The sequence below is a fragment of the Oncorhynchus nerka genome, linkage group LG6, assembly GCF_034236695.1.
Source record: "Oncorhynchus nerka isolate Pitt River linkage group LG6, Oner_Uvic_2.0, whole genome shotgun sequence".
NCBI classification, from domain to species: Eukaryota; Metazoa; Chordata; class Actinopteri; order Salmoniformes; family Salmonidae; genus Oncorhynchus; species Oncorhynchus nerka.
In genome coordinates this window covers 20,050,857-20,339,214 of record NC_088401.1, presented here as the reverse complement: position 1 = coordinate 20,339,214, position 288,358 = coordinate 20,050,857, and the positions used below count along the sequence as shown (strand labels likewise).

The 288,358-nt window shown below is 43.7% G+C and overlaps 8 protein-coding genes across 20 annotated transcripts; 6 read left to right on the top strand and 2 right to left on the bottom strand.

The window, feature by feature from the left end:
- The first annotated feature begins 5,059 nt into the window (after positions 1–5,059).
- Positions 5,060–22,181, top strand: LOC115130151 (protein phosphatase 1 regulatory subunit 16A-like). Of its 2 annotated transcripts, none has more exons than XM_065019373.1 (12): positions 5,060–5,162; positions 13,784–13,853; positions 14,054–15,144; positions 16,086–16,156; positions 17,031–17,176; positions 17,552–17,655; positions 17,874–17,998; positions 18,637–18,762; positions 19,076–19,151; positions 19,355–19,484; positions 19,640–19,802; positions 19,940–22,181. In XM_065019373.1, exons 3-12 carry the CDS (start codon positions 14,892–14,894, stop codon positions 20,420–20,422), a joined length of 1,677 nt encoding a protein of 558 aa, XP_064875445.1. In that variant the 5' UTR covers positions 5,060–5,162; positions 13,784–13,853; positions 14,054–14,891; the 3' UTR covers positions 20,423–22,181. The 2 variants fall into 2 exon arrangements, with proteins under 2 accessions (XP_064875445.1, XP_029516824.1); XM_029660964.2 differs by having other exon boundaries at positions 5,066–5,162; positions 13,788–13,853.
- A 16,767-nt stretch (positions 22,182–38,948) lies between these two features.
- LOC115130147 (alanine aminotransferase 2-like) lies at positions 38,949–48,360 on the top strand. Of its 4 annotated transcripts, none has more exons than XM_029660957.2 (12): positions 38,949–39,085; positions 39,687–39,876; positions 45,176–45,265; positions 45,374–45,482; positions 45,579–45,712; positions 45,834–46,077; positions 46,180–46,259; positions 46,378–46,514; positions 46,685–46,859; positions 47,000–47,155; positions 47,298–47,410; positions 47,502–48,360. In XM_029660957.2, the coding sequence occupies exons 2-12, from the start codon at positions 39,739–39,741 to the stop codon at positions 47,590–47,592; spliced, it is 1,467 nt and encodes a 488-aa protein (XP_029516817.1). In that variant the 5' UTR covers positions 38,949–39,085; positions 39,687–39,738; the 3' UTR covers positions 47,593–48,360. The 4 variants fall into 4 exon arrangements, with proteins under 4 accessions (XP_029516817.1, XP_029516816.1, XP_029516814.1 ...); XM_029660956.2 differs by having other exon boundaries at positions 38,949–39,101; XM_029660954.2 differs by lacking the exon at positions 38,949–39,085 and adding an exon at positions 39,305–39,413.
- A 103-nt stretch (positions 48,361–48,463) lies between these two features.
- On the top strand, positions 48,464–51,990 carry LOC115130150 (ER membrane protein complex subunit 9-like). 2 transcript variants are annotated; one of them, XM_029660962.2, is made up of 6 exons: positions 48,464–48,870; positions 49,279–49,475; positions 49,645–49,721; positions 49,937–50,006; positions 50,107–50,201; positions 51,407–51,990. In XM_029660962.2, exons 2-6 carry the CDS (start codon positions 49,281–49,283, stop codon positions 51,585–51,587), a joined length of 618 nt encoding a protein of 205 aa, XP_029516822.1. In that variant the 5' UTR covers positions 48,464–48,870; positions 49,279–49,280; the 3' UTR covers positions 51,588–51,990. The 2 variants fall into 2 exon arrangements, with proteins under 2 accessions (XP_029516822.1, XP_029516823.1); XM_029660963.2 differs by having other exon boundaries at positions 49,237–49,475.
- Positions 51,716–56,884, bottom strand: LOC115130148 (interferon regulatory factor 8-like). 3 transcript variants are annotated; one of them, XM_029660959.2, is made up of 10 exons: positions 56,778–56,884; positions 55,789–55,847; positions 55,489–55,611; positions 55,174–55,354; positions 54,666–54,808; positions 54,467–54,542; positions 54,268–54,321; positions 53,763–54,152; positions 53,543–53,646; positions 51,716–53,179 (listed from the first exon to the last, which is right to left on the bottom strand). In XM_029660959.2, exons 2-10 carry the CDS (start codon positions 55,843–55,845, stop codon positions 53,021–53,023), a joined length of 1,287 nt encoding a protein of 428 aa, XP_029516819.1. In that variant the 5' UTR covers positions 55,846–55,847; positions 56,778–56,884; the 3' UTR covers positions 51,716–53,020. The 3 variants fall into 3 exon arrangements, with proteins under 3 accessions (XP_029516819.1, XP_029516820.1, XP_029516821.1); XM_029660960.2 differs by having other exon boundaries at positions 54,268–54,318; XM_029660961.2 differs by having other exon boundaries at positions 53,092–53,179; positions 53,543–53,582.
- Positions 56,885–64,782: 7,898 nt separating this feature from the next.
- LOC115131028 (E3 ubiquitin-protein ligase RNF31-like) lies at positions 64,783–87,513 on the bottom strand. Of its 3 annotated transcripts, XM_065019370.1 has the most exons (24): positions 87,316–87,507; positions 83,643–83,850; positions 83,376–83,522; positions 82,950–83,105; positions 82,771–82,839; positions 82,526–82,670; positions 82,241–82,378; positions 81,996–82,149; positions 81,748–81,893; positions 81,348–81,526; positions 80,973–81,218; positions 80,535–80,882; positions 80,167–80,352; positions 79,845–80,051; positions 79,521–79,694; positions 71,944–72,042; positions 71,756–71,845; positions 68,441–68,555; positions 68,110–68,222; positions 67,693–67,806; positions 67,428–67,476; positions 65,805–65,901; positions 65,433–65,598; positions 64,783–65,297 (listed from the first exon to the last, which is right to left on the bottom strand). In XM_065019370.1, exons 2-24 carry the CDS (start codon positions 83,841–83,843, stop codon positions 65,250–65,252), a joined length of 3,387 nt encoding a protein of 1,128 aa, XP_064875442.1. In that variant the 5' UTR covers positions 83,844–83,850; positions 87,316–87,507; the 3' UTR covers positions 64,783–65,249. The 3 variants fall into 3 exon arrangements, 2 of the variants coding, with proteins under 2 accessions (XP_064875442.1, XP_064875441.1); XM_065019369.1 differs by having other exon boundaries at positions 83,376–83,850; positions 87,316–87,508; XR_010464058.1 differs by lacking the exons at positions 64,783–65,297; positions 65,433–65,598; positions 65,805–65,901; positions 67,428–67,476; positions 68,441–68,555 and having other exon boundaries at positions 67,717–67,806; positions 87,316–87,513.
- Positions 87,514–105,448: 17,935 nt separating this feature from the next.
- LOC115130146 (carboxypeptidase A6-like) lies at positions 105,449–154,940 on the top strand. Its single transcript, XM_029660953.2, has 11 exons — positions 105,449–105,921; positions 126,486–126,561; positions 140,869–140,993; positions 142,248–142,362; positions 143,433–143,534; positions 143,605–143,709; positions 148,018–148,128; positions 148,420–148,510; positions 151,314–151,516; positions 151,621–151,705; positions 151,892–154,940. The coding sequence occupies exons 1-11, from the start codon at positions 105,806–105,808 to the stop codon at positions 152,119–152,121; spliced, it is 1,359 nt and encodes a 452-aa protein (XP_029516813.1). The 5' UTR covers positions 105,449–105,805; the 3' UTR covers positions 152,122–154,940.
- A 2,905-nt stretch (positions 154,941–157,845) lies between these two features.
- Positions 157,846–258,724, top strand: LOC115130145 (brefeldin A-inhibited guanine nucleotide-exchange protein 1-like). 4 transcript variants are annotated; one of them, XM_029660950.2, is made up of 39 exons: positions 157,846–158,145; positions 191,772–191,802; positions 199,294–199,447; positions 199,657–199,803; positions 200,670–200,849; positions 201,480–201,533; positions 204,218–204,632; positions 209,376–209,492; positions 209,891–210,117; positions 210,662–210,795; positions 219,516–219,750; positions 220,525–220,624; positions 220,726–220,865; positions 220,972–221,080; positions 223,316–223,517; positions 231,913–232,024; positions 233,068–233,273; positions 233,638–233,722; positions 233,915–234,080; positions 235,504–235,784; positions 236,032–236,190; positions 236,479–236,623; positions 236,787–236,877; positions 237,018–237,058; positions 237,188–237,357; positions 238,015–238,166; positions 239,109–239,281; positions 241,424–241,584; positions 242,196–242,326; positions 242,428–242,557; positions 242,761–242,896; positions 243,115–243,253; positions 243,552–243,624; positions 243,760–243,913; positions 244,011–244,150; positions 244,438–244,609; positions 247,371–247,509; positions 255,143–255,260; positions 255,408–258,724. In XM_029660950.2, the coding sequence occupies exons 1-39, from the start codon at positions 158,049–158,051 to the stop codon at positions 255,609–255,611; spliced, it is 5,820 nt and encodes a 1,939-aa protein (XP_029516810.1). In that variant the 5' UTR covers positions 157,846–158,048; the 3' UTR covers positions 255,612–258,724. The 4 variants fall into 4 exon arrangements, with proteins under 4 accessions (XP_029516810.1, XP_029516809.1, XP_029516808.1 ...); XM_029660949.2 differs by having other exon boundaries at positions 209,858–210,117; positions 236,790–236,877; XM_029660948.2 differs by having other exon boundaries at positions 209,858–210,117.
- A 9,786-nt stretch (positions 258,725–268,510) lies between these two features.
- On the top strand, positions 268,511–273,189 carry LOC115130144 (COP9 signalosome complex subunit 5-like). The gene is made up of 8 exons (XM_029660947.2): positions 268,511–268,789; positions 269,008–269,242; positions 269,404–269,532; positions 269,990–270,055; positions 270,439–270,524; positions 270,948–271,059; positions 272,006–272,154; positions 272,909–273,189. The coding sequence occupies exons 1-8, from the start codon at positions 268,653–268,655 to the stop codon at positions 272,997–272,999; spliced, it is 1,005 nt and encodes a 334-aa protein (XP_029516807.2). The 5' UTR covers positions 268,511–268,652; the 3' UTR covers positions 273,000–273,189.
- Positions 273,190–288,358: the final 15,169 nt, after the last annotated feature.

Here is a 288,358-nt window from a genome sequence, read left to right as displayed (position 1 = left end):
TATGTAGCCTAGGCCTGAAGTGTTTTTTTTTTATGTCAACCATCATGTCTTCTATTTTACCGTGTAGAAATCGAAAGTCAAATGTTTCAAATTAGAGTGAAGATGATATAGAAAGGTTGTGCATTCATGCTGTCCTCACCTGGCTGGCACATGTTCTAATCTATTATGAATTATGTTTTTGACACGTTTTTCATGACAAACACAATTTTGAAAGTATTATGAAACTAAAATGTCCTTGGTTCATTTGGTATTTATAGAATAATGATGTGATATAGTTACTAAAGAAGAACTAACCTTTTATTCTCCGCTGTTCAGAAACTCGTTAGGACATTTGAGTAGAGACAATGTTCAGGCCAAAATAGATACTTTGGTATTGTGCCCTGATTACTGTTAAAATTAGAAAATGAAGGATAATAGGTGTGTCCAAAATGTTACTGCTTTCTAGTAGGCCTAAAAGTCAATAAATGTGCCGTGTTTTTGCAGTTACACTGTGGTGCAATGGCAAGTATGAGGATCTCTACAAAATGACAGAAATTATACAGATATATAGTTTGTCCAAAATACTCAAGTTCACTTCATTGTGTATTTTAAGAGTTCACATCTGCAGTTTTTGTGAGGTTTGCTAACAAACATAGAAACTTAAACTTTGACAAATATATTCAAGTTGCACACTATTCCTTATTCCAAAGACAGGTATATTTGAATACATGCTGCAATCACTTCCAGGATATTGAAGAGACAAAATGGGTTTTGGTTGGATAGTGAAAACGGTGTGCCAATGAATAGAGTAGCCTACAGGATTGGAATGGAGTGTGCAGATGTCAGGACTAAAGAGAGCAGGTTTAGTCCTGCTGGGAGAGAGGAGTCTGTCTTTGTCCCCCTGAAGCTTTGAAATAAGGGACAAATTCCATGTCTGAATCAACTGCAGAAATCCTCTGGTTTGGATAAGACAAAGACAAAGCTTTTGGTGTGAGAGGTAGAAATTGAGGGCATTGCACAGCATGGATGATCCACATGAACAAAAACCATGCAATCCCAATATCCTATTTAAGTGATCTTGAATCAGTACACTTCATGAAATAATTGTCATCTTTCTTTTCCCGAGCTTCCTATTACTGATCATATCTAAACAATGGTGCCTCAACAAGTACAATAAAATATCATTTCCCCACCGATCACAGAACAATTTAGAAAACACAGGGATTGCATGATTATATAATTCCCAACGCATCAGTCATTGAGTGAAATACTACAAGAGAAGTTTCACATCTCCTGTGTCTAGTCCTCTGCAGAATGTTACTCCAGTGTTGACCGTGGAGGTCAGTAGTTCAGCAGATTGTCCCCGCCTGGGACTTTTCCCAGGATTCTCTATCAGTCCAACCTACCTTGAGCAGTCAGTGGACCCTTCACATAAGCAGAATAGGCCTACTACATTTTGATTAAGGCCCTACTATATATCAAATAAGTTTAGGCTCAGGACCTACTACATTTTAAAAAAAGTTTTGATTCAGGTCAAATTTACTAGACCATGTTAACTAAATCTCATTAGATGAACATCAGACGATGTTTTGATTCTTATGCAACTATCTGACAACTATCAATTAAATCACTCCCTTTCTCAGTTTTATTATCCTGCCCTTGCTATGTTCATTCTCTGATAGATACAACACCCTTCCTTTTTACAGCTGTAAAAGATAACATACTGTACCTACCCCCACATTACCTGCTCACAGACTCTGTCTTACGTCAAGAACATATCTTATCACTGATAGGGTAGGAGACTCTTCATATCACTGTATGGTATGTTTCAGGTTCTTTCCATATGATTTCAATCACATTTAGGTGATAGAGGAGCTCAAAATGGAGCCTTTTTGCATACACCACCCTACCATCACTTTAAAAAGATACTGTTTTTTATATTTTTTTATATCTAACCTTTAACATCTTATCTAAAAATGAGTAAACTCTGATTTGTTTCATGTTGCCTAGAAGGCCATTATCCCGGAGTCACCTCTTCACTGTTGTTTTGCGGGTACTATTTAATGAAGCTGCCAGTTGAGGACTTGTGAGGAGTCTGTTTCTCAAACTAGAGAATCTAATTGTCCTCTTGCTCAGTTGTGCACTGGGCCTCCCACTCCTCTTTCTATTCTGATTAGAGCCAGTTTTTGCTGTTCTGTGAAGGGAGTAGTACACAGCGTTGTACGAGATCTTCAGTTTCTTGGCAATTTCTCACATGGAATAGCCTTCATTTCTCCGAACAAGAGTAGACTGACGAGTTTCAGAAGAAAGTTCTTTATTTCTGGCCATTTTGAGCCTCTAATTGAACCCACAAATGCTGATGCTCCAGATACTCGACTAGTCTAAAGAAGGCCAGTTTTATTGCTTCTTTAAATAGAACAACAGTTTTCAGCTGTGCTAACATAATTGCAAAAGGGTTTTCTAATGATCAATTAGTCTTTTAAAATTATAAACTTGGATTAGCTAACACAATGTGCCATTGGAACACAGGAGTGATGGTTGCTGATAATGGGCCTCTGTACGCCTATGTAGATATTCCATTACAATAGTCATTTACAACATTAACAATGTCTACAATGTCTCAATTTGATGTTATTTTAATTGACAAAAAATGTGCCTTTCTTTCAAAAACAATGACATTTCTAAGTGACCCCAAACTTTTGAACGGTAGTGTATGTTGTAGCTTAGAGACCTTATTTTGCGTCATCAAACGTGTTTGTGTTGTGCCCACCATTGGTGGAAAAACAGCATGCTCTTGAATATGTGTCATGTTTTGGCTGATACATGAACTAAAATGTCAATGAAAACAAATGTTGACTATCAAATGCTACCACAAAGATGGTTAGAGGTCCACACATCAGAGAATGTTGATGTGAGTTGGAATATCCATTGTCTTAAAATAAACTCTAAATATTCCATAGAAAACCTATTGAAATTATAGAAATATAGATATTAGAATAGACAGTCCCATTCAAGTTGATATTTGATGGTTGGTGGACTGCTGGCCAATGGTGGAAAAAGTACCGAATTCTCATACTTGAGTAAAAGTAAAGATACCTTAATAGAAAATTATTAAAGTGAAAGTCACCCAGTAAAATACTACATGAGTAAAAGTCTAAAAGTATTTGGTTTTAAACATACTTAACTATCAAAAGTAAATGAAATTGCTAAAATATACTTAAGTATCAAAATAAAGTAAAAGTATAAATCATTTCACATGACTTATATTAAGCAAACCAGATGGCTCAATTTTATTGATTTGAACATTTATGGATAGCCAGGGGCACACTCCAACACTCATACATACTTTACAAACGAAGCATTTGTGTTTAGTGAGTCCACCAGAACAGAGGCAGTGGGGATGACCAGGGATGTTACATTTACATTTAAGTCATTTAGCAGACGCTCTTATCCAGAGTTCTCTTGATAAGTGTGTGATTTGGACACTTTTCCAGTACTCTTAAGCATATAAAATGTAACGAGTACTTTTGGGTGTCAGGGAAAGTGTATGGAGTAAAAGTACATTATTTTATTTAGAAATGTTAGACAAAATTTGTCAAATATAAATAGTAAAGTACAGATACCCCCAAAAAACGACTTAAGTAGTACGTTAAAGTATTTTTACTTAAGTATTTTATACCTCTGCTGGTGGCCATCTTTATGGCAGTAATTGAAACTTTAAAATCGAATTAAATGTAAATGTGTGTACCAGCTAAATTGCAGTGGTCTTAATGGGTAGGTCCATTCTATTCATTATGTTTCTGTTATTGAAATGACACCCACCCTGTGTTCAAGAGAATACTGTGTCTCAACCAATGATTTATATATAATGGTTTATATACATCATTGTTCTCAACCGATGATGGGCACAACACAAACACTTCAGACATTGTAAAATAGGGTCTAAGCTACAACATCTGAAAATGACAAAAAAAAAATCAGAGTTCAGACTTTTTTGACAATTGACGTTGAAGATTAAATTACAATGTTGTGTTTTTTCTCTCAAGAAATTATAAAATAGTTTGACAACCCTATTTCTAAGATTTCAAATTGTATTAAACTCAACCGTTAATCGTCCTCAGTGATTAACGTGTTTGCCTGACAACAAAAGGAATTATTCTGCTGCTCTACAGTGCGTTCAGAAAGTCTTCAGACCCCTTGACCTCTTACCAATTTTGTTTTGTTACAGCCTTATTCTAACATTGATTAAATTGTTTTCCCCCCTCATCAATCTACACACAAACCTGTTTTTGCTTTGTCATTATGGGGTATTGTGTGTAGATTGATGAGGAAAATGTTTTATTTAATCCATTTTAGAATAAGGCTGTAACAACAACATGTGGAAAAAGTCAAGGGGTCTGAATACTTTCCGAATACACTGTATGTTCGCCACATTGAGGAGTAGAAACTAACGGCCCTGGGCGTGGGGTAGCGTTTGGCCGGCGCAAGGAGTTTGAGTAGCCAGGCAAGTCTCATGTTAGTGTGGGGTATGCAAAATGGGTCGACTTTGAGCACCTATTTCTCCTGAATGTTTTGGCATTGTTTTGGCATTCGGTTCCAAAAAGTAACTTTCTGACCTCTACCACGACCAAACATGTTTGGAAGGTTTCGTTCAAATCTAAAGGGGTGAATTGAATTCATACGAACATTCAACAATTTATTATTTTGGTAGGCTATATTTTTACAGTGTATGTCATTGGGGGAAATGTTCTGCCCTTGATGACGAGTCCATATTTTTTTGTTAACATACATTTAGATGTACATTATATGGAGCTCCATAAGCAGATGCTCCAGGTGGGCTGCAGTATTTTTCAGACAGCTGTTGAATGAATTTTAGAGGAAAATGTCAGAAAATGTGAGACTAAGTTTACGTAGGATTTTGTTGTCAAATAGTTTGGTGAGAGTCATTATACATTACAGTTGCGTCCCATAGTAAACATTGCACTCGGTTTACAGCATTTACATTTCTAGAGTTTGCTCGGAGCAATGTTTCCCTCTAGTGGGCACCTTTCGATGACAGCACAGTGGTTGTTATGGAAAAGCATTTCCCCGGAGGATCGGGGACAGAACAGCTGATCGGGTTCAGTCGGGCTGAGAACACGGATACGAGTTTGTGCTGCTGTCAGACTGAATGAACGTCACAGGTAAGCAACAAGTCTTGTTTTTAATCTCCAGTACATTTGAAGGTTGACATTTGAGTTACCCAAAGCAAACTTTTACCGGGGCTGAATGAGGACGGGTAAGTGAGCTGTGTAAACTAACGTTAGCAGGCTAGCGTGTATGCTACTGGATTGCTAATTAATTGGCATTACAAAATGTTAATGACTAACAGATTGCTGTCACGGATAGAGCGGGCATGTTGGATGTTAGAAGGTTATGATAAGCGATATTAGAAAAATAGTTGTTTATGATCACACAACTTATTCAGCAGCTAGCTACAGAGTTATGTGACCGGAATATAATATAGTCTATTTTTGACTGAATTACTCGCATTCAGTGAAACCAGGCAACAAGCATCCTAGCTAATTCGCCTGTGTTACTTGGCTGTAGAGTGCTAGTAATCTGCTAACATCTACCCCGTGAAGCAGAATTTGCTTACTATTTAAGGCTTTTAATGTATTGGTCTGTCATCAGACACATCGGTTGAGAACAATGATGTATATAAACCATTATATAAAATCATTGTTTGAGACACGGCATTCTCTTGAAAACAGGGTAGCTGGCATTTCAATCATAGAAACTTAATTAATAGAATGTACCTATCCCTTAAGACCACTGCAATCGAGCATCTCCTGTTATGTTTGGTGGACAACTTCTTAGATGATTGTAGACTGTTGTTAACATGTTCAATTCATTAAACCGTATACTTGCATTTTTCAGTAGGTAATTTTTTAATAGCTCATGATTCAGTGTTGTGAATCAATATGGTGCAGAACTGTTGTTTTGCTCACTAGGTACCAGGTAAAGAAGCCTAGATCGATGCATACATGTAATACCTTACTTTCGAATAGAAATGTAAGTCTTTATTCTGAGTTTAGCCACTTATGAGCTGTGTGGTGGAATTTGGCCATGCGTTATTCTGCAAGTCTGACTTTATGAGTTGTATGTTAGTGTTTTTTTGTGTGTCCAGGACCAACAATTATGGACAATGACCGTGGATAAAAAAATTGTCTTAATACATATTAATTTTAGGAGAAGGGGGGTGGATCAACATTATATTCAAGTAGATATAATTTATCCAATAGCAGTTTTACATTTTTACATGAAGTTGGTCAAGTTCGTAGTCATTTTACGAGCAGAACAGCTTAATTAAAAAAAGTTCCAAGCAGTCAAAACCATTGGTTTTTAGACCGGGGTGTCACCAAAGCAGTGGTTGTATTCATTCGGTTTCTCGTAGCTATTTGTCAGAGATGCATTGCAAGCAACAACAACAAAAATGCCAACAAAAACAACATTTATGACAATAACCTTCACCATTTGCATGACAATTAATCATTACCCCAAATTCCACAATGGTCACAGCCCTAGTTACCACTAGTACATTTATTTGAGTAGCACGCACACAATGCTGCTGCACTCACAACTGTATGCTATCTCAGATTCTGGAGATCTGAGAACACAATATCCTAGGCCACATTGTGACATGGCACAAACACTGGCTTATGTAAACTTCTGCTCTTGCTCAGTGGTTGACTCTTTTGAACGAGGGTAAGGTTCTTAAGGTCTTTTATCTGAGCAGCACAGTTTTCATACAGAAAGGAAAGAGACCCCTACTCAATCAAGTCTTATCCAACTATTGAATAAACAATACTAGCTCCTATTTTCTCTGCCTTAATCAATATAGGCCTAACCATTGGGAACAATGTCCATTCTTCAAAGGAGCCAGACAGTACAGCCTTTACTAACCTGGCTGTCATTGATCCATCTCTAACCACTATGTAGCCTAATGATCTCTCTCTTCCTCAGCTTTGTCTTTTTAATTGCACATTAAACCAATTGCACATTGAATCTGGGGATGGAAAAAAAAGCCTTTAGGAATATTGAACAGGAGATTAGACCACTGGGCAGTGGTTCAAGTGGCAGGATCATTCCATAACACCAACCATTGATTCAGCAATGTTAGCCTACATGAAAGCCACAAGCCATAGACACAGTGTACATGGGGTTGGTTCTTGCCTGGCTACCCAAACTCTTTTCTCTGGCAAAACGCTACGCCCAAATGCTACACCATGCCCAATGATTCTGGATGAACCTCCCTGATGATTTCTAGAATGGAAGATTGGTCCCAGAAACCGATGGGTTGGGCCAGAGCCAGAACACACGTGGGTATAGCAGGGTTTTGAGAATTCTTCATTGGCTTTGATATTCTGATTGGTTAGAGATGATCCAATCGCTGATGGCTTTGTTTTGTACAACACCCCTCATTTTGACTTCACCACTAATGACTTCAAGGATGGCAGTCTCAGAGTGAAGTATTTGAGAACGCTAGAGCAGCGGAAGAATTCAGTTTGAGTTGTCAGGCAAGGTTGGTTCTTTCTGTCCTCTGATGGAACAGAAATACAATTTAGGCCTAAATGTAGCCTACAGGTATGTTCAACTAGGCCTATCATTCTGACTGTAGCACTACCAACTTAGGCTATGTTTCTTTATTTCATCTTATCGCCTATAACGCTGCTTTAATCAGATCTCAAACATATTTTGACATTGACTTTGTCTCACCAAAATACTTAGGCCTATTGGTTATGAAGTAATCCCTTTGTTTGCCCTATAACAGTCCTTCTGAAAACCTTCCTCTGTAGGCCTTAAACTGTAACTCATTTATGCACAAATGTGTTTTATGATTTGTAGGCAAATTAAGTCATTTGCTTTTTCACTTGGGGACTAAACCACACCAAACACATATGAATGTGTGAGTATTCATAGTGAGGGCCAGTCACTGAGTGATTTGTTCCACAGAACCACCGGCCCTCCCTGCCCAAACTGAGTCAATGACTCATTGATGGTGGCTCTCCTGTAAACAGTTTCAAGCATTTACCGACCAAACTCAAAGTACACCGATGATACATGAAGAAAGCAGGTGACCAAACTAGGCCGCCCAGAAGCCGATAACCTGGGTCGTTCCACCTCAAAAATCACAAGAAAGAGGATTTCAACACCCACCATCTCAGATTGTTCTGAAATTGTTTCTGTTAGAAACCAATAAGATTAGCATTCCCGCAACATTATTTTGTTGAAATATCATTTGATATCAGAGAAATGCGTCATTGCATTTTGGTACACCAGAAGTACATTCATTTCTAATGGAGTGCTGTGTTTGCCTTGAAGCATTGCGTTGCAGAGGCAGTTGCAGTGCGTTCTGTGTGGTGTATGCTCAACCTGAAAAATAACATTCCTATCCAGCTTTTAATATACTGAAGGAAAATATAAACGCAACATGCAACAATTTAAAAGATGTTACTAAGCTACACTTCATAGAAGGAAATAAGTCAATTGAAATAAAATCATTAGGCCAGAATCTATTGATTTCGCATGAATGGGCAGGGGCGCAGCCATGGGTGGGCCTGGGAGGGCATAGGCCCAACCCACATGGGAGCCAGATCCACCCACTGGGGAGCCAGGTCCAGACAGTCAGAATGAGTTTTTACCCACAAAAGGGCTTTATTACAGACAAAAATAATCCTACCCTCCCACACACACACACCATGTGGTATGCGGTTGTGAGGCCAGTTTGACGTACTGCCAAATTCTCTAAAAGGACGTTGTAGGTGGCTTATGGTGGAGAAATTAACATTAAATTCTCTTACATCTGCTCTGTTGGATATTCTTGCAGTCAGCATGCCAATTGCACATTTCCTCAACTTGAGACATCTGTGGCATTGTGTTGTTTGACAAAACTGCACATTTTCGAGTGGCCTTTTATTGTCCTGGGCACAAGGCGCACCTGTGTAATGATAATTCTTTTTAATCAGCTTCTTGATATGCCGTGCCTGTCGGGTGGATGGATTATCTTGTCAAAGGAGAAATGCTCACTAACAGGGATGCAAACAAATTTGTACACAACATTTGAGAGAAATAAGCTTTTTGTGTGTGTGGAACATTTATGGGACCTTTAATTTCAGCTCATGAGAAAAGGGACCAACACTTTACATGTTGCGTTTATATATTTTTCCCTGTATACTTGGTATGGTTAGGGTGACGTTGTGAAAAGTTCAGTAGGCCTACCAAGTGGTATGCCCATAATTTTTTTTATGATAAACTGTAATCTGATTGCTGCCAGAGTACAGTAGGTTTTACTATCTATTGAAATATGCCCAGTTGCCTAAATGAACTGAGATAGAGGAGAGAGCGTCTCTACCAGTAAATGATCCCTGATTTAATCTTCCCTCCTCTATCGACTGTATTAATAGCCACTCAGCCATCACACACACTAAACACCAAGGTGTTTTTTTCTGCCAAATTCAGCATCCCACCAACTTTTTGCAGACTTTTCTTTATATATGAAAGGTATTTATGGTTGACAAAGCCTCTACTTTTATTTCCACGAATCAAACTAGTCATGATTGCGGTAAAGTTCGGCTTAGAATTAACTGTAGCCGAGAGGCAGCATATGTACACACGGCGAGGTAGGGTACTCCCGTTACTTCTATGTTAAATTGCCTACTTCAGTCATAACCCGACAACGGCTGTATGTATATGTGTGTGTGTGTATGTGTTTATATACATACATGCATGCATGCATACATACATACATACATACATACATACATACATACATACATACATACTACCGTTCAAAAGTTTGGGGTCACTTAGAAATGTCCTTGTTTTTGAAAGAAAAGCACATTTTTTTGGTCCATTAAAATAACATCAAATTGATCAGAAATATAGTGTAGACATTGTTATTGTTGTAAATGGATATTGTAGCTGGAAATGGCTGATTTTTAGTGGAATATCTACATAAGTGTACAGAGGCCCATTATCAGCAACCATCACTCCTGTGTTCTAATGGCACTTTGTTAGCTAATTCAAGTTTATCATTTTAAAAGGCTAATTGATCATTAGAAAACACTTTTGCAATTTATGTTAGCACAGCTGAAAACTGTTTTGCTGATTTTAAAGAAGCAATAAAACTTGCCTTTTAGACTAGTTGAGTATCTGGAGCATCAGCATTTGTGGGTTCGATTACAGGCTCCAAATGGCTAGAAACAAAGAACCTTCTTCTGAAACTCGTCAGTCTGTTCTTGTTCTGAGAAATTAAGGCTACTCCATGTGAGAAATTGCCAAGAAACAGAAGATGTACGAGATACTCCCTTCACAGAACAGAGCCAACTGGCTGTGAAGTGTCAGTCAAAATAAGATGACTCAAGAAATTACATTATTTTTGACGTTTTTACTAAAGAGATTTTTACATCTAACAAAGATGTTTGGTGCAGTATTTGTCAATGAAAAAATGTGCGTGAAAACGAGTCGTCTCTCGTTGAATGACAACAAAGACTTTATTGAAGAATCGCTACTGTTGACCAATCACCGACGAAGGGGCGTAAGACTTCAGCTCTGAACTTCGGCTTGCCTCCAGAATTTGTTTTGTGTGCCAGAACAGCAGAAGAAACCCTCACCAAAGTTTTTTTTTGAAACGTATCAAAATGTTGTCATAATATTATGCACAAACTCTACCGAACTGTTTCAGGTGGGAAGCATGTGGATGCCTTTACAGGGCAGAGAGGTTCTCTGAGTTGAGGAGGCACAGTGGCTGTTATTGTGCTAAACCTCGCTGTGGGCCACTGTGCCAGTCTGTGCTGGGCTAAAGTACACATACTGATCTGCTTCTGTTCCAGACTTACTCGCTGTTTGACTGCCTGGCTGTGACTTGGTGTGCTTTATGTTTCGCATTTGAACTGCAACAGACGGGCAAGGATGTCCTTCCGGCCTAAAACTCACTTTGTGACTTGCTCTATAAAGGATGTCTTCCATCCGCCTCAACCTTGTGTACACAAAGGGTCATAAGTTGATCCATAGGTGCCAACATGTTTCCTGACCCCAGGCAGAGCCCTGAGTTCATATCGATGTTTGGTTATGTAATTAAGCTATCACTTTCAAAATGACCTTTGAGACACCAGGCACAGTATATTCACAGAAATATGAGCATGATCTCTTTTTTTATTGTTATCATAAGTTGAGATCTAGGTGTATTCTACTGGCTATTCAGGGTGAAAGGAGACCCTTTTTGTAGGTTTCATTGCCATTGTTCAAGTGTGATTTTAAATAGGCTAGGTTTCATGGTCACTAATGGTCTTAAGATATAGTGGTGGCGTTTATATCCTTGGTGATTGACAGCATTACTGGGAGGACTGTCAGCCAAAGACTATGAGATTAGGCAGGAAGCGGAAGTTAGAGGTTTTGTGATTAAGCCATCTTTACGTACAAAGATGTAGCCTACTGCTACGACATCACATATCACTTCTGTCACACTCACGCTGAACACACTGCAACTGAACAGGCTCAACACAGGCATGCATAGAAAGCTATTATGTCCCTGAGTCCCATGGAGTTGTGTGCTCCAAGTGAGGTCGGCCAATGATCTGTGATTCAGAGGACAAACGCATACAGACCAGTAGTTCTCTGTGTCTTCATCACTTCATCCCTTTTGTTACATTCTGATGAGAGAAGTACATTCAAATATAGGCCTAGCTATTGGTGGTGTTGAATAAGATGTCACGTGCTGATTTGTGCTCTTTTTTTTATTTTAAGCGTTATGATTTACCTGAAGTGTTTAGTTCTTATGTGCTGATCCTAAAGGGATTGTGGGGATCTTCTTCCCAAATCTCCTTAAAGCTGGAATCCTTAATGCTGAAATTGTCAGGTCCATTTGTGATATTACAACAACAAAGAAGTTACTGAAAACAACATTTTTTTCATTGCACTCTTGATAGCAGAGCACCATTTAAAAAATATATATATCTTTTTTTTTACCATAATGCGGCAACAAAAACAACGGTGGTGGGGCACCTACTGCAGATTCCATCTTTAAAGATGGAGTCTGGGATCTTAAGCACAACAAATTCGTAACATATTGTACAAATCGGATTTGTAACATATCATACAAAATGGATGACGTAGTACACAATTAGATGATGTGGTACACAAAAAACGAGTACCCATTTTGGCTCGTGAGCACCACTTTCAACACTACTGGCTAAAATTATACAAAGTTCTAGAGCATCACTTTAAGAGTCTGTAAATAAGGATTATTCTCTTTCTGTGTTTACTGTAGTGGAAACCGGGCACCATCCCTCCGGTTTCTTATTGTGCACTGATTACAAGCTGTTCCGTGGAGTGTGAACACACTAGACATCGACAGCCTGTGTGTCAGCAGCAGGTGTCTGTCTGTTTATGGCTGCTTGGTGTCTCTGTAGCTAGGTCTTGTTTAGGAACAAAGTTCAGTTCTCTGTGATTGGGGATCAAGCAAGGTGTGGCCCTGGCCTCTATATTGCAGTAGGGCCTCATTATATTTTAATAGGAATACCGGTATACTCTGTGCCACTTTGTTAGTGTGTGCGGGTGTGTAGGATAAACATTCTGATTTGAATCCAAGGAAATCCTTACATTGTGGTCTGGGCACTGACAAAGGAAAGGTCATCCTAAATATAGTTTGAAGCCATAGTGACAGAAGTGTCCCTAAAGCAGGTCTATTCATTCAAGACTTGGGAATGACAATTATGAAAAGATTATGCTGTAAGGCCAGTTGTTTTCCAACTCTTTCAGTGGGGGCCACTTAATTTTTTTTCACCAGAATTTCTGGGTACCCCCCCAAGAATTAATCGCGACTCCCATCCCAAATCTAATGGCAACCTTACAATTGGTACATTTTGATTTTTACATCAACAAATAAACTTACATTCATTACATGTTAATTTCTTATCAAAAATAAATCAATACATTTTTCTAATTATCTTTCTCATTAACGATTGTATATTGTCTCATTAATTTGTTTTAAATGTTGGCGACCCCGACATTGATTACCACTGATGTAGGCTGCAGTAAGGTCACAACACAGTGGTCTCTGTAGTTTCACCATAGGTATACTTGAATGTAGCCAAAAGTGCCATGTGTTTGTGATGCCATCTTTCCTGTCTATGTTACAAGATATTTGATGTCTTTTTCCAGTCCCAGACCTGGTCCCCTCTGTTAGGCCTCTGTGACTTGAGTGGTCTCCATCTAAGCTGGGCCTGCCCGTAAGCAACTGCTCTCTCTATCTCCCTGTGTGCGTCTAGTTGACCTTCCTCTCAGCGACTCACAGGCCAGGCTAAATAATGGATGAGGTGCCTGGAAAGAGCGACTGGTGTGAGATGTTACTTACCTGGATAAATGGGAAGGGAGGGACAGAGGGCTTGGTGACAGCCAGGAGGGCCACTGCTAGCCAGGCATTTAGCACCCAAACCATTGTCTAGTTACTAGTACTACAGCCTGACTAATTAACAACCTACAGAATCCCTTCCTGATCCGTTCTCTTACACTAACCAACCACAGAGCGTGCTGTGCTGAAGTTGAGGGGGCATACGCAGGGCAGGCAGGGTGTCAATCATTAATGAAAGGCGTCCCATCTCCGGTTTCCCTGGGATAGAGGAGTGGGAGTGAAGAGTGGAGGATAAGGAGTGTACAGCTTCCAGATAACAGGCTTAGGAGGGCAGGTTGTGTACATTACTGTAACAGGGCTCTCTCTCTCTCTCTGAATATCACACTCACACACACTCTCTCCCTCTGTCAGGTAGCCTGGCGGGTAAGAGCGTTGGGCCACTAAACGAAAGGTTGCTGAATCGAATCCCCAAGCTGACAAGGTAAAAATCATGTGTCGTTCTGCCCCCTGAGCAAGGCAGTTAACCCACTGTTCCACCCGATGGCGTGGATGTTGATTATGGCAGCCCCCCGCACCTCTCTGATTCAGAGGGGTTGGGTTAAATGCGGAAGACACATTTTCAGTTGAATGCATTCAGTTGTTCAACTGACTAGGTATCCCCCTGTCTCTTTCTGTTTGCAGGTGTCAGGGGAGGGAGTAGAATGTTCTGTATTCTAAGAAGCACAATGGATTCTTGAGACGCTTTGATGCCTGACTCTTCCTGGTTCCCGAAGCACCACCTGCAGTGGCCTATTACAGGACTAGAAGTGATCCAATCCCCATGCATCCCCCACCTCTGACCAACCCCTGCCATTACATTCTCTCATACTACTGCACTCTAAAAACAAGCTCTATGCAGTATTAGTCCAAATCTCTGTTTATATTTTATTATCACATTGAACAATGTGACCTGGTTCCTCTTAGATGCTGAGTTTGTACTCTAAGTAACCACTTCACTTCAAGGTTTGCACCACAGCTCTCAGTATGGACTCCCACCCGGGGACTTGTGTGTTGGGTCCACTTCCCAGAGAGTGTAGGCCTAACCATCAATGGTTGCATTGCTGGCACTGACGGGGGCAGAGGCGAAGTAGTGTCACTGTTTCGGTCCCCCTCCCTCCAACCCAGAGGAATACAGGAAGGAACACAGGATTTAAGGACAGAGACGTGGTTCAGTATTCTGGATGGATCTGTTCCAGCAGGAGATGTTCCATAAAGATCTAGAGTAAGAACCAGTTGGTTCTCAGGTCTTGAATTTCCTTACATAGTCTTTAAAGCATATAGGCCCATGGAAGAGAGATTGATTCTCTGTTACTCACACAAAGAATACCGACTTGGACCTTTACACGTTGGAGATGTCTGCCACCTGACCTTCCAGCAGCTTTGATTATTTCTGTGTTCACTTTCAACTGATAAAACCCAGAACCAGATCAGAACAGTGAAACGGGAGGTGTAGGAAGTCTGAGGTGGGCGGTGGTGTGGCATGGCGGAGCACGGCGAGCTGCTCGGTGAGATGGCCACGGTTGGGCGTCTGAGTGCTACGGAGCGCCTGAAGCACGCTCAGAAGCGGCGCGCCCAGCAGCTGAAGGGCTGGGCCCAGATGGACAAGGATATGGCCCGTGGCGGGGGCAAGGCCGGACAGAAAGTGGACAAGAACAAGGGGCGCACGCGCAGGGTGGTCTTCCCCAACAACATCACCCTGCTGGAGGCTGCAGCCCGCAATGACCTGGAGGAAGGTGAGTCAGTCAGCACACCACTATGGGCTGGTTTCCCGGACACAGATAAAGACTAGTCCTGGAATAAAAAACACGCTCAATGGAGAATCACTATTAAAAGTGTGTTTTAGACCTGGACTAAGCTTAGGCTAATCCATGTCTGGGAAACCAGCCATAGAGGTTATCCCACTTTATAAACTGGGTGGGTCCAGCCCTGAATGCTGATTGGCTGAAATCCGTGGTATATCAGACCGTATTCCACAGGTATGACAACATGTATTTCTACTGCTCTAATAACCAGTTTATAATAGCAATAAGGCACCTCGGGGGTTTGTGATATATGGCCAATATACCACGTCTAAGGTCTGTGTCCAGGCACTCTGCTTTGCGTCGTGATTAAGAACAGCCTTTAGCTGTGGTATATTGGCCATATAGCACACCTCCTAGGGCCTTAAATAACCCTCACTGTTGTTGTTATGGTTGCTGTTCTTCCAAGTAGCCTAGCATGAATTACACAGTACAACTACTCTATAAACACAAGGGCAATTCCACAATAACATTGATGCTGAGACTTTGATTTTTCACTTTAAAATGTATGTTAAACAAAAAACAATGATTGTTAACAGAATGACTGATTGTGTTGTCATTCTGTTACCTAACTTTGCATCGGCACTGTTCCTCAAGTAAAATGTTCAATGGAAATGGTTAAAAGTTGTACTTGTGTATAGGAAATGATTCATGCATATTTTTTGTGAGACGCGTCATACTTCTAAACTTGTCAGACCAGGCATTTGGTTTCAATGGTGCTATTGTTTCCACACATGATTATGTTTAATTATAGTGGTCACTCGTAACTAACTTTTGCCTGCATTACAAGAGCAGAGGCTATCTGAAGTTAGGATTCGTAGCATAGCTTAGTGAGTAACTAACGGCCACGCTGTTGTGATTGTGTCTCTCTGCAGTCAGGGAGCTGCTGAACGGTGGAGTCAGTCCAGATCTGTACAATGAGGACGGACTCACTGCCCTGCACCAGGTACACACACACACACACACACACACACACACACACACACACACACACACTCAAACATACTCTTAAACACATACTCTCAAACATATACACACACACACACCAGGTACAGACAGTTGTGACCACCCACAACCAACAGGTCAGCCTGTTTGTGCATTGTTTTGTGTTGTCAGCTCTCAGAACTGTAAGTACTGTCTGTTGTGTCTATCTGTCTGTTTTGTCTAACTAACATCACAGTTTATGTAAACACTGTAGAGCGTTTTCACATTGCTTCCAGGGCTAGCCATGTAACTGCTGCTCTGGACCAAGGCTCTTGCTTACATTCCTAGACCATTGGGGAGGATAAGTTTAGTTATGCTTCCCTTCATAGCACTCCTGTATTGTTTGGAAAGTTCTACGAACACCACCAAGAAACAACACTGCTCTCTTTATAAGTCAAAATGACACAGACCCTACATATACACATTAACACACTGTCAACACATGAGTGTCACTAGAGAGAACAGTGTTCTCTTTATAAGTCAAAATGACACAGACCCTACATATACACATTAACACACACTGTCAACACAAGAGTGTCACTAGAGAGAACAGTGTTCTCTTTGTAAGTCAAAATGACACAGACCCTACATATACACATTAACACACACTGTCAACACGAGTGTCACTAGAGAGAACAGTGTTCTCTTTGTAAGTACTATCTATAATTATTTCTTCCCTTTGAAAAAAGTGAATGTGTTTTACTTAGTAAACGACTGCAGGCCTGGGCCTATGCAAATTCAGCTTACACTGCAGTTGACTTACTGATGGTAGAACACTGTAGGTGTTCTGTAGGTGATGTATTCATTGGTTTGTCTGTCTGTCTGCCCCCCTGCAGTGCTGCATTGATGACTTTGTGGAGCTGGTACAGTGTCTGTTGGACGCCGGGGCCAGTGTGAACGCCTGTGACAGTGAGCTGTGGACGCCGCTCCACGCTGCTGCCACCTGTGGACACACAGCCCTGGTGCAGCTCCTGGTGCAGTCGTGAGTCACATTTAGAAACCCTTCAACGTGACACTTTCTCTCGCTGGACTGCTGGTCACAGACATGTACACACAGTTACAATGTACTACTTTACTTAGACTTGGAAAAATAAGTTTGAGTAACTAAGTACGAGTTTGGACACGGCCCTCTGGTTGAACTTCCCCAAAATCTATTCTTAGCCTTTCTTCATAGGCACTATCGTATCATATAAACATATGGTTACAATTCTAGGACATCCTTATCATTTACTACAGTAAATTACCACTGTGTGTCAGTGAATATACTGTACTGCAGCTACATGTGACGGTGATGCATGTGCCACTGGTGTAATGAGTCCCTGTCTCCTGATTTAACGTTCTCCTTGTCTGTGTCCAGTGGTGCAGAGATGCTGGCGGTCAACGCTGATGGCAACATGCCCTATGACCTTTGTGAGGACGAGGCCACGCTGGAGCTGCTAGAGATGGTCATGGCAGAGCAGGGTCAGAACCCAACTCGACATCCTCTCCTTCTCCACAACCTTATCCTCTATTTGCATTCCCAACTACTCCCAATCATTCTCATGCCATGACTACAGCCTTGAGCCTTCATCCTTAGCTACCTAGCCCTTCTCTTCCCAGTTGTGATCCCCACCATGACCCTTACTAAAAATCGGTCCTAGTCAAATGGTCTTGTGTTGACTTCCTGTGTACCTGTGCAGGTATAACCCAGGACCGTATAAACCAGTGTCGTGGGGCTAAGGAGATGGAGATGCTGACGGACCTTCGAGCGCTGGTCCAGAGTGGTGCGGACCTGAACGCTCAGGATGACAATGGGGCCACACTGGTGAGACACTGTAATCTGTTTGTTTTTAAAAATGTTTATCTTCCCCTCTAATCAGGGACTGATTTTAGACCTGGGACAACAGGTGGATGCAATTAATAAAACCAGAAGTACTCTGGACCTTGTAGGGTAGGATTTTGAATACCCCCCCTGTAAACCTTAAAATACACCTGAAAACACACTTGGCTGGGAATAACTGTTCAAATACATTACTTACAAACAGCACTAAGGTTCACATTACTGACAAACAGCACTAAGGTTCACATTACTGACAAACAGCACTAAGGTTCACATTACTGACAAACGGCACTAAGGTTCACATTACTGACAAACGGCACTAAGGTTCACATTACTGACAAACGGCACTAAGGTTCACATTACTGACAAACGGCACTAAGGTTCACATTACTGACAAACGGCACTAAGGTTCACATTACTGACAAACGGCACTAAGGTTCACATTACTGACAAACGGCACTAAGGTTCACATTACCGACAAACGGCACTAAGGTTCACATTACCGACAAACGGCACGAAGGTTTGAACTTCTAGTCTCATATTATAATCCATAGATTCACCTCACCACTGGTATAAAAGGTTGACTGTGTAACAATCTGTCCTCTGTCTCACTTCACATCCAGCTGCACTTAGCGGCGGCTAACGGCTACCTGTTGGTAGGGGAGCTGTTGTTGGAGCACCAGGCCAAAGTGGAGGAGAAGGACACAGACGGCTGGACACCACTCCATGCCGCCTCCTGCTGGGGACAGGTCAGTATTGCCGCACTCAGAACAGTTTAGAAAGAAGCTACGTCCCCCTTTCTCAACTGTCATGCTATGGGCGGCAGGTAGCCTAGCGGTTAAGAGCATTGAGCCAGTAACCAAAAGGTCGCTGGTTTGAATCCTCGAGCTGACTAGGTGAAAAATATGTTGATGTGCCCTTGAGCAAGGCACTTAACCCTAATTGCTCCTGTTCAGGATAAGAGCGTCCTCTAAATGACTCAAATGTAAAATATGCCATGCTATGCTAAATGGCTGTATTGCCTGACAAACCTGAACATGCTGGTGTTTCTTGTTTCCCCAGGTCCAGATGGTGGAGCTACTGGTGGCTCATGGGGCCAGTCTCAACACCAAGTCCGTTCTGGAAGAGACGCCACTGGGTAAGAACACAACTATCAACCCCCTCAGAGACTGTGTAGATGTGAAGGGCAATGACAGAAAAGGATTGGACAGTATAGATGAACTTACTGTTGTCTTGGTAGATAATTGTTGTCCAGACACAGCATAAACGTGTTTCATAGGGACTGAAATCCTGAATGGGGATGACATGTCCTGACCCTGTTGTGTTTTCTGTCCGTGGCAGATGTGTGTGCGGATGAGGAGGTGAGAGCCAAGCTGATGGAGCTGAAGCACAAACACGATGCCATCATGAAGAGTCGGGACCGACACAAGGGCACCTTGCAGAAACGAGCCTCCAGCACTGGCAGCAGAGGGTGAGGGGGGGACAAGAGAGAGGATTAGTTCAAGAATTGAGGGGATAGGATAATGGTTTTGTTTAGACACATGTAAAACCCTCAAACTACGGTCACTCTCTCCAGCTTGTAGCTGTATCTACAGTATCTCTCTCTGTCGTCCCCTGTCTGAGCAGTAAGGTGGTGCGGCGTGTGAGCATCAATGAGCGTTCCAGCCTGTACCGGCGGGAGCACCACAAGGAGGCCATGGTGTGGCAGGAGAGAGGCCGGCAAGCCGAGCCGCAGGACGACGACGAGGACAGACAGACTGACAACGAGCTCCACCAGCATGTTGCCATGGTGAGTGGTACTGTATTACTCCTGTCATAGCAACAACACCAGGACAAACTTCTACCATGTTCAATTAACACTGAGAATAGATGATATGGTTGATAGGTGAATGTGTCATATTAACTCTCTTGCGCTGGCTCTCTCAGGCTGCAGGTGCCATGTCGAGGGGGGAGGATGACGAGGGAGGGGAGAGGAAGTTCAATCTGGGGAACGGTGGTATTCCCCTGGCACTGTCGGCGTCAGTCCCAGGGGAGCAGTGGAGCGGAGGCCGGATGGACCGCAGCGCCTCTTACCAGCTGAGCCCTGCCTCGGGGACCGGGGAGGCAGGGGACAGCATGACCCGGGAGAAATCCCACCAGACACTAGCGGACCTGAAACGCCAGCGGGCCGCAGCCAAGCTCAACAAGTACCCAGCCCCACCCGCTCCAGAGGAGATGCCCCCTTCTCCCGCCCCTCTGCAGGATGTGACCCCGTCCGGAGCCGCCCAGGAGACACACAGCACAGAGGTGGCCTCCCCCAGCACTGTGTACTTCACCCCAGCCAGCGGGGACCCGCCCCTGCTCAAACTACAAGCCCCAGAGGAGGACACCTCCAACAACACCAAGGAGCCCTGCTGTGGACTCATGTAGGGACAAACACTTCCAAACACCCACTGCCTGACTGGAAATTAAAGTGGGCGATGTGTAACAATCAAAAATGATTTCAAAACGCTACGGTGACGACCAGATATACTTTTAAGGATTCATTGCAGTTGGATTTATTCTAAGTTTATTATTTGGTTCCGTTAAGCGCCTACTTCCATCAATTACATGCCATTGAATGTTTGGTCTACTCTCCATTTTGGTCAATGTGGTTATACATTCCATCTTCTTGCATCAATTTATTTTTAGCCCTCCTTCCTGAAATGTCTAAAACAAGATTTTTCTAATGGAGGGAATGTAAAACATTTTCCAATATATGAGCACTTAACGTTCCTCTGTTGATAAGGGTGTGGCCAGAGCCATAGATTTACATACATGGATATTGCTCTGCATATCTATGGACCTCGTATAGAGAGAGACCTTATGTGCCCACCTGGTGGCTTCTAAGAGAACTACAGATTCCAGTATTACTCCTTCAATACCACGGAGTACTTTTTTTTGTTTAATCCCTTTTTTCCATGTTTGTTTAAGGCAATTCAGTCAAAAGAGCGTTTTCTCATATCAAGCATATTATATATGAACTGGCCATCTGACTTAAGTGAATAAGATTTGCTCATTTAAAGCAGAAAGGGGCTAGAGAAGCGTGAATGAACCAAAGCTGATTATTTTACTTAATTTTTTTCAAGCTGAAAATCGGACCAATGAATGATAATTTTCTACTCATGATTGACTGAGCATGATTTGAGATATGCACAGTAAATGGATTTAAGAGAAGGAGAGATTAGGATCGAGAGTGATTGTTACAAAAGGGTACATAATAATGGCATTTGGTGTTATTTGTTTTCTATACACACTCACACCAGTCTGTCTGTTGACAGGGTACAGAAGTGGGAGTGTTTGTAGATGATGGTTTCTCTTTCTTGTTGGTTTGAATTTGCATCAAATTTACACACGTTTAGACAAGTGCTATTTCCCTGCCTTTCTACTGATCAGCATTCAGCACTGTTCTCAAAATAGTTTTTTTTGTTCGTAAATCAAATACTGTTCCAGTGCACTAAGAACCTACATTTTCTACGGTGCAATTTGTAAACAAGGGTTTTGTTTTCTAAATGATTGTAAGAGATTATCTAATATTCAAATTAATATAAATTGTGTTTTTGTCATGGTGTTTGTCCCACCTCAGGATAAAATGACTTCTTATAGGCATTTCTATTTAAACTATTTCTATGCTGTGAATAGGGTTGTACACAGTGTACAAAACATTAGGGACACATGCTCTTTCCATGACTTGGACTGACCGGGTGAATCCAGGTAAAGGCTATGATCCATTATTGATGTCACTTGTTAAATCCACTTCAGTCAGTGTATATGAAGGGAAGGAGACAGGTAAAAGAAGGATTTTTAAGCCTTGAGACATGGCTTGTGTATGTGTGCTATTCAGAGGGTGAATGGGCAAGACGATATTTAAGTGCCTTGAACGGGGTATGGTAGTAAGTGCAAGACGCACCGGTTAGTGTGTCAAGAACTGCAACGCTGCTGGGTTTCACGTTCAACAGTTTCCCTTGTGTATCAAGAATGGTCCACCACCCAAAGGACACAATTGTGGACCGCATTGGCGTCAACATGGGCCAGCATCTGTGTGGAACACTTTTGACACCCTGTAGAGTCCATGCCCTGACAAATTGAGGCTGTTCTGAGGGCAAAAGGGGATGCAACTCAATATTAAAGGTGTTCCTAATGTCTTGTACACTCTGGATATTAATGACATTTCATTTTTGTGTCAACACCATTTGGCAACCCATCCCTTACAGGATTATTTCACACACAAACTACAATGATTCACAGTGATAGTTATTCCGGTGTTGCGTACAGTGTGCACCTCAAAAGGAATGAAAAGAAAAGAAAAACATAAATAGTAGATACGGTTATCCAATCAATAATAACCCTAGGGCAGTGAAAAATGAAATATAATACTGAAAAATGTATTATATTTTTGTGTATGGAGTAGATTAACCATTCCTTTACAACAAACCATTCCTGCCTAGAAACCAGTATCTTCTACATTGCTGCCTTAATGAAATGAAGGGGGCATCAGAACAACTGACAGACCATCTTGGTTAGCCTTGTCAATGTGATGGTTTGTCAACAGTAAGTGCCTACTATAGGGTTGATTGGCTAAGTGTAAATAGTTTGCATTGCTTGCACAAAATTCCACATAGACCATGTGGAATTCTGATTGATGTGAAGTATGGGACTAAATGCCTTTGACTCTCTCCTAAATGTACTATTGAAATGTCTCCTTCCATAATGGAACTCAGTCCTCAATTACACATTTACATTTGTTTGTTTTAATGTAGAACATAATTTGTATGGTTGTTGCCTGTTTAAAAAGTCATGTTTTCACAGAGGGTGGTGCGACATGGGCTTAGGAGTACATGTGTGGACATGTCATTTATTTGTATATATTGGGAGTAAGATGGACAGTCGTGCTTGCTCTCCTAATAGATACACTATATATACATAGGTATGTGAACACCTCTTCAAATTAGAACATTCAACTATTTCAGCCACACCTGTTGTTGACAGGTGTATGAAGTTGAGTACACAGCCATGCAATCTCCATGGACAAACATTGGTAGTAGAATGGCCTTACTGAGCTCAGTGACTTTCAACGTGGCACCATCATAGGATGCCATCTTTCCAACTAGTCAGTTTGTGAAATTTCTGCCCTGCTAGAGCTGCCCCGGTCAACTGTAAGTGCTGTTATTGTGAAGTGGAAACGTAATTTAGAAACAACGGCTCAGCCACGAAGTGGGAGGCCACACAAGCTCACGGAATTGAACCGCTGAAGGGCGTAGTGCAAACAAATCGTCTGTCCTTGGTTGCAATACTCACTACCGAGTTCCAACCTGCCTCTGGAAGCCTTGTCAGCACAAGAACTGTTCATCGGGTTCTTCATGAAATGGGTTTCCATGGCTGAGCAGCTGCACGATCACCATGTGCAATGCTAAGCATCGGCTGGAGTGGTGTAAAGCTCACCGGCATTGGACTCTGGAGCAGTGGTGAGGAATGAGTAGGAATGATGGTCTGGGGCTGTTTTTCATGGTTCGGTGTAGGTCCCTTAGTTCTAGTGAAGGGAAATCTTAAAGCTATAGCATGCAATGACATTCTAGACGATTCTGGGCTTCCAACAGTTTGGGGAAGGCCCTTTCCCATTTCAGCATGACAATGCCGGCGTGCACAAAGCGAGGTCCATACAGAAATGGTTTGTCAAGATCGTTGTGGAAGAACTTGTCTGGCCTGCACAGAGCCCTGACCTCAACCCCATCGAACACCTTTGGGATGAATTGGAATGCCGACTGCGAGCCAGGCCAAATTGCCCAACCTCACAAAGGCTCTTGTGGCTGAATGGAAACAAATCCCTGCAGTAATGTTCCAACATCTAGTGGGAAGCCTTTCTAGAAGAGTGGAGGCTGTTAGAGCAGCAAAGGGGGACCAACTCCATATTAATGCCCATGATTTTGGAATGAGATGTTCGACGAGCAGGTGTCCACATACTTCTGGTGCTGTAGTGTGTGTATGTGTAGCGTCCTACATCTGCTACATAACTGTACTTCAAGCCAGCAGGGGGACACTGAGGGAAGAAAACCATTCTGCTCAACATTCACACCAGTTTCCTTCTCTCTATTGTACATGGAAGTACCTGCACTGAGTATATGAATGGTTGAAATATTGAAGGTTCCTGGAGTTCATTGTCTTTCCTGTCCAGCTAATGAAGATGAACCATAAAAGGGGGACCCTCTTGTTTGTGTGGGATGGGGAATGTGGAAGGACTCAGACTGATCAAGGACCTACAGTAGCTTACCTGTCAATGTATTTCTGATACCTTCATTTTGATCACCTTAAAACAAATCTAGAGCCTTTGTATATATTTTACAATAAATATATAATGTCAAACTTGAGTGTGTGCTTTTCCTTGTATTTTATGTGCTTCTTTCAGGTTTATAGTACATATGGATACAGTAAACATTACCCCTTTGTGGTGGAATTGTACAGTGAATTGGCACATAAGATCTTCCATTCTTTACACTACCTAGGTGTAATTCTGACGTGAGCTCTCGTAGCTTTACACACACACAGCAGAAATGCACACACACTACTGATTGTGTCAGTGTAAATAAGAATTTGTTCTTAACTGACTTGCCTAGTTAAATAAAGGTTCAAAATAAATGTTACAGCCCAGTCGTTTGGCAATGGCATCCTAGTGCCCAGCACATGCCTCTCAGACATCCAGGCAATACCAGTTTCTCCCCTCACCTTTGTTTATGTATTGTCTCTGTGTTGGGAAGACATGGGTGGTGTGAGGCTGCGGGGCGATATTCTACCATATGCTGAAGGACAGATGTACCCTATAGTGCTGACCCCTAGTAATGGACACATTGCCTGCCCTTCAGTCTACCCCTGCCTCAACTACCTTTCCCCTCTCTCTTTCGGTTTATGTGCTGACTGTGGCTTTGACAACACTTGTCCTCAAGCTTGTGTGAGAGAAACCCAGTAATGCAAACAATAAGGGTACATGACAACCAAGGCCTTTGAGCTTTATGCAAATCAGAATATTGGAGGTCTGCAGATGTGCTGTTTGGTATAAGAGGCCTTTATGGAGATTAGGAGTAGTAGTACTGACATAGTTTGATGACAGACTGGATGTCGTATGACCAACTGTGCACTGTGTGGTACATGAACGTCGATGGGGCTGGGGGAATCACATGGTTGAGTGCCCACCATGTGAGGAGGGATCAAATGTCTCTTCCAAGCAGCCACAGAGACACACATATTCTATCTCCTTGGGCTGTTTGTAGTGGAGAACCTGTTGGACTGTATATTCTTAGTGTTTTCTGTGCTTGTAAGGGCACAGATGACAGAAGATTCCAGTTGAGGGAGTTTAATGACTCTGATTCACATAGAGTAGGAACGGCACAGCACAGTATATGGCTTGACACTTGTGTTAACTAAGAGTTTGTGTGGTTCTGAAAAGGGGGAAATTAAATACAATAGTAAATGGCAGGTATAAGCTTAGTACAACCCACAATTACATAAGCTATAAATAAATAATATGGCTACGATAGGTTATCTGCTGCACAGGGCAATACAACCGAACAACATGGCTGTGACTTCACTAATGATTGATCAGAGGAGTGCAACTGCACAGCACTACTGAGCAGCAAAGTCATCCTCACACAACTGCATGAACTTGAATGTTTATAGCTACATCCACAAGGCTCATTGCTAACAAAATACCCACAATCTATACAGTAGACTAGACACTGGTGGACATTATACTATACAATGAAATGCTAAATGTCTGAAATTAGATGACAGAAACAACAGGGTTAGCAGGCTTACAGGTAAACACACTAATTAGCACAACAAAGGAGTGTGTTCCACATGAATAGTAAGAAATATGAACTCACAGGAGATAGCTGGAACTTATCACTTGGCTTGTGTACTTTCTCTAGCTACGTCCTTCTCCTCAATTAGAGGTCGCCCAGCATGCTCTGCTCCACATCACCAGTGAGCAGAGCTACAGCTCTCCTATGATGAACTAATATTTACTCTCAATAGTCTTTTGTATAGCCACCCCAAATTGCGACGTCAATTTGGTTCTGAGAAAGGCTAAGGGTTCTTGAGTGTGGTTACGGCAGGAGTACTGTTGTTGTCTTCTCTGTCCAGGAGAGCTGAGAGGACTACCAGCCGGGCAACAGGACAGGTGTATGTTCTGTCCTTGATCTTGACCTCGGCAGACCTCACATGACCATCTGCGCTTGAGTGAACTTTAATGACACGTCCGATTGGCCAGAGGGCCCTCAGAAGCTGGGTTCCACCAACATTACCACCATATCCCTTTTGAGGTCGTCAGGGATGGCATGCCACTTCTGGCGGGCTTGCAGGCTGGGTAGGTAGTGCCTGATGTAGCTGGACCAGAAGTGATCCGTCAGGATCTGGCAGTGTCTCAATCTGAGGAGCTCAGTCTCTGTGTACACCAGTTGTGGCAGGGATCCGTCTGGCCGCCCCATCAACAGGAGCTTAGGGGTCACAGGGTCCAGGTCTGCCATAATGGTGGACACATAGCCCAAGGGCTTCGATTTCAGGATACCCTCCACTTCAATGAGGACAGTTCTGAGCACTTCTTCGGTCACTGACTGGGCACCCACAGTAGTGTAGAGAGCAGTCTTAACGGAACAAATCTCTCTCTCCCAAACTCCACCGAAGTGCAGTGCTGCAGGAGGGTTGAAGTGAAGAGGGGTTGAAGTGAAAGGCAATCTTCGGTTTTTGTAAGCTGCTCTTGCAGGTTGGTAGACAAATGAGTGAAGGCCTCACGCAGCTCCTTCTCGCCTCCCCAGACGTTTGTTCCCTGGTCAGAGAACAGCTCAGCCGGTGTCCCTCGGTGGGTGATGACTCTTTTAAGGGCCATCAGAAAGGAGTCGGCGTCGATGTCGGTCAGGAGGTCCAAGTATACACCCATCATATACACCCATCGTGGTGAGACCAGTTAAGGGCCCGAAGTACATTTACATTACATTACATTTAAGTCATTTAGCAGACGCTCTTATCCAGAGCGACTTACAAATTGGTGCATTCACCTTATGACATCCAGTAGAACAGCCACTATACAATAGTGCATCTAAATCTATTAAGGGGGGGGGGGTGAGAGGGATTACTTTATCCTAGGTATTCCTTAAAGAGGTGGGGTTTCAGGTGTCTCCGGAAGGTGGTGATTGACTCCGCTGTCCTGGCGTCGTGAGGGAGTTTGTTCCACCATTGGGGGGCCAGAGCAGCGAACAGTTTTGACTGGGCTGAGCGGGAACTGTACTTCCTCAGTGGTAGGGAGGCGAGCAGGCCAGAGGTGGATGAACGCAGTGCCCTTGTTTGGGTGTAGGGCCTGATCAGAGCCTGGAGGTACTGAGGTGCCGTTCCCCTCACAGCTCCGTAGGCAAGCACCATGGTCTTGTAGCGGATGCGAGCTTCAACTGGAAGCCAGTGGAGAGAGCGGAGGAGCGGGGTGACGTGAGAGAACTTGGGAAGGTTGAACACCAGACGGGCTGCGGCGTTCTGGATGAGTTGTAGGGGTTTAATGGCACAGGCAGGGAGCCCAGCCAACAGCGAGTTGCAGTAATCCAGACGGGAGATGACAAGTGCCTGGATTAGGACCTGCGCCGCTTCCTGTGTGAGGCAGGGTCGTACTCTGCGGATGTTGTAGAGCATGAACCTACAGGAACGGGCCACCGCCTTGATGTTAGTTGAGAACGACAGGGTGTTGTCCAGGATCACGCCAAGGTTCTTAGCGCTCTGGGAGGAGGACACAATGGAGTTGTCAACCGTGATGGCGAGATCATGGAACGGGCAGTCCTTCCCGGGAGGAAGAGCAGCTCCGTCTTGCCGAGGTTCAGCTTGAGGTGGTGATCCGTCATCCACACTGATATGTCTGCCAGACATGCAGAGATGCGATTCGCCACCTGGTCATCAAAAGGGGGAAAGGAGAAGATTAATTGTGTGTCGTCTGCATAGCAATGATAGGAGAGACCATGTGAGGTTATGACAGAGCCAAGTGACTTGGTGTATAGCGAGAATAGGAGAGGGCCTAGAACAGAGCCCTGGGGGAGACCAGTGGTGAGAGCACGTGGTGTGGAGACGGATTCTCGCCACGCCACCTGGTAGGAGTGACCTGTCAGGTAGGACGCAATCCAAGCGTGGGCCGCGCCGGAGATGCCCAACTCGGAGAGGGTGGAGAGGAGGATCTGATGGTTCACAGTATCGAAGGCAGCCGATAGGTCTAGAAGGATGAGAGCAGAGGAGAGAGAGTTAGCTTTAGCAGTGCGGAGCGCCTCCGTGATACAGAGAAGAGCAGTCTCAGTTGAATGACTAGTCTTGAAACCTGACTGATTTGGATCAAGAAGGTCATTCTGAGAGAGATAGCGGGAGAGCTGGCCAAGGACGGCACGTTCAAGAGTTTTGGAGAGAAAAGAAAGAAGGGATACTGGTCTGTAGTTGTTGACATCGGAGGGATCGAGTGTAGGTTTTTTCAGAAGGGGTGCAACTCTCGCTCTCTTGAAGACGGAAGGGACGTAGCCAGCGGTCAGGGATGAGTTGATGAGCGAGGTGAGGTAAGGGAGAAGGTCTCCGGAAATGGTCTGGAGAAGAGAGGAGGGGATAGGGTCAAGCGGGCAGGTTGTTGGGCGGCCGGCCGTCACAAGACGCGAGATTTCATCTGGAGAGAGAGGGGAGAAAGAGGTCAGAGCACAGGGTAGGGCAGTGTGAGCAGAACCCGCGGTGTCGTTTGACTTAGCAAACGAGGATCGGATGTCGTCGACCTTCTTAGTCCATGCCCGTGGAGTGGAAGGCTGGCTTAAAGAGGCGCAGGCATGCAGCTGGCAGGTCAGCCATCTTGGGGACAGCAGGTCTGGATTTACATCTACGGCATTCTTTGCAGGTGTGCTGGAATCGACGGATGGCTTCCCGCCCGCAGAGGACCCAAAGGACGTGGCGGATCTCTGCAAACACTCTCTCAGGGCCTGGATGGCACAGATGGCTGTCGTGATCTTGGATAAGGAGTCTAGTGGATGGATGACCAGGATTGAGGACGATGGGATGAACTGTAGAATGTTCTAGATCTTCGGCACAACCTAGTCTACCACCAACTCGGATGAGCTCTCTGGACTTGTCAAGCTCAGGTGACAAACTAAATAGACGACTGCTGGAAGGGACAGGCTTACCATCTTTCAGGAGACAGAGCTCATCTGGTAAACTCTCTCGCTTGGCTCTCTTGAAGATGACGGTGTCCGCTTTCTGGTAGTCTTCAACAGTAGGGTCACCACCCTGTCTTGGCTGTTGAAGTTACCGAGTCAATGTGCAGGGGTACAGGTTAGTCGACGTAATATGTGCAGTACCAGTCAAAAGTTTGGACACACCTACTCAAAAAGGGGTTTTCTTTATTTTTTTTACTATTTTCTACATTGTGGAATAATAGTGAAGACATGAAATATGACTATGAAATAACACATGTGGAATCATATAGTAACCAAAAAATTGTTAAAGAAATCAAAATATATTTTAGATTCTTCAAAGTAGCCACCCTTTGCCTTGATGACAGCTTTGCACACTCTTGGCATTCTCTCAACCAGCTTTACCTGGATTGCTTTTCCAACAGTCTTGAAGGAGTTCCCACATGTGCTGAGCACTTGTTGGCTGCTTTTCCTTCACTCTGTGATCCAACTCATCCCAAACCATCTCAACTGGGTTGAGCTCGGGTGATTGTGGAGGCCAGGTCATCTGATGCAGCACTCCATCACTCTCCTTCTTGGTTAAATAGCCCTTACAAAGTCTGGAGGTGTGTTGGGTCATTGTCCTGTTGAAAAACAAATTATAGTCCCACTCAGCTCAAACCAGATGGGATGGCGTATCGCTGCAGAATGCTGTGGTAGCCATGTTGGTGTGCCTTGAATTCTAAATACATCACCGACAGTATCACCAGCAAAGCACCCCCAAACCATCACATCTCCTCCTCCATGCTTCACGGTGGGAACCACACATGTGGTGATCATCCGTTTCTACTTTGCATCTCACAAAGACACGGCGGTTAAAACCAAAAATCTCAAATTTGGACTCATCAGACCAAAGTCTAATGTCTAATGTCCATTGCTCGTGTTTATTGGCCCAAGCAAGTCTCTTCTTCTTATTGGTGACCTTTGGATTGGTTTCTTTACAGCAATTTGACCACGAAGGCCAGATTCTCGCAGTCTCCTCTGAACAGTTTGATGTTGAGATGTGTCTGTTACTTGAACTCTGTGAAGCATTTATTTGGGCTGCAATTTCTGAGGCTGGTAGCTCTAATGAACTTATCATCTGCAGTAACTCTGGGTCTTCCTTTCCTGTGGCGGTCCTCATGAGAACCAGTTTCATCATAGTGCCTGATGGTTTTTGCGACTGCAATTGAAGACACTTTCAAAGTTCTTGAAATGTTCTGTATTGACTGACCTTCATGTCTTAAAGTAATGATGGACTATTTTTTCTCTTTGCTTATTTGAGCTGTTCTTGCCATAATATGGACTTGTTCTTTTACCAAATAGGGCCATTTTCTGTATACCATCCATCGGAAGGACAGAACGTTAGCATCGGGTAAACTCAAGGGAGTGGTGTGTGTCTTTGTTAACAACAGCTGGTGCACAATATCTAATATGAAGGAAGTCTCAAGGTTCTGCTCGCCTGAGTTAGAATACCTCATTATAAGCTGTAGATCATACTATTTATTTTTTTGTAGCCATCTATTTACCACCACAAATTGATACTGGCACTAAGACCGCACTCAACAAGCTGTATAGGGCCATAAGCAAACAAGAAAATGCACATCCAGAGGCAGTGCTCCTAGTGGCCGGTGATTTTAATGCAGGAAAACTGAAATCAGTTTGACCTAATTTCTACCGACATGTCACCTGTGCAACTAGAGGTGAAAAAAACTCTAGATCACCTCCACACACAGAGATGCATAGACAACTCTCCTTTACCCTCTATTTGGGTGAGGATGCTAAGCTACAGGACTGTTTCACTAGCACAGACTGGAATATGCTCCAGAACTCATCCAATGGCATTGAGGAGTTTACCAAATCAGTCACCGGCTTCATTAACAAGTGCATTGACAATGTCATCCCCACAGTGACCGTGCGTACATATCCAAACCAGAAGTCATGGATTTACAGGCAACATCCGCACTGATCGAAAGGTTAGAGCTGCCGCTTTCAAGGAGCGAGACGCTTATACGAAATCCCACTATGCCCTCCGACAAACCATCAAACATGCAAAGTGTCAATACAGGACTAAGATCGAATCATACTGCAAATGTGGCAGGACTTGCAAACTATAACGGATTACAAAGGGAAACCTAGTCGCGAGCTGCCCAGTGCTGCGAGCCTACCAGATATGCTAAATGCCTTCAATGCTCGCTTCGAGGCAACCAACATTGAACCATGCGTGAGAGCACCAGCTGTTCCGGACGACTGTGTGATCACGCTCTCCGTAGCCGATGTGAGTAAGAGCTTTAAACAGCTTAACATTAACAAGGCCTCAGAGCCAGACGAATTACCAAGACGCGCACTCAGAGCATGTGATGACCAGCTGGCAAGTGTCTTCACTGACATTTTCAACCTCTCCCTGACCCAGTCTGTTACACCTACATCTTTCAAGCAGACCACCATAGTCCCTGTGCCCATGAACACCAAGGGAACCTCTCTTAATGAAATCACCCCGTAGCACTCACATATGTAGCCATGAAATACTTTGAAAGGCTGGACATGGCTCACATCAATACCATCATCCCAGACACCCTGGACCCACTGCAATTCGCATACTGCCCCAACAGATCTACAGATGATGCAATCTCTATTGCACCCCACACTGCCCTTTCCCACTTGGACAAAAGGAACACCTACAGTACATGACAATGTTGTTCATTGACTACAGCTCAGAGTTCAACACCATAGTGCCCTCTAAGTTCATCACTAAGCTAAGGATCCTGGGACTGAAAACCTCCCTCTGCAACTGGATCCTGGATTTCCTGACAGGACACCCCTAGATTGTGAGAGTAGGCAGCAACACATCCGCCATGCTGATCCTCAACACGGGGGCCCCTCAGGGGTGTGTGCTTAGTCCCCTCCTGTACTCCATGTTCACCCACGACTGCGTGGCCAAGCACAACTCCAACACCATCATTAAATTTGCAGAGACACGATGTTGGTGGGCCTGATCACTGACGACGATGAGACAACCTATCATTTTTATTTTACCTTTATTTAACTAGGCAAGTCAGTTAAGAACAAATTCTTATTTTCAATGACGGCCTATGAACAGTGGGTTAACTGCCTGTTCAGGGGCAGAAGGAGGAGGTCAGAGACCTGGCAGTGTGGTGCCAGGACAACAACCTCTCCCTCAACGTCAGCAAGACAAAGGAGCTGATCGTGGACTACAGGAAACGGAGGGCCCAGCCCGTCCCCATTCACATCGACAGGGCTGTAGTGAAGTGGGTAGAGAGCGTTAAGTTCTTCGGTTTCCACATCACTAAGGATCTATTATGGTCCAAACACACCAACACAGTCATGAAGAGGGCATGACAATGCCTCTTCCCCCGCAGGAGACAGAAACGATTTTGCATAGACCCTCAGATACTCAAAAAGTTCTACCGCTGCACCATTGAGAGCATATTGACTGGCTGCATCACCGCTTGCTATGGAAACTGCTTGGCATCCGACCACAAGATGCTACAGAGGGTAGTGCGGACGGCCCAGTACATCGTTGGGGCCGAGCTCCTTGCCATCCAGGACCTCTATACTAGTCGTGTCAGAGGAAGGCCCTAAAAATTGTCAAAGACTAGCCACCCAAGTCATAGACTGTTCTGTCTGCCACAGCACGGCAAGCAGTACCAATGCACCAAGTCTGGAACCAACAGGACCCTGAACAGCTTCTACCCCCAAGCAATAAAACTGCTATATAGGTAGTTAACTAACTAACCAAATATCTACCAGGACTATATGCATTAACCCTTTTTTCACAAACTCTTTTAGACTCATCACATACACTGCTACTGTCTACTATCTGTCACTTTATTCCTAGTATATGTACATATCTACCTCAATTACCTCGTACCCCTGCACATCAACTCGATATTTGTACCACTTGTATATAGGCAAGTTATCATTACTCATTCTGTATTTATTACTACGTGTTTTACTTATTTCTCTATTTTCTTTCTCTGCATTGTTAGGAAGGGCCCATAAGTAAGCATTTCAATGTTAAATCAAATCAAATTTATTTGTCACATACACATGGTTAGCAGATGTTAATGCGAGTGTAGCGAAATGCTTGTGCTTCTAGTTCCGACCATGCAGTAGTATCTAACAAGTGATATAACCTAACAATTTCACAACAACTACCTTATACACACAAGTGTAAAGGAATGAATACGAATATGTACATAAAAATATATGAATGAGTGATGTCCGAGCGGCATAGGCGGGATGCAGTAGATGGTATAGAGTACAGTATATACATATGAGATGAGTAATGTAGGGTATGAAAACATCATATAAAGTGGCATTGTTTAGTGGCTAGTGATACATTACATCAAGATGGCAAGATGCAGTACATGGTATAGAGTACAGTATATACATATGAGATGAGTAATGTAGGGTATGTAAGCATTATATAAAGTGGCTAGTGATAAATTGATTACATCAATGTTGCTATTATTAAAGTGGCTAGAGTTGAGTCAGTATGTTGGCAGCAGCCACTCAATGTTAGTGATGGCTGTTTAACAGTCTGATGGCCTTGAGATAGAAGCTGTTTTTCAGTCTCTCGGTCCCCGCTTTGATGCACCTGTACTAGAGGTCGACTGATTAAACGGAATGGCCGATTAATTAGGACCGATTTCAAGTTTTCATAACAATCGGAAATCGGTATTTTTGGGCGCCAATTTTGCCTTTTTTTATTTTTACACCTTTATTTAATCTTTATGTAACTAGGCAAGTCAGTTAAGAACACATTCTTACTTTCAATGACAGCCTAGGAACGAGCCAGAAAGACAGATTTTTACCTTGTCAGCTCGGGGGATCAATCTTGCAACCTTACAGTTAACTAGTCCAACACTCTAACCACCTGCCTCACGAGGAGCCCGCCTGTTACGCGAATGCAGTAAGCCAAGGTAAGTTGCTAGCTAGCATTAAACGTAATCTTGTAAAAAACAATCAATAAACGACTGTCGTTGCACCAATGTGTACTTAACCATAAACATCAATGCCTTTCTTAAAATCAAAACACAAATATATATTTTGAAACCTGCATATTTAGCTAAAAGAAATCCAGGTTAGCAGGCAATATTAACCGGGTGAAATTGTGTCACTTCTCTTGCGTTCATTGCACGCAGAGTCAGGGTATATGCAACTGTTTGGGCCGCCTGGCTCTTTGCGAACTAATTTGCCAGAATTTTACGTAATTATGACATAACATTGAAGGTTGTGCAATGTAACAGGAATATTTAGACTCATGGATGCCACCCGTTAGATAAAATACGGTACAGGAATAAACGTTTTGTTTTCGAGGTGATAGTTTCCGGATTTGAACTAAGGCTAGTATTTCTGTGTGTTTATTATAGTTAAGTCTATGATTTGATATTTGATAGAGCAGTCTGACTGAGGGGTGGTAGGCAGCAGCAGGCTCGTGATAGTCAAAGGTACAGTGGGGCAAAAAAGTATTTAGTCAGCCGCCAATTGTGCAAGTTCTCCGACTTAAAAAGACGAGAGAGGCCTATGATTTTCATCATAGGTACACTTCAATTATGACAGACAAAATGAGGAAGAAAATCCAGAAAATCACATTGTAGGATTTTTAATGAATTTATTTGCAAATTATGGTGGAAAATAAGTATTTGGTCACCTACAAACAAGCAAGATTTCTGGCTCTCACAGACCTGTAACTTCTTTTTTAAGAGGCTCCTCTGTCCTCCACTCATTACCTGTATTAATGGCACCTGTTTGAACTTGTTATCAGTATAAAAGACACCTGTCCACAACATCAAACAGTCACACTCCAAACTCCACTATGGCCAAGACCAAAGAGCTGTCAAAGGACAGCAGAAACAAAATTGTAGACCTGCACCAGGCTGGGAAGACTGAATCTGCAATAGGTAAGCACAACCTCAAACAGTCACACTCCAAACTCCACTATGGCCAAGACCAAAAACGCCTCGGCGTTTTGATACCAGTGTAAATCTCACTAGGATAAGGTAACGTTTGTCAAAAAAAAAATCATAAATCCACTTTACAATTTTTTTTAAATCTTCGCTTATATTTACATTTACATTTACATTTAAGTCATTTAGCAGACGCTCTTATCCAGAGCGATTGATCAGAGTTACCTTGTCCTATGGATGTCTACACAGCTATAAAATTGGCAAGCTGGTGTAAGCCTACAGGAAACACAGACCTTATTTTAAGTGAATCTGAAAATATCCTATGGAAAAAATGAATGAAGGAACCGCTTTTCAGATTTTGCTCTCGATTGTGGGAATTATGACTCGCACTTTGGTAGTCAATTCTTACCATGTCCATTTGTAAAATAGTATTTCCTGCATATAGAAATGACAGTTTTTGTTTTCAACATTCATCACAGGTAACTTAAACTCTATTTTTATTCAAACAGTTGAGAGTATTTGTCTCCTAAGTAGACTCTTCAGTATCATTGTCACTTCAGAGCTATGTGTGTGTTTTACAGATGGCAGAGAAAAGCAGAGCACCAGTGTGGGACTATTGCATGGAATTGGCACCAGGGAAAGCAAGGTGTCTTATTTGTGATAAATATGTAAGCATGGGGTCAGCAACGGCTAAATCAAAAAATACCACCAACCTGTGGAATCACCATAAGAACACCCATCCAAAAGCCCATATGTATTATATTAAGTTAAAATAAAAGTGTTCATTGCTCATTCAGTATTGTTGCAATTGTCATTATTACAAAAATGTGTGTATATATATACATTTTTAAAAATCGGCCGATTTGATCGGTATCGGCTTTTTTGTCCTCCAATAATCGGTATCGGCGTTGAAAAATCATAATCGGTCGACCTCTAACCTGTACTGACCTCGCCTTCTGGATGATAGTGGAGTGAACAGGCAGTGGCTAGAGTGGTTGTTGTCCTTGATTATCTTTTTGGCCTTCCTGTGACATCGGGTGGTGTAGGTGTCCTGGAGGGCAGGTAGTTTGCACCCGGTGATGCATTGTGCAGACCTCACTACCCTCTGGAGAGCCTTACGGTTATGGGCGGAGCAGTTGCCGTACCAGGTGGTGATACAGCCCGACAGGATGCTCTCGATTGTGCATCGATTGTCCATTTCAGTTTGTCCGTGATGTGTACGCCGAGGAACTTAAAACTTTCCACCCTCTCCACTACTGTCCCGTCAATGAAGATAGGGGGCTGCTCCACCCCACTCCAGGTGTTGCCCATCTTCCCCATTATCCAGTGTATTTATACCTGTGTTTTCTGTCTGTCTGTGCAAGTTTGTCTTGTTTGTTTAAGTCAACCAGTGTTCTGTGGCTCAGCTCCTGCTTGCCTGTCTTGACCCCGCCTGCCTGACCACTCTGCCTGGCACTAAGCCTGCCTGCTGACCGGTTCCTCTGCCACCCTCTGGATTACCAATCTCTGCCTTACCCTGAGCCTGCCTGCCCTCCGGTACTGTTTCCCCACGTCGGGTTTTCTGACCCCTGCCTGCCTTGACCTGTCTATTGCCTGCCCCTATTTGGAACATCAAACTATTGTTTATCCGACGTGGTCTGCATCTGGGTCTTCCCTTCATACCTGATAGTTAGTCCACACCTTGATTTGATTTTCTCTCCTATGTCCTGGGTGTCAGGATAAAGCTAAACTAATGTAGCAGGCGTAAAAGAAATGCCTGACCGGGGTCGCCACATCCAGTTTACAGGGGAAAAGTAAGCTAGGTTGAAAATACTGTATCCCAAGAAGAACCGGATGTTTCTGGATTCTTCCAATGGGGTACAGCAGAGACAAAACGGCCTCACAGACACACAGGGATATGCAGAGAGAACCATTGTGCTTCCACTGACTTGTGCAGGGGTGGGCAAACTTTTTGGCTCGAGGGCTACATTGTGATTTTGACATACTTTCGATCTAGTTTTAGACGTTTAAGTGTTGCAAGGGCCGTGGCTTTTGTGGCGCGATGGGTAACGATGCTTCAAGGGTGGCTGTTGTTGATGTGTGCAGAGGGTCCCTGGTTCGAGCCCAGGTAGGGGCGAGGAGAGGGACGGAAGCTATACTGTTACATTAATGCTGTTGACCTGGATCACTGGTTGCTGCGGAAAAGGGGGAGGTCAAAAAGGGGGTGAGTGTAACCGATGTGAAATGGCTAGCTAGTTAGCGGTGGTGCGCGCTAATAGCATTTCAATCAGTGACGTCACTTGCTCGGAGACCTTGAAGTAGTTGTTCCCCTTGTTCTGCAAGGGCCGTGGCTTTTTTTCACTGTAGGAGTGACTGTGAGGGTCTCATACGGAAGACATGGACTAGACTGGACCGTCACAAAGGTTAAGCAAAATAGTGAGCTTATGTCCAGCTCTATATGAAGGGATGACCTCCAACCACCTGTCATTTCAGTAGGTCAGACCAGAGCACTTTTAGGCGTGCAGAGAATGTCTGATCTCAACTAACAAACACATGTAATGCAGTGCAACAGGTCTGAGCCTGTATCAACTTGCTATAAAGTTGATACCAGAGTACCAGTGAAATAATCTATGTAATAATTCTGTAACGTGTACAAACACAAAGATACCCTGGATTAGTACCTATGCAAGGTAACATTTCACAGGGCATTCTTTTTTTTAGAAGGACTGCTTAAAACAAACTTGTTTGACGATCAGTCAACAATATTCAGGGGAACATTGTATTGCTGACATATGTGACATGGATAATTGCAAACTTGTGCATTGGAGTAATTTAGGACATGGGAGGAGTTATTTAGGTTAGGATGTTGACATTCAAGGGAATGGTTTGATAATTACATGTGTGCAGGGGTGTGTGTGAGAGTGTTGTTGTGGTAGCAACCTCTGGAGTTGGGCCATGACCTCAGGGTGGGGGTGCAGCATGTGTACATTTGTTCAGGCAGTAAGAGTAACACTACACCCCTCGGTGGGAACAGGGCCCAGTTAAGAGCACACAGAGTGCTGTGCCAGTGCCACAGACTCATTTGTAGCCCTTTCAGGTTCTGTGCAATTCAAGAAAGCAATGTAAAGAGCTCAGGCAAAAATGTATTTCAACACTCCATGGCAATAATATTAATCCTTCAATGAAATGGTTAATGTTTTTAAACTTTGACCATTGAAAACCTACATGGAGATAATTATAGATAATAATAAAACAACAAATATTTTGGGTCACAAGTGTTCTTTAAATCCACCCCAGCTATCTCTTCATTGTCTAGGCTGGCCTATTTAAGTAAGTAACTACACTCTTAGAAAAAAGGGTGCCAACGGTTTCTTCGGCTGTCCTCATAGGAGAACCCTTTGGGTTCCATGTAGAGCACAGCCCATATTTTTTAAATATATTTTGTAATATATTTTTTGGTGCACGGCCCATATGTTATAGCTGTCTAGTGCCCGCCTGCATATTCGATGACGAGGTAGGCAACCATTGGTTGATGCATCCAATTTAGCCACCGAGAAAAATGATAACGCCGATAATAATTGTCATCATTCATTCATCTCTTAGTGCCATTGAGAATACACTGAGCGCATCCGTTACTGTCATGCTTGCACCATTACTACAGAGAAAACGGATTGTTTCTAGCCCAAACCGTTCAAAATCTATGACACATATTACCGATGCAAAGTTTTTTTTCTTCTCATCTCACATAGGCAGGACAGCATTTTACATTCACGAACTATGTCACACAGGCCGTTCTAAAACTACTCACAAGCCGCTAACCGATAACCTAGTTCAGTCGTGTTACAGCATTAGCTAGCTATCTAACAACCTGAAAGTTATCATATTTGTGGGAACTTTACCAGTAGGAGGCCAACATTTGGTGTCACCGAAAGAAATCAAAAGTGAGAGCTTATTCAGGTGATGTGCTTTTAAAGTTGCTAGGATCCATATCTCAAAAAAAATTTAATCACTTTTTCTGGTGCTACTAAACTTGCATAAATGTTTTTGTGCTCCTAAATTGATCAAGTTAAGAGAACATGATGTGCAAAAAAATGACATTGACTGGCCTGGGGGGTTTAGATACCAGAAGTCTAAAGGAGGCGTGACAACCTTATAAAACCATCGACTATTATTTGTAAGAGAGGTTGTCACTTTAGCGGAATAGAGAAAGAGCTGGAACTGACAGGAACTATCTAGTGACCGCTTAAACGCGCGTTTTGGGTGGTTCTGGTAAGCTCTGATAACAAAACAGTTTTATATCCAGCTTAGGTCATTGAACGAAAGAAAGCAAGACAATTAGGGAAACAATTATTTCACGCTGAATGGTTGGTGGGCTTTTTGCCTTCGCATTGTGCACGTGTCTTCTGCTGCAACAGTAGGCCTAATGTTGTCTTGGGCTAGTACCTACCCGTACTGTAAATGTTGGTGTGGTGCTGCTGTGCATTGGTTGTTTCACACTTCAAACTTCCCAACCACTCTTCCTTGTTTCTCTAAATTCCACAGACCAGTTCGTGGACTATCAGCGGAACATTTTTGTGAGCTCCAGAAACCGAACATGACTGAAAATGGACTTGGGCACCGGGAGAGGGTGCTTAACGTGGACACCATGAACCCGAATGTAAAGCGGATTGAGTATGCTGTCCGTGGTCCAATCGTGCAACGTGCAGTGCAGATTGAAAAAGAGCTTAAAGAGGTACATGTTCATGTCTACTATTGGATAGAGGTTTGCAATAATCGGTCCTGCTGGTGGGCAAACAAAGCTTTTGAGCAAGGGGTTGACTTTTTCCTTGAGAGAATACAGCTCAGGTGACATGGAGCAAATTACCAGATGTATTCGGGCAATGGGAAGTTGCCCATTAAACTAATGTAGCAGGTGTAAAAACATAACAATTAGCTATAAGAAGGTGATGAAAAGTGGAATCCCTCCCACTAATTTAGCAAAGTGCCTCACTTCATCCTGGTCTCAGAGCATTTCGTATTATGTACGTACACTGAAACACTCACTTTTAGTGTAACGTTTTGTATTGTATGTATTCATTTGTGGATGTTCATTCATTTCGTATGATATTGTACAAATTGCAATTAGTAACATACACATACATATGTTACGGATTTGCAAAATGTACTATATAGGGAAAGGGGGATACCTAGTCAGTTGTACAACTGAATGCCTTCAACTGAAATGTGTCTTCCGTATTTAACCCAACCCATCTGAATCAGAGGTGCGGGTGTAACGGATGTGAAACGGCTAGCTAGTTAGCGGTGGTGCGCTCTAAATAGCGGTTCAATCGGTGACGTCACTTGCGGAGCGATGGGTAACGATGCTTCGTGGGTGACTGTTGATGTGTGCAGAGGGTCCCTGGTTCACGCCCGGGTATGGGCGAGGGGACGGTCTAAAGTTATACTGTTACATTTTTTATTTATTTTTTATTTCACCTTTATTTAACCAGGTAGGCTAGTTGAGAACAAGTTCTCATTTGCAACTGCGACCTGGCCAAGATAAAGCATAGCAGTGTGAACAGACAACACAGAGTTACACATGGAGTAAACAATTAACAAGTCAATAACACAGTAGAAAGAAAAAGAGTCTATATACATTGTGTGCAAAAGGCATGAGGAGGTAGGCAAATATATATATTTTTTTTACAATTAACACTGGAGTGATAAATGATCAGATGATCATGTACAGGTAGAGATATAGGTGTGCAAAAGAGCAGAAAAGTAAATAAATAAAAACAGTATGGGGATGAGGTAGGTAAAAATGGGTGGGCTATTTACCGATAGACTATGTACAGCTGCAGCGATCGGTTAGCTGCTCAGATAGTTGATGTTTGAAGTTGGTGAGGGAGATAAAAGTCTCCAACTTCAGCGATTTTTGCAATTCGTTCCAGTCACAGGCAGCAGAGAACTGGAACGAAAGGCGGCCAAATGAGGTGTTGGCTTTAGGGATGATCAGTGAGATACACCTGCTGGAGCGCGTGCTACGGGTGGGTGTTGCCATCGTGACCAGTGAACTGAGATAAGGCGGAGCTTTACCTAGCATGGACTTGTAGATGACCTGGATCCAGTGGGTCTGGCGACGAATATGTAGCGAGGGCCAGCCGACTAGAGAATACAAGTCGCAGTGGTGGGTGGTATAAGGTACTTTAGTGACAAAACGGATGGCACTGTGATAAACTGCATCCAGTTTGCTGAGTAGAGTGTTGGAAGCAATTTTGTAGATGACATCGCCGAAGTCGAGGATCGGTAGGATAGTCAGTTTTACTAGGGTAAGTTTGGCGGCGTGAGTGAAGGAGGCTTTGTTGCGGAATAGAAAGCCGACTCTTGATTTGATTTTCGATTGGAGATGTTTGATATGAGTCTGGAAGGAGAGTTTACAGTCTAGCCAGACACCTAGGTACTTATAGATGTCCACTTATTCAAGGTCGGAACCATCCAGGGTGGTGATGCTGGTCAGGCGTGCGGGTGCAGGCAGCGTACGGTTGAAAAGCATGCATTTGGTTTTACTAGCGTTTAAGAGCAGTTGGAGGCCACGGAAGGAGTGTTGTATGGCATTGGAGCTCGTTTGGAGGTTAGATAGCACAGTGTCCAAGGACGGGCCGGAAGTATATAGAATGGTGTCGTCTGCGTGGAGGTGGATCAGGGAATCGCCCGCAGCAAGAGCAACATCATTGATATATACAGAGAAAAGAGTCGGCCCAAGAATTGAACCCTGTGGCACCCCCATAGAGACTGCCAGAGGACCGGACAGCATGCCCTCCGATTTGACACACTGAACTCTGTCTGCAAAGTAATTGGTGAACCAGGCAAGGCAGTCATCCGAAAAACCGAGGCTACTGAGTCTGCCGATAAGAATATGGTGATTGACAGAGTCGAAAGCCTTGGCAAGGTCGATGAAGACGGCTGCACAGTACTGTCTTTTATCGATGACGGTTATGATATCGTTTAGTACCTTGAGCGTGGCTGAGGTGCACCCGTGACCGGCTCGGAAACCAGATTGCACAGCGGAGAAGGTACGGTGGGATTCGAGATGGTCAGTGACCTGTTTGTTGACTTGGCTTTCGAAGACCTTAGATAGGCAGGGCAGGATGGATATAGGTCTGTAACAGTTTGGGTCCAGGGTGTCTCCCCCTTTGAAGAGGGGTTGACTGCAGCAGCTTTCCAATCCTTGGGGATCTCAGACGATATGAAAGAGAGGTTGAACAGGCTGGTAATAGGGGTTGCGACAATGGCGGCGGATAGTTTCAGAAATAGAGGGTCCAGATTGTCAAGCCCAGCTGATTTGTACGGGTCCAGGTTTTGCAGCTCTTTCAGAACATCTGCTATCTGGATTTGGGTAAAGGAGAACCTGGAGAGGCTTGGGCGAGGAGCTGCGGGGGGGGGTGGAGCTGTTGGCCGAGGTTGGAGTAGTCAGGCGGAAGGCATGGCCAGCCGTTGAGAAATGCTTGTTGAAGTTTTCGATAATCATGGATTTATCGGTGGTGACTGTGTTACCTAGCCTCAGTGCAGTGGGCAGCTGGGAGGAGGTGCTCTTGTTCTCCATGGACTTCACAGTTTTCCAGAACCTTTTGGAGTTGGAGCTACAGGATGCAAACTTCTGCCTGAAGAAGCTGGCCTTAGCTTTCCTGACTGACTGCGTGTATTGGTTCCTGACTTCCCTGAACAGTTGCATATCGCGGGGACTATTCGAGTTTAGAGTTGTCATCTTAGTTGGCACAAGTTTTGCTGTTTGAGGTTGTTGTGCACTAAATCTGACTTTGTTGTACAGTGCATTCGGAAAGTATTCAGACCCCTTGACCTTTTTCCTCCCAAAATTACGTTACAGCCTTTAATCTATTTTAGAATAATTGTTCCCTCCTGATTGGAATGCTGCAGAGATGGTTGTCCTTCTGGAAGGTTCTCCCATCTCAGCAGAGGAACTCTGGAGCTCTGCCAGAGTGACCATCAGGTTCTTGGTCACCTTCCAGAACAAGGTCCTTCTCCCCTGATTGCTCAGTATGGCCAGCTCTAGGAATAGTCTTGGTGGTTCCAAACTTCTTCCATTTAAGAATGATTGAGGCCACTGGGTTCTTGGACCTTCAATGTTGCAAAAAAATGTTTTGGTATCCTTCCCCAGAACTGTGCCTCTACACAATCCTGTCTCTGAGCTCTACAGACAATTCCTTTGACTTCTTGGTTTTTGCACTGTCAACTGTGGGACCTTTATCGAGACAGGTGTCGTGTCTTTGGCTATGCCGGATTAAGTGATATGACATGCTATTCTATAAAATGATTTCTCCGTAATTAATATTACCTGATTGAGCTAATCATGTAAATGTAATTAACTAGAGAGTCGGGCACCACAAAATAATATTTATAGAGCTGTTATCTTCCGAAATAAACTCTTAAAAACCTAGTAATATTTTACATCAATAGCAGTCAATATTAATCGTCATCTTAATTCAGTCTCATCTGAAAGTTGTAAAATCATGGTTATCTGCACGAACCCTGGCTAACAAGTTGAACCAGCAATACAAAATTGGGTTTAATTATTTAGTTACTAAATACCTAACTAATTACACATAATTAAATCATAACTTGATTACAAATTACGTCATAAAGGACAAGGTCCCTAGCGGGTGGAACAGATATGACAGATTGTTACACAAATGAAAAGGGGCTGGGTTTGAGTGAAAGAGCGGGAAGACTGAGGAACAAAGGGTGACGCTGTGCTATCGTAAATACAGTATCTTATGCATTCTAAATGACCGCTCATTTGGAAAAGGAAAATGCAATAAATATTTACTCTGAGCTGCGCTTCGGTAGGTTGGTGGTAGATAGCAGGCCATGCTGCCCAACCGAGTCCCTTGAAGAATGTCTCTGCTGGTAAATTGAATACGTTGTTGTAACGTCGTTGTGGGGTAGACTGGATACTCTGTCTGTTCCTTCCTAACCCTCGTTTGCATCGGCTGTTGCTAACTCAACGGCTAAGAGGTATCACATCTGTCGTGAATAAGAGTTCAAAGTTCATACCATTCGTAACCAAAGCTCATGCTGATGTTGGCTTCGTTCTGTAGTTATCTGAACCATTCTGACATCGGACCATCGTCCTCGGAACAGCAGGTTATATTGTCGTCAAGGGCTTATATAGGAAGGGAGAGGAGGGTGTGTTTGAAAAGTTTTATAGCCCATGTCCCTTCACAGGGGCGGGCCACTGGCGGGCCACAGAGCCCTACCTTATGAAAACCCAAATCTCACATTTTAGAAGCTAAAATCACATTTCATCCCATCACAAATAATTTCATATTCAAACATTTAAATTGAACAACAATTCCATGTGAATCCGATAACTCTGATGTGTAGACTTTCCACTGTAGAGTTTGTCATCTTATCATTGATGAGAATGTCTCAGATGACAACCGAACTGACATCATATTCATTAAGTACCACCGCGTATGTTCAATTGGTCGGATTACCAGAATATAGTTAATTTCCCCCCACCTTCTGATGTTCCCATAATCTCGATGTTAACCAAGGGTTTTGCAAATGTAACATCAGTAGGGTAGAGAGAGGAAAAAGGGGGAAAGCGGTATTTATGACTGTCATAAACCTATCCCCCAGGCCAACGTCATGACACCGGTGTCTGCTTTCCAAATCAAGTCCAATCAATTTAATTTACCGCAGGTGGACTCCAATCAAGTTGTAGAAACATCACAAGGATCATCAATGGAAACAGGATGCACCTGAGATTGAGATCAATTTCAAGTCTCATAGCAAAGGGTCTGAATACTTATGTAAATAATGTGTTTCAGTTTTTTTATTTTTTTATACTTTTGCAAAAAATTCTAAACCTGTTTTTCCCTTTGTCATTGTGGGTAGATTGATGCAACAAAACAATTTAATATATTTGAGTAAGGCTGTAATGTGGAAGAAGTCAAGGGGTCTGAATACTTTCTGAATGCACTGTGGATAACCATATCTGTGTATTAACTGTAACTCTGTTTTATTTGCAGGGAGTTAAGAAGCCCTTCACTGAGGTCATTAAAGCCAACATCGGTGATGCACATGCCATGGGCCAGAAACCAATCACATTTTTCAGACAGGTCTGTTAATTGTTGTTCTAAACCTGTGGTACATTTTTATATCCAAGTGTCCCATTATTACAGATGACTATTTACAAAATATGACTTGATCTGCTTTGTTCCTGTCAGGTTATAGCGCTGTGCGTGTACCCGGATCTCCTAGAAGACGACAAGTTTCCAGAGGACGCTAAAAACCGAGCACGGCGCATCCTTCAGGCCTGTGGAGGGGGTAGTTTAGGTGAAACACCGCTAGTTCTACTGTAGGCAGGCAGTGTGTACATGCTGAATGACAAACATTGGATAAATATCCACTGAACTTGTATTTTTACTCCAGGTGCATACAGTGCTAGTTCAGGCATTGAGGTCATACGACAAGATGTTGCTAAATACATTGAGAAGCGGGACAGTGGAATTCCCAGTAACCCTGACGACATCTACCTCTCTACTGGGGCCAGTGATGCTATAGTGGTAAGAATGACGATGACAACCTTTATTTTAATTTCCAGTCAATGGCAATTCGATCTACAGTACATGACTCTCCCCTTTCAGTCCTTTCTACCTCCCTCACATCTCCCCCTCTATCCTGTAGACCATGCTGAAGTTGTTGACGTCAGGCGAGGGGAAGACCCGTACAGGGGTGATGATCTCCATCCCCCAGTACCCCCTCTACTCTGCTGCTCTGGCTGTGCTGGCGGCTGTCCAGATCAGCTACTACCTGGACGAGGACAAGTGCTGGAGCCTGGACGTTGGTGAGCTGAGGAGGGCTGTGAAGGCAGCTAGGGAGCACTGTAACCCCCGCGCCCTCTGCATTATCAACCCTGGCAACCCCACAGGTATGTGGAAAAGTTTCCGTTCCAAAACATTAGTGATCTGTGAGTCCTTTTTAATTTATACCCAATCTCTGTTCTGATTAGTGTACTCCCTTCACTGTGTAGGTCAAGTCCAGAACAGGCAGTGCATTGAAGATGTGATCCGATTCGCTGCTGAGGAGCACCTTTTCCTGATGGCTGATGAGGTCATTTGTATTATTATTAATCTCTTGTTTCTGGTTTGACCTTTCTCCCCCTTCTCTAAGGTGTTTCTTCTAGACTAGTTACTCAATATGTATGACTCCCTCCCTCTGTTCCTGATAGGTTTACCAGGATAATGTGTACATGGAGGGTTGCCAGTTCCACTCCTTTAAGAAGGTTCTATTTGAGATGGGATCTGAGTACTCCAGTGTTGTGGAGCTGGCCTCCTTCCATTCCACCTCCAAATGCTACATGGGAGAGTAAGTCTTTAGCTACACACCCATACATTCTCAGATGGTGACTGACTGCACTACTTGGCTCTTTATAAAACTTACCTTTGATACGTTGGCTGTGAATGAAGTGTTCTCCAATTTTCTGCAAGGGATAAGTTAATGTACCATGTTGATGTTTGTCCCTGACTGTCCTGCAGGTGTGGTTTCAGGGGAGGATACATGGAGGTGATTAACATGGACCCTGAGGTGAAGTTGCAGCTGACTAAGCTGGTGTCTGTGCAGCTGTGCCCCTCCATCCCTGGGCAGGCCCTACTGGACCTGGTAGTCAACCCCCCCCAGCCTGACGAACCTTCCTACGCCACCTTCATCAAGGTCAGCATACACATGATGTGGCTGTTCAGTTAGGATAAATGTTCCATGAAGGTTATTACAGTGTAACAAGTGCTGTTTATTTTATTTGTATGTAAAATAAAATATACCAACTTGTTGGTATTAACCTGACCTGTTTACAGGAGCGTACTGCCAACCTGCATATCCTGTCTGAGAAGGCCAAGATGACAGAGCAAGTCCTCAACACAGTCCCAGGGATCCACTGTAACCCTGTCCAGGGAGCCATGTACACCTTCCCCCGCCTCACACTGCCAGAAAAAGCCATCAACGCGGCCAAGGTCTCTCTTCCTCGCTCTCTAACCCCCGCTCTTTACTTGTATTTAAATGATCTGCCTGTTTCTGATGCGCTTCTCAGTTGTTTTCTTCCAATGTTGTTCAACCCATATGCCCCCTGGACCCTCTGTGTCGCTGTGTGTGTAGGAACAGGAACAGGCTCCAGACATGTTCTACTGTATGAAACTGCTGGAGGAGATGGGCATCTGTCTGGTCCCAGGGAGTGGCTTCGGACAGAGGGATGGAACCTACCACTTCAGGTTAGACCTGTTCACTGCTACAGTGTCAATGCCAGTGTTTAGTGATGGTTAAGGTACGATGATAACACCGAAAAATTCATTCTTTCTGTAGGATGACCATCTTGCCTGCAACTGAAAAGCTGAAGATTGTTTTAGAAAAGATCAGGGAGTTTCATAAGCGGTTCACAGAGGAGTTCTCATAACCCTAAACTCCTCCCCCAGATGCAGTCTGTTTCAGAAACCCACCCATCCTCTTCAGAAAATGGATTGAATAGCCAACAAAGGGTGCCAGTGAGTTACCAAGTGTCGTTGTGTGGCTGGAACTGGAACAGTCACCACAACACACCTTGTGTTGGAATATCTCCCCTCTAATGCTCGAGTTGACATTGCAAGGGAAGCACTGTTAAAAAAACGGAACTATTTAACATGGTGCCTGCTATTCTGTTTTAGCTTATTGTTTTTAATTGTGTCAGATAGCATCTGCACAGTGGCTGGTGGCACCTTAATTGGAGGGAACAGGCTCATAGTAATGGCTGGAACAGAATGTATGGAATGGTATCAAACACATGGTTTCCATTATTATGAGCTGTTCTCCCCTCACCAGCCTCCTTTGCAATATGTGTGTATTTATGTGATGACTGAAAACAGATATCAGCTCATGACTTTTTTTTTCTTCCAGTTAAGAATTTACTTGTCCTGCCAAGTATTTTACAGGTCATACAGCAACACTGGTCCAAACTAGTCCAAATATCAGTAAATGGTTGGTGGAGGTGTGCTTCTATTGCACGACAGGAGTGCAATGGATATTGCGTTGAAACGGGTGCTGGGTTGAAAAGAGTACTGTTTCCAATGAACAGTCTGACTGTAGCTACAGTATATATATATATTTTTTAGTGACTAATGTTGATTGTATCTAGAGTTGTATAAATAAAATAAATGTATTTGTCTACTGTATTGGTAGTTGAAAGACAGATTGTCAACTGAGTTTACTTCTACAAAGAGAGACTATTTACTGCATTCTCTGACAATATTTATGTTAATGTCACTGACTATAGGAGTTGAAAAGACGGCACAAACAGATCTGGCTATACTACATATATCATATTTTGTAAATGTGTCAAAAAAACATGAATGCATGATTGGGTTACAAGGTATGTCAAACTCTGTCCACCAGGAGGAGACACCGTCACTACTTGAAGAACGGATCCACTTCCAAATGATTGGCATACTGAGACGCCAATAGAACTTTAGACAGTCGCTATTGTTACCAACCCAAATGCAGATGTACTGTTGGTAGGCGGGCACGGAACAGGAAATGGTCTTAATGAATGATGCAGTTTCAGCTCCACAGTGCAAACGTTTGTAAATGATCAATATTCAGTTATATATGTATTAACATGCACTATTAGATGAGTTTCAAACAAGACGTTTGTTTTACTGGACTTCTGAAATTTCATCCCAGCAAATAATATCCATTGACGGTAAGCCTAGCTTGCTACTAACTGTTAGCTAGCTAACGTAACGTTAACTCGTGATGAACGCCTATATATCCTATCAAATAATTGTTTTTTTTCAATATCTACACTATAGACTTTCTCAGTTATATTTTAATAAAAGGATGGTAACTACTATTGGCCATAACTATCTACGTAGGCAGGCCCTTCGACCATAGATGTGTGCTAACCAGCTGGCTACAATTTCAGCTAGTTACTATAGCTGTTACACCTATTTATTACCATCTCAGCTTTCATGACTTCTGCCATCAAAATGCTCAAATCCAGCCAACAATAGTGTTTTATTGTAGTTATTCCATGTTACTATAACAACGTATTCATCACTAAATGCAGTTTGCTGCATTTTCTCTGGTCTGCACCCTTTTCTGTCCACAGCAATGGGGGAGGTTGAGCTGTCCTGTCTGGCCTATGTGAAGATGTACCTGCACGGCTGTTTGTTTCCACGGTGTAGTGTCAATGGGCTGCTGTTGTCGTCCAGTCCAGCAGGTGGTGCTGTGTGTGTGACGGACTGTGTTCCCCTGCTCCACTCTCACTTACCTTTGGCTCCCATCACCCAGCTTGGTCTCACACAGGTAACCATTTAATATCCTGAGTGGTCTTCACTGTCAAACATGTGTCTGAAATGACCAATACAGTTAGCCTAACTACTCATCCTTACCTGGCAGTGGTGCATGTACATTGTGGTTGTCTTTTGACTTAATGTATTTGTTATGTTGTGATGTATCATACCTTTTGCTTCAGGTGGATGTATGGTGTGCACAGACACAGCAAAGGATTGTAGGATACTACCAAGCCAACGCTTGTGTGTCAGACAACAGGTGTGTCCCATAGTGGTCCAGCTTCACCTCTGTAGATGTTATTTTCTCTATTAGGTAGTTTGTGGCTGATAGCCTGCTTATCACATGCATATGCTGTCATGCACTGCTGTCATTGTAAAATAAGAATTTGTTCTTAGCTGACTTGCTTAGTTAAATAAAAAATATCACCTGTGTTAAACACTAACCATTCCTTCTCTCTCTCCTTCGCTGGGCAGCCCTACGCCATGTGCATTGAAGATTGCAGATAAGATTGCCGAGCAGTGTAACAATGCAGTTTTGTTAATGGTAAGTATCCACGAAAATGTAGTCTAAATTCCTGTGTGTGTACATGGTCACAATGCAGATTTTTGGTAAATCTACTTCTCTGATCTTTGTGGCTTTTCAGATTGATGGTGGAAAGATGTCACCTGACTACAGGGTGCCTCCCATAGTGATGTATGAGCGGAAAGACACCCGCTGGACCCTCAAAGACAAACATACGTAAGAGCTGGACATCTCTGCTATCCTTCTTTCAAGATACTGTAGTTAACTACAGTTTGCTTTTCTGTTAATAGCACACCTTTTATCAACTGCATATGACTACATACATTGCATCTGAGTGAGCATGGAACCAAATTCCAATAGTCAGTAGCTAGGTTTCCATCTAAATGGTGACAGATTTTCATGCGAATATTCTAAAATCTGCATAAAAACAACGTGTATTTTCCCACCAGAGATGTTTCCGTCAAATTGACTCGTTGCAGATAAAAGGCTGTGTGTGATGACCTAGTGCACATAAAAACAACTTGTGGTTAAATTCCCATGTACCGAAATAATAAAAAGTACAAGTTAAATGGGTTTATCACATTTTCAACTCTTCTGATGGTTTTGTCACAAAATGTTGCGTTATATAATGAATGTGCCCACTCTGGTCTTAGTACGTGTGCTCTAGCCAACAGCTGGCAGATAGTGTGGGTATAGCCTATGTAACAGTATAACTTTTTAATCCGGGCTCGAACCAGGGACCCTCTTGCACACACAGACAACTGACACCCACGAAAGCAGTTACCCATCGCTCCACAAAAGCCGTGGCCCTTGCAGAGTAAGGGGAACCATTACTTCAAGGTCTCAGAGCAAGTGACGTCACCGATTGAAACGCTATTAGTGCTCACCACCGCTAACTAGCTAGCCATTTCACATCGGTTACACCTACATGAGAGTATTAAGGACAAAAGAGAGATTATCTTTGTGAAATGGCAGACAAGCATGTCACCAGAATTAGACCCTCAATATTTATTGGAAAGGAGCATAAAGCTCATCACTGCACTTTCACCACCTTGTGAAGTATATCATAACTTATTTCATCTGTTGCCTAATAAATTGCATACTTTCCCAAGTCGTAGTAGGAGGACAACATAACATATCGCCTGACTCCAAGTTTACTTCGATATGGTTATCAATGTGCATAAGCGTTTTGTCATTTACACAATTTTAGACAAAAAGATCCCACCTTGTCTAGCATGTTTTGTCAACATTTGGAAAGTGCACCGCCAAATGTAATGTTTCCAGCAGGCCTGTCGTGACATTTTTCATCTGTCATGTACTTACTTCACTTGCATAAAAAGGTTGGATGGAAACATGGTTAGTGTTAGTACCTGAAGAGGGAGGTACAGGTTCATTTAAAGCTACCTTTGTTTTTCTTCCAGGATAATGCTGCGGCAGTGGGAGGAGACCCGGGAAATAGCCAATCAGCTGCTGGACTCTGGAGATCACTCATTATTAGTGGATTTTGACAGCCATTTGGACGACATCACTAGGGACTGGACAAATCAGAAACTCAATGCCAAAATAGCAGAGCTTGCCTCACCAGCCAATGGTAATGTCTGAAATAAGTTTGTGGTTTTAATTTGTTACTTTGAAAAAGTTTGAATTATTTGTCTTAAACCTACTGATACTACAAATTAAGAATATTTTTATTAACATCTAACAGTCAAATAAGCGCACATCATCCAAGATAATATGAAATACATTTAATGCGGTCAGACAGAACATTGAATAAAAGACCAGCATAAATAACCAATATTTACAGTTTGACAAATCTGTGCAGTCTTCCGGTCTCTCAGTCAGTGTGCCTTGTCAAACCCAGTAGCCATGTTGTTAACCCACTTACAACTGACAAAGCTGTGCTCATAGTTCACTGACTGCTAATGGCATCACATTATGTGCATCCTGTCCCACTGCTTTCAGTATGTAACCTTATATACATTTATTAAACTACATCTACAAACTACTTCAAGTGTTCATGTGCTATGTTCATATAAATATCAATTCACATTAATTTCTACAATACTAACAGATTAAAAAGTCTGACGAGGCCAGCCATCACCTTGTGCACTTAAAGGCTTAAGTAGACCTTATATATAAACATACTTGATTTGTGCAATAGAGCAAGATCGAACAGATTGCCAGTTCAAAGGTGCAGAAAACAACCTTTCAGACATGGTCCCTAGAACAGTCTCCACACCTGCTTTATACTGTGGCTTGTGTAATTGACTAATTGGGTAAACCTGTAAAGTGACCTGCCATGCAAAACTGGGCCAATCTCATTAACACTAACTTCCTACGGTTGGGACTAGTAGTAAGTGCTGAGTTATGGAGAGAAGATTAACAAATGCAAAACAAACTCACTTGCTCTTGAATACATACTTGCAAACACATTTAAGAGTCCAATGTCTCCAGTGAAGGAGCCTGCTTCAAAGTCTAGGAATATTAATGTCCTCTATAGAAATGTGCGTTACCACTTTCAGAAACAGAAATGGAAGACAAGTTCGTTTCCCGCCTCATAACGGTTGGCATGGTGATGATCAAATCACTGACCTTCAGCCTACTATGGCTTCAGAGCCTGTCAGTGTTTCTCTCATATGCTACTTAAAACAACTTGGTCAACAGGTACACCTAATGTAAGCAACATTTGGACACGGAGAGGTGTCTGACGCAGTACCAGTCAGCATTCAAAGACTGCAACAAGGAGTAGAAGTATCTGACTCCATATAAAAGTGAGTTTGGAACATCAGTATAACATAACAAGTTGGTAAAGGGCAATACTGAGGGCAAAACCAAAGTGACATCTTCCACTCCATGTAGTGCTATTCAGACAAGTATTTAGTGCATCATGTGTATACCTTAGTATCAGATCAGAGTGCTTCATTTAAAAAAAGACTAGTCAATTATACAAGATGTCCTGTGATTGGATGTTAAAGGCCACTTTTACGTGCTATCCCGCCCCCATTTGAAGTTGACATTTTTTAAACGTTTAGGGTTTAAGGTAGGGACGTCCCAAGGATCTCGGATAGCAATGAACCTGATACCAGGTTGATGGTGACTTCTCCTGATTCGCTGGTTATGTTGCGGAAGTAGGTCATTGACTCCCGGAAGTCTTCAGCTTCCTTGACCTGCTGCTGAGCCCAGGGTAGGGTTATCTGGAGGAGAGGAGGGGGTGGGTGGTTCAATCCCTCTTATTTCACAGGGAAAAATAAGGTGTAGCAATGCTGTACTTTCATAAACCTTAGGGATCTATTCAATCTGTAAAGCTGTTAACAGATTCCCCGATTTTTATATATTTTAAAGGTAATTTCAGATTGAGCACACAAATGCAGTCTTCGCTAAAGCAGAAACATTGCCTTTAAATTTCAATCACGCTTTAAAGCTGAACTTCTGCGATGCAGATTGAATAGACTAGTATTAACATTCTACGGTATGCATTTGCTACACCTTTTTGTTTACATTTGAACAGGTTTAACAGTTATTTTATGATTAGGTGGGAACGGCTTAGTCAGCTGTACCTGTGTGACGATGAGTTTGCTGGATGGGTCCTCTTTGTCACTGAAACACAAGGTGAAGCCACACTGAGGAGGGTCTCCCCCGTGGCTGCTGAAGTGGTCTAGCTCTAAGGAAACAGTCAGTAAATACACACTGACTGCTGAAATACTCAAATCCATTAAGGGGACAAAAAAGAAGTGGGGTGATCCTCACCGAGAGAGTGAACAGCCCCATGTCACTCACCCATTCTGAAAGCCTCTCTATCGAAGAGCCGCACGGGCTCCACAGCATGGTTCATCTTGTGCGGTCCCGCCGTGGCTGAATGTGGCCCTGTCCAGAACACCTGGCCCTGGCAGTAGCGCTTAGCATAGACCCCTGTTCTCATGGAGGTCAGGATCACCCCTTTCTCCATGAAGGGCAGCAGGGTGGAGAGGGCCTGGAACTTGGGCCCGATGCTGGAGGTCAAGGTGGAAGGGGGGTCGGGCAGGGGGATGCGGGGGAACCCAGCCACCATCAGGGTGGGGGGAACGGGCGAAGAGGGCAGATAGGCGATCCGGACATCGCTGCCCATGACCCCACGTTTAAGCACCTCCTCTCCCATGTACTTCACTAAGACATGGAAAGAGTCCCGGGCTGGGGGAGAGAATGAGATTGAATGAGAGACAGCAGACTGCATTTTCAGTGTATGTGATGAAAAACAGTTCTGATATACTCTGTCTAGCATTTACTGCAGCATCAGTAGTATTACCTCCAGGGGGAGGGACGGTCTCGATCGTGAAGTTCACCTGGATCTCATTGACTGCTAGAGGAAGACAACAGAATGTCAAGAGCATGTCAATCAACCACATGCTATTGGAACTCCACAGAATGAAGAGACAGTGGCTGAGAGATCCAGCATTAACTAACATAGAGATTCAGACATTGCGTTAGTAAGACATAAGACTTACTCCCAGCACTCTTCACCATGACCGAGGGCTGGTCTAGCTGGATTGTAAGAACACTTTCCTCAATCTCCTGAACAGACTGATAAATAGAAACATCAAACATGTCGGTGAGAGACTGACATAACTAATAGAGATGCATCCAAAAGTTTCTATAACTTGTTTCCATTGGATTGTTATTTTCCCCTCAAAATGCCAGACCTACCATGGTGATTGGTAGGGAGGTGGTAACCTCTTTCATCTGCTTGACCTTAACCACCTCTTCCTCCGCCTCGATGTCTGAATCGAGGCTCCTTCTCTTCCTCCCCCCTGCTCTGGCTTGGACCTTCATGTCAACACTCCCCAATGCTGTGAAGAGAAAAGGGACCATAGGTCACGAATTTGTTTACTGCCCTGCTTTGAAGTTGTCTCCATAGCTACAAACTATATGGAGTTATTGTTGTGCTAATTTGCACGGTTGACTGGTATGACTATGAACCTTTGGACTGACTGAGGGAACTAGAGTATTGAAGTTGGCAAATGTCAATCTTCTCAACCTTGAGTGAAATTTAAAGAATGTAAGCGGCTACACCCAGTTTCTATTGCCAGATCGTAGGTATGATGTTGTTATAGATGTCTACACAAACGATCAAAAGATAATTGCTGGATCATCTTAGCAGAGGGGTAGAAATAAACGTAGTTTAACAAACTAACAGCGTGTGTGCTGGTCTCACCTTGTTCGTTGATGGGTACGAGGCGGTAGACTTTGTATGGTTCGGAGATTTCCAGCTGTGACCTCTCAGGTTCCTCTCTGAACTCCGGGCTCTTATTGAGAGCAACTCGCAGCCGCGTCTTCCAGGAGGCGGGGTCCGCATGACACCCCTCAGACAACTTCCCCTTAAACACTGCCCACGCCTGTCGAGGAGTAGAAAGAGGAAGGCATTTAGACGCAGGAAGTAATATCTACTACTGTGTTTTTAATAGATAATACATGACGAGCCTACTGTAAAATGTCAATGAACTAGTCATAAAGTTGTTAGTGTCAGGACCTTGAAGATGGCACCATCCACTTCGCTGCGGAATTCTTGTTTCCCGGCGTGTTTCCATGGTATACGAAACATGGTCTTGTCGTCATCGTCCCATATCAGGCCAGGGTACTTCCCACTGCTGACCTGCACCAATACATTCAACAGGGTGTGGTGAGTGTTGCTTGGGAAACACTCGACCCATTTCCCAGACAGTACATTGACTCTACCTATCACTGACATACCAGCTGAAACACTCACTCTAGTCAGCTGTTACAATTAACACACATTTGACTATTGAGCCCATCCTCCACAAACACTCACCTGTTCTACCATCCAAGCGCGTAGTCTGCGCGTGGAGCGAATTTTCCCAGATGCCATAGCTGTGAAGAGGCAGTATAACTTTGAGTCTAGTTTGGCAATACACATTTTTGTGTCTGATAAAAACGATACACTATACAATAGAAAATAAATCAACCAAACAGAATACATGAAGAGTGCTAGCTGTGAGGAGTGTGGTAGTGCATAAATAAACAAAAGTTATTTTCAGCTGTTTGAAGATGGTGTACAAAACAGGAAGTAAAACGATGAGCTAGCCGTAAGCATAGAAGTAGCGCACAAAGAATGGATATACAGCTTATCAGACTTGCTTTCAATGAAAATGACATATCCATAACTCACATTTCTATATGAATTTGGTCGGGTCGCTCACATTGTTACTTACTGGACTTTTAAATAATGTATTATTGGCAAGTAAATATTCTGCCAAAGATGGTTTGACTGTGATTACACTTAGATACGATACTATAGTGTAACGACCCTGGGTGTATGAACGCGGAAATCGGCTCTGCCCGCAGGAGCATTCTTTTGCGGCACAGTCGATAGCGCGTCGATACCTGCTCCCTGCTGTTTCATTACAATATATTTAATTGTATATTCATGATAAAGCATGAAATAACTACATTTTATAAATGCAGCAGACGCTGATAAGCGCGACTTACAGTAGTGAGTGCATACATTTTTTTTGTTCGTACGGGTGCCCCGTGGGAATCGAACCCACAATTCGGGCTTTGCAAGCGCTATGCTCGACCAACTGAGCCACATGCGACCTAATCACGTTGATCATGATCCTAAAGTAATTACTTTATATTCTGCATCGGTTGGTATGAAATATATATCAAACTATTCGTCTCCATCTAAAAATAGCGAACTAAATAAATCAAGATTGCTCATGAAGCGAAACCTACATCTTTTCCACAGATTTAGAATGATTGTCATTAATGTATGTTATTGGGTGACCTGGTTTCGCTTACCTTAGGTTGCGTTTCCTCCGTTTCCTAACTACAGTTGAGCGCACCCCCGCATAGCACTTTGACTGGAAATCCAGAAGTTGTTTACTTGCCTCGCACAGAGCAGAGGGGGACGTTCCTTTTCCCAGAAATCACGTGACTTTACAGAACTAACTTAGGTACTGTTGTGACGCCAGGGGGCAACATATCGCTTAAAATATGGCCTATGCTCAGAAAGTCGTCTCCCCAGGCAGAGCCTCCCACAATTAACACCCGAATGCATAAAAAACACCAGACACCCCTCAGCCCTCAAATGAAGTGGACACTTCAAATCAAATTTTATTGGACACATACACATGGTCAGCAGATGTTAATGTGAGTGTAGCAATGCTTGTGCTTCTAGATTCCAACAATCTAACAATTCCACAACTACCAAATACACACATCTAAAGGGATGGAATAAGAATATGTACATATAAATAAGGATGAGCGATGACCGAGCGGGATAGGCAAGATGCAATAGATGGTATAAAATACAGTATATAAACTAAGCAAAAAAAGAAATGTCCTCTCACATTTATTTTCAGCAAACTTAAGATGCGTAAAAATGTGTATGAACATACAAGATTCAGCAACTGAGACATAAACTGAACAGGTTCCACAGACGTGATGAACAGAAGTGGAATAATGTGTCCCAGAACAAGGGGGGTTTCAAAATCAAAAGTAACAGTCAGTATCTGGTGTGGCCACAAGCTGCATTAAGTACTGCAGTGCATCTCCTCATGGACTGTACCAGATTTGCCAGTTCTTGCTGTGAGATGTTACCCCACTCTTCTACCAAGGGACCTGCATGTTCCCGGACATTTCTGGGGGGAATGGCCCTAGCCCTCACCCTCCGATCCAACAGGTCCCAGACGTGCTCAATGGGATTGAGATCCGGGCTCTTTGCTGGCCATGGCAGAACACTGACATTCCTGTCTTGCAGGAAATCACGCACAGAACGATCAGTATGGCTGGTGGCATTGTCATGCTGGAGGGACATGTCAGGATGAGCCTGCAGGAAGGGAGGGTGCCACATGAGGGGGGAGGATGTTTTCCCTGTAACACACAGCATTGAGATTGCCTGCAATGACAACAAGCTCAGTCCGATGATGCTGTGACACAACACCCCAGACCATGATGGACCCTCCACCTTCAAATCAATCCCCCTCCAGAGTATAGGCCTCAGTGTAACGCTAATTTCTTCGACGATAAACGCATATCCGACCATCACCCCTGGTGAGACAAAACCGCGACTCGTCAGTGAAGAGCACTTTTTGCCAGTCCTGTCTAGTCCAGCGACGGTTGGTTTGTGCCCATAGTCGACGTTGTTGCCAGTGACGTCTGGTGAGGACCTGCCTTACAACAGGCCTACAAGCCCTCAGTCCAGCCTTTCTCAGCCTATTGTGAACAGTCTGAGCACTGAATGGCTGGATTGTGCGTTCCTGGTGTAACTCGGGCAGTTGTTGCCATTCTGTACCTGTCCCGCAGGTGTGATGTTCGGATGTACCGATCCTGAGCAGGTGTTGCACGTGCTCTGCCAATACGAGGACAATCAGCTGTCCCTCCTGTTTCCCTGTAGTGCTGTCTTAGGCGTCTCACAGTACGGACATTGCAATTTATTGCCCTGGCCACATCTGCAGTCCTCATTGGTCCTTGCAGCATGCCTAAGGCACGTTCACACAGATGAGCAGGGACCCTGGGCATCTTTCTTTTGGTGTTTTTCAGAGCCAGTAGAAAGGCCACTATAGTGTCCTAAGTTTTCATAACTGTGACCTTAATTGCCTACCGTCTGTAAGCTGTTAGTGTCTTAACGACCGTTCCACAGATGCATGTTCATTAAATGTTTATGGTTCATTGAACAAGCATGGGAAACAGTGTTTAAACCCTTTACAATAAAGATCTGTGAAGTTATTTTGATTTTTATGAATTATCTTTGAAAGACAGGGTCCTGAAAAGGGGACTTTTCTTTTTTTGCTGAGTTTACATGTGAGATGAGTAAACATTACTAAAGTGGCCAATGATTTCGAGTTTATGTACAGTCATGGCCAAAGTATTGAGAATGACACAAATATTAATTTTCAGTCAGTTTGTATGATGGCAATTTGCATGTACGCCAGAATGTTATGAAGAGTGATCAGATGAATTGCAATTAATTGCAAAGTCCCTCTTTGCCATGCAAATGAACTGAATCCCCCCAAAACATGTCCACTGCATTTCAGCCCTGCCACAAAAGGACCAGCTGACATGTCAGTGATTCTCTCGTTAACACAGGTGTGAGTGTTGACGAGGACAAGGCTGGAGATCACTCTGTCATGCTGATGGACTGAGTTCGAATAACAGACTGGAAGCTTCAAAAAGGAGGGTGGTGCTTGTAATCATTGTTCTTCCTCTGTCAACCATGGTTGCCTGCAAGGAAACACGTGCCGTCATCATTGCTTTGCACAAAAAGGGCTTCACAGGCAAGGATATTGCTGCCAGTAACCTAAATCAACCATTTATCGGATCATCAAGAACTTCAAGGAGAGCGGTTCAATTGTTGTGGATAAGGCTTCAGGTCTCCTAAAGTTGATTCATCTGCGGGATCCGGGCACCACCAGTACAGAGCTTGCTCAGGAATGGCATCAGGCAGGTGTGAGTGCATCTGCACGCACAGTGAGGCAAAGACTTTTGGAGGATAGCCTGGTGTCAAGAAGGGCAGCAAAGAAGCCACTTCTCTCCAGGAAAAGCATCAGGGACAGACTGATATTCTGCAAAAGGTACAGGGATTGGACTATTGAGGACTGGGGTAAAGTCATTTTCTCTGATGAATCCCCTTTCCGATTGTTTGGGGAATTCTCAACTTTTGGCCACGACTGTAGGCAGCAGGCTCTCTGTGTTAGTGATGGCGGTTTAACAGTCTGATGGCCTTGCGATAGAAGCTGTTTTTCAGTCTGGAGAGCCTTGCGGTTGTGGGCGGTGCAGTTGCTGTACCAGGCGGTGATACAGCCCGACAGGATTCTCTCAATTGTGCTTCTATAAAAGTTTGAAGGTTTTAGGTGTCAAGCCAAATTTCTTCAGCTTCCTGAGGTTGAAGAGGCGCTGTTGCGCCTTCCCCACACTGTCTGTGTGGGTGGACCATTTCAGTTTGTCCGTAATGTGTATGCCGAGGAACTTAACCTCCACTGCTGTCCCGTCGATATAGATAGGGGAGTGCTCACTCTGCTGTTCCCTGTAGTCCACAATCATCTCCTTTGTTTTGTTGATGTTGAGTGAGAGGTTGTTTTCCTGACACCACACTCCGAGTGCCCTCACCTCCTCCCTGTAGGCTGTCTCGTCGTTGTTGGTAATCAAGCCCACTACTGTTGTGTCATCTGCAAACTTGATGATTGAGTTGGAGGCGTGCAAGGCAAAGCAGTCATGAGTGAACAGGGAGTACAAGAGGGGGCTGAGCATGCATCCTTGTGGGGCCCCAGTGTTGAGGATCAGCGAAGCGAAGTGGAGATGTTGTTTTCTACCTTCATCACCTGGGGGCGGCCAGTCAAAGTCCAGGACCCAATTGCACAGAGGCGGGGTTGAGCTCGGATGGTACTAATGAACAGCATTCTTACGTAGGTATTCCTCTTGTCCAGATGGGATTGTGCAGTGCGATGGCATCGTCTGTGGACCTATTGGGGCGGTATGCAAAATGAAGTGGGTCTAGGGTGGCAGATAAGGTAGAGGTGATATGATCCTTGACTAGTCTCTCAAAGCACTTTATGATGACAGAAGTGAGTGCTATGGGGCGATAGTCACTTAGTTATCTTTGCCTTCTTGGGTACAAGAACAATTGTGGCCATCTTGAAGCATATGGGGACAGCAGACTGGTATAGGGAGAGATTGTCCGTAAACACACCAGCCAGCTGGTCTGCTCATGCTCTGAGGACGTGGCTAGGGATGCTGTTTGGGCCGGCAGCCCTGCGAGGGTTAACACGTTTAAATGTCTTACTCACGTCGGCCACAGAGAAGGCGAGTGGGGGCCCGCAGTCCTTGGTAGCGGGCCATTATCCTCAAAGTGGGCAAAGAAGGTGTTTAGTTTGTCTGGAAGCAAGATGTAAGTGTCCGTGACTTGGCTGGTTTTCTTTTGGTAGTCCGTGATTGTCTGTAGACACTGACACATACGTCTCGTGTCTGAGCCGTTGTATTGCGACTCCACTTTGTCCTTATACCGACATTTCGCTTGTTTGATTGAGGATGAAGGTGGGAGATTTTATTTAACCAGGCAAGTCAGTTAAGAACAAATTCTTATTTACAATGATGGGCTACCCCGGCCAAACCCTATTTGACACTAGACTGACCTGAGCAGAACACATTGAGAGAGTGGTGGGAAAGTGTAAGAAGTTGCTAAATGTAATGTGCTGTCTGACGGAGAAGGAGTGAGCATTCCTCATTGAGGACCAAGTACAGAGGCTTGCAAATGTATTAACCCCTTGGAATTTTTCCTATTTTGTTGCCTTACAACCTGGAATTAAAATAGATTTGAGGGTTTGTATCATTTGCTTTACACAACATACCTACCACTTTGAAGATGCAAAATATTTTTTCTTTTGTGAAACAAACAAGAAATATGACAAAAACAACTTGAGCGTGCATAACTATTCACCCCCCCCCCCCCAAAGTCAATACTTTGTAGAGCCACCTTTTGCAGCAATTACAGCTGCAAGTCTCTTGGGGTATGCCTCTATAAGCTTGGCACATCTAGTCACTGGGATTTTTGCCCATTCTTAAATGCAAAACTGCTCCAGCTCCTTCAAGTTGGATGGGTTCTGCTGGTGTACAGCAATCGTTAAGTCATACCACAGATTCTCAATTGGATTGAGGTCTGGGCTTTGACTAGGCCATTCCAAGACATTTAAATGTTTTCCCTTAAACCACTTGACTGTTGCTTTAGCAGTATGCTTAGTGTCATTGTCCTGCTGGAAGGTGAACCTCCGTCCCAGTCTCAAATCTCTGGAAGACTGAAACAGGTTTCTCTCAAGAATTTCCCTGTATTTAGCACCATCCATCATTCTTTCAATTCTGAACAGTTTCCCAGTCCCTGCCGATGGAAAAACATCCCCACGGCATGATGCTGCCACCACCATGCTTCACTGTGGGGATAGTGTTCTCGGGGTGATGAGAGGTGTTGGGTTTGAGCCATAGTGTTTTCCTTGATGGCCAAAAAGCTCAATTTTAGTCTCATCTAACCAGAGTACCTTCTTCCATATGTTTGGGGATTCTCCCACATGCCTTTTGGAGAACACAAAACGTGTTTGTGTAGCCGGTGCTATACTGCACCGCTGTAACTCTGCGTTGTGTGTGGTTGATAGAGACTATGAACGTGGACTTTGGAGATCAGGTAGTTTTAATCAAGCAGAACTGACTCTCGGCATCTTGCATCTGCATCCAAAAGGAAATAAAACATTTGTAGAGCACATCTGTTCTGAGAATCGTCGCCTCTTTCTACAACAGATGCACAATAGGAGGGACTGGGATCATTCGAGGAGCTAGCCATCGTTCACACATACAATAGCCTGCTAATACCTTAGCTAGCTATTAACTACATGTTGAATTCAGAATGGTGATATCATCCTAAAAAGTACAATTACAAGTGCATCTTAACAATACCATCCACTTATGAGTAACCTCTAAATGTACATCAATATTCATGAACAAAACACTGTGTGTATGACTTTGTACTTAAAAGAATCAAACTTTTATGAAGACAGAAAAAGCGTGCCTACCTCTCTCAGTGCATCAAAATGATTTGAGCACGAGCATGCCGGGCAAAACGTAAGTACACACTCCCCTTCTCCCAGGATGCAGGCATGCATAACAAATCAACACAACATATTGATATATGAACCTGGTGAAATTCACATAGTACTTTAACAACTGTTACATTTGCTTATTTTTTTCTTTAAGCAATGGCTTTTTTCTGGCCACTCATCTGTAAAGCCCAGTTCTGTGGAGTGTACGACTGAAACTGGTCCTATGGACCGATAATCTCTGCTGTGGAGCTTTGCAGCTCCTTCAGGGTTATCTTTGGTCTCTTTGTTGCCTCTCTGATTAATGCCCTCCTTGCCTGGTCTGTGAGGTGTATGTATATATATATACACACACACACACCTCACAGACCAGGCAAGGAGGGCATTAATCAGAGATGTATGCATGTATGTATATATACATACATACATACATACATACATACATACATACATACATAGTGGGGCAAAAAAGTATTTAGTCAGCCACCGATTGTGCAAGTTCTCCCACTTAAAAAGATGAGGCCTGTAATTTTCATCATAGGTACACTTCAACTATGACAGACAAAATGAGAAGAAAAAAAATCCAGAAAATCACATTGTAGGATTTGTAATGAATTTATTTGCAAATTATGGTGGAAAATAAGTATTTGGTCAATAACAAGTTTATCTCAATACTTTGTTATATACCCTTTGTTGGCAACGACAGAGGTCAAACGTGTTCTGCAAGTCTTCACAAGGTTTTCACACACTGTTTGTTGTTGGTATTTTGGCCCATTCCTCCATGCAAATCTCCTCTAGAGCAGTGATGTTTTGGGGCTGTTGCTGGGCAACACAGACTTTCAACTCCCTCCAAAGATTTTCTATGGGGTTGAGATCTGGAGACTGGCTAGGCCACTCCAGGACCTTGAAATGCTTCTTACGAAGCCACTCTTTCGTTGCCCGGGCGGTGTGTTTGGGATCATTGTCATGCTGAAAGACCCAGCCACGTTTCATCTTCAATGCCCTTGCTGCTGGTAGGCTTTGTTACTTTGGTCCCAGCTCTTTATTATTTTTTTCCTCACTGCAACTCCCGTACGGACTCGGGAGAGGCAAAGGTCGAGAGCCATGTGTCCTCCGAAACACGACCCTGCCAAGCCGTTCTGCTTCTAGCCGCACCAATGTGTCGGAGGAAACAACTTACAACTGGCGACCGCAGTCAGCGTGTCCGAGTGCCCGGCTCACCACAAGGAGTTGCTAGAGCGTGATGGGACAAGGACATCCCGGCCGGCCAAACCCTCACGACGCTGGATCAATTGTGTGCCACCTTATGGGTCTCCCAGTCGTGGCCGGGATCGAACCCGGGTCTGTAGTGACGCTTCTAGCACTGCGATGCAGTGCCTTAGACTGCTGCACCACTCGTTATCTTTTTTAGAGTAACGGAGCGGGCAGTTAGGATTTAGTTTCCCCCTTTCGCTGGCCCACACTACAGTACAGTAGGTGGCGGTAATGCACCATAACGTTGAATGCCAACTACCGATAAACCCCACCAAAGAAGATGACGTATCATGACACATGATGAGTTGACACTTGCAGGGCAAGGTGTGAGGGAAGAATGGATTCATTTTAAATGGACTGCCCTTGCCCGGAAATTCGTCACTCGTTCGTCCCACGGATTTCTGTCATCATGGAACCACCGGTAGCGGTTGTGTGTCCTGTATATGCGCTACAGTCCATTATGGTTGCATTTCATATCTGGGCTATATCTTGGCTAGAAGACTACGCATCCACAGACATGGAATACTAGCCATCCGCAGGTATGCGCTAGCTAACGTTTCCAAAAGCTAACCAAACAAAAGCATCACAACCTTTACCCAACATGTTAGTGTCTTAGTAGCACAATTTCTAAATGATTTACAATTGTATTTACTTACTTATTTTGACAACTAACATCAATATGAGAGTAAAGTTTTGTCTGACTTTTCTTAGCTGATGTTCAATCATCACAAATTTAATTATGGGGTGTTTCAGGCCTCGGAGATAACAGAATTGCACACTCGATCACAAACGAGGGCTGAGGGTCTTACATTGTCAACTTCCCTTGCTTTGCTAATTGTTTGGACTGACGGCAAACATGGCTGCGGGGATTCCCCCAAGGGCAATAGGTGAGAGTAAGTGGACTTTACGTGTTTGGAACGCACATCTAGAGACCGCAATTGAGAATAGAAAAATGAGATCTGTCATAAAAGTCATTTTCAAATCAATAAAATACTTTATTGCATGAGTAGCCTATTTATTACATGGTATACCCTGCATTTACACTTTGAAAATATCTCACAATATAGACTGTCATGTTTAAGTTGACAAACACCTTCTGATTATTTCTTAAATTGTTTAGTGACATATTGAAAATATATTTTATATCTTTAATAAAAAATAAACAAGAAAGACAGTTGTTGATTAGCCTGTCTTTGCAACTGTATCCTTACAGAGAGGAATTTTGATACTGGTAACTGTAGATGTCATAAATCTAATGAAGCATGTGAAGAACAAAACATGTTAAACTTCAATGAGATGTAATATAGCAGGTTGGTTGGTTGGTTGGTAATGCTATGTGGTGGGAGGTTTGAAACCTGACTCCTTCACTTCATGCTGTTTGCAAATAGGATACCTGTACTTTCCTTAGAATGATTTAAAATATTTTATTAACCAGTTTTCATCTCATCTGAGGAACCCTTTCTCCAAGTGGAACTTCCATCAGTTTCTGTAAAGAAAGAGTTGTATACACTTTCACACAATCTGAACCACAACAAAAACACGACATCAAAATGAAGATTGAAACTATTTAGTGCAAACTTCCAGCGAGGCCACAAGCCTAACTGAGTGATGGATGACTGACCTTCAGCAGTCGATCCTGGTACACCCGGTCGTCCTCCCCCTCCCCTTGTTGCTCCTCCACCTGGTACCTCCTGCAGGCAACTGTCACCTCTTGTTGGTCATAGACAAGAGCGGGATCCAGGGTGTGTCCGTTAATGAGACTAACCAGGTACTCTCTGTAGTGTTTACTGCAATGGCCACACAGAGACAGACATAGTGAGAACAATGGCCACAAACGGAGACAAAGCAAGAACAGCCAACAAAGGTTGTTTAAAAGTGAATATCATGAACTTCTCATGGCATGTCTTCAATACAATTAAACCCACAAGATATGTGTGTGGTAGTGCACAAATAACAAACAATTAGGTATTTTGTGTGTGTGTGTGTGACTCACTCGCAGAGTCCAGCTTCTCCTGGCTGAGTTTGGACTCCACAGGGTGAGTCAATCTGCTGACCTCCCTCATCCTTCTGCTCCATCACTCCACATGCGTCTGAGTCACAGAAAGATAAATTGAAAGTATGGGCAGAAAGAGAAAAAAAATACTAAAGTTCTCACATACAGTGCATTCTGAAAGTATTCAGACCCCTTGACTTTATCCACATTTTGTTACGTTACAGCCTTATTCTAAAATGGATTAAATAAAACATTTTCCTCATCAATCTACACATAATACCCCATTATGGCAAAGCAAAAACAGGATTTTAGCCATTTTTGCACATTTATAAAAAATAAAAAACAGAAACCTTATTTACATAAGTATTCAGACCCTTTGCTATGAGACTCAAAATTGAGCTCAGGTGAATCCTGTTTCCATCGATCATCCTTGAAATGTTTCTACAACTTAATTGGACACACCTGTGGTAAATTCAATTGATTGGACATGACTTAGAAAAGCACACACCTGTCTATATAAAGGTCCCACAGTTGCCAGTGCATGTCAGAGCAAAAACCAAGCCATGAGGTTGAAGGAATTGTACGTAAAGCTCCGAGAACAGGATAGTGTCAAGTCACAGATCTGGGGAAGGGTACCAAAACATTTCTGCAGCATTGAAGGTCCTTAAGAATACAATGGCCTCCATCGTTCTTAAATGGAGGAAGTTTGGAACCACCAAGACTCTTCCTAGAGCTGGCTGCCCTGCCAAACTGTGCAATCGGGGGAGAAGGCCAGATGGAAGCCACTCCTCAGTAAAAGGCACATGACAGCCTGGTTGGAGTTTGCCAAAAGGACTCTCAGACCATGAGAAATAAGATTCTCTGGTCGGATGAAACTAAGATTGAACTGTTTGGCCTGAATGCCAAGCGTCACATCTGGAAGAAACCTGGCACCATCCCTACGGTGAAGCATGGTGGAGGCAGCATCATGCTGTGGGGATGTTTTTCAGTGGCAGGGACTTGGAGACTAGTCAGGATCAAGGGAAAGATGTACGGAGTACAGAGGTTTCCTTGATAAAAAAACCTGCTCCAGGGCGCTCAGGTCCTTAGACTGGGGCAAAGGTTTACCTTCCAACAGGACAACAACCATAAGCACATAGCCAAGAAAATGCAGGAGTGGCTTCGGGACAAGTCTTTGAACGTCCTTGAGTGGCCCAGCTAGAGGCCGGACTTGAACCCGATCTAACATCTCTGGAGAGACCTGAAAATAGCTGTGCAGCGACGCTCCCCATCCAACCTGACAGAGCTTGAGAGGATCTGCAGAGAAGAATGTGAGAAACTCCCCAAATACAAGTGTGCCAAGCTTGTAGCATCATACTTGAGGCTGTAATCATTGCCAAAGGTGCTTCAACAAAGTACTGAGTAAAGGTTCTGAATGCTTATGTAAATGTGATATTTAAATTTTTAATGAATTTGCAAAAGAAATGTGATTTTTCATTATGGGGCATTGTGTGTAGATTGACGAGGGGGAAAAATTGATTTTAGAATAAGGCTGTAATGTAACAAAATGTGGAAAAGGGGTCAAGGGGTCTGAATACTTTCTGAATGCACTGTAAGTGAGGATAAACAGGAGGTCACTCTCACCAGTCTGAGTCCCATTAGGGGGGTCTGTGTTGAACACAACAGCATTCCTCTGTGGACAAAATACAAACACCTCAGCTCAGAAACATAACATTGAAATGACAGCCCTGTAACGTTCCCAGAACATTTCCCATGTAACGTTTTTCAGAACATTCAGTCTGTTACGTTACCCGAACATTCCCTTTGTCATGTTCCCAGAACATCCAGTCTGTAAAGTTCCCCGAACATTTCCCCTGTAACGTTCCCAGAACATTTCTTGTCTCTGTACCTGCAGCAGGGCCTGTAGTCTGACAGGCTCCCAGTCCCTGAGGTAGAAGAGACAGTCTCGTGGGTGATGAGCATGGAGACCTGTGATTTTACACTGGATTGTCTTACACGCCGTCTGACAGAGAGAAGTGGAGGGAGGGAAAGGGGTGAGAAAGAGAGAAAGGAAACAGACATGAGGATGGAGAATGAGAAAGCCCTGGCAGAAAGAGAGATCCTTCCCTCTTACTGAATCAATTTAGTAAGACATTCTGTACTAGATCAGTGGTTCCTAACCAGGGGGTGAGACCATAGGCCTACTGGTAAAATGCACAGGGGTACTTGAAAGGTACTCCGGGCAGAGCACAATTCAGTTGGTGGTACAGTAACCAAAAAAGGATGGGAACCACTGTCCTAGATAATATCCCTGTGCGTGACTTACAGTGTGGAAGGGATTGTTGCAGCCGCTGCAGAACTGGTATCTGCATTGGGAGCAGCTGAAGTGCATGCAGCCCCCTTTGGTCAAGGCATACTGGAACCTGCAGTGAGGACAGGCTATGGAGAGAGATGAGAAGAAGGACCACATCATGGTGTTATAATAATGATGATGGTGGTGAGATGGCATTGTGTGATCTAGGATCAGGTCCTGTCTGTCCATATCATCTTATTTATTGTAATCTAAAAGGGAAATCTGATCCTAGATCAGCACCTACTCTAAAACTCTTTGTGAATATGGGCCAATAACTGCAGGCTGTTTAGGCTGACTGACTCACTGATGCCGTTGTCCCGCAGGAACCCGGCCAGCCCCTGTCTCTGGTAGTCAGGGTCGTTCTCTCTCTTCCACAACTGGAACTGCTCACAGGATACATCCTGGTGCTGAGCTTCCCACTGACACAGAGAGAGAGGGGGAGGGGGGCGAGAGAGCGTGAGAGAGATGGGGAGAAGTACACCTATAGCTCATTTCTTGGCAGTAGTACTGTAGACTACTTTATCACTGACCTCAACCCAGAATCTCTCAGAGCGTTCACAGTCAGTCCACTAACACCCCTATCAGACCACAGCAAAATCACAGTCTACTTAAACAGAGCAATACTCAATCATGAGGCATCAAAGCCAAAGGAACTGAGTAACATTAAGAAATGCTATAGATGGAAGGAATGCAGTTTGGAAACCTACCAAAAAACAATTAGGCAACAACAAATTCAATCCCTTTTAGACAATTTCCTGGGTAAAACGTTCCACTGTAATAGTGAAGGTGTAAACTTGGCAGTAGAAAATCTTAACAGTATATTTGACCTCTCAGCTTCCCTATCAAATCTAAAAATCTCAAATAGAAAACCGAAGAAAATTAACAATAATGACAAATGGTTTGATGAAGAATGCAAAAATCTAAGAAAGAAATTGAGAAACCTGTCCAACCAAAAACATAGAGACCCGGAAAACCTGAGTCTACGCCTTCACTATGGTGAATCACTAAAACAATACAGAAATACACTACGGAAAAAGAAGGAACAGCATGTCAGAAATCAGCTCAATGTAATTGAAGAATCCATAGACTCTAACCACTTCTGGGAAAATTGGAAAACACTAAACAAACAACAACACGAAGAGTTATCTATCCAAAATGGAGATGTATGGATAAACCACTTCTCCAATCTTTTTGGTTCTATAACAAAGAATAAAGAGCAAAAACATATACATGATCAAATACAGATCTTAGAATCAACTATTAAAGACTACCAGAACCCACTGGATTCTCCAATTACATTGAATGAGTTACAGGACAAAATAAAAACCCTCCAACCCAAAAAGGCCTGTGGTGTCGATGGTATCCTCAATGAAATGATCAAATATACAGACAACAAATTCCAATTGGCTATACTAAAACTCTTTAACATCATACTTAGCTCTGGCATCTTCCCCAATATTTGGAACCAAGGACTGATCACCCCAATCCACAAAAGTGGAGACAAATTTGACCCCAATAACTACCGTGGAATATGTGTCAACAGTAACCTTGGGAAAATCCTCTGCATTATTATTAACAGCAGACTCGTACATTTCCTCAATGAAAACAATGTACTGAGCAAATGTCAAATGGGCTTTTTACCAAATTACCGTACAACAGACCATGTATTCACCCTGCACACCCTAATTGACAACCAAACAAACCAAAACAAAGGCAAAGTCTTCTCATGCTTTGTTGATTTCAAAAAAGCCTTCGACTCAATCTGGCATGAGGGTCTGCTATACAAACTGATGGAAAGTGGTGTTGGGGGTAAAACATATGACATTATAAAATCCATGTACACAAACAACAAGTGTGCGGTTAAAATTGGCAAAAAAACACACACATTTCTTCACACAGGGTCGTGGGGTTAGACAGGGATGCAGCTTAAGCCCCACCCTCTTCAACATATATATCAACGAATTGGCGCGGGCACTAGAAAAGTCTGCAGCACCCGGCCTCCCCCTGCTAGAATCCGAAGTCAAATGTCTGCTGTTTGCTGATGATCTGGTGCTTCTGTCACCAACCAAGGAGGGCCTACAGCAGCACCTAGATCTTATGCACAGATTCTGCCAGACCTGGGCCCTGACAGTAAATCTCAGTAAGACCAAAATAATGGTGTTCCAAAAAAGGTCCAGTCACCAGGACCACAAATTCAAATTCCATCTAGACACTGTTGCCCTAGAGCACACAAAAATCTGAGAGACAAGGCAAGAAGGGCATTCTATGCCATCAAAAGAAACATACATTTCAACATACCAATTAGGATTTGGCTAAAAATACTTGAATCAGTCATAGAGCCCATTGCCCTTTATGGTTGTGAGGTCTGGGGTCCGCTCACCAACCAAGACTTCACAAAATGGGACAAACACCAAATTGAGACTCTGCACGCAGAATTCTGCAAAAATATCCTCCGTGTACAACGTAAAACACCAAATAATGCATGCAGAGCAGAATTAGGCCGATACCCACTAATTATCAAAATCCAGAAAAGAGCCATTAAATTCTACAACCACCTAAAAGGAAGCGATTCACAAACCTTCCATAACAAAGCCATCACCTACAGAGAGATGAACCTGGAGAAGAGTCCCTAAGCAAGCTGGTCCTGGGGCTCTGTTCACAAACACAAACACACCCTACAGAGCCCCAGGACAACAGCACAATTAGACCCAACCAAATCATGAGAAAACAAAAAGATAATTACTTAACACATTGGAAAGAATTAACAAAAAAACAGAGCAAACTAGAATGCTATTTGGCCCTACACAGAGAGTACACAGCGGCAGAATACCTGACCACTGTGACCGACCCAAAATTAAGGAAAGCTTTGACTATGTACAGACTCAGTGAGCATAGCCTTGCTATTGAGAAAGGCCGCCGTAGGCAGACATGGCTCTCAAGAGAAGACAGGCTATGTGCTCACTGCCCACAAAATGAGGTGGAAACTGAGCTGCACTTCCTAACCTCCTGCCCAATGTATGACCATATTAGAGATACATATTTCCCCCAGATCACACAGATCCACAAAGAATTCGAAAACAAATCCAATTTTGAAAAACTCCCATATCTACTGGGTGAAATTCCACAGTGTGCCATCACAGCAGCAAGATTTGTGACCTGTTGCCACGAGAAAAGGGCAACCAGTGAAGAACAAACACCATTGTAAATACAACCCATATTTATGCTTATTTATTTTATCTTGTGTCCTTTAACTATTTGTACATTGTATATATATATATATATATATATATATATATATATATATATATAAATAAATAATATGACATTTGTAATGTCTTTACTGGTTTGAAACTTCTGTATGTGTAATGTTTACTGTTCATTTTTGTTGTTTTTCACCTTATATATTCACTTTGTATGTTGTCTACCTCACTTGCTTTGGCAATGTTAACACATGTTTCCCATGCCAATAAAGCCCTTGAATTGAATTGAATTGAATTGAGAAGGAGAAAGAAAGATGGAGAGAGAGACAGGCATCATTATTTAGGTTCCACATACATGTAGCTATGAAATGACACAATAGATGGCAGGCAAGGCAGCAACATGCATCTTTTGTACTTACAGGCTTTTTGCATTGGTTGCAAAAGCTCTTCATACACGTGGGACAGGTGACTTTGAACTGGTTTCCATCATAGATAAACCCAAAGGTGCACTGAGGAGGGAGGAGAAGAGAAGAGAGGGGTGGGTGGGTGAAAAGTTCAGTAGAGAAGTAACTTTATATGTGATGGAGATGGTTAGAAACCCACTCACGTGACAACACCACAGGAACATGGGGTCTTTCATCAGAGCATGCTCGGTCAGCTTCTTGTGGAAGAGCTCGTACACCTCACGATCCAGACAGTCTCGCAGCTAAACACACAACATCAATAACTATGTAATAACCATATAATTGCACAAGCTTCAGCAACACATGATCTCCCCATTTCCATCTGCCTATATCCCTAATAGGGTTGCAAAATTCCAGAAATGTCAAACAGGGAATTTTTTTGTCTTAAATTGATACTTTGGGATTTTGACAATGAGGCCATCTATCTACTTCCCCAGAGTCAGATGAACTTGTGGATACCACTTGTATGTCTCTGTGTCCAGTATAAAGGAAGAAGAAGTCGTTTCAAGAGCCAATGCCAACTAGCATTAGCACAATGGCTGGAAGTCTATGGATATATACAGTTGAAGTCGGAAGTTTACATACACTCCACAAATGTCTTGTTAGCAAACTGTAGTTTTGGCAAGTTGGTTAGGACATCTACTTTGTGCATGACTCAAGTCATTTTTCCAACAATTGTTTACAGACAGATTATTTCACTTACAATTCACTGTATCACAATTCCAGTGGGTCACAAGTTTACATACACTAAGTTGACTGTGCCTTTAAACAGATTGGAAAATTCCAGAAAATTATTCCATGGCTAGCTGCTGATAGGCTAACTGACAACATTTGAGCCAATTGGAGGTGTACCCGTGGATGTATTTCAAAGCCTACCTTCAAACTCAGTGCCTCATTGCTTGACATCATTGGAAAATCAAAAGAAATCAGCCAAGACCTCACAAAAAAAATGGTAGACCCCCACAAGTCTGGTTCATCCTTGGGAGCAATTCCCAAACGCCTGAAGGTACTACATTCATCTGTACAAATAGTACAAATAGTACGCAAGTATAAACACAATGGGACCACGCAGCCATCATACCGCTCAGGAAGGAGATGCGTTCTGTGTCCTAGAGATAAACGTACTTTGGTGTGAAATGTGCAAATCAATCCCAGAACAACAGCAAAGGTCCTTGTGAAGATGCTGGAGGAAACGGGTACAAAAGTATCTATATCCACAGTAAAACGAGTCCTATATCGACATAACCTGAAAGGCTGCTCAGCAAGGAAGACACCACTGCTCCAAAACCACCATAAAAAAGCCAGACTATGGTTTGCAACTGCACATGGGGACAAATATTGTACTTTTTGGAGAAATGTCCTCTGGTCAGATGAAACAAAAATAGAACTGTTTGGCCATAATAACCATTATGTTTGGAGGAAAAAGGGGGAGGCTTGCAAGCCAAAGAACACCATCCCAACCTTGAAGCACGGGAGTTGCAGCATCGTGTTGTGGGGGTGCTTTGCTGCAGGAGGGACTGGTGCACTTCACAAAATAGATGGCATCATGAGGTAGGAAAATTACGTGGATATATTGAAGCAACATCTCAAGACATCAGTCAGAAAGTTAAAGCTTGGTCGCAAATGGGTCTTCCAAATGGACAATGGCCCCAAGTATACTTCCAAAGTTGTGGCAAAATGGCTTAAGGACAACAAAGTCAAGGTATTAGAGTGGCCATCCCAAAGCCCTGTCCTCAATTCCATAGAACATTTGTAGGCAGAACTGAAAAAGCGTGTGTGAGCAAGGAGGCCAACAAACCTGACTCAGTTACACCAGCTCTGTCAGGAGGAATGGGACAAAATTCACCCAACTTATTGTGGGAGGCTTGTGGAAGGCTACCTGAAACATTTGACCCAAATTAAACAATTTAAAGTCAATGCTACCAAATACTAATTGTGTGTATGTAAACTTCTGACCCACTGGGAATGTGATGAAAGAAATAAAAGCTGAAATAAATAATTCTCACTACTATTATTCTGACATTTCACATTCTTAAAATAAAGTGGTGATCCTAACTCACCTAAAACAGGGTTCTTTACTAGGATTAGATGTCAGGAATGGTGAAAAACTGAGTTTCAATGTATTTGGCTAAGGTGTATGTAAACTTCAGACTTCAACTGTACTAGCATGCTTGCAGATTCCCATAGACTTCCAGTGCATTGTCTAGCGAAACTACCTCCAACTTCGTTCATACTGGACACAGTATCCACAAATTCATCTGACTATGTGGAAGTAGATAAAGGGCATCAAGTATCCATTTAATATGTTGCTGTCTAGTACTGTTTTTTTGCTAGCTAGGGCCATCTACTTTAGGTGCTGCCTCTCCCCAGTAGCCTACTTGGTGTGTGAACTGCTCACAACTAGCAGATGATTGTTGACACATCAACCAGGATGAAGGGGCAGGGCAATTTGTGACTGTTGTTTTGGTCATCAGTCAGCGGCGGTGTTGTCAGCAAAACAATTTTGTAGTTTTGGCAACTATGTGTTTTCTATCCCAGTTTGCTCCTCTCCCTGTAGGCTTTACAGACTCTCCCCATCCCTTGGCTGCAACCATTCTAATTTAGTGTACCCTGCACACACAACCCATGTGGAATTCCTGGTTTCCGGCAGCGTTTGGAACTGCTGATCTGCGGTAAAGATCACCAAGTTAATCTCAGCCTATGCTGACCTTTATTCAGTCCCTAGACTTTTTGGCCCTGATGGAAACATCACCACAGTGAACACTGCTACTCCAGCTGCTCTCTCTTCATCTGACTATGTTTTCTCTCATAGCCTGACAGAATCTGGTCGTTGCGATGGTGGCACAAGGCTACTCATTCATCCTAAATAGAGATTTTCTCTTTTCTCCCTCTCTCACTTGTCCATCTCCTTATTTGAATTATATGCTGTCACTGTCACTTGTCCACTCAAGTGTAAGATTATTGTCATCTACTGTATTGCCCACCAGGTGCCCTTAGAGAGTTCCTCAATGAGCTTGACACCTTGATAAACTATTTTCCTGAAGATGGCTCACCGTTCTTGGTACTGGGTGACTTCAACCTCCCGACGTCTGCCTTCGATTCATTTCTTTCCCTTCCTTACCTCTTTTGACCTCCCCCCCCTCATGTGGCAGGCAATACGCTTGACCTCATCTATACTAGAGGCTGTTTGCCGACTAATCTCACGGCAGTCTTCCGCTCAAGGCAGTCCTCCTCTCTGCATGCCTAGCAAATATCTCAGCTTGGATGTCGGCCCGCTACCTCAAGCTCAACCTCGACAAAATGGAGCTGCTCTTCCTCCCGGGGAAGGCCTGCCCGCTCCAAGGCCTCTCCATCACGGTTGACAACTCCACAGGGTCCCCTTCCGGAGTGCAAAAAACCTTGGCTTGACCCTGGACAACACCCTGTTGTTCTCTGCAAACACCAACGCAGTGACTCGCTCCTGCAGGTTCGTGCTCTACAACATCTGTAGAGTACAACCCTACCTCACACAGGAAACGATGCAGGTCCTAATCCAGGCACTTGTCATCTCTCGTCTGGACTACTGCAACTCGGTGGCTGGGCTCCCCGTTGGTGCCACCAGGCCCCTGCAATTTCTCCAGAACGATGCAGCCCGCTTTGTGTTCAACCTTCCCATGTCACCCCGCTCCTCCGCACACGCCACTGGCTTCCAGTCAAAGCTCGAGTCCACTACAATACCATGGTGCTTACCTATGGAACAGCACCTTCCTACCTTCAGGCTCTGTTCAAACCCTACACCCCAACCCAAGTACTCTGCTCAGCCCAGTCCAAACTCTTCTCTCTCCTGGCACCCCAATGGTAGAACCATCTTCATAAATCCCTGCCCATCTTCATAAAACATCTGAAAACCCTACCTCTCAAAGAGTATCTTAAATAATCCCACTGCACCACTCTCCCCCAACAAAAAAAAGAAACTACTAACACTCACACTTAACTTTTCCCCCCTACTAGCACTGACTTTGCTGATAGCTACTTTATTGAGGGATAATGTACTTACTATGCCTGTGATGTGGTTGTCCCACCTAGCTATCTTAAGATGGATGCACTACTGTAATAAGAGTGTCTGCTAAATGTAAAAATGTCAAATGTAGAAAAATCCCTTGTATCTCTAAATCTTTCTATGTATGTATGTACAACGGCTTGATTTGTTTGATCGTAGCTAGCTACATAGCTAGCTACATAGCCGTCTTTGTATCAAAGATAATTGTGTAGTCTAGAGCGATTTCCTAGGTTAGCTAGCCAGCTATTGTCGTTCTTTTAACGCAACGTAACGTAATCAACACTGCTAGCTAGCCAGCTAGCCCCGAATAGCAGCACAGTAGAAACTATTACACTCAATGGAACGACTTGATTAGTGTAGTGTCAACAACGCAGCCAATGCCAGCTAGCCTACATAGTCAACAACGCAGCCTCTGCCAGCTAGCCTACTTCAGCAGTACTGTATCATTTTAATCATTTTAGTCAATAAGATTCTTGCTACGTAAGCTTAACTTTCTGAACACTCGAGACGTGTAGTCCACTTGTCATTCCAATCTCCTTTGCATTAGCGTAGCCTCTTGTGTAGCCTGTCAACTATGTGTCTGTCTATCCCTGTTCTCTCCTCTCTGCACAGACCATACAAACGCTCCACACCGCGTGGCCGCGGCCACCCTAATCTGGTGGTCCCAGCGCGCACGACCCACGTGGAGTTCCAGGTCTCCGGTAGCCTCTGGAACTGCCGATCTGCGGCCAACAAGGCAGAATTCATCTCAGCCTATGCCTCCCTCCAGTCCCTCGACTTCTTGGCACTGACGGAAACATGGATCACCACAGACAACACTGCTACTCCTACTGCTCTCTCTTCGTCTGCCCACGTGTTCTCGCACACCCGAGAGCTTCTGGTCAGCGGGGTGGTGGCACCGGGATCCTCATCTCTCCCAAGTGGTCATTCTCTCTTTCTCCCCTTACCCATCTGTCTATCGCCTCCTTTGAATTCCATGCTGTCACAGTTACCAGCCCTTTCAAGCTTAACATCCTTATCATTTATCGCCCTCCAGGTTCCCTCGGAGAGTTCATCAATGAGCTTGATGCCTTGATAAGCTCCTTTCCTGAGGACGGCTCACCTCTCACAGTTCTGGGCGACTTTAACCTCCCCACGTCTACCTTTGACTCATTCCTCTCTGCCTCCTTCTTTCCACTCCTCTCCTCTTTTGACCTCACCCTCTCACCTTCCCCCCTACTCACAAGGCAGGAAATACGCTCGACCTCATCTTTACTAGATGCTGTTCTTCCACTAACCTCGTTGCAACTCCCCTCCAAGTCTCCGACCACTACCTTGTATCCTTTTCCCTCTCGCTCTCATCCAACACTTCCCACACTGCCCCTACTCGGATGGTATCGCACCGTCCCAACCTTCGCTCTCTCTCCCCCGCTACTCTCTCCTCTTCCATCCTATCATCTCTTCCCTCTGCTCAAACCTTCTCCAACCTATCTCCTGATTCTGCCTCCTCAACCCTCCTCTCCTCCCTTTCTGCATCCTTTGACTCTCTATGTCCCCTATCCTCCAGGCCGGCTCGGTCCTCCCCTCGAGCTCCGTGGCTCGACGACTCATTGCGAGCTCACAGAACAGGGCTCCGGGCAGCCGAGCGGAAATGGAGGAAAACTCGCCTCCCTACGGACCTGACATCCTTTCACTCCCTCCTCTCTACATTTTCCTCTCTCTCTCTCTGCTGCTAAAGCCACTTTCTACCACTCTAAATTCCAAGCATCTGCCTCTAACCCTAGGAAGCTCTTTGCAACCTTCTCCTCCCTCCTGAATCCTCCCCCCCTCCTCCCTCTCTGCAGATGACTTCGTCAACCATTTTGAAAAGAAGGTCGACGACATCCGATCCTCGTTTGCTAAGTCAAACGACACCGCTGGTTCTGCTCACACTGCCCTACCCTGTGCTCTGACCTCTTTCTCCCCTCTCTCTCCAGATGTAATCTCGCGTCTTGTGACGGCCGGCCGCCCAACAACCTGCCCGCTTGACCCTATCCCCTCCTCTCTTCTCCAGACCATTTCCGGAGACCTTCTCCCTTACCTCACCTCGCTCATCAACTCATCCCTGACCGCTGGCTACGTCCCTTCCGTCTTCAAGAGAGCGAGAGTTGCACCCCATCTGAAAAAAACCTACACTCGATCCCTCCGATGTCAACAACTACAGACCAGTATCCCTTCTTTCTTTTCTCTCCAAAACTCTTGAACGTGCCGTCCTTGGCCAGCTCTCCCGCTATCTCTCTCAGAATGACCTTCTTGATCCAAATCAGTCAGGTTTCAAGACTAGTCATTCAACTGAGACTGCTCTTCTCTGTATCACGGAGGCGCTCCGCACTGCTAAAGCTAACTCTCTCTCCTCTGCTCTCATCCTTCTAGACCTATCGGCTGCCTTCGATACTGTGAACCATCAGATCCTCCTCTCCACCCTCTCCGAGTTGGGCATCTCCGGCGCGGCCCACGCTTGATTGCGTCCTACCTGACAGGTCGCTCCTACCAGGTGGCGTGGCGAGAATCCGTCTCCACACCACGTGCTCTCACCACTGGTGTCCCCCAGGGCTCTGTTCTAGGCCCTCTCCTATTCTCGCTATACACCAAGTCACTTGGCTCTGTCATAACCTCACATGGTCTCTCCTATCATTGCTATGCAGACGACACACAATTAATCTTCTCCTTTCCCCCTTCTGATGACCAGGTGGCGAATCGCATCTCTGCATGTCTGGCAGACATATCAGTGTGGATGACGGATCACCACCTCAAGCTGAACCTCGGCAAGACGGAGCTGCTCTTCCTCCCGGGGAAGGACTGCCCGTTCCATGATCTCGCCATCACGGTTGACAACTCCATTGTGTCCTCCTCCCAGAGCGCTAAGAACCTTGGCGTGATCCTGGACAACACCCTGTCGTTCTCAACTAACATCAAGGCGGTGGCCCGTTCCTGTAGGTTCATGCTCTACAACATCCGCAGAGTACGACCCTGCCTCACACAGGAAGAGGCGCAGGTCCTAATCCAGGCACTTGTCATCTCCCGTCTGGATTACTGCAACTCGCTGTTGGCTGGGCTCCCTGCCTGTGCCATTAAACCCCTACAACTCATCCAGAACGCCGCAGCCCGTCTGGTGTTCAACCTTCCCAAGTTCTCTCACGTCACCCCGCTCCTCCGCTCCCTCCACTGGCTTCCAGTTGAAGCTCGCATCCGCTACAAGACCATGGTGCTTGCCTACGGAGCTGTGAGGGGAACGGCACCTCAGTACCTCCAGGCTCTGATCAGGCCCTACACCCAAACAAGGGCACTGCGTTCATCCACCTCTGGCCTGCTCGCCTCCCTACCACTGAGGAAGTACAGTTCCCGCTCAGCCCAGTCAAAACTGTTCGCTGCTCTGGCCCCCCAATGGTGGAACAAACTCCCTCACGACGCCAGGACAGCGGAGTCAATCACCACCTTCCGGAGACACCTGAAACCCCACCTCTTTAAGGAATACCTAGGATAGGATAAAGTAATCCCTCTCACCCCCCCCCTCCCCCTTAAAAGATTTAGATGCACTACTGTTCCACTGGATGTCATAAGGTGAATGCACCAATTTGTAAGTCGCTCTGGATAAGAGCGTCTGCTAAATTACTTAAATGTAAATGTAAATGTATGTATGTATGTATGTATGTATGTATGTACCTGGATGTCCAGGGTGGAGAAGTAGCTGTCCAGGTGCTCGGGGTCGTTGATGTCTGGTCCTGCGCACACGGGACACACCATGTCTCTGATGTGTTTGTCTCTCACAGCGATGGTGAAGTGCTGCGTGAAACAGTCGTGGCACACCGAGCACTGACACGAGGTCAGGGACTGCATCTGTGAGAGGTACAGAGAATTCATACAGGATAAAAAGGAACAATTTAAAGTCCATAGGACTATTGACTGACAAGGCAATACAGATACAGGGAGGAGGTAATAAGAGCTCATCATCCACCCCAAGGCAAAGACAGAGCCCCAGCAGCCCACCTTGCTGTGGGGGAAGATGCCGAGGCAGCAGGGACACTCCTTGTTGAGGAGGCGGCGGAGGAACTCCCTGTCCTGGGACTCCTTGACAGCCTGGATGACGTCCTCCAGGGAGTACTGGGCATCAGGCTCCTGGAGTAGAGACAGGGCCAGCTCACAGCGCCCCCAGCTGGGCAGCTCGTACAACGCCAGCAGGCGCCTGCACATCCGCTTAGGTAACACAATGTAGGTTCACGGTGATTAACAATCAGGTTATTTGTTTTGTGTGTGTGGTCTTGAAAAATGTAGTTCATTGAGTTCTGCTGGCTCTCGTGTACACACACACCTGTTTGTCGGGGCTCTTTGCATCGATAGGGGCCACTGGCTGGTCGCTCCAGATGCGCTGGTGGAAGGGCTCCAGGAGGGGCCGCTGCAGCACGGACAGAGCCCCCTGCACCTCTCCTCCACTCAGACGCAGAGCCTCCTCACACTGGGACGCCTCCCGGAAACCCAGAGAACGCAGCTCGCGCATCTACACACACCAGAGACAGACGCAGTTGGACTGGATACTGCAGTGGATGTACTTTGCATATAGGCTTAAACAGACAAACTCAGTAAACTCTAAGATCTTGGTTACTTGAGTTGATATCAAAAGTATTTAGTCATATCTGTCTAGAGTGACCATTTGGGTCAGGTGACATGTCTGGTTCTCACCTTGACCTCTCTGTCTCTGAGCAGCTGACGGACTGCTCTCTCAGTGTCGCCTCCTGCTGCCAGCCATGCCTGCTTGGCCTCAACCCTGGACAGCCGCACCCCCTCACCCAGCAGCACACTGGGACTCTGCTGCTCTGTCGAACCTCCATCCCGCTCGGTGTTATCCTGCGGCCCAGAAACCCCTGCTTTGTAGTTCTGCAAAGCAGCCGAAGCCGCCATGGCACAGATCTCCTCCAGTAGGTGGGGCAGCTCTGATTTCAGCCAATCGCAGGGGTTGACGTTGCTGCCTCCGGAAACGCAAAGGGCTGCGTAGACCTCCTCTGGGCCCACTCCATTTTTCTCTCCCTCCTGAGGAAGAACATTAGGTTAAAAGTTAGAAAATATAGTAGCAGTTAATCTGGTTTTAATTCACATTGTGTCCATTTGTACTCCACCTACTCGTATTTGATGGACAAGTTTCAGCCCTTCATCCCTCATCAGGTTCTGTCTCTTGATGTCGATGTTCACCCTGGGAGGGATCTGGGGATGGAGTTGGGGTGTAGAAGGTGAGGCTAAGTCTTTGATCGGAGACTGCAGGGGGAGGGACTTGAGGCTGGTGCCTGCAGGATCTTTACACGGCAAGTTGCACATCTCACAAACCACTACAGGCTGAGAGTTCACATAGGTGCAGAACTGACACATCCACTAAAGAGCGAGAGAGACAGCATGGGAGGGGGGGGGAGTGAAAGATTAAAACAGAAAAGATACGCTGGAATGATTATGTCTCAGAGCATTCCAATTGTAGAGAGTATTTAAACCACTGGGGGGTCAAACCTCTGTTTCGTTATCTGACGTGGGTCCTTGCATGGAGAGTACTGGAGTACTGGGGAGTACTGGAGTACTGGGGAGTACTGGCGTGATAGAGGGACGGGTGGCCAGACGGGGGCGCTCACACACCTCACACAGTATACTGCTGCCCTGGTTCACGACAGTACAGCTCTTACACTGCCATTCTACGAGAGAGGTCAGATAGACTAGATAAACAGATAACCTGGTATTGATCTAGCTCAGTTTCTAGCTATGTCTGTATAATTACATTACTGATGTATTATCAATGCTATGGAGGCACAGATGATGTGAACACCTCAAACAGGATAGGATAGGTGACTGACATGTTTTAATGAACGTCACATGAAAACTATTCATCAGTTGACCCGTGTATATGGAATGTGACCTGCGCTGGATGGCGGTTGCACAGGGTCCTCCTGAACTATAAGGGAAGCGAGGGCAAGTCGGGGTCGTTCACAGGTCACACACAGCACGGCCTTCACCTCGTTGACTGTAGTGCACTGAGCACACTCCCACAAGGAAAAAGAGTGGCTGAAAAAGAGAAGAAATGCGAGTGAGAGGAAGAAGTGATTTGGTGTGAGTGAGTACATACACGCGCGTGGAGTAAAATATTAACCCTTCCTAATTTCTAACCTTAAAGCTCTTTTTGGTTTGGCAACCACTGTCCTGTTGTGACCCCCGCGGTCAGGGTGAGAATGGTACAGTCTGTCACACTCCAAACACAGCCTCTGAGAACAGGTGGAGCAATGGGCAGAGACTTGGGACACACCACAGAGGATACAGGTCTCTACGGGGGGGGGGGGGGGGTGATCAGTGTTACTTTACATATTGATAGGATGGAATATTCAAAGAAATCTAAGCTATGACCCATATCTTACCCTGTATTCTATCTCTCCTGTGATTGGCTCTGGACGGGTGGTGGTGGTAGAGGAGGTCACATGACTGACAGAAAGGAAGATAACCACAGGCCGGGCAGAGGAGAGAGGGAGTGGCACCGCACAAATCACACATCCCATCTTTGAGAGAAAGAGAGAGAGAAAGAAAGAAGAAATAATGGGTTTGTCATCCGCTGACAGTACAACACATTGGCCAGATGACACATGCTGGCGGGCAGAAAGCAAGGTGACAGGTAGACTGGTACAGGGAATGACTGCTTGTCTCACCAGTAGGAGTGGTGGGGACATGTCTTAGTCCAGAACTGGTAGCATGTTTGGGTGGAGGAGATAGCGGCTGAAGGTCTTTCCCCCTGTCCCCGTGCTCCTCTCCTAGTGGAATGACCACCACATCAGACATCATCTCTGGTTCATCCTGAGGAGAGTCAAATAGCCATTAGTCAGCATGACAACACTAAAACCAGAAAGAGGTAGAGGTATAAACCGATGAACCACCAACTGTATGTTACACAGACCTGGGTTATCTTCTGTAGATCAGGGGATGGGAGGATATTGCTGTACATTTCTGGGTGAGCATGTGTACCCTGACAGGCAAAACACAACACATTACCTCATAACAGAGCAAACATGGAAACATGTCTTTGTGGTCATATTCAAATTGAGAATGACACAAATGTAAAAATAGATTTCACACCTTGATGAGCATGTCCATTTCCATGCGCAGGATCATGACCTCAATGGTCACCGCAGCAACCTTCTCAACGTCTGGATGTGTGACATCATCAGGGAAGCTGAGCCCGTCTGGCTGCTGATTGGTGTAACCGTAAAGAAATAGGACTGACTTGCCACCCTGTAGAAAAGAAAGCAGCCCATTGACTCAAATTAGTGAAAAAGTCAACTCAAATGCTTTTAATATCAGTGGGTCTATGACCTACTAAGGCACTCTAAACATCTCTTATTGATCCACTCCCTTTTTCAACCATCTGACAATTCATAGTGAAATCAATGGATGAGATGACCTTCAGACTCTGTAATCTGTACTACGCATAAGGAAGTCAATCATTATACTGTAAGAATAGGGTTCCTGACAGGGTTTAGAGTGGCCTGTCTGTCTCTTCACCTTGATTTCGTCCACGGTGGTCCTGAAAACGGGGTTGTTGTGTTTGACGCTCCGCCAGTACCTGGGCCTGCTGGGGCTGGTCAGGTTACAGCCATACTTCTCCAGGATACTCAAGGCTTTAATTAGCCGACCCAAAGACTCTAGGACCTGTGGAGGGAGGGGAGCAGAAGTGCAGACAGGGAGAAAGAGAGCATCGCTATGTGAAGACGGTAAGGAGGCACATAATGTGAAACGAGGAATACAGTTGAATGTCAAAACATGCCTCACCTCTTGCCTTCTGTGCCCTGTGATGTTCTCTGTCACCATGGTCTGCGCTGTGATGTGGTGAAACTTGTCAGACAGGGACAGGGGGATGTTAGCCATGACCTGGACATCATCCTCTACCACCTGGGCAGAGCCTGAAGAGGATAGGAGGGACTCAGCTCTCCTCCGCACCTCCTCAAATGGGACAGACTGGGTACTCATCATTCAGACTCTGGGGGAGAGAGAGAGATAAATAAGGACAGTATGGTAAACTCCGGGCTGGGATTGTTGGCTGATATACAGTACATACGGAAAGTATTCAGACCCCTTGACTTTTTCCACATTTTGTTACATTACAGCCTTATTCTAAAATGGATTAAATAATAAATGTTCCTCATCAATCTACACACAATAATACCCCATAATGACAAAGCAAAAACAGGTTTTTCTAAATGTTTGCAAATGTATAAAAATCAAAAACAGAAATACCTTATTTACATAAGTATTCAGACTCGTTATGAGACTCGAAATTGAGCTCAGGTGCATCCTGTTTCCATTGATCATCCTTGAGATGTTTCCACAACACGATTGGAGTCCACCTGAGATTCAATCGATTGGACATGATTTGAAAAAAGCACACACCTGTCTATATAAAGTTCCACAGTTGACAGCGCAGTCAGAGCAAAAACCGAGCCATGAGGTTGAAGGAATTGTCTGTAGAGCTCCGAGACAGGATAGTGTTGAGGCACAGATCTGGGGAAGGGTAACAAAAAAATTCTGCAGCATTGAAAATCTCCAAGAACAAAGTGGCCTCCATCATTCTTAAATGGAAAAAGTTTGGAACCACCAAGACTCTTCCTAGAGCTGGCCGCCCAGCCAACTGAGCAATCGGGGGAGAAGGGCCTTGGTCAGGGAAGTGACCAATAACCTGATGGTCACTCTGACAGAGCTCTACAGAGTTCCTCTGTGGAGCTGGGAGAACCTTCCAGAAGAACAACCATCTTTGCAGCACTCCACCAATCAGGCCTTTATGGTAGAGTGGCCAGACGGAAGCCACTCCTCAGTAAAAGGCACATGACAGCCCGCTTGGAGTTTGCCAAAAGGCACCCAAAGATTCTCAGACCATGAGAAACAAAATTCTCTGGTCTGATGAAACCAAGGTTGAACTCTTTGGCCTGAATGCCAAGGGTCACGTCTGGAGGAAACCTGGCACCATTCCTACGGTGAAGCATGGTGGTGGCAGCATCATGCTGTGGGGATGTTTTTCAGCGACAGGGACTGGGAGACTAGTCAGGATCAAGGGAAAGATGAACCGAGCAATGTACAGAGAGATCCTTGATGAAAACCTGCTCCAGAGCGCTCAGGACCTCAGACTGGGGAATAGGTTCACCTTCCAACAGGACAACAACACTAAGCACAAGGCCAAGACCACGCAGGAGTGGCTTCGGGACAAGTCTCTGAATGTCCTTGAGTGAACCTGATCTAACATCTCTGGAGAGACCTGAAAATAGCTGTGCAACGACTCCCCATTCATCCTCTCAAGCTCTGTCAGGTTGTAACTCCCCAAATACAGGTGTGCCAAGCATGTAGCGTCATACCCAAGAAGACTCAAGGCTGTAATCGCTGCCAAAGGTGCTTCAACAAAGTACTGAGTAAAGGTTCTGAATACTTACATAAATCTCTGCAGCCGATGTGAGTAAGCCCTTTAAGCAGGTCAACATTCACAAGACCTTAGGGCCAGACGGATTACCAGGACGTGTACTCCGAGCATGCTCTGACCAACTGGCAAGTGTCTTCACTGACATTTTCAACCTCTCCCTGTCTGATTCTGTAATACCAACATGTTTCAAGCAGACCACCATAGTCCCTGTGCCCAAGAACACTAACGTAACCTGCCTAAATGACTGCTGACCCGTAGCACTAACGTCTGTAGCCGTGAAGTACTTTGAAAGGCTAGCCATGGCTCACATCAACACCATTATCCCAGAAACCCTAGACCTCTCCAATTCACATACCGCCCCAACAGATCCACAGATGATGCAATCTCTATTGCACTCCACACTGCCCTTTCACACCTGTACAAAAGGAACACCTATGTGAGAATGCTATTCATTGACTACAGCTCAGCGTTCAACGCCATAGTGCCCTCAAAGCTCATCACTATGCTAAGGACCCTGGGACTAAACACCTCCCTATGCAACTGGATCCTGGACTTCCTGACGGAACGCCTCCAGGTGGTAAGGGTAGGTAACAACACATCCGCCACGCTGATCCTCAACACGGGGGCTCCTCAGGGGTGCATGCGCAGTCCCCTCCTGTACCCCCTGTTCACTCATGACTGCAGGGCCAGGCACGACTCCAACACCATCATTAAGTTTGCAGATGACACAAGAGTGATCACATGCCTGATCACCGACAACGATGAGACAGCCTATAGGGAGGAGGCCAGAGACCTGACCGTGTGGTGCAAGAACAACAACCTCTCCCTCAACATGATCAAGATAAAGGAGAGGATTGTGGACTACAGGAAAAGGAGGACCGAGCACACCCACATTCTCATCGACAGAGCTGAAGTGGAGCAGGTTGAGAGCTTCAAGTTCCTTGGCGTCCACATCAAAGTTCCTTGGCACTACAAAACCTATTCCACCTCAGGAGACTCAGAAATGTTTGGCATGGGTCCTCAGATCCTCAAAAGGTTCTACAGCTGCACCATCGAGAGCATCCTGACGGGTTGCATCACTGCCTGGTATGGCAACTGCTCGGCCTCCGAGCGCAAGGCACTACAGAGAGTAGTGTGTATGCCAAGCTTCCTGCCATCCAGGACCTCTATACCAGGCGGTGTCACCAAGCTTCCTGCCATCCAGGACCTCTATACCAGGCGGTGTCAGAGGAAGGCCATAAAAATCGTCAAAGACTCCAGCCACCATAGTCATAGACTGTTCTCTCTACTACTGCACGGCAAGCAGTACCGAAGTACAAAGTCTAGATCCAAGAGGCTTCTAAACAGCTTCTACCCCCAAGCCATAAGATCGACTATCCGGTGCCCCTGCACAATGACTCTGTACCGGTACCCCCTGTATATAGCCTTGCTATTGTTATTTTACAGCTGCTCTTTAATTATTTGTGACTTTTATTTCTTATTTTTTGTAGGTATTTTTCATAAAACAGCATTGTTGGTAAGTATTTGGCGCATGTGACAAATACATTTGGATTTGATTTGTTTATGAGTTGTTTTTTTTTTTTTTTTACATTTGCAAAAATGTCAAAACTTTTTTTTGCTTTGTCATTATGGGGTATTGTGTGTAGATTGATGAGGGCGGAAACAATTTAATCCATTTTAGGCTGTAGTGTAACAAAATGTGGAAAAAGTCAAAGGGTCTGAATACTTTCCGAATGCACTGTAGTACTGTCTTCAATGTAGCTAGCTTGTTAGTTGAGTGTACTGTCTATGTAGCTAACGTTACTCTCTCTACTGTGAAGATTGAAGTATATTGAAGTTAGCTATTATTATCTCAAAATGACACAGTGACACTAGATAGCTGTAAACTTTATAGTTAGTACATGTACTGAAATTGAAGTGGAAAATGTAGTTGGCCGGTAAGTGTTAATCTGACCATGCGTCAGCTAATTTATTATTAAATGACTGGCTAGCAAGTTGAAATCGAAAGTGTATAATGACAGCCAGATCAGTGCTTACTTTAATCTTCAAGGTTTCCAGATGTATTTTATGATCCAGGTCCTTATGAATCCAATAGACTTAAATATCAAGGCAAAATGTAGCTACATTTCCAGAGTCACGTCGGTCTTCTGAACCATTTCTTCAAAAGCATAAAGTCAAAACAACAGTAAAGTAGAAATGTAGTTGACGCGGAAGTTATCGAGAGGGGCGGCACAGAAGGAGACAAAATCTTTGGGGGTAGTATGTAGGTTAAACCTCGAGGTACACTACCCTCTAGTGGTCATATATATAATATCAGTTACTGTAATGCACTGACTTGAGTTCACAACATTGTTATTACATTGTTATAAATCAATCACTCAGTCCATGTTTTGGACACTTCGTTTTCTTTACGACAGTCAAATTTACAACTGAAGTCCACAAACTGCCGTTCAAGTATTCTTCTTGGAACTGAACACAAAACACTATCTTAGTGTTTTGCTCTCCAGGCTGTATCACAACCGGCAGTGATTGAGCGTCCCCATAGGGCGGCACACAATTGGCCCAGCGTCATCCAGGTTTGGCCGGTGTGGGCCGTCATTGTAATTATTAATTTGTTGTAAACTGACCTCCCTAGTTAAATAAAGGTTAAATAATACAACATTTAAAAAAATATTTCTTAGAAACATTACTTTTCATGGTTGGACTGCTTTCAATAATTATCTTAAAGACCAGTTCAACTCTTCTGTGCGTAAGCTTTTATTTATTAAGATATATGCAGTGCTTGAGCTCCTGTTCCTCTTATAGAATATTAGTTCAAAAGTATTGTGGAGCTACTGCGCCTAAATGTAAACACTACCGACACCCAAAATGAGTACTGGAACCAATTTCAGTCCAAGTCAAGCACGGTCTATATCAGGGCTCTCCAACCCTGTTCCTGGAGATCTACCCTCCTGTAGATTTTCACTCCAACCCCAGTTGTAACCAACCTGATTCATCTTATCAACCAACCCTGGTCTATATGCCCAATTTACAATGTCCAAAGATTATACTATCTTTGTTCTACCACCAAAGGAAGCAACTGCTATTTGAGTAAATGTAGTGCCTTCTCATCATGACATGGCAAGAAGAACTCATAGTGTCTTTGAAGTTAATGCAATGACAATGATAATATCAACCATAGGGTAGTGGTCAGTATCAGGGCTTGAACAACAAAAGGACTCTACAACCTTTTCTTCAGGTGAGGGCCTGTATGTGAGAAGGGATATGATTCTCAATTTGACTACATTCACTGATATCTAACCCAGGCCTGTACTAACATATTAGGGTCTGAAGAGCATCCACAGGGCACTGGTGACAGATTGAGATTTATACGAATGCCAATGCAGGTCCATTGCCGAATCCAGGCAGTTCATTGCCCATGACTTTGCACTCTAGTTAGCATCTAGAGTATTCATCATGTATTGGTGCTGCTGGTGACTTGCTATTGCCAGAAAGTGCCATTAGTGGCACTGAAGATGTGATGCCCCTTATACCATTCACACTCGATACATTTTGGGCCAAGCACAACAGACCTCCATCACGCATCACTTAGATTGGCCTCGGATCTGGAACCTGATACCCATTTATCAGACTAATCACACCTTCAGATCAGGACAAACATGTGGGTTGTTAAAGGAATTACCCACCGTAACATACAGAAGTTCTCTGAGAGGACTCTAAAAGGTTGAGGATATGTAATACTTTAGAAACATCAAATTAATAAAGACTGACAGAAAAAGCTAAACTCAAGATTTCAATTATATCTAAGTGCCTTTGAAAGGATAGCAACACCACATTTTCGACTCAGAGGGTGCTACAGCTTTATAATATACACTACCATTTAAAGGTTTAGGGTCACTTAGAGATGTCCTTGTTTTTGAAAGAAAAGCACATTTTTTCTCCATTAAAATAACATCGAATTGATCAGAAATACAGTGTAGACATTGTTAATGTTGTAAATGACTATTGTAACTGGAAACTGCAGATTTTTTATAGAATATCTACATAGGCTTATATAGGCCCATTATCAGATACCATCACTCCTGTGTTCCAATGGCACATTGTGTTAGCTAATCTAGTTAGTTTTTCATTTAAAAAAACTTAGATTAGCCTCACAAGTCCTCAACAGGCAACTCCATTAAGTAGTATCCGCAAAATACCAGTCTCAACGTCAACAATGAGACGACTCCAGGATGCTGGCCTTCTACGCAAAGTTACAAAGAAAAAAAACATGTCTCAGACTGGCCAATGTCTCAGACTGGCCAAAATAAAAGATTAAGATGGGTAAAAGAACACCGACACCGGACAGAGGAACTCTGCCTAGAAGGCCAGCATCCTGGAGTCGTCTCTTCACTGTTGACGTTGAGACTGGTGTTTTGCGGGTACTATTTGATGAAGCTGCCAGTTGAGAACTTGTGAGGCGTCTGTTTCTCAAACTAGACAATCTAATGTACTTGTCCTCTTGCTCAGTTGTGCACCGGGCCTCCCACTCCTCTTTGTATTCTGGTTAGAGCCAGTTCTGTGAAGGGTGTTGTCACGGTTTTCATATGGTGAAGGAGAGTCGGACCAAACTGCAGCGTGTCGATTGCGATTCATCTTTATTAAACAAACGTAAAACACGACAAAACACTAACACTACAAAACGAAACGAAAACAGCCTATACATGTGTCTACTAACCTCTAACAAGGACATCAAGACACTCAGGACAATCATCCACAATACAACCAAAGAATATGGCTGCCTAAATATGGTTCCCAATCAGAGACAACGATAAACACCTGCCTCTGATTGAGAACCACTCCAGACAGCCATAGACTTTCCTAGAACACCCTACTAAGCTACAATCCCACTAACATACACACCAAAACCCCCAGACAAAACACACCACAATACAAAAACTCCATGCCACACCCTGGCCTGACCCAATACATGAAGAAAAACACAAAATACTTAGACCAGGGCGTGACAGGTGTAGTACACAGCGCTGTACCATATCTTCAGTTTCTTGGCAATTTCTCACATGGAATAGCCTTCATTTCTCAGAACAAGAATAGACTGACGAGTTTCAGGAGAAAGTGCTTTGTTTCTGGCCATTTAGAGCCTGCATTCGAACCCGCAAATGCTGATGCTTCAGATACTCAACTAGTCTAAAGAAGGCCAGTTGTATAGCTTCTTTAAGCAGCACAACAGTTTTCAGCTGTGCTAACATAATTGCAAAATGTTTTCTAATGATCAATTAGCCTTTTAAAATTATAAACTTGGATTAGCTAACACAGCGTGCCATTGGAACACAGGAGTGATGGTTGCTGATAATGGGCCTCTGTACACCTATGTAGATATTCCATTTAAAAAACTGCTGTTTCAAGCTACAATAGTAATTTACAACATTAACACTGTCTACACTGTATTTCTGATCAATTTGATGTTATTTTAAATGGACAAAAAATGTGCTTTTCTTTCAAAAACAAGGACATTTCTAAGTGACCCCAAACTTTTCAGCGGTAGTGTATATTGGAAATATAAAATGGTTGTGTGTTCCACCTGCAGTGTAATACAATATCTGTGGTAAATTCTAATCCTGTTGTCGTGGAAAATTAGATCCAAAGATTAAGAGACTATTTAATGTTATAATAGAAACATCTTTAATACAAGCAGCTGCATGAGAGATCCACCTTTGATTTCACAGGGAAGAACTCAGAGTAAATGTTACATGTCTCTTCTATAGTGGGAGGTAATAATACAATCATATTGTTAGACAACAGTGATTTTATACAAGCAACAGTTCCAGAACACAATGGCCTTCTGTTAGGGCACAGACATAACACGAGTCTATGCAAGGCATAACGTCACAGTCCAACACAGAACATATCAAGTGAGAAGTTACATCAGCTCATCCCAAATTCTGTCACCACAATTCCCCCTTTTGATGCCATGAAAACCATAGGCATCACCATACATTATATATCTGAGCTGTTGTCAGACTGAATTGAAAATACTCTGGTTTCTGGGAAATTGGCATTTTACCCAGAAAGGGGAGGTCTGAATGGAACTCCTAAAAGGTCATTTAATCATAACAATCCGGGGAAAAGGGGGGTTCATAGGGATGGGGTCATTTCGATGGCAGAAGGCACTATCATCTCTAATAGGGCAAAATGGATCCCCAATAAAGGGCGAACCAGTGGTGAGATCTGTTAGGTCATAAAAGTTTACTTCTGATGGGGAGGAGATACTGCTGTTTCACACAATCTCCTCACCAAGGTCATCAGGCATGAGAACAGACCACTAAGTCCTCACCAAGGCCATCAGGCATGAGAACAGGCAGAATGATAGCACAAGGACTCCAACCACAGCTAGGAAACCAGGCTAGTTTTCACCCATGCAAATAGATCCCAACCCCACTCGTTATCTTGCTTGTTTACAGTAGCTACCACCTGGCTGATAGTGGCAACAGACTCAGCAAACCCAATGGTGGAGTTCGAAATGTAAGTACAACATTTAGCAACCCCCCATACATAGGCTTATATAGGCCCATTATCAGCAACCATCACACCTGTGTTCCAATGGCACGTTGTGTTAGGTGATTTAGTTCGTTTTTCATTTTTAAAAACTTAGATTAGCCTCACAAGTCCTCAACAGGCAACTTCATTAAATAGTATCCGCAAAACACCAGTCTCAACGTCAACAATGAAGAGACGACTCCAGGATGCTGGCCTTCTAGGCAGAGTTATAAAGAAAAAGCCATGTCTCAGACTGGCCAATGTCTCAGACTGGCCAAAATAAAAGATTAAGATGGGTAAAAGAACAGACACCGGACAGAGGAACTCTGCCTAGAAGGCCAGCATCCCGGAGTCGCCTCACTGTTGACATTGAGACGTGTGTTTTGCGGGTACTATTTGATGAAGCTGCCAGTTGAGGACTTGTGATGCGTCTGTTTCTCAAACTAGACAATCCCCCTTTAATTTACTATTCATATTTGACTACTTTTACTTCACTACATTCCTAAAGAAAATTGTACTTCTTACTAATTTTCCCTGACACCCAAAAGTACTCGTTACATTTTGAATGCTTAGCAGGAAAGGAAAATGGTTTAATTCACACACTTATCAAGAGAACATCCCTGGTCATCCCTACTGCCTCTGATCTGGCGAACTCAGTAAGCACATGCTTAATTTCTAAATGATGTCTGAGAGTTGGAGTGTGCCCCTGGCTATCCATAAATAACTAAAAACTAGAAAATGTGTCTGTCTGCTTTGCTTAATATAAGGAATTCAAAACTGATTTATACTTTTAATTTGACTTTTGATACTTATTAAGTACATTTTAGAAATTACATACTTTTACATACTTTACTCAATTAGTATTTTATTGGGCGATTTCCCTTTTACTTGAGTCATTTTCTATTAACGTATCTTTACTTTTACTCAAGTATGACAATTGGGTACTTTTCCCACCACTGCTAGTTTGTAAGACCATGGTACGTGTAGCTACGAGTTCAGAAGTTAATGCTTCCAAAGCAGTGGCGGTAGCATTCCCCACTCTTTCTACTTCATTGGCTAGTTCTCGAATGGAATCAAGCACACTGTGTTTGGTGTTGTGTGGTATAGCTACCATTGCAGGATGAATCATTCTCAGAATGGTGGTAGAAGTTCTAAACATGTTGCTCTTGACAACATCACACCCACCCTGGGCGAGCTAACCTCAACCACATCTATTTTTGTACTCATCATCCCAATGTCAGCGTAGACAGACCTCTTCCCTCACACATCCCACTCACTAACCTCATATTAAGTTTCTAAATCACACACAATTACGAGACCGTGGGACTGTGGTTGTGGTTAACAGCCATTAAGGGCAACCGTGAGGTGCCTTTGAGTTCAACATTGGACACCTTTTTTAAACTACCTTCAGTCTTTTATGCTGCCCTTTCATATTTTTAGCACCAGTAACAGACACACTGGTTTCTATTAACAGACGTCTTATTCACTACACACACACACTAATTGTGTGTGTGCAGATGGAAGGCTGTGGATGGCAGATGTTATTTTTCTGTCAAATGCAGCTCTGTCGTCTTTCCCCATAGGCGTTGGTGTTATGTAGGCCTATCCCCTACATCTCTATATCCAGTGTCAGGGTGGGACCTCTTCACTAACCATAGAGTGAATCTCTGGATCTAGTCTAGTGTGTTTCCCATCAACTCTGATGTCCCTAATGTCTAGAGAATATTCTAGGCCCTCAAAAGGGCATCTAAATTCAGCTGCATAGCTAGGCCAACTGTGGTAGGACGCCGCTCGGGCCTGATGGATGTTTCCCGGCCTTGTCATCTTGCCCTATCAGAATGGTCTGTGCTACCTGGAACTTTCCTGCCAAGGAAGTCATCTCCATCTGCTTCTCCTCCTCCATCCTGTAGTGAAGTAGACGGAGAAGAGCAAGAAGAGTGTTCCAATCAGCGCTGGTCCCATGTCACTAGTCGTGGAAACCGAAAGCAGCGGTATGCTGCTAAGCGGACGGGAGTGACTGCAGGAGGTTTGGAGCAGATTGACATAAGGAACAGCTCCGCTGCACTGGTGCCTGATCTACCTGCGCTTTCATTGCTGGGACCGCCTGTGTCTGTGACGGCGGTGCTAACTCCCAACTATGCTTCGTCGTCAAGTTTCGGCTCCATTCCCCCTCTCTGGGCGTACTCTATGCTGCTTCTCGTGGACCTGTGGCAGGTTCAGCAAATTGTGTGAGGGGTAGGAATGGGTAGATTTCTCTATTCCCTTCTCCAGGCATTGTATTGGGAAGTTCAATGGTGAGAAATGTCTCAGTCCCTGGAGCAAAAAAAATGTTGTGCACTCCAGGAGCACGAGTACAGGACATCAATAAGCTGCTCCCAAACATTATAAACCTGCATCAGGACATCAATAAGCTGCTCCCAAACATTATAAACCTGCATCAGGACATCAATAAGCTGCTCCCAAACATTATAAACCTGCATCAGGACATCAATAAGCTGCTCCCAAACATTATAAACCTGCATCAGGACATCAATAAGCTGCTCCCAAACATTTTAAACCTGCATCAGGACATCAATAAGCTGCTCCCAAACATTTTAAACCAGCTTCAGGAAATTGAGTTTATCATAGTTAATGTGCTATTCAATGACATTACGTGGCACAGCTCCGAACAGCTGAAGATGGATTTTAAAGAACTGACTGGGTCACTACCCGACACCAACAAGCGCCCTATAATATCTGTCCATCTGCCCTCCCTACATCGTGGCATTGAACGTTTCAGCAGACTTTTAGCCCTCCTTAACTGGCTTCGAGACTATTGCAGCTCTGTGAGTGTAACATTTATTGACTATGTTGATACCTTCTGGAAACAAAGCTCATATTATAAGGAGGATGGGATCCACAACATTATAAGTCTGTGTTTCTTTCCCCACCTGGACAAAAGGAAAACCTATGTGAGAATGCTGTTCATTGACTACTAGCGTTCAACACCATAGTTCCCACAAAGCTAAGGACCCTGGGACTAAACGCCTCCCTCTGCAACTGGATCCTGGACTTCCCGACGGGCCGCCCCCAGCTGGTAAGGGTAGCCAACAACACATCTGCCACGCTGATCCTCAACACTGGTGCCCCTCAGGGGTGCGTGCTAAGTCTCCTCCTGTACTCCTTGTTCACCCACGACTGTGTGGCCAAGCACGACTCCAACACCATGATTAAGTTTGCTGACGAAACAACAGTGATCACCGACAATGATGAGACAGCCTATAGGGAGGAGGTCAGAGACCTGGCAGTGTGGTGCCAGGACAACAACCTCTCCCACAATGTGAGCAAGACAAAGGAGCTGATCGTGGACTATAGGAAAAGGAAGGCTGAACAGGACCCAATTAACATCAACAGGGCTGAAGTGGAGCGAGTCGAGAGTTTCAAGTTCCTTGGTGTCCTCCTCACCAACGCACTATCATGGCCCAAACACAGCAAAAGAGTTGTGAAGAATGCACGACAAAACCTTTTCCCCCTCAGGAGACTGAAAAGATTTGGCATGGGTCCCCAGATCCTCCAAAAGTCCTACAGCTGCACCATCGAGAGCATCCTAACTGGTTGCAACACCGCCTGGTATGGCAACTGCTCGACATCTGACCGTAAGGCGCTACAGAAGGTAGTGCATATGGCACAGTACATCACTAGGGCCAAGCTTCCTGACATCCAGGACCTATATACTAGGCAGTGTCAGAGGAAGGCCCAAAAAAATTGTCAAAGACTCCAGTCACCCAAGTCATAGACTGTTCTCTTTGCTACCACACCGCAAGCGGAACCGGAGGGTCAAGTCTAGGACCAAAAGGCTCCCCTGCTTTGTTTTTACACTGCTGCTACTCGCTGTTCATTATCTATGCATAGTCACTTTCCAAATGACCTTGATTAATCTGTACCCCTGCACATTGACATGGTACTGGTACCCCCTGTTATTGTTATGTCATTTTCTTGTGTAAGTTTTTTAATTCGTTTTTTTTTTTTTACCTTAGTTTATTTAGTAAATGTTTTCTTAACTCTATTTCTTGAACTGCATTGTTGGTTAAAAGCTTGTAAGTGAGCATTTCACGGTAAGGTCTACACTTGTTGTATTCGATGCATGTGACAAATAACATTTGATTTGAGACGATGACTTATCAATGACCCAAGCTCAGCTCATTTAATCCCTACCATTGTGTCGCTGAGTCGTCATAATGCTTCAACAAATGTATATTATCCCAGGGGCGCTGGAAGACACAATGTAAGTAACCTCATTTCTGTCCCTCTTACTGCCCTGAATGCCTCTGCTGATCCTACAGCTATTGAATTCAGTAATCATGTACCTATGAACCTGAGTTACAGTGCTTTCTGAAAGTATTCAGACCACTTGACTTTTTCCCCATTTTGTTAGGTTACAGCCTTATTCTCAAATAGTTTTTCCCCTCATCAATCTACACAAAATATTGCATAATGACAAAGCAAATTTTTTATTTATTTTTTAAATGTTGCTAATTTATTACAAATAAAAAACAGAAACATGACATTTACATAAGTACTCAGACCCCTTACTCAGTACTTTGTTGAAGTACCTTTGGCAGCAATTACAGCCTTGAGTCTTTTTGGGTATAACTCTACAAGCTTGGCACACCTGTATTTGGAGAGTTTCTCCCATTCTTCTCTGTAGATCACCTCAAGCTATGTCAGGTTGGATGGGGAGCATTGCTGCACATCTATTTTCAGGTCTCTCCAGAGACTTCATCTTTGCCTTGATCCGGACTAGTCTCCCAGTCCCTGCCACTGAAAGACACCCACACAGCATGATGCAGCCACCACCATGCTTCACGGTAGAGATGGTGCCATGTTTCCTCCAGACGTGACGCTTGGCATTCAGGCCAAACAGTTCAATCTTGGTTTCATCAGACCAGAGAATCTTGTTGCTCATAGTCTGAGAGTCTTTAGGTGCCCTTTGGCAAACCCTGAGTGGGCTGTCATGTGCCTTTTACTGAGGAGTGGCTTCCGTTTGTTCCACTCTACCATAAAGGCCTGATTGGTGGAGTGCTGCAGAGATGGTTGTCCTTCTGGAAGGTTCTCCCATCGCCACAGAGGAACTCTGGAGCTCTGTCAGAGTGACCATCGAGTTCTCCCTGACCAAGGCCCTTCTCCCCCGATTGCTCATTTGGTCGGGCAGCCAAATTTAGGAAGAGTCTTGGGGGTTCCAAACTTCTTCCATTTAAGAGTGATGGAGGCCACTGTGTTCTTGGGGACCTTCAACGCTGCAGACATTTTTTGTTACCCTTCCACAGATCTGTGCCTCGACACAATCATGTCTCAGAGCTCAGCGGACAATTCCTTCAACCTCATGGCTTGATTTTTGCTCTGACATGCACTGTCAACTGTGGGACCTTATATATACAGGTGTGTGCCTTTCCAAATCATGTCCAATCAAGTTGTAGAAACATCAAGGATGATCAATAGAAACAGGATGCACCTGAGCTCCATCTCAAGTCTCATAGCAAAGGGTCTGAATATTGATATAAATACATTTTTTTCTGTTTTTGCAAAAATGTTTAAAAAAAATGTTTTTGCTTTGTCATTATGGGGTATTATGTGTAGATTGCTGAGTGTTTTTATTTATGTAATCAATTGTAAAACAAATTTGGGGGAAAAGGTGAAGTGGTCTGAATACTTTCCGAAGGCACTGTACACTGTTAGCACTGAGGCGGTGTGCTCTAGCAGAATGTCCACTGTGTTCAGCTCACCCTGCACGATCACAAATAACCTGAGCATGTCTACCTCAGCCAAGCTTCCCAGTAAAGCAATAAAAACCATCAAGCATCCCAGAAAGTGCTAAAAAATAGCCCACATTAACATATGTAGCTTGAGAAACAAGGTTCATGAAATCAATAATTTGCTCGTAACAGATGGCATTCATATTCTGACAATCTATAAAACTCACTTAGATAATGCAAATACATTGTTATAAGATCTACAGAAGAGACAGAAATTCCAAAGGTGGAGGTGTGGCCAGTAATATAAAGAACCATATTCCTGTAAAGCTTAGAGACGATGTTATGTTAAATACTATTGAAGTAATATGGCTACAGGTTCATCTTCCTCACCTAAAGCCAATTCTAGTGGGAAGCTGCTATAGACCACCAAGTGCTATCAGTCAGTATCTGGATAATGTGTGAAATGCTTGATAATGTATTTGATATCAACAGAGAGGTATCTTTTCTGGGTGATTTAAATATTGACTGGCTTTCATCAGACTGCCCACTCAAGAGAAAACATCAAACTGTAACTAGTGCCTGCAACCTGATTCAGGTTATCAGTCAACCTACCAGGGTAGTTACAAACAGCACAGGAATGAAATCATCAACATGTATTGATCACAGATCACTAATGCTGCAGAAATTTCCTTGAAAGCAGTATCCAAATCCATTGGATGGAGTGATCACAATATAGTAGAAATATCTAGGAAAATGAAAGTTCCAAATGCTGGGCCTAATATAGAAGTCATACAATAAGTTTTGTAGTGATTCCAATGTAAATAATATTTATTGGTCTGTGGTGTGTAATGAGAAACAACCAGATGCTGCACTTGACACATTTATGAAATTGCTTATCCCAGGTACAAATAAGCATGCACCCATTAAGAAAAGGACTGTTAAAATGGTTAAATCCCCACAGCTTGATGAGGGGTGGCAGGTAGCCTAGTGGTTAGAGTGTTGGACTTGTAACCGAAAGGTTGCAAGATCAAATCCCTGAGCTGACAAGGTAAAAATATGTAATTCTACCCCTGAGCAAGCTAGTTAACCCACTGTTCCTAAGCCATCATTGAAAATAATAATTTGTTCTTAACTGACTTTCCTAGTAAAGTTGTATGGTTAAGAGGAATGAGGTAAAAGAAATGACAAATAGGTCTGGCTGCGCAAACATACTACAAATTGAGAAATCATGTGAATAAAAAGAAGAAGAAGCTATGCTGTGAAACAAATAAAAATGACATAAAGGATAGGAAAAAGTTTGGTCACCTTAAATGAAATTTTGACCAAAAGGCAAACTCTGCTCTATCATTCATTGAATCAGATGGCTCATTCATCACAAAACCCACCGACATTGACAACTACTTCAATGATTTTTTCATTGGCAAGATTAGCACACTTAGGCATGACATGCCAGCAACAAACGCTGACACTACACATCCAAGTATATCTGACCAAATTATGAAAGGCAAGCATTGTAATTCTGAATTCCGTAAAGTGAGTGTGGAAGAGGTGAAAGAATTATTGTTGTCTATCAACAATGACAAGCCACCGGGGTCTGACAACTTGGATGGAAAATGACTGAGGATAATAGCGGACGATATTGCCACTCTTATTTGCAATATCTTCAATTTAAGCCTACTAGAAAGTGTGCCCTCAGGCCTGGAGGAAAGCAAAAGTCATTCCCCTACCTAAGAATAGTAAAGCCCCCTTTACTGGCTCAAATAGCTAACCAATCAGCCTGTTACCAACCCTTAGTAAACTTTGAGAAAAAATGTGTGTTTCACCAGATACAATGCTATTTTACATTAAATGACAACAGACTATCAGCATGCATATAGGAAAGGACATTCAACAAGCACAGCACTTACACAAATGACTGATAATTGGCTGAGAGAAATTGATGACAAAAATATTGTGGGGGCTGTTTTGTTAGACTTCAGTGTGGCTTTTGACATTATAGATCATAGTCTGCTGCTGGAAAAACATGTGTTATGGCGTTACACCCCCTGCTATATTGTGGATAGAGGGTGTTCTTTAATGGAAGCCTATCCAAAATAATCCAGGTAGAATCAGCAATTCCCCAGGGCAGCTGTCTAGGCCCCTTACTTTTTAAAATCTTTACGAACAACACGCCACAGGCGTTGAGTAAAGCCAGCATGTCTATGTATGTGGATGACTCAACACTTCACGTCAGCTACTATAGCAACTGAAATGACTGAAACACTTAAGAGCTGCAGTTAGTTTCAGAATGAGTGGCAAGGAATAAGTTAGTCCTAAATATAAAATTAAACTAAAATCATTCACTAAACTCTAAACCTCAACTAAATCTTGTCATGAGTAATGTGGAAATTGAGCAAGTTGAGGTGACTAAACTGCTTGGAGTAACCCTGGATTGTAAACTGTCATGGTCAAAACATATTGATACAACAGTAGCCAAGATGGGGAGGAGTCTATCCATAATAAAGCTCAGCTCTGCCTTCTTAACAGCATTATCAACAAGGCAGGTCCTACAGGCCCTAGTCTTGCCGCACCTGGAGTGCTGTTCAGTCGTGTGGTTAGGTGCCACAAAGAGGGATTTAGGAAAATTGCAATTGGCTCAGTATTTTGGATTACGTTGCATTTAGGCGTGACTTGCTTCTAGGGCTCCCGAGATGCACAGCGGTCAAAGGCACTGCATCTCAGTGCAATAAACTTCACTACAGTCCCTGGTTTGAATCCAGGCTGTATCACATCTGGTTGTGATTGGGAGTCCCATAGGGTGGTGCACAATTGGCCCAGCGTCGTCCGAGTTTGGCCGGGGTAGGCCGTCATTTTAAATAAGAATTTGTTCTTAACTGACTTGACTAGTTAAATAAAGGTTCAATAAAAAAAGAACTCCTCCTTCAATAATGACCGTGACAGATTTTTTTCTGGCCCCCTCTCTAGATCCACACACACACACACACACACACACAAAACCCTCCCCCTAAAAGGTCAAAGGTTGTAGATGTGCACTCACAGTCCAGCTCAGATGTCATCTCTGACCTAGCAGAGCAACAGGGGGGGTTGGACATAAAGAACTGCAGTCACCCCCAGAGCATGGCAGAGTCCGTCTGACCAGATGTTCACTACAGAGCATAGCAGAGTCAGTCTGACCAGAGGCCCCCTACAGCGCATGCCCACAGCCCCAGGCCAACAGAGATTTATCAAAGAACTCATTCACACCCTCGCTTCCACTCACAACATACTGTTTGCCTGAGAGAGAAAACACTAATTTACTGGCCCCCAGTGCCAGCAGTGACATTTTTAACCGTACCAGATAGTATAGACTCGGGCTCTGTGAGAGCCAGAGTGAGTGGGTCCTCCACCTATTCCACAAACCACAGGTAGAGCTAAACTGTATGCCGGAACACTGTGTTCCTATGTTTCAAAAGTCACAGCTCAGTTTTATTGCCAGTCTGCTTAGTCCACCAAGCAATGCAGTCTTCATATACGCAACATATTTTAGTCCTCCCACAAACCCAGCACATGACATATACACACTAATATGTAATGCTGGAGTTTTATGAATATGCTACTGTATAGTATGTGTGGCTGTCAAGGTACTCAAAACCTTCAATGGGGGTTTTATGTTATTTTAAAAATGGCTATGGGTATGTCAACGACCCTCTGCATTGACCATATTGGCCTAATAAATGGGCCTGTGAAATTCATCAATGGAGGACGATTTCACGTGTGTGTTTTTGATGGACATCAGTATAATAAACATCAATCTGCCTTTTATATCTGTCCAAACTAACATTTAGATTCAGTGCTTTTGGCAGGATAAAATTATAAAACTCTGTTTCTCATGAATGTGCTTTTTCTCTCTGAATGTGGCAGACAGATTTTGTTCAAATAGACCGCTGGCAGATTGACTATTAAATGCAGATGAAATGCAGAGAGCGCTTCACATTGGTATCAGATGGACTGACTTTCCAATTATGAATGATTGTATGAAAAACAATTAAATTTCACAACAAGCACACCATTGATCACATGATAATTGGTTCCAGTTTGGCACAGGGGCATCATCTCCAAACGGTCTCTTGTGGGATCACTTTATTTCCAGCTGTGTAGTGGAAGTAGATTTTTAGTTGTATCCAAATATAACTGAGAGATACCATAGGAGAATTTACTAGCACACTAAAATGTATATATACAGACACCAACTTCTGCCACCCATGCACTCACAAAATAATTATTACAGTAGGAAAATGCCTCTGGTAGAGAGCCCATACAGATGTGGGATCTTAATTTGAGCCAGTTTGAATTATTATGAGGATTATAGTTATTTGTTCTTTTTTTAGGGATTGATATATTTTTTGTAAGGGAGAATTGAAGTGTGACATTTCAAAATGGAAATTACAAACTTCAGAAGCCTTTTTAAACCTAAAAAACACAACAAGTTTTTAATTTCTTGAATTGCAGGAAAAATTATCCCACAACAGAGAGATCAATTTAAGATTATACATCTGTACTTGTTCTACTACCTGCACAAAGGTTCTCTCCTGCTCTCTCATTCAGCTCACTGTCTGGGCGGGAACCATTCCTGTCCATGTCTGTTTTGGGGGAATAATATGTTGTACGGGTGTAAAACAGGTGGCGCAGTGTTTACATAGGAGGGAAGCATGCAAAATATGTGCTGCTGCCATGCAATCACAAAGGGAAAAGCCTGGCGGTTGATTTAGACGTTTATTCACAACGCTGGGTGATAAGTAGAGGATCAAACGAAGGCACGCCAAGCCTGGAATAACAGGGAGAGCCACCTAGCCTACACAGCGATACACACAGTGATAGATTACTGGAGGAAACAGGCCAAAGGAGTAGCAGCAGGTTGGGATAGATGCCCCAGTCATCAGGTCAGACAGAACTTTATCAATATACTGTACCTTCACTGGGTTGTCTGAAGATTTGATGGGTAGCTGTGAATTTGTGGTAGAATTGAATGCACAAGTATCTAAACTCAGCAAAAAAAGAAATGTCCTCTCACTGTCAACTGCGTTTATTTTCAGCAAACTTAACATGTGTAAATATTTGTATGAACATAACAAGATTCAACAACTGAGACATAAACTGAACAAGTTCCACAGACATGTGATTAACATAAATTGAATAATATGTCCCTGAACAAAGGGGGGTTCAAAATCAAAAGTAACAGTCAGTATCTGGTGTGGCCACCAGCTGCATTATGTACTGCAGTGCATCCTCCTCCAGATTTGCCAGTTCTTGCTGAGATGTTACCCCACTCTTCCACTGTCACGCCCTGACCTTAGAGAGCCGTTTTATTTCTCTATTTGGTTAGGTCAGGGTGTGATGTGGGGTGGGCATTCTATGTTTTATATTTCTGTGTGTTTGGCCGAGTGTGGTTCCAAAACAGAGGCAGCTGTCCATCGTTGTCTCTGATTGGGAATCATACTTAGGCAGCCTGTTTTTCCACCTTAGTTGTGGGTAGTTGTCTATGTTAGTGGCCTGTATAGCCCTAGTAAGCTTCACATTCATTTTTGGTGTTTCTTGTTTTGCTGGCGACATTCTCAATAAAGAAAAATGTACGCTAACCACGCTGCACCTTGGTCCGGTCATTTCCCTGACGACGTCCACCAAGACACCTGCAAGTTCCCGGACATTTCTGGGGGGAATGGCCCTAGCCCTCACCCTCCGATCCAACAGGTCCCAGACGTGTTCAATGGGATTGAGATCCGGGCTCTTCGCTGGCCATGGCAGAACACTGACATTCCTGTCTTGCAGGAAATCACGCACAGAACGAGCATTATGGCTGGGGGCATTGTCATGCTGGAGGGTCATGTCAGGATGAGCCTGCAGGAAGGGTACCACATGAGGGAGGAGGATGTCTTCCATGTAACGCACAGCATTGAGATTGCCTGCAATGACAACAATCAAATGTATTTATAAAGCCCTTCTTACATCAGCTGATGTCACAAAGTGCTGTACAGAAACCCAGCCTAAAACCCCAAACAGCAAGCAATGCAGGTGTAGAAGCACGGTGGCTAGGAAAAACTCCCTAGAAAGGCCAGAACCTAGGAAGCAGGCTATGAGGGGTGGCCAGTCCTCTTCTGGCTGTGCTGGGTGGAGATTATAACAGAACATGGCCAAGATGTTCAAATGTTCATAGATGACCAGCAGGGTCAAATAATAATAATCACAGTGGTTGTCGAGTGTAACAACACCTGCACAGGATCAGTACATCCTAACATCACACCTGAGGGACAGGTACAGGATTGCAACAACAACTGCCCGAGTTACACCAGGAATGCACAATCCCTCCAACAAGCTCAGTCCGATGATGCTGTGACACACCACCCCAGACCATGACGGACCCTCCACCTCCAAATCAATCCCGCTCCAGAGTACAGGCCTCGGTGTAACGCTCATTCCTTTGACGATAAACGCGAATCGACCATCACCCCTGGTGAGACAAAACCACAACTCGTCAGTGAAGAGCACTTTTTGCCCGTCCTGTCTGGTCCAGAGACGGTGGGTTTGTGCCCATAGGCGACGTTGTTGCCGTTGATGTCTGGTGAGGATCTGCCTTACAACAGGACTACAAACCTTCAGTCCAGCCTCTCTCAGCCTATCGTGGACAGTCTGAGCACTGATGGAAGGATTGTGCATTCCTGGTGTAACTCGGGCAGTTGTTGTTGCCATCCTGTACCAGTCCCGCAGGTGTGATGTTCGGATGCAGGTGTTGTTACACGTGGTCTGCCACTGCGAGGACGGTCAGCTCTCCGTTCTGTCTCCATGTAGCGCTGTCTTAGGCGTCTCACAGTACGGACATTGCAATTTATTGCCCTGGCCACATCTGCAGTCCTCATGGCTCATTGCAGCATGCCTAAGGCACGTTCACGCAGATGAGCAGGGCCCCTGGGCATCTTTCTTTTGGTGTTTTTTCAGAGTCAGTAGAAAGGCCTCTTTAGTGTCCTAAGTTTTCATAACTGTGACCTTAATTGCCTAAGCTGTTAGTGTCTTAACGACCGTTCCACAGGTGCATGTTCATTAATTGTTTATGGTTCATTGATCAAGCATGGGAAACAGTGTTTAAACCCTTTACAATGAAGATCTGTGAAATTATTTCGATTTTTACTAATTATTTTTGAAAGACAGGGTCCTGAAAAAGGGATGTTTCTTTTTTTGCTGAGTTGACTATTTATAGATCTATCAGAGAGTTTGGGGAGACTGCATCTGTTCTCGTCCCTGTTATCTCTACTGTCTGGCTTCTATTACCCATAGTCTGGGGCACACACTGACTGACTGGTTGACTGATTAAATGACACACACCTCTATTGAACTCAAGGCTGGGGACAATTCCATTATCCCATTCCAGTCTGTAATTGAAACCCCACAGATCTGTATGTGGTTCATCTGATAAATCTTCTGGAGACTACAGTCTAAATGAGGGTATATTTCAGTGTGCAGCAGCTCAACAAACACTGAGCATACAGAGTGGATTCGTTTTTATTTTCCAAAAATGTTTGTTTCACAGAGTATAGAGAGGACAGATGGAGATTATCACCTTAAGTGTGCGTTATAAACAAGCAAAAGGATATACATGCTGTCAAAATAGTTGCATACTAAAACTGATGAACAACTTATATCTAAAATGTGGGCTACAGTCTGTTCTCTAAAGTTTATCCAAAGTCCTCAATAGTATATTTTTGTTAGAGTTAGTTATTCTATGCCAGCCACTCTATTATGCAAGAGGCATATGGTCCTGTTCACGGTGTAAGTAAACTATGCTATCGATTTAAATACCTCGCTTCGGTATTAATTCGCGGTAATCCGGTGCGAGCCCATCGTCTCCCCATATCCAAACGGGACAGGGATCCTGTTACCAACATCTCTGACACACACCAGGTCACGTGACACAGATCCTGCACATTTAAAAAAGAACGGGATTTATACTTCCCACCAGGGCTTCAAAGAGGTGGATAAATTGCTCCCCGTTGCCAGTTAATTAACCGACTTTCGCACCTCCGCGGCACTTCTGTGCAATTGACAGCGCGCAGAACGCACCAACGACCCATGAGACTCCATCAGCAAACCTGATGACGAGCGGCCCATCCTTATTTTTAACCCTCAGTTTCTATTCTTATACTGTACGAAGTTGATCGAAGCCTGCAGAGAAATCATCTTCGAGGGCGAGAAGTGGGGCTGTCCTCTGTCGTTATTAATATTCGCTCAGGATGGCAGTGGACTTTAGATGCGCAGTTCACGGCTCGGTTTTTTGGTGCTGTGTGGTTATCCTCAGTAACGTGCTATGTCCCATTGATGCGTACCTCTACAACAACCGCTATGCAGGGTAAGTGAGGATTCTCATTCATTCCTTGTGACTGTGTTAGTAAATTGAGTCCTAAGAGCTCTCATTCATGTTGAAGACTTGAAGTTGAACCCCTATGAAGTAAAATAGAAGGATGAAAACATACAAGGAATGATCTGTATCTTAGGCCAACTGAAACCAAACTATCAGATTATCAAAATAGTGTATCACTTCCTCTCATCTCCTGTTGAAAAGAGATGGATTGTTCAAAGCAACTGTATGACCCAATTTATTTTTCTCATATTGCCTGCTGGAGACATAACATATTGTGTCTACTTAGTTGTGTGTCAAAGACATATGGGACTAAAACAATTTCTGTGAAAAGATGCCTGATAGCAGACAAATAAGGCGAACTGGGACATTGAGAAACAGTAATATTTTGGGACAGAGAACCTCAGCAGAGAACCTGGCTGTGTTGATGTCCTGTCAGGGGCATGTGGCACACAAAGGGCCACATTGGGGCAGGTTTTGGGCACTCCTGGGGCACTTTGGGTCAGGGGGAAAAGGGGACCGTTTTGGGGTACTCTCAGTCGGTTTGAGTGCTCTGCTCTAGGCATGATTTTGGGGAACTTTTAGGGTCATTTTTGGGGCACAGTGGGACCCCATCCTGCATTCCCCCTGCCTTCCGCACCCCCAACCCCCCTCTCTCCCCTGCACCCTGGACCTGTTCCAAAGCCCCTGTGCTCCACCCAATCCCCAGCTGCTGAGCACAGACGATCCCCACTTTAACAAGGTAGGAAAGCCAGGGCAAGAAAACAGTCCCAACATGGACATAGCTCTGTTCTGTTCAGAATACTTTATGGTGGGCATTGTCCCACTTAGTTCAGATTACACAATGAGCCTTTAGGCTAAATGACTAAATGTTCTCTATTGTTGTTAAATCTTTGTGATTACTTAAGTTTAGTTTGGGTAATTATCATTAACTTAGAAAGACACGTTGCACTCAACAGGCTTTGAAGACACACTGAGAAGGCAGTGCCAGCGTTTTGACAGAGAATCTATAATCCATGGGGATCGCTATGACAAAGAAAGGATGGGTCAATTTGTGTGATGGTACAAAAAACTTTTCTGGAGAAGAACTAGACTGCAGCCTTGGTGGATTGTTTTGAATTCTATGGGGTGCACTTTGTCATATGATGTCATTGTAGCTCTAAGAAGTCTAAGAAGTCATTATTTAAAATGCAATTAATAATGTTTTAAAGGGAAACAAAAGAGGAAGTTACTATCTATTGTTTCAGAAACAGAATGCATGAGTTTAGAAAAAACTGAAATTAAATAATGTATTTGAAGTTGCATGATTTACACAGTTTTCAAGTTCGTTATGGAAAGTAATTTGCCCTCGATAAAGGGCCTTTAAGTCCTTGCTCTAACATGAGAGGCATTGAGACTGCCTGTTGCCTTGGGGCCAGGCTGTTGGTGGCATTTCTTGTGGTCGCTGGAGTGGGGTGTGATGCCCCTTTGTTCCCTCTCTCTCCCCCCCTCTCTCATATCCCTATAAGCGGCCCTGGGCCACCTTTGTTTAGGGGGGGACACAACATCCCATGTCAGAGTGTGAAAGACGGGGTTGAAAAGGGAAAACGTGATAGGGAAAGGGATAAATAGTGAGGGGGAGAGAGAGAGCTATAGGGGGTGAGATACAGAAATAGAGAGATGGTGCCATGGAGTGAGAGAAAGGGAGTGATGGAGTACATAGAGAAAGGAAAATAAAATGTTACAGAGCAATAGAAAAAGAGACAGAGGTGGTGTTACTTTTGTATCGCTTTGGTGCAATTCTATGTGGTAGAACTGTCAGTACAAAACTCAAAAACAGTCAATCAAAAGTTCTTTCAAAACTCTAAGCACATTTTCAATTGACAAAGTACAACACACAAAATCATACAGTCACTTTTTCCACCAAACTTAATCAGGGTTTCAGCTAGAAATACATGTTTCACATTGCAATACATGTTCATAGAGTATAGCGTCATTACCTTTCACAATGCAATACATGTTCATAGAGTATAGCGTCATTACCTTTCACAATGCAATACATGTTCATAGAGTATAGCGTCATTGCCTTTCACAATGCAATGCTCACATTACTTTTGATATGATTCTCTTCTTTCTGAATAGACATTTTACTATTACTTAATCCATTTACATTTACATTTAAGTCATTTAGCAGACGCTCTTATCCAGAGCGACTTAACTGCTCTTAATTGGTGATAATTTAAACATTTGGTAAACCTATAGATTTAACATGAAAACGGATTTGTCTACAACCGATTTTGAGAACTACATAATGAACATGTACGGTACAAGTTAAAAGTTTTGACACACATACTCCTAATTTTTACTATTTTCCACATTGTGGAATAATAGTGAACACATAAAAACTATGAAATAACACATATGGAATCATTTAGTAACCAAAAGAGTGTTAAACAAATCAAAATCTATTTTATATTTGAGATTCTTCAAAGTAGCCACCCTTTGCCTTGATGACAGCTTTGCACATTCTTGGCATTCTCTCAACCAGCTTAATTAGGTAGTCACCTGGAATGCATTTCAATTAACAGGTGTGCCTTGTTAAAAGTTAATTTTGGGAATTTCTTTCCTTCTTAATGCGTTTGAGCCAATCAGTTGTGTTGTGTCAAGGTATACAGAAGATAGCCCGATTTGGTAAAAGACCAAGTCCAGATTATGGCAAAAACAGCTCAAATAAGCAAAGAGAAACAGTCCATCATTACTTTAAGACATGAAAGTCAGTCAATGCTTGAACAATTTAAGAACTTTGAAAGTTGATGGATGAAACTGGCTCTCATGAGGACTGCCCCAAGAAAGGAAGATCCAGAGTTACCTCTGCTGCAGAGGACAAGTTCATTAGAGTTACCAGCCTCAGAAATTGCAGCCCAAATAAATGCTTCACAGAGTTCAAGTAACAGACACATCTCAACCGAACTACCTCATATTATTACTTACCCTCTTGCTTTTTTGCACCCCAGTATCTCTACTTGCACAACATCATCTGCACATCTATCACTCCAGTATTAATGCTAAATTGTAATTATTTCGCCTCAATGGCCTATTTATTGCCTACCTCCCTACTCTTCTACATTTGCACACACTGTACATAAATTTTTAAATTTATTTTATTGTGTTATTGACTGTACATTTGTTTATGTGTAACTCTGTTGTTTTTGTCGCACTGCTTTGCTTTATCTTGGCCAGGTCGCAGTTGTAAATGAGAACTTGTTCTCAACTGGCCTACCCGTTTCCAACTACAGTAGTAATTTACAACATTAACCATGTCTACACTGTATTTCTGATCAATTTGATATTATTTTAATGGACAAACTTTAAACCCCAAACTTTTGATCGGTAGTTTATATTTTCATTCATAAACATATATACACACATATACATACATACACATACATGCATATTTAAAAAAAATATATATTTTCCATGATTAGTTTCTAACCCTACCACCTCTCCCCTAATTGGAGTAAGCTAGTGAACAACAACGCTTAGGCCTCTACCTCCAGCTTATACATACTATATACATTTTATGGACACAGTGTATTGTACAATAGTTCTATTTTGTTAGTTTTTTCTCCTGTCCTTCCTCTAACCTCTAACCTCAACCTCTCCCATCTATTTCTGATGTCCATCCAGTTTGATTTCTATTTTCCATATCTTTCAGACTGTGGTCTTTCACAAAAGTTCATAACCCATATACAGTGGGGCAAAAAAGTATTTAGTCAGCCACCAATTGTGCAAGTTCTCCAACTTAAAAAGATGAGAGAGGCCTTTAATTTTCATCATAGGTACACTTCAACTATGACAGACAAAATGAGAAAAAAAAATCCAGAAAATCACATTGTAGGATTTTTTATGAATTTATTTGCAAATTATGGTGGAAAATAAGTATTTGGTCACCTACAAACAAGCAAGATTTCTGGCTCTCACAGACCTGTAACTTCTTATTTAAGAGGCTCCTCTGTCCTCCACTCGTTACCTGTATTAATGGCACCTGTTTGAACTTATTATCAGTATAAAAGACACCTGTCCACAACCTCAAACAGTCACACTCCAAACTCCACTATGGCCAAGACCAAAGAGCTGTCAAAGGACACCAGAAACAAAATTGTGGACCTGCACCAGGCTGGGAAGACTGAATCTGCAATAGGTAAGCAGCTTGGTTTGAAGAAGCAAGGGAGCAATTATTAGGAAATGGAAGACATACAAGACCACTGGTAATCTCCCTCGATCTGGGGCTCCATGCAAGATCTCACCCCGTGGGGTCAAAATGATCAGAAGAACGGTGAGCAAAAATCCCAGAACCACACGGGGGGACCTAGTGAATGACCTGCAGAGAGCCGGGACCAAAGTAACAAAGCCTACCATCAGTAACACACTACGCCGCCAGGGACTCAAATCCTGTAGTGCCAGACGTGTCACCCTGCTTAAGCCAGTACATGTCCAGGCCCATCTGAAGTTGGCTAGAGAGCATTTGGATGATCCAGAAGAAGATTGGGAGAATGTCATATGGTCAGATGAAACCAAAATAAAACTTTTTGGTAAAAACTCAACTCGTCGTGTTTGGAGGACAAAGAATGCTGAGTTGCATCCAAAGAACACCATACCTACTGTGAAGCATGGGGGTGGAAACATCATGCTTCGGGGCTGTTTTTCTGCAAAGGGTCCAGGACGACTGATCCGTGTAAAGGAAAGAATGAATGGGTCCATTTATCGTGAGATTTTGAGTGAAAACCTCCTTCCATCAGCAAGGGCATTGAAGATGAAACGTGGCTGGGTCTTTCAGCATGACAATGATCCCAAACACACCGCACAGGCAACGAAGGAGTGGCTTCGTAAGAAGCATTTCAAGGTCCTGGAGTGGCCTAGCCAGTCTCCAGATCTCAACCCCATAGAAAATCTTTGGAGGGAGTTGAAAGTCTGTGTTGCCCAGCAACAGCCCCAAAACATCACTGCTCTAGAGGAGATCTGCATGGAGGAATGGGCCAAAATACCAGAAACAGTGTGTAAAAACCTTGTGAAGACTTACAGAAAACGTTTGACCTCTGTCATTGCCAACAAAGGGTAGAAAACAAAGTATTGAGATAAACTTTTGTTATTGACCAAATACTTATTTTCCACCATTATTTGCAAATAAATTAATTAAAAATCCTACAATGTGATTTTCTGGATTTTTTCCCCTCATTTTGTCTGTCATAGTTGAAGTGTATATATGATGAAAATTACAGGCCTCTCTCATCTTTTTAAGTGGGAGAATTTGCACAATTGGTGGCTGACTAAATACTTTTTCTCTCTTTGCCCATTCTGCCTGCCGTGACCACGAGCCTTTCTGCCACTCTGTACCTCCTGGACTCTGATCTGGTTTTGACCTTTTACCTGTCCATGACATTTCTCTTGCCTACTCCTTTTGGATTTATAAACATTGTAAGACTCCAACCATCTGCCTCCTGTGCCTGTATCTGGGTCTTGCCTTGTGTCATGATAGTTATACTTAAATCCACATTGGTTCTCTCGTAAATTAGTAAGAATGTCTCACCTTATGTTCAAGAATGGCCCTTTTCCCTTTATTCAGATTACAACATCTCACTTTCAGTTATTTGAAAAGGAAATCATCTCCCAAATATTGCTATTTTTTAAACAAGTTATAGAAAGTTGGCGCGGGATGTTCTCCAATGCTGGTAGGGGGCCTGAAGGAAAAGTTTAGAAACCCCAGCTTTAGATCAAGTTTGATTTGATTTGATTCCTATTTCTTAACTTAGGTTTTTGGTTGAGATGGAGATGTGAATCCAACATATTAATGATTTATTTGTAGACAAACTGGAATTAAAGCCAGACTAAGTCAATGGTACAAAATATACATCTCCTTGAAATGTTGATATTTGCTTGCGTTGACAATCAAACATAATAAATATCAGCCTATTAACTTGTCGACAAGTTAACAAATTCTATGTTAGATTCATGTCTCCAACGAAACCAACAATAAAAGTTAAAGAATAGGATTAAGCCAGTGGCTCAGATGAATCTATAGCATTAGATATGCTGTATGGGCTCCCGAGTGGCGCAGCGGTCTAAGGTACTGCATCTCAGTGGTGCAGCGGTCTAAGGTACTGCAACTCAGTGGTGCAACGGTCTAAGGTACTGCATCTCAGTGGTGCAGCGGTCTAAGGTACTGCATCTCAGTGGTGCAACGGTCTAAGGTACTGCAACTCAGTGGTGCAACGGTCTAAGGTACTGCAACTCAGTGGTGCAGCGGTCTAAGGTACTGCATCTCAGTGGTGCAACGGTATAAGGTACTGCAACTCAGTGGTGCAACGGTCTAAGGTACTGTATCTCAGTGGTGCAGCGGTCTAAGGTACTGCATCTCAGTGGTGCAACGGTCTAAGGTACTGCATCTCAGTGGTGCAGCGGTCTAAGGTACTGCATCTCAGTGGTGCAACGGTCTAAGGTACTGCATCTCAGTGGTGCAGCGGTCTAAGGTACTGCATCTCAGTGGTGCAGCGGTCTAAGTTACTGCATCTCAGTGGTGCAGCGGTCTAAGGTACTGCATCTCAGTGGTGCAACGGTATAAGGTACTGCAACTCAGTGGTGCAACGGTCTAAGGTATTGTATCTCAGTGGTGCAGCGGTCTAAGGTACTGCATCTCAGTGGTGCAACGGTCTAAGGTACTGCATCTCAGTGGTGCAGCGGTCTAAGGTACTGCATCTCAGTGGTGCAACGGTCTAAGGTACTGCATCTCCGTGGTGCAGCAGTCTAAGGTACTGCATCTCAGTGGTGCAGCGGTCTAAGGTACTGCATCTCAGTGGTGCAGCGGTCTAAGTTACTGCATCTCAGTGGTGCAGCGGTCTAAGGTACTGCATCTCAGTGGTGCAGCGGTCTAAGGTACAGCATCTCAGTGGTGCAATGGTCTAAGGTACTGCATCTCCGTGGTGCAGCGGTCTAAGGTACTGCATCTCAGTGGTGCAGCGGTCTAAGGTACTGCATCTCAGTGGTGCAGCGGTCTCTAAGTTACTGCATCTCAGTGGTGCAGCGGTCTAAGGTACTGCATCTCAGTGGTGCAGCGGTCTAAGGTACAGCATCTCAGTGGTGCAATGGTCTAAGGTACTGCATCTCAGTGGTGCAACGGTCTAAGGTACTGCATCTCAGTGGTGCAGCGGTCTAAGGTACTGCATCTCAGTGGTGCAGCGGTCTAAGGTACTGCATCTCAGTGGTGCAGCGGTCTAAGGTGACAATGTATTCCCATTTGAACTTTGTTGTGCTTTTAAACGGTTGAAAACTCAGTGATAACACATTTAGATGACAACTAAACCAAAAATCATACATTGTTTTTCCACTGGAATTTGGTTGTGCTTTTAGATGGTTGAAAGCACAAACTTCTGGCTGTCCTTTTTGAGAAGGTGAATAAAGGTTGACATCTCATTGATCAACGTCTCAACCAAATATTATCAAAATGTCCATGCTGAAACAACATGGCGTGGCCAGTGGGCTTGGATTCAACATGTCAAAAGGTTTTTCTCCAGGTACATGAACAATGAGGATATTTACTGAGATTTCGATGACAACCTACATTATAGACAAATGCTCAAGACAGGCTTTATGCAACCTACTGCCTGCTAAACATGGTTTCTTTCATTTCTTCCATTTGATTGCGTTGTGAAAGGTTTCTTCAATGATCACACCTTTGATCACACATGGGATAGAAATGATGGAAATGTTATGTTCAGTCAATTTTAATGGATAGTGCAAGTGTAGTACCTAATGTGAAAAAACTGTAATGTAGTGCAAATTAAATTTTTAACATGTATCATAACTTTGTTTTACTATTGGACTAACTGGTTGCTAAAATAACTACATTGAGCAGGTATCATTATGTTGTGCTTAAGTGATTGCACCAATTTAATCATTATATTTCACAGTGAACTTATATTTTTGATCAATGGTTGTGTGGTGAAAGATGTCTACAAACAAAATGAATGTTTTGAATGTAATGCTGCGTTAAACAAGGATTACTTTTAACAATTTCCACTGAAAATTTGACAAAAGCTTAAGCAAAGCTTTGCAGCACAGTGTGAATCTGGCGGCGGAGTTGATTTGCTGTATGGAGAAATAGGAAAGCCAGACCACTGAAACCAGATAGCTTAGGTGGTAGAGATGGCTTTAGTTAACCAAACACAAGTGGAGTAGTTTTTCCTTCTTATGTTGTCTTTATGATGGTATCTTTAGTGTAAATGTATTTCCAGTGTGTCTAGGGATTGCCTTTATAGCCTATGAATACAGGAGACTCAGAAGCAGAGTTAAACAGGTGAGAACGAGGAATGACTACTAGCCCCCATGGAACATCCCAGTGAAATGAAGTGTATTTCATTCCTCTGTTTCCCAGGTTTTCACCTGAAATGAATTGCCAGGGCTTCACAGTCATTTCATTGATGTTATTTGCAACTGTGTCTAATAATGTGGTATGGATTTTTAAAATAATTTTCACCAATATGTTTCATAGTCAAGGTCAGGGCTCAAAATTGTGATGCATGCTCTCCGACCTGACATTTGGATTTAGCATCAGTTCGCCTAGAGAAATAGTCACCCAGATAATACATTATGGCAAAGAAAATGTTGAGAGCAAACAAAGATGTATAATTGATTCATGTCCAGTGCTTTCTCTGGAGAACCCAAGGCTTTAACACCAAGGTATTAAACAATACATTCTGCTTTATCCCAAGGGTTCTCAGCTTTAAGCACCGCGTACCGGTGGGACCACGTGAACTACAATCCCGACGCTCTGTTTCCGAAACATATGGAACTTATCTTTCATATCAGCGAGAAAGAATCTTTCTAATAAAAAAGATGCACTTAGCAGATTTGCACAGATCCTTCCAGCCGACGAACTACACTTCTGCGACACTTCCTCCCCAGTTACGCTTACACATAGGTGTTTGGAGCACGCATTTCTAGCTATGAAAGATACGCTTCTATGGTATCTAAAACCATACCGCAAATGATGCGTGTTAACATTCAGACCAAAGCGCCAGAAGATACCTTCATGAATAGATGCTAAATGTAGTTAGCATCTCTGAATGGACTAGTCCAGTGCGCTTCGGCTGTTAATTATATATTTGAATGGGGCACATTGCAAGCTAAGTCGATACATTGTATTATTTCACCTCACCTGTGAGAGTGAAGAGAAATTTCAGCAACTCTTGGAAGACAGTGGACGTTGATCAAAGTGCTTCTTAATTAGTTCAAAATTTAAAAATAACAAAAAAACATGTTTCTGCCTTCAGGTGTTACCAACGTGAAAATTTAAGGATTTTTAAAATATATTTCAAAATGGTCTCCTATGGGTTCAGGGACAAATCACAATGGGAATACAAAACGAAAGATGATGTGATTGGTAAATTAGTAGCAAAAATCTGACCAGTAGGAGGCCGCTTTGAAATATCAAATTCCCCTTCCACATAGCACTTTGTAAATGCCTCTTTTCACTGAAGTGTTCACTTTCCTTTGCACCTGACCTCACCTGTGAGAACCACGGAGCACGGGCAAGTCTGATTAGGCTTCGCTGTAGCCTACCACAGCCTGTGAGTAGGGCCTATTATAGAGCACATCTCCCTGACCATTATGGTTACACTTCACATTTCAGAAAACTGCTTGTCTCTAGCCCAAACCGCTTGTCTCTAGCCCAAACCGCTTGTCTCTAGCCCAAACCGCTTGTCTCTAGCCAAAACCGTTTGTCTCTAGCCCAAACCGCTTGTCTCTAGCCCAAATCGCTTGTCTCTAGCCCAAACCGCTTGTCTGTAGCCCAAACCGCTTGTCTGTAGCCCAAACCGCTTGTCTCTAGCCCAAACCGCTTGTCTCTAGCCCAAACCGCTTGTCTCTAGCCAAAACCTTTTGTCTCTAGCCCAAACCGCTTGTCTCTAGCCCAAACCGCTTGTCTCTAGCCCAAACCGCTTGTCTCTAGCCCAAACCGTTTGTCTCTAGGCCAAACCGTTTGTCTCTAGGCCAAACCGTTTGTCTCTAGGCCAAACCGCTTGTCTCTAGCCCAAACCGCTTGTCTCTAGCCCAAACCGCTTGTCTCTAGCCCAAACCGCTTGTCTCTAGCCCAAACAGTTTGTCTCTAGCCCAAACCGTTTGTCTCTAGCCCAAACCACTTGTCTCTAGCCCAAACCACTTGTCTCTAGCCCAAACCGCTTGTCTCTAGCCCAAACCGCTTGTCTCTAGCCCAAATGAGAGCCGGGTGGAGCTGAGACCCGTTACCTTTCGTTAGCCTATTTGATTTATCTAATGAAATATTGTTGTCCACATTCAATTTCCCACAGCCAACAACACGAGTAGGCTAAGCAACAGAAAAATCAGACAACCCTATAGTAGAATAGTTTACCAATTGTTCATCCTGTCGCATTCTATGCAAGAAAATAATATTCCTCTCAAGGAGCATTCAAATTGCCAGTGCCGCACAGGGAGAGAAATATGCACGCCCAGTACAGGAGGCTGCTGAGGGGAGGACGGCACATAATAATGGCCGGAACGGCGCGAATGGAATGGCATCAAACACATAAAAACAATGTGTGTGATGTATTTGATACCATTCCACCCATTCCGCTCCAGCCATTACCATGAGCCCGTCCTCCCCAATTAAGGTGCCACCAACCTCCTGTGATGCCCAGTCATTGTAGCCATTCAGCATTCTTAATGCAGTCGCGGGAAACACACTTTTGATGGCCACTGTTATAAGATGAGGATCACTGAGCTTTCTAGCTTTCTACTAAGCTACAGTTATTTCTCAAATCAAATCCATTTTAGTTCTAGCAGCGGCATTGGTTTAAGCGCGTTAGCGGGCTCCAATGGCATTGAAATGTAACCTGAGTTACGTGTAACAGGTAGGCTTATATTATATTCACAGGGGAATGTTTTTTTGGGGGGGACAATCAAGTCATCATTATGCTGCTACACTGTAACTAGCAACAAGATAGCCTATCTAGCTAATGATTAGCCCAGTGAGGTAAATGCAGATGGGCTGCCCTCAGCCTATTTATTCCCAGCCACTAAGCTGCTGGGCCACATCAGGTGATGAGTATTGCTAAATAGCACACTTGCCTGATATTATGGACCAATATGTTACTGGGCTCGTTTCTGGAGGGGGGAATTATATTTTAATGTCAGCATCATTTTATTTTCAGTAGGATATCCTTTAAAAAAGTTACCAGAGATAACGTTCTCACAGTCATTCTCCCCCCAAAATATACGTCCCTCCGCGACGTGTAGTATGCTGTGATCTGTGCTTTTGTCAGTGTATATTTAGGCTAGTATATTATGTTTTAATATAGGTTCATGTTATTTAAGACTCCTGATTCCCATGTGTCTCAATGTAATAATGTGTTGTAATAACAAACCTATGTCCCATCACCTGTGTGTGTAACACAAAACGCTGGAGCACTGCACTATCTGTCAGCAATATTCCTCGGCCTACGAACGCAAGGCGCTACAGAGGATGGTGCGTACGGCCCAGTACATCACTGGGGCCAAGCTTCCTGCCATCCAGGACCTCTATAACAGTCGGTGTCAGAAAAAGGCCCTAAAAATTGTGAAAGACTCCAGCCACCCTAGTCATAGACTGTTCTCTCTGCTACCGCAAGGCAAGCGGTACCGGAGCTCCAAGTCTAGGTTCGTAAAGGCTTCTTAACAGCTTCTACCCCCAAGCCATAAGACTCCTGAACAGCTAATCAAAGGGCTACCCAGACTATTTTCACTGCCCCCCCCTTTATTCTGCTACTCTCTGTTTATTATCTATGCATAGTCATTTGAACTCTACCTACATGTACATATTTCCTCAATTACCTCGACTAACAGGTGCCCCCGCACATTGACTCTGTACCAGTACCCCCTGTATATAGCCTCCACATTGACTGTGTACCAGTACCCCCTGTATATAGCCTCCACATTGAGTCTGTACCAGTACCCCCTGTATATAGCCTCCACATTGACTGTGTACCAGTACCCCCTGTATATAGCCTCCACATTGACTGTGTACCAGTACCCCCTGTATATAGCCTCCACATTGACTGTGTACCAGTACCCCCTGTATATAGCCTCCACATTGACTCTGTACCAGTACCCCCTGTATATAGCCTCCACATTGACTCTGTACCGGTACCCCCTGTATATAACCTCTACATTGACTGTGTACCAGTACCCCTGTATATAGCCTCCACATTGACTGTGTACCAGTACCCCTGTATATAGCCTCCACATTGACTCTGTACCAGTACCCCCTGTATATAGCCTCCACATTGACTCTGTACCGGTACCCCCTGTATATAACCTCTACATTGACTGTGTACCAGTACCCCCTGTATATAGCCTCCACATTGACTGTGTACCAGTACCCCCTGTATATAGCCTCCACATTGACTGTGTACCAGTACCCCCTGTATATAGCCTCCACATTGACTCTGTACCAGTACCCCCTGTATATAGCCTCCACATTGACTCTGTACCGGTACCCCCTGTATATAACCTCTACATTGACTGTGTACCAGTACCCCCTGTATATAGCCTCCACATTGACTCTGTACCGGTACCCCCTGTATATAACCTCTACATTGACTGTGTACCAGTACCCCCTGTATATAGCCTCCACATTGACTCTGTACCGGTACCCCCTGTATATAACCTCTACATTGACTGTGTACCAGTACCCCTGTATATAGCCTCCACATTGACTGTGTACCAGTACCCCTGTATATAGCCTCCACATTGACTGTGTACCAGTACCCCCTGTATATAGCCTCCACATTGACTGTGTACCAGTACCCCCTGTATATAGCCTCCACATTGAGTCTGTACCAGTACCCCCTGTATATAGCCTCCACATTGAGTCTGTACCAGTACCCCCTGTATATAGCCTCCACATTGAGTCTGTACCAGTACCCCCTGTATATAGCCTCCACATTGACTGTGTACCAGTACCCCCTGTATATAGCCTCCACATTGACTGTGTACCAGTACCCCTGTATATAGCCTCCACATTGACTGTGTACCAGTACCCCCTGTATATAGCCTCCACATTGACTGTGTACCAGTACCCCCTGTATATAGCCTCCACATTGACTGTGTACCAGTACCCCTGTATATAGCCTCCACATTGACTGTGTACCAGTACCCCTGTATATAGCCTCCACATTGACTGTGTACCAGTACCCCTGTATATAGCCTCCACATTGACTGTGTACCAGTACCCCCTGTATATAGCCTCCACATTGACTGTGTACCAGTACCCCCTGTATATAGCCTCCACATTGACTGTGTACCAGTACCCCCTGTATATAGCCTCCACATTGACTGTGTACCAGTACCCCCTGTATATAGCCTCCACATTGACTGTGTACCGGTACCCCCTGTATATAGCCTCCACATTGACTGTGTACCAGTACCCCCTGTATATAGCCTCCACATTGACTGTGTACCGGTACCCCCTGTATATAGTCTCCACATTGACTCTGTACCAGTACCCCCTGTATATAGCCTCCACATTGACTGTGTACCAGTACCCCCTGTATATAGCCTCCACATTGACTGTGTACCAGTACCCCCTGTATATAGCCTCCACATTGACTGTGTACCAGTACCCCTGTATATAGCCTCCACATTGACTGTGTACCGGTACCCCCTGTATATAGCCTCCACATTGACTGTGTACCAGTACCCCCTGTATATAGCCTCCACATTGACTGTGTACCGGTACCCCCTGTATATAGCCTCCACATTGACTGTGTACCAGTACCCCTGTATATAGCCTCCACATTGACTGTGTACCGGTACCCCCTGTATATAGCCTCCACATTGACTGTGTACCGGTACCCCCTGTATATAGCCTCCACATTGACTGTGTACCAGTACCCCCTGTATATAGCCTCCACATTGACTGTGTACCGGTACCCCCTGTATATAGCCTCCACATTGACTCTGTACCAGTACCCCTGTATATAGCCTCCACATTGAGTCTGTACCAGTACCCCCTGTATATAGCCTCCACATTGACTGTGTACCAGTACCCCCTGTATATAGCCTCCACATTGACTGTGTACCAGTACCCCTGTATATAGCCTCCACATTGACTGTGTACCGGTACCCCCTGTATATAGCCTCCACATTGACTCTGTACCAGTACCCCCTGTATATAGCCTCCACATTGACTGTGTACCAGTACCCCTGTATATAGCCTCCACATTGACTCTGTACCAGTACCCCTGTATATAGCCTCCACATTGACTCTGTACCAGTACCCCCTGTATATAGCCTCCACATTGAGTCTGTACCAGTACCCCTGTATATAGCCTCCACATTGACTCTGTACCAGTACCCCTGTATATAGCCTCCACATTGAGTCTGTACCAGTACCCCTGTATATAGCCTCCACATTGACTGTGTACCAGTACCCCCTGTATATAGCCTCCACATTGACTGTGTACCAGTACCCCCTGTATATAGCCTCCACATTGACTGTGTACCGGTACCCCCTGTATATAGCCTCCACATTGACTGTGTACCGGTACCCCCTGTATATAGCCTCCACATTGACTGTGTACCAGTACCCCCTGTATATAGCCTCCACATTGACTGTGTACCGGTACCCCCTGTATATAGCCTCCACATTGACTCTGTACCAGTACCCCCTGTATATAGCCTCCACATTGAGTCTGTACCAGTACCCCTGTATATAGCCTCCACATTGACTGTGTACCAGTACCCCTGTATATAGCCTCCACATTGACTGTGTACCAGTACCCCCTGTATATAGCCTCCACATTGACTGTGTACCGGTACCCCCTGTATATAGCCTCCACATTGACTCTGTACCAGTACCCCTGTATATAGCCTCCACATTGACTGTGTACCAGTACCCCCTGTATATAGCCTCCACATTGACTCTGTACCAGTACCCCTGTATATAGCCTCCACATTGACTCTGTACCAGTACCCCTGTATATAGCCTCCACATTGACTCTGTACCAGTACCCCTGTATATAGCCTCCACATTGACTGTGTACCAGTACCCCCTGTATATAGCCTCCACATTGACTCTGTACCAGTACCCCCTGTATATAGCCTCCACATTGAGTCTGTACCAGTACCCCCTGTATATAGCCTCCACATTGAGTCTGTACCAGTACCCCCTGTATATAGCCTCCACATTGACTGTGTACCAGTACCCCCTGTATATAGCCTCCACATTGAGTCTGTACCAGTACCCCTGTATATAGCCTCCACATTGACTCTGTACCAGTACCCCCTGTATATAGCCTCCACATTGACTGTGTACCAGTACCCCTGTATATAGCCTCCACATTGACTGTGTACCAGTACCCCTGTATATAGCCTCCACATTGACTGTGTACCAGTACCCCCTGTATATAGCCTCCACATTGACTGTGTACCAGTACCCCTGTATATAGCCTCCACATTGACTGTGTACCAGTACCCCCTGTATATAGCCTCCACATTGACTGTGTACCGGTACCCCCTGTATATAGCCTCCACATTGACTGTGTACCAGTACCCCTGTATATAGCCTCCACATTGACTGTGTACCGGTACCCCTGTATATAGTCTCCACATTGACTCTGTACCAGTACCCCTGTATATAGCCTCCACATTGACTGTGTACCAGTACCCCCTGTATATAGCCTCCACATTGACTGTGTACCAGTACCCCTGTATATAGCCTCCACATTGACTGTGTACCAGTACCCCTGTATATAGCCTCCACATTGACTGTGTACCGGTACCCCCTGTATATAGCCTCCACATTGACTGTGTACCAGTACCCCTGTATATAGCCTCCACATTGACTGTGTACCGGTACCCCTGTATATAGCCTCCACATTGACTGTGTACCAGTACCCCTGTATATAGCCTCCACATTGACTGTGTACCGGTACCCCCTGTATATAGCCTCCACATTGACTGTGTACCGGTACCCCCTGTATATAGCCTCCACATTGACTGTGTACCAGTACCCCCTGTATATAGCCTCCACATTGACTGTGTACCGGTACCCCCTGTATATAGCCTCCACATTGACTCTGTACCAGTACCCCTGTATATAGCCTCCACATTGAGTCTGTACCAGTACCCCCTGTATATAGCCTCCACATTGACTGTGTACCAGTACCCCTGTATATAGCCTCCACATTGACTGTGTACCAGTACCCCCTGTATATAGCCTCCACATTGACTGTGTACCGGTACCCCTGTATATAGCCTCCACATTGACTCTGTACCAGTACCCCCTGTATATAGCCTCCACATTGACTGTGTACCAGTACCCCCTGTATATAGCCTCCACATTGACTCTGTACCAGTACCCCCTGTATATAGCCTCCACATTGACTCTGTACCAGTACCCCCTGTATATAGCCTCCACATTGAGTCTGTACCAGTACCCCTGTATATAGCCTCCACATTGACTCTGTACCAGTACCCCCTGTATATAGCCTCCACATTGAGTCTGTACCAGTACCCCTGTATATAGCCTCCACATTGACTGTGTACCAGTACCCCCTGTATATAGCCTCCACATTGACTGTGTACCAGTACCCCTGTATATAGCCTCCACATTGACTGTGTACCGGTACCCCCTGTATATAGCCTCCACATTGACTGTGTACCAGTACCCCTGTATATAGCCTCCACATTGACTCTGTACCAGTACCCCTGTATATAGCCTCCACATTGACTGTGTACCAGTACCCCCTGTATATAGCCTCCACATTGACTCTGTACCAGTACCCCCTGTATATAGCCTCCACATTGACTCTGTACCAGTACCCCTGTATATAGCCTCCACATTGACTCTGTACCAGTACCCCTGTATATAGCCTCCACATTGACTGTGTACCAGTACCCCTGTATATAGCCTCCACATTGACTCTGTACCAGTACCCCTGTATATAGCCTCCACATTGAGTCTGTACCAGTACCCCCTGTATATAGCCTCCACATTGAGTCTGTACCAGTACCCCTGTATATAGCCTCCACATTGACTGTGTACCAGTACCCCTGTATATAGCCTCCACATTGAGTCTGTACCAGTACCCCTGTATATAGCCTCCACATTGACTGTGTACCAGTACCCCTGTATATAGCCTCCACATTGACTGTGTACCAGTACCCCTGTATATAGCCTCCACATTGACTGTGTACCAGTACCCCTGTATATAGCCTCCACATTGACTGTGTACCAGTACCCCCTGTATATAGCCTCCACATTGACTGTGTACCAGTACCCCCTGTATATAGCCTCCACATTGACTGTGTACCAGTACCCCCTGTATATAGCCTCCACATTGACTGTGTACCAGTACCCCCTGTATATAGCCTCCACATTGACTGTGTACCGGTACCCCCTGTATATAGCCTCCACATTGACTCTGTACCAGTACCCCCTGTATATAGCCTCCACATTGACTGTGTACCAGTACCCCTGTATATAGCCTCCACATTGACTGTGTACCAGTACCCCCTGTATATAGCCTCCACATTGACTGTGTACCAGTACCCCTGTATATAGCCTCCACATTGACTGTGTACCGGTACCCCCTGTATATAGCCTCCACATTGACTGTGTACCAGTACCCCCTGTATATAGCCTCCACATTGACTGTGTACCGGTACCCCCTGTATATAGCCTCCACATTGACTGTGTACCAGTACCCCCTGTATATAGCCTCCACATTGACTGTGTACCGGTACCCCCTGTATATAGCCTCCACATTGACTGTGTACCGGTACCCCCTGTATATAGCCTCCACATTGACTGTGTACCAGTACCCCCTGTATATAGCCTCCACATTGACTGTGTACCGGTACCCCCTGTATATAGCCTCCACATTGACTCTGTACCAGTACCCCCTGTATATAGCCTCCACATTGAGTCTGTACCAGTACCCCCTGTATATAGCCTCCACATTGACTGTGTACCAGTACCCCCTGTATATAGCCTCCACATTGACTGTGTACCAGTACCCCTGTATATAGCCTCCACATTGACTGTGTACCGGTACCCCCTGTATATAGCCTCCACATTGACTCTGTACCAGTACCCCCTGTATATAGCCTCCACATTGACTGTGTACCAGTACCCCCTGTATATAGCCTCCACATTGACTCTGTACCAGTACCCCCTGTATATAGCCTCCACATTGACTCTGTACCAGTACCCCCTGTATATAGCCTCCACATTGAGTCTGTACCAGTACCCCCTGTATATAGCCTCCACATTGACTCTGTACCAGTACCCCCTGTATATAGCCTCCACATTGAGTCTGTACCAGTACCCCCTGTATATAGCCTCCACATTGACTGTGTACCAGTACCCCCTGTATATAGCCTCCACATTGACTGTGTACCAGTACCCCCTGTATATAGCCTCCACATTGACTGTGTACCGGTACCCCCTGTATATAGCCTCCACATTGACTGTGTACCGGTACCCCCTGTATATAGCCTCCACATTGACTGTGTACCAGTACCCCCTGTATATAGCCTCCACATTGACTGTGTACCGGTACCCCTGTATATAGCCTCCACATTGACTCTGTACCAGTACCCCCTGTATATAGCCTCCACATTGAGTCTGTACCAGTACCCCTGTATATAGCCTCCACATTGACTGTGTACCAGTACCCCCTGTATATAGCCTCCACATTGACTGTGTACCAGTACCCCCTGTATATAGCCTCCACATTGACTGTGTACCGGTACCCCCTGTATATAGCCTCCACATTGACTCTGTACCAGTACCCCTGTATATAGCCTCCACATTGACTGTGTACCAGTACCCCCTGTATATAGCCTCCACATTGACTCTGTACCAGTACCCCTGTATATAGCCTCCACATTGACTCTGTACCAGTACCCCCTGTATATAGCCTCCACATTGACTCTGTACCAGTACCCCTGTATATAGCCTCCACATTGACTGTGTACCAGTACCCCTGTATATAGCCTCCACATTGACTCTGTACCAGTACCCCTGTATATAGCCTCCACATTGAGTCTGTACCAGTACCCCCTGTATATAGCCTCCACATTGACTCTGTACCAGTACCCCCTGTATATAGCCTCCACATTGACTGTGTACCAGTACCCCCTGTATATAGCCTCCACATTGAGTCTGTACCAGTACCCCCTGTATATAGCCTCCACATTGACTGTGTACCAGTACCCCCTGTATATAGCCTCCACATTGAGTCTGTACCAGTACCCCCTGTATATAGCCTCCACATTGACTGTGTACCAGTACCCCCTGTATATAGCCTCCACATTGACTGTGTACCAGTACCCCCTGTATATCGCCTCCACATTGACTGTGTACCAGTACCCCCTGTATATCGCCTCCACATTGACTGTGTACCAGTACCCCCTGTATATAGCCTCCACATTGACTCTGTACCAGTACCCCCTGTATATCGCCTCCACATTGACTGTGTACCAGTACCCCCTGTATATAGCCTCCACATTGACTGTGTACCGGTACCCCCTGTATATAGCCTCCACATTGACTGTGTACCAGTACCCCCTGTATATAGCCTCCACATTGACTGTGTACCGGTACCCCCTGTATATCGCCTCCCTTGTTATTTTAATGCTGCTGTTTAATTATTTGTTACTTTTATTTTCTATTTTTTACTTTTTTTTTTCTCTCTTTTACTTACTTATTTATTATTTTTCTTAAAACGGCATTGTTGGTTAAGGGCTTGTAAGTACACATTTAACTGTAAGGTCTACCTACACCTGTTGTATTCTGCGGATGTGACAAAAGCATTTGGATTTGATTGGATTGTTCACCACTGGTTTGACCCTGTCATCCATCCCTTCTGTCACACTAAAACAGGACCCAGCCATTCCCTTAACCCTGCTGAATCATCTCTCACAATTAAGTGTCATTCTCCAGTCATGTACAAAAGGGAGGCTGCATTAACTCTGACTACTGTATGGCTGAGAAATGTCATAGAGTGAGGTGCTTTTAGTCATTTTAAATCTTGCTCAACTTCATCCTCCTGACTGTGGTTAGTATAGGGGACAGATTATGTCTACTTCCAGACATAGTATAGATAGATAGGTAGATTCTACAAGGTAGTGAGTAAAGGTATAGGATCTTCATTTGAGCCATCACCTACAGCAGGAAAAAAATCCTGCAGTAACAGGAAATGTGAATTATTATGTGGGATTATAATTAATTGTCATTTCTTTGTAGCGGAGGATACATTAGGTGGCCTGAACAAATTTACAAATCATTTGTAGCGTGCAAATTGACCGCAAGAAGCCCAAACAGATATATTGTTGTATACGATCACACATTGGTATTATGCGTGGGAATAGTTTGGAATAGATTTCCAAAATGCAAATAAATTGGAGCTGATTTGCAGGTGTTTTTACAGTCTTTTATAAGAAATAAGAAATAAGAAAACTGTTGTAGTTATACAAGAAATGCATAAATGTTACTTAACTCCTTCCCTCTACTTCTTCAGTGATCAAGTCTTCAGGATAACTCCCAGCAATGAGGGGGAGGTTCAGGAGCTCAAGAAACTCCTGGGAAACATCAAGGTAATGATGTCCTGTCTTAAATAGTCTCACCCTCTCTCTTTCTTCACACAAAAACACACGTACACACACACACACACACACACACACACACACACACACACACACACACACACACACACACACACACACACACACAGTAATTAACCCACTCATCATCTCTGATGATTATGACACAGTGCTGATGATCATATTCCCGGAGTCGACGTGTCAACTTGAGTTACGAGACGAGGGAGATTACTCTGTCAGAACAACAGTGTTATGCAGATTGAGCTGTTTCTCTCTCTCTATCTCTCTTGATAGAACATCTTTACTGAGACAGGGAGACTGGGAGAGGGAGCTGTCCACCGTCAGACCATGTCTGTTTCTATGAGAGAAGAAGAGGCCCCTGTTCTACTTCAATGAGCTCTGCAGTCTGAGAGTGTGAGGGAGAGATGAAGTATCTTTATATTTACATAATGGGGAGAGATGTTTAGATTGAGTCTCCATCTGACAGCTGAGAGAAATCAATACTGTAGCTTCACCAGGAAGGGACAATAGACCATGATAAAACATTCACTGTTTACCATCAATAGAGAACCACAGTAATCATACTGTAGTCAGTGTACTAGACATTCTTCTTCTGACACATTTTACAGAGAGGCAGATGATGCAGTTCATGCAAGTAAGAAAGATATCTGGTTCATGGACCGTTGCCGTTGGAAAAACCTGCAGGCTCCTTGGACAAGGCGAGAAGGAGTTTCCTGTGGCCTGTGACATTCCCAAACCCATTTGGGAACAATTACACAGCAATGCCAGGAAAAACGACAACCTTCCTGCACTTTCCTTCCCTTGAAGATAAACTCCTAGCAGAAGGACTGATGTTATTAGTGGAATATGAAAATGAGGTGGAACCTGCCTGGGTGGTCAAGGTTAATATATGAAAACTGTGTTGAATTGATAAATTCACATTAGATAGAGCCGTCCCACTTTTTGTGTAGCATGTTTTGAGCAGTGGTGGCTTATGTTGAACAGTGTTTGCCAGTGTTGGGCTGTCTTTAGTTGTTTTGGCCTGTATTGGGTAGTATATCACTGATATGGCTATTTGGTAGTGTCTGAGGTATGTCTGACTGTTTGGGTTCTGTTGGGAAGTGTTTGGGCTGTTATAGTTATCCTTGGCCTAGTCTTTTAGGGTTCAGGGTTGGGCTGAACTGTTCTGACAACCTGAAAGACTAACTCAAAGAGGGAATGAGGGACAGAGAGGGGGGGAAAGTAAATTGACCCAAAAAGTAGTGATTTATTGTACTGATGGCTAAATAACCGAACATCATTTGGTGGTTCCCACATGTTGGTCTTGGTCTGGCCTGCGTCTTTGTCTAAGGAGGGCCAGTGGACCAGGAGAGCCTGGAGATGGTGGCTACTGTTTGGACAGCTGCTGCTGAGATGTGTTTTCATTAGTTTAGGCGCGCTCCGCCGTGACGACCTCATGCCAAAGTCACACTTTTAACCTTCAGGTAGAGACTGGGGTCAAATAGAGAGAAGAGTGTTACATACATTCAATTGTTGATTCACATCTACGGGTGCCAGTCCACAAAGAGACAGAATGGTTGGACTCCAAATATGTTTGTGCCATCATTCAGATACTAGTGGAAAGATGTTTCCTTTAGTGCGTTGCCCTTTGAATTGTGGACACTGAGACCACAGAGTGCTATGTCTTATGATAGATCTGTCTAGCTTCTCCTGAACCACAAATACTCCAATAGAATTTCACCTTAGTTGCCTTGTGTTGAGGCCGACATATCTACTGTATGTCTCAGGACTGAACTAATCACTACTGTAGGCCCAGTAGCTTCCTTAACTCCATGCCATCATTGCCATGAACCATAACACAACTCCCTCAATTTAAAGGTATCCTATAACCACAAATAAAATTGCGTAAACAATCAAATCATAAAGGATCTAATCAACGGGAGTTCTATTTCCTAATGGAGCCAAGGAATGCTTCTATAAGAGCCTTTTCTGTAAACAATTACAGGAAACTGTAACTTGGATCCTACAAGGGCCTCATTAAGAGTGAATCATGTTCTCTGATAGTGGTACACAAGTGATACTTGGGCAAAGGGCTGTTTGATTTGTGAGACCAACAAAGAGATGAAGATGTGGAAACATTTACTGTACCAATGGTGCTCTTAGCCACTTGGAAAGGAGGCCTTTGACCCGACCCATTTATGTTGGCTGGGAGTAGCATAGAAAAGCTGAGGACACCATGCCATTCTATACCGGTTACTTCAAAGCGGGTGCATGGCTTTCTGTTAACCATTAAACTAATCGGTCTGTTAATAGGGGTTTGTACAAGTCTGTAGGATTCTACTCCCGTGCTGAAACCAGAGCCAGCTGGCACTATGAGACGCTCAGTTCCCGTCACAGCAAATAACTGAATCGCTGATTCATGCTCCCAAAAAAGTTAAATTTTAGAGCAAGGCTGGTATTATCTTTACATAAAACCTTGGTTAAGGAGAGCATCAATGGCTGGTCCAAGGTCGACGTGTTCATTTGGCTGCTAATAGCTGGCTATAGGATAGGTTATACCAGCTCCAGCCAGCAGTGCTATCTGTTGGCAGGAGCTGAAAGAAGTCTTTGCTGCTAACCTGGGGACAAACAGCAGGGTGTGGGATGTTGGAGGCAGAAGTCTTTGCTGCTAACATGGGGACAAACAGCAGGGTGTGGGATGTTGGAGGCAGAAGTCTTTGCTGCTAACCTGGGGACAAACAGCAGGGTGTGGGATGTTGGAGGCAGAAGTCTTTGCTGCTAACCTGGGGACAAACAGCAGGGTGTGGGATGTTGGAGGCAGAAGTCTTTGCTGCTAACCTGGGGACAAACAGCAGGGTGTGGGATGTTGGAGGCAGAAGTCTTTGCTGCTAACATGGGGACAAACAGCAGGGTGTGGGGTGTTGGAGGCAGAAGTCTTTGCTGCTAACCTGGGGACAAACAGCAGGGTGTGGGATGTTGGAGGCAGAAGTCTTTGCTGCTAACCTGGGGACAAACAGCAGGGTGTGGGGTGTTGGAGGCAGAAGTCTTTGCTGCTAACCTGGGGACAAACAGCAGGGTGTGGGGTGTTGGAGGCAGAAGTCTTTGCTGCTAACCTGGGGACAAACAGCAGGGTGTGGGGTGTTGGAGGCAGAAGTCTTTGCTGCTAACCTGGGGACAAACAGCAGGGTGTGGGATGTTGGAGGCAGAAGGAATGGCTTGACTGGACTGCTGCAATTCTTTTTACAATCACTTTGGCACTGATTTCAGAACCTTGTGGTCATTTATCTAGACACAAAACTCACAATGGTCATCACTTGTAACACAGGCTGTCCAATGTTCAAAATATTGCATTGTGCATTCATATCTTTAAAGAAACCTTGCACTTGCAGAATCATTGGTTCAAATAACTAATTTATCATGAAATACCATAGGAACATTCATTTAGATCACCCACACACAAGAGACCGATAGTTTCACTGTGTAGTTGTTCGTTCAATCGTTAAATATTGTAGTACAAAATATGTGATACATGTTTCATTATGGTACTACACGTAAATACATCACTGTAAAAGGACTAGTAGAGAGAATACTACAGACACAGTGGAATCATTGAACAAAATCTGAAATGTATTGATGACATACAGTAAAATCACAACAGGTTTCTTTGAATCAAAGCAAAACAGAAAAAAACTACAGTAAAACATAATCTGCAGTGTTCCTCACCTGGCTTACTGTAAAAAGCAAAACAAAGAATTGATTACTGTACTTCTATACTTCCATCAACCCTGTCTTGTGGATTTAGCCACAGGTTCTCATCCACATCACAATGGATGTTTTCATTAGCCAAACATCTTGGGAAGAATCTTCGGGCGAATCCAGGCCTGACACTGGTCTGCCGGGATGTCATTGCATGCGTCATCCATGGCCTGGAGAAGGGTGGCTTGTTTGTGTATACCTTTCACCTCCATGTGGAGAACAATTCCTCAATCGGGTTAAGGAAAGGAGAGTATGGAGTAAGTACAGGGTGGTAAATTGTGGATGGGCCTGAAACCATGCTTGCAACAGTTGAGCATGGTGGAACCTGACATTATCCCACACAATGACATAGTTCACGCCATCAGCTCTCCAGACCTGATTTAGCTCATCAAGGAAGGTTACAAGGAGAGCAGCATTATATGATCTTATAAGAGGTGTCCCAACACACCATCTTCTGATATTTGAAGCACACATGGTGATGTTGGCCCCACATTGTCCCGGTACTTGGATGGTTGCCCGCAGTATTGGAAAAGCAATTACAAGGGCCAGCATACATATTCACCGGCCACTTTATTAGGTACACCTGCATGTTAATGTAAAATAGCCTGCTTTTTCGAACAGAGAATCATGTGTCTGCCTGCAACTCCATATGTAGAGTAGAGAGCTTTAGTTGTTCTACCAAACATTAGAACAGGGAACATGCGTAATCTAAGCAACTTTAACCGTGGTATGATTGTTGATGCCACACGTGGTTCCAGCATCTCAGAAACAGCTGCCCTCCTGGGATTTTTACGCACTACAGTCTCTAGAGTTTACAGAGAATGGTGCGATAAACAAAACACATTCAGTGAGCGGCAGTTCTGTGGGCAAAAAACCCTTGTTAATGAGAGAGGTCAGAGGAAAATGTCCAGACTCATTCAAGCTAACAGAAAGGCCATAAATGCTCAAATAACAGCAGTTTAAAACAGTGGTGTGCAGAAGGGCATCTCTTAACGTACAGACCCGTGAATAATTCAAGTTGTTGTGGAGGCAAAAGGGGGTCCTACCCAGTACTACATAGGTGTACCTAATAAAGTGGCCGGTGAGTGTACAGTAATGTCAAATCTTAAAACATGGGACAATAGAGTGTCTGATAAAGAATGATGAAATATTACATCCATAGATAATGTAGTCCAATTGGTTCATGTTCCACAGTAATTGGTGTCAATGGATCTCGTTATCCTGATACTTTCATGATCTAAACATGGAATATTGTTTGTCAGTTTCCATAAAACTATGCATTGTTTTTTATTTCAATCGCTAACAAGCATCGGTCAATACTGAAGCCACTTTTTCAAAACTCTTCACAGTCTGCATCTTGGCCAAACAGTTAATCTCACCTCCAAAACTCACTCAAACCACCAAAACGCTTTAAAAATAAGCTTGTTTGACCATAACACTGGCAACAATTCTCACTCAGAAAGCATGCATTGGCACTCATAACACACTGACCTTAAAAACATTAACAAGGAGCATTACATAAATGAACTTCTCTTTGAAATTTGAATGATTTTTCACATAAATCATTATTTCATTAGACTAAGAATGACACCTTTTATTTACTGTACTAAAGTATGTAACAAGAATGAGTCAAATGCAGACATTTGCTTCAATAGCCTTTATTTTTTTTCTATATCTTTGCATATAGAAATTTACATGTGAAAAATTAAAAGTTTAAACAAAAAAACAATTCCTGAAATTCCAGGGCTGCAATAATAATTACAACAAAAAACATGTAGAGTATAAATCACTTATACTGTGAGGGTTCTAGTTCTTCTACAAGTTCTCTGGTGATGCATCTTGTGGATATCTTCTGGAATGTCTAGTCCAACCCTGGCAGTCTTCAGGAGAAGTGTCTCCACATCCTGGCAGTCTTCAGGAGAAGTGTCTCCACATCCTGGCAGTCTTCAGGAGAAGTGTCTCCACATCCCACATTCATGTCCAGTAAGGACATCTGGTCATGTGGACGGTGGTCATAAACCTTCCACCTCCACACAGAGGAAAACTCCTCTATGGGGTTTAGGACAGGGGAGTATGGATGCAAGAATAGTACTGACATCCTGGGATGTGCAGCAAACCAGTCTGACTGCAGCAGAGTGGTGGAATGCCACATTATCCCACACAACAACGAAGGTAAGGGAGTTCACTTGCCCCTCTCTCCTCTGCTGGCACAAGTCGATTACGTAGGTCATCCAGAAAAGAGCTTCTGTGTTGTAGGGGCCAATGAGTGGTTTGTGTAACAGCAAACCATCATTGGACAGTGCTGCACACATTGTGATGTTAGCTCCTCTGTCCTGGGAAATCCACGGTTGCGCTCTGTCCAATCACATTTCTTGCCCTGCGGTGTGTTTTTACCAGATTGGATCCAGCTTCATCCACAAAGGTGAATGCATGTACAGTTTGCCTGGCTCTTGTCTCCATTACTCTCTAAAATACAGTAAATCCACAGCACTTTACGTTATGCATAGCTGTGTATGTACCCCGTTTGGTTTTTGGACAGACATCTTACCTGGACATATTGATATCGGTGTTCTTTCACATGTTCATCGTTTCTCTCAAAAGGGAACAACTGCTTCGTCCTTATCTTATGTTGCTCTAGGACTCTGGCAATTGTCATTGTTCTGACTGTATTCACATTCCCAAAAATGATATTGTCTGCCATCACTCTGTCCTGAATTTCCTGCAGTTTTATTGCATTGTTGCCAATTACCATGTCAACAATGGCAATTTCCTGCGCATCTGTAACGATGTATGCTGAGTTGAGAAGCAGGTTCAGGGAATGAATACATTTCATTAATAAATGAACAAACCAAGAAACAACCAGCGCACCGACATGAAACAGCAACAATGACTCCTGGGGAAGAAACCAAAGGGAGGGACATATAAAGGACAGGTAATCAAGGAGGTGATGGATTCCAGGTGAGTGTCATTATGCACGTACAGCTGGTGACAGCTGTGCGCCCTAATGAGCAGCCTGGTGACCTAGAGGCCAGAGAGGGAGCACACGTGACACCATCTGATAATATTCTGCCTCTCCCTCCTGTGGCAGGCAAAGATCCTACTGAAAAACACAAATCAATATATTTGAAAATGTCAGTACATGTAAAAATGTGAACATACTGTATTTTAATGTAATATGTACAGTAGTTCAATTATTATTGAAGGATGCACATCTCACCTGTTGTTTTGCCGGACAATTCATACTATTGATGCAACTGTTGAACGCTGCAGATTTGGTTTCACCCTTAAACCGGCCTCTCGCAAAGAGAGACCATGGTTTACTACATGGTCAATAATTGTGGCCCTTGTCTCATCAGAGACCACCGCTCTTGTTTTTGGAATTATTAAATATTCTGCTGAGATTTTCTATATGTTTCAATCTAGTTACTGGAGAAATGCACAACATTTGCCTTTGTTCTGTTTTGAATGTGTTTTTAACAGTTTGGAAACAGTGTGTTAGCATTTTAAAACATGCGCTGCAAAGAAACTCAGCAAAAAAAAAAACTTCCTTTTTTAGGACCCTGTCTTTCAAAGATAACTCGTAAAAATAAAAATAACATCACAGATCTTCATTGTAAAGGGTTTAAACACTGTTTTCCTTGCTTGTTCAATGAACCATAAACATTTAATGAACATGCACTAACAGCTTACAGACTGTAGGCAATTAAGGTCACAGTTATGAAAACTTAGGACACTAAAGAGGCCTTTCTACTGACTCTGAAAAACACCAAAACAAAAATGCCCAGGGTCCCTGCTCATCAGCGTGAACGTGCCTTAGTCATGCTGCAAGGAGGCATTGAGGACTGCAGATGTGGCCAGGGCATTAAATTGTAATGTCCGTTACTTTGAGACGCCTAAGACAGCGCTACAGGGAGACAGGACGGACAGCTGATCATCCTCGCAGTGGCAGACCACGTTTTTCAACACCTGCACAGGATCGGTACATCCGAACATCACACCTGCGGGACAGGTGCAGGATAGCAACAAGAACTGCCCGAGTTACACCAGGAATGCACAATCCAGCCATCAGTGCTCAGACTGTCCGCAATAGGCTGAGAGATGCTTGACTGAGGGCTTGTAGGCCTGTTGTAAAGCAGGTCCTCACCAGACATCACCGGCAACAATGTCGCCTATGGGCACAAACCCTCCATCGCTGGACCAGACAGGACTGGCAAAAAGTGCTCTTCACTGACGAGTCACGGTTTTGTCTCACCAGGGGTGATGGTCGGATTTGTGTTTATCGTCGAAGGAATGAGCATTACACCGAAGCCTGTACTCTGGAGCGGGATCGATTTGGAGGTGGAGGGTCCATCATGGTCTGAGGCAGTGTGTCACCGCATCATCAGACTGAGCTTGTTGTCATTGCAGGTAATGTCAACGATGTGCGTTACAGGGAAGACATCCTCCTCCCTCATATGGTACCCTTCCTGCAGGCTCATCCCGACATGACCCTCCAGCATGACAATGCCCCCAGCCATACTGTTTATTCTGTGCATGATTCCCTGCAAGACAGGAATGTCAATGTTCTGCCATGGCCAGCGAAGAGCCTGGATTTCAATCCCATTGAGCACATCTGGGACCTGTTGGATCGGAGGGTGAGGGCTAGGGCCATTCCCCCCAGAAATGTCTGGGAACTTGCTGGTGCCTTGGTGGAAGAGTGGGGTAACATCTCACAGCAATAACTGGCAAATCTGGTGCAGTCCATGAGGAGGAGATGTACTGCAGTACTTAATGCAGCTGGTGGCCACACCAGATACTGACTGTTACTTTTGATTTTGAACCCCCCTTTGTTCGGGGACACATTATTCCATTTCTGTTAGTCACATGTCTGTAGAACTTGTTCAGTTTATGTTTTAGTTGTTGGATCTTGTTATGTTCATACAAATATTTACACATGTTAAGTTTGCTGAAAATAAACGCAGTTGACAGTGAAAAGACGTTTCTTTTTTTGCTGAGTATACAGTTGAAGTCGGAAGTTTACATACACTTAGGTTGGAGTCATTAAAACTTGCTTTTCAACCACTCCTCAAATTTCTTGTTAACAAACTATAGTTTTGGCAAGTCGGTTAGGACATCTACTTTGTACATGACGCAAGTCATTTTTCCAACAATTGTTTACAGACATATTATTTCACTTATAATTCACTGTATCATAATTCCAGTGGGTCTGAAGTTAACATACAATAAGTTCACTGTGCCTTTAAACAGCTTGGAAAATTCCAGAAAATGATGTCATGGCTTTAGAAGCTACTACAGTTTTTCTCAGTCACTTTGGTGCATTTTTCACATCATCCCTAACATGTGCAAAATAATAAGTGCATTTCTCAGAACAATTTGTACAAACTGCAATATACAATATATATGTTTCTAAAGCTAGTCAGTCACTAAAAATCCTTAGTACATCTCTCAAAAGTAAATATTCATGCCAATGATCATGTCAGTGTCATCAGAATGATAAGTCATTGAGTCATTGTTCACAAACAAGGTCATCAAAATGTTTAGGCATGTTGTCAATGTAACTGTGTACTTTGACAGTATTACCTGATGTAAACTTAGGCTACAGTTTGGATGACAGTTACTGTATTGAAAATGCACAAGACTGCACTTATATGGCATATATCAATTTCAACAGTACTATTTACATATTACTGTATCTGGGTTATTGATTGAAAGAGACTGGACAACCCAAGGGGCACAAAGGGAAAAAAAACTAAATTAGAAAGAAACACAGGAAACCACCCCTAAGGCACAACTTTGCCCTACACATCCAGACGTTCCTGTCTGTCGGCCCACATATTCTCATCCACATCACACCGGATATTTTCCCTTCTAATGCAACGTGGAAAGAATCTTTTGGAATGCCTTATCCATCCTCTGCAGGCGTCTACTGTGATGTCCTCACATGCTGCATCCATTGCAGCCAGCAGGGTCATCTGTGTGTGTGACTGCCGATCGTACACCTTCCACCTCCATGCTGAAAATAACTCCTCAATTGGGTTAAGGAATGGTGAATAAGGTGGGAGGAATTCTATGAGCATCCTCGGGTGGCTCACAAACCATTGCCTTATGATGTTTGATCGATGGAAACTCACATTATCACAAATGACCACATACTTTGGCAAATCCTCTCTAAACAGACCCCTCTCATCATCAGGGATGAGAGCCCTGTAGAGAGTCTCTAAAAAGTTGAGTAGATGCTGGGTGTTGTATGGCCCTATAAGGGGGATATGGGTTAGGACACCATGCTCCGAAATAGCAGCACACATGGTGATATTTCCTCACCGTTGGCCTGGCAAATCCACAGTAGCTCTGTGACCGATGATATTCCGATCCCGCCTTCTGCATTTGGTCAGGTTGAAGCCAGCCTCATCCACGTATACAAAGTTGTGAGAGGGTTCATTTGATTCCAACTCCATTATACGCTATATCCCAGAACACACAGTTGAATTTGTTTTGGTAAGGAAGAGTGACATAAAATGTACATATATTGCATGTTCCTTCCACAGCAATGGAAATGTGTGCAGTTTATGCTTACTGTACTATGTATCACTATAAAATGTTGCTGTAAAGTAGTTACATAGATATATGTTTTACCTGTACATACTGGTACCGTAGCTCCTTAACTCTGTCCTCATTCCTTTGGAATGGTACACGGTACAGCTGTTTCATACTCATCTGGTTTCTATGCAGCACCCTGTCGATGGTTGAGATACTAACCGTATGGATGTTTTCAAAGACATCGTTGTCTTCTATAATGGTCCTTTGTATTTCCCTGAGTCTCATGGCATTGTTTGCTCGGACCATGATGCAAATAGCCTCCTCCTGTTGAGGTGTGAAAAGGCATCCTCTGCCACCGGTTTGAGGTAATCTTGCAGTCCTATGTGGGGAAAAATGCAGTGATGCATCGCACACTTTCACATAGACAAAAACTATGCGAACACACATTTTACTGTAAAACATACAGGTGGGTGCATGTAAGGTGCAGTATGTATCTGTATAGAGTATATTTCTGTATGTTGTGAAATACAAGTGGACTACTGTAATATGAAGCATTGTAGAAAGTATACAGTATACTGCTTATATACAGTAACAGTACACTGTACATTGGTGGACATACCTGTTCTCTCTTCGAAACGTTTGAACTATTGAGGACACGGTTGATCTCCCAATATTCATCTGCACCCTTCGACCCGCCTCAGCCATTGTAAGGCCATGATTGACAACATGGTCTACAATAGTGGCCCTTATCTCATCAGATATGCGCCTATGTCCTCTTCTGCCTCTTCCTCTGTTTTACCTTCCACCACACATCCTTGCTCCTCTTCTTCCTCCTCTTGGCTGTTGACCCTGTTCGTTTCCTGGTCCATCCATTATTGGAAAATTGCAACTCTGTGTTGTGGTCTGTCTATATACGCTTGCCAATTGATTCTTCATGAGATGCACCTTTGAGCAATTTAGACAACTGGTTGATTGTTGGTTGAACTAACACTTTACATTCCTTCATGAGTGTGGGTCAATTTCACCTGCACGATTCATCAATTCACGTTTTTGTACAAAAGGTCTAATAGAAATGTGTAAAACTATGCTTGACAGTTTATGACAAATAGTTCAACAATTTTGCATGTAATGGCTTATGCAAGGAACTAATGCCTAGATGTTTTGAGGGGTAAGACTATACAACAGAGAACCATCTAGTATATTTTGATCAACATGACATGAGCAATTGATAATGTGGAAAAAAGCTGACACTTGTACATTATCAATTGCAATTTGTTCAAAGGAATAAGAAATTGCTTTAATAATGTGCACAAGTGACTAGATGATTTGGAATTTGTACAAGTAGTATCAAGAAGTGCACTTTTGATCTAAGAAATGCACCAAAGCGACTGAGAAAAACTGTAATAGGCTAACAAATCAAATCAAATCAAATGTATTTGTCACATACACATGGTTAGCAGATGTTAATGCGAGTGTAGAGAAATGCTTGTGCTTCTAGTTCCGACAATGAGGTAATAACCCACGAGTAATCTAACCTAATAAACTGATACCATTGTAGTCAATTGGAGGTGTACCTGTGGATGTATTTCAAGGCCTACCTTCAAACTCAGTGCCTCTTTGTTTGACATCATGGGAAAATCAAAAGAAAACAGCCAAGACCTCAGCAAAAAAAATGTAGACCTCCACATGTCTGGTTCATCCTTGGGCGCAATTTCCAAATGCCTGAAGGTACCACGTTCATCTGTACAAACAATAGTATGCAAGTATAAACACCATGGGACCACACAGCCGTCATACCGCTCAGGAAGGAGACTCGTTCTGTCTCCTAGAGATGAATATACTTTGGTGCGAAAAGTGCATATCAATCCCAGAACAACAGCAAAGGACCTTGTGAAGATGCTGGAGGAAACAGGTTCAAAAGTATCTATATCCACAGTAAAACGAGTCCTATGTCGACATAACCTGAAAGGCTGCTCAGCAAGGAAGACGCCACTGCTCCAAAACCGCTATAAAAAAGCCAGACTACGGTTTGCAACTGCACATGGGGACAAAGATGGTACTTTTCGGAGAAATGTCCTCTGATCTGATGAAACAAAAATAGAACTGTTTGGCCATAATGATCATCGTTATGTTTGGAGGAAAAAGGGGGAGGCTTGCAAGCCGAAGAACACCATCCCAACCATGAAGCAGGTGAGTGGCAGCATCATGTTGTGGGGGTGCTTTGCTGCAGGAGGGACTGGTGCACTTCACAAAATAGATGGCATCATGAGATAGGAAAATTATGCGGATATATTGAAGCAACATCTCAAGACATCAGTCAGGAAGTTAAAGCTTGGTCGCAAATGGGTCTTCCAAATGGACAATGACCCCAAGGATACTTCCAAAGTTGTGGCAAAATGGCAACAAAGTCAAGGTATTAGACTGGCCATCACAAAGCCCTGACCTCAGTCCTATAGAAAATGTGTGGGCAGAACTGAAAAAGCACGTGTGAGCAAGGAGGCTTACACACCTGACTCCATTACATCAGCTCTTTCAGGAGGAATGGGCCAAAATTCACCCAACTTACTGTGGGATGCTCGTGGAAGGCTACCTGAAAAGTTTGACCCAAGTTAAACAATTTAAAGGCAATGCTACGAAATACTAATTGAGTGTATGTGAACTTCTGACCCACTGGGAATGTGATGAAAGAAATAAAAACTGAAATAAATCATTCTCTCAACTATTATTCTGACATTTCACATTCTTAAAATAACGTGGTGATCCTAACTGACCTAAGACAGGGAATTAAATGTCAGGAATTGTTCAAACTGAGTTTAAATGTATTTGGCTAAGGTGTATGTAAACTTCCGACTTCAACTGTATATAGTTTTGCAGGTGGTGGAGTATGAATGAGAAAAGAGTTAATGGATTTCAGAGAATGTGGTCATTGAAAGCATTTTGTGTGAAAGCAATCAAAATAATTCACAGTTTGGTCCACATACACTTCTGTTTCGCTGACCGTGTGAAGAGTTTTGACAATGTGACTTCAGTTTTGACCAATGCATGTTAGCAATTGACAAAAACTGTAAGAGTAATGCAACAGTTGCTTATCATTTTGAGCAGTTGTATCAATTGATAGATCATTGAAATGAAGTGAATAGACCGTCATCTCAGATGTAATGTGTGAATTGCCCTTTGAAATGGAAATTCTTTGATGTTAAGTTGTGCTGTTTTGAACAGGTGATTTTAGTTCAATGAACAAATTATCTTAGGTTTGTGTGTATTGTATCCAAGCAATTGGAAAAAGTGTTAGAGTTTAGAAAAATTTGCATTTTGACCATTTGAAAAATGACATGAAGGTTCTGAAAATAATGCCAAAGTAAAAAACTGTAATAGGGACTTGTGGTGTGTGTGTGTGCATGGGTGTGTGTGTGTGTGCGTGTGTGTGTGTGTGTGTGTGTGTGTGTGTGTGTGTGTGTGTGTGTGTGTGTGTGTGTGTGTGTGTGTGTGTGTGTGTGTGTGTGTGTGTGTGTGTGTGTGTGTGTGTGTGTGGTAATGACAGAAGGGTGATGGCGTGCCTTTTTTCCCCCACTGACATCAGAGAGAGTACAGGAAGGAATATGATGCGTGCCTGCGTGCACATGTTCATGTGTGTGTGTGTCTGTGTCTGTGTGTGTAGTCATCAACGTTCCCTCAAACTTTACTCGGAGAGCAATATTGACCTGCTGGACAGACCCATCAAGCCTTAAGCCATAAGATTGATCTAGACTCCAGGTCACAGTGTGCTGTGGAGAACAGCCTTGAATGTTAAAGCTGTGCTATTGTCCATCTCCCCAGAAGCCCTGGGTTTATTAGCAGGAGGAAGCTAAAGTCATTTGTTCAGGGGATGGGCCAATTTAGTTCTGTGCAGAACTGTGGGTTCATCAAGGGAAGCAAGGTTGTTTGGGTGGTGAGTGTCTTGCCATGTCTGTATTTATAGGCCGTGTCCATGTTCATTCCACTATAACTAACTCTCTCTCTGCCTCTCAGGTGGACCTGTGGCAGCCCAACAGTGCCTCTCTGATCCGACACAACGCCACCGTGGACGTGCATGTGAGACGGAACAACACACGAGGGCTTCGTGCATGCCTCCAGAAGGAACACATAGATTTTAAGTAAGGGCTTTGAGACTACCCCCCCGACTCACCACTCCCCATTTTCTCCCATCAATCATCACAATCAACATTAAAATGATGGAGTTTATCATTGTCATCCCTATCCTCAGGGAAGATTTTCTACTTTTTTCTACTGCTCTACTCTATACCTCTCTCTCTCTCTTTCTTTCTCTTTCTCTTTCTCTTTCTCTTTCTGTCTCTGTGCCTGTCTCTCCCTCTCTCCTTCCTTTGACTGTTCAGATCTATATTATTTTATATTGTCTGGGCCGGGGAGGCTGGTGAGTTGATGGGTTTCCTTGTTTACAGTCTGAGAGACTGTCTATTTTAGAGGAGAAAAGCTATGGGTGATGGGTTGATATGAAAGGGGAATAAAATATCAAATCGTAGCTGGGGAAATACAATTGTGTGTAGTGATTCCTAAAATGTCACGCTTTCAACCACTTTAATTTATGTCCACAGTTTTCTCAATAATGTGAGCTAAGCTAGTGTATGACAATAATCTTCAAAACGTACTCATTTTTGAAGAGAAAGAAAGTTCTCTGAAAAAATGGCAAAGACAGATGTAACCTTCTCTGGTGCTATGAGAATAGTTGACCAAATAAGTGACAGGAGAATGTGACTCGTCAAATAGAAAACATGTTCTCTTCATGGACAGCAGAGGTTAATTTACTTCCAGAGGGTTGCTGAGCTCTTACGCTCACACAAAATAGCACTGTCTACAAGCTGTCTCTCCACACAAGGCCTAAGTCTCTGCTCTCTCTGCATTTTTTCTCTCACTTGAATAAGCAAACTGATGATAAAAGGAACTCATCTATACTAAAATCACACCCCCAAAGCTTCTTGTACTTGCAGTCATCCAAAGCTGAAACACCAAGGTCTTTTTATTTTTGTTTCAATCGTTTCTCTGTATTTTAGCTCGTAGAAATACCAAGACAAGAAAGGAGTTTACGGGAAAAATGTTTCCCATAAAACAATGTACCCATCAGACTCACACTAGTCTCTCTCTGCCTCTTTCTCTCTAACTCTCTGCCTCTATCTCTCTCTCTGCCTCTCACTCTCTCTCTCTCGCGCTCTCTCTCTGCCTCTATCTCTCTGCCTCTATCTCTCTCTCTGCCTCTCTCTCTCTCTCTCTGCCTCTCTCTGTCTCTGTCTCTCTGTCTGTCTCTCTCCCTCTGCCTCTCTCTCTCTGTCTGTACCTCCCTCTGCCTCTGCCTCTCTCTCTCTCTCTCTCTCTCTCTCTCTCTCTCTCTACAGGGTGTTCATATCTAACCTTCAGAAGGAAATTGAAAAGCAGACTGGATATCGCTCTTCCCGCAAGAAGAGGTCTGAATCCCGATATGACTATGAGGTGTACCACTCTCTGGAGGAGGTAGGTGGGACACACACACACACACACACACACACACACACACACACACACACACACACACACACACACACACACACACACACACACACACACACACACACACACACTCACACTCTCTCACACACACACACACACTTTTCAGTTCAGTACAGTGCAACTAGGAGTCTTTGAGATGTGTGCATTTGCTTCTGGCCCCCTGAATCTTGAATCTGTACGCCCCAGTTCCACGGTCCGCATGCATTCCACTGTGAGATAGGGGGAACCAGGGAGCCTTTCAGCAAGACTTCGGCAACCTATCATTATCATTACACAGCTTTAAACCTATCCTCAAACACAGGAGACACACAGGGCTAAGAGACACACACACACACACACACACACACACACACACACACACACACACACACACACACACACACACACACACACACACACACACACACACACACACACACACACACACACACACACACACACACACACACACACACACACACACACAGGAAACATCCATTTACATTCACCATCTGTACAATCTCTGTGTAGCAGGGCCATAATGTACATACCATTCCAGAGAGGTGGAAATACTTACATCTCCATCACCTCCGTCATCCAGGACTGTTAGATTAAGAGTCTGTATAGTGTGTTAGAGGGGGTTATTGAGTGGGTGTGAAGACACATGGAAGGAATTGAACTTTTATACTAGCACACACACACACACTACGTGAAGCCTGATCTACTCCAAGATAAGTGTGTGTGTGTGTGTGTGTGCGTGTGTGTGTGTGTGTGTGCGTGTGCGTGTGCGTGTGCGTGTGTGTGTGTGCGTGTGTGTGTGTGTGCGTGTGCGTGCGTGTGTGTGTGTGTGTGTGTGGGCTAATTCCCCCATGGAATCAGCTACAACTAAGATTCATTGCCGTGCTGCCTAGCGTGAAATGAGTTGTTTCACAGAGTTAAAGTGTGATGTGTAGGTCTAGTGTTATAGAGCTGATAGGATGGCCTGGTGCCTTGTTATCTTCATTCTAATGGCTGAATGACCTTCAATTCTTTGTTTCTTGTGTTTCTTTCCCCAGATCCAGAGTTGGATGTTTGAGATCAACAGGACCCATCCTCACCTGGTGGACATGTTCTCTATAGGGAGGTCATATGAAGGCAGGCCCCTTTATGTGCTTCAGGTACTGTAGGAGACACACACACACACACACACACAATGCTGGTTAACTGACTGGTGTCCTGTCCTGTCAGCTAGGAAAGAGAACACGGTCCTATAAGAAGGCAGTGTGGATAGACTGTGGGGTCCATGCAAGGGAGTGGATTGGACCAGCCTTCTGCCAGTGGTTTGTCAAAGAGGTACGTTCCTTTGGCCTTCCTTGACAACTCCAGTCCTTTAGGGCAGCAGTGTCAGCTCTGCTGTTTTTCTACCTTGCTTTCTTATAAGAGATTTCGTCCTGGGAGAGCCAGGTGTGTGTGGACTCTCCAGCCCAACAACAACATGCATTGATTAGTAAAGTGCCAAGAGGAGAAGCCAGCAGGACTGTGGTCCTAGAGGCCTGGAGTTGTGCACCTCTTACTTTCTTACTGTAAATCACAGTGTTAACCTTTAATCATGTGTTGCACTGCAGTCAAATAAGTCCACATGTGAGCTGTTTCACAACCTAAAATAAGCTAAGCACCACTTTGGTTGTTGAACGCCTCCAATTTGGTAAAGCATGAAGTTTGCAATGCCAGGATAGTGGGTTCGATTCCCGGGACCACCCATACGTAAAAATGTATGCACGGATGACTGTAAGTCACTTTGGATAAAATCGTCTGCTAATTGTCACATATTATTATTATATTAATAATAGCTGGGGAGGCTGCAGCCTGCTGCTGTCAGTCTCTGGTGCTGTCTGCCTCTGGTGCTGTCTGTCTCTGGTGCTGCCTCTCTGGTGCTGCCTGTCTCTGCTGCTGTCTGTTTCTGGTGCTGTCGGTCTCCGCTGCTGTCGGTCTCTGGTGCTGTCTGTCTCTGCTGCTGTCAGTCTCTGGTGCTGTCTGTCTCTGGTGCTGTCTGTCTCTGGTGCTGCCTCTCTGGTGCTGTCTGTTTCTGGTGCTGTCAGTCTCTGGGGCTGTCTGCCTCTGGTGCTGTCTGTCTCTGGTGCTGTCTGTTTCTGGTGCTGTCGGTCTCCGCTGCTGTCGGTCTCTGGTGCTGCTGGCCTCTGCTGCTGCCTGCCTCTGGTGCTGTCTGTCTCTGGTGCTGCCTGTCTGGTGCTGCCCCTCTCTGGTGCTGTCTGTCTCTGCTGCTGCCTGTCTCTGGTGCTGCCTCTCTGGTGCTGCCTCTCTGGAGCTGTCTGTTTCTGGTGTTGTCTGTCTCTGGTGCTGCCTGTCTATGGTGCTGCCTGTCTCTGGTGCTGTCGGTCTCTGCTGCTGTCTGTCTCTACTGCTGCCTCTCTGGTGCTGTCTGTCTCTGGTGCTGTCGGTCTCTGCTGCTGTCTGTCTCTACTGCTGCCTCTCTGGTGCTGTCTGTCTCTGGTGCTGCCTGTCTCTCACCCAGGTGGATGTTATTATAGACATAGGAGTTAGGTGTCTCTGGTGCTGTCGGTCTCTGCTGCTGCCTGTTTCTGGTGCTGTCTGTTTCTGGCGCTGCCTGTCTCTGCTGCTGTCTGTCTCTGGTGCTGCTTGTCTCTGCTGCTGTAGGCCAATTTATCCCCATTCAAAATCCTATTTCCCCTAAGCCTAACCCAACCCTAATTCTAACCTTAAACCTAACTCCTAAGTCTATAATAGCATCCACCTGGGTGATGCACAGCAACCATTTCTATGCCAGAACACTCACCACACGGAGAGGTAAGGAGTGATACATGCCAATTCAGGGGATGATTAGGTGGCCAAGTTGGTAATTTAGCCAGGACACCCGTTTAACGTCCCATCCGAAAGAAGGCACCGTACACAGGGCAATGTCCCCTTCACTGCCCTGGGTTCTCCTTACACTAGAGAGAAGAGTGCCCCCTACTGACCCTCCAACACCATCTGGTCTCCCATCCAGGACCCACTCTGCTTATCTTCAGGGGCAAGCCAGCATTTGGATGCAAGGTGGCATGCTGCTGGCACACATACACACATCTCTCTACTTTTGCTCTGGACCCTCTCTCAGTTTGGAACCGTTACAACCATTTTGATAGAGAGCAGGGAGAGTAATGCGTCACACACAATTAAGTCCCCGCAAATCAACCCAAACCACCCTGAAATGTCAGAGCTTTACTATAACATTGTTAGAACATAGCAAGCCGTGTACATGTCTAGCAGGGGGGTTTATGCATCTCCAGATGAGTGTGTACTAGGACAGTATTGAGAAACTTCAAGAGTTTGTACAAGAACAGACTTTTATAATGGAGCAGATCACTGTGCTGTTTAGGTCAATAATAGTAATGTCTCATTTTGGCCAGTTGGGGGCAGAGCTCCATCTCTCTACAAAGTCAGATTAACCTTGGCCTGAGCCTGATTACTGAGCAGGTATTGCCCCACCAACAATCTGCTTTCTCGAATCCTCCACTGGAACCTGCCTGGGGAAGAGGCATTAACACACTCCTGATCAAAACAAATCCAATTGGATTTGTCACATGCGCCAAAAACAACAGGTGTAGACCTTGCCGTGAAATGCTTAACCTTAGCCCTTAACCAACGAAATAGAGTTAAGAAAATATTTGCTAAATATACTTAAGTAAAACATGTAATAAAGGTAACACAATGCAGCAGCATACCACCCTGCATCCCACTGCTGGCTTCTGAAGCAGGGTTGGTCCTGGATGGGAGACCAGCAGCATACCACCCCACATCCCACTGCTGGCTTCTGAAGCAGGGTTGGTCCTGGATGGGAGACCAGCAGCATACCACCCTGCATCCCACTGCTGGCTTCTGAAGCAGGGTTGGTCCTGGATGGGAGACCAGCAGCATACCACCCCACATCCCACTGCTGGCTTCTGAAGCAGGGTTGGTCCTGGATGGGAGACCAGCAGCATACCACCCCACATCCCACTGCTGGCTTCTGAAGCAGGGTTGGTCCTGGATGGGAGACCAGCAGCATACCACCCCACATCCCACTGCTGGCTTCTGAAGCAGGGTTGGTCCTGGATGGGAGACCAGCAGCATACCACCCTGCATCCCACTGCTGGCTTCTGAAGCAGGGTTGGTCCTGGATGGGAGACCAGCAGCATACCACCCCACATCCCACTGCTGGCTTCTGAAGCAGGGTTGGTCCTGGATGGGAGACCAGCAGCATACCACCCTGCATCCCACTGCTGGCTTCTGAAGCAGGGTTGGTCCTGGATGGGAGACCAGCAGCATACCACCCCGCATCCCACTGCTGGCTTCTGAAGCAGGGTTGGTTCTGAATGGGAGACCAGCAGCATACCACCCCGCATCCCACTGCTGGCTTCTGAAGCAGGGTTGGTCCTGGATGGGAGACCAGCAGCATACCACCCCGCATCCCACTGCTGGCTTCTGAAGCAGGGTTGGTCCTGGATGGGAGACCAGCAGCATACCACCCCGCATCCCACTGCTGGCTTCTGAAGCAGGGTTGGTCCTGGATGGGAGACCAGCAGCATACCACCCCACATCCCACTGCTGGCTTCTGAAGCAGGGTTGGTCCTAGATGGGAGACCAGCAGCATACCACCCCACATCCCACTGCTGGCTTCTGAAGCAGGGTTGGTCCTGGATGGGAGACCAGCAGCATACCACCCCACATCCCACTGCTGGCTTCTGAAGCAGGGTTGGTCCTGGATGGGAGACCAGCAGCATACCACCCCGCATCCCACTGCTGGCTTCTGAAGCAGGGTTGGTCCTGGATGGGAGACCAGCAGCATACCACCCCGCATCCCACTGCTGGCTTCTGAAGCAGGGTTGGTCCTGGATGGGAGACCAGCAGCATTAGGATTAAATAACAATAATGAGGCTATATACAGAGTGTACCGGTTAGTCGAGGTAATTTGTACATATAGGAAGGGGTAATGTGACAATGCAAAGATAACAAACAGCGAGTAGCAGCAGTGTAAAAACAAAGGGAGGAGGGGGGTCAATGTAAATAGTCCATTTCATGAATTGGTCAGGAGTCTTATGGCTTGGGGTTAGAAGCTATTAAGGAGTCTTTTGGACCTGGACTTGGCGCTCAGGTACAGCTTGCCGTGCGGTAGCAGAGAGACCAATCAAAGACTTGGTTGACTGGAGTCTTTGACAATTTTTTGGGCCTTCCTCTGACACAGCCTAGTACATGTACATAGGTCCTGGATGGCAGGAAGCTTGGCCCCGGTGACGTATTGGGCCGTACGCGCTACCCTCTGTAGCGCCTTACTGTCGGATGCCGAGCAGTTGCCATACCAGGCGGTGATGCAACTGGTTAGGATGCTCTCAATGGTGCAGCTGTAGAACGATGATGAGGATGATGAGGGTTTTCTAGTAGCCCTCTATAGCAGTTGTACTGCTCAGTCACAGGTGTGTGATACCACTGGTGGATCCTCTGCCACCCTCACACTTACAGACTTCTTAGGAGTATTAATCATGATTTATTATTCACCAACTGGAAAGTATTGTAACTGGTGAAATAAAACAGGTGCAAGAAGAGATATAGCCTATGGTTCATTGTGAACTTACCTGTCGTGTTCATATAAGCCTGTTGTTGTTGTAGGCTCTGCATTCCTACCAGCATGACTCTGTGATGAGACGACTGATGAACCAACTCAACTTCTACATCATGCCTGTCTTCAACGTGGATGGATACATCTTCAGCTGGACTACGGTAGCTACAACTCTCTCTGTGTCTCTTTCCCTGTCCCCCTCTCTCTCTCTCTTTCCCTCTCCTCCCTTTCCCTCTCCTCCTCTCTCTCCCTCTCCCCTTCTCTCTCTCTCCCCTTCTCTCTTTCCCTCTCCCCCTCTCTCTCTCTCTCTCACACCCTCTCTGTCTGGCTTGCTCTCTCTCTTTCTCTCTCACCTAGCTAACATTTGACCCAACGTGTATTTAAGGTGACATGTTATTAGTATATTCATAGCTACTTTGAGTCAGTGACAGTGTTCATTATTTCCCCCCCAGGATCGTTTCTGGAGGAAAACCCGGTCCAAAAACGTCAAGTATCACTGCAGAGGTGTTGACGCCAACAGGAACTGGAAAGTCAAGTGGTGTGGTGAGTTTTTAATGTATCCTTGGAGTGTGTGTGTCTGTGTGTGTGTGTGTGTGTGTGTGTCCTCCCTTCCCCCTGCTTTCCTTCCCCTGCTGTTGGGAGATGTCTCCTGGTGCTCTGTCTGCTTAATTAGTGTAAGCTGTGGATTAAATGTTTGTGTGGTGACGGCACCCCCCCTGTTTGATATGATTTTGGTGGTGCTGAGAGGGGGGGGGTCTTCTGGTGGGTGTCTGCTATTCATCACTCAGGGAGAGAGGCTGGTTTTATGTGTGATACTTGGTCTCTTAAATAAGAAAGGATAGATAATTACAGCAAGAAAAGAGCTGGGGGAGAGAGGGGGAAGAGAGGGGGAAGAGAGGCGAGTGAGAGGGGAGAGAGGGGGAGAGAGGAGTGAGAGGGGAGAAAGAGGGGGAGAGAGAGGGGGAAAAGAGAGGGGAGAGAGAGGGGGAAAGAGAGGGGGAAAAGAGAGGGGAAAGAGAGGGGGAAAGAGAGGAGGGAGAGAGGGTAGTGAGAGGGAGAGAGAGAGAGGGGAGAGAGAGGGGAGAGGGAGGGGAAAGAGAGGGGGAGAGAGGGTAGTGAGAGGGGGAGAGAGAGAGAGGGGAGAGAGAGGGGGAGAGAGAGGGGGGGAGAGGGAGAGGGGAGAGGGGGGGGTAGACAGAGCATGTGATACTGATCATCTCCAAGGTCTGTATGAGACACTGCCCACTGGGAAAAAAAACTGGTTACATCAACGTTGTTTCCACGTCATTTCAACAACAAAAAAAATAATCTGATAACATTGAAACAACGTGGAAAACTGTTTGGAATTTCTAAAAGTAATCAGAAAGTCCCCAACGTAAGGGAATTTTGTCTTTTTTTCTCAACCAAATGCAAATCAAAAATTGAAGTTGAAGTGACATCTGTACCCAGTGAGTGGTTGGTGTTTAAGATATAGGGGGGGAGAACCACTAGGCAGGGTAGCCTAGTGGTTAGAGCGTTGGACTAGTAACCGGAAGGTTGCAAGTTCAAGCCCCCGAGCTGACAAGGTACAAATCTGTCATTCTGACCCTGAACAGGCTGTCATTGAAAATAAGAATTTGTTCTTAACTAACTTGCCTAGTTAAATAAAGGTAAAATAAATAAAAATATATTCTCACACATGAGACTATAATGCAGCTATAAGAACACAAGGTCAGATCCAGACACAGGAGTCTTTGATATGTATTATTCAATCCAAAAGGGAATAGGCAAGAGAATGATCGTGGACAGGCAAAAGGTCATAACCAGATCAGGGTACAGAGTGGCAGGCAGGCTCAAGGTCAGGGCAGGCAGAATGGTCAGAATGGAGACAATCACTAGGACAGGTGAAACAGATCAGGGTGTGACAGCAGCAGATATGGCTATAGGCCCGAGTTTTTCCTGACCACGAGACAGAAACAGGAAAACTCTAGGCCCTTAAGTCAAACCTGCTACATTAGATTATCCAGCTACTGTAAAGGCAGGCTAGAATACAGTACAAGATCCACTGCCTTGTCCTTTACCTTGTGCCACTTTCACATTTGCCTGGGTAACAAACCCTTCTTTGCTCTGTGTATAACTAATTGCCAGGCGTATGTAGATGCGTACTGGCTGGGGACCTGTGGGAACAAGTTAATAAAACACACGCTGTGTAAAACACGGCCTTGGTCGACACAGAGTATTCATTATGGGGGCCAAGACCTATGAAAACGTCATCATAATGATAGGCCTCAGCTTGGTGTTGAGATGTATCATTATACTGTAGCATAGAATGGTAGGGGAATGACAAATAATCCAAACTACAGTATGTATTGTTGATTTAACCCTCAGCCATCTGTATTTTGAATAAGGCTCTGAGTTTTGAAAGCTGACCAGAAAAGAACTCTGGCTCCTCGCTAAAGCCAGGAACGAGGCCCTAATTATGAGAATAGGCAATAGGCACAAGAAGTTAATGCTTACTGAAGCCGCTATGTGTTTTGTGCAGACCAATCATAGACTTTCAAGGTTGGATGATACCAGGGGTAATTTACTGTCTAATTTTAATCAGTTAATTAATTTAGGAAATTGTTCATTTACACTGTTTGTATTATACATAGACATGGCTCATTCCCTGTTGGATTTGCATATGCAAATATTAATTTGGCCCAGAGTTTTGAGGTGCTGCTTTTTGCTCATGGGCAAGTCTCTTAGATCATGCTCTTTCTTGTCTGTCTGCAGGTTATGCCAAGTTGTGCTACTAACGTTTATTTTTGGAGTACTCATTTACATAATTAATGGGCATGTGTACTGTCGTTGGAGGGTTTAGTTCTGCTTAGAATACATGAATATGCAAAAATAATCTGAGAGAGACAGAGAAATATGTAGCCAGCGTAGTCCATCTGAAGAGGTATCCGTCCACATTGAAAACAGGCATCAATGACACAAAGTAGCTATGAATATACAAATAACATGAAAGAGGGAGAGGTGAAAGAAGACTGTTTTTTGAGAAGAGAAATGTCTAAAACATATTGAATTGAGAACAATATGTCAACCGGCTGTGTGGACTAAAAATATGTCCCCGGTGTGTTTTATACCCCCCATTTACCATGAACAATTTTGTAATCTAGCAGACTTTTCTGTGCATTAAATGTATTCAAAAATGGTCACAGAAACATACACTAACACCATAGTAAAACCCTGTTATAAAGTAATGGGTATAGTTCCAGTATAAACTAGTATAACCTCTCTGTATGTATATACAGCACTTAATACTGTATGACCATAGTAAGTAACAAACAGTACCTGCCCTGTCGTTGTTTCTCCCTGTCAGAGGAGGGTGCATCCTCTCACCCCTGTGATGACACGTACTGCGGACCCTTCCCTGAGTCCGAGCCGGAGGTCAAGGCAGTGGCCAAGTTCCTACGGAAGCACAAGAAGCGTGTCAAGGCCTACGTCTCCATCCACGCCTACGCCCAAATGTTGCTCTACCCCTACTCCTATAAATACGCCACCATCCCTAACTTCAACTGTGTGGTGAGAGACAGATCTGTGACCACAATCAATCAATGAATCAATGTTGTTGCAACTCACATTGGAATTGAATAAATGATTGTAATGTAATGTATTCCCCCCTCCAGGAGTCAGCTGCACACAATGCAGTGACTGCCCTGTACTCTGCCTACGGAGTGAGGTACAGATATGGACCCGCCTCCACCACGCTGTGTGAGTTATGCACACTGTCTCCTTCCCGACGTTAACTTACTTCAGCAACAGACTGAAAAACACTCAAGAAAACATCTAGCTCATAATATTTCAGTTAAAAGATAAGAATTCCTGCCGCACACATGTTTGCCTGTGGAAAACCCTCCCAATGAATCCAAACTGTTGTATTTGTTCTGACTCCAACAGATGTCAGCTCAGGCAGCTCCATGGACTGGGCCTATAGGAACGGGATCCCTTATGCCTTTGCCTTTGAACTGCGGGACACAGGCTACTTTGGCTTCCTGTTACCTGAAGCCCTGATCAACCCCACCTGTACTGAGACCATGAGAGCAGTGAAGACCATCTCATCAGGCCTACTGAAGAAGTGTGAGACAGGGATGTATCAGCTGGACAGGGAGAGATATCCATATCTCTGAGATATATAGACATTTACAGTATCTCTGCATCTGCTAGAGAATAACTATGGGTGGTGGGTTATTGTGCCAAAAAGGAAAATGCAACATATATCATGCAAGCCTTGATGTTTACCCAAGAGTGGTCACCACTCCATTTTATGTCTGTATGTTAGAGGCTATAGTGGTACTTAAAAATGCCCTCAAACTGGTTTCAAATGTAAAATTATTTAGATGTCATATTACATCAAATCTTCACCTTGTACTATCAACAACTCGACTGTTTACAGTGTACGGTGAACGCAAGCACTTGAATGCCATTTTCAAGAGACTGATATTGCATTTCACAGAGTCTTTTTCTTGAACTTGCAGTTTTGACCCATTAAAGCTTCACTATCTGGAGCACCATCAGCTAACTCAGTGGTGTAGTCGTGCCTGGAGAAGTGGGTATATTCTATCTTTTGCCAAAGATGTCCCAAACGGCCCGCCGGGTGAATTCTATGAGAAACAGTGACATACACTCTGAATGACCTAAAATGATAAATCCCATATTGGTCTTTCATAGTCAGGCCAACCCAAGCTGTACTGTGCAAGTAGGCTAATAGTAGACCTACTACTGAAATGGAGGCTGGCCAACGGCAGTTTTTTAATAGAAAAACAACTAAATGGAATGTTATAACTCCATAACAATGTTTAAACCACATCCGGAGACCACTTTTGATGTCAGGGAACAATCTCAGAAAAATTAGATTTTTTTGTGTAGTTACCCTATAATTTGCAGGCACCAAGCACTGTTGTTTGATTAGCAGTGTTTCTGTAGGACATGAGATTGAGTTTGCAAAACAAATGGCCACTAGATTGACACAAATAATCCTGATATAATTCTGCTTTGTAGCTAGTTAACGCTTAATTTAGAAGGTTTTTGTGAAAGCATTTCCCTCTACCAGAAGACGATTAGGTCTATCATTAGCATTGCTATATTCTTCCTGCTCCTTCATTGTCTGAAACCAGGATGTTTTATCTCATATTATGAGGCATGTTTCAAAGTAGCTTATAGCCAAAATCCCACCATAGAAATGTGGAGGCAATTATTTTATAAAGACTTATACTGGTTTTCTTTCAAATGTATTTTATTGTCTAGCAGGCAAAGGCATTGTCCAAGTCATATTAGCAACCCATGATAATAATTATAACAATTTTTAAAAATGATAACAATTATTGTTGCATCTTTAGATCTTCCCTCTTTCAAAATATCTAAAGGATATTTACATCTCTGTCCTTGAAACCGCTTGCATGTGCAGTGCACATTTTAGAACAGTGTTTTCCCGCATAGGCCTACCGCCATGTGCACATTGCTGAGCCTAAAATGTGAAATAATAGTTTTTGAATATTTTAAGCTAAACATTCTAATCTGTTCCATCAGCCTTATTAATTGATATGGCATATACCTCCACTACACTACTTTGATATGCATCATGGCAATTAAGAAGTGAGTAAACTCAATATGTGGGCATAAGCCGTATGTATACCTGCATGTTACACCCACTAAACCACTGAGCTAACTGCTCTAGATGTCTTCTAAAGACATTTTACATTAATTGTGGTAGAACAAGGTCATAAAAATGTGTTTATATGGTACAAACAACAAGGATGCCTAAAGTATCAATAAAGGGATAGTTCACACAAATTACACAATTATGTATGGGTTTCCTTGTAAGCAGTCTATGGACAACGTATGACAGCAAATCATGCTTTAGTTTGTTTAGCTGGCCACTGTTCCAATGCAAATTCAATGCAAGTCAACAGTACCTGTATTATAATTTTTGCACTTTATGTATCTAAAAATGTATTGTGTAACTCAATGAAGTTACTTATAGATCATTTGGACATTAACGTAAAATGCTTATATAGGTACCATTGGCTTGCATTGGATTTCTTCTACAAATGCAGAAAAGTTATCATTTGAAACAGTATCCAGGTAAACAAAACCAAAGCATGGATTGCTGTCATATCTTGCTCATAGGCTGCTTACAGGGTAAGTAAACCCATATGTCATTTTGTCTTTTGGTTGAACTATCCCTTTAACAAAGTGCCTTGAAATGGACTCTAAACGCTTTTTATAATTTTGTAAAGGATAAGTTTATATTTTTCTTTATCAAGGGGAAATGTTTACTTTTGATAGAAAATGTAAAGGACATTTACTGAAATGTAATACATGTTATTTCTTTTTTATGAGGTTGTCAAGTGGATGTTTTCTTTGACATCACTATCATTACAAACATTACAATAGCATCGTTTTACAGTAACAGCCCACTGGACACAAACATCAGTTCAACGTCTAGTTTTGATTTACATTTGGTTGAGTTGTCAACTTACGTGAATGCAACGTGAAATCAACAAAAAATGTCACCATGTCATTCATTGGATTTATGTTAAAAGTTGGGTGAAAAAGACAAAATGCCCTTATGTTGATGACTTTTTGCAAATCCAATACGTTTTCCACGTGGATTCAATGCATCACATCGATTTATGGGGTTGAAATTATGTGGAAACAACGTTAATTTAGGAATAGGCATCCCGCTAGCGGGACAACTTCTGGTGAAACTGGAGGGCGTGCAATTCAAATAAATAATTGTAAAAATGATGGATATTAAACATTTAGGTACATATGTGTCTTATATTGGCTGCAACCTTAAATTCTTGTTAATCTAACTGTGTTGTCTGATTTACAGTAGCTATTACAACGAAAACATGCCATGTGATTGTTTGAGGACGGCGCCCCACATCAAAATGTTTTTCCACCGGCACAGGTTTCATACATTCACATATAATGATTAAATATTCACTTACTTTTTGAAAATCTTCCTCTGATTTGTCATCCAAAGGGTCCCAGCTATAACATGTAGTGTTGTTTTGTTAGATAAAATCCTTCTTTATGTCCCAAAAAGTCTGTTTAGTTGACGCCGTCGATTTGAGTAATCCACTCGTTCAACATGCAGAGAAAGGAATCTGAAAATCTACCCCTAAACTTTGTTTCAACAAGTCAAAATACATTTCTATTCACTCTTTAGATACCCTAAAATGTAATCAAACGAAAATATTTCTTACGGAAAGAAGTATGTTCAATAGGAAACCGATTTTAGCAGATGTGTCCTGTCTTCATGGCGTGTAAACACGAATTTCCAAGACTGTGTCACTGTACCTAAACTGATATTTCTTATTTGTTTTTGACGTTACAAGCCTGTAACCTTGAACATAGACTGCTGACACCCTGTGGAAGCCATGGGAATTGCATCCAGGGAGCTCATCTTCAATATGACCTTTTTCAAAAAAAAAAAAAATTATTCTGTTTGGTTTTTCTATGGATTTTTTCCTAATATATCTATTATGTTATATTCTCCTACATTTATTTTAACATTGATACAAACTTCAAAGTGTTTTTTTTTCAATGGTAACAATTATATGCATATCCTGGTTTCAGGACCTGAGCAGCAGGCAGTTTGCATTGGGCACGTCATTCAGGTGGAAATTGAGAAAAAAGGGGCCTAGTTTTTAATTCAACCAGTTTTTGCCCAGTGGGAGGAGTGTAATATCATGTGTGGTAGGTAGTGTAACAAACGCAGTGAAGCAGTCTGCTATTTCCTATTTCATTCTAACATGATACAGCGTGCCGTGTTTCTGGGCCCTGCGACAACACACTCACACTGTATATCACCCTGTTTAGTCCAATCATTGCGTATTTATGCAAACAGTTATCATGATTGCTGCCCACTCTCCCAATTGACAAAGATCAATGTGGATCAATTACTGTTACGATTTGATGTGGATGACAATGACGACTTGGTACCAGATGGGTCACAGTTAGGTTTTTTCTAATTTCTTCTCCCCCTGCCACCCAAAACTCCCTTGATCACACTAAATAACTAATGAAGAAAGATCCTTGTGCTGTCTGTCTCTTAGACATCAATCAATCCTGTGTGGGTGTAAGAGACTGCGTGTGTTTATTTGACCTTTATTTAACTAGGCAAGTCAGTTAAGAACAAATTATTATTTTCAATGATGGCCTAAGAACAGTGAACTGCCTTGTTTAGGGGCAGAACGACAGATGTTTACCTTGTCAGCTCGGGAATTCAATCTTGCAACCTTCCGGTTACTAGTCTAACGCTCTAACCACTAGGCTACCTGCTGTGTGAGACAGTGTGTGAGAGACTGGTAAGAATGTATCAGGATTCTCCCTCCCACTTGGGTGTAAAGTACTAATAATGGTTCTGGATAAGCAACCAAGACACAGAGATAGATATTCATCTTCAAAATTGGCAGGGGATGTTCCTGTATTGAGAGAAATGCTTTGCTACCACCATATGCTGTACATTTCATGTTGTTTGAACTAAGACACAGAATGGTATGGTACGAGGATCTTTCAATACTGGCACTTTAGTGGCTTTTAGCCTCAAGTGTTAATCAAGTACTCTCTTTCATAGATCCTCTTCCTTTGCTGACGCTGCAGTTTGGGTTACCTTTCGTTTTTATACAAGTACACAACATCATGGCTCACTTTCAAGAGTGCAGTATCACCCTACCTTTGGTGAAAAACAGATTGATTGCAGGTACCAGACAAAGGAACAAACAGGTATAGTATTTTGTTCAATATCACATCCATTATGCTAGTTATACACAGTATAATGAGTTGTTTAATATCACATCCATTATGCTAGTTATACACAGTATAATGAGTTGTTTAATATCACATCCATTATGCTAGTTATACACAGTATAATGAGTTGTTTAATATCACATCCATTATGCTAGTTATACACAGTATAATGAGTTATTTAATATCACATCAATTACACTAGTTATACTCAGTGTAATTAGTTAGAAACACAGTAGAGTTAGTTAGATTCAATATTTTGTTGATCCTGACTCTGATCATTTAAAGCCTTCTGATGTGGTTCTTTGACCAAGAAGAAGAGTGATGGAGTGCTGCATCAAATTACCTCCATAATCACCCGACCTCAACCCAATTGAGATGGTTTGAGATGAGTTGGACCCCAACAAGTACTGAGTGACCCCAACAACTACTCATTATATGTGGGAGCTCCTTCAAGACTGTTGGAAAAGCATTATAGGTGAAGCTGGTTGAGAGAATGCCAAGAGTGTGCAAAGTGGTCATCAAGGCAAAGGGTGGCTACTTTGAAGAATCTCAAACATAAAATATATTTAGATTTGTTTAACAATCTTTTGGTTACTAAATGATTCCATGTAGGCTATTTTATACTTTTGATGACTTCACTATTATTCTACAATGTAGAAAATAGTCAAAATAAAGAAACCCCCTTGAATGAGTAGATGTGTCCAAATGTTTGACTGGTACTGTATTTGACAGATGTTATTGCGGGTGTAGCGAAATGCTTGTGTTCCTAGCTCCAACAGTGCCGTAGTATCTAACACTTCACAACAATACACACACATCTAAAAGTAAAATAAAGGAATTAAGAAATATATAAATATTACGACGAGCAATGTCGGACTGGCATTGACTATGTAAACATTATTAAAGTGACCAGTTTTATGCATCATCTCATTATTTTACATGTGCATTAGTTTGAAAAGGCATGAGGGGGATTGCTTTGCTCCCACAATATTTTTAAAATTAATGTAATATAATCATGATCAGGTAGATTATTTCTATAGTACACGCACACACACCCTGCTGCCTCACTGCGGCCGTTTTTAACGTGCGTGTGACGTCGCTTCCTTCCAACATGGCGCAGCTAGGCAGGTTGCTAATGGCAATCTGAGGGATTTACCCCACCTTCTGTCTTTATTTATGTCTGTATGTTAGGGCCACTGCCGCTGTCCTCTCGAATAGAACACATCGGTCTGGAACGGCTGCTGCCCTTGGGACAGGTACTACTCCTCGCCCCAATTCCGGCAAAAATACGAAAAACATGTTTTTAACCAGAGCTTTGGAGAAGATCCTGGCCGACAAAGAGGTTAAAAAGGCTCACCATTCGCAATTGCGAAAAGCCTGCGAGGTGGCACTCGGTAAGTTTTATTTCTGACATTATCACAGTCTTAGTTTGTAATTGATTTACCAACGTCATGCATCTCTGGTTAATACTGCCAACTATGTTTTCGGCTGCTACGTTGTCGCCAGCCCCAAGGTTCGCGAAAGTATGCGACTCCTTGGGCTACATTGTCGCAACAAAGTCGTTCTAGAATCTATTGGCAACAATGCAGCTACAGTTGATATATATTTTCGCTCAATATTTTAGGTTTTATTCAGGTAAAGGACGGTAGATAGTTGTTGAATATACAACTATCGAGGTGGCATTATAGGCTCTCGGATAATCATCGCTTAGTTACTCTGTGTGGATACGGAAATGGTGCAAATGACAGGGGTGTGTGCCTCCTTTGACAGTTGCAAACTGCTACACTAGTTTATTACGCACGCAACTGACTACCGTGCTGTATAAATAATTAGCTAATAACTGAAAGCAAACTGTCACTTATTATTTCCAATTATAAAGCATTATGGAATTGCTGCTGCATTTGTCTGCAGGCAACATCAAGTCGTAGCCTATACAATTATTCCTGCAAGAAGAAGATGAAGCGATTTTAAATTGTTAGACTGATATGTGCAAATCATTTTGCCACATTACTTTAACTTTTTTTCTGATGGAATCGTCTGTGGGTTATACGAAGCAGTCTGTCTACTCTGCTCTAGAAATCCAGACTGTCCTGCGTGCCCGGAGAGGGGGGTCATGGCTGAATGGGATACAGTTTATGTCAAATTGACGTTTAAAGTTGAAATGTTTTGCATTTGACCAAATCCTGACCCTTTTCCTAACCTTAACCCAATTATCCTAACCTGCTACGTAAATTGTCCAAACCTGCTACGAAGTCAATTATTGTCAATTCTGACATAAACTGTATCCCTTCTAGTCGAAACCGTAGAGGGAGTGGCGTTGAAAGAAAAACAAGTAGCCGAGCTTGGCAGTGAATGTTGGCTACTGTGATGTCTTTGGAGACCCGGATCGGTGTTTATGTCTTGGGTTGTCCCCAAAAATACATGCGCATCGGGAAAGTGGCAGATGTATCATTCGCACCAGGTGCATTTAGCTGCATTTAGCTGAAACGCGTCTTCACACTATAGCCTATTTCCAGTGGTCCTACGCCTTGTTGAATTTAGAAAGAGGAAGGGCCCATCTGAACTTCACATGCATAATTTTAATCTGTCATGAAAAAGATCAGGATAGGTTTTGTTTTTCCCTGCATAGTCATTTCGGGTCCATATATGTGTTTTTGGTCAAGTTGGCAAACGGCTTGGAACAAGTTACTCTCTGTTCTGTTACTCCAGTAATCTGACACTGCTGGTGAAACAATGACCCCCACAGCCCACCTTTGTTGTTGAGCAGCCAGTGAGTCTAGCTTATCTTCATTTTACTGTACCTGTCTCTCCACTGTTTTGGGGGATAACAAATGCACATTACTACATTACATTGACATTTTAGTCATTCAGCAGATGCTCTTATTAAGGGCTTGTAAAGTAAGCATTTCACTGTAAGGTCTACTACACCTGTTTTATTCAGCATTTTACTGTAAGGTCTACTACACCTGTTGTATTCAGCATTTCACTGTAAGGTCTACTACACCTGTTGTATTCAGCATTTCACTGTAAGGTCTACTACACCTGTTGTATTCGGCACATGTGGCACATAACATTTGATTAGATTGTTGATTTGACTTACAGTTAGTGATTTCATCTTAAGGTGGCTAGGTGGGACAACCACTTATCACAGTCATAGTAAGTAGATGGGGGTGTGCTGTGGGATTATTTAAAATAGTCTTTGAAGAGGTAGGGTTTCAGAAGATGGCCAGGTACTCTGCTGTCCTAGCTGCAGTGGCAAGCTGGTTCCTCCACTGGGGTGCCAGGACAGAGAAGAGCTTTGACTGGGATGAGTGGGAGCTGCCCTCCCTTAAGAGTGGGAGGGCAAAGAGACCGGAGGTGTACTCGGGTTAGGGTGTAGGGTTTGAACAGAGCCTGAAGGTAGGGAGGGGCAGTTCGTCTTGCTGTTCTGTAGGTAAGCACTATGGTCTTGTAGTGGATGCGAGCTCCAACTGGAAGTCAGTGGAGTCTGTGGAAGAGCAGGGTGACATCTGAGAACATGGGAAGGTTGAAAACCAGGTGGGCTGCAGCATTCTGGATAGGTTGCAGGGGTTTGATGGCACAAGAGGGAAACCCAGCCAACAGAGAGTTGCAGTAGTCCAGACAAGAGATGACAAGTGCCTGGATTAGGACCTGCATCGCTTCCTGTGTGAGGTAGGGTTGTACTCTACAGATGTTGTAAAGCATGAAGCTGCAGGAGCGAGTCACTGCTTGATGTTTGCAGAGATTGAGAGGGTCTTGCCGTGAGCAAGGTTCTTTGCACTCCGGAAGGGGGACACCGTGGAGTTGTCAACCGTGTGGAGAGGCCTTGGAGCGGACAGGCCTTCCCCGGGAGGAAGACAAGCTCCGTCTTGTTGAGGTGGAGCTTGAAGTGGTGGGCCAACATCCAAGCTGAGATATCTGCCAGGCACGCGGAGATGTGTGTCGCCACCTGGGTGGTGGGAAGGAGATAAGTAGTTGAGTGTCATCCGCATAGCAATGATAGGAGAGACCATGTCAGGATATGACGTAGCCGAGTGACTTGAGAGGAGAGGAGAGGGTCTAGAACCGAGCCCTGGGGAACACCAGTAGTGAGAGCATGTGGTGCAGATACAGATCCTCTCCATGTCACCTGGTAGGAGGGGCCTGAGACGCCCAGCCCTGAGAGGGTGGAGAGGAGGATCTGATGGTTCACAGTGTCGAAGGCAGATCTAGGAGGATGAGAACAGGGGAGAGAGAGTCAACTTTGGCAGTACTGAGAGCCTCCGTCACACACAGGAGAGCTGTCTCGGTTGAGTGACCCGTCTTGAAGCCTGACTGGTTAGGGTCAAGAAGATCAATCTGAGAGAGGTAAGGTAGCGAGAGTGTTGGTCAGAGGCAGCACACTCAGTGGACTCAATAGGCTGAGTGAATGAGGAGTGGATGTCATCAACCTTCTTTTCAAAGGATACAGAGGAAGAGAAAGTAGAGAGGAGTGGAAGAATAATAGGTCCTACGGAAGTTTAGAGTAGTTTTCCTCCATTTTCGCTCAGCTGCCCGGAGACCTTTTCTGTTGGCTTGCAATGAGTCACTCAGTCACTGCGCAGGAGGGGTGGGCCGAGCCAATACGCAATGCTATTATGTTATTACACTGTTAGTAACACAATTGAGTGGCTACATGTTAGCATGTTCAGTAAAACGTACTCTTTTGATGTAGAAATATTTGATTACACATTTTTGTAGTTTTTCCCCATTGTGTTACATAGGCTACTGTGTTTATGTTAGCATTAGGCTATGTACTTCCTGGGTTTGTGTTGTGAGATTATCCTAGATCGGCAGAGAGTCTGTAGTAGGAATGAAGCTCCCTCTGCATTCATAAACTGAATAGCCCAGATTAGTCAGAGCATCACAGTGTGGGTGTTTTAAGAGCAGTGAGTTTAACATAATGCTTCCTCATACCTATTATCAGTATGAAAAAACACCCATACTATGTCGTGGCAGAAACTACAGGATGCCATCCTTATTAGGCACGATTCTATAGGTGATTTTCTTTTTTCTTGTACCTGAATTAGTATTTTTCATGATAACCAGCTGTGATTTTATTCAAAAGCTTGGATCTTGTACTTATTGGAGGTGTGGATGGAGAGTGTGAATGCCACTCATCCAAAGACACCAAGAAACTCAGTAACCACTGCCTGTCGAAACAACTGGGTCACCCAGTATACTCAGAGACTTACGCAATCTTCCCTCTTACCTTAAGGCACAGAGACATCTCTGAGAGAATGCCACTACTCACTGACAGTCCCTCTGATTGGGATACATTTAGTCCTCACCGTCCTCCTCTTTGGGACACCTTGTAATCCTTCCAAGACTACCCCTAGTCACCTACCCACTACCCCTAGTCACCTACCCACTACCCCTAGTCACCTACCCACTACCCCTAGTCACCTACCCACTACCCCTAGTCACCTACCCACTACCCTAGTCACCTACCCACTACCCCTAGTCACCTACCCACTACCCTAGTAACCTACCCACTACCCTAGTCACCTACCCACTACCCCTAGTCACCTACCCACTACCCTAGTCACCTACCCACTACCCCATGTCACTTACCCACTACCCCATGTCACCTATCCACTACCCCATGTCACCTACCCACTACCCCTATTCACCTACCCACCACCCCTAGTCACCTACCCACTACCCCTAGTCACCTACCCACTACCCTAGTCACCTACCCACTACCCCTAGTCACCTACCCACTACCCCATGTCACCTATCCACTACCCCATGTCACCTATCCACTACCCCATGTCACCTATCCACTACCCCATGTCACCTATCCACTACCCCATGTCACCTATCCACTACCCCATGTCACCTATCCACTACCCCATGTCACCTATCCACTACCCCATGTCACCTACCCACTACCCTTAGTCCACTACCCCTAGTCCCTTACCCACTACTCCTAGTCCCCTACCCCTAGTCCCCTACCCACTACCCCATGTCACCTACCCACTACCCCATGTCACCTACCCACTACCCTTAGTCCACTACCCCTAGTCCCTTACCCACTACCCCTAGTCCCTTACCCACTACCCCTAGTCCCCTACCCACTACCCCTAGGTCCCTACCCCTAGTCCCCTACCCACTACTCCTAGTCCCCTACCCCCAAGCCACTACCCCTAAAAGGATCCCAAAAGGGTTCTACCTGGAACCAAAAAGGGTTCTTCAAAGGGTTCTACTATGAGAGTCAGCTAAAGAACCATTTCAGGTTCTAGATGGCACCTTTTTTTCTAAGAGTGGAGACAAGTCATCAATCTAATAATACTGTAGTTATTTTTGTCACTTTGACCAGGGATGTTGTATCATCTCTAGTAGAGGTCGACCGATTATGATTTTTCAACGCCGATACTGATACAGAATATTGGAGGACCAAAAAAGCCACTACCGATTAATCGGCCGATTTAAAAAAAATCAAAAGTAATATATATATATATATATATATATATATATATATATATATATATATATATATATATATATATTATAAAAACATTTTAAAAAACAAATAAAAACTTATTTGTAATAATGACAATTACAACCATATTGAATGAACACTTATTTTAACTTAATATAATACATCAATAAAATCAATTTAGACTCAAATAAATAATGAAATGTTCAATTTGGTTTTAATAATGCAAAAACAAAGTGTAAGAGAAGAAAGTAAAAGTGCAATATGTGCCATGTAAGAAAGCTAACGTTTCCGTTCCTTGATCAGAACATGAGAACATATGAAAGCTGGTGGTTCCTTTTAACATGAGCCTTCAATATTCCCAGGTAAGAAGTTTGAAGTTGTAGTGATTATAGGAATTATAGGACTATTTCCCTCTATACCATTTGTATTTCATTAACCTTTGACTATTGAATGTTCTTATATGCACTTTAGTATTGCCAGTGTAACAGTATAGCTTCCGTCCCTCTCCTCGCTCCTCCCTGGGCTCGAACCAGGAACACAACGACAACAGCCACCCTCGAAGCAGCGTTACCCATGCAGAGCAAGGGGAACACCTACTAGAAGGCTCAGAGCGAGTGACATTTGAAACGCTATTAGCGCGCGCTAACTAGCTAGCCATTTCACTTCGGTTACACCAGCCTCATCTCGGGAGTTGATAGGCTTGAAGTCATAAACGGAGCAATGCTTGACGCACAACAAAGAGCTTCTGGTAAAACGCACGAAAGTACAGTTTGAATGAATGTTTACGCGCCTGCTTCTGCCTACCACCGCTCAGTCAGATACTTAGATACTTGTATGCTTGTATGCTCAGTCATATTAAATGCAACACAGAACACGCTAGATAATATCTTGTAATATCATCAACCATGTGTAGTTAACTAGTGATTTATGATTGATTGTTTTTATAAGATAAGTTTAATGCTAGCTAGCAACTTACCTTGGCTTACTGCATTCGCGTAACAGGCAGTCTCCTTGTGGAGTGCAACGAGAGAGAGGCAGGTTGTTATTGCGTTGGACTAGTTAACTGTAAGGTTGCAAGATTGGATCCCCCGAGCTGACAAGGTGACAATCTGTCGTTCTGCCCCTGAACGACGCAGTTAACCCACTGTTCCGAGGCCGTCATTGAAAATGTTTGTTTTTTTAATCGGCGCCCAAAAATACAGATTTCCGATTTGTTATGAGAACTTGAAATCGTCCCTAATTAATCGGCCATTCCGATTAATCAGTCGACCTCTAATCTCTAGTGTTGTTCAAGGATGTTGCATGTGTTGTTGATATTCAGCCCTCTTCTTGTAGGTTTGTGATTTTCCTTGTAACACTATCCAATACATGACATTTTTTCTATTGAAAAACTAAGTTGTCAGATCGAGTATGTTCTCACTTTCACTGTGGACTTGACTTTTGCTCTTGTTCAGGAAAACATCCTGTAGCAGCTTGGGTTCTCACATTGTCACAAAGAGGCAGAACAGTGACGGAAGCAGGAATACATTCATCTTGGACCACAGAGTAGGGGGTGGGCGCCTGGCGCTGCCCACCCATTCCGAGAATGAGGTTATGATTCATTTCATTCATGATGATTAAATCGTTTACTAACGCTGGACTGACTTCCAAGTGGGCTCCCGAGTGACGCAGCGGTCTAAGGCACTGCATCTCAGTGCTAGAGGCGTCACTACAGACCCTGGTTTGATTCCAGACTGTTTCACAAACGGCCATGATTGGAAGTCCCTTAGGGCGGCGTAAAATTGGCCCAGCGTTGTCCAGGTTTGGCCGTCATTGTAAATAAGAATTTGTTCTTAACTGACTTCCCTAGTTAAAGAAAGGTGAAATACATTTTTTTTAAAGGTGACCAATGTGTGTCACAAGTTATCAGGATAGAGGGAGGGAGTGGCCAGCTGCAACGAGGTCAGGGCTTTTCCAACGGTCACAGAGTCCAGTAGGGTCGAAACACATTTCTCTTATTCCACAGTCCTCTGCTCTCACAGCAGCCTGTTAATACATTCAGTTCACACACACACACACACACACACACACACACGCACACGCACACACACACGGGCCTGCTGTGGTAATGTAGCAGTCGGTCCACAGTATATATTATACCACGGGGTCTAGATCTAATGGAATTGGTCATATCTAGGATAAGTCACCGCCAGTCACCTGATGTGTCAGGCACTACAATCAAAACGTTTGTCGTTTGCTAGTTCAGTTATTGTAGCCTGGTCAGCTTGGGGGACAGTACTGTTTGGTACTACGTTGTTTGCTAGTTTAATTATTGTAGCCTGGTCAGCTTGGGGGACAGTACTGTTTGGTAGTACATTGTTTGCTAGTTTAATTATTGTAGCTTGGTCAGCTTGGGGGACAGTACTGTTTGGTACTACGTTGTTTGCTAGTTTAATTATTGTAGCCTGGTCAGCTTGGGGGACAGTACTGTTTGGTACTACGTTGTTTGCTAGTTTAATTATTGTAGCCTGGTCAGCTTGGGGGACAGTACTGTTTGGTACTACATTGTTTGCTAGTTCAGTTATTGTAGCCTGGTCAGCTTGGGGGACAGTACTGTTTGGTACTACGTTGTTTGCTAGTTTAATTATTGTAGCTTGGTCAGCTTGGGGGACAGTACTGTTTGGTACTACATTGTTTGCTAGTTTAATTATTGTAGCCTGGTCAGCTTGGGGGACAGTACTGTTTGGTACTACGTTGTTTGCTAGTTTAATTATTGTAGCCTGGTCAGCTTGGGGGACAGTACTGTTTGGTACTACATTGTTTGCTAGTTTAATTATTGTAGCTTGGTCAGCTTGGGGGACAGTACTGTTTGGTACTACATTGTTTGCTAGTTTAATTATTGTAGCCTGGTCAGCTTGGGGGACAGTACTGTTTGGTACTACGTTGTTTGCTAGTTTAATTATTGTAGCCTGGTCAGCTTGGGGGACAGTACTGTTTGGTACTACGTTGTTTGCTAGTTTAATTATTGTAGCCTGGTCAGCTTGGGGGACAGTACTGTTTGGTACTACGTTGTTTGCTAGTTCAGTTATTGTAGCCTGGTCAGCTTGGGGGACAGTACTGTTTGGTACTACGTTGTTTGCCCTTTGAGAGTATGCCATTTATGCACTAGAGACAGAGCTCCCATTGTTTCCCTCATGTACACTGGTTGGATATTCTGTACTGTACAGGTAAAAGCCTAAAATGCTGTTTTAATGTTACTGAATCAAGACTGTATCTACTGTAACTAGCACAGTAACTACAAATGCCGTTTTAAATTAAGCAATGTGGACTGACCCATAGAGGACCTCATTCATTTCAGTTGATGCCGAAAAGAGGCGTGAAATTAAATTCTAATATGCTGTAATATGCTGTTTATTAACCTTCCCCAAAAGCAAGGTTGACACGAACAAAGTCATGGAGCAACTACTATGGCAAACTGTTTTCCTCCTGATTGTGGATGGAGATAACTATGTTTCTTCCTCTTAGAGAAAAACATTTGCTGGGCAAGTATGAGCAGAATATATAGTGTACTTTTCAGGAACAATGCGTGCTCTGATAACCCTGAGGAAGGCACAGTGATGCCGAAGCGTTGGTAAATACCCATTTAATTGCTGGGAGTTTATACATGGAGTGTGCAACTTTCTTTATTGTGATAGTTTATAGGTTCTGATAACAGAACAGAACTCCTTATTAAAGGGCCCTTTGAGACATGTTTTTAAACAGCTGTTCCTGTTATGGCCCATTATTGTCCCACTTACTGTAGTCATTAGTTTTGCCAAACCCAACCACACATGGTGGGTACAGCTGTATGTGGTCCTCAGTCAGTCAATGGAATCTCACGGATGATATCTGAATCCTTAGTGGGATTCTAAAGCTTTTTATTTTGAAGATAACATTATGCTTAAACTGTGGCAAACTCATTCCTTATATCAATTTCGGCTTTCCAGGTGGCTCTGACGCATTCTAACAAAATCATCATTCGTCCAATGACTTGGTATTTTCGAAATAGCAAAATAACAGTGTGTTTCCTTTCCTTTTACTCAAAAGGTTGTTCTAAACAATTGTGGGGTATTGCGATGCATAATTCATGCACTGAGTCTAAGAGCTTACAACGATCTGTGTGTATCGAATGTGGTGAAGCAGGCTTTCAGGACAGAGCTGTTTTAACGGTACCATCTGCCAATGTGGGGATACGTCTTCATCAAAGTGGGATGTTTTTGCCAGACTGTAAGATTCAAGTTTAAACCAAATATAAAGTGGGCTGATTGTCTCAGGTTGCGTTCAAGAAATAACTGGACATGACTCATTATGACATAAGGCACTTTACCAAGGCCACAAGTCTTAGGTAGCAAAGAACACCACTGAAAAGACGTCTAACCTATTGTACATTGACAGGAAGTATAGGTCTATGGGCCTACGTTTAAACACTGTGTAGTATAGAAGTCGTACAGTGTTGACATAAATATGGGCACTGCGACGGCCACGTTGTCATTAGGGGTACCATCCACTGGGAGCAGCACACTTCTGCTCATTAGGCTCACTGAACACATGCTCTCCCAATAATGGGTCCAATTTGTTAAGCTTTTAATGTGACTCCCTATTGACCAGTAAACACTGCAGTCTCACTCTCGCTCAAAACAAAGGGGTAGAGAGTTGCTCCATAGTGCACAAATGATACATAGGCCTACAACTGGTTATACCAACTATACCAGATCCTCATTGGGATACTTTCTGTTAGCTTCATTATGTCATGAAGGAGTAATTAAGTGGATAAAAGCTATGGGGTTTAGAGTAACAAGTATTTAGCCTAAGTGATCAAATTATTCCTATTAGCTTTCAGCAATCTATTATTGTGAATTCTACTTAGTTAGCACCATCAAATACTGCATGGTGGTTCATAGGCTAAGGCTATGTATTCAATTAGTAACTAGGATATTTTTCATCATATTGCCAACATTAAGGAACAGAAATTCAATAACCAAGTGGTTTACGCCTAGCCAGACATATTTAGAAAACCTAGTTGTGTGAAGCTGAGACACCAGAGAGCCGGTGCTAGAGCTGCCAGAGCATCACTGTGGATGAAAGAGAGCAAATGAGTGAGGAGACAGCAGCCTTCAGCCATCTCTTATGTTCCCATTACGTTGAGACTTCTGGAAATATTCACAGCAATAGATTTGCTCTCCTCAGGCTGTTTCTCAGGAAATGGACAGATCGGTGTGTCTGTGTGCACCGTTATTTTTTTTTGCTGCAATTTAAAATAAGGATAGAGTAAATTGTTCAAAACTTGGAACACACGGACATAAGTGTGTGTGTGTGTGTGTGTATGTGTGTGTGTGTGTGTGTGTGTGTGTTGGGTAATGGAGTCTGGCCAAGCCTGGCTTGCTGCAGGATATTATTGTTTAGTGTGAATGTGGTGAGTTTAATTTGGTTTGCTCGCTGGCTCTCTCTCCATCAGTGAGGAGCATAAGCTGGGTCCTGGGCTAGAGGAGAATGAGGAGAGGAGAGGAGAGAAGGGGTTGGGGGGGGGGGGGAGACTGAGGAGAAGAGCAGGGGAGAAGAGGGGAGAGGAGAGGAGACTGAGGAGAGGAGCTCTCTTTTTCTAACTGTTGATATAGGCAGATAATAGATGAATATTCCTTGAATTGTGCCACAGACAGACAGACTAGTAGTTTGAGAGCAGACCCCATGGTGCCCTCCTGTCTCGGCTCCACCAGGCTGTGTGCAAACAGGCAGCTTAGCTCAGCTCAGCTCTAAACCAGCAGGTTCACTGCTACACACATCGTCAGCAGGGAGAAATTCACTCTCATACAGCCCAAACCGGACCTGAAAATTACATGAACTAACACTTTTCTCTAGAAAGAACCAAGTTAAGAGCAAAATAAGCTAATACTGTACTGTACCTCAGTGTGGGGGTTTTCTCTATCGCACAAGCCGATATATTTTGTTACACTGATACCCCAAACATCCATAATACCTGAGTGATCCATGCTAACGGCTCATTCAATCTAAGGACAGGAGATTAATACATTTTATTTGACCAGTTAACAAACAGCTGAGAGGAACGGAGGTAATATTCTCCTCCTCTTCCTCCTCCTTATAGGGTGAGGAGAGTTACGACGCTCATATTTATCAGATCCTGCCATCTGTGTGCATCTGAGGCGGGCTAATACAAAGCTAGCGAGTTACCATACATCACCCTGACTGAAGAGATGGACAGAGAGGAGCATCAGGGAGGGAGGGACTGATTGATGGAGACAGGGAGATAGAGAAAACAAGGATTGAGAAAGAGAGAGAGGGATGCCATGCCAGCCTGGGCCCCATGGTCAGCAGGTTGAAGGAGTGCAGGGTTGATGAGGGAGGGCACTTTGGCAGAATGAGTCTTCATGGGAGAGTGTGCTGTGGTGCTGTGTACAGGGAGGAGGGAGGGAGGGCCCCACACACACCATTGCCTAGCTATTCATCTCTACAGTCCATGCCTCAGAATGGGGGGAGGGTAGGATATTACCGTGGCTGGTGTTATTGAATGGTGGATTTCTTAATAGCATTGCATCTGCATGATGTCAGGGCTATGCTACAAGAGCTACTCTTTCTCTCAGTCAACATGTTTGTTGTTTCTAGCATCAAACTGTTTCTAGCTGATCTACTACTCTGTGTGTTTGTGTATGTACAGTGAGGAGAACAAGTATTTGATACACTGCCGATTTTGCAGGTTTTCCTACTTACAAAGCATGTAGAGGTCTGTAATTTTTATCATAGGTACACTTCAACTGTGAGAGACGGAATCTAAAACAAAAATCCAGAAAATCACATTGTATGATTTTTAAGTAATTAATTTGCATTTTATTGCAAGACATAAGTATTTGATCACCTACCAACCAGTAAGAATTCCGGCTACAATGCATTGAATTTGGGGGGAATATTGCAGAATCACCAATCTGTATTTACATTGCATAAATATTTCACATGGATTCTTGTAAAAGAAAGACTCCAATAACTGTGTAATTAATAATCATGCCCTGGTGGAGCAGAAATCAAGCTTCAGTCAGTGTAGTGATTCCCAGCATGATTAGACAGGGGCTTCAGGTCTGGGTGAGTAGGCAGGCTGGAGTCTGCGGTCCAATGGGCCCACACACACACCAGGTCGTCCAGACAACCTCTGGCAGCCAGTGTTTCCTTCTTCCTCTCCACTCCTCTCCTCTCCTCTCCAAATGTAATTACTGCAGTGCAACCTTTCCTTCCACCCAGCATAGTGGAAATCCCATATGGGCCGATTTTCCCCTGGCTCGCTATGGCAGCAACAGCTGCCCCCTGTTTACCAATGCTCTGGAGAGAGATTGAATTGGAGGTTGCCACCTACACACATACCCTGGATCAGATTAATCAACCCTAGTCCTAATGTTAATCTTCATGGTGTGAGAGCAACTGAGAGAGACTGGTCTGCATGTTGATAACCTCACCACTGCCTTTCTGATTTCCTTAAGAAAGTAGGCCACATAGAAAGAGATGCACACAGGCAGTCCAGGATCATTGAAGGGACTGTCATCTTGAAAATCGGTGGCATTTGAAATGTAATATCTTCCCTTGATAACAAAGCGTGTGGCTGACTGTGTTTCAGCAGCCCAAGGCTGTTGTGCTACATTGTGGCTGAGATGTCGTGTCTAAAAAGAAAGGAACATTTCAAATCTCACACACTTCCCGAGACAGAACCACACACACACACACACACACACACACACACACACACACACACAGGGGTGCCATGTCTAAGGCGTTTCAATCGGTATTGGATCCATGCTAGATTCAGATGGGTGGAATGCCTTTGATGTGGAAATGCCACTGACTGCAGGAGACGGGATGCTCACCCACACAGCTCAGGTGACCGAACCTGAGAATGAGATTGACCCACACAGCATGTGTGTGTGTGTGTGACACGTAGAGCATGAGAAAACAGTCTGCAGTCTTTCTGTGTCCTCATCTGTCTATGGTGTCTGACCATTGAACAATTTCCTTCCTTCCCCCTCTCCTCCTGCCGTCTTCCCCCTCTCCTCCTGCCGTCTTCCCCCTCTCCTCCTGCTGTCTTCCCCCTCTCCTCCTGCCGTCTTCCCCTTCTCCTCCTGCCGTCTTCCCCTTCTCCTCCTGCCGTCTTCCCCTTCTCCTCCTGCCGTCTTCCCCTTTTCCTCCTGCCGTCTTCCCCTTTTCCTCCTGCCGTCTTCCCCTTTTCCTCCTGCCGTCTTCCCCTTCTCCTCCTGCCGTCTTCCCCTTCTCCTCCTGCCGTCTTCCCCCTCTCCTCCTGCCGTCTTCCCCCTCTCCTCCTGCCGTCTTCCCCCTCTCCTCCTGCCGTCTTCCCCCTCTCCTCCTGCCGTCTTCCCCTCTCCTCCTGCCGTCTTCCCCCTCTCCTCCTGCCGTCTTCTCCCTCTCCTCCTGCCGTCTTCCCCCTCTCCTCCTGCCGTCTTCCCCTTCTCCTCCTGCCGTCTTCCCCTTCTCCTCCTGCAATCTTCCCCTTCTCCTCCTGCCATCTTCCCCCTCTCTTCCCTCTGATCTTACACAAGGCCTTTCTGCAGAGCAGCTCCTCACAGAGAAGGTAAAACATGTCCCCTCACCTTTCAGTCCCACTCCCCTAGTGACTTCTTATCATGTACGCTCACGGTGAGGAAGCTATGAGCACGGCGGTGGCTGCTGAATGAGGCTAGGTTGTTATTGTTATTGTACTCCTAGTCGCTCACCATGAGGAAGCCATAGCACAGCAGTGGCTGCTGAATGAGGCTAGGTTGTTATTGTTATTGTACTCCTAGTCGCTCACCATGAGGAAGCCATAGCACAGCAGTGGCTGCTGAATGAGGCTAGGTTGTTATTGTTATTGTACTCCTAGTCGCTCACCATGAGGAAGCCATAGCACAGCAGTGGCTGCTGAATGAGGTTGTTATTGTTATTGTACTCTTAGTCTTTCCTCTCTTTCTAAGGCGACGCTCTGCAGTGTGTGTGCATCTCTCTGCCAGAGCAGGGGGTGCTTATTGAATTAGTAGTATTGATCAAACCGCTTGAGTCAGCAGGAGTCTTTGTCCAGGTGAAGTAGTCAGCCTTCCAGCCGTGGCATCACTGTTTACCATCCTGTACGCATCATCAAACTGTGCCGCTCATCTGTACAAAAAGTGTGTGTGTGCGTGTTCGTGATGCACCGATATGACATTTTTGTCCGGGACCGATATCCAATATTTTCCTTGCCAAAGAAAAAATCAATAGCGATACAGATTTTAGCGACCTTTTAAGCATTCTAGTACAGTGAAATAGTTAGATTGCTGCATCCATGTGTGTGTGTTAAGGCACTGCTTCTCAGTGCAAGAGGTGTCACTACAGTCCCTGGTTCGAATCCAGGTTGTATCACATCCAGCTGTGATTGCGAGTCGCATACGGCGGCGCACAATTGGCCCAGCGTCGTCCGGGTTTGGCCGGGTTAGGCCGTCATTGTAAATAAGAATTGCCTAGTTAAATAAAGGTTACACACACCACACTGACCAAAAAGTTATTTTGTTGGCATTTACTTATGTCCCCATTACCAGTAAAACATAATCAAAACCTATTTCTTTCACTTACTTGCTATGCTGTTTCGTTGTTCATTTGTTCAGTCGTTTCATTCTCAACCAGGATTTCTATGGAATGGCGTTTGGGTCTTTGCGTGTCAAAAAAGATACATGTCAAATAACACTATTTGATGTGTCAAATAAGCTTGTTGACCAACCAGGACCTGAATATGACTGCACGTTACATAATATTTGAACACATTCATACATTTTTTACCTAGTCATTACACATGGAGTACACTATCACTTGTATTTCATGTCACAATGATTCATTGATACGTATGCTATGATGCTGGTAAAATTGTCTCGCCAGCTAGCTCATGGATCCTATTAATGTTCTTCCCCCAAAACATAGCAAAACGACATGTGTTTCAGTAGCTATAGTTAGCTAGCTCATGGATCCTATTAATGTTCTTCCCCAAAACATAGCAAAACGACATGTGTTTCAGTAGCTATAGTTAGCTAGCTCATGGATCCTATTAATGTTCTTCCCCAAAACATAGCAAAACGACATGTGTTTCAGTAGCTATAGTTAGCTAGCTCATGGATCCTATTAATGTTCTTCCCCCAAAACATAGCAAAACGACATGTGTTTCAGTAGCTATAGTTAGCTAGATCATGGATCCTATTAATGTTCTTACCCAAAAACATAGCAAAACTACATGTGTTTTAGTAGCTATAGTTAGCTAGCTCATGGATCCTATTAGTGTTCTTCCCCAAAACATAGCAAAACGACATCTGTTTCAGTAGCTATAGTTAGCTAGCTCATGGATCCTATTAGTGTTCTTCCCCAAAACATAGCAAAACGACATGTGTTTCAGTAGCTATAAGCTCATGGATCCTATTAGTGTTCTTCCCCAAAACATAGCAAAACGACATGTGTTTCAGTAGCTATAGTTAGCTAGCTCATGGATCCTATTAGTGTTCTTCCCCAAAACATAGCAAAACGACATGTGTTTCAGTAGCTATAGTTAGCTAGCTCATGGATCCTATTAGTGTTCTTCCCCAAAACATAGCAAAACGACATCTGTTTCAGTAGCTATAGTTAGCTAGCTCATGGATCCTATTAGTGTTCTTCCCCAAAACATAGCAAAACGACATGTGTTTCAGTAGCTATAGTTAGCTAGCTCATGGATCCTATTAATGTTCTTCCCCAAAACATAGCAAAACGACATCTGTTTCAGTAGCTATAGTTAGCTAACTATATAGCTAGGTGTCATCATCTTAAATAACCCTCATTTATAAGAGTTCTTATTTGATTAATGGTGGTCGGACCCATCTATGTGAAGCTAGCCATAATAAGGATTAGCCACAATAGTGGACTTTGCGGTTAGCCTTGAAAATAAAATGTCATTGACAGTGATGCAAATGAATACAAATAGTAGAATTATGCCCTAATTGAATAGCTCATGCAAAACGAGGTTGGAATGTTGTTATATAAAATCAACAAAAGATAACAATGTATATAGGTACAGTGGGGGAAAAAAGTATTTAGTCAGCCACCAATTGTGCAAGTTCTCCCACTTAAAAAGATGAGAGGCCTGTAAATCCAGAAAATCACATTGTAGGACTTTTTAATGAATTTATTTGGCAAAATATGGTGGAAAATAATTAATTGGTCAATAACAAAAGTTTATCTCAATACTTTGTTATATACCCTTTGTTGGCAATGACAGAGGTCAAACGTTTTCTGTAAGTCTTCACAAGGTTTTCACACACTGTTGAAGGTATTTTGGCCCATTCCTCCATGCAGATCTCCTCTAGAGCAGTGATGTTTTGGGGTTGTTGCTGGGCAACACAGACTTTCAACTCCCTCCAAAGATTTTCTATGGGGTTGAGATCTGGAGACTGGCTAGGCCACTCCAGGACCTTGAAATGCTTCTTACGAAGCCACTCCTTCGTTGCCCGGGCGGTGTGTTTGGGATCATTGTCATACTGAAAGACCCAGCCACGTTTCATCTTCAATGCCCTTGCTGATGGAAGGAGGTTTTCACTCAAAATCTCACGATACATGGCCCCATTCATTCTTTCCAAAGCATGATGTTTCCACCCCCATGTTTCCCAGTAGGTATGGTGTTCTTTGGATGCAAAAGTTCTATTTTGGTTTTATCTGACCATATGACATTCTCCCAATCTTCTTCTGGATCATCCAAATGCTCTCTAGCAAACTTCAGACTGGCCTGGACATGTACTGGCTTAAGCAGGGGGACACGTCTGGCACTGCAGGATTTGAGTCCCTGGCGGCGTAGTGTGTTACTGATGGTAGGCTTTGTTACTTTGGTCCCAGCTCTCTGCAGGTCATTCACTAGGTCCCCCCGTGTGGTCCTGGGATTTTTGCTCACCGTTCTTGTGATGATTTTGACCCCACAGGGTGAGATCTTGCCTGGAGCCCCAGATCGAGGGAGATTATCAGTGGTCTTTGTATGTCTTCCATTTCCTAATAATTGCTCCCACAGTTGATTTCTTCAAACCAAGCTGCTTACCTATTGCAGATTCAGTCTTCCCAGCCTGGTGCAGGTCTACAATTTTGTTCCTGGTGTCCTTTGACAGCTCTTTGGTCTTGGCCGTAGTGGAGTTTGGAGTGTGACTGTTTGAGGTTGTGGACAGGTGTATTTTATACTGATAACAAGTTCAAACAGGTGCCATTAATACAGGTAACGAGTGGAGGACAGAGGAGCCTCTTAAAGAAGAAGTTACAGGTCTGTGAGAGCCAGAAATCTTGCTTGTTTGTATGTGACCAAATACTTATTTTCCACCATAATTTGCAAATAAATTAATTAAAAATCCTACAATGTGATTTTCTGGATTTTTTTTCTCATTTTGTCTGTCATAGTTGAAGTGTACCTATGATGAAAATTAAAGGCCTCTCTCATCTTTTTAAGTGGGAGAACTTGCACAATTGGTGGCTGACTAAATACTTTTTTCCCCCCACTATATATTGTTAGCTTTGACATGGGTTTTGCACATTGGCGTTAAACAAGACATCGGGCCGATACCGATGTTGGCATTTTTAGCTAATATCTTCCGATTCCAATATGTTCACCGATTTATATCGTGCATCCCTAGTGTGTGTGTGCTTGCTCCCAGATAAACCTCCCAATACTAAGGGCATTTAATACGACGAAAGGAGGATTGATGAGGACTTTGTCTTTGTTTTTGCCTGAGTTTCTTGTGAATCAGCAGTCTTTGGTAATCATTAGAAGGGAGCAGCTTTCAGTTTGGAGCAGGTTTTGTTTCTTAGTCTGTCTCAGTGGCCACTGGCCAGCCCCCTATTGTCGGGCAGTTGTTGTATCAAACATCCAATCCAGTATTATCAAGAAGCCATCCCATAGTTCTGAGTCTCAGTGAAGTGACGAGCCGGTCATCTGAGGAAGGCTTGTTGTGATTCTCTGGGCATACATCTCTCACTCTCTCACTTTCTCTCTCCTCTCTTTCTTTCTCTCTCTCTCTTCTAAATTAAATTTCAATTCAAGGGCTTCATTGGCATGGGAAACATGTTTGCATTGCCAAAGCAAGTGAAATAGATAATAAACCAATGTGAAATAAACAATACAAAATTTACAGTAAACATTTCACTCACAGTAGTTCCAAAAAAATAGACATTTCAGATGTCATATTATGTCTATATACAGTGTTGTAATGATGTGCAAGTAGTTAAAAGTACAAAATGGAAAATAAATAAACATAAATATGGGTTGTATTAACAAAGGTGTTTGTTCTTCATTAATTGCCCTTTTCTTGTGGCAACAGGTCACAAATATTGCCGCTGTGATTGAACACTGTGGAATTTCACCCAGTAGATATGGGAGTTTATCAAAATTTGGTTTGTTTTTGAATTCTTTGTGTAATCTGAGGGAAATATGTGTCTCTAATGTGCTCATACATTTGGCAGGAGGTTAGGAAGTGCAGCTCAGTTTCCACCTCATTTTGTGGGCAGTGTGCACATAGCCTGTCTTCTCTTGAGATCCAGGTCTACCTACGGCGGCCTTTCTCAATAGCAAGGCTATGCTCACTGAGTCTGTACATAGTCAAAGCTTTCCTTAAGTTTGAGTCAATCACAGTGGTCAGGTATTCTGCTACTATATACTCTCTGTTTAGGGCCAAATAGCATTCTAGTTTGCTCTGTTTTTTTGTTAATTCTTTCCAATGTGTCAAGTAATTATCTTTTTGTTTTCTGATGATTTGGTTAGGTCTAATTGTGTTGCTGTCCTGGGGCTCTGTGGAATCTGTCTGTTTGTGAACAGAGCCCCAGGACCAGCGAGCTTAGGGGACTTTTCTCTATGTTCATCTCTCTGTATGTGATGGCTTTGTTATGTATGTAACGGCGTTCTTCGTTTGTAGAAAGAGAGTCGGACCGAAATGCAGCGTGTAGGTTACTCATGACTTTAATGAAAGAATGCGTACATGAAATAACTCAATAACATACAAAGCAAAACAACAAACGGAACGTGAAACTAATTACAGCCTATCTGGTGACTATAACACAGAGACAGGACAAACACCCACGAAATACAAAGCGAAACTGAGGCTGTCTAAATACGGTTCCCAATCAGAGACAACGACAAGCACCTGACTCTGATTGGGAATCGCCTCAGGCAGCCAAACCTATACCACACCCCTAATCAGCCGCAATCCCAAATAATACAAACCCCAATATGAAACACAACACATAAACCCATGTCACACCTTGGCCTGACCAACTATATAACGAAAACACAAAACACTATGACCAAGGCGTGACAATGTAAGGTTTGGGAATCTCTTCCTTTTAGGTGGTTGTAGAATTTAATGGCTCTTTTCTGGATTATGATAATTAGCGGGTATCGGCATAATTCTTTCTCTGAATGCGTTATTTGGTCTTTTACATTGTACACAGAGGATATTTTTGCAGAATTCTGCATGCAGTGTCTCAATTTGGTGTTTGTCCCATTTTGTGAATTCTTGGTTGGTGAGCGGACCCCAGACCTCACAACCATAAAGGGCAGTGGGTTCTATAACTGATTTCACTGTATTTTTCTCGCTCGCTGTCTGTGTGTCTGTCTCTGTCGTACGCACAGTCATGTTAGTCTCACAGCTGTCTGACAGCGTTTCTGTGTTCTTGATGTGTGCTGACTGTACTCCAATTGCTGTGGGTTGCATCATAGTGGTCTGTACTGAGGTGCTTCTGTCATGGGCTCAGATCCAGCGTTTCTTCCAACAGAAGGTACAGTATGAACATAGCGTCTGGAACAGTTTGTTTATGAAGTGCTTGTACTTTCAGGTCAGGGGAAGTAGGGTTACTTTACTGAGCAGAGCAACCTCTCTGTCACCTTCTCATCCATGCTTCAGTGTTTGTGTTGTTGTGGTCTATCAGAGAGAGAAATGGAGGGTTTGCTGGTTGGCCCACTCGTTATTCAATGTAAACAAATCCACTATCCTTAGCAGAATGAGGATCTGGCCGGTAGCACAGTAGCTGTTAGCTGGGCTCTGGCCAGGGCATTACCATTACCTTAATAATATTATGTGTCAGTGGAGACTGATGGGTTGGTTATGAATTTCAGGAAGTGTTCTGTTTCTCCATTGGTGTTGTGTAGGTGAGTAGTATCAGTTTTCAGATGGGAAGTACATGACTTGTGTGTGAATGCGTTTCTGTTAGCCTTGTATTTGTGTGTCTGTGTCTGTATCTGTGTCTGATTTTGTCATTGTGGGTGTATGTTCCTGTTTTTTTGGTATGAATAAATCTCCTATAGCCCTCTCTCATCCAATCGCCTTCCTTCTAGTGCAGCAAGGCAGTGAGACTGGAGTCCAGGGGGGTCAGGGAGTTGTCAACCCCCTTCACACTGGCATTCTGTATATGAGGATGGCTGTTCTAGGACACGGGGGACAACGTGGCTACACAGCCAAACCTCACACATACTTAGATAGCATGGAAAGAGTAGAGATGACTGCAGGGCTGGGGCCTGGGCTGACATTTTAAAGTTTACTAAAGGGATTGGTTTACACTAGTGCAAAGTTTATAACGTTTATATTTTTATTCCCATCTGGAAATAACAGGATTTTAAAAATGTAAATGTGACCTAGTCTCTTTTGAATTTGTATAGCAGACCCTCATACCAAATTGAGTCAAACCACTTTTTTGAAATAAACAAAGCATGAGAAGACTTTGTTTGTTTGTCAATTAGGGTGTGCAGGGTGAGTACGTGGTCTGTCATATGCGGTAATTTGGGAAAAAGCCAATTTGACATTTGCTCAGTACATTGTTTTCACTGAGCAAATGTACGAGTCTGCTGTTAATGATAATGCAGAGGATTGTCCCAAGGTTGCTGTTGACTCATAACGTATGGTAGTTATTGGGGTGATCAGTCCTTGGTTCTAAATATTGGGGAAGATGCCAGAGCTGAGGATGATGTTAAAGAGTTTAAGTATAGCCAATTGGAATTTGTGGTCTGTATATTTTATCATTTCATTTAGGATACCATCAGCACCATAGGCCTTTTCTTCAATTTAATTGGAGAATCCAGTGGGTTCTGGTAGTCTTTAATAGTTGATTGTTAGATTTGTATTTGATCATGTATATGTTTTTGCTGTTTGTTCTTTGTTATAGAACCAAAAAAGATTAGAGAAGTGGTTTATCCATAATTCTCTGTTTTGGATAGATAACTCTTCGTGTTGTGGTTTGTTTAGTGGGTTCCAATTTTCCCAGAAGTGGTTAGAGTCTATGGATTCTTCAATTACATTAAGCACTCACTCAGATGGGCATCAGCATTGTCATGTGTGATTGAGAGGCTACTGGTGGGGAAGCATGCTAGAGTCAGTGTTGTTTATGCCCTTTGATTGGACTCAAACCCAGAACACTCAGAACACCCAAACACACTTAACACAATGCCTGTCAAGGCCAGCTCTCAGCAGAACTACTACAGCAGACCAGAACACCGACAGTACAGGATGAATTTGATAATTATGACTTCTAATGTGTTGTTTATAGTGCTGCTGGGTGAATGTTGGGACTCTGTGACTTGTGGAAGAGATGGTCAATTATAGGGCAGAGAGACGGGCAAAAAAGGTGAAGTTAGTCACATAACATTGACTGTATTCCTAACAGCATTGGGAGACAAGTGCTATCATGGTTCACTTGGTGAAAATGGGATTTAAATGAATAATAGGTGTGTGTGTGTGTGTGTGTGTGTGTGTGTGTGTGTGTCAGTTGAATGGTGTTATTTGGGAGGGATAGACACCAAATTGGGGATCCAGTTTCACATCAATAAAATCTTCCTGGGGTATCCAGGATATTACTCTGTCTATCTGTCTCACTAAGGGCGCTGGTTAACTCTTAGCGTTGCCATGGTTTCAGCACTCAACACAACTGGTGACAATTATTCATAAACACTACCTACACATTCAACTAATTACCTGATGTAGCTCACAGTGTAGATAACATACCCCAACGTTCCAATCTAACACTTTCTGTGTGCCTTGGTTTTAACAACTCAATATATGCCTAAAGGATTAGCCAATACAGGGCCGATGTATGCCCAAGAGATTAGCCAATACAGGGCCGAAGTATGCCCAAGAGATTAGCCAATACAGGGCCGAAGTATGCCCAAGAGATTAGCCAATACAGGGCCGAAGTATGCCCAAGAGATTAGCCAATACAGGGCAGATGTATGCCCAAGAGATTAGCCAATACAGGGCCGATGTATGCCCAAGAGATTAGCCAATACAGGGCCGAAGTATGCCCAAGAGATTAGCCAATACAGGGCCGAAGTATGCCCAAGAGATTAGCCAATACAGGGCCGAAGTATGCCCAAGAGATTAGCCAATACAGGGCCGAAGTATGCCCAAGAGATTAGCCAATACAGGGCAGATGTATGCCCAAGAGATTAGCCAATACAGGGCCAAGAGATGTACAGGGCCGATGTATGCCCAAGAGATTAGCCAATACAGGGCCGAAGTATGCCCAAGAGATTAGCCAATACAGGGCCGAAGTATGCCCAAGAGATTAGCCAATACAGGGCCGAAGTATGCCCAAGAGATTAGCCAATACAGGGCCGAAGTATACCTATTAAATTAATATCACTACGTTTTTTAAAAATTTTACCCCTTTTTCTCCCCAATGTTGTGGTATCCAATTGTTGTCGTAGCTACTATCTTGTCTCATCGCTACAACTCCCGTACGGGCTCGGGAGAGACGAAGGTTGAAAGTCATGCGTCCTCCGATACACAACCCAACCAGCCGTACTGCTTCTTAACACAGCGCGCATCCAACCCGGAAGCCAGCCGCACCAATGTGTCAGAGGGTACACCGTGCACCTGGCAACCTTGGTTAGCGCGCACTGCGCCCGGCCCGCCACAGGAGTCGCTGGTGCGCGATGAGACAAGGACATCCCTACCGACCAAGCCCTCCCTAACCCAGACGACGCTAGGCCAATTGTGCGTCGCCCCACGGACCTCCCGGTCGCGGCCAGTTACGACAGAGCCTGGGCACGAACCCAGGGACTCTGATGGCACAGCTGGCGCTGCAGTACAGCGCCCTTAACCACTGTGCCACCCGGGAGGCCCATCACTGCGTTCTTATGGCTCCTTACACTCTCTTGTATTTGAATCAGACTTTATGAAGCAGTAAAAAGCTATGCAGTGGACATGTTGTCTGAACAGTCACAGTAGCACAGAGCCTCGGTTTCATCTTCACAACTCTCCCAGCCAGGACTGAGTTAACACTGCTATATTACAAAGGTCTTTCAGCAGACACCTGTGTTCTGATGTTGCTATGGGTGGTGACTGCGCAATCCATTCCTGGGGGTGTAAGTGCTGGGCTGGAACCAAAATGTGCACACTTGAATGAGAAACACTGGTTTGAAATAATACTACCCTGCTCTCTGTTTGTGTTTGGGATCTAGCCAAGGAAAGAATGCATCTAGGGTTGTGGGATTGGATGGCTGCGGGTAATATGTTTTGAGGCAGAACAAATCTGTAGGCTTGTCCATATGAAATATGTATGTGTCAGGCTCTAGCAGGTTATGGGCTATTCAGTGAGGTGCAGAGGTCAGATATATGGACGTCAGCTTGTCTTGATTCACACAAGAATGTGTTACGAGTTCAGCTGCTCTTGAACAGAACGTTATGGAACTCTTTCTCTCTCGCTCTCCTTCACCCCTTCTCCCCCCTCACACTCTCTCTCTCGCTCTCCTTCACCCCTTCTCCCCCCTCACACTCTCTCTCTCACTCTCCTTCACCCTTCTCCCCCCTCACACTCTCTCTCTCGCTCTCCTTCACCCCTTCTACCCCCTCACACTCTCTCTCTCGCTCTCCTTCACCCCTTCTCCCCCTCACACTCTCTCTCTCACTCTCCTTCACCCTTCTCCCCCTCACACTCTCTCTCTCGCTCTCCTTCACCCCCTTCTACCCCCCTCACACTCTCTCTCTCACTCTCCTTCACCCCTTCTCCCCCTCACACTCTCTCTCTCACTCTCCTTCACCCTTCTCCCCCTCACACTCTCTCTCTCGCTCTCCTTCACCCCTTCTACCCCCTCACACTCTCTCTCTCTCGCTCTCCTTCACCCCTTCTCCCCCTCGCTCTCCTTCACACTCTCTCTCTCGCTCTCCTTCACCCCCTTCTTCTCCCCCTCACACTCTCTCTCTCGCTCTCCTTCACCCCTTCTCCCCCTCACACTCTCTCTCTCACTCTCCTTCACCCCTTCTCCCCCTCACTCTCTCTCTCACTCTCCTTCACCCTCTCTCTCGCTCTCCTTCACCCCTTCTCTCCCCTCACTCTCTCTCTCTCTCTTTCTCTCTTGCTCTCCTCTCTCTCTCTCTCCGCCGTTCTCTCTCTCTCCTCCCTCTCTGCCTCTCTCTCTCTTTCTCTCTCTCTCTCTCTCTCTTGCGCTCCTCTCTCTCTCTCTCTTTCTCTCTTGCTCTCCTCTCTCTCTCTCTCCGCCTCTCTCTTTCTCTCTCTCTCTCTGCCGTTCTCTTTCTCTCTCTCTTTCTCCTCCCTCTCTGCCTCTCTCTCTCTTTCTCTCTCTCTCTCTCTCTCTCTCTCTTCTTAATTAAATTTCAATTCAAGGGCTTCATTGGCATGGGAAACATGTTTACATTGCCAAAGCAAGTGAAATAGATAATAAACCAATGTGAAATAAACAATACAAAATTAACAGTAAACATTACACTCACAGAAGTTCCAAAAGAATAAAGACATTTCAAATGTCATGTTATGTCTATATACAGTGTTGTAACGTGCAATATAGTTAAAGTACAAACGGGAAAATGAGTTGAAGTTGGAAGTTTACAAACACTTAGGTTGGAGTCATTAAAACTCATTTTTCAACCACTCCACACATTTCTTGTTAAGAAACTATAGTTTTGGCAAGTTGGTTAGGACATCTACTTTGTGCACAACAGAACTCATTTTTCCAACAATTGTTTACAGACAGATTATTTCACTTATAATTCACTGTATCACAATTCCAGTGGGTCAGAAGTTTACATGCACTAAGTTGACTGTGCCTTTAAACAGCTTGGATAATTCCAGAAAATGATGTCATGGCTTTAGAAGCTTCTGATAGGCTAATTGACATCATTTGAGTCAATTAGCCTATCAGAAGCTTCTAAAGCCATGTATTTCAAGGCCTACCTTCAAACTCAGTGGCTCTTTGCTTGACATCATGGGAAAATCAAAAGAAATCAGCCAAGACCCCAGAACAAAAATTGTAGACCTCCACAAATCTGGTTCATCCTTGGGAGCAATTTCCAAATGCCTGAAGGTACCACGTTCATCTGTACAAAAAGTTGTACGCAAGTATTAACACCATGGGAACACGCAGCCATCATACCGCTCAGGAAGGAGACGTGTTCTGTCTCCTAGAGATTAACGTACTTTGGTGCGAAAAGTGCAAATTAATCCCAGAACAACAGCAAAGGACCTTGTGAAGATGCTGGAGGAAACAGGTACAAAGTATCTATATCCATAGTAAAACGAGTCCTATATCGACATAAAAGGCTGCTCAGCAAGGAAGAAGCCACTGCTCCAAAACCGCCATAAAAAAGCCAGACTACGGTTTGCAACTGCACATGGGGACAAAGATTGTACTTTTTGGAGAAATGTCCTCTGGTCTGATGAAACAAAAATAGAACTGGTTGGCCATTATGTCCATCAGTATATTTGGAGGAAAACGGGGGAGGCTTGCAAGCCTGAAAAACACCATCCCAACCGTGAAGCACGGGGGTAGCAGCATCATGTTGTGGGGGTGCTTTGATGCAAGAGGGACTGGTGCACTTCACAAAATAGATGGCATCATGAGATAGGAAAATGATGTGGATATATTGAAGCAACATCTCAAGACATCAGTCAAGAAGTTAAAGCTTGGTCGCAAATGGGTATTCCAAATGGACAATGACCCCAAGCATACTTCCAAAGTTGTGGCAAAATGGCTTAAGGACAACAAAGTCAAGGTATTGGAGTGGCCATCACAAAGCCCTGACCTCAATCCTATAGAACATTTGTGGGAAGAACTGAAAAAGCATGTGCGAGCAAGGAGGCCTACAAACCTGACTCAGTTACACCAGCTCTGTCAGGAGGAATGGGCCAAAATTCACCCAACTTATTGTGGGAAGCTTGTGGAAGGCTACCTGAAACGTTTGACCCAAGTTAAACAATTTAAAGGCAATGCTACCAAATACTAATTGAGTGTATGTAAACTTCTGACCCACTGGGAATGTGATGAAAGAAATCAAAGCTGAAATAAATAATTCCCTCTACTATTATTTTGACATTTCACATTCTTAAAATAACGTGGTGATCCTAACTGACCTAAAACAGGGAATTTTTACTAGGATTAAATGTCAGGAATTGTGAAAAACTAAGTTTAAATGTATTTGGCCGCGGTGTATGTAAACTTCAACTGTACATCAATAAAATCAATTTAGTCTCAAATAAATAATGAAACATGTTCAATTTGGTTTAAATAATGCAAAAACACAGTGCTGGAGAAGAAAGTAAAAGTGCAATATATGTAAAAAAAAAAAGCTAATGTTTAAGTTCCTTTCTCATAAGATGAGAACATATGAAAGCTGGTGGTTCCTTTTAACATGAGTATTTAATATTCCCAGTTAAGAAGTTTTAGGTTGTAGTTACTACAGGAGTTATAGGACTATTTATCTCCATACCATTTGTATCTCATTATTCCGTTGACTATTGGATGTTCTTATAGGCACTGTAGTATTGCCAGCCTTATCTCGGGAGTTGATAGGCTTGAAGTCATAAACGGAGCAATGCTTGAAGCACAGCGAAGAGCTGCTGGCAAACGCGGGAAAGTGCTGTTTGAAAGAATGCTTACGAGCCTGCTGCTGCCTACAACCGCTCAGTCAGACTGCTTTCAAATCATAGACTTAATTATAATATAATAAACACACAGAAATACGAGCTTTAGGTCATTAATATGGTCAACTCAGGAAACGACCATTTCGAAAACAAAACGTTTATTCTTTCAGTGAAATACAGAACCGTTCTGTATTTTATCTAATGGGTGGCATCCCTAAGTCTAAATATTGCTGTTACATTGCACAACCTTCAATGTTATGTCATAATTATGTAAAAGTCTGGCAAATTAATTACGGTCTTTGTTAGGAAGAAATTGTAATGTGTCTGTGTGAAGCTGGTGAGATGAGTCAGGCGCAGGACAGCAGATGTAATGAAAGCAATTTTACTCAAATAATATAACACGTCGTAATAATACAAGGCCACAAATACGGACCGCAATACAATAAACAATTACTCACAAACAAACATGGGGGAACAGAGGGTTAAATAATGAACAAGTAATTGGGGAATTGAAAGCAGGTGTGTAAGACAAAACAAATGGAAAATAAAAAGTGGATCGGCGATGGCTAGAACGTCGACCTCACGCCGCCCAAACAAGGAGAGGGACTGACTTCGGCGGAAGTTGTGACAGAAATGTTCGTAACGAGCCAGGCAGCCCAAACTTCTGCATATACCCTGACTCTGCTTGCACAAAACGCAAGAGAAGTGACACAATTTTTCTAGTTTAAAGAAATTCATGTTAGCAGGCAATATTAACTAAATATGCAGGTTTACAAAAATATACTTGTGTATTGATTTTAAGAAAGGCATTGATGTTTATGGTTAGGTACACATTGGTGCAACGACAGTGCTTTTTTCGCGAATGTGCTTGTTAAATCATCACCCGTTTGGAGAAGTAGGCTGTGATTCGATGATAAATTTACGGGCATCGCATTGATTATATACAACGCAGGACAATCTAGATAAACTAGCAATATCATCAACCATGTGTAGTTAACTAGTGATTATGTTAAGATTTATGTTTTTTTTGTTTTATAAGATAAGTTTAGTGCTAGCTAGCAACTTATCTTGGCTCCTTGCTGCACTCACATAACAGGTGATCAGCCTGCCATGCAGTCTCCTCGTGGAGTGCAATGTAATTGTCTTTAATCGGCGTCCAAAAATGCAGATTACAGATTGTTATGAAAACCTGAAATCGGCCCTAATTCATCTGCAATGCCGATTAATCGGTCAACCTCTAATTGTTTTTGTGATTCACCATAGTGAAGACGTAAGCTTAGGTTTTCTGGGTCTCTATATTTTTGGTTGGATAAGTTTCTCAATTTCTTTTAGGTTTTTACATTCTTCGTCAAAATATTTGTTATTGTTGTTCATTTTCTTAGGTTGTCTGCTTGAAACGTTACAATTTGATAGGAAAGCTGAGAGGTCAAATATACTGTTTAGGTTTTCTACTGCCAAGTTTACCCCTTCACTATTACAGTGAAACCTTTTGAACAGGAAGTTGTCTAAAAGGGATTGACTTTGTTGTTGCCTAATAGTGTTTTGGTAGGTTCCCACACTACTTTCCTTCCATCTATAGCAGTTCTTAATATTATTCAGTTCCTTTGGCTTTGATGCGTCATGATTGAGTATTGCTCTGTTCAGTTAGACTAGAATTTTGCTGTGATCTAATAGGGGTGTTAGTGGGCTGACTGTGAACGCTCTGAGAAACTCTGGGTTGAGATCAGTGACAAAGTAGTCTACAGTACTACTGCCAACAGATGAGCAATAGGTGTACCTACCGTAGGAGTCCCCTCAAAGCCTACCATTGACTATGTACATACCCAGCGTGCGACAGAGCTGCAGGAGTTGTGACACGTTTTTGTTGGTTATGTTGCCGTAGTTGTGCCTAGGGGAGCATATGGGGGAGGGAATGCTGTCACCTCCAGGTAGGTGTTTGTCCCCCTGTGTGCTGAATGTGTCCAGTTCTTGTCCAGTTCTGGCATTTAGGTCGCCACAGACTAGTACATGGTCGTGGGCCTGGAAATGTTCGCTTCTCCATCCTGGAAGGGGAAATCAATATTCATTAAAGTATGGGGATTCTAGTGGGGGGATATAGGTAGCACACATGATAACATTTTTTAAAATTTTCTGTTGAGATCATTTCCTTTTGAATTTCTAGCCAAATATAAAATGTTCCTGTTTTTGATTAATTTAAAAGATTGCGTTAGGTCTACTCTATACCAATTCTCCCGGAGTCCCTTCCCTGTTTCACACCTGATAGTTTGGTGGATGGGACTACCAGTTCTCTGTAACCTAGAGAGCAACCAGTGGGTCCATCTCCTCTTCTATACCATGTTTCTTGTAGAATGACAATGTCTGTATTTCTGATTTCTTTGGTGAAGTCACGATTCCTGCTCTTTAGGCCAAAAGCAGATGACCTCAGGCCTTGGATAATCCAAGATGAGATAGGGAAGGCTTTGTGTGCAAAGCTGCCATCAAGGCAAAGGGTGGCTACTTTGAAGAATCTCAAATATAAAATATAGTTTGATTTGTTTAACACTTTTTTGGTTACTACATTACTCCATATGTATTATTTCGTAGTGTTGATGTCTTCACTATTATTCTACAATGTAGAAAATAGTAAAAATAAAGAAAAACCCTTGAATGAGTAGGTGTGTCCAAACTTTTGACTGGTACTGTACGTCACTGGATGTTCACAGCCCCTGTAGACTAAAACTGCCTCACTGGAGCTTTACAGCCCCTGTAGACTAAAACTGCCTCACTGGAGCTTTACAGCCCCTGTAGACTAAAACTGCCTCACTGGAGCTTTACAGCCCCTGTAGACTAAAACTGCCTCACTGGAGCTTTACAGCCCCTATAGACTAAAACTGCCTCACTGGAGCTTTACAGCCCCTGTAGACTAAAACTGCCTCACTCAGCCCCTGGCCTCAGCTTTACAGCCCCTGTAGACTAAAACTGCCTCACTGGAGCTTTACAGCCCCGTAGACTAAAACTGCCTCACTGGAGCTTTACAGCCCCTATAGACTAAAACTGCCTCACTGGAGCTTTACAGCCCATATAGACTAAAACTGCCTCACTGGAGCTTTACAGCCCCGTAGACTAAAACTGCCTCACTGGAGCATTACAGCCCCGTAGATTAAAACTGCCTGCAGATCAGTGCAGCTTTACAGCCCCGTAGACTAAAACTGCCTCACTGGGCAGCAGCCCTCTATACAGACAGACTGATGTAGCCTGACATGTCTTCAGATCAAGGCAGCAGCCCTCTATACAGACAGACTGATGTAGCCTGACATGTCTTCAGATCAGTGCAGATCAAGGCAGCAGCCCTCTACAGACAGACTGGTGTAGCCTGACATGTCTTCAGATCAGTGCAGATCAAGGCAGCAGCCCTCTACAGACAGACTGGTGTAGCCTGACATGTCTTCAGATCAGTGCAGATCAAGGCAGCAGCCCTCTACAGACAGACTGGTGTAGCCTGACATGTCTTCAGATCAGTGCAGATCAAGGCAGCAGCCCTCTATACAGACAGACTGGTGTCAGCCTGACATGTCTTCAGATCAGTGAAGATCAAGGCAGCAGCCCTCTATACAGACAGACTGGTGTCACCTGACATGTCTTCAGATCAGTGAAGATCAAGGCAGCAGCCCTCTGTACAGACAGACTGGTGTTTTCAGATCTGTTCTACAGGGACACAAAGAAGATTCATAGAGCCATGCTCTAGCCTATATGCTTGTTCATATACAGTGCCTTTTGGATAGTATTCAGACCCCTTGACTTTTTCTACGTTATGTTACAGCCTAATTCTAAAATTGATTTAAAGAAAATGTTACTCATTATTCTACATACAATATCCCATAATGACAAAACAGGTTTTTATATCACATTTAAATAAGTATTCAGACCCTTTACTCAGTACTTCGTTGAACACTTTTGGCAGTGATTACAGCCTTGAGTCTTCTTGGGTATGACACTACAAGCTTGGCACACCTGTATTTGGGATCCTCTCAAGCTCTGTCAGGAGCAGTGCTGCACAGATATTTTCAGGTCTCTCAATAGATGTTCGATCGGGTTCAATACCGGGCTCTGGCTGGGCCAGTCAAGGACATTCAGATACTTGTCCCGAAGCCACTCCTGCCTTGTCTTGGCTGTGGGCTTAGGGTCGTTGTCCTGTTGGAAAGTGAAACATCACACCAATCTGAGGTCCTGAGCACTTTAGAGCAGGTTTCATCAAGGATCTCTCTTTACTTTGCTCCGTTCATCTTTGGCTCGATCCTGACAAGTCTCCCAGTCCCTGCTGCTGATAAACAGCCCCACAGCATGATGCTGCCTCCACCATGCTTCACTGTAGAGATGGTGCCAGGTTTCCTCCAGATGTGACACTTGGCATTCAGGCCAAAGAGTTCAATCTTGGTTTCATCAGACCAGAGAATCTTGTTTCCCATGGTCTGAGTCTTTATGTGCCTTTTGGCAAACTCCAATTGGGCTGTCATGTGCCTTTTACTGAGGAGGGGCTTCCGTCTGGCCACTCTACCATAAAGACCTGATTGGTGGAGTGCTGCAGAGATGGTTGTCCTTCTGGAAGGTTCTCCCATCTCCACAGAGGAACTCTGGAGTTCTGTCAGAGTGACCATTGGGTTCTTGGTCACCTCCTTGACCAAGGCCCTTCTCCCCTGATTGCTCAGCTTGGCAGGGAGGCCAGCTCTAGGAAGAGTCTTGGAGGTTCCAAACTTCTTCCATTTAAGAATGGAGGCCACTGTGTTCTTGGGGACCTTCAATGCTGCAGACATTTTGTGGTACCCTTCCTCAGATCTGTGCCTCAACACAATCCTGTCTCTGAGCTCTACGGACAATTCCTTTAACCTCATGGCTTGGTTTTTGCTCTGACATGCACTGTCAACTGTGTGATCTTATATAGACCGGTGTGTGTCTTTCCAAATCATGTCCAATCAATTGAATCACGGGTGGACTCCATTCAAGTTGTAGAGACATCTGAAGGATAATCAATGGAAACAGGATGCACCTGATCTCAATTTTGAGTCTAATAGCAAAGGGTCTGAATACTTATGTAAATGAAGTATTTTATTATTTTTATTTTTTGGAAACATTTTTAGAAATCTGTTTTCACTTTGTCATGATGGGATATGGTGTGTAGATTGCTGAGGAAACGGTGTTTATTTAATACATTTTAGAATATGGCTGTAACATAACAATAGTTAGAGAAAATCAAGGGATCTGAATACTTTCCGGTATGTAAATAGGGTAGAAGAGTTGATTTTAAAAGGAAATATAAATAATCATTTAATAACTGTGAATAATGATTTAATGACTCTGCATGTGATTAAAAAGCCCTTGTTATCGGCTTCTGTTATTCTGCTCGTACTAGACTGTAAAGTGGCCCTGAAACCACACCTGATTAAATGGCATGTACTGTAGCACACTAACTTGACCCTCAAGGAGATTTTGAATAAAAAATTAGCCTCGTAAGCAATATCAATAATTGAGCTGTCACTATTTTAGTGGCCTTTGTTAATAATAAGAGGTTGGTATTCTTTGGAGGGCTCTGATGAGTGTTGCTATACTGTATGTTTTAAGCACTTCCTAGACTCCCCCTGAGTCAGTGTTGAGAGAGCTCAAATCCACATTCACTCAGTGCATAGCAGAGTGAATTGTGCCACAGCACAGTGGCACAACACCCAGACTCCTCTCGGTGAGGGCATGTCTAGAACTGTCACAATGACTGGGTGTGTTGGAGTGTGGAATGTCTACCCAACACCAAAACACAAGAGGGTGTATTGTAAAACACACTCACATACTCATTGCAGGCCAACTTCTTAATGGGTTTGTTTGCATGCACACGCAAGTGTGTGTATCCCAACCGCTAGGCTACCTGCCGTCTTAAGAGGATCTTATCCACATCCTGGTGTGTCCCACGTACAGAATTAATCAACACTTCACTGTGACTCCCCAGACATTTACAAGGAGCCGTGGACGAGAGAGAAGCTAGATAATCAGCTAAATGCACTATTCATTAATAAGCAGGCTCCCTACCTCACTATTCATTAATAAGCAGGCTCCCTACCTCACTATTCATTAATAAGCAGGCTCCCTACCTCACTTCATTAATAAGCAGGCTCCCTACCTCACTATTCATTAATAAGCAGGCTCCCTACCTCACTATTCATTAATAAGCAGGCTCCCTACCTCACTATTCATTAATAAGCAGGCTCCCTATCTCACTATTCATTAATAAGCAGGCTCCCTACCTCACTATTCATTAATAAGCAGGCTCCCTACATCACTATTCATTAATAAACAGGCTCCCTACATCACTATTCATTAATAAGCAGGCTCCCTACCTCACTATTCATTAATAAGCAGGCTCCCTACATCACTATTCATTAATAAGCAGGCTCCCTACCTCACTATTCATTAATAAGCAGGCTCCCTACCTCACTATTCATTAATAAGCAGGCTCCCTACCTCACTATTCATTAATAAGCAGGCTCCCTACCTCACTATTCATTACTGCTGTCAGTGCCTGCTATCTGCTATTCCCAATGATGTCATTAGTTTAGTAAAATAGAGCAGAATTGACCCTCCCCTTTGACTGTTACATCAATGTTTCTAACGGTTTCTCCCTCCCTCTCTTTCTCTCTCTTGTTTCAGAGGAAATAAAGGAAGAGTCTGAAAAATTAAGGTATGTTTGTTTTAATTCTGTTCAGGAAAACATCCAGGTTAATTTACGTGATTTACTGAATGTCTCTGCCTGTACAGTTCTTGTACATTTGAACGCTTGTTTTGAAAGCAAACCTCGCCTTGGCGTGCCCTTGAGTATAAAGTGTGTGTGTGTGTGTCCTCCAGTGTGTTTATTTGTCTCTCCAGCTGGTCTACTTCTAAAAGCCCTTCTCCCTGTCATTAATGGCTTTTTTCATGGACCCCTGTCTAGTGCCCGGCTCTAACCTGTGTGTGTGTGTGTGTGTGTGTGTGTGTGTGTGTGTGTGTGTGTGTGTGTGTGTTAGAGAGGGAGAGAGAGAAATGGAAAGAAAGAAAAGCTGGCTTTCACCTGGGTGTGTTTGTGGAGCTTTTCTGCCCGGTAACTGGGTCTGAGGAATGAAATGTACCATGAGTACCAGTCCTTTCCTCCTCCTCTTTCTTTCCCTCCATTTCCCATCTCTGTATCTCTCCCCCTCGAGAGACCCACAGCAGAACTGGATGATCAGGGCTGGATCACAATGTTCCAGCTAGGCTAGCTCTGCCAAAACGAGACCCCTGGGGTCAGCTAGGGGAGCTAGGCTGGGGTTGGGTACGGAGAGGTGGGCTGAGGGGGTGGGTAGAGGAGTTAGGCTGAGGGGGTGGGTAGAGGAGCTAGGCTGGGGGGGTGGGTAGAGGAGCTAGGCTGGGGGGTGGGTAGAGGAGCTAGGCTGGGGGGTGGGTAGAGGAGCTAGGCTGGGGGGGTGGATAGAGGAGCTAGGCTGAGTGGGTGGATAGAGGAGCTAGGCTGAGGGGGTGGGTAGAGGAGCTAGGCTGCGGGGGTGGGTAGAGGAGTTAGGCTGGGGGGTGGGCTAGGCTGGGGGTGGGTAGGGGAGCTAGGCTGCGGGGGTGGGTAGAGGAGCTAGGCTGGGGGGTGGGTAGAGGAGCTAGGCTGAGGGGGTGGGTAGAGGAGCTAGGCTGGGGGTGGGTAGAGGCTAAGCTGGGGGTGGGTAGAGGGCTAGGCTGAGGGGGTGGGTAGAGAGTTAGGCTGCGGGGGTGGATAGGGAGAGGTGGGCTGGGGGGTGGGTAGAGGAGCTAGGCTGAGGGGGTGGATAGAGGAGCTAAGCTGGGGGTGGGTAGAGGAGTTAGGCTGAGGGGGTGGGTAGAGGAGCTAAGCTGGGGGGTGGGTAGAGGAGCTAGGCTGTGGGGGTGGGTAGAGGAGTTAGGCTGTGGGGGTGGATAGGGAGAGGTGGGCTGAGGGGTGGGGGTAGAGGAGCTAGGCTGTGGGGGTGGATAGAGGAGCTAGGCTGGGGGTGGGTAAGGAGAGGTGGGCTGGGGGTGGGTAGAGGAGCTAAGCTGGGGGTGGGTAGAGGAGCTAGGCTGTGGGGGTGGGTAGAGGAGCTAGGCTGTGGGGTGGATAGAGGAGCTAGGCTGTGGGGGTGGGTAGAGGAGCTAGGCTGTGGGGGTGGATAGAGGAGCTAGGCTGTGGGGGTGGATCGAGGAGCTAGGCTGTGGGGGTGGATCGAGGAGCTAGGCTGTGGGGGTGGGTAGAGGAGCTAGGCTGTGGGGGTGGGTAGAGGAGCTAGGCTGTGGGGGTGGATAAGAGGAGCTAGGCTGTGGGGGTGGATAGAGGAGCTAGGCTGGGGGTGGATAGAGGAGCAAGGCTGAGGGGTGGGTAGGGAGAGGTGGGCTGTGGGGGTGGATAAGAGGAGCTAGGCTGAGGGGGTGGATAGAGGAGCTAGGCTGAGGGGGTGGATAGAGGAGCTAGGCTGAGGGGGTGGGTAGGGAGAGGTGGGCTGAGCGGGTGGATAGAGGAGCTAGGCTGAGGTGGTGGGTAGGGAGAGGTGGGCTGAGGGGGTGGATAGAGGAGCTAGGCTGTGGGGGTGGGTAGAGGAGCTAGGCTGTGGGGGTGGGTAGAGGAGCTAGGCTGTGGGGGTGGATAAGAGGAGCTAGGCTGTGGGGGTGGATAGAGGAGCTAGGCTGAGGGGGTGGATAGAGGAGCAAGGCTGAGGGGGTGGGTAGGGAGAGGTGGGCTGAGGGGTGGATCGAGGAGCTAGGCTGTGGGGGTGGATAGAGGAGCTAGGCTGAGGGGGTGGGTAGAGGAGCTAGGCTGTGGGGGTGGGTAGGGAGAGGTGGGCTGAGCGGGTGGATAGAGGAGCTAGGCAGAGGTGGTGGGTAGGGAGAGGTGGGCTGAGGGGGTGGATAGAGGAGCTAGGCTGAGGTGGTGGGTAGGGAGAGGTGGGCTGAGCGGGTGGATAGAGGAGCTAGGCTGTGGGGATGGATAGAGGAGCTAGGCTGAGGTGGTGGGTAGGGAGAGGTGGGCTGAGGGGTGGGGTAGAGGAGCTAGGCTGTGGGGGTGGATAAGAGGAGCTAGGCTGTGGGGGTGGATAGAGGAGCTAGGCTGAGGTGGTGGGTAGGGTGGAGGAGCTAGGCTGTGGGCTGAGGGGGTAGGCTGTGGGGGTGGCAAGAGGAGCTAGGCTGATGGGGTGGGTAGAGGGAGGTGGGCTAGGTGGGAGGGACGATTCACTGGATCGTACAGACACTGTATCTAAGCTTCCTCCCACAGATGACCTGCCCAAATGGGCTCATTTTTGGTGGGGGAGGAGGAGGGATGTAGGGAGTCCATATACAGACACCTAACCTTTCACTAAGGTGCACTGCCCTCCAGGTTTCAGAAAAGTAATAAGAAACACTCCTAACATCACTAATCCCCAAGGATCTTTTGTAAGCAAAAAATTGTACGCAAAAAATTGTCAAAAATGTTAACCCCAAAAGCAACGGTAGCTAAATATATTGTTAGCTTTCTCTCATCTGGCTAAACCTACATTTATGTAAATTATGAACATGATCAGGTAAATCCTGTATGTTGCTTATTAGAGGGGAGAACGCATGCTGAACAAGGAGGATCTCAAGGACTCATGACTCAGACCCAAGCGTAGAATTAGCATAAGTAGAATGGACATTACCATTCAAAACAACATCTGGAGGCTTTATTGGTTGTTATATTTGAAATGCTCAATCATGCTTATCATATCATCTTTCAGAATTCTGTATGCTTTCTCTTCTCTTCCTTATCCACCTCTTTCTCTCGCTCTCACTTTCTCGTTCTCTCCCGCACTCTCTCTCACTCTTTCTCTCCTGCTCTCTCTCGTGTACCACTGCACTCTGCGAGGTTATCCCTCTAAAGAAACTGAGGTCATCCCTTTCTCTCTGCCAAGACAAACACAGCCCTTCCCTTCTCTCTCCCCCTCCTTCTCTCATGTCCTCCATCCTAGGATCAGAGCTCAGTGCAGTCTGGGTGTGGTTGTTCTGCTGAATAATATTTTAGCCCACAGCCAAGGACACCCGGTTTAGATCTATAATATTTTAGCCCTCAGCCTCCCGAATGACGCAGGGGTCTAAGGCACTGCATCTCAATGCTAGAGGCGTCACATCAGACCCTGGTTCGTTCCCGGGCTGTATCACAACTGGCCGTGATCGGGAGTCCCATAGGGCGGCGCACAATTGGCCCAGCGGCGTCCGGGTTAGGAGAGGGTTTGGCCGGGGTAGGCCATCATTATAAAATAAGAATATGTTCTTAACTGACTTGCCTAGTTTAAAAAATACATAAACAGCAAAGGACCCCTGGTTTAGATGTATAATATTTTAGCCCACAGCCAAGGACCCCTGGTTTAGATGTGTAATATTTTAACCCACAGCCAAGGACCCCTGGTTTAGATGTGTAATATTTTAGCCCACAGCCAAGGACCCCTGGTTTAGATGTGTAATATTTTAGACCACAGCCAAGGACCCCTGGTTTAGATGTGTAATATTTTAGCCCACAGCCAAGGACCCCTGGTTTAGATGTGTAATATTTTAACCCACAGCCAAGGACCCCTGGTTTAGATGTGTAATATTTTAGCCCACAGCCAAGGACCCCTGGTTTAGATGTGTAATATTTTGGTTTAGATGTGTAATATTTTAGCCACAGCCAAGGACAGCCCCTGGTTTAGATGTGTAATATTTTAGCCCACAGCCAAGGACCCCTGGTTTAGATGTGTAATATTTTAGACCACAGCCAAGGACCCCTGGTTTAGATGTGTAATAATATTTTATTTTAGCCCACAGCCAAGGACCCCTGGTTTAGATGTGTAATATTTTAGCCCACAGCCAAGGACCCCTGGTTTAGATGTGTAATATTTTAGCCCACAGCCAAGGACCCCTGGTTTGGTTTAGACCCCTGGTTTAGATGTAATATTTTAGACCATAGCCAAGGACCCCAGCCAGCCAAGGACCCCTGGTTTAGATGTGTAATATTTTAGCCCCCCACAGCCAAGGACCCTGGTTTAGATGTGTAATATTTTAGCCCACAGCCAAGGACCCCTGGTTTAGATGTGTAATATTTTAGACCATAGCCAAGGACCCCTGGTTTAGATGTTTTAGCCCACAGCCAAGGACCCCTGGTTTAATATTTTAGACCACAGCCAAGGACCCCTGGTTTAGATGTGTAATATTTTAGCCCAGGACCCCAGACCCACAGCCAAGGACCCTGGTTTAGATGGAGGACCCCTGGTTTAGATGTGTAATATTTTAGACCATAGCCAAGACCCCTGGTTTAGAGGCCCACAGCCCCCTGGTTTAGATGTGTAATATTTTAGCCCACAGCCAAGGACCCCCCCTGGACCCCTTTAGATGTGTAATATTTTAGACCACAGCCAAGGACCCCTGGTTTAGATGTGTATATAGCCCACAGCCAAGGACCCTGGTTTAGATGTGTAATATTTTTAGACCACAGCCAAGGACCCCTGGTTTAGATGTAATATTTTAGCCCACAGCCAAGGACCCTGGTTTAGATGTGTAATATTTTAGCCCACAGCCAAGGACCCCTGGTTTAGATGTGTAATATTTTTAGACCCCCACAGCCAAGGACCCCTGGTTTAGATGTGTAATATTTTAGCCCACAGCCAAGGACCCCTGGTTAGCCCACAGCCAAGGACCCCTGGTTTATGTGTAATATTTTAGACCATAGCCAAGGACCCCTGGTTTAGATGTGTAATATTTTAGCCCACAGCCAAGGACCCCTGGTTTAGATGTGTAATATTTTAGCCCACAGCCAAGGACCCCTGGTTTAGATGTATAATATTTTAGCCCACAGCCAAGGACCCCTGGTAATATTTTTAGATGTGTAATATTTTAGCCCACAGCCAAGGACCCCTGGTTTAGATGTGTAATATTTTAGACCACAGCCAAGGACCCCTGGTTTAGATGTGTAATATTTTAGCCCACAGCCAAGGACCCCTGGTTTAGATGTGTAATATTTTAGACCCCACAGCCAAGGACCCTGGTTTAGATTTAGACAGCCAAGGACCCCTGGTTTAGATGTGTAATATTTTAGACCATAGCCAAGACCCCTGGTTTAGATGTGTAATATTTTAGCCCACAGCCAAGGACCCCTGGTTTAGATGTGTAATATTTTAGCCCACAGCCAAGGACCCCTGGTTTAGAGACCATAGCCAAGGACCCCTGGTTTAGATGTGTAATATTTTAGACCATAGCCAAGGACCCCTGGTTTAGATGTATAATATTTTAGCCCACAGCCAAGGACCCCTGGTTTAGATGTGTAATATTTTAGCCCTGTTTAGATGTGTAATATTTTAGCCCACAGCCAAGGACCCTGGTTTAGATGTGTAATATTTTAGACAGCCAAGGACCCTGGTTTAGATGTGTAGCCCACAGCCAAGGACCCCTGGTTTAGATTTTAGACCATAGCCAAGGACCCCTGGTTTAGATGTGTAATACCCCTTTTAGACCATAGCCAGGACCCCTGGTTTAGGACCCCTGGTTTAGATGTGTAATATTTTAGCCCACAGCCAAGGACCCTGGTTTAGATGTGTAATATTTTAGACCACAGCCAAGGACCCTGGTTTAGATGTGTATATTTTACCCTGGTTTAGATTTTAGCCCACAGCCAAGGACCCCTGGTTTAGATGTGTAATATTTTAGCCCACAGCCAAGGACCCCTGGTTTAGATGTGTAATATTTTTAGCCAAGGACCCCTGGTTTAGATGTGTAATATTTTAGACCATAGCCAAGGACCCCTGGTTTAGATGTATAATATTTTAGCCCACAGCCAAGGACCCCTGGTTTAGATGTGTAATATTTTAGCCCACAGCCAAGGACCCCTGGTTTAGATGTGTAATATTTTAGACCATAGCCAAGGACCCCTGGTTTAGATGTGTAATATTTTAGCCCACAGCCAAGGACCCCTGGTTTAGATGTGTAATATTTTAGAGCCAAGGACCCTGGTTTAGATGTGTATTTTAGCCCACAGCCAAGGACCCCTGGTTTAGATGTGTAATATTTTAGCCCACAGCCAAGGACCCCTGGTTTAGATGTGTAATATTTTAGACCATAGCCAAGGACCCCTGGTTTAGATGTGTAATATTTTAGACCATAGCCAAGGACCCCTGGTTTAGATGTATAATATTTTAGCCCACAGCCAAGGACCCCTGGTTTAGACCCCTGGTTTGTGTAATATTTTAGCCCACAGCCAAGGACCCCTGGTTTAGATGTGTAATATTTTAGCCCACAGCCAAGGACCCCTGGTTTAGATGTGTAATATTTTAGACCATAGCCAAGGACCCCTGGTTTAGATGTGTAATATTTTAGACCATAGCCAAGGACCCCTGGTTTAGATGTATAATATTTTAGCCCACAGCCAAGGACCCCTGGTTTAGATGTGTAATATTTTAGCCCACAGCCAAGGACCCCTGGTTTAGATGTGTAATATTTTAGCCCACAGCCAAGGACCCCTGGTTTAGATGTGTAATATTTTAGACCATAGCCAAGGACCCCTGGTTTAGATGTGTAATATTTTAGACCATAGCCAAGGACCCCTGGTTTAGATGTATAATATTTTAGCCTACAGCCAAGGACCCCTGGTTTAGATGTGTAATATTTTAGCCCACAGCCAAGGACCCCTGGTTTAGATGTATAATATTTTAGCCCACAGCCAAGGACCCCTGGTTTAGATGTGTAATATTTTAGCCCACAGCCAAGGACCCCTGGTTTAGATGTATAATATTTTAGCCCACAGCCAAAGACCCCTGGTTTAGATCTGGGATCCATAAAGACAGACAACAAATACAAATATGTATTTTTCCTTGGTTTTATTCCTTAGCAACAGTCACAAGGATGCAATTTTGTCCACAAAGGCTTTTGACAGTATAAAGACAGTCAACAGAGTCGGAGCTGAGAGCATTATTATCAAGTGTATGACACCATGGATCTCTCATACTTTGCAGTTGTGTTTCTTTGTAAAGGTTAGCTGCTTACAGTGTATTAAATTGAGCTGCATACAGCACATGTATAAATACGTAAACAGTACACTGTTAGTAGTCTGTGCATGCTAGAATAAATGTTGGTTTAAATCTAGGTTATATTTTTATCATGCTTTGAGTAGAGGACAGACTAGGTTGTATGATCTTGGTTTGATTTTCCCTTGGTCTCTTCTCTCTAGTCCTCCTCCAGACAGCAAATCAGATTCTAGCACTCTTCCGCCAATCAAATCAAAGACCAGCTTCGTCGAGGCCGACAAGTACTTCCTGCCGTTTGAGTTGGCATGTCAGTCCAAATGTCCCCGCATCGTCATCACATCACTAGACTGTTTACAGGTCAGTGGCAGAGGAGGTCAGGACGTGACCCCTGTTTGTCTATGCTACAGGATTCTATTCATTGGCGGTTCTCCTCCATTAATGATATGTCTTTATTGCTTTGTTCATACATAGTACAGTTCATGTGTATATGGGGTGTTTCTGAATAGGATTCAGGAGTTGTGGTTTTCTGACTGTCTTCCTCTGTGTGTTTTGGGTGTGTCTTGTAGAAGCTGATAGCGTACGGCCACCTGACAGGCAGCGGTCCAGACAGCGCGGCCCCGGGCAAGAAGCTCATCGACAGGATCATCGAGACCATCTGCGGCTGCTTCCAGGGACCACAGACAGATGAGGGGGTGCAGCTACAGATCATTAAGGTCGGCTACTGCAGTTCTATGGTCTCTCTGCTGGGAACTGGGTGTGTTTTGGATACTGTGTCCTGCTGTTGTTGGTTTCTGGGCTTTCCCGCATGGGGATTATTTGGAATCACGAATAGTGTTATATATCTGTATAGTGAGTCTGTCTGTGTGTTACGTTCACCTGTAGACAGAAGGGTAGTGGTTAAGGAAAGTGCACTAAGCAGTGGCTGAGGGGGGTGTACAGATCTACTATCTTAATTTGATCCCTATGTTGTCACAGAGAATTTCCTGCGTAGCAGGAAATGAAAATTGTAGTGTATTCAAGGTTTAACAAGTATTCTAAAGTTTGTAATTTCCAATTTAAAGTTTCAGAATTGATTTGCCTTAGCAGAAAATGTATCAAATGTCCATTAATTTTAGTCTACATAATAATTCACATTTCCTGTTGCTGCAAGATGACTTTCCTGCTGTGAGAAGGGTCATATTAAGACTGCTAAGAAGTGATGACTGACAGTAAGTGCTGTGAGTCAGAGGGCCTGATGTCTTGCAGGAGCAGTGTTCTTTCCTAGTACAGTACTCCTTGGTGTGAAACACCAGCCCAAATCTCAGCCTCTATCCTTAATCTGCTGTCAGCTCAGTTTGGCTCAGCTCAGCGCAGCTTGGCTCAGCTCAGCTTGGCCCAGTATAGCTGTGTTTGTGTTGTTCCTGCTGGGAGGTGGGGGGTCAGAGGACTGTAGCTCTGTTTATAATCTATTCATTGTGTCTTTCACACAAATCATTTATGCTATGAGTAGCCATGAAAGACCTTGATAAACTATGAATGAATGAATATTTCTCCCTCTCCCCTTCGTCTCCCTCTTTCCCTCTCTCCCACCCCCCACCAGGCCCTGTTGACGGCGGTGACCTCCCAGCACATAGAGATTCACGAGGGCACGGTGCTGCAGGCGGTCAGGACCTGCTACAACATCTACCTAGCCAGCAAGAACCTCATCAACCAGACCACAGCCAAGGCCACACTCACTCAGATGCTCAACGTCATCTTCGCCCGCATGGAGAACCAGGCAGTAAGTCCCGCTCTGAGACGCATGCTAAGGTCCCAGTGTCCACACTAACAAAAGCACTTACAATGCCACTTAGAATGCATGACGTCAAATAGATGGCTTCATTTGAAGTGGTGTGTTAGTGTGGATATTGAAACAGGGCTACAGACTGATAGATACTGTACTGAGGGAAGAGGGAAGAGACAGACACACACAGAGGGAAAGAGAGGGTAACTCTTTATTTGAGCACTTCAAATCAAAATATGTTTTGTCACATGCTTGGTAAACACTAACAGTGAAATGCTTACTTACGGGCCCTTCCCAACAATGCAGAGAGAAAAATATATCAATAATTACGTCCTAAAGCATGGGTTACGCGGTCATAATCATGACATAGAAGATGAATAAGGTGGCGTAAGGGTTTATGTGTCAGGCTACAGCTAGGCTAAACATGGCTAGCTTGACAGCTACATAACCAATCTAAGTTGATATAACCTGACTGACTTTTTCTAACTTCCATCATGCTGATGACAGTATAACATCCACTTTCTGACCAGAGGTTCAAGTAAGGTGTGAAGCTTTGCTCTAATCATCTTGCTCTAATATCATCTTTTTATTTTCCGATTGACACTTCTCCCCCCTATGGACACATAGCTTACAAATCACAAGATATCTTGGTCTCTGGCTTCCAGAAAACGTGACCGCCAGGTAAAGCCAACAGGACTGCCTTGACCTGCATGATCTGAACTCTGAACTGTGCTCATTCGGCTCCTTCCTTCCGTCCATCTATCCATCCATCTATCTATCTCTTTCTCCTCCTCTGTTCCAGCTATGGGGCAGATGTGCATTGTGGTTGCGCTGTGCTTGCTGTGGCTTCAGTTCTGTTGCCTGCAAATCATAATCTTTTCTTCAGCACCGATTTCCATTTTAGTTTGTATTCACTCGCCTGTGTAGTTGTGTGTGTGAGTGTGTGTGTGTGTGTGCTCATACCAGGCGACAGAGCCTTTCAACTGGTTTTCTGTTTGCATTGTGTGTGTTTGGGCTTAACCCTCTTGATTAAGAAATAGAGACACACATGTCCCATCCTCAGAAGTGATATGGAGCGTAATTGTGTGGTGTTTTCATTGCGGGGCTCAGTGGGTTAATATAGCTGGCAGAATCTGAGGTGACATTTCTGTAATCAGCTTCATGTGCTCTACCTCTCCTCTGGTTCTGCATCTCACTGCGTTTGTCTAGGGTTTTTACCCTCCTAGTCATTCGATGTTGATAGTTTCATTCATCCCTTTTAAATAGAGCGCCGTATCATTGAATTTGAGAGTTGATAGAATTGAATGGTAAATGTAATGTCATCATTATAGTAGAGCGAGCAGTAGTGTTGACACAATGGCTTTTAGAGCAAGACAGTTTGAGAGCAGCCTTTCAGGTAAACAAATGGAGAGGCACCTCCATTTCACTCTCTGTGTGTGTGTGTGTGTGTGTGTGTGTGTGTGTCTAGCATCTAGCTGCCACAGAGATAATGGTGCTACATGACTCTGCCATGTCTGATATGAGGAGTCTCTCTCCCACCTGGAGTTGGTCTGTGAGCTGCATACTAAAAACGTCTGGCTGGGTTTGTCAATGCCAGCACAACCTCTACTAATTTCCTTTCTTTATTTAACCTTTCTTTAGCCAGGAAAGTGGTTGAGAGCAAATTCTCTTACGTTAATAACCTAAAAATGCCCCATGTTGGCTGGATAGGAATAGGGGAAATGTCTATAGCCTGGTGTTAGAGAAGGTGTATCATTCATATGGGTATTTGCTTTCCATTCCTAACCGGTGTCATTCCTCTGAATCATGTGTTCATCATCAGGTGGCTTAGTTTTTCAGTTATTTTAACATGATTTGTGCATGACACCACTACACATGAAGCACCCCTACTACACATGCAGTACCCCTACTACACATGCAGTACCCCTACTACACATGCAGCACCCCTACTACACATGCAGCACCCCTACTACACATGCAGCACCCCTACTACACATGCAGCACCCCTACTACACATGCAGCACCCCTACTACACATGCAGCACCCCTACTACACATGCAGTACCCCTACTACACATGCAGTACCCCTACTACACATGCAGTACCCCTACTACACATGCAGCACCCCTACTACACATGCAGCACCCCTACTACACATGCAGTACCCCTACTACACATGCAGTACCCCTACTACACATGCAGTACCCCTACTACATACACATGCAGCACCCTACTACACATGCAGCACCCCTACTACACAGCACCCCTACTACACATGCAGTACCCCTACTACACATGCAGCACCCCTACTACACATGCAGCACCCCTACTACACATGCAGCACCCCTACTACACATGCAGTACCCCTACTACACATGCAGCACCCCTACTACACATGCAGCACCCCTACTACACATGCAGCACCCCTACTACACATGCAGCACCCCTACTACACATGCAGCACCCTACTACACATGCAGCACCCCTACTACACATGCAGCACCCCTACTACACATGCAGTACCCCTACTACACATGCAGTACCCCTACTACACATGCAGTACCCCTACTACACATGCAGTACCCCTACTACACATGCAGTACCCCTACTACACATGCAGTACCCCTACCTCACATGCAGTACCCCTACTACACATGCAGTACCCCTACTACACATGCAGCACCCCTACTGCACATGCAGCCTGATTGATAGCTTTGCTGAAAGAATTAAGATTTTTCAGTGAAATACGTTATTTTCTTAGAATTGTGTATTCTCGTGCCACTGTATACTATAACAGAAATGTTTATGATGTGTATATTTATAGGTTCAAATGAGCGTACACACACATCAACATCAGTGATACATCAACCAGGAGAACATGCAGTATGAATGCATTTTAGACCAAAAATACTTTGCCTCCTTCTCTGCACTGAAATGGCCCAGTTTATATAAGCATGAAGGGATGCTTTGGCTCATACTTGTTTTGACAGCATGTCCTACCGTATGACTGCTCATTCATAAACACATTTTAGACAGTCCTGATGTTAAAATAGCCTTGCAGAATCTCAGTGTCCTGCTGTCTCCGCCTGGAAAACTGTGATTCCGAAGCTGTCATTTGTTGCTTCCTGATCTGACAATGGCTTTGGGGTCGGAAAAACCTTAGGGAACATTTGAGCACTTGTTCAGGCTTGTATTTGATTTCATGAGTTTGTGTACATTATGTTAACACGTTTCTCTGTGTGTGTGACTGTGTGTGTGTGAATTTGGCTTTGTCTGTGTGTGTTTGGTTGTATGTGGCTACGCTGGGTTATACTCTGTCTTGGTCTTTGGATGTGTGTCTGTGTCCCATCCCCTTCCCCTCCCTAGCTCCAGGAGGCCAAGCAGATGGAGAGGGAGAAGCACCGGCAGCACTCCCCAGTCACCCAGCAACAGGAACAGGAACAAGACTCGCCCCAGCTCCAGCAGCACACCTATCCCACAGCCAAGGGCCTCCCTCGGGAGGCCAACGGCCCCACCACCCCCTCTACACCCACGCCCACCTCCACCCCCTCCACTCCCTCCACATCTATACCTGTCCCGGCCCTTAAGGGCAGCACAGCTGGGGCAGGGGACCCCCAAGAGGGCCAGGGGGCCACGGAGGAGAGCCAGGGGGCCACAGAGGAGGAGCAGGCATTGCAGGGGGAACCGGGGACAGTTTATGAGAGCACGAACCCAGAGAATGGCTCTGAGTTCAGCACAGCAGAGAACCACCAGACAGAGGCAGACCAGCCCACAGGGTTGGGTAGGTTACTTTCTCATTGTAATCCATTACAGTTACTAGTTACCTGTCCAAAATTGTAATCGGTTAATTAATTTTTGGATTACCAAAACTCAGTAACGTAATCTGATTATATTCAGTAACATTTTTGCCTTCTTCTAATACCTCTTAAGGGGAAAGTAATCTGAAAGTATGTTACCAATTGAACAACATCTATTGCAGGATAAATCAATGTTAAAGTTTACATAGCTGGCCATATATAGATGTTAAATTTTACTTTATGGGTTGGTTGTATAGGCTTCTTCTAACCCATCGCTTTCCACTACATATAATAATATGCTTAAATTATATCTTTACATTAATATATATAATTTATCAAATGGATGCAGCAACTACAGATTGCCCATTTAAGTCTATCAAAAGTGTGTGAGTTTGAGCATGTGTCCATTAGGTCTATGGATGTATATTTTTATCAGCATGAATTAGATTGAGTAATAAAACCCCTACTTTTATTCCATAGGCTGGGATCTGCACTATGCAGTTGTTGCAAGAGCACATTTTTCACTGGCTGTCTACTGGTTTCAAAAACAATGATTGATAGGCAGCTTAAACTTCTTGAATTCAACCATTATTGGGTTTAAATACACATTTAGATTTGTGAACTGCCATCCACAACAACCACAATCCGTAAAGCACAAATGGCTAAATGTATTTATTTATTCATTATTGAACCTTTATTTAACTAGGCAAGTCAGTTAAGAACAAATTATTATTTACAATGACGGCCTACAAAAAGGCTTAAAAAATATATATATATATATATAATATATCAATAACATATAAATATAGGACAAAACACACATCACGACAAGAGACAACACTACATAAAGAGAGACCTAAGACAACAACATAACATGGCAGCAACACATGACAACACAGCATGGTAGCATCACAACATGACAACAACATGGTAGCAAAACATCATGGTAGCAGCACAAAAAATGGTATAAACATTATTGGGCACAGACACCAGCACAAAGGGCAAGAAGGTAGAGACAACAATGCATCACACAAAGCAGCCACAACTATCAGTAAGAGTGTCCATGATTGAGTCATTGAATGAAGAGATTGAGATAAAACTGTCCAGTTTGAGTGTTTGTTGCAGCTCGTTCCAGTCGCGAACTGAAAAGACGAGTGACCCAGGGATGTGTGTGCTTTGGGGACCTTTAACAGAATGTGACTGGCAGAACAGGTGTTGTATGTGGATGATGAGGGCTGCAGTAGATATCTCAGATAGGGGGAAGTGAGGCCTAAGATGGTTTTATAAATAAGCATCAACCCGTGGGTCTTGCGACAGGTATACAGAGATGACCAGTTTACAGAGGAGTATAGAGTGCAGTGATGTGTCCTGTAAGGAGCATTGGTGGCAAATCCGATGACCGAATGGTAAAGAACATCTAGCCGCTCGAGAGCACCCTTGCCTGCTGATCTATAAATTATGTCTCCATAATATAGCATGGGTAGGATGGTCATCTGAATCAGGGTTAGTTTGGCAGCTGGGGTGAAAGAGGAGCGATTTATGATAGAGGAAACCAAGTCTAGATTTTACTTTAGCCTGCAGCTTTGATATGTGCTAAGAGATGGACAGTGTACAATCTAGCCATACTCCCAAGTACTTGTAAGAGGTGACTTCCTCAAGCTCTAAACCCTCAGAAGTAGTAATTACACCTGTGGGAAGAGTGGCGTTCTTCTTACCAAACCACATGACCTTTGTTTTGGAGGTGTTCAGAACAAGATTAAGGGTAGAGAAAGCTTGTTGGACACTAAGAAAGCTTTGTTGTAGAGCATTTAACACAAATTCCAGGGAGGGGCAAGCTGAGTATAAGACTATCATCTGCATATAAATGGATGAGAGAGCTTCCTACTGCTATGTTGTTGATGTATGTTGTTAATGTAAATTAAGAAGAGCGTGGGGCCTAGGATTGAGCCTTGGGGTGCTCCCTTGGTGACAGGCAGTGGCTGAGACAGCAGATTTTCTGACTTTATACACTGCACTCTTTGAGAGAGGTAGTTAGCAAACCAGGCCAAAGACCCCTCAGAGACACCAATACTTCTTAGCCGGCCAAACAAGAATGGAATGGTCTACCGTATCAAAAGCTTTGGCCAAGTCAATAAAAATAGCAGCACAACATTGCTTAGAATCAAGGACAATGGTGATGTCATTGAGGACCTTTAAGGTTACAGTGACACATCCATAACCTGAGTGGAAACCAGATTGCATACCAGAGAGAATACAATAGACAGCAAGAAATTCTTGCTCTTTTCCCTCGATCCAACAAACACATTTGGTGTATCATCATAGTGGTCTCTGACTTGTGTTCAGACTCGCTCAGGTGGAACAAACTTAAACTTCTGCCTTTTTTTCAATGCTGATTTGAATGTCATTCAGTAAATAGAGAAGTGCCAAACATTTTTTTTGCAAACATCCTTTTTAAAAGTAATCCTCGAAGTAATCATCTAGTTTTTCAAAAGTATCTGTAATCTGAATGCAGTATTTTGTTATGTAACGATTACAATTGCCAGTTTTTGTAATCCCTTGCTTGTAAATGATTACATCCGTTACTCCCCTCAACCTGCCAGGCCAGAGCAGCATCACAGAGTGAGATTCATCTTAGAGCAGACATTTTTTATTTTTTTATTTTATTTCACCTTTATTAAACCAGGTAGGCCAGTTGAGAACAAGTTCTCATTTACAACTGCGACCTGGCCAAGATAAAGCAAAGCAGTGCGACACAAACAACAACACAGAGTTACACATGGAATAAACAAACGTACAGTCAATAACACAATAGAAGGAAAATAAATCTATATATAGTGTGTGCAAATGGCGTGAGTTAAGGAAATAAATAGACCATAGTAGCGAGTAATTACAATTTAGCAAATTAAGACTGGAGTGATAGATGTGCAGATGATGATGTGCAAGTAGAAATAATGGTAAAAAGAGAAAAGTAAGTAAAGACAATATGGGGATGAGTTAGGTAGATTGGGTGGGCTATTTACAGATGGGCTGTGTACAGCTGCAGTGATTGGTAAGCTGCTCAGATAGCTGATGCTTAAAGTTAGTGAGGGAGGTATAAGTCTCCAACTTCAGTGATTTTTGCAATTCGTTCCAGTCATTTGCAGAAGAGAACTGTAAGGAAAGGCGGACAAATGAGGTGTTGGCTTTGGGGATGACCAGTGAAATATGCCTGCTGGAGCGCGTGCTACAGGTGGGTGTTGTTATCGTGACCAGTGAGCTGAGATAAGGCAGAGCTTTACCTAGCAAAGACTTATAGATGACCTGGAGCCAGTGGGTCTGGCGACTAATATGTAGCGAGGGCCAGCCAACGAGAGCATACAGGTCGCAGTGGTGGGTGGTATATGGGGCTTTGGTGACAAAACAGATGGCACTGTGATAGACTGCATCCAGTTTGCTGAGTAGGGTGTTGGAGGCTATTTTGTAAATTACATTGCCGAAGTCGAGGATTGGTAGGATAGTCAGTTTTACGAGGGTAAATTTGGCAGCGTGAGTGAAGGAGGCTTTGTTACGAAATAGGAAGCCGATTCTAGATTTAATTTTGGATTGGAAATGTTTAATATGAGTCTGGAAGGAGAGTTTACAGTCTAACCAGACACCTAGGTATTTGTAGTTGTCCACATATTCTAAGTCAAAACCGTCCAGAGTAGTGATGCTAGTCGAGCGGGTGGGTGCGGGCAGCGATCGGTCGAAAAGCATGCATTTAGTTTTACTAGTGTTTAAGAGCAGTTGGAGGCCACAGAAGGAGTGCTGTATGGCATTGAAGCTCGTTTTGAGGTTTGTTAACAGTATCCAAAGAAGGGCCAGATGTATACAGAATGGTGTCATCTGCATAGAGGTGGATCAGGGAATCACCCGCAGCAAGAGCGACATCGTTGATTTATACAGAGATAAGTCGGCCCGAGAATTGAACCCAGTGGTACCCCCATAGAGACTGCCAGAGGTCCGGACAACAGGCCCTCCGATTTGACACACCCAACTCTATCTGAGAAGTACTTGGTGAACCACATACAGATAGACAAGGACACAGTGTGTCACACACAATCATATCATATCATACTCATATCGGCAGTCAGGTTGAAGTTCACACGGACTCTCATTCTCACGCAGTACTTTGTACCATAGTGGATGGAAGTGTATTGATCATAGACACATCCAGGGTATTGTTCTAGACTGGTATCTTGGCTGCTTTAGACAGTAACAAAGCCTCAAACTTGAGATTTTCATGTACTCAATATTGGTAGAATATTTAGTCTGTGTTAAATAAGCATTTGATGAGACATCTTTCTCTTTAGACATTAATGAAGTAGTTTAAAGAAAATAACCTGCATAAAACCTTTCATTAGTGATTGAATGGGAGAGAGGATAGAAGAGTTTGGCACCCAGTGAGTGGAGATGCAGCCAAAGATTCAATAATCATTTTGTTAGCGAATTACTCAGTGCTTTCAACACACACACACACACACACACACACACACATGCTCAATTTATTCAGTGAAGATGTGATAGCTGATGCCAGTGACGACTGTTTATCTTGTCAACTTTGAAGTCAAAGGGTAATGCCTCTCTCAGAGAAAACGCGTTCGTTACTCATTCTGCCAGTTTACTGTTTCTCATCTTACATTTTTAAAGTTTATTGAACTCCTTTTTGAATGTACTTTGACTAAAGTTTTACTTGTCCTGTGTTCAAGGTGCCGCTCAGCATGATCAGGAAGCAGTAGAGGAGGGAGAGGAGCCTAACTATGAGGAGAAACCCCAGGAGATCGTCCAGAGCATCCTACAAGAGGTCGTCAATACTGTTGTTGGAGGTAAGAGTCACTCTCTGGATCTGAAATAAGATTTCTGTCTGCGGTCAGTTAACTCAGGGTTTCCCCCAACTCAGTCCTGAGCCCAGCAGTACACAGATGATTCAAATCATCAAAACATTTACATTACATTTACAAAACGTGATGATAAGTTTGTTATTTGAATCAGCTGTGTATTTCTAGGGCAAAAACCAAAACATGCACCCAGGGGTGGGGGAGTTTTTCTGATATTAATAATTTTCGAATGAAAATTTGTTGAAGTCAAGAGTTTAGACGTTACTATGTGTTAGCTTTTTTGTCCTACCTAGAGAGAGCGAGAGTTGTGTGTCTGTGCTATTTTGACCCCTGCATACTAAACCACTCCAAAGGGCAGTGCCTGAAACCTGCTCATATGTGTTCAGATGCCATGGAGTCCGCTGGTGAGACCGAGCTGCCCACAGAGGTCACGGAACCTGCTAAAGTCATCAATGAGGTCATCACCAAGGCAACAGCGATCACAGAGATGGTAGAAGACGAGGGGGACAGCGAGAACGTCCACGCCAATGGAATCCCCGGCACGCCCATCTCTGCCAGCTTCCCTCCGTCGCTGCCCGATGACAGGCTGTCTGTCTCCTCTAATGATACACAGGTGAGCGGGACTGACCTGACTGTCACCTTGGTTACACACTCCGCTCAACAGAGTAGTTTTGTGCTAGCCTGGGTGTTTGTCAGTTTGTCTGTTTTAGCAGAAGAATAAAACTGTTATTGCGTTTTTTTTTATTGCGTTTAAAGTGTTTATCAATTTGTAAAAAGGAAATTGGAAAGTCATTGGTAACATGAGGAATTAAAGTGAGTCCATGAGGGCAGGGGCTATTCAATCTCTGTGCTACTGCAGATCAAAGTGTCTGTCTGCCAGTCGGGGTTGATTCCAACATGATTAATAGATACTCTAACATCTCCTCTCTTTTCAGCTTCTCAGGTTATTATAAGTAAGTCTGAGCACTGGATGTAATTATCTATGATTACAGTCTTACATGATCAAGGTTGAACAGATCTGCTAATAAGAACTATTTTATTTCAAAGTCTTTGTGTCAAGTGGAAAATACATTTTTGATCACAAGTAATGATAATTTACTCTTGAGCCTTGATTAAAAGTTTTTGATGTTGATCATCTGTTTGTGTTTCTGCATTAGGAGTCGGGAGCGACCACAGGCCCAGTACCAGGTGCTAAGTTCTCCCACATTCTCCAGAAGGATGCCTTCCTAGTGTTTAGATCGCTCTGCAAGCTGTCCATGAAGCCTCTGTCAGATGGTCCCCCAGACCCAAAGTAAGATGAGTTCTTGTATCCGAACGCTTATGATGGTTTTGTTTAAGATAATTAAATAGAGGAACAGTAGCTATAGTGCCTTAGTAAGTAGCATATTACAGGTTTATTTCTGGAGTGTGTTCCTTAGTTGAGTCATGCCTCGTGGAGTGTAGCCTAGTTATTATTAGTGGGGAGTGTTGTGACGGTTTGTGTGTGTGTTTGTATGAAGCATCACTCAGCTGATTATTGGTTCTGGATCACTTCTTGTGCTCCTGCAGTTAAACAGCCTTCCTCTTCCTGTTTCCTCTCCCTCTTTTAAACATATATATATACAGTTGAAGTCGGAGGTTTACATACACTTAGGTTGGAGTCATTCAAAGTTGTTTTTAAACCACTCCACAAATTTCTTGTTAACAAACTATAGTTTTGGCAAGTCGGTTAGGACATCGACTTTGGCAATGACACAAGTAATTTTTCCAACAATTGTTTACAGACAGATTATTTAACTTATAATTCACTGCGTCACAATTCCATTGGGTCAAAAGTTTACATACACTAAGTTGACAGTGCTTTTAAACAGCTTGGAAAATTCCAGAAAATGATGTCATGGCTTTAGAAGCTTCTGATAGGCTAATTGACATAATTTGAGTCAATTGGAGGTACCTGTGGATGTATTTCAAGGCATTCCTTCAAAATCAAATCAAATCCAAATCAATCAAATCAACAACAAAAATTGTCACATACACCTGGTTAGCAGATGTTAATGTGAGTGTAGCGAAATGGTTGTGCTTCTAGTTCCGACATTGCAGTAATAACCAACGAGTAATATAACCTAACAATTTCACAACTACCTTATACACACAAGTGTAAAGGGATGAAGAATATGTACATAAAGATATATGAATGAGTGATGGTACAGAACGGCATAGGCAAGATGCAGTAGATGGTATCGAGTGCAGTATATACATATGAGATGAGTAATGTAGGTTATGTAAACATTTTATTAAGTGGCATTGTTTAAAGGGGCTAGTGATACATTTTTTACATCAATTTTTCCAATATTAAAGTTGCTGGAGTTGAGTCAGTATGTTGGCAGCAGCCACTCAATGTTAGTGGTGGCTGTTTAACAGTCTGATGGCCTTGAGATAGAAGCTGTTTTTCAGTCTCTCGTCCCCGCTTTGATGCACTTGTACTGACCTCGCCTTCTGGATGATAGCGGGTGAACAGGCAGTGGCTCGGGTGGTTGTTGTCCTTGATGATCTTTATGGCCCTCCTGTGACATCGGGTGGTGTAGGTGTCCCAGACGGCAGGTAGTTTGCCCCCGGTGATGCATTGGGCAGATCTCACTACCCTCTGGAGAGCCTTACGGTTGTGGGTGGAGCAGTTGCCGTACCAGGCCGTGATACAGCCTGACAGGATGCTCTCGATTGTGCATCTGTAAAAGTTTGTGAGTGTTTTTGGTGACAAGCCGAATTTCTTCAGCCTCCTGAGTTTGAAGAGGCTGCTGCGCCTTCTTCAACACGCTGTCTGTGTGGGTGGACCAATTCAGTTTGTCCGTGATGTGTACGCCGAGGAACTTAAATCTTACTACCCTCCCCACTACTGTCCCCTCAATGTGGAAAGGGGTTGCTCCCTCTGCTGTTTCCTGAAGTCCACAATCATCTCCTTTGTTTTTTGACATTGAGTGTGAGGTTATTTTCCTGACACCACACTCCGAAGGCCGTCTCGTCGTTGTTGGTAATCAAGCCTACCACTGTAGTGTCGTCTGCAAACTTGATGATTGAGTTGGAGGCGTGCATGGCCACGCAGCCGTGGGTGAACAGGGAGTACAGGAGAGGGCTCAGAACGCACCCTTGTGGGGTCCCAGTGTTGAGGATCAGCGGGGTGGAGATGTTGTTACCTACCCTCACCACCTGGGGGTGGCCCGTTAGGAAGTCCAGTATCCAGTTGCACAGGGCGGGGTCGAGACCCAGGGTCTCGAGCTTGATGACGAGTTTGGAGGGTACTATGGTGTTAAATGCTGAGCTGTAGTTGATGAACAGCATTCTCACATAGGTATACCTCTTGTCCAGATGGGTTAGGGCAGTGTGCAGTGTGGTTTTGATTGCGTCGTCTGTGGACCTATTGGGGCAGTAAACAAATTGGAGTGGGTCTAGGGTGTCAGGTAGGGTGGAGGTGATATGGTCCTTGACTAGTTTCTCAAAGCACTTCATGATGACGGAAGTGAGTGCTACGGGGCGGTAGTCATTTAGCTCAGTTACCTTAGCTTTCTTGGGAACAGGAACAATGGTGGCCCTCTTGAAGCATGTGGGAACAGCAGACTGGGATAAGGCTTGATTGAATATGTCCGTAAACACACCAGCCAGCTGGTCTACGCATGCTCTGAGGACGCGGTTGGGGATGCCGTCTGGGCCTGCAGCCTTGCGAGGGTTAACACGTCTAAATGTTTTACTCATGTTGGCTGCAGTGAAGGAGAGTCCGCAGGTTTTGGTAGCGGGCCGTGTCAGTGGCACTGTATTGTCCTCAAAGCGAGCAAAGAAGTTGTTTAGTCTGTCTGGGAGCAAGAATCCGTGATTGACTGTAGACCCTGCCACATACCTCTTGTGTCTGAGCCGTTGAATTGTGACTCTACTTTGTCTCTATACTGACGCTTAGCTTGTTTGATTGCCTTGCGGCGGGAATAGCTACACTGTTTTGTATTCGATTATGTTTCTGGTCACCTTGCCCTGGTTAAAAGCAGTGGTTTGTGCTTTCAGTTTCGCGCGAATGCTGCCATCAATCCACGGTTTCTGGTTTGGGAATGTTTTAATAGTTGCTCTGGGTACGACATCGCCGATGCACTTTCTAATGAACTCGCTCACCGAATCAGCGTATTCATCAATGTTGTTGTTTGACACAATGCAGAACATTTCCCAATCCACGTGATCGAAGCAATCTTGAAGCTTGGAATCAGATTGGTCGGACCAGCGTTGAACAGACCTGAGCGCGGGAGCTTCCTGTTTTAGTCTCTGTCGATAGGCAGGGAGCAACAAAATGGAGTCGTGGTCAGCTTTTCCGAAAGGAGGGCGGGGAAGGGCCTTATATGCTTCACGGTAGTTAGGGTAACAATGATCCAGGGTTTTACCAGCCCTGGTAGCACAATCGATATGATGATAGAGTTTAGGGAGTCTTGTTTTCAGATTAGCCTTGTTAAAATCCCCAGCTACAATGAATGCAGCCTCAGGATATGTGGTTTCCAGTTTACATAGATTCAAATAAAGTTTGTTCAGGGCCATCGATGTGTCTGCTTGGGGGGGAATATATGCGGCTGTGATTATAATCGAAGAGAATTCTCTTGGTAGATAATGCCTCTTTGCTTGACTTCATGGGAAAATCAAAAGAAATCAGCCAAGCCCTCAGAAAAACAATTGTGACCTCCACAAGTCTGGTTCATACTTGGGAGCAATTTCCAAATGCCTGAAGGAACCACGTTCATCTGTACAAACAATAGTACACAAGTATAAACACCATGGGACCACGCAGCCGGCATACTGCTCAGGAAGGAGACTTGTTCTGTCTCCTAGAGATGAACGTACTTTGGTGCGAAAAGTGCAAATCAATCCCAGAACAACAGCAAAGGACCTGGTGAAGATGAAGATATCGACATAACCTGAAAGGCTGCTCAGCAAGGAAGAAGCCACTGCTCCAAAACCGCCATAAAAAAGCCAGACTACAGTTTGCAACCTTACATTGGGACAAAGATCGTACTTTTCGGAGAAATGTCCTCTGGTCTGATGAAACAAAAATAGAACTGTTTGGCCATAATGACCATCGTTATGTTTGGAGGAAAAAGGGGGAGGCTTGCAAGCCGAAGAACACCATCCCAACCGTGAAGCACGTGTGTGGCACCATCATGTTGTGTGGGTGCCTTGCTGCAGGAGGGACTGGTGCACTTCACAAAATATATGGCACTTTTCGCACCAAAGTACGTTCATCTCTAGGAGACAGAACGCATCTCCTTCCTGAGCGGTATGACGGCTGCGTGGCCCCATGGTGTTTATACTTGCAGACCTTTGTTTGTACAGATGAACGTGGTATCTTCAGGCATTTGGAAATTGCTCCCAAGGATGAACCAGACTTGTTGAGGTCTACAAAAAAAAAATCAGAGGTCTTATTTGATTTCTTTTGATTGTCCCATGATGTCAAGCAAAGAGGCATTGAGTTTGAAGGAAGGCATTGAAATACATCTACAGGTACACCTCCAATTGACTCAAATGATGTCAATTAGCCTATCAGAAGCTTCTAATGCATTTTCTGGAATTTTCCAAGCTGTTTAAAGGCACAGTCAACTTCGTGTATTTAAACCTCTGACCCACTGGAATTGTGATACAGTGAATTATAAGTGATACAATCTGTATGTAAACAATTGTTGGAAAAATGACTTGTGTTATGCACAAAGTCGATGCCCTAACTGACTTGCCAAAACTATTGTTTGTTCACAAGAAATTTGTGGAGTGGTTGAAAAATGATTTTTAATGACTCCAACCTAAGTGTATGTAAACTTCCAACTTCAACTGTATGTATATGTGTGTGTGTAATCTGATTTTGCCTCCCTACAAGTGAGATCACATTTGGGTTTTCTACAGTATGTTTTGCAGAGCTTGTTGCAGGCGAAGAGGCATTTGATTTACTGAATCTGATAGCTGTGTTTACATAACAGCATTTCCTGAATCTGGTTTCTATATGGTAACTCAATTCTGACTGTTTCAGTCTCCCATCTCTATCATTCTTCCCATGAGCTTTGTGGACTAACACTCTGCTCTGTTCTGATGGTGTTGTCGGGATTCTGTCTCAGAGCACAAGAGAGACGTTCCATCCAGACAATGGTGGAATGGAACCCTGTTGATCACGGGCTGTTGTCAGACGGGACTGAGAGGAAGGCGGTGTCATCACAGGCAGGGCTGTGCTAAGTGTCTGTCAGACAGAAGGCCTTTTCATCCACAGAGATTTACTCCATGACTGGCCCAGGTGATAACCCTGATAAAGACAGCTTGCTGTCTTAACGTTGGTAAATTCATTATTGCATCGGAGCTACTAGTGTGCAGATTTAGCCTTTCTTTGAAAGATACCCGGATGACACACAGGAGGATGACACACAGGAGGATGACACACAGGAGACCTGCTTTATCTGGAGATCAGCTGTACATATCACAACAGATGCTTTGAACTCAGTCTTATTATGGATTAGAAAGACTAAATCAGTATTGAATCCTGCTGTTGTAATTAGTTAATAAATTATTCAAGTTTTGTGTATTTGTCTTGCTATTTTTGTTACCTTAAATTCACTTTAAGGAAGCAGACCAAAGGCGATGTCACACTGCACCTTAGCCCCCTCTTTAGCTCTGGGCTAAGTGATTGTTCACATATTCTAAAGTGGGCAAGCACCAAACTTATCCCAGGGCTAGATGGTCTTGCTAGCAGGGTTACCACTGACTTTTCAGGGCTAGCCTCAGAAACATGGTGCCAAAATAGCAATTGTGAAATGGGGTCCAGAACAATGCTTAGAATTTTTCTCTGTCCAATCACAAAAGCTGCACTTTCACAAAATGTGCATTTGCTTTTGATGCCTGTGATGAGTTCTGTATGGTATTTTAATAAGTACATTTATACTATTTCATCCTCCTATCTGAGGGCCAAAACCTGACAAGAAAACAAAGTACTTTCATCTGTGCAAGAACATTGGTTGCTATAAAGTGGAAGATGTGTTCCATAGATGGATGCTCTAGTGGAGTAGAACTCCTCTAGCGGGTCGTAGAACACACCTTCCACATCGTTCATTATTTTCCATAGGACGCATAGCCCCTCATTGATTATCCCTTAAATATACCACGGCTAAGGGCTGTTCTTATGCTAGACGCAACGCGGAGTGCCTGGATACAACCCTCAGCCATGGTATATTGGCCATATACCACACACCCCAGAGGCCTTGTTGCTATTATAAACTGGTTACCAGCATAATTAGACTAGTAAAAAAAAAATTGGGGTCATATCCATGGAATACGGTCTGATATACAACGGCTTTCAGCCAGTCAGCTTTCAGGGCTCGAACCACCCGGTTTATAATTGTATATAGCTATCCATGATAATAATATTGTTGCATGACTTTGCTTTGGATCAGAAAGGTTGATGTATCTTCAGTGCACAGCATTTGCTGTACAGGGCCGATATCACATGTCAAAAGTTTCTGTACTTTACTATTTATATTTTCTATTAAGATATCTTTACTTTTACTCAAGTATGACAGTTGAGTACTTTTTCCACCACTGGTAGCATGTGTGTTTGTCCGTAAGCCCAAGGCTTTGGAATACAAGTGTGAAACCTCAGCCCAGGGCTAAAGCTTAGCCCACGGTTAACGCATGCTTGCGTGAATGCAGGATCATCTAGCCCGGGCCAGTCTTAGCCCGGGGCCAGTCTTAGCCCGGGGCCAGTCTTAGCCTGGGGCCAGTCTTAGCCCGGGGCCAGTCTTTGCCCGGGGCCAGTCTTGCCCGGGGCCAGTCTTTGCCCGGGGCCAGTCTTTGCCCAGGGCTAAGAACAATGCAGTGGGATAAGGCCTAAAGTGAGTCAACAGTGAAATGGTTTCATACCCCAAGGCTGCATGGCATGCTCAGTTCAATCCACTGACTATGAACAACACACACACACACACACACACAAACAAATGAATTATGGTTAGCATATAAAGACACTTTAAACATTCAAAACCCTAGGTCATCGGTCTTGTTGTTCATGGCTCAGTTATTAGATGTTTTGTTCAAATTGTTGATTTGTTATTGTACTGAAAATTTGCATTTTGGTTGCACACGCTTCCCCTTTCCAGGCCAAGCTGAAATGATAAAGTTGTGTCAGGTTTCCTCTGCGCTCCATGCGCCTGGGGAGAATCAGGCCATATTTCTGTGAGTCAGAGAAGCAGTTCCATATTTCTGTATGCTACCTTTAATATCAGTCTGTCTGTGGAGGAGGGCTAGAGAACATTACAGAGAAGAAGCCAGTCAGAGCAAATAAGATGACAAAAACATCTGTTGGGTTCCTACTTCTCCATCATATAGCTGTTCAGAAATATGGGTCGGACTAGATTGAGACAGTATGGACAATATGCTATAATGATCTATTATGCAGATGCCCTAACTACAGTGTAACAGATAGTTTCTGTATGAATTGTGTTGATCTATTTTTGGAAGTATTATTGGCTGATGGCAGCCCATTCTTGCATAATCCATGCTTGGAGTTTGTCAGAATTTGTGGGTTTTTGTTTGTCCACCCGCCTCTTGAACACAAGTTCTCAATGGGATTAAGGTCTGGGGAGTTTCCTGGCCATGGACCCAAAATATTGATGTTTTGTTCCCCGAGCCACTTAGTTATCACTTTTGCCTTATGGCAAGATGCTTCATCATGCTGTAAAAGGCATTGTTTGTCACCAAACTGTTCCCGGATGGTTGGGAGAAGTCGCTCTCGGCGGATGTGTTGGTACTATTCTTTATTCATGGCTGTGTTCTTAGGCAGAATTGTGAGTGATCCCACTCCCTTGGCTGAGAAGCAACCCCACACATGAATGGTCTCAGGATGCTCTACTGTTGGCATGACACAGGACTGATGATAGCGCTCACCTTGTCTTCTCCGGACAAGCTTTTTCCGGATACCCCAAACAATCGGAAAGGGAATTCATCAGAGAAAATTACTTTACCCCAGTCCTCAGCAGTCCAATCCCTGTACCTTTTGAAGAATATCAGTCTGTCCCTGATGTTTTTCCTGAAGAGAAGTGGCTTCTTTGCTGCGCTTCTTGACACCAGGCCATCCTCCAAAAGTCTTCGCCTCACTGTGCTTGCAAATGCACTCACACCTGCCTGCTGCCATTCCTGAGCAAGCTCTGTACTGGTGGTGCCCCGATCCCGCAGCTGAATCAACTTTAGGAAGCGGTCCTGGCACTTACTGGACTTTTTTGGGCGCCCTGAAGCCTCCTTCACAACAATTGAACCACTCTCCTTGAAGTTCTTGATGATCCGATAAATGGTTGATTTAGGTTAAATCTTACTGGCAGCAATATCTTTGCATGTGAAGCCCTTTTTGTTCAAAGCGATGATGACGGCATGTGTTTCCTTGCAGGTAACCATGGTTGACAGAGGAAGAACAATGATTCCAAGCACCACCCTCCTTTTTGAAGCTTTCAGTCTGTTATTCGAACTCAATCAGCATGACAGAGTGATCTCCAGCCTTGTCCTCATCAACACTCACACCTGTGTTAACGAGAGAATCACTGACATGTCAGCTGGTCCTTTTGTGGCAGGCAGGGCTGAAATGCAGTGGAAATGTTTTTGGGGGGATTCAGTTCATTTGCATGGCAAAGACGGACTTTGCAATTAATTGCAATTAATCTGATCACTCTTCATAACATTCTGGAATATATGCAAATTGTCATCATACAAACTGAGGCAGCAGACTTTGTGAAAATTAATATTTGTGTCATTCTCAACTTTTGGCCACGACTGTACTCAGACATAAAAATGGTATCCATGAGTTATTCTGGCTAAGTAGAAAAAAGTGCTTAATTGCCTAAATCTCACACTATCCCTTTAAAAGTGTGTCTCTCCAAAAAATAATAAAAGACCAGCAAAGATTTATGAATATCGGGGAAACACTGAAATCCAACTCCTGTTGCACTTGAATGTTATAAGTTTGACTCAACGCCCCTGTCTCTTTCCTCCCAGGTCCCATGAGCTGCGCTCCAAGGTGCTGTCCCTCCAGCTGCTCCTGTCCATACTGCAGAATGCTGGGCCCATCTTCAAGACCAACGAGATGTTCATCAACGCCATCAAGCAGTACCTGTGTGTGGCACTGTCTAAGAATGGTGTCTCCTCTGTCCCTGAAGTCTTTGAGCTCTCGCTCTCCATCTTCCTCACTCTCCTCTCCCACTTCAAGACCCACCTCAAGATGCAGATCGAGGTACCTGACTTTTGGTTGTTCCTCTGTCGCAAAAGGGTTAGCTGCTGATTTAGTTTTTTGTTCCAGAAAGTGTCTCTGCAAACCAAGCTACCTGACAAGCTATTATCTTCAAATAGGATTTCCCTTCCTGTCTCAGTCACATAAACCCTTTATTCCTTCATATTCCTCCACACTTGCTCTCCATCTAGTCCCCCTCACCTTCTGTTGTCCTACTTGAAAACCTATAAATATGCAGGTCAAGACACTGTTCTGTTCCTGAATAGCTGTCTCATCCCCCTATTTTCCCATCTCTCCTGTTCCCGCTTCCAATGTTGTAAATCTGTCATACCTCTCAAATATTGACCTACTGACATTTCTCAATACAGCAGGCTCCTGACAAAGGTAATTCATGGGAGATGAAGTTTATTACATGGCACAGTAATGTAGTTCTGCCTCAGTGTGTTTCAGTATTACCTGTTAGCTGTTGCTTCTGATTAATAGTCCACTTCCACAGTGGTCTGGCTGTAATATTTCCTCATCCTGAAGTTGATGACTTAATCTGCTTGCCACTGTTTGTGGCCAACAGTCATTTCTGGAGACGGATGTTGTTCATTGAGATGTTATGATTTCATAGTTGAGCTTTCGGTTTGCAGTGAGATGTATGTGTTTATGGATTTGTTACAGTGGATAGTTCTGTTAATGAAGATACAAAATGCTTTTTTCATCTTGACCTCTTCTTGCTACCCTTATTTGTTTTCCTCAGCTTTAACTGTCATGGTTTGTTTCACTGTGCAGGTGTTCTTCAAGGAGATTTTCCTGTATATTCTGGAGACGTCAACAAGCTCCTACGACCATAAATGGATGGTTATACAGACCCTAACCAGAATATGTGCAGGTCAGTGTGTGGTGTGAATTTGAAATGCTATCTGTGGCACAGCGCATCAATCCCTATTACAAGTCAAGTACCAACTGTCCCTCATCTCTCTCCTCCCTCAGATGCCCAGGGTGTGGTGGATATCTATGTGAATTATGATTGTGACTTGAATGCTGCTAATATCTTTGAGAGGCTGGTGAATGACCTGTCGAAGATTGCACAGGGCCGGGCAGGCCACGAGCTCGGCACAACACCACTCCAGGTAAGACTGACCAATGGCCACTGTCTTTCTCTGTATTGGGTAAATGTACAGTATATTGCTTTACAGTTGTCATAACGTTGTGGTAATATTTCTCTATTCCCGCCAGGAATTGACCCTGAGGAAGAAAGGCCTGGAGTGTCTGGTGTCCATCTTGAAGTGTATGGTGGAGTGGAGTAAGGACCAGTATGTCAACCCCAACTCCCAGACCAGCCTTGGTAAGATACTGACCAAACTACAGTGACTTTAGTTACACCGAGGCTGATGGGGACTGATGTGCCACTAGGTGTTTGATTTAGGTCCTGAGGAAAACTGTTTAGCAATTCTTCAAGTGCACCGTTGTGCCTGCTCCTTTGTGGTTACCAGAAAGAGGAAAGGGTTTGGATGAGTCCAGTACCCCAGTACCTGGAGTATAGTTGAGATATCTACATCGCTCTGGCATCGTATGCTCCACATCAGAAATGGTGACGCGCTTGTCTGTTTGTTTAATATATGTATAGTGGAATCTTTCAGACTATGGGCAAAAGGGCCAAGCTTTGCCAGGGCTTTATTCTCAGTCAAACCAGCCTCAGGTTAACTGGGGTTTGAGGGAAGAGTGGTATTCATCAGTACAGCTGTAGCATAGTCCCTGAGATTAGCGATTAGCATTCATCAGTAGCCTACAGCTTATACAGACCCTGAAAGGAAAAGCTAATTCAATAATGTACCCAGGCGAATAGACCAGAGCAGGGGAGGCTAACTCGATACCCTGAGCCTGCTGATGATGAAAAGCCCTGGTGCGACAGACGGAGCCCCTGTCAGTGCTCCTGGACTAGACCCCTTTCTTCAGAGTGAGGTGAGGGGAATCATTCCTGTTAAAGGAGAATAGAGGGCGCTAACCAAGGGGGAAAGGAGGGCTTTAACGGAAGCAAGGAAAGAGGGATTTAACGAAGGCAGGAAAGTTGAGGCTCTGAGAGCGTTGCCAGATATCTCCACATATCCCCTCAGAGAGGATACACAGTGCTAGCCTCAGGCTACCTTCTGGCACTCAGAGAGCTAACTCTACCAAGGCACGGAAGGCAGCTGAATTCACAAACAACCACTGCTAGAGGGGACGTCACCATGCCAAAGTACAGCTAGTGCCAACTCATTTAGTGACAATGCTGAAGACAAGTAGACAAATTTGAGTCTAAAAATTATGACGTATTGGCTTCTAAAAACGTATTGTTAGGTTACTTCAAACAAAATGTGTTTTTCTGAGTCCGTGAAAGTGTATCCTCATTATGCTATTTTCCATGTAGATAGCTCAGCTAATGCATATCATTTGTTGTTCTAAAAATATGTTTTACATCCTTACATAGATAATACTGCTCTACTCTCTACTTTCTCTTAATTCTGGTCTATCTCTTTGTTCTCTGGTTGTACTGATCTGACATCACAGGAAGAGCAGGTAACGGTACAAAGTTGTGGAGTGTTTGATAGACTGGTTGCTGTAGCAACAGTAGGAGTCATTGGGCCTAGATTAGAGGGTGGAGGGGGCTACGCTGACTGTGTGTAGTACTGTGGGTGTTAGACACCTTGTCTTCCTTTCATTTGCAGTCTTCTGTTATTTGCCTTAGAACACTGTAGATTCTGGATAGATTTGGAGCACAGCTCTATGTACATTTGAAATAGCTACATCTGACTAGAATAAGTTGTTATTCTAACCATTTTTCCCACACGTGTTTCTATGAGAGCTTTGCTACCCTACCTACCCTGGCTGTGCCACCCTCCTCCCCCCACCCTGACTGTGCCACCCTCCTCCCCCTACCCTGGCTGTGCCACCCTCCTCCCCCACCCTGTGTCTGCTCTCTGAAGCTGTTGATTAAATGAAGCACACTGCCAGCTCACATTACCCTGATGGTGTCCTGAATGTTTTAGAGTTTCCGATGGGTAATAAGATCCCTTACAATGTCTGTTACAGCCAGGTATGCAACCACCATGGACCTGATTCACCCACACAACAGTAGCATCAGACCTGTTAGGCTGCTCTGCTCTGTCCTGTCCCCTCAGACCGTACACAACACCCTGCACTACCTCCATGTTACAGTTACTGCACACTGCTTCAACTGCTGCCTGATTTATTAAATAACAAACCTTTTTAATGTGTGTGTATGATACGGTCAGGCTCTCCACGGCAGACAATATACCACCAGACAAGACCTCAGGTTCATCACGTTATCTTTCTCTCAGCAGTGCAGAGTCCCTCCCACTATTAGTGAAGTCCCCAGAGACCCAGATCTATAAACTATAGGCTGAACCCCCATAATGACTAAAAAAGGAAATTGAATATACAGTATGTTAGAAAACTTTTAGTGTTGCCTGACTGACTGTGCTTGATTGCTGATTGCGTTGGGATCCTAACACCAACTACAGTGTTTGCTAATCTCTTTCAGACCATTGATTGTTCAATGTTCTTTTCCCTCCTTCCCCAGGTCAGGAGAAGCCCTCGGAGCAAGAGACCAATGAGACGAAGGCCCCGGAGACCATCAACCAATACGGAAGCATCAACTCGCTGGACTCCACAGCCTCGTCTGGCATCGGGAGCTACAGTACACAGATGTCAGGGACAGACAACCCCGAGCAGTTTGAGGTTCTCAAACAACAGAAGGAGATCATCGAGCAGGGCATTGACCTGTAAGCCAGACTAGTGCTGCTATACTGTATACCTGAATATATATTCACCTTGTGCTGTATAGACAGCTGAATATATTCACCTTGTACTGTATAGACAGCTGAATATATTCACCTTGTACTGTATAGACAGCTGAATATATTCACCTTGTACTGTATAGACAGCTGAATATATTCACCTTGTACTGTATAGACAGCTGAATATATTCACCTTGTACTGTATAGACAGCTGAATATATTCACCTTGTACTGTATAGACAGCTGAATATATTCACCTTGTACTGTATAGACAGCTGAATATATTCACCTTGTACTGTATAGACAGCTGAATATATTCACCTTGTACTGTATGGACAGCTGAATATATTCACCTTGTAACTGTATACCTGATTATATTCACCTTGTACTGTATAGACAGCTGAATATATTCACCTTGTACTGAATATATTCACCTTGTACTGTATACCTGAATATATTCACCTTGTACTGTATACCTGAATATATTCACCTTGTACTGTATACCTGAATATATTCACCTTGTACTGTATACCTGAATATATTCACCTTGTACTGAATACCTGAATATATTCACCTTGTACTGAATACCTGAATATATTCACCTTGTACTGAATACCTGTATACCTGAATATATTCACCTTGTACTGAATACCTGAATATATTCACCTTGTACTGAATACCTGAATATATTCACCTTGTACTGAATACCTGAATATATTCACCTTGTACTGTATACCTGAATATATTCACCTTGTACTTTATAGACAGCTGAATATATTCACCTTGTACTGAATATATTCACATTGTACTGTATACCTGAATATATTCACCTTATACTGTATACCTGAAAATATTCACCCTGTACTGTATAGACAGCTGAATATATTCACCTTGTACTGTATACCTGAATATATTCACCTTGTACTGAATACCTGAATATATTCACCTTGTACTGTATAGACAGCTGAATATTTTCACCTTATACTGTATAGACAGCTGAATATATTCACCTTGTACTGTATAGACAGATGAATATATTCACCTTGTACTGTATAGACAGATGAATATATTCACCTTATCCTGTATAGACAGATGAATATATTCACCTTATCCTGTATAGACAGCTGAATATATTCACCTTGTACTGTATAGACAGATGAATATATTCACCTTGTACTGTATGAACAGCTGAATATATATTCACCTTGTAACTGTATACCTGAATATATTCACCTTGTACTGTATAGACAGCTGAATATATTCACCTTATCCTGTATAGACAGCTGAATATATTCACCTTGTACTGTATGAACAGCTGAATATATATTCACCTTGTAACTGTATACCTGAATATATTCACCTTGTACTGTATAGACAGCTGAATATATTCACCTTATCATGTATAGACAGCTGAATATATTCACCTTGTAACTATATACCTGAATATATTCACCTTGTACTGTATAGACAGCTGAATATATTCACCTTGTAACTGTATACCTGAATATTTTCACCTTATCCTGTATAGACAGCTGAATATATTCACCTTGTACTGTATAGACAGCTGAATATATTCACCTTGTACTGTATAGACAGCTGAATATATTCACCTTATTCTGTATAGACAGCTGAATATATTCACCTTGTACTGTATAGACAGCTGAATATATTCACCTTGTAACTGTATACCTGAATATTTTCACCTTATCCTGTATAGACAGCTGAATATATTCACCTTATCCTGTATAGACAGCTGAATATATTCACCTTGTACTGTATAGACAGCTGAATATATTCACCTTGTACTGTATAGACAGCTGAATATATTCACCTTATCCTGTATAGACAGCTGAATATATTCACCTTGTACTGTATAGACAGCTGAATATATTCATCTTATCCTGTATAGACAGCTGAATATATTCACCTTATCCTGTATAGACAGCTGAATATATTCACCTTATCCTGTATAGACAGCTGAATATATTCACCGTATCCTGTATAGACAGCTGAATATATTCACCTTATCCTGTATAGACAGCTGAATATATTCACCTTATCCTGTATAGACAGCTGAATATATTCACCTTGTACTGTATAGACAGATGAATATATTCACCTTGTACTGTATGAACAGCTGAATATATATTCACCTTGTAACTGTATACCTGAATATATTCACCTTGTACTGTATAGACAGCTGAATATATTCACCTTGTAACTATATACCTGAATATATTCACCTTGTCCTGTATAGACAGCTGAATATATTCACCTTGTACTGTATAGACAGCTGAATATATTCACCTTATCCTGTATAGACAGCTGAATATATTCACCTTGTACTGTATAGACAGCTGAATATATTCACCTTATCCTGTATAGACAGCTGAATATATTCACCTTGTACTGTATAGACAGCTGAATATATTCACCTTGTAACTGTATACCTGAATATATTCACCCTATCCTGTATAGACAGCTGAATATATTCACCCTATCCTGTATAGACAGCTGAATATATTCACCTTGTACTGTATAGACAGCTGAATATATTCACCTTGTACTGTATAGACAGCTGAATATATTCACATTGTACTGTATAGACAGCTGAATATATTCACATTGTACTGTATAGACAGCTGAATATATTCACCTTATCCTGTATAGACAGCTGAATATATTCACATTGTACTGTATAGAAAGCTGAATATATTCACCTTGTACTGTATAGACAGCTGAATATATTCACCTTATCCTGTATAGACAGCTGAATATATTCACATTGTACTGTATATACAGCTGAATATATTCACCTTGTACTGTATACCTGAATATATTCACATTGTACTGTATAGACAGCTGAATATATTCACATTGTACTGTATAGACAGCTGAATATTTTCACCTTGTCCTGTATACCTGAATATATTCACCTTATCCTGTATAGACAGCTGAATATATTCACCTTGTACTGTATAGACAGCTGAATATATTCATCCTTAGACAGCTGAATATATTCACCTTGTACTGTATAGACAGCTGAATATATTCACCTTGTAACTGTATACCTGAATATATTCACTTTGTACTGTATAGACAGCTGAATATATTCACCTTGTACTGTATAGACAGCTGAATATATTCACCTTGTACTGTATAGACAGCTGAATATATTCACCTTGTACTGTATACCTGAATATATTCACCTTATCCTGTATAGACAGCTGAATATATTCACCTTATCCTGTATAGACAGCTGAATATATTCACCTTATCCTGTATAGACAGCTGAATATATTCACCTTATCCTGTATAGACAGCTGAATATATTCACCTTATCCTGTATAGACAGCTGAATATATTCACCTTATCCTGTATAGACAGCTGAATATATTCACCTTGTACTGTATAGACAGCTGAATATATTCACCTTGTACTGTATAGACAGCTGAATATATTCACCTTGTACTGTATAGACAGCTGAATATATTCACCTTGTACTGTATAGACAGCTGAATATATTCACCTTGTACTGTATAGACAGCTGAATATATTCACCTTGTACTGTATACCTGAATATATTCACCTTGTACTGTATAGACAGCTGAATATATTCACCTTGTACTGTATAGACAGCTGAATATATTATATATAGACAGCTGAATATATTCACCTTGTACTGTATAGACAGCTGAATATATTCACCTTATCCTGTATAGACAGCTGAATATATTCACATTGTACTGTATAGAAAGCTGAATATATTCACATTGTACTGTATAGACAGCTGAATATATTCACCTTATCCTGTATAGACAGCTGAATATATTCACATTGTACTGTATATACAGCTGAATATATTCACCTTGTACTGTATACCTGAATATATTCACATTGTACTGTATAGACAGCTGAATATATTCACATTGTACTGTATAGACAGCTGAATATTTTCACCTTGTCCTGTATACCTGAATATATTCACCTTATCCTGTATAGACAGCTGAATATATTCACCTTGTACTGTATAGACAGCTGAATATATTCACCTTATCCTGTATAGACAGCTGAATATATTCACCTTGTACTGTATAGACAGCTGAATATATTCACCTTGTAACTGTATACCTGAATATATTCACTTTGTACTGTATAGACAGCTGAATATATTCACCTTGTACTGTATAGACAGCTGAATATATTCACCTTGTACTGTATAGACAGCTGAATATATTATTCTGTATTGAATATATTCACCTTATCCTGTATAGACAGCTGAATATATTCACCTTATAGACAGCTGAATATATTCACCTTATCCTGTATAGACAGCTGAATATATTCACCTTATCCTGTATAGACAGCTGAATATATTCACCTTATCCTGTATAGACAGCTGAATATATTCACCTTATCCTGTATAGACAGCTGAATATATTCACCTTGTACTGTATAGACAGCTGAATATATTCACCTTGTACTGTATAGACAGCTGAATATATTCACCTTGTACTGTATAGACAGCTGAATATATTCACCTTGTACTGTATAGACAGCTGAATATATTCACCTTGTACTGTATACCTGAATATATTCACCTTATCCTGTATAGACAGCTGAATATATTCACCTTATCCTGTATAGACAGCTGAATATATTCACCTTATCCTGTATAGACAGCTGAATATATTCTATCCTTAGACAGCTGAATATATTCACCTTGTACTGTATAGACAGCTGAATATATTCACCTTGTGCTGTATAGACAGCTGAATATATTCACCTTGTGCTGTATAGACAGCTGAATATATTCACCTTGTACTGTATACCTGAATATATTCACCTTGTACTGTATACCTGAATATATTCACCTTGTACTGTATACCTGAATATATTCACCTTGTACTGTATACCTGAATATATTCACCTTGTACTGTATACCTGAATATATTCACCTTGTACTGTATAGACAGCTGAATATATTCACCTTGTACTGTATAGACAGCTGAATATATTCACCTTGTACTGTATAGACAGCTGAATATATTCACCTTGTAACTGTATACCTGAATATATTCACCTTGTACTGTATAGACAGCTGAATATATTCACCTTGTACTGTATAGACAGCTGAATATATTCACCTTGTAACTGTATACCTGAATATATTCACTTTGTACTGTATAGACAGCTGAATATATTCACCTTGTATAGACAGCTGAATATATTCACCTTGTACTGTATAGACAGCTGAATATATTCACCTTGTACTGTATACCTGAATATATTCACCTTATCCTGTATAGACAGCTGAATATATTCACCTTATCCTGTATAGACAGCTGAATATATTCACCTTATCCTGTATAGACAGCTGAATATATTCACCTTATCCTGTATAGACAGCTGAATATATTCACCTTATCCTGTATAGACAGCTGAATATATTCACCTTATCCTGTATAGACAGCTGAATATATTCACCTTGTACTGTATAGACAGCTGAATATATTCACCTTGTACTGTATAGACAGCTGAATATATTCACCTTGTACTGTATAGACAGCTGAATATATTCACCTTGTACTGTATAGACAGCTGAATATATTCACCTTGTACTGTATACCTGAATATATTCACCTTGTCCTGTATAGACAGCTGAATATATTCACCTTGTCCTGTATAGACAGCTGAATATATTCACCTTATCCTGTATAGACAGCTGAATATATTCACCCTATCCTGTATAGACAGCTGAATATATTCACCTTGTACTGTATAGACAGCTGAATATATTCACCTTGTGCTGTATAGACAGCTGAATATATTCACCTTGTGCTGTATAGACAGCTGAATATATTCACCTTGTACTGTATACCTGAATATATTCACCTTGTACTGTATACCTGAATATATTCACCTTGTACTGTATACCTGAATATATTCACCTTGTACTGTATACCTGAATATATTCACCTTGTACTGTATACCTGAATATATTCACCTTGTACTGTATAGACAGCTGAATATATTCACCTTGTACTGTATAGACAGCTGAATATATTCACCTTGTACTGTATAGACAGCTGAATATATTCACCTTGTAACTGTATACCTGAATATATTCACCTTGTACTGTATAGACAGCTGAATATATTCACCTTGTACTGTATAGACAGCTGAATATATTCACCTTGTAACTATATACCTAAATATATTCACCTTATCCTGTATAGACAGCTGAATATATTCACCTTGTACTGTATAGACAGCTGAATATATTCACCTTGTAACTATATACCTGAATATATTCACCTTGTACTGTATACCTGAATATATTCACCCTATCCTGTATAGACAGCTGAATATATTCACCTTGTACTGTATAGACAGCTGAATATATTCACCTTATCCTGTATAGACAGCTGAATATATATTCACCTTGTAACTGTATGGACAGCTGAATATATTCACCTTGTACTGTATAGACAGCTGAATATATTCACCTTGTAACTGTATACCTGAATATATTCACCTTATCCTGTATAGACAGCTGAATATATTCACCTTGTACTGTATACCTGAATATATTCACCTTGTACTGTATAGACAGCTGAATATATTCACCTTATCCTGTATAGACAGCTGAATATATTCACCTTATCCTGTATAGACAGCTGAATATATTCACCTTATCCTGTATAAACAGCTGAATATATTCACCTTGTACTGTATAGACAGCTGAATATATTCACCTTGTACTGTATAGACAGCTGAATATATTCACCTTATCCTGTATAGACAGCTGAATATATTCACCTTGTACTGTATAGACAGCTGAATATATTCACCTTGTTCTGTATAGACAGCTGAATATATTCACCTTGTAACTGTATACCTGAATATATTCACCTTGTAACTGTATACCTGAATATATTCACCTTATCCTGTATAGACAGCTGAATATTTTCACCTTGTACTGTATAGACAGCTGAATATATTCACCTTGTAACTGTATACCTGAATATATTCACCTTGTAACTGTATACCTGAATATATTCACCTTGTACTGTATAGACAGCTGAATATATTCACCTTGTAACTGTATACCTGAATATATTCACCTTATCCTGTATAGACAGCTGAATATATTCACCTTGTACTGTATAGACAGCTGAATATATTCACCTTGTAACTGTATACCTGAATATATTCACCTTATCCTGTATAGACAGCTGAATATATTCACATTGTACTGTATAGACAGCTGAATATATTCACCTTGTACTGTATAGACAGCTGAATATATTCACCTTGTACTGTATACCTGAATATATTCACCTTGTACTGTATACCTGAATATATTCACCTTGTCCTGTATAGACAGCTGAATATATTCACCTTATCCTGTATAGACAGCTGAATATATTCACATTGTACTGTATAGACAGCTGAATATGTTTCTGTATAGACAGCTGAATATATTCACCTTGTACTGTATACCTGAATATATTCACCTTGTACTGTATAGACAGCTGAATATATTCACCTTGTAACTGTATACCTGAATATATTCACCTTATCCTGTATAGACAGCTGAATATATTCACCTTGTACTGTATAGACAGCTGAATATATTCACCTTGTACTGTATAGACAGCTGAATATATTCACCTTGTACTGTATAGACAGCTGAATATATTCACCTTGTACTGTATAGACAGCTGAATATATTCACCTTATGCTGTATAAACAGCTGAATATATATTCACCTTGTAACTGTATACCTGAATATATTCACCTTATCCTGTTTAGACAGCTGAATATATTAACCTTATCCTGTATAGACAGCTGAATATATTCACCTTGTAACTGTATACCTGTATATATTCACCTTATCCTGTATAGACAGCTGAATATATTCACCTTGTAACTGTATACCTGTATATATTCACCTTGTACTGTATAGACAGCTGAATATATTCACCTTGTACTGTTTAGACAGCTGAATATATTCACACCCAGGGTTGCACAATGCCAGTCCTTTTAGTGGGGGATGTTGTCCTGCTAGTTTTCATTTCTCCCTGGCACTTAATTGATCAATTAATGCCATTGATTAATTAGCCAATTACTAATGAATGTATTACTGTAATTAGGACAAAATATACATTATACACTGGCTCTGGAGGGACACTTCCTCCTCCACCTTACTAAACATATTTAGGAGACCTTACATAACAGGTTAGGAGAATTAGGTTAAGGTTATGAAAAGGGTTCGGGTTTTGGTTAGAGAAAATGAAAGAAAATGTAACTTTTGATGTCAATTTGACAAAATCTGTATCCCTAGACATGACCCTGTTCTCTGTTCTGTGGTCAGGTTCAACAAGAAACCAAAGAGGGGCATCCAGTACCTCCAGGAGCAAGGTATGCTGGGAACCACCCCGGAGGACCTCGCTCAGTTCCTGCACCAGGAGGAGAGGCTGGACTCGGTACGGAACCCTCTTAAATCTGTTTACCCAATCTACTTCAGTGAACTGCATTTCATTGAACTTATGCAGGTCCAAATAAACAAATACCCACTCTACCTCATTCAGCTCTTCCCAAATACCCACTCTACCTCATTCAGCTCTTCCCAAATACCCACTCTACCTCATTCAGCTCTTCCCAAATACCCACTCTACCTCATTCAGCTCTTCCCAAATACCCACTCTACCTCATTCAGCTCTTCCCAAATACCCACTCTACCTCATTCAGCTCTTCCCAAATACCCACTCTACCTCATTCAGCTCTTCCCTCTGTCGACCTTTTACCTGCTGACCTGTCGATTGTAGAGTAGAGTGGTTGATCGGAGCAGCTAATAGAGATCCGAATAGCAAATACACAAATACCCACTCTAGCTCATTAAACTCTTGGTTCACACATTTGGCTCTCTCACCCGGCCTCCACACAGCTGCAGGCCCAAAGGAGAACATATCAATCCCATAGAAACATTAAGGCACTTATCTCCTAATGTTGAATCTCCAACATTACCCTCCTACTCCAATACAATTCCCGCATCCCGAGCGCACTTCAATGTTTATTTTAACGAGTGAAGCACTCTCCCAGTTGATTGGCTGGCCTCGAGGGGGGCTCGGTGCGGTGGTAATCTGCATTAAAGAGTGTTCATAACATCTGCTTTGGAACAAGAGGCCCTCAAACAGACAGCCAGAGAGTCTAACAGAGCGGGGAGAATAGAGCACAGAGGAATGACTGACTGAAACATGTATTTAACACATCAACACTCCTGTTTACTGAAAACAAAGTCCTTTCCTCTCTGTGTGCTGTGTCTCTGAAGTTAATTGTCGGGACAATATGTGTTAATTGACTTCCAATGAGAAGCACATGCATTAGGAAAAAAATCATTATCTATTGATTGAATTCAACATCATTGCCTCTCTCGGCATATCTCTATCCCCTTCTGTCCCTCTCTTTTCATCCCTCTCTCTCACTCTCCCTCTCTCTTCCTCTCTCTCTCTCTCTTCCTTCCTCTCAGACTCAGGTGGGTGAGTTCCTGGGGGACAATGATCGCTTCAATAAAGAGGTCATGTATGCCTATGTGGACCAGATGGACTTCCAGGGCAAAGACTTTGTCTACGCTCTCAGAACATTCCTCGAGGGCTTCCGTCTCCCGGGAGAGGCTCAGAAGATCGACAGGCTCATGGAGAAATTTGCTGCTAGATATCTAGAATGCAATCAGGGGTGAGTGTGGAGTGGTGTGGCCTGCCCTGGGCATTGTGGAATCTTAGACTTAGAAAAAGACTTCATTTGTGATGCCAAGTACATTGAATGGCAACAATCAGATTGCTCTCTGTTTTGAATCTTTATTCAATCTTAATCAAATCCAAGTTTATTGGTTGGATAGAGTTGCAGGTGTCTCGCAAATAAAATAGAAATAGGCAAATAAATTAAACAAGAAATCAAGAAATGACAGGATGGGATAAATTAACAATTCAGAATAGAAATACTAGTCTAATTCTACTTGTCTAGCACAACCAGTGCCACTATTGTTTAATCTCTGTTATGTTTATCTTCTCTCTCCACTCCTCTCTATCTCTCTCTTCAGGCAAACAGAGTTTGCAAGTGCAGACACTGCGTACGTCCTTGCCTACTCAATCATTATGTTGACAACAGACCTTCATAGTCCGCAGGTGAGACAACAGCCTGTTTTCGAAAAGATGAACTGAGAGAAACAATCACCTGAGCTGCACTTAGCTTCAATAGAAGACCTTCAGCAGTGGCACATGGGGAAAGTCAATGCAAGCTATTTCAGACAGACAACAGTGGACAGACAGAGTAGGCAGGCAGACAGGGTAACAAATCTCATCTTTTACTTTTCAAAGGTTAAGAACAAGATGACTAAAGAACAATACATCAAGATGAACAGAGGGATCAACGACAGCAAGGATCTACCGGAGGAATATCTGTCGGCCATCTACGACGAGATCGCAGGGAAGAAGATCGCTATGAAGGGGACCAAGGAAATGACTCTGAAATCCAACAAGCACAGTGAGTATATCTGTTCCTCTGTGTTTGCTAGCACAACAATGTCATTACAGACTGAAATTGAGCGTGTCAGAGATGACTTTGTTTAAGACATGAAACGCCTATTTTGAGGCGTAATGGATCTTTGCAAATGATCAGCTTTATATTTAACTGACGAGTCATTTCATCTGATATCTTTGTGGGGATCATAGAATTCTCATCACAATCAAAGAGATGTAAATGGGATTGAGATGTAGTTTGATTAGATTGAGTTACTGATCAGTGGAAAAGTTTGAGAATAGTGTCTGTTGTTCAACGGGGAATGTTTCCTCTTCAGTTGGAGATAGTGTCTGTTGTTCAGTGGGGAATGTTTCCTCTTCAGTTGGAGATAGTGTCTGTTGTTCAGTGGGGAATGTTTCCTCTTCAGTTGGAGATAGTGTCTGTTGTTCAGTGGGAATGTTTCCTCTTCAGTTGGAGATGGTGTCTGTTGTTCAGTGGGGAATGTTTCCTCTTCAGTTGGAGATGGTGTCTGTTGTTCAGTGGGGAATGTTTCCTCTTCAGTTGGAGATGGTGTCTGTTGTTCAGTGGGGAATGTTTCCTCTTCAGTTGGAGATGGTGTCTGTTGTTCAGTGGGGAATGTTTCCTCTTCAGTTGGAGATGGTGTCTGTTGTTCAGTGGGGAATGTTTCCTCTTCAGTTGGAGATGGTGTCTGTTGTTCAGTGGGGAATGTTTCCTCTTCAGTTGGAGATAGTGTCTGTTGTTCAGTGGGGAATGTTTCCTCTTCATTTGGAGATGGTGTCTGTTGTTCAGTGGGGAATGGTTCTTCTTCAGTTGGAGATGGTGTCTGTTGTTCAGTGGGGAATGTTTCTTCTTCAGTTTTGGAGATGTATATTTGTCGTGTTTGTGCAGGTGGCTTCCTCTCGTCTACTTTATAATCTGCACTCGTCTGAAAACACAACATGTAGGAAGCCTTGTATCGGATCCTGGAACAGGTGTGGCCAGTGAGAAGCAGAGTGGGTTTGTTCATGCTATGACTTTACTTCTGTTTCTGGATCAGGTGTGGCCAGTGAGAAGCAGAGTGGGTTTGTTCATGCTATGACTTTACTTCTGTTTCTGGATCAGGTGTGGCCAGTGAGAAGCAGAGTGGGTTTGTTCATGCTATGACTTTACTTCTGTTTCTGGATCAGGTGTGGCCAGTGAGAAGCAGAGTGGGTTTGTTCATGCTATGACTTTACTTCTGTTTCTGGATCAGGTGTGGCCAGTGAGAAGCAGAGTGGGTTTGTTCATGCTATGACTTTACTTCTGTTTCTGGATCAGGTGTGGCCAGTGAGAAGCAGAGTGGGTTTGTTCATGCTATGACTTTACTTCTGTTTCTGGATCAGGTGTGGCCAGTGAGAAGCAGAGTGGGTTTGTTCATGCTATGACTTTACTTCTGTTTCTGGATCAGGTGTGGCCAGTGAGAAGCAGCGGCGGCTACTGTATAACGTAGAGATGGAGCAGATGGCTAAGACAGCCAAGGCCCTGATGGAGGCTGTCAGTCACGTCCAGGCTCCCTTCACCAGCGCCACACACCTGGAGCATGTCAGACCCATGTTCAAGCTGGCCTGGACCCCGTTCCTAGCAGCCTTCAGTGTGGGCCTCCAGGACTGTGACGACACTGAGGTGGCTTTTCTCTGTCTGGAGGGAATACGCTTTGCCATCCGGATAGCCTGCATCTTCACCATACAGGTAGTTTATCTAGCACGCTAACACTGCATGTGTTCACTGAGGATTAATATGAGTTAAATGAAAGGGATGAGAGGCTATGAATCAAAAGGTGAAATGGTGTATTTTCCAAAGATAGCATGCTCCAAAACTTAATGGAGATAGTACTGCAGTACTGAATATGGTCTCTCTCTCTCTCTCTCTCTCTCTCTCTCGCTCTCTCTCTCGCTCTCTCTCTCGCTCTCTCTCGCTCTCTCTCACACACACACAGCTTGAGCGGGATGCGTACATCCAGGCCCTGGCACGGTTCACCCTGCTCACAGCCAGCTCTGGCATCACTGAGATGAAGCAGAAGAATATCGACACCATCAAGACTCTCATCACCGTCGCCCACACAGACGGAAACTACCTGGGCAACTCCTGGCACGAGGTCTGGACATACTGCCAACGTCTAGTAATCAGTATTAGCCACTATAGTATTGCTGTCATAAGCTATATTGCTTCCTTTTGTCTCCATTTTTCTTTATTTTGGTGCAATCAATGTGAAAAATATGTTTCTATCTCAACTAATTAAGTGCAAAAACAATCCTAACTAAGGCTGGCTTTACACAATCAGTCTTTTGACCAATCACATCAGCTCTTTTGACGCGTGTGTAAATGCAGCCTTATTGAATGTATGGATGACTGTATGCCCCCACCTCCCTCCCCCGTCCTACAGATAATGAAGTGTATCAGTCAGTTGGAGCTGGCCCAGCTGATCGGGACGGGGGTGAAGGCCAGGTACATCTCAGGGACGGTTCGGGGGAAAGAGGGCTTCATCAGCAGCACCAAGGAGCAGAGCAACGATGAATACCTGGGCCTGGGTCAGTGCTTATCCCTTTAATACATGTTCTAGTTATAAACTGGTTAAATAAACTGTCGTTAACAAGCCGGTGATGTGCTTGACTATGCAACATGTTTGACTCTGGAGATGCTTGGTATGATGCTTGATGCTGGAGATGTGACTGACTGTGCTGTGGTCCACAGCAGGTGGAACAGTAGACCGGAAGCAGATCCTCAGTATCCAGGAGTCCATAGGAGAGACCAGCTCCCAGAGTGTGGTGGTGGCTGTAGACAGGTAGTTAATGCAGCAGTCTCTTATAGATCCTGCTCTATTACCACTGACTGCTTTGGGGTCTTAGCTCTGCCATTATTCTATCATGTGAATGAATGTACTGTATATCTCATGTAGATGTGACCATGGTCTTGTTCTTGCAGAATATTCACAGGTTCTACCAGACTGGATGGTAATGCAATTGGTGAGTGTTCTAAATCCAAACTGAATTCAATTACAGTATTTGATCACATGCTTATCTGATGTGGATGTATTGGCATTGTACCATGGCTCTCCTGATGGTTGACTAACACTGGTTTCTCTGTGTTCTCAGTGGATTTTGTGCGCTGGCTGTGTGCTGTGTCTATGGATGAGCTGGCCTCGCCCACACACCCCCGCATGTTCAGCCTGCAGAAGATAGTGGAGATCTCCTACTACAACATGGGACGTATCAGACTGCAGTGGTCCAGGATCTGGGAGGTCATTGGAGACCACTTCAACAAGGTGGACATCTTGGGATTTATTTCACTTTAACAGGGGTTGTGGAAACTCTGGTTGTCAGGGACGTCTGTTTTTATTTTTTTCATTAATTGATTGATTAATTGCCAGGTCGCAATTGTAAATGAGAACTTGTTCTCAACTTGCCTACCTGGTTAAATAAAGGTGAAATAAATCAAATAAAATGAATGTTGTTGTTGGCTAGAGAGTCCACACACCTGATTACCTAGGTGTTAATTAGTCTTTGTAACACTGCCCTCAGGAACACCTGGCTTAAAGGTCCAATGCAACCATTTTTATCTCAATATTAAATCATTTCTGGGTGATAATTAAGTACCTTACTCTGATTGTTTTCCATTACACAGCTCTTACACTAAAATACATTATCATAATTTTCACAATTTCACAGTATTATTCCAACCTCTGTGTGAAAAGATATATAAAACAGGAATATCACATTTTTGACAGCACGGGGCCTAAGAATCATATCTAAGGGATTTATTTAACCTTAGTCTTCCCGAGTGCTGCAAGGGAGGGGGGTGTAACTGTTAAAATGGCTACTAAATATTACAGATGAACAGAGATGATAAATGTTACAGGGGATGGTAAATGTTAGAGAGTGGGGTAGAGATGTTAAAACACTGTGTCTGCCTCCCTGTTCAGGTTGGATGTAACCCCAACGAGGACGTGGCTATCTTTGCCGTGGATTCTCTCCGGCAGCTGTCCATGAAGTTCCTGGAGAAGGGAGAGCTGGCGAACTTCAGATTCCAGAAGGACTTTCTGAGGCCTTTCGAGCACATCATGAAAAAGAACAGGTAAATGGGATGTTGCGGTAAACGTTAATCCTAATTGTATCGTGTGACTGTTTGTTTGTGTGTGCTGCCTACTTGCGTTGAATCAGCTTGCGGTTGTGCTTGCTTGCTTAGGCGCGTGTCTGCTGGTATATGTACACACTCCCTAGTTGTGTAGGCACTTGGCTATAGTAGTCTGGCCTTACAAGGTCTGTGTTGAGTTGCACCTCTGTGGTTCCCATTCCAGTGCCTGTCTCTCTTAGCACTGCAGCCAGCCAGTCTCCCTGTACTGAGTCACTGCACTGTGTCAAACTCCCACAGTCACCCAAGCTCTCTGAGGAGGAGAAAACTGGCACACTCAGAACCAACCCAGAGAGCAAGATAAGGATTTTATAGAATATTTCTCCTTGGTTTTGGCTTGTGCACCAGAAAAGCACTCTGGCAACTGACTCTAAGACAACTGAGTAGAAGCTGTGAATCTTTTCTCAGATTCTGTAGTGACACAGATACAGTTGCTTAAATTTGGAGGGCTCCGAGTCTCACAGTTGAAAGCTGTTTTCATTGATGTGAAGGAGAACTACCAGGCCCAAATCCACCCACTGTTACAGCTCAGAGGAAATGGCAGGGATCCACATAAAGCCATGGACGCCCCCACAGTGCTGTATCTTCATTAGACTCAGCCTGTGTGTGTGTAATATGTTTGTGAGAGTACTTTTGTGCAAAGGCTGGTCCTTTCTCCTTAATCAAAGCACAGAAAAAATGATTTGCTATGACAACAGTTGCCGTTGGAACCCATCATGTCACAACAATCGAAAGGGAATAATCAGACTGCCTAAATAAAGGCTGTGGAAGGGGTACTTGTACTTTCACTTCTACTGCACTATTGATCATCCTCCTCATAGTCCAATAAGCAACTTTCACATACAGTAGGTGAATAACCCATACGTCCTCCTCCTGCTCCTCCAGATCGCCAACGATCAGGGACATGGTGGTGCGCTGTATCGCCCAGATGGTCAACTCACAGGCGGGGAACATCCGGTCGGGCTGGAAGAACATCTTCTCAGTGTTCCACCTGGCTGCCTCGGACCAGGATGAGAGCATCGTAGAGCTAGCCTTCCAGACGACGGGCCACATCAGCAGTGAGTTACTGAGACACACACTTCAGAGACAACCATCTTTCGGGCTAAGAACTGATCTTCATTATCTGATCTCTATTATTGTCTATCTTTTAAGATTTTATTTTTATACCTATATTTAATATACAGTGAATTCGAAAAGTATTCAGACCTCTAGACTTTTTCCACATTTTGTTACGTTACAGCAATACTCCATAATGACAAAGCACATTTTTATTTAATTTTTAATTTTGGTAATTTATTACAAATAAAGAAACTGAAATATTAAATTTACATAAGTATTCAGACCCTTTACTCAGTACTTTTTTGAAGCATCTTTGGCAGCGATTACAGTCTCGAGTCTTCTTGGGTATGATGCTAAAAACTTGGCTCACCTGTATTTGTGGAGTTTCTTCCATTCATTGCTGTATATCCTCTCAAGCTCTGTCAGATTGGATGGAGAGCGTCGCTGCACAGGTATTTTCAGGTCTCTCCAGAGATGTTAGATCAGGTTCAAGTCCGGGCTCTGGCTGGGCCACTCAAGGACATTCAGAGACTTGTCCCGAAGCCACTCCTGTGCTGTCTTGGCTGTGGGCTTAGGGTCGTTGTCCCGTTGGAAAGTGAACCTTCGCTGCAATCTTAGGTCCTGAGCGTTCTGGAGCAGGTTTTAATCAATGATATCTCTGTACTTTGCTCTGTTCATCTTTGCCTCGATCCTGACTAGTCTCCCAGCCCCTGCCAATGAAAAACATCCCCTCAGCATGATGCTGCCACCACCATTCTTCACCGTAGGGATGGTGCAAGGTTTCCTCCAGATGTGACGCTTGGCATTCAGGCCAAAGAGTTCAATCTTGGTTTTGTCAGACCAGAGAATCTTGTATCTCATGATCTGAGACTCTTTAGGTGCCTTTTGGCAAACTCCAAGCGGGCTGTCTTATGCTTTTTACTGAGGAGTGGCTTCTGTCTGGCCACTCTACCATACAGGCCTGATTGGTGGAGTGCTGCAGAGATGATTGCCTGGGAAGGTTCTCCCATCTCTCCACAGAGGAACTCTGGAGCTCTGTCAGAGTGACCATCGGGTTCTTGGTCACCTCCCTGACCAAGGCCCTTCTCCCCCGATTGCTCAGTTCTTCCATTTAAGAATGATGGAGGCCACTGTGTTCTTGGGGACCGTCAATGCTGCAGACATTTCTTGGTACCCTTCCCCATATCTGTGCCTTCGACACAATCCTGTCTCGGAGCTCTACAGACAATTCCTTCGACCTCATGGCTTGGTTTTTACTCTGATAGGCACTGTCAACTGTGGGACCTTATATAGACAGGTGTGTGCCTTTCCATATAATGTTCCAATCAATTGAATTTACCACACATAAACTCCAATAAAGTTTTAGAAACATCTCAAGGATGATCAATGGAAACAGGATGCACCTGAGATCAATTTCGATTCTCATAGCAAAGGGTCTGAATACTTACGTAAATAAGGTATTTCAGTTTTTAAGTTATAATACATGTATAAAAAAAATGTAGATTGTGTAGATTTCTGAGGGAAAAAAAAACATTTTAATCCGTTTTAGAATAAAGGTGTAACTTAACAAAATGTGAAAAAGTCAAGAGTTCTGAATATTTTCCGAAGGCACTGTATATTACTGCTTAGATTTCAATATGATTGTTTCAGTAATCCTCAATTTGAGGTTTATTTTTGTGTTTTTGATGACAGGGCCATGTAATATTATTCTGATAAACAGATAAGTTAACTCCTGTCATCGTTTTTCACTGATCTCTTCTCTTCTTCTCTTCTCTCCTTCTCTTCTTTTCTTCTTCGCTTCTTCTCTCCTTATCCTCTTCTCTCCTCTTCTTCTTCTTCTCTTCTATTCACTCCTCTTCTCTTCTCTTCTCTCCTTCTCTTCTCTCCTTATCTTCTTCTCTTTTCTCCTCTTCTTCTTCTTCTCTTCTATTCACTCCTTCTCTTCTCTCCTTATCTTCTTCTCTTCTCTCCTCTTCTTCTTCTTCTCTTCTATTCACTCCTTCTTCTCTCCTTATCTTCTTCTTCTCTCCTTCTCTCCTTATCTTCTTCTCTTCTCCTCTTCTTCTTTTTTTCTTCTCTTCTCTCCTTATCCACTTCTTCTCTTTTTCTCTCCTCTTCTTCTTCTTCTCTTCTTCTCTCAGTGAATGTATTTGAGAAGCACTTCCCAGCCACCATAGACTCGTTCCAGGATGCAGTCAAGTGTCTGTCTGAGTTCGCCTGCAATGCCTCCTTCCCCGACACCAGCATGGAGGCCATCCGTCTCATCCGCCACTGCGCCAAATACGTCTCTGACAGGCCCCAGGTCAGTTACAAACAATTCCTGGACTTTATTTATTATCAGGTCTCATAGATAAGAGCTGAACCCATATCAGTCATTTCTGAACATCAAATGGTATTGCCCATAGTTGTTCGTGGTAGACCATGACTGGTCTCCAAAACATTTTGTACTGTGACCCACCTAAAGGTCTCATCGTTTTCTTGTTAATCATCAGATAAACAATGTGAGTCGCTCTGGATAACAGCATCTCCCAGATGATTTATTTATATATATTGAAAATGTCCCATGTTAGAAAACATCACTGGTGCTTTCTGCCAGTGCTTTTCTCCAAGGTCTCTTCTCTATGCAGACACTCTCCAGCCACACTGCCTGCTTTCTGTTTGTTTGTGTGGGGGTGGACAAGAGGAGAGGAGGGGATTACTTGTGTGTGTGTGTGTGTGTGTGTGTGTGTGTGTGCCTACAGTGAACAGTAAATACGGCTTAGAGACCTTTATAGAGTTCGTGTGTGTCCACATGTGCATGTCTGTGTGTCTGCGTGTGTGCGTGTCTGTGTGTGTGTGTCTGCGTGTGCGTATCCGTGTGTGTGTATCAACTCTCAGGAAATGGTGTAAACTATGCTGTTTTCTCTCTGGCAGGCATTCAAAGACTACACCAGCGATGACATGAATGTAGTCCCAGAGGACCGGGTGTGGGTGAGGGGGTGGTTCCCCATCCTCTTTGAGCTGTCCTGCATCATCAACAGGTGCAAACTGGACGTCAGGACCAGGTGAGAAGAGTTTCAGTCCTGTGTCATCGTAGATGGGAATATTTTAGAGGCGGAAGTCAACTGATGGTGAGGGTGTATTATAAGAAGTGTGTGTGTGTCAGGGGTCTGACGGTGATGTTTGAGGTGATGAAGACCTATGGACACACCTTTGAGAAGCACTGGTGGCAGGATCTGTTCAGGATCGTCTTCAGGATCTTTGACAACATGAAGCTGCCTGAGCAGCAAACTGAGGCAAGTCTCCACATCCCAAATACCCATTCACCAAAGACCCAGCTTTATCTCCAGTGTAACCAACACCTATTTCCATAGTTACAGTACATCATTGGTTCCACAACTAGTATCCAGTACCAACTGGACGATTGTCCTCTTGGCTGCTACAATGACTTGAACTGGTGTAACCCTGGTAACCCTTCTGTGTTGTTTGTGTCTTCCAGAAAGCAGAATGGATGACGACAACCTGTAACCACGCACTTTACGCCATCTCTGACGTGTTCACGCAGTACTTTGAGACTCTCAGTGACGTTCTGCTGGATGACATCCTGTCCCAACTGTACTGGTGTGTTCAGCAAGGTGAGGACCGACGGCAGCGCTACAAACACCTACAGTCGTAGACTTATACTGAGTACACCGTCCTCAATCACTCTCATCCCCTCTTTCTTATGCATAGCTCCTCTTCTTTTCAATCCACATGCCACTCTCTCTTCTCTCTCTTCTCCCGATCTCCTGCTCTCCACATGAATTGTCTTTCTCTTTCTCTCACTTCTTTTCTCCTCTCTCTCTCGGCCTAGATAATGAGCAGTTGGCTCGGTCAGGCACCAACTGTCTGGAGAACGTGGTCATCCTGAATGGAGAGAAGTTTACTCCGGAGACCTGGGACAAGACCTGTAACTGCATGCTGGACATCTTCAAGACCACCATCCCACACGCGTAAGCTACTGATGCAGACTTTATTCATATCGCTGAGATTCAGCTGGGAATATTGTCTGTGATGATTTGTTATTGCTGAACTTAGTGATGTTAACATGGAGCACACTGAGGCTGTCATATAAAGTGCTCTAGGAATGGAGGGGAGGTATTAAATGGACATGATCTTGTACTGGCTTTTGCCGTTGTTTACTTGATAGAGTGGGATACCGGACTGTCTGTGTGTATGGTACTGCAATATGACACTGTATAAGTAGAGTAACACTGTCCTGTCCCGTATTGTTCCTCTCTGCCCTCTCAGACTGTTGACATGGAGACTAGCAGGAGCAGAGGGAGATCCCATGACACCACAGGATGTATCAGACAAACAGCTGGTATGTTTCAAACCCTGACTGAGCTGTAGGTTTCTTTAAGTCTGTAGCTGGTCTATCTCTTATGCCAGATTAGACTGTACAACAACATGACCCAGTACAATCCAGACGAAATAACGTCTCCCCATGTGCCCTCAGGATTCAATTTCCCAGAAGTCAGTGGACATCCAGTCCCGTTCCGAGGACCAGCATTCCATCAACAGTGCGGAGAGGATTGCCATGGAGACCCGGCGGCAGAGTCAGTACAGCGCAGGCATGTGTGAGGACAGCCCCAGAACCCGGACTCCAACAAGTTAGTGTCTCTTTTACACCTACCACTGGAGTGTTTTTCAACCCTATGCTCATTGTGTGTGTGTGTGTGTGTGTGTGTGTGTGTGTGTGTTCCACAGAGATCCAGGAGCAGAGGTTATTCTCAGGCTTGCTCATTAAGTGTGTAGTGCAGTTGGAGCTGATCCAGACCATAGACAACATGGTCTTCTTCCCTGCAACCAGCAGGAAGGAGGATGCTGAGAACCTGGCTGCTGCGCAGGTAACGTCTCACTCCCACCCCTACGTGGAGGATGAGAGGTATCACTGCTTCGGGACTTGGTGGAAGGACACATTCCTTGCAAAAAATGTGTGTTCAAAAGTTTGGCTGTATGGACTGTCCTGATCCTTGAAAATGTGAAATGTCTATACTGTATGTTCTTCTAGTGAATGTCAGGGAAGGAGGGAAGTATTTGTCATACATAGCAGTGATATGTGAAGGCTCTGTTTGTGTTTGGTTGTGTGAATGTTCTGGGAAAGTTCTCTGAAGCTTGTGTTTGTCCTGTCCAGAGAGATGCTCTGGACGCGGCAGACGTCCGTGTCGAGACTCAGGACCAAGGAATGTACCGCTACCTGACCTCAGAACAGCTGTTTAAGTTGCTGGACTGCCTGTTGGAGTCCCACCGCTTCGCCAAGGCCTTCAACTCTAGCAACGAGCAGAGGACCACTCTATGGAAGGCAGGTGGGTCACTGCCCTGCACCAGAGCACAGGCAGTGCACATGCAGTGCATTCGGAAAGTATTCAGACCCCTTTACTTTTCCACATTTTGTTATGTTTCAGCCTTATTCTAAAATGGATTAAATATTTTTTCTTCATCAATATACACACAATACCCCATAATGACAAAGCAAAAACAGGTTATTAGACATTTTTGTAAATGTATAAAAAATAAAATAAACTGAAATATCACATTTACATAAGTATTCAGACTCTTTACTCAGCACTTTGTTGAAGCATCTTTGGCAGCGATTACAGCCTCGAGTCTTCTTGGGTATGATGCTATAAGCTTGGCTCACCTGTATTTGTGGAGTTTCTCCCATTCATTGCTGTATATCCTCTCAAGCTCTGTCAGATTGGATGGAGAGCGTCGCTGCACAGCTATTTTCAGGTCTCTCCAGAGATCTTCGATCGGGTTCAAGTCCGGGCTCTAGCTAGCCCACTCAAGGACATTCAGAGACTTGTACTGAAGCAACTCATGTGTTGTCTTGGCTTTGTGCTTGGGGTCGTTGTCTTGCGAACCTTCACCCTAGTCTGAGGTCCTGAACGCTCTGGAGCAGGTTTTCATCAAGAATCTTTCTGTACTTCGCTCCATTCATCTTTCCCTAGATCCTGACTAATCACCCAGTTCCTGCTGCTGAAAAACATCCCCACAGCATGATGCTGCCACCACCATTCTTCACCGTAGGGATGGTGCCAGGTTTCCTCCAGACGTGACGCTTGGCATTCAGGCCAAAAAATTCAATATTGGTTTCATCAAACCAGAGAATCTTGTTTCTCATGGTCTGAGTTCTTTAACCTGTCTAGGACTGGGGTTCCGCTAGCAGAACTCTGTTCCGGCTTGCGGAACTCCTCGCCAACAGCCAATGAAATTGCAGGGCGCCAAATACAAATCAACAGAAATCTCATAAGTCAAATTTCTCAAACATACAAGTATTAGGCACCATTTTAAAGATACAATTCTCGTTAATCCAGCCACAGTGTCTGATTTCAAAAATGCTTTACAGAAAAAGCTCCATAAACGATTATGTTAGGTCACCACCAAGTCACAGAAAAACCCAGCCATTTTTCGAGCCAAAGAGAGGAGTCACAAAAAGCACAAATAGAGATAAAATGGATCACTAACATGTTACACAATACATGTATGTTTTGTTCAATAAAGTGCAAATTTATATCCAAAAATCTCATTTTACATTGGTGTGTTATGTTCAGTAGTTCAAAAACATGCTGTGATTTTGCAGAGAGCCACATCAATTCACATAAATACTCATTATAAATGTTAATGAAAATTCAAGTGTTATGCATGAAACTTTAGATACTCTTCTCCTTAATGCAACCGCTGTGTCAGATTTCAAAAAACTTGACGGAAAAAGCATAATCTGAGTACGGTGCTCAGAGCCCACACCAGCCAAATGAAATATCGGCCATGTTGCGCAGTCAACATTAGTCAGAAATATCATTCTAAATATTCACTTACCTTTGATGATCTTCATCAGAATGCACTCCCAGGAATCCCAGTTCCACAATACATGTTTGATTTGTTCGATAATGTCCATCATTTATGTCCAAATAGCTTCTTTTGTTAGGGCGTTTGGTAAACAAATCCAAACGCGAGTTCAGGTCCAGCCGAACTTCGGACGAAAAGTTCAAAAAGTTATATTACAGGTCGTAGAAACTTGTCAAACTAAGTATAGAATCAATCTTTAGGATGTTTTTATCATAAATGTTCAATAATGTTCCAGCCGGAGAATTCCATTGTCTGTAGAAAAGCAAAGGAACGGGAGATACCTCTCATGTGAATGCGCATGACCGAGATTGAGGCTGCTGCCAGACCTCTGACTCAATCAGCTCTCATTCGGCCCCCCTTCACAGTAGAAGCCTGAAACAATGTTCTAAAGACTGTTGACATGTAGTGGAAGCCTTAGGAAGTGCAATATGACCCATATCCCACTGTGTATTTGATAGGGGCTGAGTTCAAAAACTACAAACCTCAGATTTCCCACTTCCTGTTTGGATTTTTTCTCAGGTTTTTGCCTGCCATATGTTATACTCACATACATCATTCAAACAGTTTTAGAAAGTGTTTTCTATCCAACACTAATAATAATATGCATATATTAGCATCTGGGACTGAGTAGGAGGCAGTTTACTCTGGGCGCGCTATTCATCCAAAAGTTAAAATGCTGCCCCCTATCCCAAAGAAGTTAAGGGCCTTTTGGCCCAGGATGCACCTGAGATCAATTTTGAGTCTCATAGAAAAGGGTCTGAATATTTATGTGAATACGGTACTTCTGTTTTTTTATTTGTAATAAATGTGCCAAGATTTCTAAAAACCTGTTTTCACTTTGTCATTATGGGGTATTGTGTGTAGATTGATGAAGGAATAAAAAATAAAAAATAGGTTTTAGAATAAGGCCGTAACATCACCATGTGGAAAAAGTAAAGGGGTTTGAATTCTTTCTGAATGCACTGTACAGTGTACCTGAGAATAGTCTTTATGTGGCCCTGCAGTGCACCACTCGAGGAAACTCCAAGAATTACATGAAGTAGGAGAGTGATTTTCTGAATCTTAAGATTCCTCAGGAAGCACGGTATATCTGTCCTGGAGCCAAATGCAACTCTCTGAACAATTGGAACAATGCCCTATTTGTCGTCCCTAGTGTTGACGGGCCTCAATGGCTGTAACAGACTGCAACCGCTCTCTCTCTCTGTCTGTCTGTTCCAGGTTTTAAAGGGAAGTCAAAGCCCAATCTGCTGAAGCAGGAGACCAGCAGTCTGGCGTGTGGCCTGAGGATCCTGTTCCGGATGTACACTGATGACAGCCGTCAGACCGCCTGGGAGGAAGTCCAGAGACAACTGCTTAAGTAAGGAAGGACCGCCACGCCCCCACTACTATCAAATCAAATCAAATCAAATTTTATTTGTCACATACACATGGTTAGCAGATGTTAATGCGAGTGTAGCGAAATGCTTGTGCTTCTAGTTCCGACAATGCAGTGATAACCAACAAGTAATCTAACTAACAATTCTAAAACTACTGTCTTATACACAGTGTAAGAAGATAAAGAATATGTACATAAGGATATATGAGTGAGTGATGGTACAGAGCAGCAAACAGTAGATGGTATCGAGTACAGTATATACATATGAGATGAGTATGTAGACAAAGTAAACAAAGTGGCATAGTTAAAGTGGCTAGTGATACATGTATTACATAAGGATGCAGTCGATGATGTAGAGTACAGTATATATACGTATGCATATGAGATGAATAATGTAGGGTAAGTAACATTATATAAGGTAGCATTGTTTAAAGTGGCTAGTGATATATTTACATCATTTCCCATCAATTCCCATTATTAAAGTGGCTGGAGTTGGGTCAGTGTCAATGACAGTGTGTTGGCAGCAGCCACTCAATGGTGGCTGTTTAACAGTCTGATAGCCTTGAGATAGAAGCTGTTTTTCAGTCTCTCAGTCCCAGCTTTGATGCACCTGTACTGACCTCGCCTTCTGGATGATAGCGGGGTGAACAGGCAGTGGTTCGGGTGGTTGATGTCCTTGATGATCTTTATGGCCTTCCTGTAACATCGGGTGGTGTAGGTGTCCTGGAGGGCAGGTAGTTTGCCCCCGGTGATGCGTTGTGCAGACCTCACTACCCTCTGGAGAGCCTTACGGTTGAGGGCGGAGCAGTTGCCGTACCAGGCGGTGATACAGCCCGCCAGGATGCTCTCGATTGTGCATCTGTAGAAGTTTGTGAGTGCTTTTGGTGACAAGCCGAATTTCTTCAGCCTCCTGAGGTTGAAGAGGCGCTGCTGCGCCTTCTTCACGACGCTGTCAGTGTGAGTGGACCAATTCAGTTTGTCTGTGATGTGTATGCCGAGGAACTTAAAACTTGCTACCCTCTCCACTACTGTTCCATCGATGTGGATAGGGGGTGTTCCCTCTGCTGTTTCCTGAAGTCCACAATCATCTCCTTAGTTTTGTTGACGTTGAGTGTGAGGTTATTTTCCTGACACCACACTCCGAGGGCCCCTCACCTCCTCCCTGTAGGCCGTCTCGTCGTTGTTGGTAATCAAGCCTACCACTGTTGTGTCGTCCGCAAACTTGATGATTGAGTTGGAGGCGTGCGTGGCCACGCAGTCGTGGGTGAACAGGGAGTACAGGAGAGGGCTCAGAACGCACCCTTGTGGGGCCCCGTGTTGAGGATCAGCGGGGAGGAGATGTTGTTGCCTACCCTCACCACCTGGGGCGGCCCGTCAGGAAGTCCAGTACCCAGTTGCACAGGGGCGGGGTCGAGACCCAGGGTCTCGAGCTTGATGACGAGCTTGGAGGGTACTATGGTGTTGAATGCCGAGCTGTAGTCGATGAACAGCATTCTCACATAGGTATTCCTCTTGTCCAGGTGGGTTAGGGCAGTGTGCAGTGTGGTTGAGATTGCATCGTCTGTGGACCTATTTGGGCGGTAAGCAAATTGGAGTGGGTCTAGGGTGTCAGGTAGGGTGGAGGTGATATGGTCCTTGACTAGTCTCTCAAAGCACTTCATGATGACGGAAGTGAGTGCTACGGGGCGGTAGTCGTTTAGCTCAGTTACCTTAGCTTTCTTGGGAACAGGAACAATGGTGGCCCTCTTGAAGCATGTGGGAACAGCAGACTGGTATAGGGATTGATTGAATATGTCCGTAAACACACCATATCACTGTATGGAGGCTGTCAAACAATACACTTGGCCATATACCAGACTTACTGAAGGCTAAACTCAGGGAATTGCTTGACTGCTGCTTTGAATAGCTAGTTTGACTACTGCCAGTGTAAACCTCAATAACTCCTAACTCACACCAAACACATATCTCCAGCTAATCTCCACCTGGCTTTGTGTCCCTTTGTCTCAACCTGGGAATAGAAAGTCATTAGTGTTTCAGATTACGCTTACTTTCACTGAAAACAACATTCTTTAAGTGAGCAGAGTAACATGATCTCCTTAATGATCATGTGCAGCTCTGTTATTACATTTAAAAAAAACTTTTACCCCTTTTTCTCCCCAATTTTGTGGTATCCAATTGGTAGTTACAGTCTTGTCTCATCACTGTGGCACTGCTAGCACTGCGATGCAGTGCCTTAGATCACTGCGCCACTTGGGAGGCTGTGCAGCTCTGTTCTACTGCTTCTCATTGTTGTTCTGCTCCTTTTCCCCCTACTAACGAGCCTTTCACCGTTCCTCCACCATCCCTAATCATCCTCTCACTAACGAGCCTTTCACCGTTCCTCCACCATCCCTAATCATCCTCTCACTAACGAGCCTTTCACCGTTCCTCCACCATCCCTAATCATCCTCTCACTAACGAGCCTTTCACCATTCCTCCACCATCCCTAATCATCCTCTCACTAACGAGCCTTTCACCATTCCTCCACCATCCCTAATCATCCTCTCACTAACGAGCCTTTCACCATTCCTCGACCATCCCTAATCATCCTCTCACTAACGAGCCTTTCACCGTTCCTCCACCATCCCTAATCATCCTCTCACTAACGAGCCTTTCACCGTTCCTCCACCATCCCTAATCATCCTCTCACTAACGAGCCTTTCACCATTCCTCCACCATCCCTAATCATCCTCTCACTAACGAGCCTTTCACCATTCCTCGACCATCCCTAATCATCCTCTCACTAACGAGCCTTTCACCATTCCTCGACCATCCCTAATCATCCTCTCACTAACGAGCCTTTCACCATTCCTCCACCATCCCTAATCATCCTCTCACTAACGAGCCTTTCACCGGTCCTCCACCATCCCTAATCATCCTCTCACTAATGTGCCTTTCACCATCCCCTAATCATCCTCTCACTAACGAGCCTTTCACTGTTCCTCCACCATCTCTAATCATCCTCTCACTAACGAGCCTTTCACCGTTTCTCCACCATCCCTAATCATCCTCTCACTAACGAGCCTTTCACCGTTCCTCCACCATCCCTAATCATCCTCTCACTAACGAGCCTTTCACCGTTCCTCCACCATCCCTAATCATCCTCTCACTAACGAGCATTTCACTGTTCCTCCACCATCTCTAATCATCCTCTCACTAACGAGCCTTTCACCATTCCTCCACCATCTCTAATCATCCTCTCATTAATGAGCCTTTCACTGTTCCTCCACCATCTCTAATCATCCTCTCACTAACGAGCCTTTCACTGTTCCTCCACCATTTCTGATCATCCTCTCATTAATGAGCCTTTCACTGTTCCTCCACCATCTCTAATCATCCTCTCACCACATTCGTAAACCTCCTTCATTGATTGGGCTGTGTGTAATGGCAGTCATATGGGGGGCAGTATTTTCACGTGTCTGAAGTATGCCCAGAATGTGCTTTAATTTACATATATATTTAATAACTCATTTGCTGCTTTGTCGTGGGTAGAACTCCGGCAAACATGATGACTTTTATTTAAATCTTACAAATTGAATGTCTGGAGTATTACTAAGAACCAGGCAGGCAGCTATCTACACCATCTAACAGCATTAACAACTTTCATTATTTTTCATGAAGAGGGGGAATCAAGGCCATGTCAGACGCCTGCTATTTATGAAGGGCTGCTGGGAGAGGGAGGGCATTGATCAGTCCATGTAATCACAGGGGAAACCGGGTTGACTGGGGGGAGGGGGAGACATCTCCACAGCTGTGCTCTGTCCTGACCCTGACCGCAGCTGTCTGAGAGACTGAGACATTCACGCTTCTGTTTACACCATCTAGGGAATAGAGAAGTCACAGTAGCCGAGGCAAAACATCAATATCCGCCACAGCAGGAGGGGAATCAAAAGAAATTGGTCCTGAGAGAGAATGATTGATTCAGATTGTGTTGATGTCGTTGTATCTTCTGTCGATGACTCTCACTCTCTCCAGTCATTCAGAGCACTCGTCTAAATGTGACATATCTGAAACAACTACACTGGATACTGGGTATAGTAGGTCTGTACATCCACAGACTCTGTGTTGCTGTTATTACTCAGTCAGTTGTCATCGCTTTGTCTTTCTATTGCAGTATCACATAGTAGCTATCGTCTCGTCTTTGTATTGAAGCCAGTATCTGTATTAGCAGGAAACTCTTAGGTTGTCAGTCTGATATGTCCGTTCATGTGTAAGAGAGAGAGAGTGAGAGCTCACGGACTGGACTATCACAAACATGCGTGCGCACACACCACACTAGTATAGCATGGCATGGTAGAGGAGAGAGGACAGCACACACACCACACTAGTATAGCATGGCATGGTAGAGGAGAGAGGACAGCACACACACCACACTAGTATAGCATGGCATGGTAGAGGAGAGAGGACAGCACACACACCACACTAGTATAGCATGGCATGGTAGAGGAGAGAGGACAGCACACACACCACACTAGTATAGCATGGCATGGTAGAGGAGAGAGGACAGCACACACACCACACTAGTATAGCATGGCATGGTAGAGGAGGGAGGACAGCACACACACCACACTAGTATAGCATGGCATGGTAGAGGAGGGAGGACAGCACACACACCACACTAGTATAGCATGGCATGGTAGAGGAGAGAGGACAGCACATACACCACACTAGTATAGCATGGCATGGTAGAGGAGAGAGGACAGCACACACACCACACTAGTATAGCATGGCATGGTAGAGGAGAGAGGACAGCACACACACCACACTAGTATAGCATGGCATGGTAGAGGAGAGAGGACAGCACACACACCACACTAGTATAGCATGGCATGGTAGAGGAGAGAGGAAAGCACACACACCACACTAGTATAGCATGGCATGGTAGAGGAGAGAGGACAGCACACACACCACACTAGGTATAGCATGGCATGGTAGAGGAGAGAGGACAGCACACACACCACACTAGTATGGTATGGTAGAGGAGAGAGGACAGCACACACCACACTAGTATAGCATGGCATGGTAGAGGAGAGATGACAGCACACACACCACACTAGTATGGCATGGTAGAGGAGAGAGGACAGCACACACCACACTAGTATAGCATGGCATGGTAGAGGAGAGAGGACAGCACACACACCACACTAGTATAGCATGGCATGGTAGAGGAGAGAGGACAGCACACACACCACACTAGTATGGCATGGTAGAGGAGAGAGGACAGCACACCACACTAGTATAGCATGGCATGGTAGAGGAGAGAGGACAGCACACACACACCACACTAGTATGGCATGGTAGAGGAGAGAGGATAGCACACACACCACACTAGTATAGCATGGCATGGTAGAGGAGAGAGGACAGCACACACACCACACTACTATAGCATGGCATGGTAGAGGAGGGAGGACAGCATACACACCACACTAGTCTAGCATGGCACGGTAGAAGAGAGAGGACAGCACACACACCACACTAGTATAGCATGGCATGGTAGATGAGAGAGGACAGCACACACACCACACTAGTATAGCATGGCACGGTAGAGGAGAGAGGACAGCACACACACTATACACCACACTAGTATAGCATGGCATGGTAGAGGAGAGAGGACAGCACACACACCACACTAGTATAGCATGGCATGGTAGAGGAGAGAGGACAGCACACACCACACTAGTATAGCATGGCACGGTAGAAGAGAGAGGACAGCACACACACCACACTAGTATAGCATGGCATGGTAGATGAGAGAGGACAGCACACACACCACACTAGTATAGCATGGCACGGTAGAGGAGAGAGAACAGCACACACACTATACACCACACTAGTATAGCATGGCATGGTAGAGGAGAGAGGACAGCACACACATCACACTAGGTATAGCATGGCATGGTAGATGAGAGAGGACAACACACACACCACACTAGTATGGCATGGTAGAGGAGAGAGGACAGCACCCACACCACACTAGTATAGCATGGCATGGTAGAGGAGAGAGGACAGCACACACACCACACTAGTATGGCATGGTAGAGGAGAGAGGACAGCACACACCACACTAGTATAGCATGGCATGGTAGAGGAGAGAGGACAGCACACACACCACACTAGTATGGCATGGTAGAGGAGAGAGGACAGCACACACCACACTAGTATAGCATGGCACGGTAGAGGAGAGAGGACAGCACACACACTATACACCACACTAGTATAGCATGGCATGGTAGAGGAGAGAGGACAGCACACACACCACACTAGTATAGCATGGCATGGTAGAGGAGAGAGGACAGCACACACACCACACTAGTATAGCATGGCATGGTAGAGGAGAGAGGACAGCACACACACCACACTAGTATAGCATGGCACGGTAGAGGAGAGAGGACAGCACACACCACACTAGTATAGCATGGCACGGTAGAGGAGAGAGGACAGCACACACCACACTAGTATAGCATGGCACGGTAGAGGAGAGAGGACAGCACACACCACACTAGTATAGCATGGCACGGTAGAGGAGAGAGGACAGCACACACCACACTAGTATAGCATGGCACGGTAGAGGAGAGAGGACAGCACACACCACACTAGTATAGCATGGCACGGTAGAGGAGGGAGGACAGCACACACCACACTAGTATAGCATGGCACGGTAGAGGAGAGAGGACAGCACACACCACACTAGTATAGCATGGCATGGTAGAGGAGGGAGGACAGCACACACCACACTAGTATAGCATGGCATGGTAGAGGAGGGAGGACAGCACACACAACACTAGTATAGCATGGCATGGTAGAGGAGGGAGGACAGCACACACACCACACTAGTATAGCATGGCATGGTAGAGGAGGGAGGACAGCACACACCACACTAGTATAGCATGGCACGGTAGAGGAGAGAGGACAGCACACACCACACTAGTATAGCATGGCATGGTAGAGGAGGGAGGACAGCACACACCACACTAGTATAGCATGGCATTGTAGAGGAGAGAGGACAGCACACACACCACACTAGTATAGCATGGCATTGTAGAGGAGAGAGGACAGCACACACCACACTAGTATAGCATGGCATTGTAGAGGAGAGAGGACAGCACACACCACACTAGTATAGCATGGCATGGTAGAGGAGGGAGGACAGCACACACACCACACTAGTATAGCATGGCATGGTAGAGGAGGGAGGACAGCACACACCACACTAGTATAGCATGGCATTGTAGAGGAGAGAGGACAGCCGACATGCAGAGTTGATTCCCAGCAAGGTGCTTACGAGGGCTAAGCAGATTTCGGAGGTGATTAGCTCATGGATTGTAAGGGGTCTGTGAAGAAGGGAGAAGATGATGGGACAGGAGGGAGAGATGGAGGTTCTGTTTGAGAAAAGGGTGAGGGTTAGAGGTCAGAGGTCACAGCTGCTCCTCTCCTTGTAGCTGGTGTGGAGTCAAATAATTTCATGTTGGCTGTGAATTTAGTCTTGCTGCTAAATAATTTGTGAATCGCATCTTAATTCTGTGTTGCTGAACAGTTTTCATAAGCTCAATGAGTCTATCAAGATCTTTCCCTCTAGTGTGTGCAGTGAGGCAGTAGCCTACTTCCTGACTCTAACATCAGAGAGCCACAGAGAAGCCTGGACCAACCTGCTGCTCCTCTTCCTCACCAAGGTCCTGAAGATCAGTGACGACAGGGTAAGGATGTCAACCATTAACAACATTCAGACAGGCCACTGACTTGGTCAAGTCATTGTCAGCGATATGTTCAAGGAGACCTAACCCTGTCTTTGAATGGGGATTCATCTGTAGGAAGATGTTTTATGTCTCTCTCTCTTTCCACAGTTCAAGGCCCATGCGTCCAGGTACTACCCTCTGCTGTGTGAGATCATGCAGGTTGATCTAATCCCAGAACTGCGGGCCGTGCTACGGAAGTTCTACCTACGCATCGGTATCGTGTTCCAGATCGCCCAGCTGCCTGGACCACCTGCAGAACCAGAGCTGGAAGTTGAGGTGGAGAGGGCGGAGGTGGCTGGAGAGGAAGCCTAGTGATGGTGCACGTGTAGCGGGCTGGCTGCGAGACCTCTGACTAGGGAAGCCTGGAGTTCTGGAAGTCCTCCTCCCCTCTTGCCTTGGGTTTGTCTACCAACCCTTTAGCACTATGGTCTCCCATCCCCCAGGGTACTATGAAGGGTGCATCTGACCAGACTTCACCCTTCTGGATTTGGCAGTTACCCAGAATCCACAACTAACGGTACAGGAAACTCCAAGGTGTCTCTACTGTGAACCTGACTTGTCATGTGACAGAAAATGCCAACTCCCATACACACTACATGGCTAAAAGTATGTGGACAAGTGCTCGTCTAACATGTCATTCCAAAATCATGGGCATTTATATGGAGTTGGTCCCCCCTTTGCTGCTATAACAGCCTCCACTCTTCTGGGAAGACTTTCCACTAGATTTTGGAACATTGTTGTGGAGACTTGCTTCCATTCAGCCACAAGAGCATTGGTGAGGTTGGGCACTGATATTGGGTGACTAGGCCTGACTCGCAGTCAGCATTCCAATTCATCCTTAAGGTGTTTGATGGGGTTGAGGTCAGGGCTCTGTGCAGGCCAGTCAAGTTCTTCCACAATGATCTCGACAAACCATTTCTGTATGGATCTCACTTTGTGCATAGGGGCATTGTCATGCCTTAACAGGAAAGGGCCTTCCCCAAACTGTTGCCACAGGATCGTCTAGAATGTCATTGTACGCTGTAACGTTAAGATTTCCCTTCACTGGAACTAAGGGGCCCGAACCATGAAAAAGCCCCAGACCATTATTCCTCCTCCACCAAACTTTTCAGTCTGCACTGCTCTGGGACAGGTAGCGTTCTCCTGGCATCCGCCAAACCCAGATTCGTCCTTTGGACTGCAAGATGATGAAGGGTAATTCATCACTCCAGAGAACACGTTTCCACTGCTCCAGAGTCCAATGGAGGTGAGCTTTACACCATTCCAGCTGATACTTGCCATTGCTCATGGTGATCTTAGGCATTTCATGAAGCTCCCGATGAACAGTTCTTGTGCTGACGTTGCTTCCAAAGGCAGTTTGGAACTTGGTAGAGTTGCAACAGAGGCCACACGATTTAATGCTCTGCGCGCTTCAGCACTCGGCGGTCCTGTTCTGTGAGCTTGTGTGGCCTACCACTTCGCGGCTGATCCGTTGTTGCTTCTAGAGGTTTCCACTTTACAATAACAGCACTTACAGTTGACCGGGGCAGCTCTAGCAGGGCAGAATAACACCACCGGGGCAGCTCTAGCACGGCAGAAATTTGACAAACTGACTTGTTGGAAAGGTGTCATCCTATGACGGTGCCACGTTGAAAGTCACTGAGCTCTTCAGTAAGGCCATTCTACTACCAATGTTTGTCTATGGAGATTGCATGGCTGCGTGCTTGATTTTATACACCTGTCAGCAACAGCTGTGGCTGAAATAGTCGAATGCACATACTTTTGGCCATGTAGTGTATCAGAGGGGGTTGAAGTTGCCCCTAGACACTGATCTAAGGCCAGTTTTTGCATTCCCCCTTATGGTTAAGGTTATAATATTGGGAGGTCAAACTGATCCTAGATCCTATGGGCTACTTATACCCGAAGCCCCTCATATCATGGATGAATGGCTTGGCCTTGTACAAGAAGATCTCATTCTCTAACGACTGCAGAATAACTATCACTCAGAGTCAAAATATATTTAAAACGGGTTTGCTTCTTGACATTACTGTATCCTTAAAAGCGATTCTAGAGAATGAAATGGCTACACGTACATCATGCAATGCAATTGACGAATATTCAGTGATATGAAATGTGACATTTGTTACTCGATGATAATTCTGATCTTTTCCTGGCTGTACCGCTGATGGTTAACGTTAGCGGCAATCACCTTGTGGATGAAAAAACCAAGTACAGAAAAGCCGCTTTGTAATATAATCTGATAACACTAGATTTTATTTGTGTTTTGTTTATTTTTTTCCACAGGATTTTGCTGCACTCGGGGCTCGATTCAATCAGATCCGTTTTAGCTGACATCCGCATAGCGGTTGTATTGACGGTGTCGGAGGTGGAACTGCATTAGATCTGTCAAATCCATAAGTGACTCCTGGCATTATATCTAAAGTGGACATTGCCAATGGCTGCACGGAGTCGCATTAACACACATCCCATGCAGCCTTGTTTACAAGTTGGAACGTGAGATGTGATCTACACCTCCATTATGCTGATAGAAATCCTCATGATTTAGTTTGATGATTTCTATCTAGCGTACACTTTCTCGTTGTTAACTAACGCGAGTGGGGCGGGTGTGGCAATGATCGTAAGAGCAGCTGCTCACCGATTTGAGGGCTCCAACGCAGTTCCACCTCAGACACCACCAAACATCTGCTATGCAGGTGTCTGCTATTGCCAGGTTAATGCTGATCTGATTGAATCTAGGCCCTGATCTCATTATTGAATACACTGGAGATTTTGACTTTTGTGATAATTTATTTACTGGACCACCTCCTGCAGATTGTCCTATATGAGATTTGTAATTGAATGACGACACGACAGAACGCGAAGGGTTAAAATATTCAATTGATATGTTCTGAGGCTTTTTAACTGATAGTCGATAACTGGGCTCTTCCTAAAACTGGGAGGAAAAAGAGCAACTATGGGCCTGTTCAGGAGTTTGCAACGTTACACAACACTCAGCTAGAAATGTATTGTGTAGATATGATTTTCTTTCATGTAATGAAAGTAATTATCTGCTCTATCTGCAATGCTTCTGGATAGGCCCCTGATGTGAGCTGCTTCTGAGTCACAGGTATGTTTATGTTTGAAGTTAGTTTTCAGTGTGTACAAATTAGAATAAATGAATAATATATTTAATTTTCTTTGGTTTGGGGACATGCTGTATGTTAAGGGTAAATGAAGAATGTTAGCTGTGCTTTAAAAGAAGACTTCTGGATGGTGTGTGGATTGGATGTATTCCTTGCTCACGGATGTAGAAAACAAAATGTATATGGTACAGAAATGTAAAGTTTTCTATGTTGAAAAAAGACTTCTGTACAACTTCCTGTACAAAACTGGTCATCATCCGACATTCTAATCAGGTTATAGGTCAATAAAGTTTTTGAACTTGATTTGTTTGACCATTTGATTGGACAATATGAGTCTGTCTTAAGAGGAAAGGATTGAGTACCAAGGACAAAGACAAGATTATAAAAACATGATTTATTTTTTACCCCAAATCTTTCTATACTGTATATTAACACACATTTTCTTGCTACATACAAACATTTCAACACCAGATACACATTTCACATGTTTTAAATACATATTAATTCTGCAAAAGTACATTCAAAAGGTTCCCATAGTTGCTTACACAAGCAGACCAAACCAGTCAAAAGGTTACCATAGTTACTTCCATCAGCAGACCAGAGCCTATACTTCTTCCATACCGTAGTCCTGTAGCTGTAGCCATATCACACAGCAGTGATGCAGCTCAGGGACAGTAATTATTCACTGTGTACTAGCTGCACACTTATCCAAGCAGACTTGTACCATCTCAATTGCACACTCCTCACACCCTGTCTCCTTCTCAAAACCCATTGGATGAGAAAGCCAGAGATCCCGCCCCTCGAACCTTCTCTTTTGAAGGAGGCAAAGAGAGAGGATGCAAGAAGTCTACAATTGAGATTTTCCCCGCTCTCTGACGCTGCCCTGCTCCTACTCACTACATGGAGCTGTTGTACACAGAGACTGAAATATCTCTGCTACTACCTCATCTCCATTTGACTTCTGCCCTGGTGGCTGATTAAACCATTCACACATGCATAAGCAACATTCAGATGTTTTTCTGCATAAAAACACAAATATGGATGTTTTTTGCTCTCCTGATGCAGACACAGAAATAGACCATTCATTTTGTCATTTGTATTGGGGATCGACTGCATATAAAATATAGACCTCAAACTGTAGTCAAAAGTAGTAAGCTGTGAAGGGATTGGGATCCTATGTGTAGATGTAAGGGATCATCCATGTTAGGTGGAGGGCCCATCCCACTCCCCATCCTGGATGTGGGTAACGGGTTTCTGTCCGGTTCTGACCAGCCCCAAACAATTTCAGCGTGTCTGACGTGCCGGGCCGTAGCCAGCGCTCTGTGGCAACAGTCTCCATGGACACACGCCTGACCGGGTAGTACGGGGTGGACCGCAGTGAGAGGTCATCCCCTTCATCGGCTGACAGCCCCCCTGGAGACCAGAGAGACGTCATTCAAACAGACAGACACCTCATGGCCCAATCCTAACTTAGATACCTACATTTGCATTTCTCATGACATTCTATCAAAATGCCTATATTGAGTTGCAGCATTGAATAATTTGCAGTTTGTGGTGCTTTGAGACCTTACATCCAACCTCGTCATTCTATCACAAGCCTGTACGTGCGGTCCCCTCCACGTACAGGCTTGTCTACAGAGAACAGAGACTGGGCATCCGGTTGGCCCTTGTCATTCCTCTGAAGTTGCAGTCACCATGTTCTGGGCCACAGCATGGAAACATCTGTCAGTACAGCTGAACGGGTTAGTACAGACTACAGAGAAAATGTGTACTGGCCATTGTTTTTCATAAATCCTGTAAGACATTCTAATGCCTAAAAAAAGAGGGACTGTTGTGTATTATCAGACACGTTTCCCCAAGGCCCTTCTCAGATTGAGGACATTAATGGACTGTTGAAGTGGCACTGTAATTATGTGATGATGACTCAACTGAAGCAACAGGCCCTTCTTATCCTCAAAGTCTCTCCTTCTGGCAGGCCTTCTCCTCTCCCGGGCTGAGGGCTGTCTGGACCTCCGGTCAATCTGGGCTGCCCTGGCCCTTGGGACGGGGACCCTGCTTACGTCTGGGGACGTAACACTAACACATTTACATTACATCACCTAACAGGCAAGGTGGGATGTCTCTTTCTCCCAACCTTAACTAATAAAAATGCTACGCCGTACTAAAATACTAAGGCATAGCAATATTGGAGGTATATTATGTTTATTTTATCCAATCTTCTCATGTTATTCTTCAGTAATATCATTTTTAAAAAAAAAAGTGTTTTCTGCATTGTGCAGTAGACTCTCAGATACACATTCCCTGACTGCTCTCCTCCCTCCCCCTTCAGCCGGACCAAGGCCATGCTACTACCACCCTGCAGCTGGCACAGGCTTTCTGCTCTGTCAGGACTGCCACCAGCTGTGTGGGCGCCATGGCTTGGCCATGTGATGGGCACACGTGATGCACCTCCTGATGAGATGTGCTGTCTGTAACACACACAACTCAGTCCCTGCATCCAGGATTACCACATCCTCACCATGACACAGATGTCAGGCAGTGAGTGCTGCGGTAGTCATGTGTACTGATACAGCTCTAATGTTGCCATTAGAGGTACAGATGGGCCCAGATTAGCCTATCATAGTGGATTTCCTCCCACACCAGCCAATCAGAGGGACTCTCTGGCCAGTGCTCATTATGATGAGAGGCTAAGCCAGGGGGGAGTGCTGTGCACTTACAGGACTAGTTCAGCTGTGGCCAAGATGAAACTGATAATCGACACAGACCTTATATGGGGGTGAAGAGCATCTAGACCTAATCCTATTGTCAACCCCTCCCCTCCTCCATCAGTCAATACTGACTGAGCCAAGGCCATGGTGACTCAGCTACTCTGCAGTCTAAACACTGAGCTACAGATGGACTAGGAGGAACATAGACAAGCAGAGAGGACAAGACTTCTCATGCCTTGTCCCATTCTCTGCAAGGGAGAGGAAGAGGTAGGCCTCTGGTGAGCTATAGTAATGGAAGCAAGAGACGATCTGCTCACAGGCAAAAACAATGTGTGTCCGCTCACTGTAGTGTACTCAACGCACAGGCCTACAGTGGTGTCTTCACCCTGCAGTGTACACACACACCCAACTACTGTTGTACATATGGCTTCTATATCTCCCACTTTTCTGACCCCGTTTTTGTATGTTTGAAGTGTTCTCTGGACCCCGAACATAAACTCAGTACTGGGAATCCATTCAAAGTCAATTTCCTTAGTTTCAGCCCTGTGTTTACGTTGCCAAACTGTCCGTTACTGATGGATGGCTTTAATGATGAGTCGCCCCATGACCTCTTCAGAGTAATGCCATGGCAAAGAGGAGAGGAGACAGAGGGGCTTGATGAGGGCTGCACATCCGGCCAAGCTGAACAGGAATGGATCACAGTTATTCTTCTAGACAAATGTGAAAAGAGGGACTCCTAAATTGGGTATAGGCCTTTAAATTCATGGGATGGTGGTGTCAATTCATCTCTATATTTGATCTGGGCGAGGGCATTAATAAGAGAATGAGAAGAATGGAGGGACAAGATTCATGTCCAGTTATTAATGTCTGGGGTCTGGACCTCAAAGCTGTGTGCTGTAAAACCTTGGTCGAGCATCAGTGTAGTAGGCATGATGCTCATGTGAATTTCCTTCAGGCCGATGCCCACTTCTCACTTAAAACATAGTTTCTTGTTTTTAATAGCATAAAGACTGTCATTGTCATACCTCTGTATTTGAGCTGGTTGAACTCCCTGGTGTTCTGCATGTTGACGTGAACAGCCACAGCAGCTACTCCAGAGTTGGGTGGTGTGCCAACTCAAACATGTCCCCATTGGGGTGCCCTCTACACCTGGGCACAGCACAACAGTATGGAACATGATCCAACAGTCGCCACTATAAAATATGCATGTTAAGTTCACAACCGTACACCGACAGTGAGTGTATAGTTCCAGGGATGAAAGCGGAGTCAGAATAAAGCTATAGCGCCTGGGCCTGTGGATGTTCGACACAGTCAAGTGCCTGGGCCTGTGGATGTTCGACACAGTCAAGTGCCTGGGCCTAGAGGAGAGCTGGCTGACAGCAGAGAGAGGTCTGGGAGTAAGGAGCTGCTTGTCCAGTCTCTTCTGCAAGTCTGGGTTAGGAGGGGAAGGATCCTTCTGGCTCTGCATAAAGGAGAGAGTCCAACTTACATTCAGATGGCTCAATACAACACCAAGTCCTATTTTACAGTATCCAGTGTATAGTGAACATGTTACACCTCTGCCTGAATGTGTCCTGCTCCTGGAGCTGCTGTGGAGTGTCCTGATCACTGAACACGTTGCCTCGGGCAAACTGGGACAGCTGGGCCAAGGAAAAACCAGCAGGGACGGATGAGAGGGGTGACTCATCAATGCACATACACACAAAGTAAAGTGAAAACTCAGACCTTTACTGAGTGGTTGTGAGAGTTGGGCTACCTGTTCCTCGCTGGGTAGAGGGTACCCAGTCCTCCTGCCTGGGGTTAGGTCCTCCACTCCTGCCTACAGAGCCCTGTGGCTGTCACCTGTCCCTGGACTCTGGGTTCACGTACTCCTCCTCCTTGGTCCTGTGCATTCTGTTCAGATCACCTGGAGGCATCGTCATCAGCTACAGAGACACTTTCAACGTAGTGGTGACTCACAGATTCAGCTACAGTGCCTCTTCATACCAGGGCCAGAGATGTTGACAGAGAAATAACCCGGAGGTTTAGACTTAACAAAGTGACTGAAACCAAAGGTGTCATAGTCAAATTCAGAGAAGTTATCATTTTGGTTTTACAGTCCCTATAAAGTGACCAGAGAGAGTAACTAAAGAGGACTAATGACTATGGAGTAAATCAACAATGCTGTACTGATGAGGTTTCCCCTGTCATCTCTGAGAAGGGCCCCACCTCCCCCTTCCCCAAGGGTCATAGACCTTCATTTCTGCCTCGATCTTGGCATCGTAGCAATCCCTCTTCCTCCTCTCCTGTCTTTATCGCTCCTTTCTTTCCTGGATCTGTACCCAGGGATGGAAAGGTGCCATTAACTACTGATCATTATAGCTCATTTTATTTGAAAGATAAGAACATTCGCTTTTCCAAAGCTCCTGTAACTTAACTTTAGAAATATCCTCTGACCTGAAAGTTACGCCTACCTCTATTTCACATCTCGAACAACGGATGGTTGAAAACTTGAATCTATTGCAAAATATTCAAGCTGAGCTCTACAGTATGTATGACATGAAAGGCCTTTTTATGTTGCCCTTGTGGTATTCCTGCAGTTATTCATTTTACCTTGGAAAAGTGCTGACTTCGCTCTCGCCTGATCTCTTCCCGTCAAAATATTGCAGTCTGTCACTAATCTGAGTCATTGGTTTCCTGTTCCTCTGGAATCAGCAGAGAGAAACACAGCCAGATAGCAACGTTAGCCTCTCAATGTGCCTCCTTACACTTAACTTATCCTTCTTCAGAAAACAGCCTGGGAGCCAGGGGCGTGTTCAGTAGTGGACAACAAAGCAAAGTAGTTGGAAACAGGGGAAGAAAACTGATGCATTCTTTCCCAAATATGCAGTTATTGGTACATAACACTGTGATGACTAACAAACTGGAGATGGAATTCAATCAATATTTCACGGTTTATCCTTCACTCTCTTAAGAGAGAGGAGGGGGAGGGGGGAGAGATAGCGAGAAAGTCAGTGAGCTGAGGTAAGGACGAGAGAAGGGCAGACTTTTATCACGCTAATGAGAGTATGGCTATCACATCTCTCTATCACACTTACCCCACCTCCATTCCACAGCTGGGGACAAAATGAGTCCCTCTCCCTGCCAACAGGTGTGAGTGATTTATGGTGTATAAAAGGTGTGGTTGGCTGGAGACCAGCTGGGTATTTCACACATACACATCTCATTGTATTGTAATGTCCTGAAAGCATTTACTGTCCTGTGAGATTGTTTATGTCAATGGGGTTTTCCTAGTTTAAACAAAAATGTAAAAATGTAACATGTTTCAATGTCTAGCCTACCTGTTGTCTCAGGGCTTCCTGGTAGTTCAACACACAAATCAAATCAAATGTTATTTGTCACATACACATGGTTAGCAGATGTTAATGCGAGTGTAGCGAAATGCTTGTGCTTCTAGTTCCGACAATGCAGTAATAACCAACAAGTAATCTAGCTAACAATTCCAAAACTACTACCTTATAGACACAAGTGTAAGGGGATAAAGAATATGTACATAAAGATATATGAATGAGTGATGGTACAGAGCGGCATAGGCAACATACAGTAGATGGTATTGAGTGCAGTATATACATATGAGATGAGTATGTAAACAAAGTGCCATAGTTAAAGTGGCTAGTGACACTCTCCTTGGACTGCGTTGGCCTCTGTCCTATCGCTCCAACACCCAGCCCAGCCCAGTCCCAGGGAGAGCTACAACATGCTGATTGGCTCCTCTGAAGAAAGACATGAAACATTATGGGTAACCCTATCAACACAATATCAATAGTTGTGAGAGACAAACACAGAGTACAAAACATTAAGAACACCTGCTCTTTCCATGACATAGACTGACCAGGTGAATCCAGGTGACAGCTATGATCCCTTATTGATGTCACTTGTTAAATCCAAAGAAGGATTTTTAAGCCTTGAGACAATTGAGACCTGGATTGTGTGTGTGCCATTCAGAGGGTGAGTGGACAAGACAAAAGTGCCTTTGAGATGCAGGCTATTCTGAGGGCAAAGGGGGGTTGCAACTCAATATTAGGAAGGTGTTCTTAATGTTTGGTATACTCGGTGTATAGCCTACACACAGCTTTCAATGCTTGCTTAGGGTGCCCTCTTCTGGTTCTTTAAACAACTCAAAACAAAAAAATCTGTGCTACCAATACTCCTTGTAGCTACATACAAGTTAGCCTTCACCATCACCAGCACCTCACATCACACACTACCACAACAGATCCCAGTGTCTGACTGCAGTCTTCTCTCTACCCAGTGACCCATAAACTAAAGAGTAAAGATCCATCACATTGCCAGTCAGATAAATGCAGCTCCAATGATGGAATTGAAGTGAGTGTCAGTCTTTTAGATTCTTCAAAGTAGCCACCCTTTGCCTTGATGACAGCTTTGCACACTCTTGGAATTCTCTCAACCAGCTTCATGAGATAGTCACATGAAATGCATTTCAGTTAACAGGTGTGCCTTGTAAAAGTTAATTTGTGGAATTTCTTTCTTTCTTAATGCGTTTGAGCCAATCAGTTATGTTATTTAACCTGTATTTAACTAGGCAAGTCAGTTAAGAACAAATTCTTATTTACAATGACTGCCTAACCCGGCCAAACCTGGACAATGCCCGGGCCAATTGTGCACCTCCCTATGGGACTCCTAATCACAGCCGGATGTGATTAGAACGAGGGACTGTAGTGGCACCTCATGCATTGAGATGCAGTGCCTTAGACCACTGCGCCACTCGGTAGGGGTGGTATACAGACAAGTTATGGGGGTAAACAGAAATCCATATTATGGCAAGAACAACTTTGAACGTTTCTTCAAGTGCAGTCGCAAAACCCATCAAGCGCTATGATGAAACTGGCTCTCAGGAGGACCACCACAAGAAAGGAAGACCCAGCGTTACCTCTGCTGCAGATGGTAAATTCATTAGACTTAACAGCCTCAGAAATTGCAGCCAAAGTAACAGACACATCTCAACATCAACTGTTCAGAGGAGACTGCATGAATCAGGCCTTCATGGTTGAATTTCTGCAAAGAAACCACTACCAAAGGACACCAAATAAAATAAGAGACTTACTTAGGCCAAGAAATACAAGCAATGGACATTAAATTGGTGGAAATCTGTCCTTTGGTCTGATGAGTCCAAATTTGAGATTTGTGGTTCCAACCACTGTGTCTTTGTGAGACGCAGAGTAGGTTAATGGATGATCTCCGCATGTGTGGTTCTCACCGTGAAGCATGGAGGAGGTGTGATGGTGCTTTGCTGGTGACACTGTCAGTGATTTATTTAGAATTCAAGGCACACTTAACCAGCATGGCTAGCACAGCATTCTGCAGCAATACGCCATCCCATCTGGTTTGCGCTTATTGGGACTATCATTTGTTTTTCAACAGAACAATGACCCACCACACCTTGATCAAGGAGAGTGATGGAGTGCTGCATCAGATGACCTGGCCTCCACAATCACCAACCTCAACCCAATTGAGATGGTTTGGGATGAGTTGGACTGCAGAGTGAAGGAAAAACAGCCAACAAGTGCTCAGCATATGGGAACTCCTTCAAGACTGTTAGAAACGCATTTCAGGTGAAGCTGGTTGAGAGAATGCCAAGAGTGTGGAAAGCTGTCATCAAGGCAAAGGGTGGCTGCTTTGAAGAATCTAAAATAGATTTTAATTTGTTTAACACTTTTTTGGTTACTACATTATTCCATATGTGTTATTTCATAGTTTTGATTGCCTTCACTATAATTCTACAATGTAGAATAGTAAAAAAAAATTAAAAACCCTTGAATGAGTTGGTGTGTCCAAACTTTTGACTGGTACTGTACATGGTATCAAAATAAAATGCAACAATGTAATGCAATAAATAAACAAGCCGGCGAAACAGGGACTGAACACAAATATTGTGCATTACAGTTTTCCATTGTAGTCTCCCTCCACAATCAATACAGAGAGGTTTTATACATGTGGTGGCCAACTGTGCTAATGTGGCCATTTAATTGCAGTGGCTCAGTTTTGGGTTTTGGTGTTGCCGACTTGGACTTTCTGATCTGATGTGCTCTTCATGGACAACATGGGGTTCCACCTCCCTCCTCTCCTGCACAGCTCTGCCATAGAAATGAATTACAATGTTAAACAGGAAGATTACAATGAGCATAATCCATCCCTTTTTTTGAAATGCAGTTTTCACAGCAGCAGGTCATTTGCTGATAGAAAATCTCTCATGAGAAGTACCTGTCAGGGCTATGATAGATTATCATCCTCTGTGTTCTCCCAGTGAACTCTGGCTCTCTGCTTCTTCTGGGTCTCCTCCACTCCAAGAACTCAAATTCCTCTTCCTCATCCTCCTCCTCTGTGGAAAGGTCCTCCTCAGAGTTGTACTGCTCTCTACACCTGCTTCTCCTTCTGGGCCTCCTCTTCCAGCCCTCCAAAGACTCCTCTGGTCTGTGGAGCTCCCAGCGCCTCCACCCTCGTGGGGCCTGACCCTCTGTCCCTGTCCCCCTGTTGGTTAAGGGTGGCAGCATCCCTCCAGGATGGGAGTCGCTGGAGGCTGGCCTCCATGGTTAAACTGGATGTTATGCTGGGCCTTTGGGATGTCTGGGGGGAATAAAGTGCAGCAGGACTCACAGTCTCTGGGGCCTGCACCTGTAGTTTAGGAAAGAGAAGTGTTAAATTATCAAAATGTGGCAACATGCTGTAGGATCTTAGTCAAATATAGCCAATGAACAGGGCAATCATCTTCAACTCATTAAACACACATTGAATAGGTCAAGAGATATTTTCACAAAAATATCTACATAATTTCCAAGGTATGCATAATCTATTGTTACATGAGAAGCATTTGAAGATGGTCTCCTTAGTTGTCCTGACTGTTCTTTAAGAAAGAGGTTGTATTCTTTGTTTCCCTCATCTCTTAATTTGTCCTGGAGGAAGACAACAGAAACGTGTCTGCTTTAAATCACAAGCCATTTAGCAGTTTTCAAAAAATTGAATAGTATTTTATTTACCATTATTTTACCAGGTAACAGAGCGCTAAATTAGCTGACTTCGTTTCAAAATAATAGATAAGTGAAAAGCATTCACATATTCCCCCAGAAGATGTCAGTATTACCATTTCTATCACATCGTCTGTGTTATTTGGACTAAACCATCACGTTAATTGGTGTTTCGTGGCTGTTGATGAATACAAGTATAAGTTTATTTGTTTGGGAAATGCATTTCTGAATTCGATGATTGTATGCGTATACTCATTAACTGAACAAAAACCCCACGGTCACTTTTTTAAAAGATTTTTTTTAAACGTGTATGTTCCCCTTCCTCATAGCATGGTACAGTCCAGTGTCATGGCTCCCTGAACGAATGGATGAGCAAGGGCTACTGCTTTGAGATTATGTTATTATTACAGGTTTTTGAAATATTCCACGTTTGATAGCGCACTAGTTTTCTTTCTAGTATTACTTTATATTTTAGAGAGGTAGTGAGACTAGGTTGTCAACATGGCAGGGAGTAGCATGGCACAGAAAACATGGGAGCTACAAAACAGTATGCAGGAAGTTCAGAGCATAGATGAAATATATAAATATGACAAAAAACAACAACAGGAAATCCTTGCTGCGAAGCCATGGACAAAGGAGTAAGTATATATTTGATAAATTATAGATTGTCATTTGTTTTATTTGCAACTGCTTGCTAGTTCCTTGTTTGGCTGTGTTGGCTTGACCAGCTAGCTAACGTTACTAGCTGAAGTTAGCATGTCAACAATGGGAATTCTCCCTGCATTGCAAGCTAGTTAGTGAATGCCATATTAATTCCCTGAACATAATTCACACCAATATTATTTTTGTCCTATAGTCATCATTACTTCAAATACTGCCAGATATCTGCTCTGGCGCTGCTGAAGATGGTGATGCACGCCAGGTCCGGGGGCAACCTCGAGGTGATGGGTCTGATGCTTGGGAAAGTGGACGGGGAGACCATGAACATCATGGACAGCTTTGCCTTACCCGTGGAGGGCACAGAGACGCGGGTCAACGCCCAGGCTGCGGCTTATGAATACATGGCTGCCTACATTGAGAATGCCAAACAGGTAATATGACTGACTCTTGGAATGAGATTTTGGTCCTTAATGTTGCATAAAAGGATGGATCAAAACACATGACATTTTAGTGAGAACTGTGCTTGTCATGGTTTAGCACAATGGTTACATATTGTATTGATACTGATTCCTTGCCGTTTGTGAACTGTCAGGTTGGTCGGCTGGAGAACGCTATTGGCTGGTACCACAGTCACCCAGGTTACGGCTGCTGGTTGTCAGGTATAGATGTCAGCACTCAGATGCTCAACCAGCAGTTTCAGGAGCCCTTTGTGGCGGTGGTGGTGAGTACAGTGAAAGATCTGCCCCAACTTCAGCTCATAACGTAATACCCCCAAAATACACATGTTAAAATGTCCATTTGTCTTTTATTAGACTGCTTCCTAAATACAGTACTTTGGTTTTCCTTTTGAATTTGTGGGTGCAAGGCTATACATGTGTAACTGAGAGGGGTGCAATCAGGTTTAGGCATCCCTTTAGTGGTTGATGATGTATGGTAGTAGTCCACCATGAGTACGGCACATATTTGGCTTTTGTAACTGTAGATGCTATTTACACTTGATTGGTTTTACAGGGCTGAAGTGCCAAGGGCATAGGATAATTAAGTGTGTTCTTTGACTGCACTGGCAGCAGTAGTTGAGAAGAAAACATCACTCCTGGTGGCCGGCTTGGAGTGGTCTCTAGAGACTGTCTGACCTCTGAAAACATTTTCCTGTTCTACTGTATATCTCTCCCTCCCAGATCGACCCCACTCGCACCATATCTGCAGGGAAAGTCAATCTTGGCACCTTCAGAACATACCCCAAGGTAAGGAGTAAAATGTGTTTCTTGAATTATTCCAGTGTTTAGCCGTGTTACATGTGGTATTAGACAAGTTAGGAACACAATTACTGCAAATTCAGCATTTTGGTCTCATTTATCGCTCATAAATATATTTGCTATATTTAGCATGCCAATTGGAATATTTATTTTAAAGATTTTGTTGTATCTATAAGTAATACTATTATGATTCATTGTCAACATTTAGTTAATTATTCCTTTTGTAAAATGTGTTTATTGGTGGTTAATTAGTAGTTGGCTGTCTCTCACTATCGAACTGTGCAAATATTTTAAGACTACGTTTCCTCTCATTAAATATACATTTTCAGACATCATGAGTCTAATAATTGTGTGTTTGTGTTGTTTTTCAGGGTTACAAACCTCCTGATGAGGGACCCTCTGAATATCAGACCATTCCCCTGAACAAGATCGAAGACTTCGGCGTGCACTGCAAACAGTGAGTTTTCATCTTGGACGTTTATACTTGAGGCAAACATATAATATTTAGTATCATCTTGCAAATTGTCTAAGTAAACTTGACAAGATACTTCATATATATATATTTTATTTATTTATTTTAGGGTTGATGTAGCCTATAACACAAATTCAAGTTATGATGTAATAATCCCTTAATAATTCTGTGGTAAATAATGTTATTTATTCTTATTTTTTATTTATCCGACCAAGTAAGTTGACTGAGAACACATTCTCATTTGCAGCAACGACCTGGGGAATAGTTACAGGGGAGAGGAGGGGGATGAATGACGCAATTGTAAACTGGGGATTATTATCATTATTAAATAAAAAGGTAGTATTTTCTTCATTTAATTGACATAGTTTATTTATTCACTAAGTGCCGTGGGCTTGTTTGTTTGTTTAGGTATTATGCCTTGGAGGTGACTTATTTCAAGTCTTCCCTGGATCGGAAATTACTGGAGCTCCTCTGGAATAAATACTGGGTCAACACTCTGAGCTCTTCAAGTCTTCTGACGGTGAGTGTTTTGAATTTAACTCTAAATCAAGCAATGGTACATTTGTGAAACCCTTTTGTTTACAAATAGATATGTAACTATACTATGCCGAGTCAAGTAGCAGCCAAAATTTATGATGCGTGATTCTTACATATTAATGACAATCCCTTTCTTTATTTATACCATTATTATAATAATTTTATATAGCCTGGGGGGGGGTCTTCTATTTTCCAAAAGGTCACTTGTACAGATTTACAAGCATAGGTTAATTAATATGACTGAGGCCACCATGTTAATCTTTAAACAAAAGATCTATGCGTTGGAGATGTGGTGATATAGATGCCGCTGTGGTTCACCGTGGATCATCTCCCTTGTTGCCAATACTTTCTAGAGATTGAAAGCCCCCAGTGAATTCCCATTGTGGATGCTAAACAGTCTCTAAAGGCAGCAGACTATCCAAACAGTGGACTCTGGTCATTCTGGATGAAGATGGATTGACTAGTTGTCAGGAGTTGACTGGTCCATTGGGGAAGGGCTTTGTCAGTCACTATGCTGTCACCACAGTCTGGCTCCCTATCATTGTCTCCTAATTACCTGCTCCATGGAACACAAAGCCTCACCTTAGGCAAACCTTTTCACCGAACCCCTTTCACCGCGACTTGACAAGCCATTTAATCCATTAACAAGTTCAACATATTGTAACTGTTTAATAGAATGTCTCAGTAGTGGTGAAGAAAATAGGGTGGTGGTGAAATTGTGCATGAACAGTGTGTGCGTGTGTGTGTGTGTGTGTGTGTGTGTGTGTGTGTAAAGAAAGAATGAAAGAAAGCCCACACATGGGTATATAGGCTACTGCTTCCACATACTTTGATTAACTTAATCACAATATGCGGATATGCTTTCGTCTGATCATGGTACATGACAATATAACATATTGGTACATAATCCATGCGTGTGTCCTCCCCAGAATTCAGAGTACACCACGGGCCAGGTGTTTGACCTGTCTGAGAAACTGGAGCAGTCGGAGGCTCAGCTTGGAAGAGGAAGCTTCATGCTGGGCCTGGACACACACGACAGGAAGTCCGAGGACAAACTGGCCAAAGCAACACGAGACAGGTACAGCAACGCTCCTCCACTCCTGTTATCTATCTAATGTAGATCTTGTTTATTCTGCATTTACTTGTAATTATTTATTTGGCTTCCAGGCCTAGAGCTTATTTAGTGAATGATTTAATGCATTGATCTCTAAAATTGGTATGGCACCATATATCACACTGTATGTTTGTTCATGTTTTGCAGTATTGACAGACTGGATTGGATTGTTGATAATGCCCTATGTACTGTTACAATAAAGATTTTTACTGATATTATTGACAACTGTAAACCAATTTGAGTCGCTGTTAAACACACCATTTAAATATTCAACTGACACAGAGAAACAAATTATTCCTACCCCATAATAGAATCATTGGTCCGTATTCACAAAGCTTCTCAGAGTAGGAATAGTGATCTGGGAACATTTTTGCCTTTCTGATGAACACGATCAATGGAAAATGGAAATCTCTGGTCTGCTTAGGCCTACGCTATGTACTACTCTAAGTTATAGAATCTCTGTATTATTACTATGTTTTGTAACCATTTTGATCCAATACTTAGTTACTTGTTTTAGCAGGTAGAGTTGTCCTACCTACCTATTCAAGGTCTGCTTATTATTTATACAATGGTTGTGGTTTATTGAGTTTTTCTCCCGTGAATGCAACACCTATCTGTTTGTTTATCTGACCTGTCTGTTGATGGATAGGACGTCCGTGTCACCTCTTCATGTCCAGAGCGAAACTGAACTTTCCTCTCTTTTTTCTGGCTATTATAGCTGCAAGACGACAATTGAGGCGATCCATGGTCTGATGTCTCAAGTCATCAAGCATAAGCTCTTCAATCAAATCAACACGTCTGCCATCTAAGCCCAAAACAGTCCAAGTGGAGTCATCCCTCGTGTGTGTATTACTATTTAGATTCTGGTTAGCAGGATGATCTTTCAATTATTATCTGAGGAAAGTTTATTGGTTTTATCTTCAGCTATTCTTTAGTGTGAGTGATTGATCTAAACTTATGTCCATGTAAGTGTATGAATAAATAGTGTTGTTAAAATTCCTGAGGTTGGTGAACCATATTGTTTTGACTGAATTGCTTCCAACTTTAGTTCATGTATTTTCTTATTTTTGAATGCTTGCAGACTTTTGAAAGGTATTCTCCTTTGGGTTCAACATGACATAGCACTGTGACATTTCCATGTCCCATGGCTGTTAGGTATTGGCTAGAGTAGACTACACACACACACCCTCGCAGCATGACTTAACACTTTAACAAAGACCATGGTATATTACTCCATAACAAAACCTACAACCAGTCAGCCAGTCATTTCAACTCTGGCCAGTCATATCATTACATTATGGAACAACAAACTCAAGCCGCTGCATCGGCTCAAACGTAAACACTGGCTGGCATGGTCGAGAAGTCTCTGCGGAGTGGCTTTCGGTGCAGGTTGTCTCTCTGTAGTACACAATCCTTCAGGATTGTCAAGTCGTCAAGTCGAGCCGCGGCAATGATGCAGCACAGAAACAGGAGCTGTGCACACTGGAGTCTATTCACCCAACCCGTCTACATCGAAGCAGACACAGAGTCTGCTTTTCCTTACACACTGCAGCCCTGGCACCGTTTAATGTCATCATTCTTTTTCTTGTAGTATTATAATGGTGGAATGTATATTTTTGATGCAACATTGCAGAGGCGTGGAACCATATTTGATGCACTTTGAATGGGTCTGCATTTCCTCATGTACATGAGCTTTGGCATAATTTCTTGTAATGATTTTCTTTTTACATTCTTTTTATGTTATTATAATGGGTGAAGTGTGTATCCTAAAGTGTTTTAGAAAGAGGAAACTTATTGAATTATGTTAAATGTAATTTGAGTTTTTGGAATTAACAACAGGAAACAATTGGCTTTACCCTCACATTGAATGCTCTGTAGGTAGTGGTTTTAAGTGCATTACAGTACTGTTACTGTTATAGCTAAATACTGTTATGGCTAGATGCTCAACAAGTATATGGAACGTGCTGTCTTAGTAGTAATTTTACCTAATGCAAGATTTGTAAATGATCCTTTCAATATAAGACCAGTGTTCCGTACATGTCATTCTTATGGTCGTCACCAGATGAACATTCAGATGCTTTGTTTACAGTGGAAACAAGTAAATGTGAATTCCAATGAAGGCCGACCGACAACCAAGCATTCAATGCATTTGCTAATATGTTATTGAATTAACATTTATTTTAATTAGCCTACACTTAATATGTTTTGTATTATCTATGAAACAGTGGAATTGCACCTCATTTGGTGAGTTCATTGAAAATACATTACAATAATAAACAGGGGTGATTTAAAAAAAAAACTAGGCCTAACTGAAGTTCTGAGAACAGAGGATTGATAAGGCGTATGATGAATAGCTATTTACTACTGGGCACCTATAGGCCCTGCGGAACAAATTACCCTGCAGAAGTCCAAGGATATTGTTTACTTTGGATCTCAGAATATGCTCAACAAGCATGGTGTAGGCTATAATGAAGGGGGTTGGAACTCACTCATTGCCCTAGAGTGGAGCTATGTGGGGGAAAGAAGGGCCTATAGCGCTACATTTCCTCCCTGCCAAGTGCTCTGCATGCATAAGTGGAGGCAAGTCACTCAGTTGCAGGAAGCTCGGGCCTAGACATTATATAACAATGCATGGGTCACTGCTGAGACTCGCTGAGCCAATCGCACCGCGACCCCAGCCTGCCTGGTGCGTTATACGCATTATTACTGGAAGCAATGTGATCTTGGCTGGAGAGAAGAGGAGAAACTAATAAACATGGTGTCGGGCTACGTCATGTACATGTCTGCAGGCACTATAGTCTACAGGCCTCGGGGATAGCTGCAGGATCTGTTTACTGTTTGCGTGTGTGTGTTCCTGTCTTGAGATGTTCCACACTATTTGATCTTTATTTAACCTTTGACCTCATTGAAAATAATCATGGACATAAAATATTTTACATTCCACCAATGGAAAGGCAAAACGGTTTTTATTTCAGAGGTCTACAATACCACACAAGTAGCTGATCATTAGAAAGGTACATAAAAGACCACATGATTCATGGTGTTGGAATGGAATATTTTTAGACTATTTCTGAAGAAAGGAAAAGTGCTGAAAGTAATTTAGCTTGTTTCATTCTGGCTTTCTTTATATTTATCCAATATTTTTCAATTTACTCAGCCAGGAAAGTCTGGCCCAAAATATGTTTTTCATGAGGATGTGACAAGGCAATAAAGTGTGAAAAGCGATCCAATTCACAAATATTTTGGATGCAAATATACACATTTATTCAAATCTAGATACCAATGGCAAAAACAGCGATATACTCAAACTGTGATTAATTCTGAGGGGATTTTACCTAAATTAACAAAAAAAACATTTGATTGTGATCATTTAAATAATTGATTCAACCTATTGATGCAGCCATTACATTGAATTATGTTTCACAGAAAATTGAACAATGTAAAGGAAATGTTTTCTTTTACCTGCATGCTGCACAGCCAATTATTTTCTACCACTTCCTTTGTGAATTCCTACGTTTGTTCTAGATCATTTCACTTTTGGGTCCACATTGAACTGAAATGTACTATATTTTTTACATTGCCTGTACCACAGCCTGTATTTAGTCATTTTTCACAACTGTCATAGTCGAAAATATATATTTGTTCACCTTTATTTAACTAGGCAAGTGAGTTAAGAACAAATTCTTATTTTCAATGACGGCCTATGAACAGTGGGTTAACTGCCTGTTCAGGGGCAGAACGACATATGTGTACCTTGTCAGCTCGGGGATTTGAACTTGCAACCTTCCGGTTACTATTCCAACACTCTACCCTGCCGCCCGTAGTTAAATAAAACAGAGCGTTGGCAAGAATGAAATGCATGAATACAGGCAACCATTGTAATTAGTAATGAGCAGAATATCAATTTATCTTTCCGAGACTTCAACTGCACGCCGTACACAATTTGATTGACACTTGTGTAAACCATAGACATAAGGTGTAAACAGCTCGTGCCCGAAAAACACAACTAAATCTATGGTTGTTAATTAGCCTACTCAAGATAATAGAAGGAAAGTAACATTTCCGTTTTATATTTTTCTTGCATAGGAAAGGATATATTTGATCACTGGTCGGCAAATTAGTTGTGGTATGCCATAAAAACATAAAGAATAAGTACTTTACGCAGCTTTGGCGCGTTGTCCCCATGGCAATCATTCCAACAAGGATATCCACAGACCACACGAGTGTAAATTTATTCATCTCACCCCGCGTCTTTAGTCTCTTTATCATCATTTTACAAGGGGGACACGTACATATACTACAGAGGTAGCTAGATTTGTATTTAAAATTTATTTTTTGATGGCTAGCGCTGACAGCTTTGTTGACATCTTAACCTTTAGCTAGCCTGCATTGCTAGCTAACGTTAGTAGTTGCTACAGAAAATATGTGAATGAATGTGGCCTTGAATTTATCCTGTAAAGTTAACTGCTGCTAGTGTCAGTTTTGCACATGATTAACTGCTGTCTGTCCCTGAGTCCCGAGGGCTACACTGATCTTGTTGCTGCCCACGGGAGATCTCAATCGATCGAAGGCCCTCCATTCATGTCAACTCTGCCTCGGCTCGTGCCCTGAGATCAAGTTTAGAAAATACTTGTTGTGACACTCTGATCTGTGTGTGTGTGTGTGCGTGCGTGCGTGTGTTTTTCTCTCAACAGAAGTGTGTGCATACTGAAACTGACGCAGAAGTGCAAAAGGAATAAAGCCTTGCTCATGAGGGATAGTGACTGGTGAGCAGAGAAGGACATCTATACTTCTCGATGTCTTCATTGAGAGAGAGAAAATCACATGCACATTTAGATCTGGTGTCAGGGTCTAGCTAATAAACAAACCCCTGGGGTGTCAGCAGGCCTGCTTGGGGAATAGATGGCCTGCTCTTGGAATGGATGGCCTGATTTGGGCACAGATGGCCTGCTCGAGGCATAGATGACCTGCTCAGGGAATAGATGGCCTGCTTGGGGAATAGATGGCCTGCTTTGGGAATAGATGGCCTGCTTTGGGAATAGATGGCCTGCTTTGGGAATAGATGGCTTACTTGGGGAATAGACACCATGCTTGAGGGATATATGGCCTGCTTGGGGAATAGACGCCATGCTTGAGGGATATATGGCCTGCTTGGGGAATAGACGCCATGCTTGAGGGATATATGGCCTGCTTGGGGAATAGACGCCATGCTTGAGGGATATATGGCCTGCTTGGGGAATAGACGCCATGCTTGGGGGATATATGGCCTTTTTGGGGAATATATGGCTTGATTGGAAATACATGGCCTGCCTGTGGAGTAGGCGGCCTGCTTTAATAACAGATGACCTGCTTGGGAAACAGATGGCCTGCTTGGGGAATAGATGGCATGCTTGGGGAATAGATGGCATGCTTGGGAAACAGATGGCCTGCTTGGGGAATAGATGGCCTGCTTGGGAAACAGATGGTATGCTTGGGGAATAGATGGCATGCTTGGGGAATAGATGGCCTGCTTGGGAAACAGATGGCATGCTTGGGAAACAGATGGCATGCTTGGGGAATAGATGGCATGCTTGGGAAACAGATGGCATGCTTGGGGAATAGATGGCATGCTTGGGGAATAGATGGCATGCTTGGGGAATAGATGGCCTGCTTGGGGAATAGATGGCCTGCTTGGGGAATAGATGGCCTGCTTGGGGAATAGATGGCCTGCTTGGGAAACAGATGGCATGCTTGGGAAACAGATGGCATGCTTGGGGAATAGATGGCCTGCTTGGGAAACAGATGGCCTGCTTGGGGAATAGATGGCCTGCTTGGGGAATAGATGGCCTGCTTGGGGAATAGATGGCCTGCTTGGGGAATAGATGGCATGCTTGGGGAATAGATGGCATGCTTGGGGAATAGATGGCATGCTTGGGAAACAGATGGCCTGAGAGGAAACAGCATCACGGTGGTGGGGGGGTTAGGGGAGCTGAAGGAGCTCTACCTGGAGGGAAACAGCATCACGGTGGTGGGGGGGTTAGGGGAGCTGAAGGAGCTCTACCTGGAGGGAAACAGCATCACGGTGGTAGGGGTTAGAGGAGCTGAAGGGATCTACCTGGAGGAAACAGGTGGTGGGGGTTAGAGGAGCTGAAGGAGCATCACGTGGTGGGGGGTTCTACCTGGAGGGAAACAGCATCACGGTGGTGGGGGGTTAGAGGAGCTGAAGGAGCTCTACCTGGAGGAAACAGCATCACGGTGGTAGGGGGGTTAGAGGAGCTGAAGGAGCTCTACCTGGAGGGAAACAGCATCACGTGGTGGTGGGGGAGTTAGACGTGGTGGGGGGGAGCTGAAGGAGCTCTACCTGGAGGGAAACAGCATCACGTGGTGGGGGGGGGTTAGGGGAGCTGAAGGAGCTCTACCTGGAGGGAAACAGCATCACGGTGGTGGGGGGGTTAGGGGAGCTGAAGGAGCTCTACCTGGAGGGAAACAGCATCACGGTGGCGGGGGGGTTAGGGGAGCTGAAGGAGCTCTACCTGGAGGGAAACAGCATCACGGTGGTGGGGGGGTTAGGGGAGCTGAAGGAGCTCTACCTAGAGGGCCAGAGACTGCCCAGTGGGGAGAAGCTACTCTTTGACCCCAGGACTTTCTTCTCCCTCGCTGTAAGACCCAATAACAAACCAACTGGGATTGTAAATAAGATTGTTTTAGCTCATTTCACACCACAATTGACAATTTAAATGCAGGTTGTGCCTGTGCACCAGGATTCCACCATTGATCTAATGTTGCTCTTTATCGGTAATGTCATCATTTCCATCTCTGCGCAATCAGTCCTTGTCTGGAAATGGTCTCTCAGATTTCCATAAGGAAACTGGTCCCTGTAAAGGCGGTATTGTGCTGAGTTTGATGATGTTAAAGAGAGCTCTGTGGCACTTTCTGGTCTCACAGATCAACCAGGGCTGTTTACTCCTTAGACTCTGGTTAAACAAACTGCAAATCTCACATTCTTGTTCATTCTGATAATTAAAGAAATTGCAGCGCAAATGTAAGAGCTCCAGCTTTTTATCAATGCTTCCAGGAACTGAAACTAAGATGAATACCAAATTTGGACAGGCGTATTTAATACAACAGCATTTAATAGAACCAAAGCAATCTATTGAACCATTTTACAGTGTTAATCAAGGATCAATAATATATACTGGTTATAAATATTATTTAAGTAGTTGTTCAAATGTTTTGCCATTGTATTTACAAAGTAGATTATCTTTGCGGGAATCTTTAGGTGTCATGAATATCAACAGGAACAACATAGATGATGTCAGAGATCTTGCCGTTCTAAAGAAACACACTTTGCTGCAGACAACCAGCTACAGGACACGCAGGTATGTTTCCTCATGAAAGCACTACTACTGATGGAACTAATACCAGTTGCCACTTACTCTACTCTTTACCAACGTGACAAAAGTGTCAACTGTGAGAATGTTGTGCGATCAAAATAATGACCCACATCACAGCAACTTGTGTATCAAAATCAACATGCTGGCTTTAAGCGGAACAGGGTAACATGAACATAGCAGCACTGCCCTCTGTAAGTGATGTGTGAAATGATATGGAGAGCAGAGTGCTAAAGAACCAAATCCTGCAAATCCCGCCAGAGGTTCCCAGTCTCTGCGACTCGCACAGGGTCAGAATTATTCAACAAATCAGCGACCTGGTCCCCCAGGACTTCCCTCGCTGACAGCTTTAAAACAAGCGCAAGTTTCTCTCCTTTCTTAGGAGGCTGATTTTTCCTATTTCTCTGTGAGTCCAGCATTTGATACCTCCCCAGCAGTACCACTGAACTTGATGGGAGATTCATTAAAAGCAAAGATATGGTTTCTGCTGGCTGTGTTGACCTTGAAAAACGACCTGCTGTGCGTTTCTGAGGCTCCACTGAGGTATTTAAAAAATAAATAAAAAATCTCTCTCTTTATGGATCTGAAAGGCTTGATGGCTGAATTCTTTTAAAAAGCCATTTTTTGATCCACACTATAATGTCACTTTGGGACATGGCATTGAAAGCACACTGTTAGCGTGGGTAACATTGGCACTCAACATAAATGATATTCCACTGAGAAGAGCAGCCCTCTGCAGGTAATTGCTGTACATGTGTCAGAGGGAGCTTTCATGTTCTCATATTTAGTGGATATCTCCTTTAATTTATACAACCCCTCTGCCACTATTGATCCTGCAAAGACAGCACCACGAAGGATCAATCCCTCCTTCAGCCCAATGTGGTCAGAATCCCCAGGAAGCATTATGGATTTTTAAAATAGATTATGACAGGCAGTCAGCCAGGGTGACAAATGGGCTGGTATCTACCGAGGCTGTTAGCACTGCACGAGGACCAGAGAGGACCGGGGAAGCGAAGTGCTGGTCAAATACAGGTTCATAACTGGCCAATCATTAAGTCCAGTGAGGAACCAGGGCCCAGCAGCCCAGCACAGTGCTCATCCAGCCTGGGCTGTTCTAGTCTTCGCGCCCCCGCGTGGGGGGCAATTTGGCGCTGGGCCGCTCCTCGCCAGGGCCCTTGTGAGTGACGGCCATGACACGATCATTTATCAAAGCCTGGGAGCGCGCTGCGCCGAGGGGTCCCCTCTGAACTGATTGCAGCGCGGGCTAGAAAAGTGGAAGCGCTTTGGCCGAGACAGGAAGGCAATGAACAATCAGAGCGTGTCCAGAGAGTATTCATATTTCCAGGCTTGGATTAATGTGCCTTTAGATAAACATACACTGCGGGGCAGGCAACACGCTTATTAGTCACATGACACCAGCGACTGTTTATTAAAACAAGCTGATGTGTTGTTTGCACCTTTTCTCTTGGACTTTGCTCTTGGCAGGACAACCTTTGAATCGTGTTGTTGTTTTTGCTGATAGTATGACTTTCCCCACTGGAGAGTGGTTTGTGTGGTTTGTTGATTACATTCATTGTTTGACTTCTTATACATTGTTGAATTTACAGTCTGTAGATGCATTATAAATGGATACTTTCGAGTCCTCCATATTCACTTCCTCAAAGGTTAAAGTGCCACTTTGTTTCCACAAATCACCTATCCCTTTACTGATAAGATAATGTACTGTTATATCTTTATGACCGGCCAGATCACCTATCCCTTTACTGATAAGATAATGTACTGTTATATCCAGATCACCTATCCCTTTACTGGTAAGATAATGTACTGTTATATCCAGATCACCTATCCCTTTACTGATAAGATAATGTACTGTTATATCTTTATGACCGGCCAGATCACTTATCCCTTTACTGATAAGATAATGTACTGTTATATCCAGATCACCTATCCCTTTACTGATAAGATAATGTACTGTTATATCCAGATCACCTATCCCTTTACTGATAAGATAATGTACTGTTATATCTTTATGACCGGCCAGATCACCTATCCCTTTACTGATAAGATAATGTACTGTTATATCTTTATGACCGGCCAGATCACCTATCCCTTTACTGATAAGATAATGTACTGTTATATCCAGATCACCTATCCCTTTACTGATAAGAGAATGTACTGTTATATCCAGATCACCTATCCCTTTACTGATAAGAGAATGTACTGTTATATCCAGATCACCTATCCCTTTACTGATAAGATAATGTACTGTTATATCCAGATCACCTATCCCTGTACTGATAAGATAATGTACTGTTATATCCAGATCACCTATCCCTTTACTGATAAGATAATGTACTGTTATATCTTTATGACCGGCCAGATCACCTATCCCTTTACTGATAAGATCATGTACTGTTATATCCAGATCACCTATCCCTTTACTGATAAGAGAATGTACTGTTATATCCAGATCACCTATCCCTTTACTGATAAGAGAATGTACTGTTATATCCAGATCACCTATCCCTTTACTGATAAGATAATGTACTGTTATATCCAGATCACCTATCCCTTTACTGATAAGAGAATGTACTGTTATATCCAGATCACCTATCCCTGTACTGATAAGATAATGTACTGTTATATCCAGATCACCTATCCCTGTACTGATAAGATAATGTACTGTTATATCCAGATCACCTATCCCTTTACTGATAAGATAATGTACTGTTATATATTTTTGCCTCCTTCTGATAATAGAGACATACAGAACAAATATTTCAACTTCCATATTATTGACAGCCGTAATGAAGAACCTCTTATTACAAATATTTAAGAGACACTCACTTTGTCAGAACTTTAAAAAGTTAATATCCCATGTTACCGCCATACACTTTTCTCTAAGGTCCACCGCACCGCAGTCCCTACTTTGGTCCTGTTGTGTGTGTGTCCGAAGTATTGTCAGAACTGTGACATGGTGTGTGTGTGTGTGACTTTGTTTGTGTTGCATCAGACTTCCACATGGGCCCCCATCCTTCATACAACTATAACTACGGCAACACCGGTGGCAAGAAGAATCCTCTGGAGGGGGCGACCCAGCAGGAAGTTCCACTTGGAACACTCACAACTGGACAGTGGAGCAATGAGGTACCGTAACAATCTACAGTGAGGCAAAAAAAGTATTTAGTTAGCCACCAATTGTGCAAGTTCTCCCACTTAAAAATATGAGAGAGGCCTGTAATTTTCATCATAGGTACACTTCAACTATGACAGACAAAACGAGGGGGAAAAAAACAGAAATTCACATTGTAGGATTTTTAATGAATTTATTTGCAAATTATGGTGGAAAATAAGTATTTGGTCACCTACAAACAAGCAAGATTTCTGGCTCTCACAGACCTGTAACTTCTTTAAGAGGCTCCTCTGTCCTCCACTCGTTACCTGTATTAATGGCACCTGTTTGAACTTGTTATCAGTATAAAAGACACCTGTCCACAACCTCAAACATTCACACTCCAAACTCCACTACGGCCAAGACCAAAGAGCTGTCAAAGGACACCAGAAACAAAATTGTAGACCTGCACCAGGCTGGGAAGACTGAATCTGCAATAGGTAAGCAGCTTGGTTTGAAGAAATCAACTGTGGGAGGAATTATTAGGAAATGGAAGACATACAAGACCACTGACAGACTCCCTCGATCTGGGGCTCCACGCAAGATCTCACCCCGTGGGGTCAAAATGATCACAAGAACGGTGAGCAAAAATCCCAGGACCACACGGGGGGACCTAGTGAATGACCTGCAGAGAGCTGGGACCAAAGTAACAAAGCCTACCATCAGTAACACACTACGCCGCCAGGGACTCAAATCCTGCAGTGCCAGACGTGTCCCCCTGCTTAAGCCAGTACATGTCCAGGCCCGTCTGAAGTTTGCTAGAGAGCATTTGGATGATCCAGAAGAAGATTGGTAGAATGTCATATGGTCAGATGAAACCAAAATATAACTTTTTGGTAAAAACTCAACTCGTCGTGTTTGGAGGACAAAGAATGCTGAGTTGCATCCAAAGAACACCATACCTACTGTGAAGCATAGGGGTGGAAACATCATGCTTTGGGGCTGTTTTTCTCCAAAGGGACCAGGACGACTGATCCGTGTAAAGGAAAGAATGAATGGGGCCATGTATCGTGAGATTTTGAGTGAAAACCTCCTTCCATCAGCAAGGGCATTGAAGATGAAACGTGGCTGGGTCTTTCAGCATGACAATGATCCCAAACACACCGCCCGGGCAACGAAGGAGTGGCTTCGTAAGAAGCATTTCAAGGTCCTGGAGTGTCCTAGCCAGTCTCCAGATCTCAACCCCATAGAAAATCGTTGGAGGGAGTTGAAAGTCTGTGTTGCCCAGCAACAGTATGTGAAAACCTTGTGAAGACTTACAGAAAACGTTTGACCTCTGTCATTGCCAACAAAGGGTATATAACAAAGTATTGAGATAAACTTTTGTTATTGACCAAATACTTATTTTCCACCATAATTTGCAAATAAATTCATTAAAAATCCTACAATGTGATTTTCTGGATTTTTTTCTCTCATTTGCCTGTCATAGTTGAAGTGTACCTATGATGAAACTTACAGGCCTCTCTCATCTTTTTAAGTGGGAGAACTTGCACAATTGGTGGCTGACTAAATACTTTTTTGCCCCACTGTATATTCCTATCATCCATATGAAACATTCATGAAAAATAGATTGAATGAGTCAAAAACTTGCTGGATGTTGCATATTTATTAAAGGTCCAATGCAGTCGTTTAAAAAAAAAAATACATCTCAAAATCATTTCTGGGGAACAATTTAAGTACCTTACTGTGTTTGTTTGTAAATGTAAAAGTAAAATGGTCAAAAAGAAACAAAAATGGCCTTTAAAAGGGGAAACAGTACAGTAGTGGAAAAGTAGGAAGATAAAGTGGCAGCAGCAGCAAAGGTTTCAGATCAAGATATCATCATTGCCTGTCACCAATACAATCAATTAAATGGTCTCTTTGGTCATTTATTAGTACCGTTTTTTAATACATCCATATGGGACACAAAATTGTGGAAACAGTCAGTGTTTTTAGACTGTTCAATATAACAGATTTAGAATACAGTGGCTCTTCCCACCCATGTTTGATAATTGATTAATTTCTTCATTCATTCATACAAAAATGAGAGCCAAATGTATGTTTGAATAAGAACGTGTATTTAGTTGGTATAAGTGATTTAAACATCAACATGTTTCACTTAACTGTTTGTTTCCTTTTATATACATGCTTGACGAATGGCCTGCTATTTGTCAAATATATATATTTTTTTTTAGCGAATAAACACTTTTCTTCCCTGCTGTCGGCCTGGGGTTGACCATCAGTACAATATAAAAAGTTCATACAGTGGCTTTCTCTTTAATTTACATTGCTTGATACTTTTTCATACCATATCCCACTTAAACATATCCCACTTATACAACATTAAAGAGGTTGATAATCACTTACAGGTCAGCTTTCTCTCTGTTCTCCCAGGCCACGGAACCTGAAGAAAGTCTGACATGCCAGCTCCGCTAACACACACACACACACACACACACACACACACACACACACACACACTCTGATGACCCTCTCACGTCTGACCCTTACCTTGTACACAGCACATAGCCTAACACTGCTGTCGTCACACATCAGGAGCGGACCTGACCCCTGAAAAGCTCACTAGGAAGGAGTCTACTGTTAGTGACTGATGGACTGTGGTAGAGGCACTTTATGCATGATACTGTATATCTACTACCTGCACTCTTTGCACATGGCAATGGAGTCTATTGAAATTATACTCGCCAATATTTGCCCTGTTGAAAAGTGACAAAAATGATTCTGTTTTATGTAGTGCAGTGTAAATAAGGGTAATTTCGTTTTTTAAATATTTTGTACATCAATGATAGTTGGTTTTGCCTGTTTGTTGTTTGTACCTAAGTGTACTTGATAAGAATGTTTAAAATACCTGGATTTTGGAGTGTAAGATTTTAGAGTGCGATGTGTTTATTTATGAATTCCCCTGAATGCCAAAGAAGGGTGTTTTCCTATAGTGTGTCCATGGTGGAATGTCTCAATTTCACTTTATAAAAATTATTTATTGGATTTTTCAAATAACATCACCAATTTGGGAAGTTATATCCATAACTCTATATCGAATAAATCCACATAAATCCAATCTGAATTTGTTTTATTCCAAATAAATAACTTGGAATAGCTTCAATTTGAGTTGTTACTATCTGGTGTTTTTGGCAGAGTCTATTTTGTCTGTTCCCGTTGTGTAAAAGACATGTTTTGTGGGACACCGACGGTATGTAATGATGTCAGATAAATAAATAACTAGGCAAGTCAGTTAAGAACAAATTATTATTTACAATGACGGCCTATACCGGTCAAACCTGGATGACGCTGGGCCAATTGTGTGCTGCCCTATGTTTTCGAACCAGGGTGTCTGTAGTGACGCCTCTGGGCCAATTGTGTGCTGCCCTATGTTTTCGAACCAGGGTGTCTGTAGTGACGCCTCTAGCGTCACTACAGACCGCTGCGCCACTCCGGAGATATGCACTTGATTGCGCACCATTGTCATTTTATAAGATTCTTGTATAATAAATGGTGAATGTTTTCATTTCAACAGAAGCCGTGGTTAATTGATCAACACTTATTAAAAAACAAAAAAAGTAATTGTAGAGCATCAACTTTTATTCTTCACATGCTTCGTGAACAACAGTGAAATGTTTACTAACGGGCCCTTCCCAACAATGCAGAGAGAAATAATAGAAAAATATTAACACGCAATAATAAAAGTTTTAATGAATACACAATGAGTAAAGATAACGTGGCTATATACATGAGGTACCAGTACCGAGTAGAGGCGCAGGGGTACGAGGTAATTGAGGTAGATATGCACTGTACATATAATAAAGTGAGAGCTAGTTAACAGTATTGCAGCAATGGTTGTGATGAGTAAAAAAATGTGCAAACGGGGTCAATGAACGTAGTCTGGGAAGCTGTTTGGTTAGCGATTTAACTAACGATTTAGCAGCCGTGTGTCTTCGGGTAGAAGCTGTTCAGGGTCCTGTTGGTTCCATTCGTGCATCGGTACCGCATGCTGTGCGGTAGCAAAGGACATATTAATTGCATATTGCCTGCAGTCCCTCTCTCATAATGTGGAAATAATCCTCCAACACAACAAATCCTCGCCGAGTTAGGAGTAATATTGGGTTGGTTATTGTATGCTATAAGTCCCTGTCTAAATTCCCTCCGCACGTCTAAATGGGCTTTTTAAAGTATGTCGAAGTATAACCCCTGAAAGATGTGGGGTAATTAGGGAACGAAGCTTACTTAACCCTTTTTGCTCTGCCTCATAATTAGTGGTCCTCCCCGAAGCAATTCTGTTACTCCATCCTAACAAAAATAATGTTTATTAAGAACCGTCTAAGGATATAGCCTATATTATGAATAATTGCAATCATTCATTTGCCGACATCTCCGTTTGCGGACCCTGGAAATCAGTGATTAATTTATGTGTCGCAAGTATTTCCTCATGTAGGCCTGTGTTGATTGCATTGTTCAAAGTTTGTTTATTAGCCCTAGCTGTTTCATGGAAATCAGACTATTTTTCTACCTGCAACTCAAGACACCCTGGCAATTAGTCAATTTTGCATATCACCTTACCCTCTAGTCATCTTGTCATCATGGTCTGCTGCAACCATTGGCGTCTGCAACATTAGCACCAAAATATTAGGGACTGTTTATTTGGGCATGTACCTGATATAGCCCCCTTGAAGCCTTTAGAAAGCAAAGCAGTGACCGAGCACTTGGGTAGAAAGGCAGGTATACCTGTTGACGACCCATATCAACTTAATAATACAGATGTCCTCTCTTTATTGACGTGACCATAATATGACAAAAATACATGGTTTGCTCACATATGGTTTTGAGAGAAGTACCGTCCCCAAAATGGTGTTCGCTAGAAAAAATGCTGCCTCTGGTGTTGAAAAGGGGTCACTCCTCTCTCCCCTCTGACACAAACAAGTTGTGAAAGGGAAAGAGCAGAGTCTCTCCCACTGCCAGGCAGTCTTAAGGGCTTATGATTAATTACTCCGGAGTCTAAGAGTTGTCAGCTCTTTGGGTATCCAATAAATTAGAAGCTCCTGAGAGTTTTAAGCACACACTCAGGTGAGCACGCATAGACGCGGACCACTGCGCACCTTTTTCCGCGGCCGCGCCTCTTTATAAAGATTATCTGTACTTGGAGCGGCAGGGCTACTTTTCTCCACCTCGTACTGTAGCAGCAGTGGAGTCTGTGCGGTGCACGATACCTCTCTGCAGTGCCTTGATGTCGTTACTCAAGGCGGCGTTTTTGGGGAAATTTTAAGGTAAGTTCTCCTTATTTTCATAGACGACATGGCTTGGAATACATTCAAAGTAATATTATTTTCAGATGATTATGAGGTGTTTTGATTTCTTGATAACAGCATCCCCATCAAGCACAGTCAGTTATGTAAACATATTTAATGATGGTGATGGAACGTGCACGATAATTGGTATTATTTACATGAGTCTGCACCACACCAAATAATGATGCAACTGCCATAGAACTATTTATTATATGTTACGTCAAATTAAACTTGGGAAAGCAGCCTTCTTAGGTCAAGGTTAACACACATGGGTCTCAGTATGATTCTTTTTCAAATGCTTTATTGCAATAATGAAGGAACAATAACATGTGATTATATTTTCTTTG

Coding starts and splice junctions, on each gene's coding strand:
- LOC115130150 (XM_029660962.2), top strand. CDS start 49,281: ATGGGGGAGGTTGAGCTGTCCTGTCTGGCCTATGTGAAGATGTACCTG. Junction 49,476..49,644: donor CCCAGCTTGGTCTCACACAG/GTAACCATTTAA, acceptor CTTTTGCTTCAG/GTGGATGTATGGTGTGCACA. Junction 49,722..49,936: donor GCTTGTGTGTCAGACAACAG/GTGTGTCCCATA, acceptor TTCGCTGGGCAG/CCCTACGCCATGTGCATTGA.
- LOC115130144 (XM_029660947.2), top strand. CDS start 268,653: ATGGCAGGGAGTAGCATGGCACAGAAAACATGGGAGCTACAAAACAGT. Junction 271,060..272,005: donor GCTCTTCAAGTCTTCTGACG/GTGAGTGTTTTG, acceptor TGTCCTCCCCAG/AATTCAGAGTACACCACGGG. Junction 272,155..272,908: donor GCCAAAGCAACACGAGACAG/GTACAGCAACGC, acceptor TGGCTATTATAG/CTGCAAGACGACAATTGAGG.
- LOC115131028 (XM_065019369.1), bottom strand. CDS start 83,843: ATGATGAGTACCCAGTCTGTCCCATTTGAGGAGGTGCGGAGGAGAGCT. Junction 82,671..82,770: donor ATCTACAGAAGATAACCCAG/GTCTGTGTAACA, acceptor GACTCTCCTCAG/GATGAACCAGAGATGATGTC. Junction 82,379..82,525: donor TGTCCCCACCACTCCTACTG/GTGAGACAAGCA, acceptor TTTCTCTCAAAG/ATGGGATGTGTGATTTGTGC.
- LOC115130146 (XM_029660953.2), top strand. CDS start 105,806: ATGGCAGTGGACTTTAGATGCGCAGTTCACGGCTCGGTTTTTTGGTGC. Junction 126,562..140,868: donor AACTCCTGGGAAACATCAAG/GTAATGATGTCC, acceptor TCTGCCTCTCAG/GTGGACCTGTGGCAGCCCAA. Junction 151,706..151,891: donor ACCCGCCTCCACCACGCTGT/GTGAGTTATGCA, acceptor TGACTCCAACAG/ATGTCAGCTCAGGCAGCTCC.
- LOC115130147 (XM_029660957.2), top strand. CDS start 39,739: ATGACTGAAAATGGACTTGGGCACCGGGAGAGGGTGCTTAACGTGGAC. Junction 39,877..45,175: donor TTGAAAAAGAGCTTAAAGAG/GTACATGTTCAT, acceptor TTTTATTTGCAG/GGAGTTAAGAAGCCCTTCAC. Junction 45,713..45,833: donor GGGCCAGTGATGCTATAGTG/GTAAGAATGACG, acceptor TCTATCCTGTAG/ACCATGCTGAAGTTGTTGAC.
- LOC115130148 (XM_029660959.2), bottom strand. CDS start 55,845: ATGGCATCTGGGAAAATTCGCTCCACGCGCAGACTACGCGCTTGGATG. Junction 54,322..54,466: donor CATGGTGAAGAGTGCTGGGA/GTAAGTCTTATG, acceptor GTCTTCCTCTAG/CAGTCAATGAGATCCAGGTG. Junction 53,180..53,542: donor GCAAACTCATCGTCACACAG/GTACAGCTGACT, acceptor CCTCTCCTCCAG/ATAACCCTACCCTGGGCTCA.
- LOC115130151 (XM_065019373.1), top strand. CDS start 14,892: ATGGCGGAGCACGGCGAGCTGCTCGGTGAGATGGCCACGGTTGGGCGT. Junction 15,145..16,085: donor CCGCAATGACCTGGAGGAAG/GTGAGTCAGTCA, acceptor GTCTCTCTGCAG/TCAGGGAGCTGCTGAACGGT. Junction 19,803..19,939: donor TCCACCAGCATGTTGCCATG/GTGAGTGGTACT, acceptor TGGCTCTCTCAG/GCTGCAGGTGCCATGTCGAG.
- LOC115130145 (XM_029660948.2), top strand. CDS start 158,049: ATGTTTTTAACCAGAGCTTTGGAGAAGATCCTGGCCGACAAAGAGGTT. Junction 209,493..209,857: donor CGTCAATACTGTTGTTGGAG/GTAAGAGTCACT, acceptor ACCACTCCAAAG/GGCAGTGCCTGAAACCTGCT. Junction 221,081..223,315: donor CAACTCCCAGACCAGCCTTG/GTAAGATACTGA, acceptor CTCCTTCCCCAG/GTCAGGAGAAGCCCTCGGAG.